Source organism: Callithrix jacchus, chromosome X (genome assembly GCF_049354715.1).
Source record: "Callithrix jacchus isolate 240 chromosome X, calJac240_pri, whole genome shotgun sequence".
In the NCBI taxonomy this organism is placed as follows: Eukaryota; Metazoa; Chordata; class Mammalia; order Primates; family Cebidae; genus Callithrix; species Callithrix jacchus.
Window position 1 is genome coordinate 27,248,424 of NC_133524.1, and position 288,358 is coordinate 27,536,781.

Below are 288,358 nucleotides of genomic sequence, written 5' to 3' on the forward strand. Positions count from 1 at the left end.
TCATATCCAGCCAAATTAAGCTTCAAGAAGCACTATACACAGAAAGGAACAACCAGTATCAGTCATCCCAAAAACTTACCAAAAGGTAAAGAGTATCTCCATAATGAAAAATCTATATCAACTAATGGGTAAAATAGCCAGCTAGCATTAAACGACAATATTAAACCCACAAATATCAATATTAATCCTAAATTTAAATGGATTAAATGCCCCTATCAAAGACACAGACAGGCAAATTGAATAAAAAGTCAAAACCCATCAGTATGCTGTATCCAGATCCATCTCATAAGCAAAGACACACAAAGACTCAAAACAAAGGGTTGGTGGAAGACTTATCAATCAAATGGAGAGGAAAAAAAAACAGGAGTTGTAACTTTCGTCTCTGACAAAATAGACTTTAATAGTAACAAAGACTAAAAGAAACAAAGAAGGACATTACATAATGGTAAAAGGATCAATGCAACAACAGGAGTCAATGATCATAAATACACATGTACCCAATACAGGAACACCCAGACACATAAGACAAGTTCTTAAAGACTTATAAAGAGACTTGGACTCCCGTACAATAATAGCAGGAGACTTTGACACCACATTGTTAATATTTGATGGATCAACGGGATAGAAAATTAACAGGGACATCTATGATTTGAACTCAGAACTGGAACAAGTAAACTCAGTGAAAATTTACAGAATTCTTCACCCCAGGTCCACAGAACATACATTTTTCTCAGTATCACATTACACCTATTTTGAAGGGGACCACATAATTGGAAGTAAATTACTCTTCAGCATTTGCATAGCATTTCACAGATTTAAATGAAATATTGGTTGGCTGTTTGTTATTTTCTTCCCTTATTCCTTCCTGTCTCCGCTGTTAAGCACAACTATCGGCATAAGAGAGGTTTTTAATACCTATTTTTAGATTGCATTTCAGGCTGGGCAATAGAGCAAGACTCCTGTTCTCTCTCCTCCTTTCTCTTTTTCTTTCTTTAAAAAAATAATAATTCTATTAACCAAAAGCTCTGGTTTATTAAGAATTTAAATTGTGACAGTAATAGTAGCAATAGATGAAAATAATAGTAGGTTTACTTTTGGGGTATGATTAGAGGGCAATCATGCGGCATTTAGGGGTTGCCCTAGTGCTTCATCCTCCCTTAATCATATTTTTAAACCCCATACCACATTTATGACCTAGTATACCCTCATGGCTAGAAGTAGAAGAAGAAAAAAAGAAGAAGAAGACAGTATATGCTGGCACTGGCTGAAAAATAAATTTCTAGGCTTGTGGATATTTGAGAATATTGTGATTATGGGACAGTGCTTGTTTTGTAAGAACAATTAAAGGCACTAGAGAAGGAGGATTACTGATAGACCAAGGCTTATGCAAAGCCATCAGAAATACGGCCAGGTATTTGTTGAACCAAACTGACACTAAGAATGGAAGCTCCCTTTCAGAAGGCTGGGAATGATCTCATATCTGCCTTTGTCACTGCTCTCATGTATCATTTTTATTCCTTAAGTCTTGGGCATGCCTTACTTTTTCTTCAAATATTTCTCTTTATAAAAATTATGCCACTGGTCTAACATCTATGAAAGAGAATCAGTTTTAGCAAGTCCTATGATGAGCCTCCTATTTTTAGCTCTACTGTGACAAACTAATTTCAGCAATTACAAAAATGCTATGATAGAGCTGCAATGATACAGCTGTCAGCCTCTTAAAATATTGAATCATGCTGAGTTCTTGATCCAAAGCAAAATTGGAGACATTGATATAAGAGAGTGGTTAAGAGTATAAGCCCTAGAGTCAAATAGACATGGGTGTGGCTTCTACCTAAGCTACTTAATAGATGTAGTTCTTCAAAGTATCATTTAAACTAAACATTGGTTTCATAACGTATACCTTGAAGCTGATTTTATACCAATGTTACTGAAAGGGGTCCCAATCCAGACCCCAAAAGAGGATTCTTGGACCTCATACGATAAAGAATTCACAGCAAATACTTAAAGTAAAAGAAAATTTGTTAAGGAAATAAAGGAAGAAACGATGGCTACTCCACAGGGAGAAGAGCTGTGAGGGATGCTGGTTGGCTATTTTTATGTTTTCTTCTTGATTATATGCTAAACAAGGGGTGGATTATTCATGTGTTTTCCATGAAAGGGGTGGACAATTCCCAGGACTCAGGCTTCCTCCCCCTTTTATACCATATGGGGTAATTTCCTGACATTGCCACGGCATTTGTAAACTGTCATGGCACTGGTAGGAATGTCTTTTAGCATGCTGATGCATTATAATTAGCATATAATGAGCAGTGAGGATGACCAAAGGTTGCTTTCATTGCCATCTTGGTTTTGGTGGGTTAGCCATCTTCTTTACCACATCCTGTTTTCTCAGCAAAGTCATTGTGATCTGTATATTGTGCCAACCTCCTATCTCATCCTATGATTTAGAATGCCTAACCTCCTGGGAATATAGCCCGGTAGGTCTCAGCCTCATTTTACCCAGCCCCTATTCAAGATGGAGTTGCTCTGGTTTAAACACATCTGACATAATTATCCCTCCCTTTTACAAGGGAACCCTTAATCCTAAGCGTTGTAGAAGGACAAAGATTCATCTTCCGTAACTTCTTCAGGTTGAACAAGAGTGATGATATTCCTGCCTCACACTAGAGTCTCTTGTATTTGGGGTAGAGAGGAGCTCAGTCAGAAGGCACTGGTATGCTGAGGGGCCATTCACAACTCTGAGTTCTGACAAAAGGTAATATCTAGAAGATTAATATGTGTTCATGAACATTTCAGCTCTCCACGATAGTCCTGAAAGCTTTTTCCTCTATTCTGATGTCATAGACTCCAAAGATATCATAAACCTGCATTTAAGAGCACCTGTCAAAGTCCTATAGTTGATTATAAACCGCCTTTACTGGGTATATATCCAAAAGACTATAAATCGTTCTACTATAAGGACACATGTACACGAATGTTCATTGCAGCACTGTTTACAATAGCAAAGACCTGGAATCAACCCAAATGCCCATTGATAATAGACTGGATTGGAAAAATGTGGCACATATACACCATGGAATATTATGCAGCAATCAGAAATGATGAGTTTGTGTCGTTTGTAGGGACATGGATGAATCTGGAAAACATCATCCTCAGCAAACTGACACAAGAACAGAAAATGAAACACCGCATATTCTCACTCATAGGTGGGTGATGAAAAATGAGAACACATGGACACAGAAAGGGGAGTACTAAACACTGGGGTCTATTGAGGGGAAAAGGGGAGGGCCAGTGGGAGGGGGAGGTGGGGAGGGATAGCCTGGGGAGAAATGCCAAATGTGGGTGAAGGGGAGAAGAAAAGCAAAGCACACTGCCATGTGTGTACCTACGCAACTGTCTTGCATGCTCTGCTCATGTACCCCAAAACCTATAATCCAATAAAAAATTAAAAAAAAAATAAATAAATAAACCACCTTTTGAGGAAGAACAAAACAAGATGACAATGGTCTGTGGGTAACAAAAAGTTTTAGGGCAGCCACAGTCAAAGGCAAAATTGACAAGAAATTTAGTTACCTCTATATCACACAATAATTTAGCATAACAATTATAATTATTGCCAACAATGTAAACTATGTTGTATCAGAATTATAGGAGCTTCCCATAATTTTGGAACACATACTAATAATATATTTATACAAATGAAACTTTTACTCATTAACAAAAGGAAGACTTAGTTTTCCAAACAATGTCACTTTTCTTATCCTTCTTTTTCTATAGTTTATTCAAAGGCAAGTAGTCTTTCATTATCCTTTAATATTACATGAAAATCTTGTTCAAGAAAGCCTGCATTTCACCTTTGCATTACTATACTATTGATGGCAAACCCAGTTTTTAATAAAACTGTATAGACAAATCCAACCAATCTTAATCAGTTTGACTATAAGGTAGGATTCTCATAAACCTTTTATAACCCTTAACAATTTTTCTTAAAGAGGAGATCAGTTCTCTAAGAAAAAGCTGTTGTGCTTTTATTCTAACGTTCTAGTGTATGACTAACCAGTTTGCTGGGCCAGCTAAACAGTGGGCTTATGGGGTCCTAAGCCCATGTTCTGTTGTTGCAGAAGTTTCTCCTTAGTTCAGCTAAACCCAGGTTCTTGTCATGCAGCCAGGAAAAATTCGGCTCACAGGCACATAGAAGGGTGAGGAGCAGAATTTAATGGGTGAAAGGAAAAAAAGAAAAAAACTCAGCAAAGTGAGTTGGAGTACTGCCAACAGGCCCTTCACCTCACTGACTGATTTCCAGGTCACCACAGGAGCTGAAGAGAGCAGGCTCCTCCCCTGCATAAGGTGAAAATTTCCCATGGCCCCACCCATTTCCCTCCATGTGCATGTCAGGCTTCAGTCTGTTGCGGGCATACCCAAACAAGCCCTGGGCAGGTTTTCTCATCTGCACAAAAGCATCTGATTTAAATACTTGTGGGGTGGGTCAGAGAGTCTTTGGAGACCCCTTTTTATCTGCCTAGGTATTTGGCTGTCTCACTATCCTCAGGCATTCATCTTTATGACAGTCAGAAAGACAAATTTATAGCACAAAGTATACCAGATTCACTAGAGTGGCCACCCCACTTAACACCAGATATTGAACTGGCAAGGCTCAAACCTGCCCTGAGATGGAGCCCATTATATTTAATGCAACCTCCAACCAGGAGTTTCAGTATTTGGTCTCTGGCAAGATGGTCACCCTGAGTAACAGAAAAGATAGAAAAGGGAAAGAAGAGCTAGGGAGAAAAGCATTCCTTGTGGTGGGGCAGAAAAGGCGAAGAGCTCAGAGATGCCAGAGAAAGACCCACCCATTGTAGCCACACTGAATGAAAGTTCAGGTGGCCTCTTGTCAGTTGCAAAGGGATTTTTTTCCCAGCAGTTCCATCAGCTCTCAAGTGCCCCTCTTTGGGGAACAAGAAGTTTTCACGTCCCATGATCCTGTACGTGCCTAATCCTATCACACACAGCCATCAGCAAACAGTATAAGACAGATTGATCCAAAGAGAATAGTGGTTAACATTCCATAATGCAAAATCCAAATCCAGTCTTAGCTGAGAGAGACTTTACTGAGAGAGGCTTCTAACTCTCTAAATCTTAGAAGGAACTCCAACCTTCCTAAATTGGACCTTGAACCTAAGTTCAGTCAAGTTCTTTGCCTTTTACGAAGAGGAGCCTTTAATCCACTCTGTCTTAGGGGAGACTCTAACTCCCCTAAATTGAACCTCTAACCCAATCCCATCCTTTACCCTGGTACCCCAATGTAAGGTCTTTTGGGCTAACTGACTGCACCATAGGCCATACCCTAAGTCGAGTTATGGTGACACCTGTGACACACATGTACACCTCTGGATGGCTTCCCAGAACTAGAAAGTCTGAAGTAACTGGAAAACCACAAAAGGAGAAGAAATAATCAACCCCTGCAGCACCTAATTCACTTTGAGACTTTCTCTATTGTTCCTTATTCCAGCCTTGACTGATAAGGCAATTGGACTTTGTAATCAATCTTGGTCAACCTCATGACTCGAGACCCTACAATTCCGTCTCAGCTTGCAAAAACTTCCCTAAACTGTAATTTCTGTAACTTTCCACTGCCTACTCCAAACCTATAAAAGCAACTCCTATCCCACCACCCTCTGCTGACTCTCTCTTCGGACTCAGCACATTGACACCCAGATGAATAAACAGCCTTGCTGCTCACACAAAGCCTGTTTGGGGGTCTCTTCATTCAGAGCATGCATTTTAGCATCCATCACTTACACAAAGTCAGCAAATCAGTGCTACAGTCTATTTCCTTTATTGGGGGTCTCATCAGTATCATCCCTTTATGGCTGGCCAGGAAGATGTTTCCAGAAAGAGGTTGTGATCCAGACCCCAAAGAGGATTCTTGTACCTCACACAAGAAATAAGTAATGGCAAATCCATAAAGTGAAAGCAAGTTTATTAAGAAAGTAAAGGAATATAGAATGGCTACTTCATAGGCAGAGCAGCTCTGAGGGCTGCTGGTTGGCTATATTTATGACTATTTCTTTAGTCTATGCTAAACAACAGGTGGACTATTCATGAGTTTTCCAGGAAAGGGGTGGGTAATTCCCAGAACCAAGGGCTCGTCCCTCTTTTAGACCATATGGGGCAACTTCCTGATGCTGTTGTGGCACTTGTAAATTGTCATAGCACTGGTAGGAGTATATTTTAGCATGGTAATTCATTATGATTAGCATATAATGAGCAGTGAGTACAACCAGAGATCACATTCATTGCCATCTTGGTGTTGGTGGGTTTTGGTCAGTTTCTTCACTATACCTGTTTTATCAGCAAGATCTTTGTGACCTGTATCTTGTGCCAACCTCCTATCTCATCCTGTGACTTAGAATGCCTAACTTCTTGGGAATGCAGCCCAGTAGGTCTCAGCCTTATTTTACCCAGCTCCTGTTCAAGATGGAGTTGCTCTGGTTCAAACACCTCTGACGCCCATAGGGTTGTTATAATAGTATAATATTACTGTGAAAAGTGGTACTCAATAAACAATATATTGTGCCTATAATTTCTAATATTATTTTAATATTCTATCCTAGCTGATTTATATGATTAAAGAGTAAAGGTTCACACAAGGATGATTTCATTTTTTTAAAATGTGTTTTACTTTCGTTTTATGCAAGCAAAAATATTTTTAAAGTAGCTGATTAGAAAGTAAGTTCACTTTGTATATTTTGCATGAAGTTATTTTAAACCTTTCTGAGATTAAAAAAATTAGTTTGTAGATCCTATAGGAATTAACAGTAATTAGATTGAAAAAAAATCTTGAATCATCTCTCTCTGCATCCGATGTAGAATTGATTCTAAGCATTTTATATTTGCCTCTTTAGAGGCCACTTTTCAGTTTACTTTTTCATCCTATTAAATCCAAAACTTATAAATTTAAAATAGCAACCCTTTATTTGCTCAGCTGGGCAATTCCTCTGGATTTATCTGGGCTTGTTTAGACGTCTGAAGTCAGCTGCCAGTCACATCAAAGCTTTGCTACTGTGGGATTGGCTGGCTGTCTACTTCAGTGAAGGGAGTGATTGAACTGTCTCACCTAGGAGACTAGCCTGGGTTTTATCACACAGCTGCTAAGCAAAGTCCAAGAAAACTAGCAAAAGAGTACAAAATTTCTTGATGCCTAGGCTCAGAACTGGTCAATATCTTTTTTGCAGTATTTTGTTGGTCTAACCAATTCACAAGGTCATCCCACATTCATGGAGTAGAAATGGGAGGAGTTACAAATTCACATTTCAAGGGGAACAAGTACAGAGTAAGCAATCTACTCCAACCATTTCTCTCCAGGGCTGGGAAAACAACCTCCAGCTGCTTGTATTTACATAATATTGGACCAGAATGTTTACTTAATGGTTTTCCATTGGAAATAAAATTGCTAAATAGCCTAGTTCCCTTTAATGAGTACTTCTGTTTGAAAAGAAATGTGGAAAGGCAAAAAGGCAAAACTTTCTTAAGAATAATTAAAAGAAATTTGAGCTCTCACATAGACAAACCAAAGCATAAAATCACAAAGACACACACACACACACACACACACACACACACGGCCAGTCAGTAAAATCAGAGCAAGAGAGAAAGCCTAGCTGTGTTGCCCAGTTATTTCTCTCTTCCCTACTGGAACTATTTTTCCTAGGTTGTACTTCAAATTGTCCTTTTCATTATTTCCAGCTATTTACTATATTATAAATAAAATATATATACTGTCTAATATAAATATTTCTTGATGCTTTCAGGTAGAAATCTCAGGAATGACCAAAGGTCTCTAAAACCTCTTTGTTCCATGTGTACTATTGATTAAAGATGTAGTTACCTTCATCTCATACCGTTTTATTTTCATTCATTTATCTCAGATTATGGTCCAGCAGCATCAAAATCACCTGTCAACTTAGAAATGCAGATTCCCAGGGCCATCTATCAGAGGTCTTTGGACCAGATTGACTCTATCTTGAATAGGGGCTGGGTAAAATGAGGCTGAGACCTACTGGGCCACATTCCCCAGAGGTTAGGCATTCTTAGTCACAGGATAAGATGGGACGTCAGCATAAGATACAGGTCACAAACACCTTCCTGATAAAACAGGTTGTGGTAAAGAAGAAAAGAAGATGGCTAAAACCCACCGAAACCAAGATGGTGATGAAAGTGACCTCTGGTTATCCTCATTGCTCATTATATGCTAATTATAATGCATCAGCATGCTAAAACACACTCCTACCTGTCCCATGATAGTTTACAAATGCAATGGCAATGTTAGGATGTTACCCCCAATGGTCTAAAAGGGGGAGAAGCTCTCAGATCTGGGGTTGCCCATTCCTTTTTTGGAATACTCATGAATAATCCGCCCCTTGTTTAGCATATAATCAAGAAGTAACCATAAAAGTAGCCAACCAGGAGCCTTCAGGGCTGCTCTGCCTGTGGAATAATCATTCTTTATTACTTTGTTTTCTTAATAAACTTGCTTTCACTTTATGAATTTGCCTTGAATTCTTTCTTGTACAAGGTCCAATAACCATCTCTTGCCGTATGCATTGGGGACCCTTTCCTGTAACACATCCACCCCAATTCACAGGCTCAGAAACAGTGAAGAGGGAAGGCAGCAATCTATTTGAACAAATTCTCCATTTTGAAGTTTGACAATCACTGCATTAAAGAAACACTGCTGTTTCGATGTAAAAGCCTAACACTATATAGAGACAAATACAAATGGGTTCCTGCGGGAGGTGGAAGCTGCAGTGAGCCAAGATTGCACCACGGCACTCTAGCCTGGTGACCGAGTGAGACCCTGTCTCAAAACAACAACAACAACAACAACAACAAAACAAATGGATTCTTGTATTGAGTGATAAAATATACACACTCACAGACTCTCCACCTGATCTGTGGCATAGGAAAATGCTCTCTGGTTTTATGTTTGGTCCTAGAGGAAATGTTTAATGACTATAATGAAAAATTTTGGAAACTTTGTAAACTATAGACAAATGATGTTTAGTAGGTTTTAAAACTGGAAAGAGAACAGTGTGTTTTTTAGAGTGAAAACAGGCAATATTTCAGTATTATGTTTATTAAAAGTAGCTATCAAAATATAATATTTACATTGTCAATGGCTTGCACTGTATAGCTATTAATGAAATTTGGTATCATGTTGCATTAAATTATATTTTATATAATTTTATGTTTATATATTCATAGAGCTTTGTAAAAAGCCCCTGAAGAGAAATTAGTCTCTTCATATTTTCATCTTTTGGTCTCAGGACATATGATTTGTGGCATTGTCATTACTTCAAGTATAAATAAAATAAAATGTTTAAACCTACCAGTCAAATAGATAACAAGAGATAACCTATCCCAAGTGATTTTGATTTTCTATTTACAGGCAGAAAGTAGTAGTTTATTAACACCTGAAGAATGTAAAAAGTAGGTCAGAATTAAGGGTTCAAAAATCTCAAAAGATTTGGATGACATCTCTAAGGTGCTGATTAAAACCGAATAAAACTTTTTCCTAAGAATTAATGTTCTAATATAGAAAGCAGTAAATGGTTTGTAATTCTCAGACCTTTTATATAGTAGCCCTGAAGCATGTCATTTTCTAATTTATTATTTTCCCTTTCTCTAGGCAATAAAAATATTAGAATTGGACTCTTTAGTTAGAAAATAGAGTAGTCATTTAAATAAAGGTAGAATTTAAAGAGCAGAGCAACTGCTTAGCATAAGCACATAAGAGTATTGTTATGGAGACAAGTCTTGATGAATGCAAAATTATTTTTCAAGTCATGATTCTCATGAACTATCACATAAATAAATTAGCTGAATTTTAAAAATTAATCACAAGTAAAAGAAGCAGCCAAAAGAAGCATGATGGGGATATATGCTAATCTATGCACCATGATTTTTTTCTATAAGTGGAAATTGAAATGAATTGTAAAAGCCAATGAAGCAGCAGAAAGATGGTTGACTATAAATCCCAGCCAATGTCCTAGATATGTCATTCTCTATGAAAGGCATGCTTTCTGATGTTGCATTTTCCATTAGTAAGTGGGGCAGCAGAACACCAATGTATGTGCTTTCCTGACTCATTTGCATGTCACCATTTATAACTTTTGACTGCCCTGTGGCATTATGGCAACTGCCTCCCAAATGAGGAATATACGGCAGTAATAATATTTTGATAACACCCTAGTAATTACATGACCCTTGAAGGTCTTCTTTTCAAAATTCAAAACTCACCTTCCCTTGCTTGAGTATGAATCTAATCTCATTCTTGGAACCTCATTATTAACTTTCCCTTCTTGATAGATCTGGTGGGTGACGGTAGAATGAGTCAGAGAGAAAGGTCAAAAAGGAGAAAGTTGGAACCAGTAGATTTGCTACAAGTAGCCTAAAGAGGAAAAAAAAAGATGCTTACCTCTTACCTCTTGGAAAATTAATGGTCACTACAAAGGGCATCTATTCAGTAACTTAATTTTTATTCTAAATGACAAATGTGATTATTGAATTAAAGAGATTTTATTAAGAACAGAAAAAAACAATCTAATGCTAGATTTCATGTGTGGACATACGTACATTTAAGGTTCAAGTAATATAGCTTCTCATCCTTTAATAATATCTGTTTACCTATATAGAAATTCCTTTGGATTTTCTATTTCAATAATTTAGTTTTATCTAATGGAAACTGTGTACAAACACAAAGGAGAGAAGCCAAATACAGTTTATGATAGGCTGCTACACACAATATGTTAATGAAAACCCTAACTCATCTCCTGAGTTTTTCAGTCGATGTCTAATGAAAATTCCTAAATCAAAACATGTTCTACAATTGTTGACTGTCAATATACAAAACAATTTATCTATAATGGGTGATTCACAACCAAACTCGGAATAATCTTAGATTCTTAATTAGTAAACCAAACTGCAGACAAAATGGCATTTAGTAGTTTTTAAACCTGGAAAGAGAATAATAAAGTGTGTTTCTGAGAACCAAAATAGGCAATATTTCAGCATTATAATAATTAAAAGTGGCCATATAATACAAAATTTAAATCGATGCATCATTGTTAGTCACTGATTCCCTGGCAAAGCTGAGGATGCACAATGAACATTTTCAGTTGTAAGTTCCCCTCTTCTCTACCCTGGTGCAAAGCCACTTCATTGTGTCACCACATAGGTCACAAGGTATTGAACAATTCCATTTAGAGTGCCATTCACATAGATTAAAATACTGGTGTCGCCCCTTAACTTGTACAATGCAGCAATCCTACCACAATCCTTTATTTATTAAGCACTTACTTTTTCCCACACATTTGACTACGTCCTAAAGATTCAAAGATAATAAAAAATATACATACATAGCTCCGATTAATTGTCATAATTAAAATCTAATTATGAAGTGCAGTATTAGTCAAGTAATTACACAGAGAAATAAACAGTCATAATGATGACAAATACAATGAAGGAGATGTCCATGGTTCAGAAATGTGCCATCCAATATGGTAGCTATTAGCTATATTAGATTGATTACATTTATATAATATATAAAAATGTGATTTATCAAATTTATATTATATAAGCAAATGATATAAGAATGGATAAATTTGAATTTAGTAAAATTGAATAAAGTTAAAATTTTAACTCTTCAGTCGCACTAGCCACATTTCAAATTCTCAATAACTACATTTGTAAAATTTATACTCCCATGTGTTGTAGTATTGAAGAATTTATTGTTTTCTACATGTGACTATGGGCTGCCATATTGGATTGCAAAATACGGAACGTTTCTATCACTGAAACAAGTTCTCTTGGACAGCGCTGATATAGAATAATAATATAAAATGAGATTAGAGAAAGCTTCCACTGGGAAGTGACAATTAAGAACTAAAAGATGAGCAGGAATTAACTAGGTAAAGTGAAATTCTGAGGAAAATAAGGAAAGTACTTTTTTTCTCATGAAACATTGGGAACTTCTAGTTTATTAGATTTTTCATTGAGATAACAAAAAAAATAAATGATTACTTGGAAAATGTGAAATTTTATTTTAGAGATGAAAAATTTGTCAATGTGTCAAAAATAATACTTATACAACAGTTAGATGAGAGTTAGGATACCACCTGGTTTAATATTTACAGATAAAATGACTGGAGACCTAAGATATTTTACTCCGTGCTCTAGTTGTAATAGGTTAAGTTCAAACAGTGTTAGAGTTAAAAAATACAATGTAGGCATTCTGATTACTAATTCAATATTGATTCCTCTCCTTAGAATAGTCTTAAATTCATTGGACAACTCTAAACAACATTAAAAAATGTACAGTTTTTACATTTATTTATGAATATAGCTGTGCACATATATGACCCCCCTTTTACATTTCTTGTTCTATTACATGGATGGCAAAAATATTGTTCAGTTTTAAGTTTGTCTGAATTAAAACCTGAATGTTAATGGTTGAAAAAGCAAACAAACATAATGTCTTAGATGTTTATTTACAGTTTAAAGCATGGTTTAATTTTCCTTGTTGAGTGATCATGAATAATATACACTATTCTTATTTTTGTTTCCTCTATTTGCTGGGCTAAGTATGAATGTGATTAACACAGCAGTTCAGTCTGTACTGCTTAAGGTAAGACACTGCTTTCAATATTTATAGTTTAAACTTGGATTGCTTGAAGTTTACAAAATTGGATACAGTGATTTCACTGACTCGCTGTCAGTTTACAATCATATTTTAGAATTAATTTGGGTAAATTCAAGTTGTAAAATTGATACATCTGTTGTAGTATTGAAGAAGTTATTGCTTTTTCCTGTAAACCAATGACCCTTATTTTTACTTCATCTGAAGTGTACTATATAATTTATTATATTAATATATAAAAATAACACAATAAATTAAATTGATTTCACTGTGTTTTCATATCAAGAGTCAATGAAAAGTAAATCAATGTAAAGAGACTGTTACAAAAGAAAGAGCCTAAGTAAATTACTGCTTCAAATTCAGGAATTGAACCACATTCATTTAAATAATATTTATTTAGGACATACCTTGTGACACAATGTGATAGATATTATGCTAATAGCAACAATGAAAAGAAACATAAGGACTTTAGTATCTATTGATTTCCTATTCTCACGGAACTTCAATCTATCATGAGAGAAGAGACAATATAGAAAATAAATAAGTGAAGCATCATCTGTTATTAAATGGTGGCAAGTTTTTTTAAAGAAACATAAACCAAGAAAGAAGAATGAGTATCAAGAAAGATTTGATGGTTTTAAAAGGGTGGGAAAAAAGGCCTTATTTAGAGAGTAATATTGAAATAAAATGAAAAGGAGGTGAGGGAATGAGGCATGCGTGTATCTGAAGAAAATCAATACAGGAAGAGGCAACAACAGATGCAAAGGTCCTGAGGTGAGATAGTGTTTACAGAGTTCAAGAAACAACAAGGAGAAGAGGTGTGTGTCTGAAGAATAGTGACCAAGGTATGTGACCAAGGGCAGAAAGTTGAAGAGGAAAAAAAGTCTGACATTTGACCATTGTAAGGGCTTTAGCTTCTACAAGGTAGAAGGTATTACAGTAGAATAACTATTACTATTACTCTGGTAGAAGGTGCTGCAGGGTTTTGAACAGAGAAGTAACATGATCTGATTTTTCTTTTTTCTTCTTCTTTTTTTTTAACCAGGGGAAAGCGTGAACACAGTCCCCTACTACCACAAATTATGCAGTCGAGTTTCCCACACTTGGGGAAATCGCACGGGTAAGCACATCTGGAGCGCAATGGATAAGCCTCATCCTGGGAAAACCATCTTCGTGATCATGGTGTCTCCCCTGCCAGGTAAGTATGATCTGATTTTTCAAGGTCACTCTAGATGCTGAGTCAATAATAGACTAGAGTGAGGCAAGGTTACCTGTAGGATAGTAAGAACACCATTGTAGTGATCCTGGTGTGAAATGCTAGTGCTTTAGACTTAGCAGTAAAAGAAAATTGATGAGATTCTGTATACATTTACAGTTAAATCATATAAAGAGCTTGCTCACAGATTGTGTGAATGATAACAGGAAAAGAAAGGAGTCCAAACTGACTCCAAGGTTTTTAACTTAAATAACTAGAAGGATGGAGTTGCCATTATCAGGCATGAGGAAGACTGATGAGCAGGTTTAGAAGCAAAATGAATAGCTGAGATTTATTTATGTTAAGTGCAAAATGTCTCTTAACCATCTAAGTGGAGACATTGCATAAGCTGTTGGATGAGAGTATGTAGTTCAAAGAAGTCCAGTTTGGACTTATAAATTGTAAAATTGTTGACTCAGATAATACTTTTAAAGCTTTCTGACACCAAGGTTGAAGGCTAGAAAGAGAAAAGATCTGACGAATATGGTTGACAACAGTCCTGCATTAGCAGTTGAGAATATGAGAAGGAACTACCTAAATTACAGATTACACATATAGTGAGTGTAAATGTGGTTCCATGTAATGAAGTTATTTTTAAATGTTTCCGGGAGGAAAGCATGAACATTTTCAAATACTTCCTATATATTAAGAAAGGTGAGCATAAGCATGGAGAAGCTTACCACCATATTGAGCAATGTGTAGATCATTTATGATCTGATGAAAGTGATTTTCGAAAAATAGTGGTTAAAAACTCTGACTGGAGTAGGTTTAAGAGCCATTAGGAAGAAAAACAATGGAGATAGTATATGCACAGAACTTTCAAGAACTGTGATACATAAATGGAGAGAGAAAAATGATGTGGCATGTGGAGAAAGTAGTTGCATCAAAATAAATTTTTAAACCTGGCATAAATATCAGCATATTTGTGGAATCAATAGAAGAAATCAGTAGGGAGGGAAAATGATGATGTAGGAGACAGGAATTTCTGGGACAATGGCATTGAGTAAGTAACATATGAGGAATACTATGCAGGTATACAAGCTGCCCTATCTCAGGCACATGGAAATCATATTCATAATAAAGGAAGGAAGGTTGAAGGTAGCTGGGAAAGTATAGGTGAGTAGATGTCATGGAGTGTGCTTGTAGATATTCTTCAAGCTAGGCTTTAATTTCTCAGTGTAATTTTTGGAAAGACTATAAATGGAGAAAAAGAATGGAGGGGAGGAGTGAAATGTTGGATACAGGAAAGGCATGAAATAGTTGTTATGAAAGTGAGAATAAGCAGACTAGGAGAAAATAGTATGATTACTGGGAAAAATTAAGAGCCCACCTGACCAGTCACCATGATAGTGTCTTTTTTTTTTTCAGTTATGTTTAGTTACTCAAATGTAAAGACAAAATAGGGGTAGAACTAGATTTAACCAAAATTGTTCTTCTGCTAACGGAGTACAAGGAAGTGAATGTAAAAGGGAAAAGTGAATTGAGGGTGTAAACAAGCAAGAGATTTAATGACTGACCATGGATTCTTAAATTGGGGAGAGAAGTTAAGATCAGAGAAACGTGTTAGGATTTGTAGATTATAGAAACAGATGAAAAGATATGTTGGAGTCAGGATTCTACAAGAAGTGAATGGGAAAGATAGGATGTGGTAGTTGAAGAGTTAAATGCTTAACTGCTACTGGTAACAAGTTTTAGAGGATAACCATGGGAGGGATTGGCTGATGCAGGTGGCAGAAATTTCTGTAGGAGAGAAAGCTAATGGACAAAAAGGCCAGAATTTGGGGTATTATCTATGTGGACATTGAAACTAAGAAATTTGACAAGAGCCAAGATGTAATATCTTCAAATAAGAAGTGATCCGGCTGTCAATGGATGATTATATAAAACAGATGGTAATTATATGTCTGATAATATAATATTAAAAGCTCAGAATTAAGAAGAAAGGTCAGTGAGTGGTTGCAAAGATTCAATGAGGTGAGAGGAGAAAACTTGGTTATTTACAATTTTAATAGAAGAAGGGGTGTGGAGCAGTACAAGAGGTATGATGATTAAGTTTATTTCTTTTCTTATGATACTCCAATAAACTTATACATTGTAATATGTTTCATTGAATGTTCTAATTTATAAAGTATCTATTCTCTAGAATACATTTTCTTCAATTGGCTCCTAATAATAAATATGATTAAGTTGTCATTTACTGATCTATAACATACCAAAAGCAAGAAAAAGTAATGACTAAGAAATATTCTCAAGAAATTTAACTGGTATACAACAAATGATCTATTCTTTGCTTGGATAAAATATAAATATTTTATTAATATGTTATAAAAACATACCTTAAGAATATCTATAATGTTTAATAGTTGTATCTTTACTTATAATAAAGAAAGCAAAGGGTTAAGAAGACTATATTGAAATTGCTTTTTTATCTTAACTTTTGTGACTTTTTGAGGGCAGAAGGATTTATAACTTTCTACTCTTAACTGCTTTTTGGTATAGGTTTCCCTGCTAAACACAAAAACACACACATGTGTCTGCCAGCTTATACATGTGAATCCCCAGATGTTAAAATAACTCTTGTTGTGCAACCAGAAATTGGCTACCTTCCCTTTGTTTGATGTGTTCAGCCAGCCACCTGAAGGACATATAACAACCTTATTGATAGAGTATCTTAAGAGGCACATGAAACACACAAATATCATTAAGCTCAAATAATTGTATAAATATTTGCTTCAATAAGAAAATAAATTTTGACACCTTTAAAAATTTGTACTTTGAAAGAAATGGTCCAAGTAGTATTTTCAACATGAAGATATGCTATATCCAAGCCCCAAAACACAATAAAGACATCAAAACCAAAATTTAATAGTCTTGGAGATTAACTTATTTAATTTTGACTAACCCAACTTCTTAGGGGGTTTTCTTCATGAAATATATAGGCATTCCATGTTTTTATATATAAACTTCATTATCTCTTCGCAAAATGACCCAATCAACATTTTGCTGGCAATTTTCAACCTATGAAAGTCATTACAGATGACACTACAAAAGTAGAATTGTGGTTTATACAATAAAACAAATAAACCACACACTTATCAGCATATGCATCTTTCAGACTAAAAAACTGGTTCAAAGCCAAGAGTGACAGGATGGTTATGTCATTAATATAATAATAATACAACCATTGTCTAGAAGAATTTACTTACAAATCTAATTTTGCTTTTACTCTGGGTAAACATTTAACTAAGTTGTTCTACATAAATATTCATATATTAACCATTTCTATGATTAACAAATATACGAGGTAGAAACATTTGGAGAAGCACATTTATGTTTGTGTAGCAGTTAGAGGAAGAATTGATTATTATAAGATGCAAGAATTCCTTTAAAATCCCCCAATACTTCATCCAAGAGATCATTTCTAAAGGTAGGGTTTACATGAATTCAATACAGGATGCAGACAAATGTATGTTCTTTCACATCAGATTCATTTTTGTTGTTGAGTTTATCACTTTGCGATCTCTATATTTTTAACTTATTTGAGGTATAATTAATATTAAAGTTACACCTATTTACTGTATACATTTTTTTGATTTTGTACATATGCCTAAATCTGTGATTGTTATTTTTATAGTTGAGTAGTATTTCACTGATTTCCAGTTTGGGTTATTATTAATAAGATGTTATGAACAATCTTATATAATTTTGGAGGGCATAAGCTTTCATTTCTCTTGTGGAAATTGCTAGAAGTAAAATTGATTGGTGTTTTGGGCTGAATTGCATACTCCCAATATTCATATAGTGAATTCTAAGACTCAGTACCTGCAAATGTGACTGTATTTGGAGAAAGGGCATTTAAAAAGGTAACTAACTGAAATAAGGTCAAATATGTGGTCCCTAATCTGACATGACTAGAATACTTATAAAAAGAAGGAATTAACACACCAACAATGCACAAAGGAAAGACCATGTGGAGAAAGAGTTAGAAGACTGCTATCTAAAGGCCCAGGAGAAAGTCCTTAATCAACACTGTCAATACCTTGATCTTGAATTTCTAGTCTCCAGAACTGTAAGAAAGTAAAGTGCTTGGTGTTAGCCACCCAATTTATGGAGTTTATTTCAGTAACCCCAGCAAACTAATATAATTCATCACAGTTTTAGTCTATCATTTTACATTCCTTTCAACAATGTATGCAAGTTTTGGTTGATTTACATCTTTTCCAAAACTTGATTTTGTCAGTTTTATCTAATGTAGCCATTGTAATCCATATGCAGTGGGTCTTGTGGCAATTTATATTTTCCTGATGTCCAAAGGTGCTGAGCATTTTGTGATATGAGTTTTGGTCTTTAATATATTTTTTCTGTATGAAGCCCCTGCTCAAGTCTATTGCCCATTTTTTCTGGGCTGTTTGACATTTTATAATTGTAGGCATCATTTTTATAAATTCCACAAACACATCTTTTGTCACACATATGTATTGTGAATATTATCTCCTAGTCTTTAGCCTGCCTATCTATATTCTAAATATTGTCTTTTGATGAACATACATTTTAAATTTTGTAAAAGTAATTAATTATCTATTTTTTAATGATTCCTAGGTTCTGTATAAGAAATCTTTGACTATCTGAGGTTTATTAATATGTTCTTTGGTTTTCTTATAGAAATGCTACACATTTAAAAATATTACATGTAGGTATATGATGCATCTTGCATTAGTTTATGCTTGTGATGTTTGGTAGATATTTTCACATTAATCTACACTTTTATACAGTCATATCATTTGTTGAAAAACATTATTTTCTCATTACATTACTTTTGGGACATTTGTCAAAACTCAATTTACTGAGTAAATGTGGCTTTATTTCCATGGTATTTTTTTGGTTTCATTGATCTATTTCTTTACGCCAATACCATACTGTTTTTGACTGCTATGCCTTTATAGTAAGCTTTAGAGTAAGTCCTTCTGCTTAGTTTTATTCAAAAATATTTTGATGATTATAGATCCTTTTTGCATTTTCATATAAATTTTAGAATCAACATGTTATTTTCTATTTTTTTAAAAGCATGCTAGAATTGTTATTGAGAGTGGATTTAAACTATAGGGCCGTTTAGAAACAACTCACATCTTTAAAAATACTGAATCATGCATAGGCCAGTAGAAGAAGCTAAAGAATCCAGAAATAAAGCCACACACCTAAAACCATCTGATCTTCAACAAAGTCAACAATAACAAGCAATGGGGAAAAGTCTTCATGTTAAATTTAGATCTAAATATTTTATTTTTGACACAATTGTAAGTGGCAATATTTTAACTTTCATTTTCCAGTTTCGCAAAGTTTTGTTTATTGACCTTGCATTCTGTGACTTTGCTAAATTCACTTATTTGTTCTAATGTAGATGATAGATACATAGACAGACAGATACATACATACATAGATACAAAGATACATAGATATTATATATAAAGTGATATATAGATGATAGATTGATAGATAGATGATAGATAGATAGATAGATAGATAGATAGATAGATAGACTGAAATTCCTTTGGATTTTGTAAATATGTGACATGTGAATAGACCCTCTTTTATTTTTTCTACTTCTTTATCTGCAATCTTTATACATTTTTATTTGTTTTCCTTAACTTATTGAATTTGCCAGGACCTCCAATGCAATGGTGAATATAAATGGTAATATACTTGCCTTGTCCCAAATTTTAGAGTCACAGCTTATCTGTATTTCAGCATTAAATATGTTGGCTTTCCCTTTCCATAGATGCCTTTCATCAGGTTGAAGATGTTCAATTTTGTTATTAGACAGCTGAGACATTTTATAATATGTGATTTTTACATTTTGCCAAAAGCTTTACTGAAATTAGTGTGATAACCACAATTGTTTGAATACATTTCAAGGTTAACATGGTAAATTGCATTGTTTAATTTTTGAATGATAAACTTTGCTTTCTGGGATAAAGCTTTTTCATTTAATATTAAACTATACATTTCAAAATTATTTATGCTAGTAGTTTTGTATATATCTTCATGTTTATTTGTTAGGTATACTTATCTAAGTATTATTGTCTGCTCATAATGTTCTCATCTAATTTTGATATCAGGGACATGGCAGCATCATAAGATGAGTTGAATAGTGTTTCCTTCTATGTTTTTTGGAAGGATTCATATAGAATTCACATTACTATTTTCTTAAATATTTGCTAATTTATTTTACAAATGTCTTCTAACATAAGCATTAAAAGCTATGACTTAGTCCATTTTCTGCTGCTATAACAAAATACCTCAGACTGAGTAATTTATACAGAAACGGGAGTGTTTGGATCTGACCTAGAAATGTCAAGGCTGACTGGGGCTCTCTGACTGGGTGAAGAGGATGTGAAGATGCCACATAGCAAGCAACCATCTTTCCCTGACAGCAGGACAAAGAGACACACATGAATTCAGGGAACTTCCACCAAGATGGCTGAATAGGAACAGCTCTGGAGTGCAGTTCTCAGTGAGAGGGATGCAGAAGGCAAGTGATCTCTACATTTCCAACCGAGGTATGAGGTTCATCTCAATGGGACTGGTTGGACAGTGGGTGTAGCCCAAGGAGGGGAAACTGATGCAGGGTGGGGCACTGCCTCACCCAGGAAGTACATCTGGCTGGAGGGCCCTCCCTCCCACCCAACGAAGCCCATCAGGGATGTCTCTGGCCACTCTGGTGCTCCGGTTTGGATGCTGTGCTTCTCCTGCCATCTTTGCAGCCCACAGACCAGGAGATTCCTGCCTGCTGCCAGTTTTTAGGAAAAACCTGGACTGCCAATTCAGCTGGCACCCCGAGTCCCCAGCAAAAATCTGAGCAGCTGTTTTCATTGGTGCCTGGAATGCCTGTGAGACAGAGTCATCTATACCCATGAGAGAAAGAGGGCTGAAGACTGGGAGCCAGGTGATTTGGCTCTGTGGGTCCCAGACAAAAATGAGCAATGGGGAAAGGATTCCCTGTTTAATAAATGGTATTGGGAAAAATGGCTAACCATATGCAGAAAGCTGAAACTGGACCCATTCCTTATACCTTATACAAAAATTAACTCCAGATGGATTAACGATTTAAACACAAGACCTAACACTATAAAAACCCTGGAAGAAAATATAGGCAATACTATTCAGGACACAGGCATAAGCAAGGACTTCATCACTAAAACACCAAAAGCAATGGCAACAAAAGCCAAAATAGACAAATGGGATCTAATTAAACTTAAGAGTTTCTGCACAGCAAAAGAAACAATCATTAGATTGAACCCGCAACCAACAGAATGGGAAAAAATTATTGCAATCTACCCATCGGACAAAGGGCTAATATCCAGAATCTACAAAGAACTAAAGCAAATTTACAAGAAAAATACAAACAACCACCTCAAAAAGTGGGTGAAGGCTATGGATAGGTACTTTTCAAAAGAAGACATTTATGCAGCCAACAAACATATGAAAAAATGCTTGTCATCACTGGTCATTAGTGAAATGCAAATCAAAACCACATTGAGATACCACCTCACACCAGTTAGAATGGTGATCATTAAAAAATCTGGAGACAGCAGGTGCTGGAGAAGATGTAGTGAAATAGAAACGCTTTTACACTATTGGTAGGAGTGTAAATTAGTTCAACCATTGTGAAAGACAGTGTGGCAATTCCTCAAGAATTTAGAAATAGAAATACCATTTGATCCAGCAATCCCATTACTGGGTATATACAGAAATGATTGTAAATTGTTCTATTATAAAGGCACATGCACATGTATGTTCATTGTGGCACTGTTTACAATAGCAAAGACTTGGAACCAACCCAAATGCCCATCAAGGATAGACCTGGTAAAGAAATCATGGCATATATACACCACGGAATACTATGCAGCCATAAAAAAGGATGAGTTCATGTCCTTTGCAGGGACATGGATGAATCTGGAAACCATCATTCTCAGCAAACTGACAAAAGAACAGAAAATCAAACACCACATGTTCTCACTTATAAGTGGGTGTTGAACAATGACAACACATGGACACAGAGAGGGGAACATCACACACTAGGGCCTGTTGGTGGGTGGGGAGGCCTGGGGAGGGATAGCAGGGGATAGGGAAATTGGGAAGGGATAACAATTGGAGAAATACCTAATGTTGATGAGGTGATGGATGCAGCAAACCACCATGGCACGTGTATACCTAAGTAGCAATCCTGCACAATCTGTGCATGTACCCCAGAACTTAAAGTATAATAAAAAATAAAATTTAAAAATTATTAAAAGTAAATTGCTTTTAAGTGCCTCTTTCTGTTAATAGTATTTCTGCGTCTTTTTGTATTGATTAATTTTGTCTAGTTTTATGTCACAATTTTCATCTTCTTTTCATGAAGTAGAAAATTCTGTCCTTGCACAGGTACATCTTTGTATCCAGTCAAAAATTTAAGCAGCCTTCTATTGAGATTTTTAGAGTTCATTCTCTTTGCAAGGGCTTACTATCTGATACCTTGCTCCACATATTCCAGTTACTTCAGCAGCCCTTAAGAACAATCTCTGTCTCCTCAGCTCAGCAAAAGATCTTTATGCTCTGGGCTCCAGCTATATGCTACAATTTGAAAAAACCCTATCACTTTGTTGGTTTGCCTTTTCTCAGTTATATCCGTCCTGCCTTGCCTATTATCCAATGTCTGTAAACAGAAGTTCTATATATTTTGTCAAATCTTATATTTTTTTTATGTTAAGAGGTCTATTTCATTACCAGTCACTCTACCATGGCTGGATGCAGAAACTTGGTTATCTTTCATTCCATTTGAAAATCAGTTCATTAGTTCATTACCTCCCAGGACAGATATTTATGATGGTAAACAGTGGAGACACACAGATAAATGAGAAACTAGTCCTGCCCTTAAGGAACTTTCAGTCTACTGCAGTAGAGATGGACTAAATAAAAATAATGTCCATGCAATGTGACATTTATAGAAAAGGAAGGCTTAAAAGTAAGTGCTATAGGATAGAAGCAAAAGGAAAATTTTTGTTATAAATTTTATATAGGCCCAAGCAAAGTTTTGTGGTACTCTCTAAGATCATGAATCTCAACTACAGCTGCAACAGTGGAAACCCCCGGGGAACTTTAAAAGGCACAGATGCCTAGGCCCTACCTCAAATTTCCTGATTTAGTTGATCTGGGATGTGGCCTGGGCTTTGGAAGTTTTTAAATCTCCTGTTAATATTTACTTTGAAGCCAAATGTGAGGATGTTTATCTATGGTAATTTTTATCATATAGGCCTTACAAATAAATGTGTAGATTTGTAAAACTATATTGCTCTATTAATAAAAGTTTTTATTGAATCTATATTTTCTGTTGTCAATGTCTCAAAACAGTTGTTTCATATATTTTGTCCAGTATTATATTTTCACCCTGTATTGATAAAATTATATTGAATTGATTTAAAAAAGTGGCAATGCATTCATTAATCTAGGAAGTACTTATTAAGTTACTATGGTTTACTGTGCTCAGTGCTATAGATTTAACATTGTGGTAAGTTGACCATAGCAAAGGGTAATATATATTAACGTGACAGCAAAGTCTCATAATCCTGATTTTTCAGAAGTATGATGGTCCTTGTACATACAACAATATTTATGACCAGATTTCCAATTATGAAATGGAATAACTTTGTCTTCCAGTTTCTGAGAACATCCCTTATAGAGAAAAAACAGCACAAATATAACTAACTCATACGTTATAAAGGTTATCAGAGAAATACTTGGTGAAAGTTGTAAGCAAAGCAACCTAAACCTGTATCAAGTTAACATTTTTAAAGAGCTATAGTGATAACATCATGGAAATAACACATCTGGAAAAAATAATCCATATGTTTATATTAATAGTATAAATAACATAAGCATCCATTCTTATTTATAAGTGAGGGATATATGTGTGGCAGGATCAAATTTAATAGCTAAGTGTATGTTTTTTCCATACTAACAGAAAATACACAAACCAAATTTGGAACTTTCCCAATACCTAAAACAATGATGACTCTCTTTGCATCTAAAAAGAAACAAAGCCATAGAACATAACACAAATAGTATGCCAATTGGAAATGTTAAATATCTTATCTCATTCAGCTACTTGGTCACTTATACATTGCCCAGGCAGTGGAAAGCCTGCCTCTGAACACAATCTTGGTTAGCAAGAAGAAAAGATCACATGTCATTTGAATTGTTACACAAATTTACAGATTTTTCGGTCTACTTAGTTTAGCCGCAGCAAATTTAAAACTTTTGCATCTTCCTTGCTAGTTTCATGGCATAGCTATCCACCAGCAGCAATCCATTTGCTAGCTCAACATTAATTATTTACATGGAAGTGTATATAGTGGTTGAGCATCCCTAATTGAAAAATAAAAATCCACAATGCTCCAAAATCCAAAACCTTTTGAGCACCATCTTGACGCTGTAAGTGGAAATGCCATACCTGACCTCATGTAACAGGTCTCAGTCCAAGCAAAGGCACAACATAACACACAGTTTACTCAGTGTCCTCAAAGGGAAATAATGCCTCCTAGGCCCTGCTGAAATATAACTTTGCCATGCACAGTCAGATTCCCTGATTCAAGTATGACTACACAGGGCAATAAAATGGCAAATGTGCAGGTAGATGTGCCAATAGCAGGTTCCCCATGATGCTACACACAGACCCAAGACCTTCATGCATTATTCGTTGTGTTATCTGTCATATTCTCTGTTTTTTTGTGTGTAGATATTGTTGTACTGGTGTAAAGATATTGCTAGAAGTGTCAAGAGGCCTGCAGATAACCCTATGAGTAATAGTAATAAGTAAAAGAAGAAGCATTTATGTTTATCTATGTCATAGAGAGTCAAGCTATTGAAGAAATTGGACAACAGTGTAAGTGTGAAATATCTTACAGAAGAGTATTGTGATAAAATGATTACCATATATGACTCAAAGAAACAGAAAGATAAACTGTTGAAGTTCTGTTCTGATAGTGATAAACAGAAGTTAATGAAATATAGAAAAACACTGCATAAAGCTAAAAATGAAGATCTTGATTGTGTATTCAAAGAGTGGATCCATCAGTGTTGAAGTAAACACATGCCATTTAATGGTATGCTGATCTTGCAACAAAGATCTTTCACAAGGAACTTAAAATTGAAGGGAACTGTGAATATCTAACAGGCTGGTTGTGGAAAATTAAAAGACATGGCATAACATTTTTAAAGATTTGTGTGTATAAGCCATTTGCTGATCATGAAGCAGTGGAGAAATTCATTGATGAGTTTGCCAAGGTAATTGCTAATGAAAATCTGACACCAGAGCAAATCCATAATATTGATGAAACATCACTGTTTTGGTGTTCTTGTTCCAGAAAGACACTGGCTACAACTGACAAGCCAGTTCCTATAGACATTAAGGGTTCCAAGGATGGACTAAACTGTGCTGGGATGTGCTGATACAGCAGAATATACACATAAGTATAAACTTGCTGTGATAGGCAAACTCTTGCATCCTTGAGGTTTTCAAGGAATGGATTTTGTTTACCAGTGCATTATTATGCTAACAGAAGGGCATTGATCACCAGGAACATCTTTTCTGATTGGTTTCACAAATATTTTGTACCAGTGGCTCATACTCACTGCAAGAAGTATGAACTGGATAATAATTACAAAAATATGTTTTCATTTCACAACTCTTATGCTCATCCTCCAGCTGAAATTCTCATCAAAAGTAATGTTTATGTCATGCAGTTTCCCACAAATGTGATTTCATTAATTCAGCCATGTGAACAGGGAATCCTTAGATCAATAAAGAGTAAATATAAAACATGTTGCAGAACAGCTTTCTAGCAGCAGTGAACAGAAGCATGGGTGTGGAAGGTTTTCAAAAGGAGTTTAGCATGAAGAATGCCATATATTTTGTTGCCATTGCTTAGAAGACTATGACTAAAGACACAATTATCATGCCTGGCACAACCTCTGGCCTGGGATTATGTTCAATGTTAATAATGAAGAAAGTGGTGACTTTGAAGGATTTCATGTGTCAAGTGAGAAAAAGAATGATGTCTGACCTCCTTACATATGCAAAAACTATACCTTCAGAGTCTTTCAGTAAGCTGAAAGAATTAGATTAGATAGTGAAGAAGTATTTAACATTGATAATGAGGCTCCAGTTGTTCATTGATTGACTGATGGTGAAAAAGCTAAAATGGTTCTAAATAAGGTGATCATGATAATAGTAATGATAAAGATGACATTGTTAATACTGCAGAAAAGTGCCTGTAGACAACATGGTGAAAATGTGTAATATGTTTATTGAAGGACTAAAGTAGAGTATCATGCATTCATAAAAGAATAAGGCATAGTCAGTCTATAAAATCAAAGAGACTTCTAAGACAAAAACCATTGTTAATGAGGCAGATAATCCTGGAGGAAACATCTTTTAAAAACCGTTCAGCAGAATGCCTCCTTATCCCTAGAGGACCCAATTCCTGGTTCCTGAACTGCTTCAAATATTTCTTCTCACCTAAAATAAATATTGTACAATTTCCTTTTCCTCAAAACACAGCATTGTAGGTGGTTACTGAAGGCATGCATGCCATTATTTGTTGTTACTCTTGTCTAGCAGATGATGCAGGTATTCTGATGATGCTACTGTGCTACTTAGTTGTCTTAAACATATAATTTTTTCACTGTATCAATGGCATTTCACATTTGTTACATACTTATTTGTAAATAAGCATAAGAAAATAATTGCTTATCGGTAGCATGTAAATTCAGAGTCAGATATACTGGTAATGCCAAACAATCACAGATTGTCCACATGGGTTACTAAGATTGTGACACCTTTGCTTTCTGATTGTTCAATATACACACTTTGTTTCATGCACAAATATTATTGAAAATATGGTATAAAATTACCTGCAGACTGTGTATAAGGTATATATGAAACATGAATAAATTTCATATTTAGGCTTGCATCCCATCCCGAAGACATCTCATTACATGTATGCAGATATTTTAAAATCCAAAGAATAATATGAAATCCAGAAGTCTTCTGGTCCCAAGCATCTAGTATGAGGGATACTCAAGTTGTGTAATGTTTGGTGCCTTGAGATGAGAATTTTTAACTGTATATTTCCAACAATTTCTCAGCATTTTACACTTTCTACAGCAAATTATAACTATAAACACATATTATCCATAGGCCACTGAGCTTTTCAGTATGTCAGTGGTGATATTTCTGATCTCGAGCCTCTTAGACTCTTGAGTGTAACAACAAATGGAGAAAATAGATAAAATAAGTTGGTTCTCTAGTTCTCTACAGGCCTAAAATTACTTCCTCAAGAATACTTATAAAAGAAAATCGCAAAACACCAATTAGCTCTGTCTTTTTTCCTCTCCCTAATACTTATCTTCTGACAGATGTTTAAGTAATTTAAATTGAAAACATTATTTTTCTTGAGCTTAACACTTAAATCATTTCATAAGCTTTTATTCATCTTTAGTAAAAATGTAGTAATGCTGAAAAGGCTTAAATTTTATAACAATCCAAATCCAAAGTCCATGCTTGGCCAGTGTTACCTGTATTATATGGAGAACAATTGAAAATCAATGCATGTTTTCTATTTCATAAGTAGAGAGGCAGACTTTTCCAAGTTACAGTTTAATACCATAAAAGCAACTAAAACCACGTACTTTAAAAATATTATTTGAATATAAAACTGGTGGGGTAGGGGCTGGTTGGCAGTTGGAAGGAGAAAAGATCAGACTGGAACAAAGAATGTGTCATTTCACATGGATTCTGTGGAAACATAACGCACAGGTGACCTCACCAAAAAAAAGACGTTACTTAGGGTCACTGGCAATTAGTAGGTTTCAGAGGACAATATTTATGGCAACATCTTAAAGGCTGTCTTACTCTAATTCGAGTGTAACATGTCATATAGTAGGTTTCATGGAAAAATATAACATTGTTTTACCCCAAGAATGATCTTGTTCTCTCCAACTGGACTCTAAGCTTCATGAAGACAAAGTATATGTCTGCTTTGCTTACTAGTGTATCTTTAGGTCTAGGGGCTGAAATAACTGGATTTGTATGAATTGTCAAGTGTGGGGAAAAGGTTTCTTACTGGAAAGTCAAAGTACTCCGTTGCCCAACCCTAGAAAAATTCATTAACATTATCGGACCTCAGATATGAGAAGAAAATGAGACCAGATGCTTATTAAGGTTCCCTGCAGCTTTAAAATCTATTATAACCTTAAACTGGTGAATGCTTCCAAATCCTAATGTATGCACAGTAAGATTTATTTGAAAACTGCTGAAGGTAATGTAGTATAATGGAAATAGCAGGGCATTTGGAGTCACTTACCCTTAGCAGTGTGGCCTTAGGGACAGCATTGACCTTCTCGGTCTTGTAGTTTCCTCACAAATGCAATAAAACTAGCAACAGGAAGATCCTCAAAACATGAATCCCCAAAACAATCCCAAACATATGCTTTATTCTTATATTTACCTTCCTTCTTTAGGCCTTGATATGGTTTGGATCTGTGTCTCACCCAAATCTCATGTAGTAGTCAGGATTCTCTAGAGGGGCACAACTAATAGGATATATGTAGACATGAAAGAGAGTTTATTAGGGACAATTGGTTTACGTCATTACAAGGCAAAGTCCCACAACAGGCCGTCCGTAAGCTGGGGAAGAGAGAAGCCAGTAGTGGTTCAGTCCAAGACAGAAAGCCTCAAAACCAATGAAAGTGACAGTTCAGCCTTTAGTCTGTGGCCAAATGTCCAAGAGCCCCTGGCAAGCCACTGGTGCAAGTCCCAAGTCCAGAGGCCAAAGAACCTGGAGTCTGATGTCCAAGGGCAGGAGGAGCAGAAGGAAGCATCCAGCACCGGGGAAAAAGAAGGAAACCAGAAGACTCAGCAAGCAAGGGTATCCCACCTTCTTCCACCTGTTTTGTTCTAGCTGCACTGGCAGACAATTGGATGGTGCCTGCTCACCTTCAGGGTGGGTTTTCACCTCCCAGTCCACTGACTGAAATGTCAATCTCCTTTGACAACGTTCTAACAGAAACACCCAGAAACAATACTTTATCAGCCATCTAGGCATCCTTGAATCCAGTCAAGTTGACACCTAATATTGAATATCACAAGCCACTAACTTGTTATAAATAATAATATAATCCATAGCAGCATAGTAGTTACTGAATAAAGAGAAGGTATTGTAACTTAAAATTTTTTCATAAATAATAATATAGGCTTTATGGAGGCTGGAAAAAGATCTATACTATCTCCCAAATATTCCCAATGCTTGGCCCAGTGCCTGAAATATAATGGCCACTAATTAAATATATGTAGAAATAAAATTAATGCTGCTATTAATGATAGAAAATTAGAACTGCAACTCAAACTTTTTATTTTGGTAAATAATTCCCTATCACAGTTTCCTAGCAATTTAGCTTTCAATCAGCAATGTAACCAGCTATTAATATTTCTTCTACAGCATACATAGCTTGAAATCATCATGTTGAAATTGTTTTACCTAGATTCGTTTTCTCTTCTTTTATTCTTTCTCCCACCTGAATGAAGATGCCTAGCTTTCTTTCTGTGGTATCATTGTGGCTTCTCTTTCGCTATCCTGGTATTCATGCAGACCATTTAATCAATCAAAATCTGACTCCTAGTCTAGACAGCAGTCACCTGTAGAATGGAAACTTCTTCCTTTGCATTTTTGAGTCCCCAGTACCTATTTCTGCCACATAGTAAATGTCCAATATGTATATTTTTATCCAAGTGAATAAAGGGAGCAGAATAAATAAGATATAAATACTAATTAAATTTTCAGGTACAAAGATATGGACAAAAAAATGCAACTATATGTTATCTTGTGTTTATAAATAGAAACAATCAAGAAAATCAATCATTAGAACCATACTTGTACTGTAACAAAATAGACTGCAAAATGCCTTTTTTGTCACACTAGACCTGCTCACTTTTTGCAGACAGAGCATATTGCTCATTATTATGTTATCTGAAAGAAAATCAAAAGAATACTTTTATGATTCTTCTGGTTAATTAAACATAATACTAAAGGAAGGGAGTTGGCCAAGTTGATGTTGGTTAGGTTTACAGGATTAGAATAGAGTTAATATATCTTTATCAAACAATGGATTCAAATTTAATTTATCCAGAGACTTGACTTAAATTTTGTATCCAACCATTTAATTATGTTTCATTTAGCATTGGTTTTTCAATTCACTATTAGTTGTTCCAATTTCTCACAAATGCAACATGATGTGAAGGACAAAAAAGTAGAAACATCTTTGTTTTATCACATTCATTTTGCTTCCAATGCTGTAGAAAAGGCAGCAAATACTAATTATCTTGTTTACAATCATCTAATTATTGACAGAAGAGGGATTTAGAACTTCCCCCTAGCACTCTCTCTCAAGCTGCAAACCAACTAGGAAAACAAAAAAAGGTTTTCCTAATTTGACCATCCCAGATGCTTGAAATTGTCTTCCAAAATGAGCTAATACTTTAATTAATAGTTTACATCAGATAAGAAAAATTTACCAAGAATTCCAGCTAATTCCTAATGCCCAAAGGAAACCAGTAATGCAAGCTCTCCCATCATTTAGTGAAGCTTATGTTTAAAAAAAATGCTGCTAGTAGAGGCTGTTTAACAATTCTAGTCTTCTTGGGCAACAAATAGTTCATATAACATAAGTACATGTGGAGAAGAAGCCTTTTAGACTTACAACATCAAAATAATGTTTTAAAAAGGCATCAATAATAATAGCCCACATATATTGCACATTTGCTTTATGTTCAAGAGTTTAGAGTGTTTTACCTATGTTATCCCAGTTAATTCTTGGAAATACAAAACAAAACATGAGAGGAATGCAACTTCTTCCTCTTTTATAGATACCACTAAGGTTGAGGCTTTCTGAGTGTGTGAACCTTGACCAGTGCCACACATCTACTTCAACACATGCCCACACACTCTACCTCCACAACCCATGCATGTTTTTCATCAATGATCTCACTTCTATGAACACTAGGGAAGTTGGGAAATATTATCACAAGGAGATATGGTGAGAGAAGGCAAAACATACTACCAGTTATTTGAAAGGAAAGGTAAAATTATGTTTTTACTTTTTAAAAAATTCTGGTGTGAGGGTAATTAAATAAGATAATTAAGTACCTCACTTTTTTATTGACTGATAGAAATTATACCGTGTTTGATTTTCTCATGCCAAGTGCTGACTCAATTGGCTGATTTAGTCTCCTGAAAATAGGGTTTTATTTCCCCAGCTAGTGGAGTTAATATACTGTGTGAATTAACACCACACAGATTTCTCCTTAAGCCTGACTCTTAGTCCCTAACTAAAATGTTACAAAAGATTTACTTGTTTTGTTTTGGGTTTGTTTATTTTATTTTCCACTGGGGAAAATAGATTTTGTACTGTTTGACACACAAAACATAGACACACACATACACAACATATTAACACTTTGGGGACCCCTGTGTACTCTTTTAGCACAATGTATATCATAAAGGAGTATTCAATGTAGAATACTATTAGGAACTAATCTAGTTGGGCTCAAGAGAAGACCAGCAATTATGATTACCTCTTAATGCTATGGATGATTTTCTTTACTGCATTCTACAACACACCACAAAAACTTTGCTTTCATTAAGAATGATATTCTGGAAAGAAGAGAATTTGAGTTGTGTAAAGAGAAAGTAAATCTGTTCTGTTCTACATATGGCAGTGCAAAAAAAAATGGAAGCAAGTAGAATAGTCACCAGAGTGCTAAAATCCAAAACAAAACAAAAAATTCTCTTGTCCAAAATAAGAATGAAAACAATGTATTTTCAGGTATCTTTTGGCCTTAATTGCCTTACCTTTAATAAATCTACTTGGAAAACATTTGCACTCTTCATAATTGGAATGCCTTCTATTTTAAAATAGAACTGAACAAGATGTACATTACAATAATAGTCAGAAACAAATGATCCCAGCATAAAACACAGTATACATCAGGTCTCTTTACTAACCATATCCTATTCTCAGTGGTAAACAAATGTAGGGAATTTTGATGAACAGTTAAAGGCAAAGTTAAGATAAGTAAGACTATTCTACACACAGTGACCCCTAGCAGGTTTAACAGTGACAGTACTATTATATAACATGTTGTCCCATAATTCCTCTGAAATCTGTATCCATATTGATCTCCCTCATGGGTTAAAGATAACTCTTGGTCTATGTGACAAGAATTAAATGGGAAAAACAGAAGAATGTATGAAGTACGCAACTGAAAACTTTAAATTTATTTTTTAAGTAAATTGAAACTGAATTAGACATTAATCCAACATTCAAAGAAGCTGATAAAAGTTTAACTATTATATATATATATATAATATAATATATATATCTCTTCTTTTAAAAAGGAATGACTTTTACATTTATTCATTCAAGTGAAATATGGATAAATACTGAACAATTTATGCACACTATTTTTTAAAATTTGGTGCATACTCTAGTTCAAAAAATACACTGAGGATCACTTAAGTATCAATCTTGAAAATTTTACCTAAGTTCTAATGTTCATCTGAATAATATCTTTAAAGTAATGTTTAAAAATAAAATGTTTAAAAATAAAAAGTGTGCTTAAGAGTAAGAAATGTATCTTATCTATGCAAAATTAATTTTCTAAATACATTTTAAAATAGAATAGTATTTGTCAAAATTAGCAGTTCACTCTCCACATGGGACAAAAATATAAATATATTCTTATCATCCAAATTTTGCAGATGTTCTCAATCCTAAGTAATTTATTTACAGTTCTCTGTTCCTGTTTTGTCCTTTTTTTAAACGTCAGGCTACAAAAAGAAGCCCAGAATACAGAATCTGGAGATAATATCAACTGCTTTATTTTCTGATGAACAATAAAAAGCAAATCCTGGCACTGGGTGAAGAGAAAATAAAAGGTTGTTTAAAACAAATCTTGGGTTTTATTTTTCCCCCAGATGTCAGACCCATGATACAGACTCATAGATTGGAATCCGATACTTGAAAGAAACAGTTGGCTGTGGAGAGTGCCAAAGATGCAATTTTATAACCAGAAAAGGTTTGAATTATTCATAAAGGAAATGCTTAAAAATTTTAGAGATAGATCAGCTACCAAACTGCTGAAATGAATTAAGTAAATTCTTCAACAAAAATCGGACACTAAAGATTCTGAAGAATGAGCACAGGCAATGTACCCTCAGGCTCAGCTCTTTGTTAGAGCAGCAAAGAAAGAGAATATAGAATCTTGTATAAAAATCTTTATTGTAAAAGAAGATATGAACATTTGGGTTTTACTTTTCTTTGCAACAGTATTACTTGTGCATATTAGCTTGTTAAATGTGTGCTCTCTAAATGTTGAGAAGTGAGATTTTCCATTTCTAAAACAAATACTAAAAAATGCAATTTTCAATGGATGAGCCCATTCATGTTTTGAATGCAGCAATATCCCAAATTCTTTAGATGTGCTGGCAAAGCCCTATGTACTTGTTTATAAAGGTTAGAAGAAACATAATAAATATTTATGATTCCTTGACAACTTGGCTTTGCAACATTTTGATAGAGTTTCTGATAATTGAGGAGATATTTCAGTCTATTTTCACAAGTTTTTTAATGCCTAAACCAGAGCAAGCAGATATAAACTGTAAATATGAAATAATCCTCAAAAATTTATTGGTATAATTTTTTTATACAAGTGACTTTAAAAATACATGTGGGTATACATACAATTGTATACACACATTTTGGGTAGAAGCTCATCTAAACATCTCCTTTCTCTTATATCTCTAAAACACAGAAGTATATAAACTTATTATTGTTTGCAAATAAACAGTGGAAATACTTTACCTGGTTCATTGCTCCCCTATGAATATTTATGTTCATTTTAAATATTCTCAACTAAAGCTGAATTTTTAGCTAAATCTGTACTGAGACCAGACTGAGTAATCTCAGTCTGGAAAGAGCAAGGACAGTAAAGAGAACAAATATTGATAAGGATGAAGATAGAATATATGTGTGAGGAAGGCAATCTAGATTGAAGATTGCAGCTTTGGGAGCAATATCTAGAATAACTAAATGTCAAGGTGAATAAAGTGTCATCAATTTTACTGTCAAATAAAGCTAGAAGGAAAGAGAACTTTTGAAGTTGTGCCTTTATGTGAATCTATCTCAAACTGATAATCACAAGGTAGTAAAGATTGTGTGATTGGTCAATATAGAACAGTGAAATGTCACTTTATTTTTTGGAACACTAAACTGAGCTGAGAGTTTGAAGGTCCATGGTATTGTCAGTGCCTCCATCAATTAGTAAGATTTAAGGAACTCTAAAATTACCTATCTGAATATAATAATCGCTGTTTTTAACCTAGGGTTCTTTCTAGAAAGTAACTCAACCCTTTTGATAAAAGTAAACAAATAAGAATGGTTGTTATGATCATTCTCAATTAGAGAAATTCCCAAGAGGATAGATGAGTGTCTAGGTTAAGTCTTTTGGACATGATTATGGAAACCTGAAGAATGGAAGGAAGTGGTACCTGTAAGTATGGCTCTCCTTTACCATCTTGGAAAACTGAACAAGAGCAAAAGCCAACCTACAATGGCATTTTTTGTCCCAAACTTTTGCCTATAACTTCAGGTAGCTCTTTCTCAGGACCTTTAGTGTGTCCCCAGAAGAGATAGCCAGGCTGAATCAGCTAGGTGCAAATTAATTCAGTGAATTCTCAATGATTAGAGGAATTCTGTGCAATATTAATTCCACCACAACCCCAGCTCAGCTTTGCTGTACTTTGAGATAGAATATAGGGCTTTTGGCCTTTATTTGATTCAGGGAAAACTTTTCAAAGTGCCTCTACAAAAAACAGTTGAAGGATACCAAAGTTGGATTTTTAGCATTTCTTCTTGACCGTGTCTGAATTTACATATCTAGAGAAATTGACTCAACCATACATTCATTTCTGTAATATATAACCTCACAGAGGTCAGGGTACATACACCAATCAGATTTCTAAAACATCTCATTCATAATTCTTAGGCAAATACACTGTAATGAAGAGAGAACTAGGCTTAAATAAGAAAGAGCTGGCTCATAGTCAGTTAAATATTTGGATATAGCCATCCAATAAAGTTTATTCAGACTCTGGTTGTAGCCGTTTTTAGAGATATTACCATAACCTAATTCTGAATTGGATCTTTTAGAAATTATAGGCTCATGGGTTTGCCTGGCACATAGCAGAAACACAACTATTTTTTCATGTCTAAACCAATTTAAATGAAAATCCTCTTATCCAACATTAGAACATGCATTTGCCCTTTTAAAGTATGCCTCTTGTTCAATATTTAGTCATTTAAACCATTGCCATACATCCCTAAGCCATTGACTAAAAAGTAACCAAGTTAGATATAAGTAATTGTCTGCTCACCCTCAATTCAATTAATTCATCAAATATTTATTAGGTATCAGTCCTGTACTAGGCACTGTTGTGGGCATTTGCAATGCATAAGTGAACAAGAGAGAGCCATTTTCCTCATGATATTTTATATATTTTTCAAGTAGTCAAAAAGCAAATGGAAAATTAGCAAATGTCTACAATTTACATTTTTGCAACTGATCCTGTTTTTAACTATGTTCTAGCCATTTAACATTCTGTACTTCACGACAGCTATTATGGTTTGAACATTTTTCCCCTTCAAAAGTCATGTTGAAATTTAATTGCCACTGTAACAGTATTAAAAGGTAAGGCCCTTACCAGGTAATTAGGCCCTGAGGACTTCACCCTCCTAGGTGGATTTAGTGACTTATATCATAAAAGGGCTTCTAGAAGTGGGCTCTTGGTCTTCCCCTCTTGTGGCTTTCTGCCATGAGTGACACAAAAAGGAGGCCCTTGAAAGATACTGACTCCTTGATCTTGGACTTTCCAGACTTCAGAACTGTAAGCCAATACATTTCTGTTCATTATAGATTACCCAATCTCATGTATTCTGTTACAGCAGTGAAAATGGACTAAGACAGAAAATTGGTAATGAAAAGTAGGGCTGTTGCAATCACAAATACCTAAAAATGTGGAAGCAGCTTTGAAACTGGGTAATGTGTAGAGACTGGAAGAGTTTGAACCAGCAGGGTAAAGAAAGCCTAGACTGCCAAAAACAGAGCATTAAGGACAATTCTTGTGAGGTATCAGAAAAAGTACTGATGGAAATGTCTGAACTTTCTTAGAGATTACTTAAGTGGTCATGATCAGAATGTTAGTAGAAATATGGGTAGTAAACTTAATTCTGAAGAGGTATCAGACAGAAATGAGAAAGAAGGTATTAGAAACTAGAGTAAAAACCATCCTTTTCATAAAGTGGCAAGAAACTTGGTGTAATTGTGTCTATGCCCAAGAGCTTTGTAGAAGGCAGAATTTAAGAGAAATAAATAAGGATATTGGGCAGAAGCAATATTTAAGCAGCAAAACCTTCAGGATGCTTCATGGCTTCTTTCAACTGCATATAATAAAATGTGAGAAGAAAGAAATAATTTAAAGACAGAATATGTAATTTAAAGGGAAACAGAACTTGGGAATTTGAAGGATTCTTGACCTGGCCCTGTGGTAGAGAATGAAAGAGCATTTTCAAAAGAGTAAACCAAGGCGGTGGCCAAGGAACTCTTGGATAAGGAGACTAGTATGAGTGGAATAAAGCCACAGGCTATTCATTGGGCTATTCACCAATGAAAGAATAACCCTGAAGGCATTTGAGAATACCAGTATTGCCCATCTCATCTCAAGCCCAGAGTACCAAAGCTTGGGGTAGAGAAATATATGCCAAAAGAGAGGCCTAGAGTACCCATGAGACCTAAGTATTTATTCTCTTGTGCAGACTTAAGTGTCTGTTTCCTGCACTCCAGTGCAGCACTCCTTGTCTGCCCCAGCCATGGCACAAACAGACCCAGGTATGGTTTGACATGCCACTCTGGAAGGTACCTGCTGTAAAACTTGGTAGCATCCATGTGGCATAAATTCTACAGATGTACAGAGTGCAACAGCTATAGAGGCATGGCTTTCTCCACCTAGATTTCAAACGATGTCATGGACAGCTTGAAGGGTCCAGGCAGAAACTTTTCATGGATATGGAGCCACTGCAGAGAGTCCCCACTAGGGCAATGCAGATCAAAACTATGGGAGTGAGACTGCTGCACTGTGTTCCCACTACGGCAATGCCTAGTGCAGCCATGGGAGTGGGGCCACGCCTGAAACCCCACGACTGTAAAGCTACCAGTGTACAACACTAGCCAGGGATATCCCCAGTCAAGACACACCAACCTGTGAGAGCCACTGAATGGGCTGAGCCCTATAAAGCCAAAGGAGTAAGGCTGCCTGAGGCCTTGGGTGCCCAACCCACACTTCAGTGTGTACAGAAGGTGGGACATGGAGTCAAAGAAGATAATTCTCAAGGCTCAGGATTTAGCACTGTTTGCCCTTTGGGGTTTTAGACTTACTTGGGACTTGTTACTCATTTATTCTTTCCTATTTCTCCCTTTGGCATGGAAATGTCTATCTTATACCTGTTCCACCATTGTATTTTATAATCATGTCATTTTTTAAATTTCATAGACTCACAGCTGGAGGAGAGCTATTCTCAGGATGACTCATGTCTTGAGTCTAACTGTATCTGATTTAGATGATATTCTGGACTATGGACTTTTGAGTTGATATTGGAATGAGTTAAGACTTTTGGGGCTATTGAGATGAAATAAATGCATTTTTTATGTGAGAAAAACAAATTTTAGGGGGACAGGGGCAGAATAATATGGGTTGAATGTTTGTTCCATCCAAAACTCAAGTTGAAATATAATTGGCATTGTAACAGTATTAAAAGGTGGGGGCTTTAAGAGGTGATTAGGCCACGAGGGCTCCACTATTTTAAAAAAATGGCTTCTGGGTGTGGTCTCCCTCTCTTCCTCTCTCTTGCCCTTCTGCCTTCTGCCATGGAATGACACAGTAAGAAGACCTTTACCGGATGCCAGCTCTTCCTTCTTGGACTTCCCAGTCTCCATAACAGTGAGCCAATTAATCTCTGTTTATATTAGTCCATTCTCATGCCGCTATGAAGAAATACTTGTGACTGGGTAATTGATAAAGAAAAGAGGTTTAATTGGCTCACAGTTCCACATGACTGGGGAGGCCTCAGGAAACTTACAATCATGGTAGAAGGCGCCTATTCACAGGGCAGCAGGAGACAGAATGAGAGTTCAGCAAAGGGGGAAACCCTTCATAAAACCATCAGATCTTGTGATAACTCACTCACTATCATGAGAACAGTATGAAGGAGACTGCCCCCATGATTCAATTGTCTTCCCCTGGTCCCAACCTTGACACTTGGGAATTATTATAATCCAAGGTAATATTTGGTTGGGGACACAAAGTCAAACCATATTACTGTTCAATATAAATTACCCAGTCTCAGGTATTGTCTTACAGAAGCAAAAATGGACTGAGATAACAGCTAAGTTTCCTTGAGTATTTCTAGTATTTCTATAGTAGTCAAAGTGAAATTATAGATAACTACATAATGAATTTGTATTCAGTAGGTTACTCTAAAGTTTACAGCCAGAGGTTGACTTTTGACAAGTTATAAGCATCCTGAATAGCCCCAAGTACAGAAAAATAATTAAATGAAGCACAGTTGTTACACTGATGCTATTTCAACTTTCTATTTTGTAAGTGCTCTGAATACAGATTAGCGTTATAGTAACAGGTGTACTTTATTTGCTCAACGTTTATTGTACTGCTTGATTTCATGAGGAAACTAAATTGTTAAATATATTAATATGTGAAAGTAATATGAAAATAATTATATTTTTGGATGCTGTAAGTTCTGCTATGTAATTTTTCCTTAACCCTGAAAATAGCTAATTTAGAACTGTTTAATGATTTTAAAAATATTTTCCATGACTTTCTTTTCATGTGATTTAGAAACATAACCTTGCTTTTAGATATGCAAATTTTATAGCAATAGCTTTCTTTAATCCTGGATTTTTACCCACATATTTTGAAAAAATTAGTAATGAATTGATCTCTGGCTGTTTTGCAGATTAAAATTAGCAGGTAAACACACATAACAAGAAATCTGAAATAAATGGCAATTACAGGAGATAATATTTTTCTATTGCAATTCTTTATTAACTAGAATTTAATCAGTGTTCTGAGAGCTCATAAGACATGTCTACTAATGTCTCCGCATTTTGAAGAAAATTCTATCTGTTCTATAATATGTACAAAACAATTCCACCCCTTAACCTCTTTTTTTCTAGTACTTGTATTGCTTCCATCTGCTGAAAACCAGTAAATATTATTTGTCTACATGAAAAAACACTTTCATTCATATACTTTCATTCACATATTAATGAAAAGCCATGTGTTTATGAATAAGCTAAACTTCTAAGAAGTTTAGTATCTTTAAAGAGAGATTTGTGAATGTTTTCATATCTTGACTGAAACAGATGAATTTTTTCAGTTAATCTAAGATATCTACTTGGCAGCTGACTAAAATAATGTTAATTTAATCTGGAAACAACTTATTTTCTAATGAACTTCTTTTTTCATATTAATGTTATTTTCCTTTAATATATTTTCCTTTCACAAGTTAACTTTTCTTATTAAGTTTTCCTGTACATAATTATCATGACAATTTTTTTCATGTCATACACATTACAGAAGATTAAATATTTTAAATCATTAACATGTAATAAAATAAAAGATATTTATATTCTGGGTAACATTCCCTTTTCAAGCTTACAAATTGACTACCAAGAAAATTAGCTGTGAAACTTCACAAAAACTCTCCCACAATCAAAATATGGAAGTTCCAAAGGGATAATCAAATGTAATATACTAATGAGAACTTCCAAACCATGACAATATTATAAAAGAAACAAATGAAATTGTAGTATGATTATAAATTTGTATATAATATTGTTCAATGAAAATTTGTTAGAACCCAAAGGTTAATGAGGCCAATATCAAGGTCTTTGTTCATCATAGTCTTAAACACATAGAAAATTATTATCATGTGGAGAGATGCATTACTGAAGCTGAAGAGTTAATTCAAGTACGTAGGTAACATGTCCCAAGAGGAATTTAGGATAGTCCTCCAATAAAACTTTTTATCAGAAACAATTTATTTAAATATTCAACTATTCAGCAATTATTTATTGATACCTATTAAGTGTTAGGCATGATCTTAAAGTACTTTACAGTTTAATGGTGGGAGGATTTATGGTGTTAACAAATACAAGCAAATTACCTTAAATATGGTAATTACTGCTTTAAGGAATACTGAGGGTATAAGGATAGCTTAAAGGACATCTGCCTGGGGAAATCCAGAAAGGTTGTGAAATAAAGATGATACTTTGGTCAAGAAATACTCAGGTAGAATAAGCTCATGTGTGTATTCCAAAGAGAAAAAAAATAACATGTTCAAAAGGATGATGTTGGAATATCGTGTGTGTGTGTGTGTGTGTGTGTGTGTGTGTGTGTAATATAAATTGTATGGAGGTAAGAAAGAGAAAATATACAGGAGGAAATCCTTAAAGACCTCATAATTACTGAAATTTTTGACTTTCATTTGGTAGGCAAATAGGGCTTGTTGAAGGGCTTGTCACAGAGGCAACACGACTGAGTTTGTGCTTTCAGATTTAGTCTGTTGGTTTAGTGGTCCCAGGAGAGATATTGCATAACAAATCACCCCCAAACACAGTAGCTTGAAAAATCAATAATGGTTTGTTATCACTCACAGTTTGTGTAGATTAGGAATTCCAGAGTAGCTTTACTCAGTGGACCTGACTCAGGATACTCATGTGGTTGCATTCAGAATGTTGATTGGTGCTGAACTCATCTGAAGGCTTGACTTAAACTAGAAAAGACAAATTTAGGGGACACTGTCACATGACTGGCAAATTCTTTCTGGCTGTTGGCTAGGGACCTCAGTTTCTCCTTAAGTCGTTCTCCATAATACTGTGTGTATCCTAACAACATCATGGCTATAGGCCAAGGGACCAAGGCAGAAGCTATAATGCCTTATAACCCAGGCAAGGAAGTCACACACTATCACTTGCACCATATTCTATTGGTAAACAACAAGTCTGATTCTGTGTAGGAGTAGCCTTCACAAAAACATGCAAAAAAGAGATGATAATCATCAGGAACCATCCTGGCTGCCCGTTACCATAGAAAAGGTCCAAGTCTCAAGGCAACCAGACAAGATATAAAGTAATCATGAAAATCAAGATAAGAAATGATGATTTACTGACTCATAATCTCACATTAAATGGGGTTGAAGAGAAGGGGCCGTATTTATAAAAGGGTATGATGATTGATTGACAAACATTTGCTGGAGCAATCCAGGAAGGCTGTGGAGTAAAGATGATACTTTTGCTAAGAAGTATTCAGGTAAAATAAGCTCATGTGGATATTCCAAGAAAAAAAAAAGAGCATATTTAAAAGAACAAAGATGGAATATTGCGTGTGTGTGTGTGTATCATAGAATTCACAAATATCATGACTGATTAGATATGGAGAATATGAGTGCAGAAAGAGCCCCAAAGGACTCTCAGGTTTTAGGTTTGAGTGATGAAGAAAAGAGTGAGGCCAGAAATAATGACAAAGGAGAAAGAGCAAGTTTGAAAGGGAAAGGTGATACATTTTTTTTACTAAGATGGCATTAAATTTCCAGTGGGACATTTATGTCATAATCATAATCTATAATCATAATTAGAGATGGCATTTATTGAGCAATTTTTGTGGGAAGGTATGCTCCTAAGCTCTTTAAATAGTCATGTATTAACTCATATAATTTTCACAACAAATGTATGTGGTAGGAAATACCCATTCTCATATTACAAATAAAGCAAAGAGAGATTAATTAGTCTAAAATTCTACATGAAGTATGTTTATTCACATTAGAGCTACGGTTCAAACCCACCTTTAGCTCTGCCTCACTCTCCTAATTTTTATGTCCCTTCATCCTCAAGCTAACCATCTCCTACCTCTGAACAATTTGATAAAATCACTCTTACTCAGTTTTTTGTGCCTTAGTATTCTGTATTTATGGGAAATCCAGTAATCTGCATTAGAGAGAAAAAGTTAATTTCAATAATTCAGTTTCCATGGTGAAATTTCTGTTACCAGGGAGAAAATGCATTGGGCAGGATATATTCCAGGGTAGTATATCAAATTATTTTATAATATATCTGGTTTGCCTATACTTAAGGTTAGGTTATAAAAGTGGTTAAAGAAAACAAATTGTAAATTTCTAAATACAAATTTTGTTAGTGCTTCTATTGGCACGTCTTATAATACAATTATATTATACAAGGTATTTTGTCATTTGGAAAGGCCATTCAATTTCATAACCAAATGGAAGTGTGTTTGAGTTTCCAAAGCACATAAATGGCAAGCATGCCACATATCAGAGCTGGAAAAACGTTATCAATAATTCAAACAATGAATAAGATTCACTTATCTTATAAATGCTTACTCTTTTCATAATGATTTGAAAGTTCTTAGTATATTTGTGCAATAATTACTTTTTCTTTGTGAGCTTTATTACAGTACCTTATAATTTAATCTTTATCTTTATTATATCCACTTGCAATCCTCCCTAAAAGAGCTGTAAAATCAGAATTATGATTCCTAATTTACAAATAAATAATTTACTGCTTGACAAAACAAGCAATTTGCCCAAAGTTACATACATAAGATGGTGAAACTAAAATTTGAAAGCATTTCTACTGGAACCTGCAATTCCATGATGCTTCTCTGAACTAATGTGAGATGACTATTTTTGTTATACAGTCATGAAGCCTCCAAAATTGAAGAAGCAAGGAAAATTAAAACCTTTTTGGACCAAGCATGGTGGCTCACACCTGTAATCCCAGCACTTTGGGAGGCTGAGGTGGGCAGATTGCTTGAGCCCAGGAATTTGAGACCAATCTGGGCAAATGGCAAAACTCCGTCTCTAAAAAAAACAATTAGCCAGGTGTGGTGGCGCACATCTGCGGTCCCAGCTATTTGTGACACTGAGGTGGGTGGATCACCTGAGGCTGGGGAGGTTGAGACTGCAGTGAGCTGTGATTGTGCCACTGCACTCCAGTCTGGTGGACAGAGTGAGATCCTATCTCTCTAAAAAAAAATTGTTTAGCTTTGTTGAAGAAATAAACATTATAATGTTATGTAAAAGATAAAAGAATTTAATTTTATTTGGCTTCAGGTTTCTTTACACTTTAAAAGTGTAAAGAGTGTATACATTCACTGAACATGATGTGTCTAAAAAAATTCCAAGGAAAAGCTCAGAAGGTATCTTGATAACCAGCATCAACTATGGGCAATAATTTAAGGTAACAATCTCTCTCTGCTAATCATCTACATTATAGTACCTCTTTAAGCTCATAATTATGAAGCTGAGTTCTTCCTCTCAGATTCACTCTTTTCTTCACTTTCCTTTTTTTTTTTTTTTTTTTTTTTTTTTTTTTTTTTTTTTTGCTGTACTTGGTTTTTGGGAGCATGTCAGTATTCTTAGTTAGAACTCTTTCTCTAGCATTTACTGTTTTAATTGTAATCTGGCCTCAAATTACACTCTGTAACTGCTTGGTGAAAAGAACTTGAGTATATTTTTTTCTCTTGAGAAGACTATGCAGTAGTTACTAAACTTAAAAGAAAGATGGAAGACATAGCTTTAATATTTAGTGGGCCCAAGCCTTCATAGATAATGACTAATGGTTGTTGCTAGACAGAAAATAAAAATTTCATTTACTTAATATTTTATATTCTGCTAAAGGGAGAATTGTTATGTGAGAGTTTATTTGCAAACATAATGAGAAGTTAAAAAATAGGTAATGGAATAATAAAGAATCCAGGGCTGCCATAAACAATAGTGCAAGAATGACCAAAAGGGTTTGTCATTGGAGCAAGTGAGGCTGAAATGCACTTTGATTTAGGCTTTAAAGTCCATGCTTCCACCTGAAAAGATGGGCATTTTTCTAAATCTTTCTAAGATACCGTAAGGGCATCTACTGGTTTGTAGGAAGCGGATTGTTGTGTTCATTTTTTTTTTCTGGATCAATAAATGCACCAAAACATTGTAACCATCCTCTCAATTATTTAGAATGGTATTTTTCCCCTTTGTCTCTCTTTTTTTTTCTTTTCCTGTTTTAATCCCCTTGACTCATGACTTCCTCTGAGTTAGTGAGAGTTCTGAAGTAATGAGCTACCATGCTGGTCAGCAAACAATGGGGTGGGCCTAAATCCAGCAAGTACATCTATTCTTTGCTTTTGTATGCTCTGAAAGCTAAAAAAACGTTTTTATATTTTACATGGTTGAAAAAAATTAATACTAGTATGGCATGTTGAAATTATATAGAATTCAAATTTCAGTGTCTGTAAACACATTTTTATTGGAACACAGTCATGACCACTCATAGTAGCTATGGGTATGTTGGTGCTACAAACACAGAGTTGAATAGTTGTGATGAAGACTGAATGGCCTGATAAGCAGAAAATATACAGTATCTGAACATTTACTAGAAAAGTTTGCCAACACAAGATATGAGAAGTTTATACTAATTCACAGGTGTCATACCATTTTTTAGTGTATATACTTCTACTAAGATCTTAACTTGGAAGGACAAAAATCTGAACTTAATCATGTGAGTAATCAAAATTCTTCTGAATCTGTTTCCAAACAGTTACTCCTATCTTAAGTCATCCCTAAGCTCACCCTTCACAGATCGCACACTCTAATCGCTTTTAACATCTTAATTTTCCTGACCATATTATATTCTTTCACACCTCAGAGGATTTGTAGGTGCTCTGGGTTTAGGCCACTTCAAAATTGAGTAACCTTAGATAATTAGTTATCCATGTAGTTTTTTTATTATTTTTTTTAATTGTACTTTAGGTTCTGGGGTACATGTGCAGGTCATACAGGGTTGTTGCATAGGTGCATAAATAACCAGGTGGTTTGCTGCCTCTATTCCCCCTTTATCTATATCCAGTATTTCTCTCCATTTTATCCCTCCCCACCCTCACCCTGCTGCTGTCCCTCCCCTAGACCCCCCCACTACCCCCACTGTGTGATACTCCTCTCCCTGAGTCCACATGTTCTCATTGTTCAGCACCCACCTATGAGTGAGAACATGGCAGTGTTTGGTTTTCTGTTCTGTGTCAGTTTGCTGAGAATGATGGTTTCCAGATTCATCCAAGTCCCTACAAAGGACATGAACTCATCGTTTTTTATGGATGTGTAGTGTTCCATGGTGTATATGTGCCACATTTTCTTTGTCCAGTCTATCATTGATGGGCATTTGGGTTGGTTCCAGGGCTTTGCTATTGCACACAGGGCTGCAATGAACATACCTGTGCATGTGTTTCTATAGTAGAATGATTTATAGTTCTTTGGGTATACACGCAGTAACAGGTTTGCTGGGTCAAATGGAATTTCTATTTCTAGGTCCTTGAGAAATCGCCACACTGTCTTCCACTGTGGCTGAACTAATTTACACTCCCATCAACAGTGTAAGAGTGTTCCTATTTCTCCACATCCTCTACAGCATCTGTTGTCTCCAGATTTTTTAATGATCACCATTCTAACTGGCTTGAGATGATACCTCAATGTGGTTTTGATTTGCATTTCTCTAATGACCAGTGATGATGAACATTTTTTCATATGTTTATTTGCCTCATATATGTCTTCTTTTGTAAAGTGTCTGTTCATATCCTTTGCCCACTTTTGAATGGGTTTGTTTGTTTCTTTCTTATATATCTGTTTTAGTTCTTTGTAGATTCTGGATATTAGCCTTTTGTCAGATGGGTAGGTTGCAAAAACTTTCCCATTCGGTTGGTTGTCGGTTCACTCTTCCATGTAGTTTTAAGTTAACTTTTAAGAGGATTGCTAATACCTTCCCCAGAGGGTTTGATTAAATCAGATGTTGTGATTAAATGAATTACAGAATATGAATCCCTTGAAATTTACTTGATATATAATTACTCTTACTTTTTCTTTACTTTCCTTTAACTTGCTTACTTTTTAGAAATTCATTTCAAATTTGGAGGCAATTTATATATTATCTTTGAGTAACCACCCTGGATTGTCCCAGGCCGAGCCAAGTACTTTTTCAACAAAGCAGGTTGCTGCGGTGTGCTCCTGTTGCTCTCTTAAGTGGGAATTTTAAATATTCCAATGCAAATAATATCTGAGTTATGAGGTTTTTATAAAGTCTAAATGGTCTTAGTTATGAAAATATCTTGTCAAAGAATAAGCTCATAAGAAATGGTTGCTTTGATACATTACTCCTTATTTCTGCTCCTGCTACTCAGCTAGCACCTAGCAGATAGTAGAAACTCAGAAATATGTGATAGATGAATGAATAAACAAACTAATGACAGGGCTAGGGAAGTGGGGTTCTCAAATTTCAGCTTGCATCTGAATGACCCAGTGGGTTTGTGAAAACCTGGGTTGCTGAGTCCCACCACCAAAGTTTTGACTTAGTAGATCTGGGATGTGGCTCAATAATTTTTATTTCTCATAAGCTTTAAATCAGAGTGATAATGCTGGTCTGGAGGTTGGAATTTGAGAACCACTAGGTTAGATAATATGTCCAAGTAGTTCTCAATACAAACTAGTTGCTTATCTGACCACCAAGGTTTCTCTGTTTTGTTTTGCATATTACCCCATATTTGAAGCCAGTCTTCTGAGCCCCAGAATAGCCTGCATTCTTATATATCTATACTTTTACTGATATGATAGATGGAAGTAAGAGTCAAGCTTACTTGGTGAAATTAGAAAAAACTTTAGGAAATGTACATTCCAATCTTATTCATAAATAGTACTTTCCATTTAAAGGGGAAAAAGACACTAATAAGAAGTAAAATAAAATTCAAAATGCCATATCATTAATTTGATTCAATAAATAAAATTTTTTGAAAAAATAAAGTGTTAGGTACATAAGAGATATAAAACCATACAATTCAAAAGTTGTTAAAGTTTATTTAAAAAAAAAAAGTATCAGGCCAGGCATGGTGGCTCATGCCTGCAATCCCAGCACTTTGGGAGGCCGAAGCAGGTGTATCAACCTGAGGTCAGGAGTTTGAGACCAGCCTGGTCAACATGGCAAAACCCCATCTCTGATAAAAGTACAAAAATCAGCTAGGCCTGGTGGCAAGTGCCTGTAATCCCAGCTACGTGGGAGGCTGAGGCAGGCGAACTGCTTGAACCCGGGGTGGAGGGTTGCGGTGAACTGAGATGGTGCCACTGCACTCTAGCCTGAATGACAGAGTGAGACTCCATTAAAAAAAGAATAAAATTAAATAAAAATATAAAAGAGTATTATATGTTACAATGTACATTATACAGGTGATATATATCCTAAAAAAAAAAAAAAAAACCCTACTTAAGTACTATATAATCTATTCATGTAAGAAAATTACACTTGTACATCATACACATTTTTAAAAATATCATTATAAATTAAAAGGTAGTATTTTATTGGCACTATCACCCGAGTTCAGGAGTTCAAGACCAGTAAACATTGGTTTACTTCACACATTTTATTGGCAAATGGCTTTTGCAAAAATATGTACCAGTAAAAGCAATTTTTCATTTAGAAACACTTAAGGCCTTAGAGTATAAAGTATACATCATGCATTTACATTGGAGATTGATATCTCATTATGATAGACTTATTCAGATCTCAAGTGGCTGTGATTTAAGTTGATACATAAATATGGTGGTTGTGAAAGAAATTAAAATGAATTTTTTCCATTTCATTTTTCCTTTCAACTTTTGCACATGATAGAGGTTATACATGAAAACTCAAGTCATAGACTGGTTTAACCATATAATCAAAAAAAGTAAAAGGAGGCATCTAAAACCACTTTGCTACTTTAATAAAAAGAAACTGAATAAACCAAGCACATCAAAATAGTCCATGCACAGTGATGTGGACAATTCATTACAAATGATTCTGAGTTCCACCCTCCACCCATTAGGGTGGACAGATAAGAAAGTCGTCACATCTTATGAATGCTTGGTTCCTTTAAATCTCAAAATTCTGTATGTTTTATTTTCTTCTGAAATGTCTAGCAGTCTTTTATGCTATTTTTGACTAGTCTATGTTTATTTTTGGCATAAGAATATTCAGAATAAAAGGACAAAAATGAAAATTATGATCTCCTTTTAATCCCTGAACTGAACATGTTTGTGTATTTCTAACCTCATTTAGCCTTTACAAAGCTGTTCCTGTTATCAGTGAGAACCAGCCATCAGGGCAGTTAGTTATGTAATCTCTCTGGGCAGCCTTAGGGGAAACAAACTGGAAAAAGAATGTTGTTTATGGTCTGCGTGTCATGCCTCCTCCACGAGATTTTTGTTTTTCACTCATGTCAATAGCAGCCTGCAAATATGAGTGGGACACATGGCAGAGAAACAGATGGGTACTCACATAGCTGTAGTTCATCAAAAAGTAATGCCTGTTTATTTCTTATAGAGAGATGCATTTGTAGATGGGTTGAATAATACATTATCTGCGAGATGGAGGGCAAAAGAGTGGTCACTGATCCTGGCAAGCTGAACAAACAGGCCATGTATAAACAGTCTGAGGCAAAATGATCTGCCCTTAAAATCTCAGCTCTAGTCATTTTAGCATATGACTAAAAGAGCATACTAGTCATACATGTTTCTATAAGCTTCTCAAACTTTTAAAACTTTGTGTTGTAGTCTGCTTAGTGGATCTAACATCATACATGTCTACCTTTTAGGTTTTTTTGTTTGTTTGTTTTTAACTAGAACTAATATGTAATTTTCACAATATAATGCTAAATATGTTAATATTTTATTCACTTACTTATACCCAGATATAAAACTAATAATTTCATAGTTATTTGTCAAAAGGTCATTAATTCAGCAAAAAATAATTGTAGGATTAGTATTATTACTATTTGGGTATAGATTAGGGAATGTAAGTTATTGAAATGAGAAAAAAACAATCAATTATTAAATTTGGATATAAATATAAACCAAATAATTATTTTAAATTCCATACAAATATAGTGATAGGAAATAAGGGTGGGTGTTATTTAGACAAGCTGGTCAGAATACTCTTAACTGAGACAGCTGAGCTGAGACAGTCTCAGAGACAAAGCCATGTGACAAGGGAGAAGAAGAATGTTCGAGAAAGAAACAATGTGAAGAAAGGCACTGATGGGGAAGATGGCATTAGATAATATATTATTAGGAATATTATCAGGATAAATTGGGAAGATTTCACCACACATGCTTCTACATCATTATTTACATATATGCTTTAGAAGTAAAAAAGTTCAAGCTTAATAATTTTGATTTGATTTCAGAAAACACTAGGGCAGTTTAAAATATTTATATGCACTAGCCATTTATTTAATACTGTTAAAAATTATTCCAACACTTGTTAAAATGGTAATAAAGGCTTTACTGAGGATTATTGTGATAGGTATAAATACTACTAAGCAATAAGGAAGAGAGATTGAGCTCAACTTGGAATACAGGAAAGATAGCCAGGAATTTAGAGCTAAAAAGCATGGGTTTCATTGAATAGAAAATGACTAAGAGAAGATATCAAGGGGAGGGGTATTCTTGCTAAAGTGACTTAACAGGTTTCTTTCTAAAGGCAGGCCACAATGATCATACATTAAAGGTGGGAGTATTCACACTAAAGTGACTTGGCAGGATTCTCGATACAATTAGACTAGGCAGGCCAAAAACAGGGCCCAAGGACAAGGCCTAGTTAAAAACAAAACTTGGAGAAGCCTGTCTAAAGCCTGGCCAAGAAGAGTCTTTAGCAGCACCCTGATCCTCTCACTAATTCTTGTTTTAGTCTTATCAGATTTGTCATACATGAATAGTCCTCCCATTTAAAACTTTTTGGATTTGCAAATCCAATAAAACAGCACACAGTACTGCCAATCACAAATTTTCATTGCTATAAATCCACTGACATCTTATTTCCTTTTGATGCTAATATAGAGAAAAGGATGATGAATCATGAAAATGATGCTATTTTCATGCTTTACGAAGCAACTGCTAAATAAAGGCAGAGAGAAAGAAACCTTTTTCCAGCTGTCTCATTGCCTTTTAAAGCCTATATTATAAGTATCTACAAAATGAGGCAAAGAGAGAAAAGACCATAAAATACTAAACCTTTGTGGCTCCTCAGAGTTAAATGTTAGATTTTCATCAATTTCAGGGGATGTGGGGGCCTGGAGATATGGACAGTTGTAGAGGGACTCAGCAGGAATAATTGGATGAAATTAGGACCATAATTACCCAGAATGAAGCCTATAGCTAATATCAATGAAAGTTGCTTTATCATGAATATTTCAGACTAGATCATGCTTTCTAAGGTCATGCAAACTCACCTGGGAGTTTATATGCACTCTCTCAAGGGGAGGCACTTGCAGTTACTGCATATACTGATCTGGCATATAATTAAATTCCAAAAAATTTAAGAGGCCATCATGCTGCGGGTTTCTTAAGGGAAAACACCATGCTTTATTCTCTGAAATTCTTGGAGTTACAGGTGTTGTCTTTCATTAATGCATATTTGTTCACTTAACACTATTGAAAACAAGCACAATTTCAGGCTTTGTGGCATGGATACAGACATCAAATACACAAATCTTTGTTTGCAAGGAAGTCATAGGCTATTTGGAGACACAGACAATAGAATATCTACAATATAAAGCAATAAAATATTATGCTAAAGATATATACATTATTGGAAAACAAGCAAGGACTAACTACATAGATGTAAAGAAAGGGAGAGAAAGGTATTGGAAGAGGTCACCTTATCTGACAGTAGAAGTTAACTAGAAAATAAAGTATATCAGAAGCTGCTACTCAAGGGTAGAGACTCATTTTTAAAAGGAGGTAGAATGTGCACAGACATAGACTATGTAACCTGGTGAAGTCAAAAACAAAGTATCTTGGCATGGATGAACCATATATTGCATGTGAGATGAAGAGAAGAAAAGTGACCACTGATTCTGGGAAGATGAGCAGACCAGGCATGGAGACAGAGTTTAAATATTATTCTGAAGTTCATAGAGAACCTTTCAATGGTTTTAAGCAGGTTGAAACTGAAAGCAGGGCAATGAGTTAAGAGATTCCTTAGGTAAACTCTATGAATAATTATGGTGAGAGGTTAAACTAGAGCATTGGCAGAAAAAGAAAACAGAGAGGAAGGGAAAGGCACAAAAAGTATTTTGAAGTAAGATTTATATGGATGAAGATCACTTGATGTGGGGACTGAAAAAGAGGAAGACAGATACAATGAATGCCAGGTTTCTGGCTTTGCCAATTCACATGTTTGCCAATGCTTAACGTATAATAGGTGCCAAGGAGATATTTCTTTAAAATCAGCATAAATACGTTAGCAGATAATCCTGATTCACTAAGACATTTCTCTCAGAACCTCCTCTGAGTTCAGTTCAGCCACAGTAGCCAGCTTCTGTACACACTGTCAGATTTTCACCCACAGTATTTGTCTCTTTATTTACCCTGAGGGCTTTCTTTGGGGCAGGCAGCTCTTGAGTAGCCCCTACCAAAGGCAGCTAAGAAATGCCAGGGATTAGACATCTCTATGAATATCCCTCAACCGCTGAGGAACAGGAGAAGTAAGTGTGCCAACTTCCTTATTTTTCAATGGGACCATTCTGAGCCCTATTCTACACAGTATCTGAGAATTTCCCCAGTGGGATTCAGCTCCAGTTACCCCCAACAATAATCTCTTAATACATTCTTGATTTTCTCCCTTTTCCATCTTAGTTTCCCACTTCTTATGCTTTCTTGGTTCACCTCTCAGATAATCCACCTGCACCAATGTCCTTGTCAGAATTCTTCTTCCAGGGAACCAAAACTAATCCCAGAGGGAGGTAATTAAGTACATTTTTTAGGATAAATTAGAATCATCATTTTATAAGAAAAGCATATTAATATATGCCAATGATTCTTTAAAATGATGGGATTGTACTTTGTCAGAAAGGCTAAGGCAAAAGAAAATAAATCTGAGTTTCCACATGAGATACGATGATTTTTATCAAATGCTAAAGAGAGGTCATAAATCACACACTGAACACAGAGTATAAAAACAACTTCACTCTCCTAATCCTTTACCCTGAACTATCTCAAGCTTGTCTCTTCTTTCACCTGAGTGACCTGCTGGAAGCCTTGTTTGAGGTGGAGTGCTTAAGCCTAAAGCCAGTACACAGAGTAGAAGAAATTCAGGGTCTGTTCATTTGCTTCGCTGCTCAGGGATTTTCTATCTTAGTCCAGTTTTCATCTTTCTGAAGAGCAAGTGAATTTCCCTTTTGACTAGTTGATATCCAGACATTAAATTTGATGACTTCAATAAATTCTGAAGTATTTTTGGCAAGAATCATACTCACAGGTCTCTTGCAAAGTCAAAGAAACCAGGTCTTCACAAGACAACTAACAATGATTAAACATATTTTATATGCCTCAAATGTTGCACTTGGTTCTTTGTTAGAAGATATAAGGAGCAACAGATAAAGAAGATGCTAAACAGAGATTTTTTTTTTTTTTTTTTTTCAGAAGAAGCCCTGCTCCCAGTCAGGACTTCATCTCTTATGTGGAATCTCTGAGACATTCTTTTCTAATTTTTTTTCACACACAAACCAAAGTTGGCATAAAGATAAATGATTAAAATACATCAACATAAAGAAAAAAATAGTATGATTTGAAACTCTGTAAATTCTAGACTTAGGTATTTGGATTAATTCTGTCACAGTGAAGTCCTAGCAAAATGTTTAAATATGGTGGAAATTTTATTAATTCATATACCAGGTGATTAGTCCATTCTTACACTGCTATAAAGAACTGCCTGAGGCTGGGTAATTTATAAAGGAAAGAGGTTTAACTGACTTACAGTTCTGCATGGCTGGGGAGGCCCTACAATCATGGTGGAAGATGAAGAGGAAGCAAGCACTTTCTCCACATGGTAGCAGGAGAGAGAGAGCCCAGGGGAAATTGCAACTTTTAAACCATCAGATCTCCTGAGAACTCTCTCAAAATCACAAGAACAGTGTGGGGGAAACCATCCCCCATGATCCAGTCACCTTCCACCAGGACCTTTGAGGTGAGATTTGGGTGGGGACACAGAGCCAAACCATGTCAGCAGGGAACCATAAAATGAACAGTTCTTCAAACAGTTATTAGAAATGATAGACAGTTATGTTTTGCAGTGTCTCATGGGTTAGGGAAGAAATCCCTTGATTAAGAGTCCAGCCGTGAACATGAAAAAGAAGACAAAGATCTATATTTTATTTTTTAATAAAAAGGAAATAATAATTTCAGAATTGTTTAGCTAGAGAAGATAGAGGAAATGGGAAATTTAAGTCAGTGTTTGGCAAGTGGCTGAATAGTGCTGTATGTGATAGGAATAAGGATATGGGATGGGAAGGATTTTGTGTAATAAATTATTAATTAATCTTTACAAATGCTGGATTATTTGAATTAAAGGGTCACATCCAAATATGATGTCCTGTAAGAATTTGGACTCAAAGAAAAGTAGGTGTGAAGATTTCAATTTATAGTAAGTCATTCCAAGAGTAAAAGGATCAGCACATATTTCAAAGAAAAATGTAAGGGAAAAAGTTTACAGAAATTTTTTTAAAGTCATTATATCTGAATAACAACCACACTCAAGAAATGGAAGAAAGAAGAGGAATGAAAGGATATAATTGTAGAAATACAGACATCCATATCAGAGAAGGAAGAGAAGAAAGTAAAAAAAAGAGAGATCTTCAGAATCTGCAGAAATATCAGAAAATATTTACAAGTAATTTATACAATCCTTACAAAATGAGAAACTGAATCAGAGGATCAATATTTAACCTTCAAATGAAACTGTTCTTCCTTCTTTGTTTGTTTTAACTAAGTATTCAAACAAGTACTAATTTCACTGCAATATGAACTCAATTATGATTCCAAATACTACAGTATGTTAGCTGCAATGCAACCAGGGATTTAGTTTGACCTCATCTTAAATTTTGTCTTCCATTTACTTCCCTTTTAATATAAGCTACTAGATTATTTTCTGTATTTTGAAATTTTTATATACTTATCCAATATTTATGGATTAACATAATTATTCAAAAATTAATAAATATAAAATAAATATTGCTTATTCCAAAAGAGGAACTACTGCTATTAGTTCTTGAACTCTACCTTGTAGGTTTCCAATGTACAAAAATTTCAACTTAAAAATATTCTACTGAACCTCTGTCTTCTAATATAATTATCCATTCAGTGTGAAACTTTTGCCAATATGTTCCACATAAAATATTGTGAGGTGTTTGGCATGAAGATTTTCAAGACTATTTAGTCTTGGCCTTATTTATTTATGATTATCACATATTACATTTTGCAATCAGAATATAAAAATATTTAATTTTAAACAGCTGGGGAAGAAACTAGTGCTTTCCACTGAAATTTACTAATTGATTCCCAGTGATTACGGTTAGGGATTATAGCTTATCCAGCCAATATCCTCTATCTCAGTGGTTTGAAAACTTTAATATGTATCAGAATCACTGGAGGGCCTGCTGGGCCCCAGCCCTAGAGTGTCTGGTCCAGTAGGCATCAAGTGATGCTGGAATTTGCATTTCTAACAAGTTCCTAGGTGATGCTGATGCTGCTAGTTGAGGGACCACACATCAATAACTACTACTCTGAGTCTAGGGAAAGAAAGATTTATTTGCTAAATAAACATTTACTAAGTGATGGTTTTAGGTACCAGCAATTAAAGACCACATATACAAGGTCCCAAGAAAAGTGAGACAAATATGTGTTAAGTGCCATAATGAGATATTTTATATTGTACAAAAAAGATACATTGATTAGTGATGCCTGAGAACAGAAGTTGATCATTTATGATAATTTGCCAATAGACTTTCATTTTTTCCAAATAAGTACTTTTAAGTAAATCAAGTCAACTTTAGTTATGTGTTAAAAGAACTAAACACCACCTGGAATCACATTTCCCAGACATTTAATCATATTAGGTTTATTTCAGTTAACTACATGTGTTAATTTGTAAAAATAACTTTAAAAATGATAAAAAACAAATCACAAAGGAAAATAACAAAATATCTATGTATATATTTTATAAAAAGAAAAATCCTTTAGAATATCAAAATAATACCATGACAAAATAAAGAATAATGGGTAACTAGAGAAAATACTTAAAATGTATATAGGAGAACAAAGCTAATATGTGTAGTACAAAAAGTTTCAAAAATTATTTTTCAAAACACAATGTCACAATAGAAAATTGGATAAATGCTTTAATAATTTACAGATCTGCAACCATCCAAGAAACATAAAAAATATGCCCAATCGCTAAAAGCATCAACAGAATACAAGTTGGAGGGTTTTGTGGGGTCTCCATAAAAAACAAGCTATTTTCTTTCTTAAAAATTAATCTGATAGTGATTATTATTGCTTATAACTACATGCTACTGACTGCTTGACTGTGAATCCTAGAGTTAGGTTTAATTACTTACCTAGTCAATCAGGGAGCAAGCTAATAAGTTCTTACCTCCAGGGCTAGAATGTACCCATGGACAGAGAAAGTGAAGGCCTGAACTCCTTGACCTATGAACAATTTCTCCTCTCATATTCACCTATCATAAAAGGCACTTTCATATTCACTGGGGCAGCATGAATAAGGGAAAGTGAGACTTCTGGGGTAGTATTAGGCTAATGGAGTGCCCTCCACAAAGAAACTGACATCAGGGAAGATGACTCAAGATGGCACTGTGAGAACAACCCAGGATTGAGGCTCTCGCTGGATGCGCGGAGAAGGTGAGTCAGGGACACATTTCCAGATGGACCTTTGTTGCCCACAGAACGGGGAAATTCCCAGATATAAAACAAACACAGGACGCCAGCCAGAGATCTTGACTGGTGTAGCCAGCAGCCGGTGCGGCTGCGGCCCCCGCCGGAGCACAGAGGTGCTCCACAGAGGTCCGCACAAAAGCGCACTGTTCCGGGTGCCCTATTGAACTGGCAACCTGAGACCTGAGAGGGCTGAACTTGAGACTGAACAGGACTTGAACAGTGAGCCAGCCCAGGACAAAGCGTTAGGGGTAGTGCAGTGTGACAAACAAAACGGGATTCCAAACGCTCGCTGTTAGGAGGTTACCTTAAGGCGCAGCTCTGTGCAGGAGGGGCGTCCATCATTACCGAGGCAATCAGCCCCTACTGAGGTACACATCCATTGCTGACGCAGCCTGCCGTTGCCAAGGCAACCCGGTACAACAGAGAGACTCCGCTGCAGGGCGGAGCCCACGGCTGCAGGGCGGAGACCACAGGAGAAAAGGCAGAGCCTGCAGAAACAGGGTGAACCTCACACCAGCAGGGCAGAGCCTCGGCAGGACAAGACTGCCTCCTAGCTGGGCAGGACAACCCGGCAGACACTCAAAAATAAAGCCCCAACCCCTTCAGAAAGAGCAGCTGAGAAAAAAAGGGCTTTTTTCCGAGCTCTGTTGCAGCAGAATTAAACATAGCAGACTAACAGCCCTGAATGAACATCAGAGCTCACAGCTCAGCACTTGAGCTCCTATAAAGTACAGACTGTCTCCTCAAGCAGCTCCCTGACCCCTCTATATCCAAAAGACTGACATTTGGCAGGCATCATTCTGGGACAAAGATAGCAGAAAAAGAAATTGGTAGCATCCCTACTGTTCCGCAGCTGCTATAGGTGTACCCCAGACAAGCAGGACCTGGAGTGGACCTCTGCAGTCATACAGCAAAGGGGCTAGACTGGTAAAAGGAAAACCAAGTAACAGAAATACTTCATCATCAACAATCTGGGGGTCCACCCAGAGACCCAATCGAAAAGTCAGCAACTACACAGACGACAGGTGGATAAATCCACAAAGATGGGAAGAAACCAGCGCAAAAAGGAGGAAAACACCCAAAACCAGAACACCTTGCCTCCTAGAAAGGACCAAAACTCCTCACCAGCAAGGGAACAAAGCTGGATGGAGAATGACTGTGACAAAATGACGGAATTAGACTACAGAAGGTGGATAATGAGAAACTTTCGTGAGCTAAAAGAACATGTTTGAAATCAATGCAAAGAAACTAACAACCCTGAAAAAAGATTTGAGGAAATGATAACAAGAATGGATAACTTAGAGAGGAATATGAATGAATTAAAGGAGATGAAAAACACAATATGAGAACTTCGCGAAGCAGGCACAAGTTTCAATAGCCGAATTGACGAAGCAGAAGAAAGAATTTCAGAAGTCGAAGATCAACTCAATGAAATAAAACGAGAAACCAAGATCAGAAAATAAAGCGCAAAAAGGAATGAACAAAGTCTCCAAGAAATGTGGGACTATGTGAAGAGACCTAACCTACGTTTGATAGGTGTACCAGAATGTGACAAAGAGAATGAATCCAAGTTGGAAAATACTCTTCAGGACATTATCCAGGAAAATTTCCCCCACCTAGCAAGACAGGCCAACACTCAATTGCAGGAAATACAGAGAACACCACAAAGATATTCCGCAAGAAGAGCAACCCCAAGGCACATAATCGTCAGATTCAACAAGGTTGAAATAAAGGAGAAAATACTAAGGGCAGCCAGAGAGAAAGGTCGGGTCACCCACAAAGGGAAGCCCATCAGACTCACAGCAGATCTCTCGGCAGAAACTCTGCAAGCCAGAAGAGAGTGGGGGCCAATATTCAACATCCTTAAAGAAAAGAACTTTCAACCCAGAATTTCATATCCAGCCAAACTGAGCTTCAGAAGTGAAGGAAAAATAAAATCCTTTGTGAACAAGCAAGTACTCAGAGATTTTTTCACCACCAGGCCTGCTTTACAAGAGCTCCTGAAAGAGGCACTACACATAGAAAGGAACAACCAGTACCAGCCATTCCAAAATCACACTAATTGCTAACGAGCATCAACATAATAAAGAATCTACAACCACTAACGGGCAAAACAGCCAGCTAGCATCAAAATGGCAGTATCAAATTCACACATAACAATACTAACCCTAAATGTAAATGGACTAAATGCACCAATCAAAAGACACAGACTGGCAAATTGGATAAAAATCCAAAACCCATCAGTGTGCTGTATCCAGGAAACCCATCTCACATGCAAGGATACACAAAGGCTCAAAATAAAGGCATGAAGGAAGATTTACCAAGAAAATGGAGAGCAAAAAAAAGCAGGAGTTGCAATTCTCATCTCTGAAAAAATAGACTTTAAAGCAACAAAGATCAAAAGAGACAAAGAAGGCCATTACATAATGGTAAAAGGATCGATACAACAAGAAGAGCTAACAATCCTAAACATATATGGACCCAACACAGGAGCACCCAGATACATAAGGCAAGTTCTTAAAGACTTACAAAGAGACTTAGACTCCCACGCAATTATAGTGGGAGACTTTAACACCCCACTGTCAATATTAGACAGATCAAACAGACAGAAAGTCAACAAGGATATCCAGGGCTTGAACTCAGACCTGGAACAAGCAAACCTGATAGACATCTACAGAACTCTCCACCCCAAATCGACAGAATATACATTCTTCTCAGCACCACATCACACCTACTTTAAAATTGACCACATAATTGGAAGTAAAGCACTGCTCAGCAAATGCAAAACAACTGAAATCATAACAAACAGTCTCTCAGACCATAGTGCAATCAAGTTAGAACTCAGAATACAGAAACCAACCCAGAACCGCACAGCTTCATGGAAACTTAACAACTGGCTCTTGAAAGTTGACTGGATAAACAATGAAATGAAGGCAGAAATAAAGAAGTTCTTCGAAACCAACGAGAATGAAGACACAACATGCCAGAATCTCTGGGACACATTTAAAGCAGTCTCTAGAGGAAAGTATATAGCAATAAGTGCCCATATGAGGAGAATGGAGAGATCCAAAATTGATACCCTATCGTCAAAATTGAAAGAGCTAGAGGAGCAAGATCAAAAAAACTCAAAACCCAGCAGAAGACAAAAAATAACTAAGATCAGAGCTGAACTGAAGGAGATTGAGACACGAAAAACTCTCCAAAAAATCAATAAATCCAAGAGCTGGTTTTTTGAAAAGATCAACAAAATAGACAGACCACTAGCTAGATTGATTAAAAATAAAAGAGAGAACAACCAAATAGATGCAATAAAAAATGATAAAGGAGAAATCACCACAGATTCCACAGAAATTGAAACCATCATAAGAGAATATTACAAACAACTCTAGGCACATAAGCTAGCAAACCTGGAAGAAATGGATAAATTCCTGGATTCCTGTGTCCTCCCAAGCCTAAACCAGGAGGAAGCTGAAACTATGAATAGACCAATAACAAGGGCAGAAGTCGAGGCAGCAATTAAGAGCCTACCACACAAAAAAAAGTCCAGGTCCAGACGGGTTCACAGCCGAATTCTACCAGACACACAAAGAGGAGCTAGTACCATTCCTTCTGAAACTATTTCAAATAATCCAAAAAGAAGGAATCCTTCCCAAATCATTCTATGAGACCAATATCATCCTGATACCAAAGCCCGGCAGAGACCCAACAAGAAAAGAAAACTTCAGGCCAATATCCATGATGAACATAGATGCAAAAATCTTCAATAAAATATTTGCAAGCCGATTGCAACAGCAAATCAAGAAACTTATCCATCATGATCAAGTAGGATTCATCCCGGGGATGCAAGGCTGGTTCAACATACGCAAGTCTATAAATGTAATTCACCACATAAACAGAACCATAAACAAAAACCACTTGATTATCTCAATTGATGCAGAGAATGCATTTGACAAAATTCAACAGTCCTTTATGCTAAAAACCCTCAATAAACTTGGTATTGATGGAACGTATCTCAAAGTAATAAAAGCTATTTATGACAAACCAACAGCCAATATCATACTGAATGGGCAAAAACTGGAAGCATTCCCTTTGAAATCCGGCACTAGACAAGGATGCCCTCTTTCACCACTCCTATTCAATATAGTACTGGAAGTTCTAGCCATAGCAATCAGGCAAGAAAAACAAATAAAGGGTATTCAAATAGGAAAGGAGGAAGCCAAATTGTCTCTATTTGCAGACGACATGATAGTATACCTAGAAGACCCCATCGCCTCAGCCCAAAAACTCCTGAAACTGATAAGCAACTTCAGCAAAGTCTCAGGATATAAAATCAATGTGCAAAAATCACAAGCCTTCCTCTACACTAATAACAGACTTAAAGAAAGCCAAATCAAGAACGAACTGCCATTCACAATTTCTACAAAAAGAATAAAATACCTTGGAATACAACTCACAAGGAACGTAAGGGACCTCTTCAAGGAGAACTACAAACCACTGCTCAACGAAGTCAGAGAGGACACAAACAGATGGAGAAACATTCCATGTTCATGGTTAGGAAGAATCAATATCGTGAAAATGGCTATACTGCCCAAAGTAATTTACAGAATCAATGCTATACCCATCAAGCTACCATTGACTTTCTTCACAGAACTGAAGAAAACCACCACGAACTTCATATGGAACCAAAAGAGAGCCCGCATAGCCATGTCAATTCTAAGCAAAAAGAACACAGCGGGGGGCATCACTCTACCGGATTTCAAACTATATTACAAGGCTACAGTAATCAAAACAGCATGGTACTGGTACCAAAACAGAGATATAGACCAATGGAACAGAACAGAGGCAACACAACATATCTACAACCACACAATCTTTGATAAACCTGTCAAAAACAAGCAATGGGGAAAGGATTCCCTGTTCAACAAATGGTGTTGGGAAAACTGGCTAGCCATGTGCAGAAAGCAGAAACTGGACCCCTTCCTGACACCTTACACTAAAATTAACTCCACATGGATTAAAGACTTAAACATAAGACCTGGCACAATAAAAACCCTAGAAGGAAATCTAGGCAAAACTATCCAGGACATAGGAGTAGGCAAGGACTTCATGAATCAAACACCAAAAGCATTGGCAACAAAAGACAAAATAGACAAATGGGACTTAATGAAACTCCACAGCTTCTGCACAGCAAAAGAAACAGTCAATAGAGTGAATCGGCAACCAACAGAATGGGAAAAAATTTTTGCAGTTTACCCATCTGACAAAGGGCTGATATCCAGAATTTACAAAGAACTCAAACAGATTTACAGGAAAAAAACAAGCCCATTCAAAAGTGGGCAAAGGATATGAACAGACACTTTACGAAAGAAGACATATATGAGGCCAACAATCATATGAAAAAATGCTCATCATCACTGGTCATCAGAGAGATGCAAATCAAAACCACACTGAGATACCATCTCACGCCAGTTAGAATGGCGATCATTAAAAAATCTGGAGACAACAGATGCTGGAGAGGATGTGGAGAAAAAGGAACACTTTTACACTGTTGATGGGAGTGTAAATTAGTTCAACCATTGTGGAAGACAGTGTGGCAATTCCTCAAGGCCTTAGAAATAGAAATTCCATTTGACTCAGCAATCCCATTACTGGGTATATATCCAAAAGACTATAAGTCGTTCTACTATAAGGACACATGTACACGAATGTTCATTGCAGCACTGTTTACAATAGCAAAGACTTGGAATCAACCCAAATGCCCACTGATGATAGACTGGATTGGAAAAATGTGGCACATATACACCATGGAATATTATGCAGCAATCAGAAATGATGAGTTTGTGTCATTTGTAGGGACATGGATGAATCTGGAGACCATCATCCTCAGCAAACTGACACAAGAACAGAAAACGAAACACCGCATATTCTCACTCATAGGTGGGTGATGAAAAATGAGAACACATGGACACAGAGAGAAGAGTACTAAACACTGGGGGTCTATTGGGGGGAAATGGGGAGGGCCAGTGGGAGGGGGAGGTGGGGAGGGATAGCCTGGGGAGAAATGCCAAATGTGGGTGAAGGGGAGAAAGGAAGCAAAACACACTGCCATGTGTGTACCTATGCAACTGTCTTGCATGTTCTGCTCATGTACCCCCAAACCTAAAATGCAATAAAAAATTAAATAAATAAATAAATAAATAAATAAATAAATAAACTGACATCAGCAACAAGTAAGAAGTTTTCCCTCTAAGGAAAAGAAAATTTTTCCTTAACATTGCTTAATGAAACATCTGTGTGCCACTACTTTATCTCATAAATTTGGAAAAGGTTTAAAAGCAGTAATATTGCTACATGCATAATGCCCAGTGCTGGCTAAGGTATTGGTAAATGTCTCTCAGTAATGCCACTGGAGGTGGCTATAGAGATCATTACAATTTTCTTGAAATTCAACTTGGCAATGTACTCAAGGGTCCTAAACATAATTCAGATCCTTTGGCTCAGAAATTTCATGTTTAAGAGTTAATTCTGTTGACATTGCCAGGCATATGTGCAATATTTTAGCCATAGTAATAAGCAAAGCACTATTAAAACAAAGACAAAAACAAAAACAAGGAAAGGACATAACCTATGGAAATGTTTAAAACATATATGGGGCCGGGCGCGGTGGCTCAGGCCTGTAATCCCAGCACTTTGGGAGGCCGAGGCGGGTGGATCACAAGGTCAAGAGAATGAGACCATCCTGGTCAATATGGTGAAACCCTGTCTCTACTAAAAATACAAAAAATTAGCTGGGCATGGTGGCGCATGTCTGTAATCTCAGCTACTCGGGAGGCTGAGGCAGGAGAATAGCCTGAACCCAGGAGGCAGAGGTTGCGGTGAGCCAAGATTGCGCCATTGCACTCCAGCCTGGGGAACAAGAGCAAAACTCTGTCTCAAAAAAAAATCATATATGGAATATTTATACAATATAATATCATGTATATATTTAAATATATATCTGTTTATATAGATATCTATATAAAGAGTTAATGGCACTGAAGGATGTCTGTGTTACAATGTTAAGATAAATAAAGTAGTTTTTGGGAAGGGGTGGCTGTGGGTGCAGCTTCAGCAGACTTAAATGTTCCTGCCTGATGGCTCTGAAGAGAGCAATGTATCTCCCAGCACAGTGCTCCAGCTCTGCTAAGGGACAGACTGCCTCCTCAAGTAAGTCCATGATGCCCGTGCCTCCCAACTGGGAGACACCTCTGAGCAGGAATCAACAGACATCTCATACAGGAAAGCTCTGGCTGGCATCTGGTGGGTGCCCCTCTGGGATGAAGCTTCCAGAGGAAGGAGCAGGAAGCAATCTTTGCTATTCTGCAGCCTTCACTGGTGATACCCAGGCAAACAGGGTCTGGAGTGGACCTCCAACAAACTCCAGCAGACCTGCAGCAGAGGGGCCTGACTGTTAGAAGAAAAACTAACAAACAGAAAGAAATAGCATCAACATCAACAAAAAGGACATTCACTCAAAAAATGCCATCTGAAGGTCAGCAACATTAAAAACAAAAGGTAGATAAATCCAAAAAGATGAGAAAAAACCAGCGCAAAAAGGCTGAAAATTCCAAAAACCAGAATGCCTCTTCTCCAAAGGATTACAACTCCTCTCCAGCAAGGGAAAAAAACTGGACAGAGAATGAGTTTGATGAACTTACAGAAGTAGGCTTCAGAAGGTGGGCAATAACAAACTCCTCCAAGCTAAAGAAACATGTTCTAACTTAGTGCAAGAAAGCTAAGAACCTCAATAAAAGGTTACATGAACAGCTTACTAGAAAAATCAGTTTAGAGAACAACATAAACGACCTGATGGAGCTGAAAAACACAGCACAAGAACTTTGTGAGGCATACACAAGTATCAATAGGCAAATCAATCAAGCAGAAGAAAGGATATCCGAGATTGAAGATCAAATTAATGAAATAAAGTGTGAAGATGAGATTAGAGAAGAAAGAATGAAAAGGAACAAACAATGCTTCCAAGAAATATGGGACTATGTGGAAAGACCAAACTATGTTTGATTGATAGACCTGAAAGTGACAGGGAGAATGTAACCAAGTAGGAAAACACCTTTCAGGATAATATACAGGAGAACTTCCCCAACCTAGCAAGGCAGGCCAACATTCAAATTCAGGAAATTCAGAGATCACAAAGACTCTTTGAAAACAGCAACCCCAAGACACACAATTGTCAGTTTCACCAAGGTTGAAATGAAGGAAAACACATTAAGGGCAGCCAGAGAGAAAGGTCGCGTTATCCACAAAGAAAAGCACACCAGATTAATGGCAGAACTATCTGAAGAAACCCTAGAAGCCAGAAGAGAGTGGGGGGTCAATATTCAACATTCTTAAAGAATTTTCAACCCAGAATTTCATATCCAGCCAAACTAAGCTTCACAGCAAAAGAGAAATAAAATCCTTTCCAGACAAGCAACTACTGAGAGATTTTGTCACCACCAGGTCTGCCTTACAAGAGCTCCTGAAGGAAGCACTAAACATGGAAAGGAAAAACCAGTACCAGCCACTGCAAAAACATACCAAATTGTAAAGACCATCAACACTGTGAAGAAATGGCATCAACTAACAGACAAAATAATCAGCTAGCATCATAATGACAGGATCAAATTCACACATAACAATACAAACCTTAAATGTAAATAGGCTAAATGCCCCAATTAAAAGACACAGACTGAAAAATTGGAATAAGAGACAAGGTCCATTGGTGTGCCGTATTCAGGAAATCCAGCTTATGTGCAAAGACACACATAGGCTCAAAATGAAGTAATGGAGGAAGTTTTACCAAGCAAATGAAAGAAAAAGAAAAGCAGGGGTTGCAATCCTAGTCCCTGATAAAACAGAAATTAAACAAACAAGGATCAAAAAAGACAAAGAAGGAATTAAATAATGGTAAAGGGATTAATGCAACAAGAGCTAATTATCCTAAATATATATGCATCCAATATAGGAGCACCCAGATTCATAAAGCAAGTTCTTAGAGACCTACAAAGAGACTTAGACTCCCACACAATAGTAGTGGGAAACTTTAACACCCCACTGTCAATATTAGACAGATCAATGAGACAGAGAATTAACAAGGATATTCTGAATTTGAACTCAGATCTGGACCAAGTGGACCTAATAAACATCTACAGAACTCTCTACCCCAAATCAACAGAATATACATTCTTTTCAGCACCACATTGCACTTATTCTAAAATTGACCACATAATTGGAAGTAAAACACTCCTCAGCAAATGCAAAAGAACAGAAATCATAACAGTCTCTCAGACCACAGTGCAATCAAATTAGAACTCAGAATTAAGAAACTTACTCAAAACCGCACAATTACATGGAAACTGAAGAACCTGCTCCTGAATGACTACTGGGTAAATAACAAAATTAAGGCAGAAATAAATAAGTTCTTTGAAACCAATGAGAACCAAGACACAATGTACCAGAATCTCTGGGACATGGCTGAAGCAGTGTTTAGAGGGAAATTTATAGCACTAAATCCCCATAGGAGAAAGCAGGAATGATCTAAAATTGACACCTTAACATCAAAATTAAAATAACTAGAGCAGCAAGATCAAGAAAATTCAAAAGCTAGCAGAAGACAGGAAATAACTAAGATCAGAGCAGAACTGAAGAAGATAGAGACATGAAAAACCCTTCAAAAAATCAATGTATCTAGGAGGTGGTTTTTGAAAAGATTAACAAAATGGAAAGAGCACTAGCCAGACTAATAAAGAAGAAAAGAGAGAAGAATCAAACAGATACAATAATAAAAATGATAAAAAGAATATCACCACTGATCCCACAGAAATACAAACGGTCATTAGAAAATACTGTAAACACCTCTATGCAAAAAAAAAAAAAAAAAAGAAAATCTAGAAGAAATGGACACATACACCCTCCCAAGATTAAACCAGAAAGAAGTTGAATTATTGAATAGACCGATAACAAGTTCTGAAATTGGGGCAGTAATTAGCCTACCAATTAAAAAAAAATGTTCAGGACTAGACAGATTCACAGCTGAATTCTACCAGAAGTACAAGGAGGATCTAGGGGTACCATTCCTTCTGAAACTATTCCAAACAACAGCGAAAGAGTGGCTCCTCCCTAACTCATTTTATGAGACCAGCATTATCCTGATACCAAAACCTGGCACAGACACAACAAAAAAAGAAAATTTCAAGCCAATATCCCTGATGAACATCAATGTGAAAATCCTCAATAAAATACTGGCAAATTGAATCCAGCAGCACAACAAAAAGCTTATGCACCATGATCAAGTTGGCTTTATCCCTGGGATGCAAGGCTTGTTCAACACATGAAAATCTATAAATGTAATCCATCACATAAACAGAACCAGTGATTTTTAAACCACATGATCATCTCAATAGATGCACAAATAGCCTTCAATAAAATTCAACACCCCTTTAGGCTAAAAACGCTCAATAAACTAGGTATTGCTGGAATGTATCTCAAAATAATAGGAGCTTTTTATGACAAATCTGCAGCCAATATCATACTGAATAGGCAGAAGCTGGAAGCATTCCCTTTGAAAACCAGCACAAGACAAGGATGCCCTCTCAAGCCATTCCTAGTCAAGTTGTATTGGAAGTTCTGTCCAATACAAGAGAAAGAAATAAAGGGTATTCACATATGAAGGCAATAGAATAAAGGCAAGAGAAAGAAAGAAAGGGCAGTCACAGAGAGGAAGTCAAATTGTCTGTTTGCAGATGACATGATTGACTACTTAGAAAATCACATCATCTCAGCCCCAAATCTTCTCAAGTTGATATGCAACTTCTGCAAAGTCTCAGGATACAAAATCAATGTGCAAAAGTCACAAGCATTCCTATACACTAATAATAGGCAAACAGAGCCAAATCATGAGTGAACTCCCATTCACAATTGCTACGAAGAGAATAAAATACCTAGGAATACAACTAACAAGAGATGTGAAGGACCTCTTCAAGGAGAACTACAAACCACTGCTCGAGGAAATAAGACAGGACACAAACAAATGGAAAAACATTCCATGCTGATGGATAGGAAGAATAAATATCATGAAAATGGCCATAATGCCCAAAGTAATTTACAGACTTAATGCTATCCCCATTCAGCTTACAGTGAATTTCTTCACAGAATTGGAAAAAACTACTTTAATTTCATATGGAACCAAAAAAGAGTCCGTATAGCCAAGACAATCCTAAGCAAAAAGAACAAAGTTGGAGGCATCATGCTACTTGACTTCAAACTCTACAACAAGGCTACAGTAACCAAAACAGCATGGTACTGGTACCAAAACAGAGACATAGACCAATGGAACAGAACAGAAGCTTCATAAATAATACCCCACATCTACAACCATCTGATCTTTGACAAACCTAATGAAAGCAAGCAGTGGGGAAAGGAATCCTTATTTAATAAGTGATGCTCAGAAAACTGGCTAGACATATGTGGGAAACTGAAACTGGACCCTTGCTTACACCTTATAAAAAATTTAACTCAAGATGAATTAGAGACTTAAACATGAGACCCAAAACCATAAAAACCCTAGAAGAAAACCTAGGCAATACCATTCAGGACATAGACATGGGCAAAGACTTTATGACTGAGACAACAAAAGCAATGGCAACAAAAGCCAAAATTGACAAATGGGATCTACTGAAACTAAAGAGCTTCTGCACAGCAAAAGAAACTATCATCAGAGTTAACAGGCAACCAACAGAATGGGAAAAAATTTTTGCAATCTATCCATCTGACAAAGGGCTAATATCCAGAATCTACAAGGAACTTACACAAGTTTACAAGAAAAAAACCCCATTAAAAATTGGGTGAAGGATATGAACAGACACTTTTTCAAAAGAAGACATATATGCAGCCAATAAACATATGAAAAAAAGCTCATCATCACTGGTCATTGGAGAAATGCAAATCAAAACCACAATGAGATAGCATCTCACGCCAGTTAGAATGGCAATCATTAAAAAGTCAGGAAACAACAGATGCTGGAGAGGATGTGGGGAAATAGGAATGCTTTTACACTGTTGGTAGGAGTACAAATTAGTTCAACCACTGTGGAAGACAGTGTGGTTATTCCTCAAGGATCTAGTACCAGAGATACCATTAGCAATCCCATTACTGGGTATATACCCAAAGAATTATAAATCATTCTACTATAAAGACATATGCACACGTATGTTTATTGCAGCACTATTCACAATAGCGAAGACCTGGAACCAACCCAAATGCCCATCAATGATAGATTGAATAAATAAACTGTGGCACATATACACCATGGAATATTATGCAGCCATAAAAAGGATGAGTTCATGTCTTTAGCGGGGACATGGATGACGCTGGACACCATCATTCTTAGCCAACTAACACAGGAACAGAAAACCAAACACCACATGTGCTCACTCATAAGTGGGAGTTGAACAATAAGAATACATGGACAGAGAGGCGACCATCACACACTGGGGCCTGTTGGGGGGTATGGGGCGATGGGAGGGATAGCACTAGGAGAAATACCTAATGTAAATGATGGGTTGATGTGTGCAGCAAACCACCATGGCACATTTATAACTATGTAACAAATCTGCTCATGTATTCCAGAACTTAAAGTATAATAAAAAATAAAATGCTATAGTCACGTCCTCAAGCTAAAAGAGAAGGATGCTAATGAATAACACAAAAACATCTGAAAGTATAAATCTCACTGGTAAAAGAAAGTACACAAATTTAGAATAATACTGTAATAGTGGTGTATTAAAAAAGTAGTTTTAAAAGAAGTATATATAGTGTAATTATACAGCAAGATATTTTTACCACATAGATTTCCCAAAGGAAAAAGATTGGGATGATTCAAAAATTCCAAAAAAAGAAAAGATGGTATAACTGAGACCTTAGCTAATTTTTATTTTATTATATATGCTCATCTTTATTTGAGCAATCTTTATTCATTTTCTATAATGAACATCTATAACTTGAATAATAATTTGAAACTTTAAAATCTAGCAAAGAAATGACTTTTCTCTAACATTAGTATGGCAAAGTTTTGTATTTAAAGATGGACTTCAGAAAGAAGATTTCTTGTATCCTTTTAAAATTTTTTCTTCCTAGCCGGGCGCAGTGGCTCAAGCCTGTAATCCCAGCACTTTGGGAGGCCAAGGTGGGTGGATCATGAGGTCAAGAGATCGAGACCATCCTGGTCAACATGGTGAAACCCCGTCTCTACTAAAAATACAAAAAACAAATTAGCTGGGCATAGTGGCACGTGCCTGTAGTCCCAACTACTCAGGAGGCTGAGGCAGGAGAATTGCCTGAACCCAGGAGGTGGAGGTTGCGGTGAGTCGAGATCGTGCCATTGCATTCCAGCCTGGGTAACAAAAGCAAAACTCCGTCTCAAAAAAAAATTTTTTTTTCTTCCTGATAAAATTTCTCTATCATTTCAAGTTTTCTCTTTGTTACATTGAAAATGCCAGCTGATCCTATAAAATTACATAATTTACAAACTATTTCTTTATTCAAGAAATCATATTAAATCATTCCCCCAAGACTCTAAAATCTCTTTATGACCACTCTTTAATGGAATAACTGATAATGTACCATACACACATATACCTACGTTACAAATAATTTCTAGCAGTTAAATTTATAAACATCATTTATCTATATAACCTCCTTATGAAGTAGACTTCATATATATATATATATATATATATATATATATAGAGAGAGAGAGAGAGAGAGAGAGAGAGAGAAATCAGAGTCATAATTCCAACTGAAAAAAATAAAACTGTATGTTGATATTACATATTATATATAAAATAAAATGTATTGGAAACTAAACTTATTTTTCTACTATGACATTGGTCACCTTTTTTATTATCCTGAATAAATATCCAAGTTTTCAATTCAATTTCAATAGTGACAATATACTTGTACAAACACTTCAAAATTTAAAACAGAAAAGCCAAACATTAGTTTTCACCATCCTTCATCAATTCAGTGAAGCATGAAATTTGCCAATTATTCCATTTCATTACCCTAATACAAAAACTTCACAATTGTATCCTAAGAATATATGAGTGAGCTTTACTAATACTAAAATTATTATAAATCAATCAGCCATTGACATAATTCACTTAAAAATGTTCCTTTAATATTCTTTTGAAATATTTGACGTCTTTAAATATTAAAAACTATTCATGGATAGTTAATCCAAACATAATAAATTAACACTTTTATTGAATTTTTGGTGATGTCATATGTATGTCGTTGGACCATCTCCACTATTATAAATATCGAAGAGAGGTTAACATTTTGAATTGATTCTTTCTAATGGAATTGTATCAATTTGGGTATTAAAACTAAATGTTCAGCTAAATATGACTATTGTTATCTTTTTAGTATATAACATCCAATTAACTGGAGATGGCTATATAAATTACTACATTTCCCAGTGATCATCATTCTGTTCAGCATTAAAAAGACAAATTATGTATCTATTAGACTATTTTGTTCAGGCCAAGAAGGGTTGTGAAGCATAATTTAAAGAATTAGAAAATATGAAAACATAAGTTTGATATGATTTCTTGAGATATCAGGTTCCTCCAGATAATGTATACACCACTGTAACCTATTACAAGGCAGTCTTTCATAAGAAATTCTTAATTGAATTAAATATATTTCATATACTACCACAGTTGCTAGTCTCAATGATCTAATGTTAAGCCAGGCACAATGGCTCATGCCTGTGATACTAACACTTTGGGAGGCCAAGGCAGGTGGATCACTTGAGCTCAGGAGTTCAAGACAAGCCTTGGCAACAGTGGCAAAACTCCGTCTCTACAAAAAGTTATCTGGGCATGGTGGTGTGCACCCGTGGTCCCAGCTACTTGGGAGGCTAAGGTGGGAGGATTGCTTGAGTCTGGGAGGTCGAGGCTGGATAACAGAGTGAGAGTCTTTCTAAAAATAGTGATAGTAATAATAATAGTTTAATGTTGTTTCAAATATATATATTTACAAACTAACACCCTTCCCCTTGAGGCTATACCAACTGTAAATAGCCTGAATGTTAAGCTTCAGTGCATTGGAGTAATGAGAGAAATAATAAACTGTAGAAAAAACAGATTAATAATAAAATAATCATGTAAAAATAAATTATCTCTATATTGATGTTGTCACATGAAAGGAATGCAAGCAATGCTTAGAACAACTGTGATAAATCCTTAAATACATTGAACAATTAAGGTATATTGTTAAATTGTATGCATTAACTACAAACACAACACAGACTACATTTGTTTAGAAACTACTTCCTAGATCATGCTTTGGATTTTTTAATGAAGTAGAGTTTCATTTAAAAAGAATCATTTCCTGATTAAATTATTTACTGATGATGTAAATAAGCCAACAGTTAGTTCCACCTCAAAACTTAGCTCAAGTGGAATAAACCCAGTTTAAGAGTTGCCTTCAATTCACAATTGAATAAACATATATGTAACTAAAAATAGAATTACCTTTACATGTTCAAAAAACTAAAAATAGAATTACCTTTATATGTATAAATTGCATTTATTCAAAATTCAGTTTCTATTTTTAATTATCCATGATTATTTTTGTCCTAGAATTAGCAAAGAGAGCATAATATCCAAAAATGGATGATAGATCTCATATTACATTGAATTTATTTTGTGTTATGCTTACAATTTGATCTCCAAGCTATTTGTTATATTTAATAATTAAGAAATTTTTACTTCAACACAGGAATATCAGTGAGGGATTTAATATTTGCTGTAGTTTGCTGTGAAATTTGAGTGTTATATATTAGTCTTTCCATTAGCTAATTGCATATCTCCTCTTGTTATGCTTTTTTCCTCTACATGTAAATTCATTAGAAATATTCCCTGGGTAATAATGGAACAATAAGTAAAAATATTCAACATAGGTTATAATAATAAAATCAACTGTAGTGAGTTAAATAGTGTCCCCCCAAAATTTACATTCTCCCAGAACTTCAGAATCTGATCCTATTGAGGAAAAAGGTTTTTGCAGATGTAATTCGTTAAAAATCTAAAGATTCAACCATCCTGTATTTAGGTGAGCAATGGCTTGTGATTTTATAAGAGGAAGAACAGGGAGATTTGAATTCAGAGAGACAGGTGGACATAAAGAACACGGATCCAGAGAAAAGAAGGCCACACAAAGTTATAGGCAGAGATTGGAGTTACACTTTCACAAGTGAAGAAATGCCATGAGCCACCAGATGTTAGAAGAGTGGAGAAAAGATTATTCCACTGGACCTTTTTTTAAAAGGGAGTCTGGCTCTGTCGACATCATGATCAGACTTAAAGACTCCAGAGCTGTGAAATAATACATTTATGTTGTTTTAAGCCACTCAGTTTGTGATGCTTTCTTATAGCAGCCCTAGGAAACTAATTTAGCAAATGTAGCAGTACTTTTACAGTTATAAGAAATCTAGTTGTCAGTGAATGGGATTCAAAAGCTAAGTCATTTTCATTCATATTGACCCTTGAATATACATTTTTAAAAATTCCTTTTTGTTATTAATAATAAAATAGAAAAAATGTGGCACATATACACCAAGGAATATTATGCAGCAATTAAAAACGATGAGTTCATGTCTTTGTAGGAACATAGATGAACCTGGAGAACATCATTCTCAGCAAACTGACACAGGAACAGAAAATGAAATACCACATGTTCTCACTCCTACGGGGGTGATGAACAATGAGAACACATGGTCACAGGGAGGGGAGTACTACACATGGGGGTCTGTTGGGGGAATGGGGGGGCAGTGGGGGTGGGGAGTTGGAGATAGCATGGGGAGAAATGCCAGATATAGGTGAAGGGGAGGAAGGCAGCAAATCACACTGCCACGTGTGTACCTATGCAACTATCTTGCATGTTCTTCACATGTACCCCAAAACCTATAATGCAACATAAAAAAATAATAAAATGGCTGAGAATAGTTGCCAGGAAATTATGAGAGAATAAAATATAAATTAGAGTAAAATTATGAAGTGGGTAATAAAGCATTACTGGTTTGGATAATCTTTAAGGGCCAGAGTGTAAGATAAATTATTCTATGAATTTTCCAAAGTGCATACATTCTTTTTTCTTTTTCTTCAAAGCCTATACAATAAATCAACTCTTTGATTAAAAATCGTGAAAAATCTAACTTGAGAGACAGAATGAATGAATGTATTGATGCCATGGTTAGATGTCTCTGCATTCTAAACTAGTTTCTAGCAACACAGACATAGGCCAGATGCAAATCAAAGAATATGCTATCATTGAGGATTAAAGAAAATGTAATTACAGCTTGTATTAATCATCAAAAAACGGGATCTGAGATCTTAATTGCTGGTTCTTTTATTAATTATTTTATAGGCAATTCATTACATTTGTTTGGGTCTTGTTTTGTTGCCTATAAAACGAAGTTATCAATTTACCTCTAGAACTTTTCCCGTTTGAACACGTAAAGTTTCTATACAAAAAGTAGAAGATATTTAAAATCTGAAATTATTACAACCCATGCTTAAATGGTAAGATAGATTTTAAGCTCAAAGAAGAAATATATATTACTATATATATAGATAATATTTTGAAGGAGTGAGGAATGGGAGGTTGGCCAATGGGTACAAAATTTTACTGTTAGAAGGATTAAGTTCTGGTTGTATTACACAGTAGGGTACTATAGTTAACAGCAATATATGCTACATAGTCAACCCTCAGTAACTTTGGTTCTGCATCTTTCGATTCAACCAACAGAACATCAAATATATTCAGAAAATAGTGTATGGTCATGTCTGTACTGTACAAGTACAGACATTTTTCTTGTCATTATTCCCTTAAAAATACAGTTAAGAAAAACTATGTATATAGCATTTACATTGTATTAGGTGTTACAAGTAATCTCGGGATGTTTTAAAGTACAGAGGAGAATGTATGTAGATTATATACAAATAGTATCCCATTTTATATAAGAGATTTGAGCATCCATGGATTTTGGCATTCTTGGGGGTTACTGGAACCAGTCCCCCATGGATACCAAGTGATAACTGCATTTCAAAATTGCTAGGATAGAGGATTCTGAATGCTTCCACCGCAAAGAAAAGATAAATGTCTGAGTTGATAGATATGCTAATTACCTTAATTTTGATTATTACAGACTGTACACATTTTAAAATAAAATATCACATTGTATGCCATAAATATGTACAATTATTATGTCAGTTAAAAACAAAAATAAATTTTAAAAAACAAAGTCAATGTGCATATCTAATAAATTTCTGTCTTTAAGTACTTAGGTTAATAGAAGTTTAATTATAAATTACCAAAATTTAATATAGTACATTGCTATTCATATGTAAGATGGATCTCTGTACATTTTAGCAGCAAATAAGCAAAGAACTGTATTTCCCTGTAATTGAATACTAATGGCAATTATTTAAAAATAAAAACAATGGCAAGAAATCCAAATTCATTCACCAAAACTAATAGTGCCAGCTAATATCTACTTTTAAACCTCAGAAATATTCAATTCTTAGAAAAGAAGCTAAGCCATTGTCTAAATTTTAGGTAATTCTTGATCTACATTATCCATCATATTTAAAGAAGAAAGCCATTGGGTTCCACTTTGTTTTATAGAATCAATATACTTAAAAATAGGCATTCGTTTTTCCTTCCCATTTTAAAATTTTAAAAGTGTAAGCACTGAAAAATCTTATTCACATGAAAAGTCAGAAGTTTAAGTAGATGATTGATTGATTTATTGAGAGATGGACAGACAGATAGATAGATAGACAGATAACATAGTTCTTCTAACTCCTTCCAAGTTATTTGTGAAAAATCCCATAGTAAATTGTCATTAAGGTTTATTTTCAAAGATATACCAACCATACACTTGATTCACACTCCCATCATTCCTTTTGTAAACAAAAAAACAATTGAAAATCACTTTAATATTTCAAAGGAAGATAGAGAGGAAGAATGGAACAAGAGAACTATAAAACAATCAGAAAGCATTTTACAAATTGCCTAACTTAACATTCTCATATAGGATTTAGATATCTTGAATAACTTCAGTATCAAGAGTGTTCTACATATGACTGAATAATGACTGCATGTTATAGTTTTAAAATAATTTAAATCTACATATATGTATGTATATTAAAAATTAAATTTTAAGTGTCTTTTTTTGTCAGGATCTACATCACAACAATCCTGTGAGGTTGAAAAAAGCTAATCCTACCATCATTTGCTAGCCTTGAAACTTACTATCTGTGAGCTGAGAGACTGAATCACCTGACCAAAATTCTTTAGCCCTCCCCACCCCCAAGGCAGAGTTAAGGCTAAATCTTCTATTTCTTAATACAGAATGATTTTCACTGTAACATTTACTTTACAAAAAAAGAAAACTAAAAAAATCTATGAAAAAATTATTCTAGATGATATAAAAAGGCCTAACAATACTTTTGTAAATCAAGACTTTGATGGTATTTAGGTGAGTCTACCAATACAAGTTTCAATTGAAAACAGGTTTTGCTATTTTAGCCTAGACGACTTAAAGAAAACAATAAAACAATAATAGCTTTCAAGAATAAAAATAAAACATGTTTTAAGACACCTTTTACAAACTAAAATTAATGTTTTGATTCTCTTCCATGACCCTTAACTATTGATACAGAAAATGGATATCAGTAATACCAAAAACCGCTCATACTTACTAAGCACTTATACATTTTGAAGAAAAAATCTTAACATAACTTTTATAGAAGGCCCAAATATTTTCCTATTTTACTTTACAGATTAGGAAACTGAGGGAAGCAGAGATAGATTAAGTAACTTTCCTAAGCTTACAGCTCATAAATGTTATCCCCAAAACAAATGCAGTGTGACTATAGAGGTCTCTCAGGCTTTACCGCTATAAGAAACCACAATGCTTTGATATAGGATATATATTTTATAGTGAAGAGAATGGTGCAATTCTTTCATTCATTGATTCTATCATTTAATACTGGGGTAAAGAAGATGAAAAGAAGAAAGTTTTTGCCAAAGAGGAGCCTGTAAGCTTGAAATTATGACTTCCAATATTTATTTAATAGAACAGGCAATTTTCCCAGGTTTTTAAGTAAAAACAAACAAAAAATGCTTTTAGATATTTCTCTTTGTTACTATTGTAGCAAGTCACTCTAGATGCTACAATAAATTTTGATCTTGCCATTATCTTGACTATTATCTCAATAGAATAGGAATAAATGATGGAACTACCATATGGCAAAAAATAAAATGAAATAAAATAAAAGTCCAATTTTGAAAAGTATAGATTGCTCTGGACTTTGAGGAAATAATTCACTCGTATTTATGGAACCTTTCTAAAGGGGCTAGAACTTAAAAGTTGTTTGTCAAAGAGCTATAAATTTCTGGAAAGTAATACACATTTATAGGCAGAAATACAAGTATGGGATTTGTACATTGTTAGCATAAATATTTTTCACATAAACTTTTACAAAGCCTTCAGCCCATTCCTGGAAGCCTTCTCCAATTTTCTAAAAGCTGTATTTAAATATTCTTGGCTTCTCATGTTTGATTTAGGTCTGCAGGATGGCTATGTTTTAAGTCAATAACTTAACATAATGGAGCACAGTTTTGTATTTTGTAAGCCAGGTGCATAATTAAGTCTGTACATTGGCTCATCCACTTTGATCTTTCTCCACTGTCTTGTATGAACACTGCAAGACGCTGTGCGTCAACATCTGCCCATTAGTCCACAAAATCTGTCCTCCCATTTAATGAACCTTTTCGTCTTCTTAGTGTTGTTTCTGCCCTTAACTAAAACATTCTTGATTCCTATATACATAAACACTATGTATTCTGAAAACCATCACCTCCCTCTCTACATACAAATACAGTGATACACAAATATATTGGAATAAAAAAATAACAGAGGGGTTCCTTAAACCAGAGTGCTAGTAGTCTTCTGCTAGTTTGGGGTTGAAGAAAATTTTACAAAAGGAAAATTTCTTTAAAAGTATATCATTTAAGGTCATCTAAAAACTAGCATCTGAAAGATAAAAAACTCAGTCTCAGTTTTTCAGGAGTAATTGTTGTGGCTGCTTATGCTGATATGCATAAAAGATAATTTAAATATAGCTTTATAAGAACTGTTGTTTACTTAGAGAAGAATGGCTCTTTGTTGTATTCAGGAGAAAGCTGTTGCAGTTTAATCAAAATAAACAAGTCATGAGTTGAAGATAAATAACAGAGGTTCACTTAAAATGAACTAAAGGTATTAAATACCTTTAGATACCAAGCCAAAATGTATGAAAGTTTTCCTATCAATGACCATTGCATGCTACTAACACATCTAAAATATATACCATGAACAAACCTTTTTATTATTGTGTTGTATTTTGGTGGGAGCTGTATTTAGATTCAGGATAATACTTTTTGTTAATTTATCAAAATGTATGAAATACATACTCTTTATTATGGGTCTCGACTTTCATCTATGTGTTTGATATTCATAATCAAAATGTTTTAATGCCTTAACTTTATTTTTCTGAATAGTCTATCTAATTTCAAACAGCTGGTAATGACCCCTCAATAAATATTGACTGACCAAAGAAGACATCATTTAAAAGATGTATTCTCTGACGACAAGCCCACAACTACTATTATGTACATACAATGATACAATTAAAAATAAAACTTACAAAAATTCTAAAGTGCATCTACGAGATCATCAACAATAAAAGCAGACTTGTTTTTACTTTCTTGAGTTGAAAACTGAAGCAATTTACATTTGAACCATGAATGACTTGATACTGTAAGGGGAAGATTGCAGGAAAGAGTAAAACAAAACAAAAGAAAATAGACAAAAACTACAGAGTCAGGACTCAATTCATAACGGCTTTATAAACTGAAGGCAATACCATGAATTATTCCTGGACACAAATATACAATCATAGTCAGCTTGGGAGTATGGATATCACATTCAATGTATGGAAAATTTATTCCAGCATATGGAATGCCAATCTCTACTTGTGGAACTTTCTCCCCTCCTCTCTATCTTGTCTTCTGGAAGATCCTATGGGACAGAGTGTTTTGGGGGTTAACAAAGCAGTGGAAATCTTATACAGACTATAAGAGACTTTATTCCAACCAAACAAGCAAGTATAGACTGGGTCATAGGTCTAGGCCCCAAAGGAGAAACAAAGTGGCTGTAGTGTTTGAAGGCTAGAGCATTACAGATTCAAGAATATTCTAATATTTTACCTTTAGTAAATAATACTTAGTATGCTTCTATTGGATTATCAGTATCCTAGAAATAGCTTCTCTTTAAACCAGGGGTTAATCTGGTGTCTACAGAAGCACAAGGGCTGTGTGGATAGAATTTAGGGAATCCATTATATTGAATGGGGGAAAAAACCATTTCACTAAAGTCTAAATAAAATGTGTCTTTTTCTTTTTTCATGAATTATTCTCACCAATAGAAGTCAGTTAAATAGTATTATAATCATATTACAGTTGTGGACCTCTTAAAATATACTTTATAATGACTTCAAAATTGCTATAGTTATTAAATTTGTCAATAGATACTGGTTATGCAAAATATTAATGAAAGCATATGCATCCCTATATCACAAACTTAATATTTTCTAAATGTATTTAAATTTAAGTGGTTCCTTAAAATTCTATTATATTCTATGCATTTAATAATGTTATTCTGAGATGGCATATATATGCATCACCAGACTTCCAAAGATTTGCTGACTTTTAAAACATTCAGGACTCCTACTTTAAACCCCTTGAAAATCTATAAGAGTTTAAAAAAGACATAGGGTTGTGAGAAACAACATCTAACAACAGACTAGATATGGCCCTTAAGGCAAGATTTTGCTTAGTTTGAAATGCAAAATTTTGGCAATGATTTGAAATAATAGTGTTAATAATATATCAGAAATCCAAACTTTACTTTGTCTTCATTCATAAAATGTACATGTAACCAGGTATATCAGAGGCTTGTTAAGTGCTTACAAACATTAATTAATTGTGTAAGGGACTGAAGAAAGGAATGAAGTTGTGGGTTTTTCTCTTAAAATTTTAACTAGGAACGTTTTTACAAAAAGGTCAGCACATACCCAGTGGACTTATGCATACTTACAACACCATATATACATATTTATATCCAAGAATTTAATCCCACTACCATCCAAATGTCAATATCTGGGTACATTCACATGAATCATTTCTCAGGCAATACCTAAAGCCAGCTTCATCTGCATTTAATTTTCCCATATCCTTGGAAGTTTAAACTGAAAAATTGGCATTGAAATCTTAAACATTTACACATCAAATTCATACTTCAATTTTTTTTGTTATTTGAGACAGAATTTCACTCTTGTCACCCAGGCTGGAGTGAAATCACACAATCTTGGCTCACTGCAACCTCCACCTCCCGGGTTCACGTGATTCTTGTGCCTCAGCCTTCTGAGAAGCTGGGATTAGAGGCATGTGATACTATGCCCTAGTAACTATTGTATTTTTAATAGAGATGAGGTTTTGCCACGTTGGCCAGTCTGGTCTCGAACTCCTGACCTCAGGTGATCCACCCACCTCAGCCTTCCAAAGTGCTGGGATTACAGGTGTGAACCACCACACCTGACCTCGTATTTTAATTTTAAAATTCTATATTTAAAAAAATGATATTCTACTCTCTTTCACTGGAAATTTATCATAAAAATGACAATTAGGTTTAAGTGTTTTTTATTTATTTCTGTGCATATGTCATTTGAAGGTTATTCTCACAGAAGGACTTCTGTTCAATTTTGTTTTAGTAAAATTTTGCTTCAATCTTAGTGACCATGGGTATGACAGCACCCAGAGGAAATGACAGTAGTGCTTTGCCTGGCCAATAGCACTCAGAAAAATATTTCTAAAGTGTCAGTACAAAGCCCCGAAGAAGTTGGCCTAACATGGTTATAAGTGCCTTATCCTGTGTTTACTTGAAAACAGAGCCTGTGGTGAAAGATTACTGGGGAGTTTAAAAAAACAGAGAGCAAGAAAAGCGAGATGGAGAAATAGGGAGAGCAAATACTAAGGGTGCCCTAGAGCATCTGCCAATTCTTAAGAAGGTAAAAACAGAGAGATTAAGCAGAAAATTGTGGCTCAAATACTTCAGTAGGCAATAAGGCTGGATAAAAGAAAACTGACGTAAAGACCATTAAAGATGGACACTGTCTCAACTGGACTGGCTAAAACACAAGGGCCCAAGGTCCAGAGATGAGCAAACCTAGAAAAGTTAATACAATACAGCTTCAGCAAAATCTAAACCCAAAGCATGACAGATATAAAAATGGCTTTAAAAAGCACATTGTCACCTAATTGCTTAAAATCAAATATAAAAAGGAGACATTAAAGAGGGCTAATGAAAAGACAAGTTACCTTCAAACCAAAAATAATTAGACTCAAAGTTGATTTTCAGCAGAATATATGAAAGCCTGAAAACAATGAAATGCTAGTTTTAAAATTTTTTTAATTTAAAATTTTTGTGGGTACATAGTAGATATATATATGGTACATGAGATTGTTGTGGCTTTTGTACTTTGGCAAGCAGGAGGGAGTGGCGCCAGTGGCCTCCCATATTTTGGCGAGTGAGAGGGAGGGTTACAGATCTTTTATTCCCACTGCCTTTAGCTTAGCGAACAGGAAGGTTATAGCTCTTTTCCTCTTGCCACGGGCAGCTCAGTGTTTTCGGGGTTCTTGTCCCACCACAAAAGGAATAAGGTACGTGGACACCATAAGACAGAGAAGAATTTTACTGACCAACAGAAGGAAAGTTATCAGCTGCGAGATAAGCCCCTGAAAGCAGGTAGACGTCTGTGAGGCTGAGTCTGGGGTTTTGAGCACTAGCACTTACCTGAAAGTTGCAGTATTTACAGCCTAGACTGCCTTTTAAGTTTACTTAGAGACCGAGAGTATTTTAGCCCTTGATGGTGAGGTTTGCGGGAACTCAAGTTCTGATCACTAAAATCACCCATTCCCCTCTGCCTCGGGCTGGTTTAAACACTCGCTGCATCGGCAAGGCATCAGGTGCGTTTGGTGTGGTTTTCCTTTCTGCTCTAATAGGACAACACTGAGTTCAGTGTTTTACAATTGTTGGGCTCTGCCACTACCAGCATCCAGATATGTTCTCAGTGTATCCCACTGCTGCTATGGGTGGGGAAGAGGTGTCATCAGCAATTGAAGATTGTTTTCACTATTTTTTTTTTAGCACCTCTTTTAGGGATACAAAGTTAAAATCAGGTACTATGAACACTCAACTAATTTTTGGTTCTTATGAAGGTATTTTTTGTGTGTAGATAGTTGTTAACTTAGTGTCTTTGTTGGGGGAAGGATAGGTGGAGGCTTCTATTCCACCATCTTGCTCTGCTTCTCCTCAGGCATCTGGAATGGTATTTTTAAAACAAAATATAGTTTTTACATTTATAAAAGTTTTGAGGTAAAAAGAAAAGTACAGAGAAGTGCTCCTAGAGTATACTATCATTTCTGAGAAAGAAAGGTTTGTGTATTTCTGTATCATCTGTATAGATATAGAATAAATTTTAAATATATATATGAAACATATGTATATGTTTGAAAAATTATTTCTGTGTTTTTGAGAGAAAATATAAGGCACTGTTAATGACATTTGCCTTATAGAAAGGAACTCAGGAATGAAAAGAAAACATTGTACAGCTATTGTATCTTTTGAATCTAATTCCCTGTGTGTGTGTGTGTGTGTGTGTGTGAAGTGAGTAAAGCTTTAAAATCATGAAAAACAAAATAAAATACAAAATATGGAAAACAAAAAAGTGATTATAAAACCAAGCAATGGCAAGAATGTATGATACAATAACAGTCAGATTTTAATGTGTATGTGTATATGTGCATGCTCAATGGGATGTTTAGAATCTATCTTTAATAGTTGGTCTGAAATTTTCTGAGAGGTGGTGTTTTGAGCAAGTCACTGCTCAATTCACATGGGAACTCAAAAGGCAATGGTAAGTACTGTCACAAAGAAAATCTTAGCTAAGCCTAGAGACAATGTGTGTAGAATTCAGCAATTTTCAAACCTAACCCTCCCATTCTTCTTGTGAATTCATTAAAAAGGTAGCTGATAACAGTCAATATACAAAAGTCAATCATTCTTATATACATCAACAATGAGAAAGTGGAAATTTGAATTTTAAAACACAAAATCACTTACATTAATACCCAAAAAAGAAATATTTAGGTATAAATCCGACAAAATATGTATAGCACCTAAACAAGGGAAACTATAAGAAGGTGAAACTTATGAACAAAATCAAAGAACTAATTAAGTAGACAGATATTTCATGTTCATAGATAGAAAGACTCAATATTGTCAAGATGTCAGTTTTTTCCAAATTGATCTAGAGATTCAATGCAATCCCCATCAAAATCCCAGCAAGTTATTTTGTGGGTACTAACAAATTGATCCTAAAGCTTACAGAGAAGCAAAAGATTCAGAATTACCAACATAATATTGAAGGAGAAGAGCAAAGTCAGAGAACTGAAACTATACAATTTCAAGAATTATTATAAAGTGATATAGTAATCTTGATTAGTAATATAGTAATCTTGATTATTATAGTAACCAAGATAGTGTGGTATTGGAAAAAATACACAAATAGATTAACACAACAGAATAGAGAGCTCAGAATTAGACTCACAAGAATATAGTCAACTAATCTCTGACAAAGCAGCAAAGACAATATAATGGAGAAAAAATAGTTTTTCAATGAATGGTGCTGGAGCAACTACACATCCACATGCAAAAAACTAACAGAGAACTTACACCCTTCATAAAAACTAACTTAAAATGGAGTATAAACCTAAATGTAAAATGCAGAACTGTAAAACTCCTAGAAGGTAACATAAGATAAATTCTAGATTATCTAGGATTTGGCAGTAACTTTTTAAATATGACAAGGGCATATATAAAAAATATTTTCATGAAAGAAATAATAAGATGTACTTCATTAAAACTAACCATGTCTGCTCTATAAAAGACACCATCAAGTGAATAAAAAGAGAAGCCACCGAGTGGGAGAAAATACTTGCAAAAGCTGTATCTGATGAAGCACTATTATCTAAAACACACAAAGAACTATTAAAACTCAACAATAAAAAAGATTTAAAAATTGGTCAAAGACCTTAACAGACACCTCATCAAAGATGTTATACAGAGAGCAAATAAGTATAGTAAAACATATTCCACATCATGTATCATCAGATAAATGCAAATTAAAATGACAGTGATATACCACTACACAACTATTAGAATGGCCAAAATCCAGAACACTGATGGCCCCAAATGTTTCCAAGGATGTGAAACAATAGGAACTTTCATTCTTTGCTGCTAGAAATGCAAAGTGGTACAGCCACTTTGAAAGACAATATGATGGCTTCTTACAAAACTAAACATATCCCTATGATATGATCCGGCAATCAGGCTTCTTGGTATTTAGCCAGAGGAATTGAAAACTTAGGTCCAACATAAAAACTTGTCCCAAGATGTTTATAACAACTTATTCATAATTGTTCTCATTAAGTGATAAAAAGAAATGAGCTACTAAGCCATGAAAAGACACAGAGGAAACTTAAATGCCTTTTACTAAGTGAAAGAAGGCCATCTAAAATGGCTACATACTGTATGATTCCAACTATATGACATTGTGGAAAAGGCAAAAATATGAAGACAATAAAAAGATCAGTGGTTTTCAGGGGTTGGCAGGAGGGTTGAATAGGAAGAGCACAGAGGATTTTGGGGGCAGTTAAACTACTCTGTATGACACTACAGTGGTGGATAACTGTCATTATGTTTGTCCACACCTATAAAATGTAACCCTAAAGTAAACTATGAATTGAGTGATTATAATGTGTCCATATAGGTTCATCAATTGTAACAAATACACAACTTTGGAGGATGTTCATAATGGGGTAGGCTATGCATGTGTTGGGGCAGTGGTTATATGAGAAATCTTTGTACATTCTCAATTTTGCTGTGAACCAAAAAAAATTGTTCTTAAAAATATACTCTATTTTTTTAAGTAGCTCATAAACTATGCCCTCCCCTGGGCATAGTTCTATGTTCTATGTGTTCAGTGGCCTCAGGGCATCCTAAAATTTGTATTAATAGTTTGAGTTATTTTAGCAGTAATTTCCAAACTCTTGCAAATTTACACTAAGAATGGCATACTGGGAGATGCTGAGATTTCACATAGCGTTTCCTCATTTTCTATGCACTCTTCAACCTTCTTTCTCATTTTTTTCTGTGTTAGTTGAGGTTGGTTTGGTACTTTTCTAATTGCCAATTCCTTTTGCTATTCCTTTATAATTAGATACTAAAGTCTAAAGATAAACTAGAAATAGCTGAAAACAGCAAAATTATAAGTGGCCATTCTCAGGACTGAATTTCGAGGATGAATTTCTCTAGTTTGGGCATATGGAAGAAAGAGAGTTCAGATGTTAGACCTGCTCCCCATGAATGATATTATGCCTTAGTTTTCACTTTTAAAACTGTTTTCTGTGGCAACAAATTCAAGGATTTAAGACACTAAACAGAGAACCTGGTCAAGTTGTTTCTGGCAATCGAGCCAATAGCTATGAAATAAGAGGCTTAAAAAAGAAAAAACATCATCACTAACAAGCTGGATGTCCACTCAGAGACCCAGTCTGAAAGTCAGCAATTACAAAGACGACAGGTGGGTAAATCCATAAAGATGGAAAGAAACCAGTGAAAAAAGGCTGAAAATACACAAAATCAGAGTGTCTCTCCTCCTACAGGGGAATCACAGCTCCTCATCAGCAATGGAACAAGTCCTGATGGAGAATGAGTGTGATGAATTGACAGAATCAGGCTTCAGAAGGTGGATAATAAGAAACTTCTGTGAGCTAAAAGAAAATGTTCTGACCCAATGCAAAGAAACTAACAACCTTGAAAAAAGATTTGACGAAATGCTAATGAGAATAGATAAGTTAAAGAGGAATATAAGTGAATTAATAGAGCTGAAAAACACAATACAAGAACTTCATGAAGTATGCACAAGTTTTAAAAGTCGAATTTATCAAACAGAAGAAAGAATATCAGAGGTCGAAGACAAACTTGATGAAATAAAATGAGAAGACAAGGTTAGAAAAAAGGATAAAAAGGAATGAGCAAAGTCTCCAAGAAATATGGGACTATGTGAAAAGACCTAATCTACATTTGATAGGTGTACCTGAATGTGACGAAGAGAATGAATTCAAGCTGAAAAATATTCTTCAGGATATTACCCAGGAAAACTTTCCCAACCTAGCAAGGCAGGACAATACTCAACTCCAGGTAATACAGAGAACACCACAAAGATATTCCTCAAGAAGAGCAACCCCAAGGCACATAATTGTTAGATTCACCAGGGTTGAAATGAAGGAGAAAATACTAAGGGCAGCCAGAGACAAAGGTCAGGTTACCCACAAAGGGAAGCCTATTAGACTTACAGCAGATCTCTCAGCAGAAACCCTACAAGCCAGAATAGAGTGGGGGGGCCAATATTCAACATCCTTAAAGAAAATAACTTTCAACCCAGAATTTCATATCCACCCAAACTAAGCTTCATAAGTGAAGGAAAAATAAAATTTTTGCAAACAAGCAAGTACTTCGAGATTTCATCACCACCAGGCCTGCTTTACAAGAGCTTCTGAAAGAAGCATTACATATAGAAAAGAAAAACTAGTATCAGCCATTCCAGAAATATACCAAAAGGTAAAGAGCATCACCATAATGAAGAATTTACATGAACTAATGGGCAAAACAGCCAGCCAGCATTAAATGGCAGTATTAAATTCATATATATCAATATCAATCCCAAATTTAAATGGACTAAATGCCCCAATCAAAAGACACAGAAAGGCAAATTGGATAAAAAGCCAAAACCCATCAGTATGCTGCATCCAGACTCATCTCACATGCAAGGATACACAAAGACTCAAAGGGATGGAGGAAGATTTACCAACCACATGGAGAGCCAAAAAAAAAAAAAACAGCAGGAGTTGTAATTCTCCTCTCTGATAAAATAGACTTTAAAGTAACAAAGACCAAAAGAGACAAAGAAGGACATTACATAATGGTAAAAGGATCAATGCAACAAGCAGAGCTAACGATCCTAAATATATACATAACCAATACAGGAGCACCCAGATACATAAGGCAAGTTCTTAATGACTTAAAAAGATACTTAGGCTCCCACATAATAATAGTGGGAGACTTTAACACTACATTGTCAACATTAGACAGATCAATGAGACAGAAAATTAACAAGGATATCCAGGACTTGAACTCAGACCTGAAATAAGTAAACTTAATAAACATTTACAGAACTCTCCACCCCAAATCTACAAAACATACATTTTTCTCAGTATTACATCACACCTATTCTAATGGTGACCACAAAATTGGAAGTAAATCACTCCTCAGTAATTGCATAGCATTTCACAGGTTTAAATAAAATATCAGTTGGCTGCTTGTTTGTTATTTTCCTCCCTTACTCCTTCCTGTCTCCATTGTTAAGCACATTTATTGGCATGAAAGAGGTTTTTAATATCCATTTTTAGACTGCATTCTAGCCTGGGCAATAGAGCAAGATTCCTGTTCTCTCTCCCTCTTGGTCTTCCTCTTGCTTTCTCTCTTTTATTCTTTTTTTCTGTCTTTTTCTTTTTCTTTCTTTTCTTTTTTTTCTCAAAAACAAAAAGAGATCCTTAGAACTTCTGCTGGAGTAATTGAGTCTTAGTTTCTTCCCACTCTTGTGAAATTTAAACACAAACCATTAAATCTCCTGGATGGAGAGAGATGGGAGGGGGGCATGGAACTGGGAAATTCTTGCCATTAAAACTACAACCCCTTATGGACCCGGAAAGAGAACACATTCCCTCATTACTATTGTAGCAGAAGAAGCCTATGTTTATCTGATACTCTTCAGCTATTTTAGGAGAATGGGTATTCTTGCCTTGTGACCTCTGAGGTTTTCCAGTGAGTGTACTTCTCATCCTATTTTTTGTTATCAAATAGCTAGGAGGTTGGGAGGATAAACGAATGGCCTTTAGCTGAAAGTCATAAGGGAATTTTCCCCAGGTTGCCAGCCCCTGATAATACAGATTTAAAGAATTAATTCTGATAATTTCTGGTGTTTGTGAAGCCTCCATTCTGGGGGAAAAAAACTTGTCAAGTGTCAGTAATTAGAGAAAGCCATTCCTGCAGAGTTTGTGATAGCCTTCTGGAGTTTCTCTGACCTTTCTCTTCAAGTTAAGGGTCAGCAGAGGCAGAGCCATTAGGCAGTTAAAAAACATTTTCACATTACATTGTGGACCACACAACTGCAATATTAGGCTGCTAAAAATCATAAGGATTGCAAAATGTCCTCCTACCTTGCCTAGCAAGAACAGAATTGTAAACTGAAATACCTGATAGTTTTCAAGGTGACATGCCGTTTTCCAATCTTGATGCCCTGTTTGTGCTTGGTAGTCGTCAAAGCAATGTAATTAAAGTATCATTTTATCACTTCACCTTTTAGGATCCAATTTATCCAGTACACTTTGGAAATCAGTTGTTTGAAGCTCAAATCTTTTACAACTCTCAGATAGAACAGATGGCACAGCCATATTAGCAGTGACACTATATATACACAGCAAGTGAACTGGCGCTATTATCTGGTTAAGTGGCTGTCAGCATTTCCATTACAAACCCAGCTTTCAAGGGTCTATAATTCAGATACTTTAAATAACATCTGGCTGAAACTTGGTGTATAGAAATGATGAGTGTTGAGTAAAAATTAGTATAATTTTGTGAATGCATGAATACTTCTGGAAGACTCAGCTTGATCAATTGGGTCCTTTTTTAGCAATGACTTCCACTAATCAGAATATTTTGAGGTTGTAAGCACATGCCATTCATTTATTCAGTCAGTTAGTCAGTCATCAAATATTTATTTCACATTTACCATGTGCCAGGCCCTATTCTAAATGGTGGAGATACAATGAAGAACACGCAGAGTTCTCTCTCCTTGTAGGGTTTTTGTATTTATGAAGAAAATTTAAAAATCAGCAAATAAATACACAAACAAATCTCAAGCCAGTATGTACAGTTAAACATTATGGTATGTTTCATAAAATATTCTCCATATTTTAAATAGTATATCTTGATCTTTGTAATCATATTTTCATTCCACTGTCAAAAAGGTGGCCATATATACTTTAATATTTACATTGTGTCAATCATAGTTAGAAAAAATAAATGCAAAGCTCAGCCAATGTTATCTTTAAGTGTCCTAGTAGGACAAAAATTTTCTAATTTGACATCACAACTTTTGAATGGACAAAAAGATACAAAAAATATGGAAATTGAGCTTTCTAAATAAATCATTCCAGTATTAAGGTAACCACTGCTTTATTGCTAGTATAGAAAGGAATAGTAGAGATTTGCAGGTCTTGAGTCTTGTACAATTTTGGGAGCCCTCCCCTTTAAGAAAGCGTATCTTAATTAACAAAAACATAAATATAGAAGTTAATATTTAAAATTAGAAAGAGAATAACAATTACAAATTTTAAAAGTCTCCCATATATTGCAACATCAAGAGCTCATCCCCTAGGGAAAAGCCCATGCAAGTGACAGTCTCTGAACATTTATTTACCTTTCTGGCCTTCAGAGTAAATTGATTTGCTTCTGTTTAGAGGAAACATGTTGAGCCAAGTTCACTACCATTAATTGTAAAACCAGGGAATCTCGAAAAGTTAGATACAAATTTGAAAGAAAGTAGAAGAGTTGAAAAACACTGACTGAATTTTAATAAATGAGAAACAAACATTTGAGTAACCAAGTAGAGATTAGAAGAAATAATATTCGTAAATTCTGTTTGGTGCCTAAGATTTTTTCCTTTAAAATTTGACATCATTGTCTAAAACTTCTCATTTTTAAGGCTGTTTTCTCTCTACTTGATAAATTAAATTCATGTAGCAAAAAAACTGTCCATTCCAGCAGAGGTGACTGGCTGGTACACTTAAAAGAGGAATCCTGGCTGGGCGTGGTGGCTCATACCTGTAATCTCAGCACTTTGGGAGGCTGAGGCTGGCAGATCATGAGGTCAGGAGATCGAGACCATCCTGACTAACACAGTGAAACCCTATCTCTACTAAAAATATGAAAACTTAGCCAGGCGTGGTGGCACATGCCTGTAATCCTAGCTATTCAGGAGGCTGAGGCAGGAGAATCGCTTGAACCTGGGAAGCAGAGGTTGCATTGAGATTGTGCCACTGCACTCCAGCCTGGGTGACAGAGTGAGACTCCATCAAAAAAGAAAAAAAAAAGAGGAATCCTAAGGCATATTTTGACTTGGTTTAAAAAAAAAAGCATTATAATCAGGTGAAAGTGATGTGCATATGAGCAATGAGTAAACATGATTAGCTCACAAATTTTACTTGCTAAGGATCAGTCTATAAAGGAGGAGAGACTCAGGAGGGTTCAAATCCATGTTTTCACACTTACTAGATGAGGATCCTGAGGTAAGTTATAATCTCTCTTTAAATTTTAGTTGTTTCATCTACAAAATTTCAGTAATAATATTCCACTGTAAGGAGATTTTCAGTCTTAAATGGGATTTTCATATCTAGAGAACCTAGTACTTAGTAAGCAGTCAATAAATATTAGCTTCATCCCTATCCACACCTGCAAGTAGTTGTAAATTCTGAACTTCTGTGGTAAAGCAAACTATGTTGTACATAACTAACAAGCTTCTTTCTGATAACATGCAAGCTTCTTTCTGATCACAATCTTCTTCCTGGTAGAATCCAGCCACCACAGAGTGAGGTCTACTATGGCACTTTGTCTCAGCACTGCATGACAACGTCCTGTATTATAAGAGCTAGTAGGCACTTACTCCATTCGCCTTTTCTAAAACAGAAGCAGGCATCTCTGTGCATTATAGAATTATTTATCATGCATAACATCCTGTAGGTATAATGATCACAGTTCCTTTGTTCAAAGATACCCCATTAGCCAGCCAATTATGTTGGTGATCTGTTAGCCTCCTTTACAGCCCAAATGCTCCCTGCTCTCTAATTCGTATGAACCTTTAAGAATGCCATATGTTCAAATTGCTTCACTCCATATTTATTTCCTTTCCCACTATTATCCCCATCTGTGTAACTGCATGCTTTGGGGAATGGATGCTTGGCTTTTCATTGGTTTTAAATCCAAGTTAGTGCCTGGTTTATTTACATGTGTTTTATTTAATTGCTTTCTTCGGGTATTTAATTTGTTTCATGTTTACTTGACAAAAAATCTTGGTTAAAAACAGTCTGTACTGAGAGAATATGAAGTTTCCAAGCCATCCATCTTACTCTAAGTTTGCAATTCTAAGGATATGGTCATTTATATCTCAGTGTGGTTGAAGAAAACCATCTCCCCTTTCATGCTGCAGAATAGTTCTCATAATCTTCATTTCCTACAATAATATCATCTTTCTTTAATTTGTGCCATTTATCTTAGGTGAAGAACAGACTTAAAGCACCCAAATAATGGCTACATGACTGGTGATGGAGTGTTAACCAAGTGATGTAGTTGTTATTGCAACACTGAAAGGTTATAATAAACCTTGGGAATATCTGATTAACTTCATACTTTCATTAATATCAGCACTCTCCGTATTTGCTTTAAGATTGATTTTGACTCTCTCTTTAAATGCTGAAACATCCACATTATCTGTATATGCTCCTGAAGAACTGGCTGATATACATGGTAAAGATAGTATTATTTAAATGATCACATTGCTTTGGACCAATGTGATATTTTTGGTTAAGGGTCTTCTAAAATGGTCTGTCAGGAGAACTTTTTGTCATTGTTTTTCCACAAAAGACACAGTTTAATAGAATACTTTAACCCCTGTCCCTACTTTTTGAAAACGAGTAAATGATTCTATGAATGATATAGGATTATCCTTCTGCAGTACATAGCAAGTAATAAGAAATTGTGAATCATATGGTAAAGCTATTTGGGTCAAGCTTCTTCCTGTTTAGAGGCAAAAGCTTTGCTATATATTTCAGAATACACAATTTCTAAGAGCAGAATATGGAGAACTTCAGAAAGCCATTCTAAAAATTGAACACAGACGTTAGCTTACTTTATGAGTTCCCTTATTAGGGGATAGATGTGAGGTTTATAGAAGAATTATTATTTTAGCTATCCTTCTCAAATTGGAGCTCTGAAGGTATATCTCAGGGAATGCCAAATGGATAAAAAGTTCAAGATAAGTATGATGCAGCTTCTGTCAGTTCCATTCTACTTAAAGCTATGAAGAGAAGAAAATCAGTTAACTTAATTGCAAATAGTTTTATGGTTATTTTAAATTAAAACATATATATATATATATATATATATATATATAGAGAGAGAGAGAGAGAGAGAGAGAGAGAGAGAGATGTACTATTGAATAAAAGTCTTTTTGATAAGACATATGACTTCAAAATTATTCCATTCTGCTGGTGAGCTCTTCTGTATAATAACGCTTTGCTGCCAGAGGAACATAGCTATTCCCTTCTGTCACTAATGTTACCTTGGCAGAAATGTTTTATACAGCATAACCTTGTATAATTTGAAGAGTTATTTTATTGTTTCTCCTAGAAAGGCCTATTCAGAAGGGTTTTTGAGACACCAACATTTTTGACCATAAAGAAATATTTGTTAATTCATATCCACACACACGCACACACACACACACGCACATTTAAGAAGAGAAATTGGGGAAACAACCATAGAGATCATACGCTTTCTGTTCACATCTGATCATTGCGTGAATGTTCGTAAATAATGGGCAGCCAGTGATCGTGACACAGATATATCAAGGCAAATGGACATCGATTCATGCATCTTACATTTTTATACTTACTGTATTCGAACCACATACTCAAACTGAGGTGAGACTAACTCATCATCTCTTTACTTTTTAATATAATGAGAGAATGAGTAATTGGTATCTGAATTGAGGTAATTCTGAAATAATGTCATGCATGGGTATTCATAAAATACTTAGGTTGGATTAAGAAGCTGAATACATAATTCAGGTTATGAGTACTATTTTATAAAATACTTTGTTTTTCTGGTTATATAAACTTACTGTGAGTACCATAGCATAATATTATTACAGAAAAATCCCCATTCATTGGAACCTCAGTTGTTGGAAATTAATGATAATTTGAATTATGCTCTATGAAATTGAGCTGGGCCTCTGTACTATTTATCAAGATAGTAAAATCAAACTGCAAGTGTTCAGAATAACTGACTTCTATAAGGGAAGAATCATAGTGTATTGGCATAGTGTCAAATAAGAAACACACACTAATTGCTCTGTTTATTTTGTCCAACAATATAATTACTTGGCAGTAATATGAAAGTTTGTTTCTTATGTGTATAAGCTGGGGATATATTATATTTCTAACAGTGGTTATTTGTATTAATTTAAACATTTATCTAATTCACAATTTCATTTTTTAATTTACCTAAGATGTGTATGTCACTTTTATCAAGATATTCTGACATCTAAATCCATTCATAAGAGTTTTGCAGTCATTGGTATCTACCATTACTGTATAGCCTTTTGAACTGAACATATATGTACAGGAAGTTGTAGCTTGCCTGTTGTCAGTGTACACTTGCATATAATTTTGACTAACAAAAGAAAACTAGAAAGGCAAAAATACATTTCCCAGACACTATTTTTATTTGTATTTCTTTTTTAGGGACGACAGATGTGAATGACTTTTCTTAAAAGCTTTGCCATTGGCACACACACTATACATTATCTTTTTCTATTCTTTCTGCCTCCCTCCCTTTTCTATCTAGTTTAAAAGAAAAATTACTTTAAATATATAGTAATGAAAAATAAATCAATGAATAGCTGAATAAAACAATTACTTAAGATGCTTAGGAAAAAAAGAAAATCCCAATAACCTGCTTTGCTACGCTGGATCAGCACAGCAACATACAGTTCCAAGTCTCCTATAGAGGGAGCTGCTGCACTATTGAACACTGAAGACCTGGCCTTCAGTTAGATGTGGACAATTTTAAGTCTATTTTACCTAAATATAAAAGAAATACTAAGGGCTTATTAACATGTCACTGTAGAACAAAATTTTGTTTTCTTTCTCTGCAGTATCACAGATGTCAACCGAATGTGTCTAATGAAATTGATACTACAATCTGTTGGTAAAGCACAGTATTTGGTTTGTTTTTGGAAAAACATAGACCAGGTGTCAAGGCAATATATTAAATGTGGGTTGCATCATACACAAAAATATAGAAAACTTTACAATTCAAAGGAGTTAGGTACAAAGGGAGTTAGGTACAAAGGAGTACCTAGCCCCACCCATTCTCCTACACTAATGACAGAGAACATATCACAAAACAATGCACATTTTAATAAATTTATGTCAAAACTTAATGACTGATACTTGGCAATGGGGTTTTGTAACAAATTATTGAGCCATCATGGAGGAGAGAGAGGAAGCAATTAAGATGATATTTGTCAACTCTTTTATATGCTGAGAAGCATCAAGATATAACTTGCTAAACTTAATTAAATTCTGATGGAAACCTCAGTGTCTTTATTGCCTAACTCTTATCTGAGGGTATTGAATACTAATTATTTGCAGTTATTGTTTTCAAGATAATCAAACACGGTAAGTGGAAATATAAGTTATTGGGAAAGAAATAGTTTAAAATATTAAAAGACAATAATGTTATTGATGAACTAAAATAAAATAATATGAAAATTTGACAAAGTTTCTAGTGTTAAAAAAAGTATTAGTCAATAAGGACATTTAAAATTCAGCAAAGTTGTGCTTAAGCAATAAAATTATATCTTGTGTAAAATTAAGCATTTAAATTGAAAACATGGTATATTTTAATGGTGGAATTTATAGAAATTGCTTTGTTGTTTGCTTTCTCTATCAAAAAATTATAAATTTTTTAGTGGATTTCATATTTGAGTTCAAGAAATGTATTCAATTTTATGATCACATTTTGAGATCATAGAGCCAGTTACATTATACAAGTTTAAATATTTATAATGCTTTACACCTGGCTGATTTATACAGACCATGAACAGACCATTTACAATATTTCTCTGAAGCTTTCTTTTCCCTTTATAGTCACTAAAATTCAATGCTGAATCAAGCTTGTAAATTATCTAAATTAATGGTTAGTACAGTTACTAGAGCCCTTTCTACATGCTAAAATCTTAATTATAACTTTTGTAATGCATAAATTGAGAGAGTGAAAGGCTAACAGTTTTTTGTCCCAAACCAGTTTTTAATCATTCTGAAATTTACTATATTGATGATAAAAAACAATCAATTTGCAAGAAGAGATATGCAAAACTCAGTGACCTTTATTCCTGTAGCCACATAGGGAACTCGGTAAAGTGATAAGGAAAATGAGGAAAGGAGTTCTGAGAGGACTTCACAATGGTAGTAAACATTGAAGTATACTATATAAGTACAAATATAAGTCAATCCTCCATTATCTCAATGAGAAACACACACACATATTCATACATTCATGTATAAGTATTTCAATTAAAATATAAAACCTTAAAAATAGAAAAGTCAAATATTTATATTTTAATTTTATTCAGTTACATATATTTAAGTATCATAAATTTCATAATTTTGAGATATTTCTGTGTTCCACTCACATTTAATGACATAATTATCTTAAAATACTTCAACTCTAACACTAATGTCCTCTCATCTCCTTGATACCTTTTCTGTATCCTCCAACACAATTTTCTAAAGTACATATTCACCATTTCAATCTAAGTTATTTGAGACACAACACATTTTTTAATCTATTGAAAATAAATATCTTTATTGAAGGTGTTCTATTTGAATATTATGGAGAAAAAAACATTTTTCATTGGTATATATTTGTGATTTATACAAAGTAACTTCTTCCAACAATACTTTCCAAAGTAATCTTGGAGAGACTTGTTTTCAGTGACATTTTCCAACTTAAATACTGATGCATGAGAACTAGCTTCTAATTTGTTTGCAGTGTAGTGGGGGTGGGGGGGGGTAGGGGAACTGCTAAGTCAGCATTCTCTAAAGTTAAGGAGTACTGTAAAATATTTGTAGTCTAAAAGTTTTGAGTTGTGTTAATTTAAGCTTTTTCGAAACTTTATTTGCTGATATACAGTGTGAATGTTCAGGAAGAAGATATAGTAAGTAATATTTCTTTTTTTAAAATCACATAACTTTTTTTGGTTTTCTTGTGGAGCATATTTAAAGAGTGAGGCTTTGTGGCACATGTTGCAAAACAGCAAGCTGCACTTTACTACTGGGAATACAAGCACTGTAAAATATAAAGAGTGCAGTGACAGGACATAAAACTGGAAAGGTCCTTGGGGCTTTTGTACACCATGTTAAGGATTTGCAACTGTGTAGAGTTGGCATTTAGGTATAGGGGGCAGTGGGAGTAGGACTGACAAGAGGTATGTGATATATTCCAAAATCCTAGCCTGTAGTCACATTCAAATGCTATTTAGGAGTTAGATTAAAGAGGATTAGGTTGAGTAATCTGTCAGAAACATACACCTAAATCTATCAAGTATGAATCCATTCAACATTTCATCAAAAAATTATTTATATATTTTGGCATGAACTAGCAGAATGTCTTACTTTTAAATATTCACACAATGCAATTGCCATTCTGGACTCACAAATGAAGCCATTTGCTATTCACTGGCATTCTGTGATTCTTTAAATAAGTATATATACATTCTAATATTGATGGCTGGCCTTTGAAAAGCAGTTTTTTCCCTTGCATTTCGGGAAGACTTAATGTGAACTTAAAAAAAGTTCTCCAGCTAAATTTGTTTAAGCAGATTAAGAAAATGCTCTGCTGATAAATGCAAAGTTGCAGTATGGAGTATTTAGTCCTTGAGAGGAGTCAAAGCAGAAGTAAGGGCTAGTGTTTCTATTTTGGGGAGAGTGGCTTTTCATCTGCTTAAGTTCTGAGAATGCATAAACTATTGGCAGTACCTTTACCCCTTTCTTTTACTCTTCTGTTTTCCTCTCACATATTTTTAAGTTCCTCTCTTTACTCATTTTCAAATCCAAGGTTCAGGTGCGAGGGAAATGAGATGTCACAGTAATGAAAGACATTTCTACATTTCTAATCTAACTGCCCCAGGACTCAAATGATTTTCTTTGTTCAATTGTCTACATTACAGTCACTAATTTTGTGCCATTAATTTCATTCTGTCTTATAGCCTCATCACTCTATTGAAATTGCTCTTGTAAAGGTCAAGTTGACAAAATCAGATAGACACTTCTCTGACCTTAACAGTGAAGCAATATTAAGTTGCTTAAATATACTGGTTTCCATGACATTATGCAATAGTGCTTTTCCTTGAACCTAGCTGGTCACTTCATCGCAATTTCTGTGGGGCTGGTTCCAACTTCTTTAAATATTATTCAAAATCTTTACCACTCCCAGTAGCTTTACCTTCCAAGATTTATACTTATAGATCTCTTTTGATGTATCTCTCTCTTTGATGGTTTCTTAATAATCAGGAACTTCAACTGAGGTTTGAGTCCTCTACCTGACTTCCTGCCTTCTGACATATCCCTATTTTGATGTTTAGTACAGGCATGCACAATTTGTACATAATTTTGCATGAACTATTTTTGGTAAGTGCAGTTTTGTACAGTTTGATGTCTACTATCATTCCTACATTTATGTCTCTATGGGGAACAAACCTCTCGTATTTGTTTTGGACAATTTTGCTATGGTTTACAAATTACACTTTAACAAACTTTGTCACATAGTATGGCAAAAATATTGAGGATATAATTTGGGTGGGAAATAGAAATGGTTTGTAGGAAGGCATATTCTGGCTTCTTCCTCTTCATTTCCTTATGAGTTTCCCACATAATGGGCTCAGGGGCCTTATTTTCAAAATTTATATATCCTGTGAGGGTCATTAGCTTTACAAAGTGGTCTTGTGGCTTTGTCTTTAAGACACAAACAATAAATTAATGCATCTGAAGTTCAAGAGTTTTTCCAGTTATCAATTGGTGCATATTCGACCTCTCCAGCACATAGTTGCTTAAAACAACAACATTCAGTTTGCCCACAAATCCACAGTGTAGGTAGAGTTTGACAAGAACAACTTATTTCTGTTCCATGCAGCATCAGCTGTGGCAACTCAAAGGCTGGGAGCTAGAATCATCTAAAGGCTTATCCCCTCATATATCCGCTGCTTGGCCTTAGAAAAATAGAAGATTTAAGGGCTGGAGTAGATGAAGCTCCTTTGGCTTCTTTATTTATCCCTAGGTGGCCTCTTCACAAGATCTCTCCAACATGGTAGCCTCAGGGTAGCCAGATTCGTTATATGTCAATTCTGGGTTCCTAAGACTTGTATCCCAAGGGAAAGAGAGCCTGGTAGAAGCCATATCTGCCTTTATAACCTAGCTTTAGAAGTGACACAGCATTACTTCCATTTCATTCTATTCATGGAGACAGACACACAGCCCCTTTACCATGCACCAGGTTCAAAGGGAGGGAAATAGACTTCATCTCAGCATTCTAGTCATTTTAGCAAAATGTGATCTGCCATATATTTGTAGCTGAATAACTTTTTCCACTTGTTCCAAATAAAGTCATAGCCATGTGTATTCACATAATATTTGATACAGTAAGTGAATGCTTAGTGTATTATAAATGGGTATTTTTCTTGGGAAAACTAAATAAATATTGCAATGTAGTTTAGAATACAGTTATTTTCTAGGAACCCAAAATAAATATCTTGGAAGTAGAGTCATCTAAAGCAATTTAAGAGAGATAAAATGGATATTAACAAAGTTTGAAAATTGAAAAAGCTGCCTACCATTTTAGCCCCCCAAAATGGATATATTCTTTTTAGCTATTACAGAGGAAGAAAGAACACTAAAAGCTCTCTTCAAATATAAAGTATGGGATCTAGAAAATGTATCACTTTTATGTCATTTATGTTCATTTTTAATTTAAACCTCAATCAGTCTTCCTTTCCTAATTCAACCCATCCATTTACCCCCTCTTCATTATGGTCCTCATTTAAAATACAATCCCTTTTTATAATAGATGGTTTTTCTAAGAGTAAAATAACTTCAATTATAAGACTGAAGAAGGGAAGTTGAAGTTAAACACTTCAAATAATTCCATATTAAGTACCAAAGAACAAGAAATCAAGGGTGCTGGCATGGTAAAGCAACGAAAAAAAATATCAAAGGAGAATTTTCTTTAAAATGTACTGACTCTCTGATGATTTCTGCATTAAGTTGTAACTTTTTGGCTGTGACTCAACACTATCAAAACAACCAACCAAAAAATTAGTTATTTTATCATGTGCATCATCTCAGGAGATTCATTTTTTAAAAAGGTAGCAAAAGAGCTGCCTTGAATTACTTTCTTCAAATAATTGACCCATATAAAAGTTGCAGAAGCTCTTTTCCTCACTCTTCGCTGATCACACACTCATATGCACATATATTTCTCACTATTCACTGGCTTGCTTACTCTACTGCTCACATGGTTAAAACCATTTGGGCTTCTTTCTCTATAATGCCTATTTTAATCCCAAGAAAGCCCCTGTTGGTATCCAATAGAACATAGCATGGAATGCATATGGTATTATAATCCCTTAAAATTTTCTCTTAAAGGCTTATATCTGCTTGGAGCACAAAATGTTTAAAAAGAGACATAAATGTGAAAAGACATCTGTAGGGAAAGCGATTACTGTCTTTTATAACTCAAACCATAAAAATCAGACCACAGTCTATAATATATTAGAAGGAACATTTTTTCATTCTCTGCATCCCAGACACTCACTTCTCCTGAAGGGGAGAGGGTGACAAATGAGAAAGTTTGTCCTCTTTCAGATCCAATTAACTCATCAGAAGCCTCTATTTTTGAAACAGTCTGCACTAACCAGAGTTGAATGTAGACATTGCTCCTTTAGGTAACAGGTTAGTTGCCTGATCAGAGACTAATCTCATCCCATATGTGGGTTCCTAGGGGAATGTGTAGACTTTTAGGAGAAGAAGGTATGAGAAAGATTCTTTGACTTCAGAATTTTTGACAACTTAGTTCTAGTTGACATAAAATGATATTGTATGATATTTTAAGCTCTGTAATGCAATTGAGCACATTGTTTTTATTTTCATTTTTGTTCAAATACCTTTTTTATAGATCTTATAGATTACAGTTTATAATACCTTGTGTAGATTTTGTAGATTTAGCCATTTTCTAATACTGTGAATTTTACTTATTTATATGAAGAGAAAAACAGAGAGACATATTAATTTTACTATTTTGTTGATCTAAGTGTTATCAATATGGAAGCCTCCATTTATCTTTTCACTTTACTTATGGTATATTTTAAGAAAAATAAGTTTCTAATTCCAATATATTAGATTTTATCTCTTCTTTTGCAGTGATTTTTAAGTATGGTTCAGAAAATTTTTCTTCACCTTTGAATTTATATAGATAATTCTAGAGTTCTAACATCATTCTCAGCAAACTGACACAAGAACAGAAAATGAAATACCGCATATTCTCACTCATAGGTGGGTGATGAAAAATGAGAACACATGGACACAGGGAGGGGAGTAGTAAACACTGGGGTCTATTGGGGGGAAAAGGGGAGGGCCAGCGGGGGGCAGGGAGCTGGGGAGGGATAGCCTGGGGAGAAATGCCAAATGTGGGTAAAGGGGAGAAAGGAAGCAAAACACACTGCCATGTGTGTTCCTATGCAACTGTCTTGCATGTTCTGCACATGTACCCCAAAACCTAAAATGCAATAAAAAATTAAAAAAAAAAGATAATTCTAGAGTTCTAAGTATTTTAAGTGTCACTTTAACATCTAAGAAAGTAATCCATCTAAACATTTTTTGTGTATATTGTAAGGTGGAATTATTTTTGTTTCTCACATGGAACATCAATTGTCCCATTACTTTAAAAGACTATTTGTTCTCCACAGCTCTTTCTGGTACCTGTGCTTCTCTCTCTCTCTCTCTCTCTGTGAGAGTCACACATGCGCACACACACACACACACACACACACACACACTTGGATAAACACTTGCTAAAATCTTTGGCATCTATATTCTGCTTCACACAACAATTCGATGTAACATTACAATTACTGCATTGCCTTTATTACCAAAAGCATATACCAATGCCAATGAGCCTTTGTTTTCAATATGTTGCCAATTCTTTGGGCTTTGCTTCTGCTTATAAATTTAACAAGCTTCTTCATAAAATACATTAAAAGTTTTATAAGCTTCTCTTTTAATATATAGAACAATTTGGGGGAGAATTGACATCTATATGATTCATGGATTATATCCAGTCAATTGTCATCTTTTTGGTTTTTGAAACTCAATCCTGATAAATTTCAGTTATCATTTGATAAACTTATTACTAAGTACCTTATGTTTGGTGATGTTAATGTAAATAGTATATTTTAAAACAATATTTTGAACTACTTGTCACATATGACTTTGTTGGCTGAACAGATATCTAGACAGCTTGCTGAATTCTTTTATTTAATTCTAAAACATACATTATTTGATTTGGCATGTTTTATGCAGACAATCAGATTACCTGCTACAATTGCCAGTTTCCTAACCCATAAACCCTTAATTCTTGTTAATCTAAAATGCTTGCTTTATGGCGTTGCCTAGGTCCTACACAAAATTTTGAGTTAAAGCAGTTATAGTGGGCATCTGTATTTTTTTTTCCAAAATGAGAGAAAGTCATGCCATTATTTCATCATTAAGAATAATATCGATTGGTTAATCTCCACAGATATTATTTGTGGCAGAAAATAGCTGATGTTATCTAGCCTTATTTCTTCTTCTGTGGTACAAAGGAAAAGCACATTTCTCAATCTTTCTTATGATTATGACAGGGCCCTGTTAACGGAGTTTTGACCACTGGGAGGTGGAAAAAAAGCAAGTGCATATGATGCTTACAGGCAGAAATCATGATTTCTAATCACAAATCACCATGCAATGTTCTAAACAGTGTATCTCCCTGTTAATAAGGCTAGAAGCAGAAGACACCAGAATGCTAGATCCTTCAGAGCTATCTGAGCCCTAATATTGATTGATATGTACATCAGTCATTGGACATAGGCCGACGTGGAAATGGGGCATAATCTTGGGCAAGTCATTTCTCTTCAGCTAAGAAAACAACAAAAGGGGCTGACCACTTAGAGCTTCAGGCCAGCAGCACTTATAACACCTGAGAAAAAATATATTCTATTTTTAAGGCAGTTCAAGGAAGTAGATCACAGCATTTACCTGCCCCAAGGAAAGCTGTCCAACCCACAAACTATCACATCAAACTGCAGATGTGTTGGGATTTATCCTTGTTCATAGCTAATGTTATTACTCTGCCTAAAATACCAATTCAAGGAAGTTCCTTTCTATTCCTAGTTGGTTAAAAATTTTTTAAATCATGAAAGATATTGAATGGTATGGAAAGGATGTTGAGCCAGTCATGTGGTTTTTATTCTTCTTTAACTTAGCAAAAGAATTGTACAGTTAAACCCAGGAGATATTGCAGATGTGGTTCTAGACCAGGACAATAAAGCAAGTTTTGCAACAAGGCAAGTCACATGGATTTTTCAGTTGCCCAGTGCTGATATTTTAGTTTCCCAGTGCATATGAAAGTTATGTTTAGGCAGGGCACGGTGGCTCACACCTGTAATCCCAACATTTTGGGAGGCCGAGGCAGGCAGATCAACTGAAATCAGGAGTTCAAGACCAGCCTGGCCAACATGGCAAAAACTCATCTCTACTAAAAATAAAAAAAAAATTAGCCAGGTGCAGTGGCAAGCACTTGTAATCCTAGCTACTCAGGGTGCTGAGGCAGAAGAATCACTTGAACCTGGGAAGCGGAAGATGCAGTGAGCCAAGATCTTGCCATCGCACTCCAGCCTTGGTGACAGAGGGAGACTCAGTCTCAAAAAAAAAGTTATGTTTAAACCATACTGCAGCCTATTAAATGTGCAATAGCATTATGTGTAAAAAATCAGTATGAATACCTTAATTAAAAATACTTTATTGCTAAAAATGAGAATGATCATCTGAACCTTCAGTGAGTCACAATTTTTTGCTTATTGGAGAGTCTTACCTCAATGTGGGTATCTGCTTACCAATCAAGGTGATGGTTGCTGAAGGCTGGAGTGGTTGTGGCAATTTCTTAAAATAAGACAACAATGAAGTTTGCAACACTTATTGCCTGTTCCTTCATGAAAGTTTTCTCTATAGCATATGCTGCTGTATGATAGCATTTTACCCACAGTAGAGGTTCTTTAAAAATTGGAGTTAATCCTCTCAAACCTTGCCATGATTAATTAACTACATTTACATCATATTCTAAATTCTTTGCTATCATTTCAACAATGTTCACAGCATCTTTACCAAGAGTAGATTCCATCTCAAGAAACCACATTCTTTGCTAATCCATGAGAAACAACTCCCTATCCATTCTAATTTTATCATGAGGATCCATCAATTCAGTCACATCTTCAGACTACACTCCTAATTCTAACTCTCTTGCTCTTTCTACCACATCTGCAGTGACTTCCTCTACTGACATTTTGGACTTCTGAGAATCATACATGAAGGTTGGAATCAATTTCTTCCAAGCTCCCATTAATGTTGATATTTTGAGCTCCTCCCATTAATCGTGAATGTTCTTAATGGCATCTAGAATTGGGAATCATTTCTAGAAAGTTTTCAATTTACTTTGCCCAGATTTATCAGAGGAATCACTGTGTATGTTGGCTACAGCCTTATGAAATGTATTTCTTTAAACAATAAGATGTGAAAGTCAAAAAGACTCCTTCATCCATTGGCTGCAGAATAGATGTGTCAGTGGTATAAAAACAACATTAATTTTATTGTAAATCTTCATCAGAGCTCTTGGGTAACTACATGCATTGTCAGTGAGCAGTAATATTTTGAAAGGATATTTTTTTCTGAGTAGGTTTCAACAGTGGACTTAAAATATTCAGTATACCACGCTATAAATGAATGTGCTATTATCCAGACTTTGTTATTCCATTTATAGATCACAGACTAGATTCAGCATAATTATGAAGACCTCTAGAACTTTCACAATGGCAAAGAAATATCAACTGTCTTAATCCCTAACAAGAGAGACAACCTATCTTTAGAAGCTTTGAAGCCAGGCATTGGCTTCTACACTCTAACTATGGAAGCCCTAGATAGCATGTTCTTCCAATAGAAGGCTATTTGACATCCATTGAAAATCTGTTAAGTGTAGTCACCTTCATCAATGACCTTAGCTAGATCTTCTGGACATCTTGCTTCAGTTTCTCCATCAGCGCCTGCTGCTTCACTTTGCCCTTTTATATTATGGGGATGGCTTCTTCCTTAAACCTCATGAACCAACCTCTACTGGCTTCAAACTTTTCCTCTCCAGCTTCCTCAGCTCTTGCAGCCTACAATGAATTAAAGAGTGTAGGGCCATGCTCTGGATTCAACTTTGGCATAAGGAAATATGCTTTGTTTAATCTGCTATACAGACAATTCAAACTTTCTTCATAGCAGTAATAAGGCTGTTTCACATTTTTATCATTTGTGTATTCACCCGAGTAGCACTTTTATTTCAAGAACTTTTCCTTTGCATTCACAACTTGGCTACCTGTTTGGCACAAGAGACTCAGCATTTGACCAACATCAGCTTTCAACATGCCATCCTCATTAAACTTAATAATTTCTAGCTTTCGATTTAAAGTGAAAGACTTGTAACTCTTCCTTTCATTTGAATACTTAGAGACTATTGTAGGATTATTAACTGCCCTAAGTTCAATATTGTTGTGTCTCAGAGAATATAGAGGCCACAGGCAAGGGAAAGAGATGGGAGAATGTCTGGTCAGTGGAGCAGTCAGACATACAAAACATTTGTCAATTTATTCCACCATCTTATTATGGGCACAATTCCTCAAAGATCACAGATCACAGATCACCATAACAGATGTAACAACAATAAAAAAGTTGAAATATTGTGAGACTTACTGAAATGAGACACACAGATACAAAGTGAGCACATGCAGTTGTTAACTCTTGTGTTACTGGTATTAACTCAAAATGAACATTGAGTATTTTTAATAGATAACTAAATTGTATATATTTTATTATGTTTATGCAATATAAGTTATAGAATGGGTGCATTAGTGGTTCTTATTTATCTTCTGTATAATTTATGGAAAATGGCAACTATCTTTTAATTGAAAGTTGAATAATTTGCCTATACATCTGGGATTGATGGTTTCTTTAAGAAAAAGAAAACTACTTAATTTCCCTGATGAGTATATTTGAGTTATTTTATGTCTTCTTGAGCTGATAACTTAATGACTTTTAAATTTAGAACAAGTTATATTTTATTATTTTTAAAAAACTGACTGGTATTAATTGACAGTCTCTTAAGGCTCACTCATTTTTTTAGTGTTTAATTTTAAAATATTTAATACAAAGCTATTTAAAATTCTCCATTTGATCATTACAAAGTCTTCATTTGGTGATTCTTTATTTTAAGTCCTTGGGGAGGTCTAAATCGGTTATGTATTGTTTCTGCTGATTCTATCTCATTGTTGCTTTTTACTCATGTTTTGGGTGATATTTGTGTATGAGATTATACATAGTGATTGGAACAAAAGAAATATCAATGACCAAAATGTGGATTCAGAGACCAAAAAGAAATATCAGTGACCAACATGTGGATTCAGAGGGCAAAACCAAACTGGGACATTTTCTCCTCCTTTGAAGATGTTTCCCTACCATTGAGTCTCAGGTTCCACTGCTCCACTTTATGGAGGGAACAAAGATCCTACTTTCTTATTTTCAGCTCACAGCCCCCTTCCTTTTCACACTTTTCCCTGTTGGAAACCCTTTTACTTTTCTTCAAGTCAGTAATATGTGCAATAATATGTTTGTTGTAAAATGTTATAGACAAGTGTAAAAGGGAAAAAATCTACAAATACATGATCAATTCATTAATTACCATATTTCCCATTTTTGTATTAGAAGCAAATAATAGCAAAGGAGGAACAGCTATAATATAGCATAATATAATATAACATAGTAACCCATGCCACTTCTTTCCACATGGATACACATATATATATTATATATAACATATATAATATGTATATTATAATATAATATGCATCATTTGTGGCTATTATAATAGGCTGATTGCTACTGATATCACTGCCACTCTAGTTTTTACCTCTTTACCTCTACAGGTCTTTCTACCATTCAAATATTTGCAGTAGACTCACAGACACAACTGATTAGTGAAAATTAATAAAGGCTTTTCCCTTCTCCTTCACCCTGTAACCCATTTACCTTTCCCTTCCCCTTACTTTCCTGATCAATGTAGTTCTGAAGGCATTGAGTGGCTTTTGAGAAAGCTAGGTTAGTAATGAAGGATATTCTGGTGTGAGGAGTCAGAACCTAGGCAAGTTGATAAGGATATCCATGTAGAGGGAAGTGGCACGGGAAACTATTTCCTGAGCAGAGTGAGAATAAATCCATGCCTGTGAGCAGTGTGGAGTGGGGTGTCAAACCTATGTGGGCTAAGAGGTGCTTCCATGTGCAGGAAAGTGGGCCAGTGTGAGAGGTAAAGAGAGACTTCATGAGTGGGAGCTGTCCAGCACAAGTGTCAGAATACAAGTAGGTTGAGAAGGTAATCCACAAAGAAAACAGCACTGTGAGGAGTTTGAGAGCAAGAATAGGAAAGGGAGGGTATCCACATGAAGGTAACATTTATTTTGTGTGTGTATACACACACACACACACACACATATATATACACATACACACACACACATACACACCCTACATATATGTTATACATTATATGTACATGTGGTGTATATACCTTACACACACACACACACACACACAATTTTGGAACAAAAACCCACCCAATAACATCAAGCTATTGGCAGCCACATAATGGCTTTTAAATACCAATCTCCACTGAAAGAATCCCAGTCTTTTGCAAAGTGGATTATTTGAGAGCTAAGGCAGAGAAAACACAAGAGGAATCTGGAATATCCTCTTGTGTAAGGAAACAAGGAAGTGCTTAAAGCATGGTGAGGACATTTCATAAGGACACAAATTGAAGAGGCTCTCATTGGCCAAATCTGGGATATATGGGGAGTATGAATCCATACTAATATAAATGAATAAATAAATTTAACATGTGATGCTGAATTAGATATTTACATAGTCTCTAAGTACCTACTCCACAAAATATTTATTAGCTAAAAAGGGGAAAGAGTAATTTTCTAGTGCTTAGCAGATGACATTTTACTGTAGTGAAATAAATCAGCATCATCAGTAATGAGTCAAATCAAAGTTGTGCACCCCTTAGGAAGCATTGAGAATAACATTTGATAACCTAAATCCAATTGTAAGGAAACACCAAACAAACACAAATTGAGGGAAATTCTACAAAGTAAGTGGCCTGTAATTCTCAAAAATGTCAAGATCATGTAAGTCAATGATTAAAAGGACACTTCAGACTAAAGAGATATGATAAATTAGTACAATACCTGATTCTCTACTGGATCCTTTTGTTATAAAGAACATGATTGAAACAATTATTATTTAAATAAGACCTGAAAATTATATAGTGACTATCTAATAATATTAATTTTGTGACTGAAATGCTATAAAAAAAGGCATTCCTATATGTCATTTATGTAGAAATAGAAACATTTTGGAAGTGTCAAGGGAATTGATTTAACAACCTACTGTCTCATAGTTAAGGATTAAAAAGGTAGTTGTACTTGTAACGTTCCTGCAAGTTTAAGATTATTTTAAAATATTTATACAAAAAAGATCAATATGTCATTGGCAGATGTAGTATGTGCCTGAAATGCAGAATATAATCAAGAAATATTTATGAAGTGAGTTGATGAATGAATTGAAAGAGAATGAAAAACAAAGTGTTTCTAATAAAAAATAAAAAATTGCATGGCTGGAAAATAAATAAATAGCAATGTATTGCTTTTTTTTGGATTTTAGGTTTTGGGGTACATGAGCAGAGCATGCAAGACAGTTGCGTAGGTACACACATGGCAGTGTGCTTTGCTTTCCTTCTCCCCTTCACCCACATTTGGCATTTCTCCCCAGGCTATCCCTCCCCACCTCCCCCTCCCACTGGCCTTCCCCTTTTCCCCCCAGTAGACTCCAGTGTTTAGTTCTCCCCTTTCTGTGTCCATGTGTTCTCATTTTTCATCACCCGCCTATGAGTGAGAATATGCAGTGTTTCATTTTCTGTTCTTGTGTCAGTTTACTGAGGATGATGTTCTCCAGATTCATCCATGTCCCTACAAACGACACAAACTCATCATTTCTGATTGCTGCATAATATTCCATGGTGTATATGTGCCACATTTTTCCAATCCAGTCTATTATCAATGGGCATTTGGGTTGATTCCAGGTCTTTGCTATTGTAAACAGCGCTGCAATGAACATTCGTGTACATGTGTCCTTATAGTAGAATGATTTATAGTCTTTTGGATATATACCCAGTAATGGGATTGCTGGGTCAAATGGGATTTCTATTTCTAAGGCCTTGAGGAATCGCCACACTGTCTTCCACAATGGTTGAACTAATTTACACTCCCACCAACAGTGTAAAAGTGTTCCTTTTTCTCCACATCCTCTCCAGCATCTGTTGTCTCCAGATTTTTTAATGATCGCCATTCTAACTGGCGTGAGATGGTATCTCAATGTGGTTTTGATTTGCATCTCTCTGATGACCAGTGACGATGAGCATTTTTTCATATGATTGTTGGCCTCATATATGTCTTCTTTCGTAAAGTGTCTGTTCATATCCTTTGCCCACTTTTGAATGGGCTTGTTTGTTTTTTTCCTGTAAATCTGTTTGAGTTCTTTGTAAATTCTGGATATCAGCCCTTTGTCAGATGGGTAAACTGCAAAAATTTTTTCCCATTCTGTTGGTTGCTTTTTTTAAAAAAAGAATGGAAATAATATATTTTATGTATAAAAAATAGGTTTAGCCCACTTTTTAAGAATGCACATATTGAGCATATTTATGACTATACATGTAACATTTATTAATTACAAAACCCTGAATAGAAAAATATTATCAAAATAACAGGCATGAATTTGTGTTTGTCAGTCTCTACTCCCATCCATTTGTGGGAAATCCATAACATTGAAAAGTACTTCAAAATGGTTCCAAGAATGCCTAGAGAGTGATCTCTGTCTCTTTGGCCAAAGGGTGGCAGCAATTATTATCTTACAATTAATTCTCATTACCTATATTGAAGTTTCCTCTTTCTGTTGACACTAATAGGCAGCAACAATTTTGTCATTTCCCCCAGAAGTTACTGCTGATGCTCATGCCTGCCAAAGGCAATGTTTTAGTGATGGGTGTCTCCTGATGCTTCTATCATGTTGGCTAATGCCTGGTATTGAGAATGATTAATGTCCGAGATGAGAATATCTTTTCCTGTCATTGGCAAAACTATAGACATGCCAATATCATGTTTGAGAAGCCATCACTTGCTTCATTTTTTCAGGAGAATAAAAAACTGCTGTAATAATGCATCTGATTTTTGTGTAAATTTGATTTTAGTTTTTTATTTTTTCTCTGATTGCAGTTTGTTAAGTTATGCTAGGACTTACCAAGTATCTAAGGGGTTGGAAAGGAACACAATCTAAACAGCATATTAGCCCTACCTTATTGTATCTCTCCTGGCCTTCAGCTCATTATGTATACCTCTGTTTTTTCTTCTTAATCTTTCCTAGAAGGCGAATTGATAAGCCTACCCCTAGCTATTTTGTGTGTGTGTGTGTGTGTGTGGTTGTTCATTTAAAGATGGGGGTCTCACTATGTTGACCAGGCTGGTCTTGAACTTCTGGCCTCAAGTGATTCTCCCATCTTGGCCTCCCAAAGTTCTGGGATTACATGTGTGAGCCACAACACCCGACCCTACCTATTCTTTAAATTTGCACAGATAAAAGTAAACCCAAAAGCCACAAAAGCTTCGACTTGAGCATTACCCTATCTGTATATGAATGCCCTCCTAGTTCATACACAAATGTGAGCACACATGCAGTGTGATACACAGTTTTTCAGAAAGGTATATCAAACTCTACCAGACCAGAACACATTGTAAGTTTGTTATTTCCATTCATAATGTTAAAAGAATTAGTGTCTTCAAATAAAATCCCTACTAAATTCCTGGGACATACCTATAATGTAATAATATATGCACCATTATTTCAAACTTCATCTAAAATCTCATTTCTACTTTTTAAAATGGTCATGAACATATATACAGAAAGCATCGTACCATGTGACATTATGCCATAGAACTATGATGTGTACCTGTATATATACAGTCAATAAAGTTGTGGTAAAAAATGAATTACTTATGTTAAAAATTGTGAATTATTGAGCATTTTAGTTGTTTTTAGTTAAAACACTTTAATTGGTCTTTAAAAGTATTTAATCTGTTGAGAAAAGTAAATTTAGATCCTTTATTGTAATGAAAATAAGCATAAATGTTTATATAAAATAGTTTTAAATTGGAGTATTAAAATACACAAACTTTAGTATTCTTCAACATATTAAGCTGATGTAGATTAGACAAATAAAGAGTGGTTTCTATTGCTGCAGTAAATCATATGATCAAGGAAGAAGATATATTTTTTAAGGAATCAAGTTAATAGTAATTAAAAATGTACATCAGATGAATAATACAGTTTCTTTTAAGAGAAGGACTTGCTTAGATATCAATATATAATTTAAATTCCTTTGGGATTTTCAAATAAGACAGGATAAATAGTATACACATATTTAACTCTCATCCTAAAAAAAAAAACTCACAAGCATTCATGAAGGGAAACAATTTCAAAGCAGAAAATTAACAATAAATGTGGGGAAAGACAAACGATAATTTCAATATTTTCAATAGAGAATATATAATAACAGCTATTCAAAAAGATGACAAAAGAATTTAAATAGTAATTATTTTTGTGATATCATTTTTTAAATAAAAAATGTTTGTTAATTTTAATTTTTCAAAATGTGCTTTTAACCTTTGGTTTACATTCCTGTTATTTTGTTTTTTACTTTAATGAAGCAGATGGGTTATAAATAATAATCTGTATTCCTTTAAATGTTATTTCTTTAAAAACTAGTTATATTTATTTAATGGAAGAAAATCCGAAGATATTGAAAATATATTAAAATCAAGAGAACTAAGAGTTTTTTTAATGAGGTTTTATATTTTCTCCTGTATTATACAACACGAGACTATGGCCTGTTCCTTGGGACACAGGGTAGATGAATGTCCAATAAACTCTTATCTGATCCTTAGGCATTGCCTCTTTGTCCATTAAAGCATTTGTGCCCTCACCCATTTATTTTCCAAATTGGATTTATGGTCCACTGAATTGTATATTAATAGCCATGCAATTAGAAACTTCTTATACAGAGGTTTCTTTCTCTGTTCCAATAAAAGCTAGTATTCAAGTCAAACAGGTTTTGAATATTCAGGCATCTGCATATGAGTTTTTATTTCTTCTTCTCACTCCCAGCCAATTGAGTGGCATCCTTTTATTAAGATGTGAGGAGATTTGCCAGAAACTCTGCGTCCTTATTTATGTAAGGTATATACATATCGCATGTACATATAATATATAATATATATGTGGGATGTGTGTGTATGTGTTGTGTGTGTGTGTGTATAAACGCACACATATTCGCAACAAACATTACCTTCATGTGGCTACCTCCCTACTTGTAAGTAGAATAAAAGTCGGAAAGGCTATGAAGTGTATTTTTGATTACTAAAGCCTAGCATGGAACACCAGTTAATCTGATTATGGCCTACAAAGAATTGCAAAGAATGAGATAAATACGTTGGATTAGTTAGTATAATAAAGCTCTCAGGACAAAAGGTAAATGGTTCCAACATTGAAATAGTTTTTCCCTGTCATTTCTAAACAGAGAAAGGCTTTATAAACACCACCAAACTTCTTGCGAATAGAAATATTTTGTTGAAAGGGAAAATGAATTGGTGGAAAAGAAAAGATCAATTCTAGCTTTAAAAAATCATTTTGAAAGCTTCTTCTCTGAGATTTAATTGCTCAGGGAACTAGCTTCTTCAATGTACAATGGAGGCTACCTGTCAATAAGATATCTTAATATCTTGTTTACCAAATTGTTTCCATTTTTAATATATCTGATTCCTGGAATTTAGGATTTAAGGCTGGGGGTGGGGTAGAATGGAGATGCATCAAGTGTGGTGCCAGTTTCATAAAGCTCCTCCCTGGCCATTTTCCTACATGATTTTACTGGTGCTAATAAGTGGTGAGAGAGTGCTGCTCTTAATCTGTTACTACTGTAACTCTGTGGTAAGAGGGCTTGTTCTCTGTGCCGAACAGTCATTCCCAGAAGTGCTGGGAATGGGAGAATATGCCATTTTGAAAAATATTTCCTGAAAATGATCCTCTGACTTTATTAAAGTGTTATATGAGGAAGCACATTAGTTCCCGTGCACACAAATTTTCTTTCCCTCCTTGCCTGTCTGCTGTGTAGTAAACATAAAATTTGCCAATTAAACCATTTTTGTCATATTCAGTGACATTAAGAACATTCACAATGTTTTACAACTGTCACCACTATCCATCTCCAGAATGTTCTTATCCAATTATGTTTCTTATCTAAGATAGAAACTTTATACACATTAAACAAGAACTCCCATTTTCCTATTCTGCCATATCTTGGCAACTACCCTGTTACTTTATGCCTCCATGAATTTGAGTACTTTAGATATTTCATATAAGTGGAACGATGTAATATTTGTCCCTTTTTTGTCTGGCTTATTTTGCTTAGTAGAATGTTTGAACAGAGACATATAAATATCTGCATCTCTGCTTTTAATACTTCTGGGTATAAACCCAGAAGTACAATTGTAAGCCATATCATAAATCTATGTTTAATTTTCTCAGCAACCACCAAACTCTTTTCCCCAGGGGTCACACCATTTCAGACTTGCATTAGCAATGCACAAAGGTTTCAGTTTTTCCACACCCTCAACCACACTTGCTAATTTTTTCTTTTTTTATCAATAGCCAGCCTAATGGGTGTAAAGTGGTGTGCCCACAGTTTTTGACCTTTATCACATTTTATAGGGTTGAACTAGTTTTAATGCTAAGTTATGAATATTTTTCTTCTATTTCCTTTTTCAAATTTCCTCATGAAAAAATCTAATATTTTTAAAATACCCACTGTACTAATATTTGATAAGTGAATACTAGCTGATTTGGGGATCATTGGCAAATGCGCGTGCGCACACACACGAGTATATGTACTTAAATTCTTATTATTTGCCTAATTTTTTCAAATATAAACTTTACATCTTTTCTTTTTTTTACCCCCATGTGGAGTAGAATAGGCATTCTCTTTACAATGCGGAAGACACTAAATCCCCAGTGTTTCTGCAATTTCGTGGAACTTCTAATTCCAGGAATACTAAGTAAAGATCAGAATAAATTGCATGTTGCTTTAGGGAATTAGAAATCTATGGAATGGGAGATAAATTTAATGGAGTATTATATAATTCTACCATGATGCTTTCCCTTAAAATAGCCAATAAAAAATTTTAAATATATATCCACTTTTATTTTTCTGTAATATCATTTTTCTTTTTTCCTTTTTTCCATGAACCCCACTTAAGTGGCAGAAGTAATTACTTTTTATTTGTTTATTGTTTGATTATATTCTGTGAACAAGTCAAACAAATATAATCTACCATTGCCAGTGAGGTAAAGTATTTCTTCCAGAAGGCAGATTTTAATTATGATTCTATTTAAAGGGTATCAGTAACACTGAAACATTTACATTTACTATTCCTCTCTAAAATAATGGGGACTTTCTTTTATACACATGAACATATTGTGCCATGTATAGTCTCTGAGATAGGCTTATCAAGTATTGACTCAAAGCCTTTCCTCCTCCTCCTAAATTAACCCAATTTACCACTACCAGAGATCTGAAATACTAGATTTCAACTACAGCTAAAATGTCAGTTTCTCTGTAAATAATTATTTGCATGATATTGAAAGCAGTACCCATAGTACTGAAAGGAACACCTTCTTCAAATTTGCCTATACTTTATCAATACAGAGACCTGACCAAAACTAACAGCAGTTTTAATAATATTTAATAGATATAGATCCAGAAACTCTTCTAAGCAAATGTCATCTAATTTACTTCCCCCACTATGCTGGGGATAGTGAATAGGTACTATCATTAACACCAATATACTGATAAGGAAACTGAGACCCTATGTTTAACTGAATTGCCCAAGATTATCCAGATGTTGATAGAGAGGGTATATCAAAGCCTTTGCCCTATATGTCCATATTTAAGTTTCGATGTATACTGCATGCAACACAGAAGATTTAAGTCATAAGAATATAAGAGAGATGGCTAAATATAGGGTTACCAACTGTTTCAGTTTGTCCAAGACTGAGGGGTTTCTTGGTATGTGTAGCTTTCATCCCTAAAATCAGTTTCTGAACAAACTGGGATAAGTCGGTCACCTTAGAACAAGCTAATAAATATAGTCAAAATGATGCTTAACCCATAGTAAGTATTATATTATATTGATTAATAATCAATCTGGGAAACAAATCTCAAAACTTTAAAGCAGTAAATATTCTTTTTAGCTTATGATTTTGTGGGTCAGTGATTTGAGCTGAACTCAGGTGAAAAGTTCTGCTTGTCTTGGAAGGGCTCACTCATGTGACTGAATTTAGTTGGCCTCACACATCTTGTAGTAGCTGCTGCCTATTGCTTAAGATTATAGGGGTGACTGAATATAACCAGCTTGCTTGGGCCAATTCATATGGCAATAGTCATAGGATTTCTCAAAACAGTAACCGTGTATTTCTCAATAATATTCTCATATGCCCTGAGTCAATTCATTCTTCACTCCCTGAAGACCATTTCATAAATTCTTTCCACTCCTTGTTCTATCTCTTATATGATGACCTTGATACTAATCTATCTGAGAAAAATGAAAGGGATCAGAACAAAATCTTCTCATTCTTCTTCTATCAAACTGCTCTCTTAATATTGGTAGAAAGGATGGACTGCCTATAAATCTACTGCAAATCATTTCTCTTCTTGTATTGAGTATACTCATTCTTTCTTATGAGAAAGTTTGCTGTAGTCATGCACTGGAAAATACCACATTATTATGGTTGGATTTAGGTCGTGATTTTACCTAAATATATCTATAAATTCATCACAATCCTTATGCTAGGAGGTATTTTTTTTAGTAGAAATTGACAAGCAAGCTGACCCTCAAATGTATATGAATCTTTAAAGATCTAGAATAGGCTAAAAAATCTTGAAAAAAAAAACAAAATTGGAAGAGTTATGCTTCCCATTTTCAAACTTATTATAAAGCCACAGTAATTGAGGCAATGTGGCATTGGCATAATGTTAGGCATATGGATTTGTTATACGGAATTAAAAATTCAGGAACAAATCATTATACTTCAATATAAACTACTGACTATTGGTCAAAGTACCAAGGCAATTAAATTGAGAAAGGGCAATCTTTTCAGCAAATGATTACAAGACAATTTGATATCCACATGCAAATGATGAATTTGGACCCTTACTTTATATTGCACCAAAAATTAACTCAAAATGGATTGTAAGTCTGGGCATGGTGACTCATGCCTATAGCCCCAGGACTTTGGGAGACCAAAGTGGGAAGATCACATGAAGCCAGGAGTTCAAGACCAGCCTGGCCAACATGGTGAAACCCCAAGTCTACTAAAAATACAAAAATTAGCCAGGCATGGTGGCTTGCACCTGTGATACCAGGTACTGAGGAAACTGAGGCAGGAGAATTGCTTGAATTCAGGAAGAGAAGGTTGCAATGAGCTGAGATCACAGCGCTACACTCCATCCTAGGTGGCAGAGCAATAATCCATCTCAAAAAAAAAAAAAAAAAAAAGAACGGATTGTTGATCCATTCTTGGATATATCCATTAAATCACACACCCACCAGCAACATGTCAGTTATGGGAATACTCATATTTGGTGCAAACATGGGTGGCACCACAGTTCGGAGAAATCTCCACCTTTATCCAGGAATCTTCATGAATATTTTGTCCCTTGGATAAAGCAACTCATAAAGGTAGCATCCCCTAAACCCTTTGCACATGACACTCTCAAGTATACCCACCTCCTTTCTTAAGTTTGTAATTTCACTTTGCAATAAATCTCCATATCATCACTATTTTATGACTCATCCTTGAATTCCTTTTGTGATGGTGTCAAGATCCTGGATACCAGCTGGGATCAAGGTCCCACTGGCATTTTGGGACCTCCTCCATTATCAAAACTATAAAATTTCTAGGTAAAAACAGAAAAAAAAATCTTTATGAACTTGAGTTAGGCCAATATTTCTTAGCCAACACACCAGAAGCAAAATTCATTAAATAAACTGGTAATTTAGGTAGAATATTTAAAAGTTTTGGGCTTCAAATCACAATACTAAGAAAAACTCAAAGTTTTGGCAAGGATGTGGAAAAACTATAAACCAAACACATGGCTATTGGAATGTAAAATGGTGCAACTGTTAGACTAGTTAGACAGATATAATCAGGGCAGGAAAGGGCCTCCAGAAATGGGAAGTGCTCATTGGGTATAATCATGAAACTGTCCCTCTGAAATGATGTGGCCACGACTGGTGTCAAGAGGGAGGGGAGCTTCCCAACAGATAGACATCTGGAGCCAGCAAACTGCAATTCCTGATAAGGTCTTAAGCATGTGAAGTAAGGGACAAAATGGAGTTTGACCAGTATATGACCTTTCTCTGGGGGCACTTGACCCAAATGAGCATGTGCACAACTTCAACTAACCCACAGTGCATACATAAAATCTCCCAGATACTGGCAATTATTGTGCATGCAGTGAGTTAAAAAACAGCCTGACCCAAGAGAGGGACCAGGGGAGGAGAAAAGAAAACCCCAGAATCAAGTCAATGTATAAAAATCTCAAGCCAAGAACTGAGTGGGGCAGTTGATCTCTCAAGTTGCTTTCACGGCCCTCTTCCAAGTGTACTTTGCTTCTTTCAATAAACTTTTACCGGTCCCTTAGAACTCATTTCTGCCTTCTCAGCTGAATTATTTTCTCTGTGGAGGGAAGGACCAAAATTGCTATGGATCTACCACAATTTTAAAACTAGCTTTATTTAGCAAGTATTATCTCACATATATATAACACATATAGACATGCAAACACAAGCAGGTCTTAAAACTTCCATAATCAATTCTCATTTGTCATCTTCCAAATAGTTTTTCTTTTCCACATTTAGTCTGTCAGTCTTGCAACTACTTGTTTTATTACTGTAAGTAATTGTTAGCTAGACAACAATCTGCCTTCTAAAGGGATGACTCTTAGATAAAACAAGGTGGAAAATTTATATCTCAAAAGCACAGATTTGAGACTTTGGGCCTAAATATTGTACCATTATATGCTCAAACCAAGGAGAAAATTTGTACATAAAGGCCCAATTAAGACAAGATGGCCAAATAAATTGCCTTAAACAAAGTTAAGCTTTGTCATGTAAATTTATTATTTTTTTTTAATTTTACTTTAGGTTCTGTGGTACATGTGCAGGTCATGCAGGGTTGCTGCATAGGTGCATACATAACCAGATGGTTTGCTGCCTCTATTCCCCCTTTGACTATATCTGGCATTTATCTCCATGTTATCCCTCTCCACCCCCCAGTGTCCCTCCCCTAGCCCCCACCAACTGCTGCCAGTGTGTGATGCTCCTCTCCCTGAGTCCACATGTTCTCATTGTTAAACACCTGCCTATGAGTGAGACCATGTGGTGTTTGGTTTTCTGTTCTTGCGTCAGTTTTCCGAGAATGATGGTTTCCAGATTCATCCAAGTCCCTACAAAGGACACGAACTCATCATTTTTCATGGTTGCATAGTATTCCATGGTGTATATGTGCCACATTTTCTTTGTCTAGTCTATCATTGATGGGCATTTGGGTTGGTTTCAGGTCTTTGCTATTATAAATAGTGCCACAATGAACAAATGTGTGCATGTGTCTTTACAGTAGAACAACTTATAGTTCTTGGGTATATAACTAGTAATGGAATTGCTGGGTCAAATGGAATTTCTATTTGTAGATCCTTGAGAAATCACCACACTGTCTTCCACAATGGTTGAATTAATTTACACTCCCACCGTGTAAGAGTATTCCTGTTGTGTATTGCTGTGGCTTTGGAGGAAGCACTGTATCTGGACCAGGGTTCCTGAGGGGGAGCCTCTGACTCACTGGTTAGATGCACTTTCTGGGTGAAGCAGCACCCCTCCCCACCTGGGTCTGCCCTTTCTGGGCCTTGCTCACTCTCTGACCAGACCTGTTGAAATGCACCTGGTACATTGGTTGGAGCTAGGAGATCTCTTAATTTCTGCATCTCTCTCTCTGGGTGTTATGCACTGGAGTTGTGTCTATTCAGCCATCTTGACTCCCTCCCAATAAAATGTCTGTCATGTAAATTTAAAACAATAGTAATAGTTTCTGGTTACCCTGTTCTCCCACTCAGACAACATTACAAATGGAAATTTTCTTTACAAATGTAAATTTCTTTTACAAAAGTGTTTTAAAATAGCTAGTGAAATACCAAAAAGGTATATTTAGTGGACTTTTAATAGGGGGACATTTTAAACTTAGCTACTGTTTCTTAGTTACAAATCATCCAATGGATTATTCCTTCCTCCTGCACAGACAAAAACAATTCACCAAGGCCATGCTATTGTAGTAAAGAAAGAGTTTAATTGATGGAAGGTTAGCCATGTAGAAGATAGAGTTTTTTACTTAAATCAGTCTCCCTGAGAACTCAGGCCAGGGTTTTTAGTTAAGTTGGTGGTCAGAGGGTAGAGAATGGGTGCTGCTGATTGGCCAACCGTAAAATCAAGAGTGTGGAAAATGCTTCTCATGCTCTGAATCTACCTCTGGGTGGGGACCACAGGACTGGTTGAGTCATGAGTCAAAGTTTGGGTGGGGTCAGCTGGTTGCAAGAATGCAAGTCTGAAAAGCATCTCAAAAGACCAATCTTAGGTTTCAAAATAGCCACATTATCTATAGGATCAATTGGAGAAGTCACAAATTTTGTGATCTCTGGCCACATAACTGCCTCCTGAGCAGCAAAGGATTATAAAAAGCTATGCCTACATCTTATCAGAATTTAGGCACCTCCCATAATCCTAATATAATAGACTTATTTAGTTTCAGCAGTTTGACACTTCTTAAAATGTTAATGTTAAACTTACTATACAACTCAATAATTCTACTCTTACGTACCCACCAAAAAGAAATAAAAATGTCTATCCTCACAAAGATTTCCACACAAATGGCTATAGCAACAGTATTCATATTCATAATATTACAGGAAATAGCAACAGTATTCATAATATTACATAATATATATTACAAGAGCGAGTTCTTGGGTCTCATGCAAGAAAGAATTCAGGGTGAGTCCACAGAGTAAAGCGAAAGCAAGTTTATTAAGAAAGTAAATGAATAAAAGAATGGCTACTCTATAGACAGAGCAGCCCCAAGGACTACTAGCTACCCATTTTTATGGCTATTTCTTGATTACATGCTAAACAAGGGGTGGAGTATTTATGACTCCCTTTTTTATACCATATAGGTTAACTTCCTGACATGTCATGGCATTTGTAAACCATTGTGGTGCTATGGTAAGTGTAGCAGTGAGAATGACCAGTGGTCACTCTTGTCACCATCTTGGTTTTGGTGGGTTTTAGCTGGCTTCTTTACTACGATCTGTTTTATCAGCAAGGTGCTTATAGCCTGTATTTTGTGCCAATCTCTTATCTTATCCTGTGACTTAAAATGCCTCAACCATCTGGGAATGTAGCCCAGTGGGTTTCACCCTCATTTTACCTAGCTCCTATTCAAGATGGAGTTGTTCTGGTTCACATACCTCTGAAATTTACCCTCCTTTCTTTTATAAGAGAAAGCTTAATCCTAAGGGTTGCAGAGGGATGAAGATCTATCTTCTGTAACTTCTTCAGGCTAAATAGGGGCAATGATATACCCACCTAACTCTGAGGGCCTCTTGTATTCAGGGTAGAGAGGAGTTGACTCTGATTAGTCACCTATCAAGAACCCCAGAGTAGCCCAGGGGAAAAAACAGACTAGAAAGAAGGACAAATTCTAGGATTATGGCTGGATTCTGAGGCCAAAGGATAAAACATTGCCAGTGGAAAATTCACAATACAAAAAGTAGCAAAGGAATTTTAAGAAAGTTTAAGTGAGGTCCAATTTTTAAGTTTGCTACATTGTTATGAAAATATAGATAATGCAACATGAACTATCTTCTTCCTTATATTAATACATTATTTCTACAACTAGCCATTTCTTTCTTTTGTTCTCATCATGGATAACAAATATGACTTTTTCTTTGTAACTCAGCACTGGAAATAGTGTCACTATGACATACTCTTGTCAGGATGTGTGTTTCTAAAATTCATATGTTGAAAACAAATACCCAATGTAATAGTATTAAGAAGTGGTGCCTTATGAGAAGTAATTAATTTATGGGGAGGGATCCCTTACACATGAGATTAATGCCTTTATACAAGAGAGCATAGTATAAGTAGCACTTGCATCATATGAGGATGTAGGGAGAAGGCATTTTATGAGGAATAGGGCAGATGACAAATCTGCTGGTGCCCTGATCTTGGACTTCAAAGCCTCTAAAACTGTGAGAAATAAATTTTATTTAGAAATACCCAGTCTATGGTATTTTGTTAGAGCAGCACAAAGAGAAAAAGACACATGCCTAGATAAAAAGTTGCACACATTTAACCAAGTCTCTCCTTCTTACACATAACCATTTTGTACTCTGGCTCTATGAAATTCAGGTGATGGTTTCAATTTACCAGCTGGAGTTTGGAAGAACCTCCATCCTATGGCTTATTACCTTCTATGGAGAACTAGTCTCTGACTTTTCTGCCGTGTTTCTGAATACATGGAAACTAACAAAAATGTGATGAACACCCTGAGAGGTCATGAGCTACTTTGGTAAGAGCAGTTAGGAATTTTTTCCTGAATCTATCACTGCTGATCTCGTTTCTTTCCTTATTTGTACCAATTCATGTTCTTACAGATTACATCCATAGACTGAAGTAAAAGTAAACCATGCTTTCCCTAACATAACATCAGGAGAAAAATACAGGGTGATTCCTCCCAAAAGATAAATTTCTTTTCTCATAAAATGACTCAGACACAATGGCGTAGTATCATATACTTCAGGTATATACAGACCTGTGTTTATATCTCAGCTCTATTACTGGATTGTTGTGTGTCTTTGGGAAAGTGCCTTAATCTCATTGGATCTCATTTTGTCTATATGCAAAATGGGGATAATTACATTTAATTTATAGGGAGCTATTATGAATCTTAAAAGAATTTAAGATTAAATTAAGATTTAAGATTAAATTAAAATATAATTTAAGACTAGATTAAATTCAGTGCATTGCATAGAGTAGACAAATTAATTTATAGAGATAATTATATTTGTTACCATTCCATTCACCAGTTTTCCCTGTTGGCATAGTCAACATTCGTGCTACATGTGTGCTTTAAAATGTAGGAATTTTCTGTTCACCAGCCATTCATGAGTGTTCTTTTTCTCTCTCTCTTCCATCTAGCTAGGTAGCTATCTCTATCTATTAATTGACTCTTTCTAACTAAAATAATTTTAAAATGATTTTAATATATTTAAAATATAAATATTTCCACTGGGTGTTCCAATGTACATAGAGATTTTATTGTAAAAAGTGTTACTATCAAGTAATAAGATTGATTTTTTTAAATAAGACAGATTTTCACATGTAGTTGGAGAATCAATATTAGCATTTTTGGGACATAGTTTGTATAACATGGAGAGATAATTCTACTCTAAGTCCTACTAGGGAACTATAAAGTAATTCTAATGTATTTTTTATAGTCTAAATATGCAAAGTTCTACTTTCATAAATGCCTCAATTTTGAAATCTCTCATTTAACCAACTCAGGGAGTTGTGTGACAAAATTATATCAAGCTATAATATTTCATAAACCAATGCAGTATAGGTTTGGAATTTATTTTAACAATTATCTATCCCAAACTGAGGAATCTTTAGGGAATGAATTTGTGTATAAGTTATACATGTTGAGAAAGTAAGGTGACATTTATTTTCTGCCTGAAGACTCATTGGTAGGCTCTATTTTGCAAGCAGTGAACTATTCATATATTTTTTGCCCAGGTCTCTCTATCACAAGATCCTCTGTTCTGTGCTATCCAGAAAACACTAATTACTAGACAATAGCTCACTCTTTGGTATTAGGCAGCATATTACAGAAGCAGATCCTGAGGCAAGGACTCATGTAAACAATATTTGCCAGAAACTATACCTGGGAAAAAATGTTAGGAGAGTGGGAAAGAGGGGCCAGTAAGGGAAGGAGCTTAAGCAAGGGTACAATATCAAGCAAAGGCCCATGAGGGTGACTTTGGCTTTAGCAATGTTGATCACACTTTAGAGTTGTCTCTATCATGGCACAAGGGGCTGGAGTATTAATACTCCCCATACCAGTCATTGACTGAAGCTTTCCTGGCAGAGTATAGAGAAGAACACAGTAAATTGACAGGTACTTCTGGCTATTCACACAAGTGAGCAAAGTAGGTTCTGCCAGTTTGAGGACAGTTCTCAAAACAAAAAGCCACAGTGCTGGTAATTGGGCATAAAAGCACATAAGCATGTGGTATACATAAAAATGATAAAGGGTGCCGTGACTCACGCCTGCAATCACAGCACTTTGGGAGGCCAAAGCTGGCAGATCATGAGGTCAAAATATCAAGACCATCCTGGCCAACATGGTGAAACCCCATCTCTACTAAAAATACAAAAATTAGCTGGGCGTGGTGGCGCACACCTGTAGTCCCAGCTACTCATGAGGCTGATGCAGGAGAGTTGCTTGAACCCAGGAGGCGGAGGTTGCAATGAGCCGAGATTGTGCCACTGCACTCCAGCCTGGCGCCTGGTGACGAAGCAAGACTCTGTCTCAAAAAAAAAAAGATAAAGGGCACAAAAATGATAAAATAATCTTAGGGGATATGACCAAAGCACTGACAGTTCTACAACTACATCCCAATTCTTTGCTTAATAATTCTAAGTTGGTAGAGGCATAAGGTGGCAACATGTGTAGCCCCAGTTAATCAAGGACTAGATCACAATTGATCTATTATATTTACAAGAATAGTATTTCCTTTGCCTTTGATTGATCTTAATTTGAGCATGATACCTTCATCTTGTATGGTAAATAGAAAAGCTACTTGAGGCCTCTGGGAATGTTTTTTCTCCCTAAAAAGGTGCAAGCCTTCTTTCCTTACTCTCTGCTTTTGTTTGTCACCGCTTAAGAGTATGGTGCTTGGAACTACCTTAACCATCAAAATACCATTAATGAAGGATGGAAGGAGTGTGGATACAAGAAGACATTGTAAAACCACATAACCAACCCAGAAACACCCAACCTTAGGACTTCTGATCAAATAAACAATGAATATCATTTTGACTTAAGTCAGAAGTCTTCAATCTAGAATATGTGTAACCTTGGCTCAGGCAAATACTTCCCTGCAATAGAACAAAACACATGCATTGTACAAAATCTTGATTTCTTGGTCTTAAATTTCCATAGCCTTTTTGAAAATGAATCTATCTATGAAGGGCACTCATGTGATGAAGTTTCTGGTTCTTCTCTCCCTCCTTTCCTTTCACAACTCCCTTAGACCCATGTAAAAGAAAGAATAACTCCACTCTATTCCAAAACATTGCCACAGGTGGAAAAAACCTCCAGGATACAGAACAAAGGGAAAATTTTCTATAATTATGTTGGTTTGGAGAAAGTTAATGACTGATTATTGGATAAAAAATCGTCTTGTAAAGCAAGTGGTTTCGACTTCATTGTTTTCCAAGAAACTGAAGGTGAATATAATAAAGTTGTCAGCTAATCAATCATTAACATAATATATAAAAGTGAATCATTATTTTTGTATACAACTTAAGAGGAATTAAATACTCGAATGGCTAAAACAAATACTTTTATTTATTTACATATTCATGTGAGCATGGTTGTCAATACTAGTATAAAATTTAATTTAATTTATTTATTTTGTGAGACACAGTCTCAATCCATCATCCAGGCTATAGTGAAGTGGCTCAATCTCCGCTGACTACAGCCTTGACTTCCCAGGCTGGGATCATTCTCCCACTTCAGCCTCCTGAGTAGTTGAGACTACACGTGCATGCCACCATACCCGGCTAATTTTTATTTCTTTTTAAAGACGAGATTTCACCTTGTCAACAGGCTAGTCTTGATCTCATGGGCTCAAGTGATCCCCCAGCACTGGCATCCCAAAGAGCTGGGATTATAGGTATGAGCCACTTCTTCTAGCCTTATTATAAAATTTTAAAATGATAATAAAATCTGTGTTCAAACCTAGCTCATTCTAGTAATAAGTAATATCCATTCAGGATTACATGAATATAAAAAAGAAAAGAAAATCAACATCCATCTCAGTATTAGGCAAAATTTTAAAACATTTTTAAATGTTTAATTATTTCTCAAAATTGTCATATAGTCAATTATTTTGAACAATTATGTACTAATTAATATTGTGATGACAACTTCATCTAAAAATTTAGTAACTAGATTTTTGTATCACAACAAACTTTTAAAAAGTACTTAAAATATATATATATAGATTTGTCATGGAAATATGATAGGGTAATCATTAGAGAAATTAAAGGAAAAAGTGTATCACATTATAATAAATTTTGTAGGAAAAATGTAATAAGAATACTAATTAAAAATTTAAAAAGGAATGATATAACATTTCTAACCATTAAGAGACAATATATTTGTTTATGTTTAAGCAGATGATAATAGATATTGAGATAATGTTATTTATATTTTATTGAAAATTTCTAGAAAGTAATATAACAATTTAATTTTAAAATGTCACTATTTATAACATACTGTAGTTTCCTTTGAAATTATTTTAATATTACAACTTAAGTATGATAAAAAGAAATGTAAGCAGAAGTACATAATTTCACAAAATAGTTTTCTGAAGTATGAGAGCAAACGTATTTGAAAACCAATGGTTTAAAACATTGTTTTGGAAGAAGAAACAACTGTGCAGAAAGCCTGGGACAGTCAGAGGCTTAGCACTCTGAGGACGTTAAAGGAGTCCAGGCCAGCTCAAGTGGAGGAGGAGGAAGCAGAAGACGGCTGAGGAGATAGGGAGGAATGGACCCAGCAGAGCTTGGTACACTGTGTTGAGGTGGCTTTTGAGAACAAAGCAAAAATAATTAATAGAAGTATACAAAATGGATGGATAGATTCAAGATGGCGTGGTAAGAACAACTCAGGATCACAGCTCTCAGTGAATGCAAAGAGGGTGAGTCAAAGCCGCATTTCCAGATGGATCTTTGTTGCCCACAGAATGGGGAAATTCCCAGGTGTAGGAGAGACACGGGATGCAAGCACAGCCGTTTTGGCTGTTGCGGCCACTTTGGCCAGCGCCACAGCGCAGCAGCACTCGGCAACACTCCGCTCAAAACACACTGCTCTGGGTGCCCTGCTAAACCAGCAATCTGAGATTTGGGAGGGAAGATTAGCATATCCATCTGATTAAACGGGACTTGGACAGTGAGCCAGACCAGGAGATTCCTGGGAAGTGGCGTTTGAGCCAGCGCAGTGGCTCGCTGCACGGGAAATCACACAGATCCCAGTGCCCTAACAGCAGGTGACCGAAACACCTGGAAGAGAGCCATCCAACTTAAAAAAAAAAAAGGTGCTTTGAGGCAGGGAGCCAGGTGAGCAGGCTTCGTGGGTTTCACCCCCACAGGGACAAACAAACGGCAATTCGAAATGCTCCGGGTGGAGAGTTTCACTGTGGGCACAGCTGAACCCAGGACAGTACAGATCGGTGGGGGAGGGGTGTCCGCCATTACCGAAGCAATCTGCCCCTACTGAGGTACACTCCCATTGCCGATGCAGCCTGCCATTGCCGAGGCAACCCGCTATAACAGAGAGACTCTGCCACAGGGCAGAGCCCATGGCAACAGGGTGGAGCCTGTGGTGGAACCCGTGGCTGCAGGGCAGAGCCCACAGCAACAGGGCGGACCCCACATCAGCAGGGCGGGGCCTCAGCAGGCAAATAGTGACTAGACTGCCTCCTAGCTTGGCAGGATAGTGCAATGGACACTCATAAAGAAAGCCCCAACTCCCCGAGACAGAGCATCTGAGGAAAAACAAGGGGTTTTAAGAGGTCTGCTGCAGCAGAAATAAACATAGCAGCCTAACAGATCTGAATGAACAATGGAGCTCACAGCTCAGCACTTGAGCTCCTATAAAGTACAGACTGTCTCCTCAAGCAGCTCCATGACCCCTGTATATCCAGAGTCACCTCAAAAAGACTGATCAGACTGACATTAGGTGGGCATCATTCTGGGACAAAGATAGCAGAAGAAGAAACTGGTAGCATCCTTCACTGTTCTGCAGCTGCTACAGGTGTACCCCAGACAAGCAGGGCCTGGAGTGGACCTCAGCAGTCGTACAGTCAAGGAGCTAGACTGGTAGAAGGAAAACCAAGTAACAGAAATACTTCATCATCAACAAACTGGGCATCCACTCACAGACCCAATCGAAAAATCAGCAACTACTTAGATGACAGGTAGATAAATCCACAAAGATGGGAAGAAACCAGCGCATAAAGGAGGAAAACACCTGAAACCAGAACACCTCGCCTCCTACAAAGGACCAAAAGTCCTCACCAGCAAGGGAACAAAGCTGGACGGAGAATGACTATGATGAAATGACGGAATTAGACTTCAGAAGGTGGGTAATGAGAAACTTCTGTGAGCTAAAAGAACATGTTCTAAATCAATGCAAATAAACTAAGAACCTTGAAAAAAGATTTGAAAAAAGATTCAAGGAAATGATAACAAGAATGGATAACTTAGAGAGGAATATGAATGAATTGAAGGAACTGAAAAACACAACACGAGAACTTCGCGAAGCATGCACAAGTTCCAACAGCCGAATTGAACAAGCAGAAGAAGGAATATCAGAAGTCGAAGATCAACTCAATGAAATAAAATGAGAAACCAAGATTAGAAAAAAAAAAACGCAAAAAGGAATGAATAAAGTCTCCAAGAAATGTGGGACTATGTGAAGAGACCTAACCTACGTTTGATAGGTGTACCAGAATGTGATGAAGAGAATGAATCGAAGCTGGAAAATACTCTTCAGGATATTATCCAGGAAAATTTCCCCCACCTAGCAAGGCAGGCCAACACTCAAATCCAGGAAATACAGAGAACACCACAAAGATATCCCTCAAGAAGAGCAACCACAAGGCACATAATCGTCAGATTCACCAGGGTTGAAACGAAGAAGAAAATACTAAGGGCAGCCAGAGAGAAAGGTCGGGTTACCCACAAAGGGAAGCCCATCAGACTCACAGCAGATGTCTTGGCAGAAACTCTACAAGCAAGAAGAGAATGGGGGCCAATATTCAACATCCTTAAATAAAAGAACTTTCAACCCAGAATCTCATATCCAGCCAAACTGAGGTTCATAAGTGAAGGAAAAATAAAATCCTTTGCGAACAAGCAAATACTCAGAGATTTTGTCACCACCAGGCCTGCTTTACAAGAGCTCCTGAAAGAGGCACTACACATAGAAAGGAACAACCAGTACCAGCCATTCCAAAAACATACCAAATGCTGAAGAGCATCAACAAAATGAAGAATCTTCATCAACTAACGGGCAAAACAGCCAGCTAGCATCAAAATGGCAGTATCAAATTCACACATAACAATATTAACCCTAAATATAAATGGGCTAAATGCACCAATCAAAACACAGAGACTGGCAAATTGGATAAAAAAACAAAACCCATCAGTGTGCTGTATCCAGGAAACCCATCTCACATGCAAGGATACGCAAAGGCTCAAAATAAAGGCATGAAGGAAGATTTACCAAGAAAATGGAGAGCAAAAAAAAGCAGGACTTGCAATTCTCATCATTGCAAGTCTCATAAAATAGACTTAAAACAACAAAGATCAAAAGAGACAAAGAAGGTCATTACAGAATGGTAAAAGGATCAATACAACGAGAAGAGCTAATGATCCTAAATATATATGGACCCAATACAGAAACACCCAGATATATAAGGCAAGTTCTTAATGACGTACAAAGAGACTTAGACTCCCACACAATAATAGTGGGAGACTTTAACACTCCACTGTCACTATTAGACAGATCAACCAGACAGAAAATTAACAAGGATATCCAGGGCTTGAACTCAGACCTGGAACAAGCAAACCTGATAGACATTTACAGAACTCTCCACCCCAAATCCACAGAATATACATTCTTCTCAGGGCCACATCACACCTACTCCAAAATTGACCACATAATTGGAAGTAAAGCACTCCTCAGCAAATGGAACAAAATGGAAATCATAACAAACAGTCTCTCAGACCATAGTGCAATCAAGTTAGAACTCAGAATTCAGAAACTAACCCAGAACCACACAGCTTCATGGAAACTGAACAACTGGCTCTTGAATGTTGACTGGATAAACAATGAAATGAAGGCAGAAATAAAGAATTTCTTCTAAACCAACGAGAATGAAGACACAACATACCAGAATCTCTGGGACATATTTAAAGCAGTCTCTAGAGGAAAATATATAGCAATAAGTGCCCATATGAGAAGAGTGGAGAGATCCAAAATTGACAACCTGTCATCAAAATTGAAAGAGCTAGAGGAGCAAGATCAAAAAAACTCAAAACCTAGCAGAAGACAAGAAATAACTAAGATCTGAGCTGAACTGAATGAGATTGAGACACGAAAATCCCTTCAAAAAATCAATAAATCCAAGAGCTGGTTTTTTGAAAAGATCAACAAAATAGACAGACCACTAGTCAGACTGATACAAAAGAAAAGAGAGAACAACCAAATACATGCAATAAAAAATGATAAAAGGGAAATCACCAGAGATTCCACAGAAATTCAAACCATCATCAGAGAATATTACAAACAACTCTATGCACATAAACTAGTAAACCTGGAAGAAATAGATGAATTCCTTGACACCTGTGTCCTCCCAAGCCTAAACCAAGAGGAAGCCGAAACTATGAATAGACCAATAACAAGGTCTGAAGTCGAGGCAGCAACTAAGAGCCTACCACACAAAAAAAGTCCAGGTCCAGATGGGTTCACAGCCAAATTCTACCAGACACACAAAGAGGAGCTGGTACCATTCCCTCTGAAACTATTCCAAATAATCCTAAAAGGGGGAATCCTTCCCAAAACATTTTATGAGGCCAACCTCATCCTGTTACCAAAACCCGGCAGAGACCCAACAAGAAAAGAAAACTTCAGGCCAATATCAATGATGAACATAGATGCAAAAATCTTCAATAAAATATTGGCAAGCCGATTGCAACAGCAAATCAAAAAACTTATCCATCATGATCAAGTAGGATTCATCCCAGCGATGCAAGGCTGGTTCAACATAGGCAAGTCTATAAACGTAATTCACCACATAAATATAAACAAAAACAAAAACCACATGATTATCTCAATTGATGCAGAGAAGGCATTTGACAAAATTCAACAGCCCTTTATGCTAAAAACCCTCAATAAACTCGGTATTGATGGAACGTATCTCAAAGTAATAAAAGCTATTTACGACAAACCAACAGCCAATATCATTCTGAATGGGCAAAATCTGGAAGCATTCCCTTTGAAATCCGGCACTAGACAAGGATGCCCTCTCTCACCACTCCTATTCAATATAGTACTGGAAGTTCTTGCCAGAGCAGTCAGGCAAGAAAAAAAAAAATAAAAGGCATTCAAATAGGAAAGGTAGAAGCCAAATTGTCTCTATTTGCAGACGACATGATAGTATACCTAGAAGACCCCATCGCCTCAGCCCAAAAACTCCTGAAACTGATAAGCAACTTCAGCAAAGTCTCAGGATATAAAGTCAATGTGCAAAAATCACAAGCATTCCTCTACACCAATAACAGACTTAAAGAGAGCCAAATTGAGAATGAACTGCCATTCACAATTGCTACAAAAAGAATAAAATACCTAGGAATACAACTCACAAGGAACGTAAGGGACCTCTTCAAGTAAAACTACAAACCACTGCTCAACGAAATCAGAGAGGACACAAACAGATGGAGAAACATTTAATGTTCATGGTTAGGAAGAATCAATATCGTGAAAATGGCTATACTGCCCAAAGTAATTTACAGAATCAATGCTATCCCCATCAAGCTACCATTGACTTTCTTCACAGAACTGGAAAAAACCACCATAAACTTCATATAGAACCAAAAGAGAGCCCACATAGCCAAGTGAATTCTAAGCAAAAAGAACACAGCGGGGGGCATCACACTACCGGATTTCAAACTATACTACAAGACTACAGCAATCAAAACAGCATGGTACTGGTACCAAAACAGAGATATAGACCAATGGAACAAAACAGAGGCATCAGAGGCAACACAACATATCTACAACCATACAATCTTTGATAAACCTGACAAAAACAAGCAACGGGGAAAGGATTTCCTGTTTAATAAATGGTGTTGGGAAAACTGGCTAGCCATGTGCAGAAAGCAGAACCTCGATCCCTTCCTGACACCTTACACTAAAATTACCTCCAGATTGATTAAACATTAAACATAAGACCTGGCACCATAAAAACCCTAGAAGAAAATCTAGGCAAAACCATTCAGGACATAGGAGTAGGCAAGGACTTCATGAACAAAACACCAAAAGCATTGGCAACAAAAGCCAAAATAGACAAATGGGACCTAATGAAACTGCACAGCTTCTGCACAGCAAAAGAAACAGTCACTAGAGTGAATCGGCAACCAACAGAATGGGAAAAAAATTTTGCAGTTTACCCATCTGACAAAGGGCTGATATCCAGAATTTACAAAGAACTCAAACAGATTTACAGGAAAAAAACAAGCCCATTCAAAAATGGGCAAAGGATATGAACAGACACTTTACAAAAGAAGACCTACAAGAGGCCAACAAACATATGAAAAAATGCTCATCATCACTGGTCATCAGAGAGATGCAAATCAAAACCACATTGAGATACCATCTGACACCAGTTAGAATGGCGATCATTAAAAAATCTGGAGGCAACAGATGCTGGAGAGGATGTGGAGAAATAGGAACACTTTTACACTGTTGGTGGGAATGTAAACTAGTTCAACCATTGTGGAAGACAGTGTGGTGATTCCTCAAGGCTTTAGAAATAGAAATTCCAATTGACCCAGCAATCCCATTACTGGGTATATATCCAAAGGACTATAAATCATTCTACTATAAGGACACATGCACACGAATGTTCATTGCAGCACTGTTTACAATAGCAAAGACCTGGAACAAACCCAAATGCCCATCAGTGATAGACTGGATTGGGAAAATGTGGCACATATACACCATGGAATATTATGCAGAAATCAAAAATGATGAGTTCGTGTCATTTTTAGGGACATGGATGAATCTGGAGAACATCATTCTCAGCAAACTGACATAAGAACAGAAAATGAAATACCGCATATTCTCACTCATAGGTGGGTGATGAACAATAAGAACACATGGACACAGGGAAGGGAGTACCAAACACTGGGGTCTATTGGGGGGAAGAGGGGTGGGACAGCGGGGGAGGGGGAGCTGGAGAGGGATAGCCTGGGGAGAAATGCCAAATGTGGGTGAAGGGGAGAAAGGCAGCAAAACACACTGCCATGTGTGTACCTATGCAACTATCTTGCATGTTCTGCACATGTACCCCAAAACCTAAAATGCAATAAAAATAAAATAAAAAAAGAATAATCTCTTCAACGAATGGTGCAAGGACAATTAGATATCAACATGCAAATAAATGAAGTTGGATTCTTACCTCAGACCATACACAAAAATTAGCTAAAAATGGATTATAGGTATAAATGTAATAAAACTCTTAGAAAATACATGAGAAAACTTTGTAAACTTGGTTTAAGCAATTGTTTCTTAGTTATGACACCAAAATTACCAGAAATGAAAAAGGAATAGATAAATTGGACTTCATCAAAATTTTAAAAACTTTATACTTCAAAGGATACCACTAAGAAACTCAAAACATAACCCAAAGTATGGGGGTAAATATTAGCAAATGTTATCTTCCATAAGGTTGTGTATTCAGAATATATAAAGAATACTCACAACTCAATAATAAAAGGAGAAAAAATATTTAAATGGGCAAAATATATGAATAGATGTTTTTGAAAATAATATATACAGAATAGCCAATAAGAACATGAAAAGATAGTAAATGCCATTGGTCATTAGGGAAGTGCACATCAGACAAAAATGAGATACCACTTCACACCCATTAGGAAGGCTATAACAAAAATGACTGACAATATCATGTGACAGAAAGGATGTAGATACATTTGAACACTTGTACATAGCTAGTGAGAATGTAAAGAGGTACAGCATCTTTGGAAAACAGTCTGGCAGTTCCTCAAAGGGTTAAACAAAGTAAACACACTATACTTCATATATATGAAGTTATATATGTATATGAAGTACATTTCTGAAGGGTTAGGGGATTTGGAGTTAATGGGAATGGAATGAAAAGTGATTGCTTATATATAGATTTTCTTTTCTGGGTGATAAAAATACTCTAAACTTATGGTAATAATTGTGCAACTCTAAGTTTACAGAAAACCATCAAATTATGCATGTTAATTGGTGAATTTTATGACACATTTATAAATTATCTCTCAATAAAGATGTTACAAAAGGAAAAATTTCCAGTTGTCTATTATCTTCCGGAAGGACCAAACTGAAGTACTTATGTTATATACACTTATGGAAAATACTGAGTTCAAGAACTATCAAACCAATTACTTTTTATTAATCATGAATTTAAAAGTCTGACATGAATAGATCACCTAGATTCCGGTTATTCAAAGTTTGGTCCATGGACCAGGAGTATCACCTGGAAGCTTGTTAGAATTGCAAATACTTCTGCCCAATCCCCAATCCACTGAATTGGAATCTGCATTTCAACTTGATCCCCAGGTAATTCATATGCTTATTATGTTTGAGAAGAACTGGCATAACACCCAGCCTTTGCCTGTATATCCTTATTCCTCTAGTTTTCTCACAGTTTAATCTCACTGTACCTACCTTTTATTCTCAGTTGTATGTCTAGTCTATTAACTCATTAAATTAATCTATCATCCAACTTCTGGCTTCACATAATTCTTTTGCAGGTTTAGATTCCATGGTGAATGATAAACCACATCTTACTAGCATCATCAACACTGTTATCTCTTTGTCTAACACCTATATATACCTTGCAAACACCAATTTTAGGTAAATTCAGAATCTTGCTTTCTCTATTACTACTCTCGGATTCCTCAGCTTTACTGAAGAAAAGCAATTTGTGTGTCCTTGTGCCTCTAAGAAATTTGCAATCTCTAATTAGTCTCAAATGATGCTTCAGAGCCATTCAGAAATATATTTGTTTTCTATTATCATTTCCAAAAGAAATAATTCTAAACCTCACTTATGCCTCTGTCTTTATCAGAAAATTCACCTTTGTACCTTCTGCAGAATGCTGAGTTTTTCAGAGTTGAGTTTACCAGTCATTTCTTCACCCAGACTATCTGCATTTGCAACAATTGTAAAGCCTATCCCAGCCATTTAAGAGAAGGGGATTGATTTTCTTCCCCCTGCTTAAGGTATTGCTACTAATCAATAGCTATGCTCTTGCTCTCACCTCTTTAAATAATCTCAAAATAACCATCTCCACACTTCTTCAACCTGATCCTCTTCCTGGCTTTTTTCCTGAGGGTTCAGGAAAGGTTTTTGCTTAAAACTTTCTTGTCTTAAAACCAACGAAATTCAACCGAACCCTAAGAACAACAAATATAATTGCTCTCTTGAGCAGATCTATTTACCTTTCCAAAACATTTTCTCATTTGTTTCATAATACAGCCTTATTTCTTGAAACTGCAATATATTCTACCTTAATTCACATTCATCTCTTTATACCCTGAGATGACTTTATTCTTGCTCTACTTTTATTGATCTTGCTATAGTAACCAAAGGCCTCCCAATTTTTAGTTTCCTTGAAGCCTTTTCTGTCTTTACCTTTCTTGATTTTTCAGCAGATATTGACACTGCTTTCCAGATATTTTTTGAAATCTTTAGTCTCCTCTTTGTTCTTTGATCACTTTTACCCCTCTATAGCTTCCAAGGATCATGCTCTTCTTTCAACTTCTTAAAAGTTGTTTCTTAGGGTTTCATCTTTTAACCTTATTCTTGTCTGTCAGTACTTACCCTTCACATAAAATTTAAACTGTGCACATGGTCTCATCATAATGATGACTTCTAATTTCATGTCTCTATCTCTGACTTCTATCATATTTGAGGGAAGAATGTGACCATAAAATTAAAACTCACAAAAGTTTTATTTTCTCAGGTAGGAAAAAGATCAGAAAACATAATACCATCATAAATTTCTCTTGAGAAAAACAGAAACACTTCAAAGAGATGAGTTAGTATAAAAACAATGAAAAAGAGAATGCATTTTAAAAGAAAATTAGACTGGTTTTAAAATTATTCATAAATAGAATTAAGTTTAGATATATGTTGAAAATGTGTATCTAAACTAAATATAATAAAGAGATGTAATTTCTCAGAGGAAAATGTTCATAATGTACAAGAATAAAATTCAATACTAACAAATTGAATTAAACCATCATATACTTTGAAGAAAAACAGTCCAAAAGAAGTTAAAGTGTTATTTCCAAATAACACTTTGGAAAATTGGAAAAAATGTAAAATTTTAGGCTTTTTGGTAAGTAAAGACAATGACAGTATTATGTGTCTGAAGTAATGTTATAAAGCTAAATGTATAATAAACTTCATATAATAATGTATCTAAATGTTTTCATTATTGAACAATAAAATGGCAATAATTTAATAATGCATTCAATTCTAAAAATTCATAAAAAAATATTTCAGATATACAAAAGAATCTCAGAAATAAAATTAACAAAGACAAAAGCAGGAAACCATAAGACAAATTTTTAAATTACTAGTAGAATGCATTTTTTGCCAGTCTACTCCAAGGTAAAATGAGAGAAACCAAAGATGTGCAAAAGTCTAAAATATATATTTATAAATAAGAATAACTTTTTTATTGCAAGAGACTTTCTATTCAAGATGATGGACAAGTGCATGCATTTGCTTCACCTCCTTGTCAAAAAAAAAACAAAAACAGAAAGTACACAACCTAGTACAGAAGTTACCAAAAATTACGGAAAGTACATATAGATGGAAGATATACATAAATTGTAGATTTCAAAATTTTTTTGTATTTTTTTTGTGGTGTGTGCACATGTGTGTTATATGATTTGGCTGTGTGTACCTAACCAAATTCCACATTGAATTGTAATGATCCCCATGTGTTATGGGAGGGACCCATTGGGAGGTAATTGAATCATGGGGGTGGGTTTTTCCTGCGATGTTCTTGTGATAGTGAATAAGTCTCATGAAATCTGATGGTTTTATAAAGAAGAGTGTCCTGCACATGTGCTTGCCTGCCACCAGGTAAGATGTGCCTTTGCTCCTCCTGCACTTTCCGTCATGATTGTGAGGACTCTCCAGCCATGTGAAACTGTGAATCCATTAAACCTCTTTTTCTTTATAAATTACCTAGCTTCACGTATGTCTTTATTAGCAGCATGAGAGCAGAATAATACAGTAAATTGGTACCAGGTAGTGGGTTGCTGCTATAAATGTAGAAGGGACTGGAAAGGGGTAACAGGCAGAAGTTGAAACAGTTTGAGAGCGCCAAAGAAGATAGTAAAATGTGAGAAACTTTGGAACTTCCTACAGATTTGGAGGGTTCAGAAGAAGACAGGAAGATGTGGGAAAGTTTGGAACTTAGAGACTTATTGAATGGCTTTAACAAAAATGCTGACAGTGATATGGACAATAAGGTCCAGGCTGAGTTGGTCTCAGATGGAGATAAGGAACTTGTTGGGAACTGGAGTAAAGGTCACTCCTGCTATGCAAAGAGACTGGTGGCATTTTGCCCCTATCCCAGAGAGCTGTGTAACTTTGAACTTGAGAGAGATTATTTAGGGTATTTGGGGGAAGAAATTTCTAAGAGGCAAAGCTTTCAAGAGGAAGTGGAGCATAAGACTTTGGAAAATTTGGAGCCTAAGGTTGCAATAGAAAAGAAAAATCCACTTTCTGGAAAGAAACTCACGGAGTCTATGCTAATAGACAATGCTAATAATGACAACAATAGGGATAAGTCTCCAGGGCATGTCAGAGATCTTTGCAGCAACCCCTTCTATAGCAAGCCTGGAGGCCTAGGAGGAAAAAATTGGTTTCCTAGGCCAGTCCCAGGACTTCCTTGTTGTGTGCAGCCTAGGGACTTGGTGCCCTGCATCCCAGCAGCTCCAGCCATGGTTAAAAGGGGCCATGGTACAGCTCAGGCTGTAGCTTCAGAGGATACAAGCCCCAATCCTTGGCAGCTTCCACATGGTGTTGAGTCTGCAGGTGCACAGAAGTCAAGAATTGAGGTTGGAGAACCTCTGCCTAGATTTCAGAAGATGTTTGGAAATGCCTGGATATTCAGGCTGAAGTTTGCTGCCAGGGCAGGGCCCTCATGGAGGACCTCTGCTGGGGCACTGCAGAAGGAAAATGTGGAGTTGGAGCCCCCACACAGAGCCCCCACTGGGGCACTGGCTAGTAGAGCTGTGAGAAGAAGGCCACGATCCTCCAGATCCCAGAATGGTAGATCCACAGACTGCTTGTATCATGCACCTGGAAAAGCCACAGCAACTCAATGCCAGCCCCCATAAAAGCAGCCAGGAGGGAGGCTGTACCCTGCAAAGCCACAGGGGCAGAGTTTCCCAAGGCCATGGGAGCCCACCTCTTGCATCAGCATGACTTGGCAAGAAGACCTGGAGTCAAAGATCATTTTGGAACTTTAAGGTTTAATGACTGCCCTATTTTGTACTTGCATGGGCCCTGTAGTGCTTTCATTTTGGCCATTTTCTCCCATTTGTATCTGGTGTATTTACCCAGTGCCTGTACTACTATTGTATCTAGGAAGTAACTAACTCGCTTTTGATTTTACAGGCTCATAGGCAGAAGGGACTTGTCTTATCTCAGATGAAACTTTGAATTGTGGACTTTTGAGTTAATACAGAAATGAGTTAAGACTTTGGGGGACTGTTGGGAAGGTAGGACTGGTTTTGAAATGTGAGGACATGAGATTTTGGAGAGGCCAGAGGTGGAATGATATGGTTTGGCTATTGGTCCCCACCCAAATCTCACCTTGAATTGTAATAATACCCATATGTCATGGGAGGGACCCAGTTGAATCATAGGGTGGGTTTTTCCCATGCTGTTCTCTTTTTTTTTTTTTTTTTTGAGATGGAGCTTCGCGCTTATTACCCAGGCTGGAGTGCAGTGGCGCGATCCAGGCTCACCGCAACCCCCGCCTCCTGGGCTCAGGCAATTCTCCTGCCTCAGCCTCCTGAGTAGCTGGGATTACAGGCACGTGCCACCATGCCCAGCTAATTTTTTGTATTTTTAGCAGAGAGGGGGTTTCACCATGTTGACCAGGATGGTCTCGATCTCTTGACCTCGTGATCCACCCGCCTCAGCCTCCCAAAGTGCTGGGATTACAGGCGTGAGCCACCGCGTCTGGCCTCCCATGCTGTTCTCTTGATAGTGAATAAGTCTTATGAGATCTGATGGTTTCATAAAGGGGAGTGTCCTGCAAATGCACTTGCCTGTTACCATGTAAGATGTGTCTTTGCTCCTCTTTCACTTTCCGCCATGGTTGATTTGTCTTAACAGCATCAGGGGTGTGTGTGTGTGTGTGTGTGTGTGTGTATGTGTATGTGTAAGAACACAATATAATATTTGTCCTCTTAACATATTTTAGTGCAATTTTTATATAAAATATACTTTTAAAAAGCTAAAATCTGCTATATATTTATTAAAGTGACAAACGTAAAGGAAAGCAGGAATCAGATAAATTTCTGGAGGGGAGGAAGCATAGGGGATTATAATAATTAATAAGCATTTGTGGGGAGCATGAAAGTTCAGAGTACACAGAAATTGCCAATAGTGGAAGGGGATTCATACAGCAGGGCTGGGATGAAGGGTACAAATTAGTGATAGGAAAAATTATCTGTGAAAGATACACAGGTCAGATTTCCCTAACCTTGTACCAAGTAGAGGTTCCTACCCGCTTACACTCAAATCACCCATTTGAAGACAAAAAGTACTCACAATAAACTGAGACATACAGTCTAGACAGCTTCTAGCAGAGAATCTGGTACCCTAAATCTGAATACTTTTTATTTTAGCTTGGAGGTAGGAATGGGATATTGACACTTAAAAATCCCTTAGCAAAGACTAAATAAAGTGCATGGGACCCCCTGTGGAGATGAGTTACTGGATTAGAGAGGACCTAGAATGATTTTATTGCCTGCTTTTTTTGTTTCTCAGAAGAGAGCTGTCATCCCTCCCTAGGAGCCAGATTAAGCACTGCATCCTGGAAACTGCAAACTAGTGGGAAAGACAAAGAATATACACATTAATAAACACAAAATAGCCAAGTGCTATTGAAATCCTAAAGGTAAAGCATGAGAAAGAAATTGAAGGGAAGTGCAATAGAAATGAGAAGGCCAGGAGAAGCCACTTTCTGAAAGATACATGTGAGCAGCAACCAGAGTAAAAAATAAAAGTTAATCATGGATTTTATAGAATTAGATCATCTAGATTTAAAAAATGAGAGCAAATAAAAAGACATCCATTTACTTTCAATTTTTTTAAATGGTGTGTTAAAAGTTTTAAATTATTATTTCAGAAAATATTAATGTCTGACTATTAATTCATTTTATTAAGACATCTGGGCAACGTATCAAGCTTTTTCTATATAATCTCCCAGGCCTCATTCTTTAACCCAGGGTCTCAGTAAGGACATTTTGGGTAAAAGGAACATGAAAGAAAGCAAAACAGTATGATAATTGTGTTATTCTTTGGTTTATCTATATGCTTATTGTTATTTCTGCCATATTTCTTATTTATTTATAATAAAGAACACATTCTTGTTTTTCCTCTATTTTGCCCTTCCATTTTAGTTTTCTACATTCCTTACTTTTATTATATTTTTTCATTGCTTTACTAGTATTGAATTTAGTCATTCTATTTCTAGTCTTTCCATAAGTTGCATATAATTTTTGCAAATGAATACTTTAAAATATATCAAGAAGATATAATAGACACTATTACATATTATAGAATATACTTATGAATAATTATATATAAACATATAAAGAAGATATGTGTATTTGTGTTTATGTAGTATACATATACTACACAAATACAAACATAACTTTGTATAGTATACATATACTACTTGCATACTGTATTTGTAGTATACTATACTTGTGGGTCTACTTGTAATAGAGTATATCTTTTTTGTGTATAATGTGTATTTGTGTGTGTGTGTTTGTGTTCAGAGGAAAGAAAATTTCCTTCTGAAAGTTTCAGACTTTGATTTCTTTCATATATCCATCCTGTAGAGATGAGAACAACTAAATATCAGGAGGTACAAGGCATCAGGTGTTTTGTACACAAGCTGGAAGACATCAGGCTCTTCTTACACAATGTCTCAGGTATCAGCCTTTAAACCAGGGGCTAAATAGGGGCATTTTGGGTAAAACAAACATGTAAGGAAGCAAAACAGTGAGTACTATTAGTCAATATGTAATATTAGGATTCCTAGTATTGTTGGAAAAATAGAACCAAATTTTAAGTCTTGTTTGACATGTACACTTAAGTTTTCATATTTGCTTGTATATGAAACACACACATTCATTTAACAACCAAAATCTACAGACATCTGATTTTTCTACTAGATACCAAGAAGTCATTTTATTACATTTTCTGCCATTTTTATTTGTATGTCTTTTACTTATTTCTCTTGCCCGATTGCTCTGACTAGGACTTCCAGCATTATGTTGAATTGGAGTGGTGACAGTGAGCATCCTTGTCTTGTTCCATTTCTCAAGGGGAATGCTTCCAGTTTTTGCCTATTCAGTATGATGTTGCCTGTGGTTTTATCATAGATGGCTCTTATTATTATTCTGACGTATGTTCCTTTGACTTGTGGTTTGTTGAGGGTTTTGTTCATGAAGGGATGTAGGATTTTACTGAAGGTTTTCCCTGTATCTAATGAGATGATGATCTGGTTTTGTTTTTAAAATTCTGTTTATGTTGTGAATCACATTTATTGATGTGCATATTTTGAATCAAACTTGCGTCCAAGGAATGAAGCCTACTTGATCATGATGAATTAACTCTTTAATGTGCTGCTTACTTCAGTTTGCTATTGCTTTGTTAAGGAGCTGCTCCACACCCAGGAAGATCTGCTGGCATTCAGAGCACTTTCTCATCTGGATCAGCAGCCTAAGAGTCTCTGCTTTTCCTGTGCAGAGATCGTGGTGCAGCAGGGCCTTTTCCACTGAACACCCAGGCAGATCTTCAGGTATGTGAACCACACATTTTACTAGATTAGGAGTTTAGACCACTGCCCACTCTCTGCAAAGAACTTGGGGCCAAGCAGGTTTCCCAGCTCCAGGCCCGAGACACTCATAGGAGATAATTATTGTGCATTTTACTGATTTCTCATAAGGGTGAGCACTGGCAATATGTTTACTGGCTATTTGCAAATTGTCATTTTGTAATTTTCATTGTATTAGTTTTCTCCCATATGTGTACTGCCCTTTATTGATTTAAACAAGTTTTGAGAATGTTGTGGAGAATGACCATTTGCCTCTTATGCTTGTTTCAAATAATTTTTTCACTCATTTTCTTGCCCTTTAATAAAGGTTATCTTTTGTTGTGCATAAATGTTGTTTCTATTATTTTCAGAATGGTAAATCTGTTTAACTTCATGAATATTATTTACCTTCCTCTCTCTCTCTACATCCCTTCCTCTCTTTTTCTTCTTTTTTGCTTAGTTTTTAAGCAAAGAGGCGATTTACAGAATACTATAAAATAATAATTGAGGCTATTTACAGAATATTATAAAATATTTTAATTCTATAATAATTTATATAACTTTGTCCTTTATATTTAAATAATTTATCAGCAACATAGCTTGGTAAAAATATGAATTAGGTTTATTACTTATTGATTTTTTAAAAAGTCCATTAAATGAAAACATCGATTATGTTTTCTCTAACATCCTTTATTCTATGATGTGGATAGCATTTTCTTATTTATTTGAAATGTACCTCTAGCATAAATTGAATTCATGTATATATAAAATCCATATATTAATATATATATATGTCCATATATAGACCTATATATTTATATACTTCTTTTTCTGGATTCCCTCTTCTGCTTTATCAACTTTTTTTCCTTCTACACTAATTCCACATTTTTAAAATTACTATAACTTTATAAAGTATTTTGGTTTGAAGTAGAGCTAGTTCTTTTATTGTTATTTTAAAAGTGTTTCTTGACACTTCTCGTGTGTTTTTTCTACTTCCATATGAACTTTAAGCTTGTAGGAACATATGAAAAAAATGCTCAATATCACTAATCATCAGAGAGATGCAAATCAAAACCACAATAGGATACCATCTCATACTAGTCAGAATGGCTATTATTAAAAAGTCAAAAAAAATAGCAGATGTTGGCAAGATTGTGGAGAAAAGATAACATTATACAGTTAGTGGGAATGTAAATGATACGGTTTGGTTGTGCCCCCACCCAAATCTCATCTCAAATGGTAATGTGAATTGTAATCCCCACATGTGGGAGGGACCTGGTGGGAGGTGATTGGATTATGGAGGTGATTTCTTCCATGATATTCTCATGATAGTGAGGGACTTCTCAGGAGATCTGATGGTTTTATAAATGGAATTTTCCCCTGCTCTCTCTCTCTCTCTCTCTGTCTGTCTGTCTCTCTCTCCTGTCACCTTGTGGAGGTGCCTGCTTCCCCTTTACCTTCTTCCATGATTGTAAATTTCCTGAGGCCTCCCCAGCCATGCAGAACTGAGTCAATTAAACCTCTTTTGTTTACAAATTACCCAGTCTCAGATATTCTTCACAGCAGTTTGAAAATGGACTAACACAGTAAATTAGTCCAGCCTCTGTGGAAAGTGGTTTGGAGAGTTCTCAAAGAACTAAAAATAGAACTACTGTTCAACCCAACAATCCAATTACTAGGTATATACCCAAAGGAAAAGAAATCATTCTACTAAAAAGACACCCACACTTGTATGTTTATTGCAACACTATTCACAATATCAAAGACATGGAATCAACTTCTGTGTCTATCAGTGGTGGATTGGATAAAAAAAAACTATGACACATATACACCATAGAATACTACACAGTCACAAAATATAATGAATTATGTACTTTGCAGCAACATGAATAGAGCTGGAGGCCATTATCTTAAGTGAATTAATGCAGGAACAGAAGACCAACACTAGTGTATGTTCTAACTTATAAGTGGGAGCTAAAAACTGTAAACACAAATACGGGAACAATCAACATGGGATTTCAAAAGGATGGAGGGAGAGATGGGGCAAGGACTTAAAAATTACCTATTGGGTACTATGTTCGCTATTTTGGTGACAGGATCATATGTACCCCATGAATCTGAAAATTTTTTAAAATTAACCTCCTCTTTTTGCAAAAACAAAAATATTAATCTTGGTGAGATTTTTCCATAATAATCTTGGTATATTTAATTAAAGTTACAGTAAAATCAGATGATTTTAGAGACAATATACATCTATATAAAATTTATAAATTTTCTCAAAACAATTATAAATTTCAAAACTATGAACATGAATAGAAAAATATAACCAATAGATTAGATTAGTCTTTCACATTTTTCTCAGTTAAATGCATTGCTAATTTCTACCTCCTGTTATGGCCATTGAAGCTGAAAGCAACATGGATGATTTAGGGTAAGCTTATGTTGGAACTGACCTTATTATAGCTTAACTAACATAACAAAACTTAAACAAAACCAGGAAATCCCTAGGAACGTTCCTAAAAGTAAAATGACGTACGTTGTTGAAGCTGTTGACTTTGGCCAGGGAAACTTCATGTCAGAGTCAAATAAAATTTTACAGGACCTTCTAAATTATCTACTTTGAATACAGCACTCCTGACATTTGAATGCAGCTCTAATATGTCAGTGATTTTAAGTCCTTCTATTTTGTTTCTCCTTAACTCTCATTTCCCAAAGCTCCTTTTTTCTCTCTGGCAAATACAAGATAATTTTTTCTCATATATTTTAAGTAAAGTTTTATTTTGAGACAATTTTACAGTCACATGTAGATGTAAGAAAAATACAGAAAGAGTCTGTGCATCCTTCACCAAGTTTCCCCCAATGGTAAGTAACATCTTGCAAGCAATCACACAATATCACAACCTGAAACCTGGAAGTGATACAATGCAATGATCTTCTTCAGTTTTCCCCAGTTCTACTTGTATTCATATGTATGTGAGCATATGTGTGTGTGTATCCTCTCCATCTTCTTTTTTTCTACTTCAGATTTAAGAATATGAGTATTTAAGCTGAATCACATATAGAATCACAATTTGTTTAAAAGTTTTGCTGTGGATGTGATGATGTATTTTATGGCCTAGCATGGTTTGTAAGAGAGTTTAAATACATTTAATATATATTACTAATATTAATGTATTATGGAAATTAAATGATAGACTGTGGATTTGTGATATGTGAACTCAATTGAACCAAGAAAGATATTTTTATTTGTGAGAAAGGGGTTAGTTTTTTATCTGTTGGTTTCCTTTTATTAGTATGCAGTCTAGGCGATCAACTTTCCAAATGAGTCTCTGCTTTCATATTATTCCAGCAACACATTTAAAATTAATGCTACAGAAAAATTACACAGGGGCAATATTTAGTCAATATCTGTCATTAGGAAACAAAAGCATAAATCTAGCTCTAGATGGAAAAAGCAGAATAAAGATTGCTTTAGAATAAATAAGGTAAATGTTGATTAGTTTACCTATAGCTACATTTTTCTTCAGTGAAATTCTATTTGGGTGGTGTGCCCATCTTTGTTTAAACTCATTGTTTCATCTTGTCATAACTATTATTTATTTATACACTGTCATTTGTCAAGCTCTAATTTATCTTCTTTATTTTGAAGTTATTATGTGAGTTTTACTTTTTATAATTATGCTTGGTTCATCATGATAAGAGGTTATCCTCAAAATGTACAAATAGAATTCAGAGAGTTTTCTTCAAGAACAAATAAAAATGGGAAGAATGAAATCATTATAACTAGGAAAAACATGTTCTGCCTTCACTGTAGTACTTTTTCTTATTTATCATCATTGTGGCTAGTACCATTACTAGTGTCATGATCTTGCATGGTCATCACTTGGCTTTTATTTGAGTTTTCTCCCCAGGAGTTCTGGACAACACGAAATGTGTGGGTATGTTTGAGTCGTGGTGCATTTCTAGGCACAATTTATTCTGATTTTTGGTAGCTATTTGACAGATAAAATAGGACAATAGACAAAGGGAGAGAATAATGTAGGTAGGTGGATTACCATGGTTGATAAGCTAAAGGCAAAACAAAGGAGTCCAAACAGGCTACATAGGGCTCAAAGTATGTCTTCTGGAATGACTTTTTCTAAGCCCAAAGAGCTGATGATTTTTTGCTATTGTTAAATTTTCAAGGCAACCAGTAAAGAGATAATCACCAGTATCCTCATCATTCTTTTTATGTTCACCACAAAATCTGATGTAGAGCAAAGTTAATTGAAAGAGGGATCCATAAATAAATTATACTTAACATTTCCTTGAGCATAGCTTCTCTATCCAGAAATATGTTCAAGTTAAACATTTTATTTTATGCCATCGTAGACTTAGTGACACTTGCTATTAAATCAGTAAATTAAATTAAGCTGTTCGATATATAACTTTTGTTTTTATATCTATACATGAAATGATACAATATAAGCTGATATTAAGATGATTTTACTACATGGAGAAAGGAGACAGAAAAAAGAATTCCAGGTAGAGGGACCATTATTAGCAAAGGCATATATGCATAAATATGCATATTAATTATGACTCAATGTATAGCCAGAACAATGAGTACATTACTAAAATATTATCATCACAAATAATTTAATTTGAGATAAAGAAGGGCTTTGGATGTTGGAATTATTTATAATGTTAATACCATCAAAGACATTATGAAGATTTTCTTTTTCTATTTAGCACTCTTTTTTGTGCCTTTACTTTTTCCCTTTTCTAGACTATGAAATGTAATCTGTGCTCACTTTTCACTCAGGTTCCCTTCTATCAAAAGCCCTAATACACACTGTGCAATAAACCATTTAGATCTGTTTCTTTAGAATTCTTCTATTAGAAATTTTTACGAAGGTAGATGTAGTTCTTTATGAAACTCGAATTGGGTATAACTAGGTGTAATCCTAAGTGAGGCAGTATTGGAAATCAGAAATGCTTAACTAACCTATTGGAGAAAATCTAGAGTTTAAAGTCTAGAAGCATTTTCATCTCTTACTTTGGAGGATGGAACTTCTGAAGGGGGTTTTCTCTCTTTTACAATTTGAATTATCTCCCTCTGTAGTTCACATCTTAAAGCTATATAGATACTTCTATTGCAGACCAAATTGCTAAAGGGAATTATCTGCTAGTTAGAAAAAACAGGACCATAGAAGATACCCAATTATGAAAAAGTTGAGGGCTGTAATAATGGAAATAAACCAGATTCTATACAAACCTTTCAGCAGGATAGTCAGCAGAAAAAATATTTCTTCAATTGCCTATAAAAATGACTTGCGTTTCTCATGGAGTAAGCTGTCTCTTGATCCAAGCAAATGTTGAGTGCTGCTAAGTGGAAATTCAATGCTCTTTCCTCCCCATAACAATGAAGAATAATAGAGAAGAGAAGCCAAAACTGGTATATTTCAGCTTGCTTAAAAAATTGAAGTTTGAAATTAAGAATGTGGAGCAAGAGGTAAGATGCTCAGAACAAAGACAGAGAATTCAGTTACCATGGCAAATATCTCAGTTTATCCCCAATTCATCATCCATCCCCACAAGGATGCCCCAAATAAATCTTTGTTCTCTTTTCTGTGAGGAGAACATTGCACTCTGCTTCCGGTAAATGGGTGGAGTAAAGAACAGGACAGAGTCCATATGGTTTTTAGTTCATAAATCAGGTAAATAGCAGTGTTTCATCCAACAATAACCAGGTACTTCATACCAGGCTAAATTTCCTAGGGTTTGGTTACACAATTGTACACAAGACAAAGTTCTTGTCTTCACAGAACTTGTATTCCAATGGAAGACGAGACCACTCATTAAATCATCAAATGAACGTACATTGTTTATAATTATTCATTCAGGTAACCATGAGTACTACGAAATAATTTCAGTCAATAACACGCAATAGCTATGAGTGGATATTGCTCCTAAATTAAATTGAATCCTTATCAAGAAACCACTTGTAGGATTACAGGTCAGGAAGAAACATGATGTGAGTTCCTAATTTTGTTTTTAACACAAACAAGTCAGCAATCTAGACTGACGGCAGCAACAGTAGCATAAGCTTTCTTTTCTCCTTCCGTACAGGAGCATCTGGGATTATTTCTGAATAATTAGGGTCTTACTGAGGTTGGGAAAGGGCCTAATTCTCTCAAAGTGCTTTTTCATATTTTTATATAAAGTGTTTCCTGGTTGTTTTGGAAGAACTTACACTGATAATTTAAGTGATTATGTCCAGGAAAATGATTATGAACTCGAGGCTTTCTGGATTTCTACACCAAATTCAGACTCAATACGGATATATCTTCAGCGAAGGAAAGAAAACCAAATCAGGACAGCAGTATTCATGAAAGACATCTCTGGCTTCAGAACTTCAGTGTTTTATAAAGGCTGTTTCCCCACAGCAAACCCCTAATTTTGAATTGGTATACTTAATCTGTATGATTACAGTACTCTTTTAGTTAGAAGCTCACAATAATGAGTTATTTCTCACTTAGTCTTTATCTTGACCCCTTCCCTTTTACCTTGAATGAAAGTCTTGTATGACTTTTCTACATCTCCCTGGATATCTGGTGGATTACCTATTTTAGCTTACCCAGGATAAGGTTTTGCAACAAAGAGATGAAGGATTGAGGCTTGGCTACCAGTAAAGGTCAACCAAGAACATAAGGTGTGTCTTTATTAGACACTATCACAAACTGTTCCATCTTCTTTCCCTTCTTAAATTCTTCATCTATTTCCTTTTACAAATACTTATTGAATGTCTATGAGTGCTACTTATGGAGCTGGAACTAAGAAAATCATATGTTTCCATGTGAAAGTCATGCTCAGATAACAAAATAATTTTATGTAGCTGAGACCAAGAGGTAAACATTCATTTTAAATAATTATACAAATTACCAGGAAATAAACACTCAAAATGACTAGCATTTACTCGCAACACAGAAATGGTGAAATAGCTAACTTCAGTAGTCACAGAAAATCAAAGATTAAACATATATTATTGCATACAGTCGCAATTTTAAATAAGCTTTCTGCCTGATAGAGGCTGTGGCCTGTTTCTCAGCTATGAATGATATGACTAATTAAAAATAATAATATACTTTACATCAAGGATAACGAATTAAGACTTTACTGAGTATTGCTTTTTTAGTAACTATGTAGAATCATAAATCATCATTACCCATCACACAATACCATTCGAGAACACTAGTAACCTTCCTGAGAGCTCCGTGAAAAATTTCCTCTTTATAATTAACTCTCATTAGAAGGTTGCAGTTTTTTTCAGAATGACCACCAATGACACAAATGCAGCTGAAAACAGCTGAGACACAGGTGTTCCAAACTTGGGTTGTTGGTAATAGTTCATCATGCATGAAGTGACTAAATCATTTTCTACACTACTCATTTTGTTGCATTAAATGGAGAAATATGATTAGATTTTTTATTTCTAAGTTTTAATCAGAAATATCAAAGGAACAGATTTTTTTTTTCTGCTGGGATAATAAAATCTGTTATAATGTTTCAATAAATAATGTTTTACATTAACATTTAAAATACCCATATTAGGACATACCAAAGGGGAACACGAGTTGCCTTGACAGGGCTCCCATTGCTCAAACTGGGACAATTTGAACATCAGAAATAATAATACTGGTAATAGTTTATATTATATTGAATATAAAAAATAATTCCTGAAGATCCTCAGCCGGTGTCTTATTATACTTCTCTTGCCTTTTTTTTTAGGGAAATTTAAAAAAAGAAAGAAAAAGTCCTTAAGTTCGGACCTATGCTAGAGTTATATTTCTGAGGAGCATCTGAGAGAAATGTGAATTTTTATCCCTTTTCTGAGTGACTTTGTATTTTTGGCTGCCAGCTCTCTTCACTTCTTATAGGTTGGTGCCTTTGCCTGCCTCTTTGTCTTTTCATTCTCTGTCCCCTCCCCATAGCCATGATTGGGATTGTGAATGTTAGTCACTGATATTTCTGAGTAGAAATGGTGGCATGGTGGGTTACTAACTGCTTTGTTCAAGAACCGTCTGCAATTAAATTCAAGGGGCTTACCCTTTTGGATCCAAATTTAAATCCAAAATTTAGTTTACCAATTAAATATAAAAGGGAGCTGAGTGAGGTGGTGTGTGCCAGTATCTCTGGCTACTTGGGAGGCTGAGGCAGGAGGATGGTTTGAGCCCATGAGTTTGAGGGCAAACACTGTTGGAGAAGCTGTTCAGCCAGCAAGAGAAGGGGCCTCCAGAAAAAGCAAAGATGTTTTGCTCATAGATCATTGCCATGGGCCTTCCCCTTCCTTTTAGCGATTGCTTCAGTGAACTGGGTAATCAGAATGCCCAGATGAGTGCAGCTTCATTTGATGATTTGAACAAAACTTTGTATAGAAGCTTATATCAAGATATAAAGATCATGGATTCTTGTAGATACAATGAACTACAAATGAACATTTGAAGTCAGCCATCCATCAGACATAGTCAACAAAAAACATGGATGGAAATTGGCTAGTCTCTTCTGTATACAGAAAATAATTATTGATGAAACAAGACATCAGCCCATTCCATGTGCTCCTTAACTATGAACAAGAAACAGTGTCTGAAAGCATGAGGAACATTTATACAAGATGGATAATGGTAGAAGATGCACTAAATATTTAAGCCAGCCAGAATGCCAAGTTAAGATTCAGCTTGGATTTAAAAACAAAAACATTATTTTTCAAGGCCTCAGAGTATAAGTTCTGTGTATTACAGGAAAACTTTTATGCTTAGTTGGATGAAGAACAACCTTGCTTTCTTTTTCTGAATGTGCTATGACCTTGGCAAGATCAACTTTATACTTGGGCTACAGTTTGTCAACCCATGCACTCACTGGATTATTTAGAAGGACAGTTTCCTAGGCAGGTCCCATCCCGGTGGTCACCATCCAAACCTCCCGATAAGGAACACAAGCTCAAGGATGCTGAAACAGAATCTCAACTTGCTGTTTTGGAAACTCCAAAAAAACCTATCAGATGCTGTCCAGCAGGAAATTGTCGACATGAAGTCTGAGGGATAGGCCACTGTAATTCAGCATCTGGAGCAGACCATTGAGGATCTGAGGACCAAAAGAGCTGAACTAGAGAGGTAATGTCCCACCCTGGACACAGAGGTGGCCAGTGGTTGTCAAGGGCTTGAGAATGGAGTGACAGCCTCAGAAGATGTCTCAAAGCTGTCAGTTTTAAAGAAAAAGAAGTACGGCATCAAAGGATTTTAGAGGCAAAATCCATACAGACTTCCCCAACAGAAGAGGTTGGGGTACTAACACCGCCTCCTGTGGACCGCTGCCGGGGGGTCCTCCTTCCCTCCCTGGGGCTGAAAGTGGAACTCAGACAAAATTATGTTCAGTGATTTCTTTGACTGTATCTCCAAGGCAAATATCAGTCCAGCTCAACAGGCATCAGTCCACACAGAGCATCTCACAGCCTCCACCAACTCCATCCCTTCTGTGGTCTGATGGTCAAGGACAGCCTGGGTCACAGACGCACCATACTTTTATTTCTACTGAGTTTGACACCAGCCATGAACACTCTGTTTTCTCTGCCTTTGAAAACAGCTGTAACAACCCATCCCCAACACCTCCATGCCTGGCTTGGGCATGGTGCCTCCCCTACTTACCCTTCTCCCTGGCATGACAATGCCTACTCTGCACAGTAGCCATTCCCCTACCTCCTCCTCTGCTGGGTGCAGAAACATTACCGCCTCCTTCCCCTCCTCTACTCAGAATGGGAATAACTCCTCCACTTCTTCTACCCGGAGTGGGAATACCTTGCCACTCCCACTTCCCAGAGTGGGCATACTGCCTCCTTACCTTCTTCCCTTCTTCCCAGAGCTGGAATACCCCCTCTGCCCCCTCTACCTGAAGCAGGATACCTCTTCCACCCCAACTTCGAGGAGCAGAAATAACTCCTCCGTCCTCTCTACCCAGAGCAGGAAAACCTCCTCCACCTTCTCTACCCCTTCTACCTGGAGTGGGCATAACCCCTCTGCCCCCTCTACCTTAAATGGGAATACCTCCTCCACCCTGACTTCCTAGAGCTAGAATACCTCCTCTGCACACTCTACCTGGAGTGGGAATACATCCTCTGCTCCCTCTACCTGGTGCTGGGATTTCCCCACCTCCTCCCTTGTCCGTATGGGTATTCTATCTGCTCCAGCTCCCCCTCCCCTTCCACGTGGGACAGAAATCCCCCCACCCACTCTGCTTCCTGCATTAGGCCCTCCACTCTTCCCAAAAGTTGGGAGGAATACTTTACCAACACCACTGGTGTGTGGATTTCTTCCTCCTCCATTGCCAAATGGGCTTGCTTAAATTAGGGATGAATAAGGACAAAGGGAATAGGAAGCAGCCCATGGAGCCTTGTCTACCAATGAAGCCTCTTTACTGGACAAGAATTTGACTACATAGCAAAATAGACTCCAGTGCTTCACTTATTTTGGGAAAAATTTGAAGACCCATCTATAGATTGTCATGAATATAAGCACTTATTTTTTTAAACTGCTGTAAAGGAGAGAAAGAAACCTATCTCTGACACAATCTCAAAGACAAAAGCTAAACGATGCTAAAAGCACCAGCACACTCTGTGGATGGAGCCAGAAATCAAATCTTGTCTCTATGAAAGGGCCAGAAAGAAACATCATGTCATTGGTCAGAGAGCAGGGAGTGAAGCAAAATGCTTGAATACTGAATGGCCATTTACTGAATCATTAAATGTTTATTGTGTGATTATCTTCAATAAACATATGCTAGATGATATAAAATTAAGAAAAAAAAAGAATTCCTGAGTCAACAGTAATACTCAAAACAAAATAAGAAAAAGGAAAGCTCTTCATTGCAGAAACTTGCTGTCTAATAAAATAAAATTGCCAATGTCATTTGCAACCAATATAATTATTGATTTAGTCAGGCATCATCAACAGATGCTAAAACCATTAGGTGAAGTGTAGTAGGAGGCCAAAATAGTAATATATTCTCATGGTATGAAGGCACAAGTTGCTTATTAATTGCAATGGGAAAATTATCTCTATAATGAAGAGAGCTAGAAAACACCATCTTAATCCAGTCTTCAAACTTAGCATAACAATAATGAGACAAACTGCCATTATGTGCTTTCTGATACACTATAATGGAAAGCATACACATTATATTGGTAGAATTCTTATAAAATGATGTTTAACATGAATATAATCACAAGGAAACTGATAAATAAAAATGTGAACCATTCTATAAGACAACTGACCTGGATTCTTTAACATATCACCATCACAGAAGACCAAAAACAGTGGCAGAATTTTTTAGCTTAATGGAAGCTAAGGAGATATCATCATCAAATGCAATAAGTGATCCTCAATTGGATTTTGCGGTAGAAACAAAAGTTTGTAAAAGAGCATTTGGGGAAATTTGAATATGGACTCTGTGTTGCCTATAATTGTATTATTGCTAAAATTCTTGGGTGTGGTAGTACTCTGGGGTTGGTTATGAAGTAGGATGCCCTTAATTTTAGGAGATAAAGGATAAAGTATTTATAATCTCTCATCATATCTACAATTTAATTTCAAGAGCTACGGCAAAGATAATGCCATAGATATAGGAATAGGTCCAGTAAATGTCTTTAAATGTTTTTAAATAGCCATCTTTTGATGAAAGTTTTTATTATCATGTTGTGGCACTCTCAGATTTTCTCAGCTGCTTGATTACAAAATGCAGTCTGAAAATGGATCAACCATTTTCCATACCATAGGTAGATTATAAAGTTAAAAAGAAAAATCGTCTTATTTTATCTTTACATGTTAAAAAAAATGTGGACCATGCTCAGCATTCAATACTAAAAAAAGAACACAGTTTACAATAGCAAAGATCTGGAACCAACCCAAATGCCCATCAATGATAGACTGGACAGGGAAAATGTGGCACATATACACGATGGAATATTATGCAGCCATCAAAAATGATGAGTTCGTGTCCTTTGTATGGACATGGAAGAACCTGGAAACCATCATTCTCAGCAAACTGACACAGAGCGGAAAATCAAACACCACATGTTCTCACTCATAGGCAGGTGTTGAACAATGAGGACACATGGACACCGGGAGGGGAGCACTACACACTGGGGTCTGTTGGGGGAAAATAGGGGAGGGACCATGGCGGGGTGGGGAGTTGGGGAGAGATAGCATGGGTAGAAATGCCAGATATAGGTGATGGGGAGGAAGGCAGCAAATCACACTGCCATGAGTGTACCTATGCAACTATCTTGCATGTTCTTCACATGTACCCCAAAACCTAAAATGCAATAAAAAATAAAAATAAAGATAAAATTTAAAAAAAGAACAGAAAGGGTTTGGAGAAAGGAAAGGAGATATAATATAAGCAGAGTTTGGAAGCAAAAGCAATACTATCGGGAGAAGAGGAAAGGAAAAATTTTGCAGTTTTTCCTCGTTTTTATGCTATATGAAAGTAAGCATTTTTGTATGTATTATTTACTACTCTGTTCTAACTACCTAGAATAGTGCTGCCACAAAATAGATGATAAATGGATATTTTAAAGAATGTGAGGTTATTCTAAGTGCCTTTATACAAACTATCTCAGTATATACACACACACACACACACACACACACACACACACACACACACGTATTTGGCCATCGGAAGCTCTTTCAGTGTATATATTCTCTTGCTACTCTTACTCTTGAAAATATCTTAATAAAGGAACTTTAGCAAGTTAATAACTACAAAATCTTCTTACTCTGAAGTAATATTCCTCTGAATTTTCCACTTAAATCTTCTTTTTATTAATATCAGATGGCCCATGGGACATATATTGCAAATGATTGCTGGCATCTAGATATTTCTCTTCTGAAGCTCATGTGAAAATTATTCTTCCCTATCTTTTTAAAGACAAATATAACTAGATGACTAGCTCTGGCTAATGAGAATGGGCCATGATGATGTATGTCAGTATGAGACACATCAGTTTATCTCATCCCCTGCCTTGGGGATCACTAGAACACTTCATAGGATCTTTAACTTGGGCCCTTGAGTAACAACAATGAGAAAGGCCTTCCTGCTAATCTTTATTAGAAATTAAACAAATAAATCCATCTTGTTTTATCCAATATGGTTTTGGGGGGATGGATATTTGAATACAGTTCCTAAACTCGCCTTTCAGCTGCTAACACCACAGTTGGAGCAGGGCAATTTAGGTTACCTGTATTAGTTTACCACTTTCCTTCTCCTTTTTGAGCCTCCCTATATCCTCTCTGCTGCTCAAGTTCAGTTAAAGACTTCGTTTATCTCACTGAAAAATCGAAAAAGTCAGAAAACAATTTCACACTGGCCCAGTACCACTAAATTGGTCTTTCTTTTCTCCCCATTTTGACCATGATTGAACAGTCTGTGGGACTTCTATCTAAGCCAATTTCTCTATTTGCACACTAGATTCCATCTCCTCTTTCTTACTTCATGGCATTTTTCTGAAGATGTTTCCTTCTCTTATGCATCATTGCTTTTCCCTTTTCTAACGGATCAACTTCCATCATCATACTATGTTCAGATTACCTCTCCTATCTAAAATAAATAAAAATCCTTCCAGGAAGGGGAAAAATATTTTCCACCTTCCTCATCAGTCACTGAGTTTTTTTCAATTTGTATTTTTATCATAAAACCTATTAATATAGTGCCATGCCTGTCATATTTGTAAAATATGCACCTGAGCTATGATCACCACCTTGATAAATATAACAAAATTTCCCAAATGTAATCCATTCTAAACAAGGCAAGAATAATCACACAATTCTTAATATGTTCCATCCACATTAACTACATGAAATATTCATATTCAACTTTAATATAATTTTGTTTAGAATAATTTTAGATTTACAAAAATGTTGTAAAGACATCCAGAGAGTTCTCATATACTCCATACTAAGTTTCATCTATGATTAACTTACATTAGTGTGATGTATTTGTTACCATTAGTATTGATACACTGTTATTAACCAAAGTCCATACTTTATTCAGATTATGTTGGTTTTCAGCCCTGGTTCCTTTTCTTGGGAATGAAATTGGAACACAAGATCTGGGCTCTGGATATGCTCATTGCTGTATGGGTGTTATTATTTTCAGGCCCTTTCAGCTAACAGAGCAAGGAAATATATGTGCATGTACTAACATATGTATATACACATATCTACAAATCTTTTTACATAACAGGTTCCCATTCAAGTTATCATATAACATTTAGTCATCATTCCACTCCTCAGACTCCCCTATCCTGAGATAGTTTCTCAGACTTTCCATGTTTTTGCTGAACTTCGACAGTTTTGAGGAGTATTGATCAGGGATTTTGTAAAATATCTCTCAATTTGGATATTTATGATGTGTTTCTCCTTATTAGACTGGGGTTATGGGTTTTGGGAGGAAGACCACAGAGGTAAAGTATCATTCTCATCACATCATGTCAAGAGTTCAAAGTATCATCATGCCTTATCACTGCTGATGTTAACCTTGATTGCCCAGTTGAGGTAATATTTGTCAGGTATCTCCACTGTCGAGTAACTCTTTTTTCCCCTATCCATATTGTATTTTTGGAAGGAAGTCACTATGCACAGTGCATACTTAAGAGGTTGGAAGTTATATACCATCTTATTTTAGAAACACAATCTCACTCTATTGCCCAGGCTGGAATACAGTGGTATAATCATAACTCTCTGTAATCTCAAACTCCTGGACTCAAGCAATCCTTTTGCCTTGGCCTCCCAAAGAGCTGGAATTACAAGTGTGAGCCATCACGCCTGCAATGCCACCTTCTTGAGAGGAGGAAAGCCTATAGAATGTATTTGGAATTTTTCTGCCCAGAAAATTTGTCTATTCTCTTTCATTTACTTATTCATTCAATTATTTATTTCATTATGGTGTCTTTAATACTACATTGTGTATTTTGTTGTTCAAATTTTTCTGGCTTAGGCCATTGGAAGCTCTTTCAGCATGCTCCTGTATTGCTTTGACGTAACCATATTGTGGATTTTTTTTAGCATTACCTTATTTCTTGGCACCATAAACGGTGCCAAAATCATCCTGTAATTTCCCAGCCTCGGTTCTATAATCAGATTTTTCTCTAAGTAGCCCTGGTTCCTTTTCTTGGGAATGATATTGAAAACTAAGATTTGGGCTCTGGATATGGTCATTGCTACATGGGTGTTATTATTTTCAGATGTTTTAGCTAACAGAGCAAGGAAATATATGTGCATGTACTAACCTGTGTATATACACATATCTACAAATATTTCTGGGTGTATTCATTTGTATCTACAGTAAATGAAACATAATTTATACTAATGTCTCAAACTTTAATCTAATACCACATAGATTATTCCAGCTTTTCCCTCTTGCTTATCTGTATCCTCTCCCTCCAATAATGAAAAACCTTAGTCCCACCATCTGACAACCATGTCTTTATTTTTTCAATTCCACTTATATATGTATAGTAATTTCAGAATTGTTAACACATACCCCAGGAGAAATAATGTTATTATTCTTACTAGGGTACAGTTGCTTTTGTCTTATCTTAAATTCTCTACCCATTTCCAAAGTTACTTGAGTCAGCAACTCCCACTTCCAACCCCACTCCCTTCAATAAGGTTATTTCATACATTTGTAATGCAGACTCTATAACCATATGCATTTCATCCTGGGATTTCTCTAATCATTTAAATATTTTTAAAATTTGCAAACATTAAGGCTCATTCTTTATGCTGTAAAACTCTATGGAATTTGTTGAATGCACAGGTTCATGAACTCACCACCACAATGTCATACAGAATAGCTTTACCACCCTAAAATTATCCCTTATGTCTCACCTACTCAACATTCCTCCATTGCCAAATTCTTGGTAGCAAGTGCTGACATGTTTGTCATCTTTACAGCTTTTCCTCTTCAGGAATATAATATAAAGTGAATTGTAGTATATGTAGCCTTTTCAACTGTTCTTTCCTACTTAGTAATGTGCACTTAAGATTCATTATGTCTTTGCCTATATTGATATTAATCCTTTTGTATCACTGAATAGTATTCCACCATATGTTTGTAACACATTTTATTTATCTATTTTCTTTTTTGACAGACATCTAGGTTGTTTTAAGTTTTTGGTGATAACAAATAAAGCTGCTATAAACATTAATGCACAGGTGTTCAGGTGGACATTACTTTTCAAATCCATTAGGTAGATACCTAGAAGTCTGATTGCTAGGTCATTTGGTAAGACTATTTTTTCTTCGTAAGAAATTGCCAAATTGCATTTCAAAAGAGGCTATATCCACATCATATTTTATTAAAAGGAAAAAAAACTGCTTTGGCTGTTTAGCCTTTGCAGGTGGATTTCATAATAATGTAAATGGATTCATTAATAACAGTGAATTGAATAAGACGTATCTCAGGCTTGCCCCATGGGACATTTTTCACAGAACAGTGCCAACATACTCAACCTTAATGTGTCCACCCAACCGTCAGCTTTTGATATTGAGGCAATTTGGCTCATAGCCAGATGGTGTGAAATAGCTTTGTGCATTAGTACAGAAAAAATTTCTAGAGCCCCAGTGCTCATAATTTGCCAGATTCTGTGGAGATAAAGCAGTGTATTGTAAGGGAGAGCTTTGAACTTCCCCATTCTGTATCTCAGCAGTGAAAAGGAAGACAGCAATGTTTTTTTGTTTTTGTTTTTGTTTTCCCAATAGAATCTGCTCTGTCCACAGTCACCTCACTAAAGGAAAAAATGAAAATTAAGTTTTTCACATGTGTGAATCTGAAAAATAAGGAATGTTTAGCCTGTCAGAGCTTGGACTATAATACTCCAAAGTATAGCACCTTATCATGCTGAGTACTTTGAGCTGAAAGAAATTGAGCAGGCCCCAGAAGGAGGAAGTTGTCACTGACTTTCTCCTCTTTTCCCTCCCTACTTTCTCCCCTTGAAGTGAGTTATAAGACTAGTATTTCCCTTTTTAAAAACAAGCCATCAAACATGAGAAGGTCACTTTCTCACCTCCTCTTTCTCCTTAAAGATGCTCAGGTTACAGGTGTCCTGCTTCATACATGAGATAAAATGTCATACAAAGATACAGTAAAGAATCTGAACAAACAGGCCTGGATGAAGTTTCCCCTAGTTTTATTTTGAGGCCTGGCCAGGAACCCCAGGAAAGTTGGGGGTTCAGGCCTCTATTCTAATTATAAAATCTCAAATTAATATAGGAGTTAATAAGAAAATATTTAGGCAGTTAGTAAGGCTAAAAGAGTTACTGATAGAATTGCTTTTTAATAAAAAGCAGCCCCAAAATAATTTCTTTTCTAACAAAAAGCAGCCTCAAAAATCAAGCTGCAAGCATAGTTAAGCAAGCTGGAAGCTTGCATAGGTGAATGCCAACAGCTGTGCCAATAGAAAAGGGATACCTGGAAGCCAGGTACAATTAACACGGAGGATTTTTCTTCCCTTTTCTTTGTAGCCACATATGCAGGTGTCATGGCACCAGCAAGGTAGGGGTGCCATCTGCATAATAAAAGATTAGGGCAGGAGGCCAGATGCCTTGCATGCTATGTAAATGGCACACCTGTTCCAACCAATCTACTATACCCTGTGTAAATTAGACACCACCTCCTCAAGCCCATCTATAAAACTAACCACATCTCATCCCAAACCAGGAAAGCCACTCTGGCCCCCTTCCTTTGCACAAGGAAGATCTCTTCTTTCTTTGGCCTATTAAATTTCTGCTGTTAAACCTACTCCTTGTATGTGTCAGCATCTTTGATTTCCTTAGCACAAGACAATGAACCTTGGGTATTTTCCAAAAGAAACAATACTGCTTCAAAGTCACTTAGAAAGATACACTAGATTCATGTCTTCAGTTGTTCCTTCTCCTACCCTTTGCCCATCATTTGGATCTTTATGGATCAAAGCTGCACTGTTGAAACTTTAGCCAGCATCACAATCACCTAGAAGGCCTACTAAAGCACAGACGGCTAAGGTCCCATCTTGAAGTTTCTAATTCAGAGGTCCAAGGTGGAGTCTGAGAATTTTCTTTTCTAACATATTCCCAGGTCATACTGATGCAGTTGGTCTAGGGTCCACATATTGAACAACACTAGATTAAGGTACTGCATTCCTATGATTTAAAAGCCTTTTGATAGTTTAATTAAATAACTTATATTTATGTAGTTTGAAATGTCAGATTTTAAAATTTATAAATGGAATGCTACTTTGCATAAAGCAAACCCAGTAGCCATTTTTTAGTAGACAAGTAACAAAGAAAGTATCTGAATGCCCTGGATTTAAATTAAACATATGAAAAAAACACAAATTATCCCATAATTAATTTCTCACACAACCAACATTATATAAACAATCCCAAGTTATATGATGGTGTTTATTAGAGTGAATTCGCTTCTAGTTGCAGCTATACTATTTACTATAATTTCTGATGATCTCTCAGTTTATGAGAACAATGCCACAGCACAGGTACGAGATTAAATTAGAAAAGGAGGAAATTGATTGTAAATTTCTACTCTTCTTCTTTCTAAGTTCCTCTCTCCTGGCATTAATAGGCATCTCTGTCCTGTGCATTCCCCCAGAGTTGTAGTCTCTTCTTTGTACCTGTCCAAACATATGAACTCAGATATTTTTTCATCTTATGTAAATTTAATAATGTTACTCTTCTTTTCTGTGAATGCTTGAGTGTTTTCTTTCTTCAGCCCCTTTCTAAGATTTCTACTTCATCTATTGTTTAGGAAGCCAGATATTTCTTCTTTCCTTGAAATTTTATGTTAACTATTTTCTTTTTTTATTTTATTTAAGGTATACAACATGATGTTTTAACATTCTGATTTTTTTTAGGCTAAAAATGTATTTTACAAAGCTGAGATCACACTATTTAAATATTTTTTATTAGATTTTTACAAATTCACCAACATTTCTTAAAAATCTTAACACATAAGTAAAATTTTACAGATTTTATTAATTTTATTGGATGTATATAATTTTATGTTCTTTACAGAAAAATTAACAAGTTCAAAGTAATTTTTTCAGTTCAGAATTATGCAAAATAAAAAATAAAAGTTATCAGAGAGTGTCATAAGCAAGGTGGCTGAATAGAAGATTCCAGCCTTTATACCCCCCACAGAAATGTCAATTTTTGACAATTCACAGATGGGAATACCTCTGTGGGAACCCAGGAGTCTGGTGGAGAGAAGATTTCAGGACCCCATTAAAGCAAAAAGTCTGGGAAAGGGTTCATTGAAGAGGATAAGAAGAACAGTTTCTCTTTACCTACATCACCCCTCCCCAATGTGGCCCTGCACAATGCCAAAAGAGGTCTCTTTGTCCTATGATTTCTCCCACACAGGGGGAAGTAAAAGACAGGAGAACACCTAGCTTCCTCAGCACTGTAGGAAATTGCTGAAGAGACTCACTTCTGCCTTGCCCTACCTAGATCACTGAGGGGCTGGTGACAGCTAAATAACATTGGGGGAGGTAGGGGCATGGAAAAGGGGTGGAAGCTCATAGTAACCACAACACAGTTCTTAAACAGCCAAGCATCTTACTAACTGGCTGGTGCTTCACCAAGAGGTCCACCCACAAACTCAATGGAATGCCTCACCTACTGTCTCCTTCTCACTTGGCTGATACCCTTTCTCTAGCACTCCACACACACACACCTGTCAATCAAAAATATTTTAACAGCAAACTGTCCTTCGGAAATGAAGGGGACATGAAGACTTTCCCAAGCAAACAAAAGCAGAGCAAATTCATCACAATTATATTTTCCCTACAAAAATGCAGAAGGAGTTCTTGAAGTTGAAACAAAAGAACACTAAATAGTAGCATGGAAAATATGGAAATATAAAACTTACTGGTAAAGGTAAGAAAATAGAAGTATTCACATTCAGAATGCTCTCATAGTATAATGGTGGTACATAAATCTCTAACAGTAGTATAAAACTCAAAAGACAGTATAAAAATATCTATAGATACAAAAATTTGTTAATGAATACTGATATGATTTGGATCTGTGTTCCTACCCAAACCTCATTCTGAATTGTAATCCCTAATGTTGGAGGTGGAGTCTGGTGGGAGGTGATCAAATCATGGCAGCAGATTTCCAAGAACAGTTAAGCACCATCCCTTTGGTGCTATTCTCATGATATGCATGAGTTATTATGAGATCTGGTTGTTCAAAAGTGTATAGCTCCTCCCAATCTCTCTCTTTTGGTGCTCCAACCATGTGAGCTGCCTGCTCCCCCTTTGCCTTCCATCACAATTTTAACTTTCCTGAGGCCTTCTCAGAAGCTGGGCAGATGCCAGTATCATGCTTCCTGTACAGCCTGTGGAACTGTGAACCAATTAAACCTCTTTTATTTATATATTACCCAGTCTCAGGTATTTCTCTATAGGAATTAGTGAATGGCCTCATACAGATAAACATTATAAAAAGATGTAAATATTAACATCAATAAAGTAAAATATCTGCAGGGGAAAGTAAAAGTATAGAGATTTTGTGCATAATTGAAGTTGACTTGTAACTAACTTATAATAGATTGTTATAAGATATTTTATGTAAGATTCATGGTAATCACAAAGAAAAAAAAATCTGTAATAGATATACAAAAGATAAAGAGAAAGGAATCAAAACATAACATTACCAAAAACAAAGAAATCAAATCACAAAGGAAAATATCAAGAGAGGAAGAAAGAAACTGTAAAACAGTCAGAAAATGATTAAAATGACAATAGTGCTTACCTAACAATAATTACTACAAATGTAAATGTTGATGGAGATAAGGGGCTTTTGAACCAGAGCCAGATAATGAGGAAGAAGATGTAGAAGAAGCAGTGCCAGAAAACACATTGACATTAGACTATCTGACAGAAGGGTTCTGATTATTCAAGACTGTTTTGACTTCTTTTATAACATAGATCCTTCTATGATACAAGCACTACAACTAAAGCAAATAGTAGGAAAAGGACTGGTCTCATATAGAAACATTTTTAGAGAAATGAAAAGGCAAAAATATCAGACAGAATTTGCATGTATTTCCATAAGGTTACACCAAGTGCGCCTGCCCCTCCTGCCTCTCCTTCCACCTTCTCTAACTCTTTTCCCTCTACCAAACCTGAAACAGTAAGACCAACTTCTCTTCCTTCTTCTTTTCAGCCTATTCAACATGAAGATTATAAGAATGAAGATCTTCATGATAATCCACTTCCATTTAATAAATAGAAAATACATTTTTTCTTTTTTATGATTTTCTCAATAACATTTCCTTTTCTCTAGCTTACTTTACTGTAAGAATACAGTATATAATACATACAACCTACAAAATATGTGTTAATCAACTGTTTATGTTATTGGTAAAGCTTCTAATCAACAGTAGGGTATTAGTAGTTAAGTTTTGGGGGAATCAAAAGTTGTATGCAAATTTTTGACTATGTAGGGGGCTGGCACCCCTAATCCCTGCACTGTTAAAGTGTCAACTGTATATGCTGCCTACAAGACACTCACTGAAAGTGAAGGGATTAAAAAAAAGATGTTCCATGCAAATGGTAAACAAAAGACAGTAGATATGGCTGTACTTAGACAAAACAGACTTTTAGTTAAAAAACTGTAAAAAGAGACCAAAATGTCATTATACAGTGATTAATGAGTCAATTCGTCAAGAGGATATAACAATTGTAATTATATATGGACCCAACATTGGAGCATTTAAATACATATAGCAAATATTAGCAGAGTTGAAGTTCTTAATAAATAGCAAAACAATAATAGTAGGGGACTTTAGCATGCCACTTTCAACATGATAGATTATCCAATATAAAATCAATAAAGAAAAAGAAGAATTGAACACTATAGACTAAATAGATCTAGCAGACATATTCAAATTCAGAAGATTCCATCCCAGTGTAGCAGAATATACATTCTTCCCAACTACACATGGAACATTATCCAGAAGAGATCATAGGGTGCAAAACAAATCCCAACAATATATACTACAAATAAATGGTAGTGAAAACAGTATGATACTGTAAAAAACCAGACAAATAAACCAATGGAATAGAATGGAGAGCCTAGAAATAAGGCCATCAGCAAAAAGTTAACAACCAACAAAATGAAAATGTAACCTACAGAATGGGGAAAGATGATATTTGTAAACCACATATGTGGTGAGGTGTTAGTATCCAAAATGTATAACAAACTCACACAATTCAATAGCAAATAAATAAATACCCCAATTTAAAAATGGGCAAAGGACTTAGATACTTTTTTCCAAAGAAGATGCAAAACAACGTGATAACTTGATGGCTTGATATACATATACATTGTAAAATAATCACCACAATCAAACTAATTAACATATCCATCACCTCACAGAGAAATCTTGTGTGTGTGTGTATGTGTGTGTGTGTGTGTGTGTGTGTGTTGAGTATACTTTGAATCTGTATTCTTAGCAAATTTCAAGTATCAGGTACAGTACTTTTACCTACAATCACTATGTGTCAGTTCATTCAGGCTGCTATAACAAGAATACCATAGATATGGTGACATAAATAACAGAAATGTATTTCTTAACATTCTTGAGCCTAAGAAATTCAAATCACCAGCAAATGCAGTGTCTAGTGAGGATGCAATTACTGGATTCTAGAAAATAATATATTCCCTGTCTCCTTAAAGGCAGAAAGGCCTAAATAGCTCTATGGAATCTCATTTTTGAGGGCTCCATCATCATGACCTAAGTACCTCCCAAAGGCCCCATTGTCTATCAGATATTAGGTTTCAAAATATGAATTTGGGAGGGGCACATAATATCAACAAGCTATACATTATGTAAATACCACATTTTCTTTTTCCATTTATACATTGGTGAATACTAAGGTTGTTTCCACATCTTGGGTATTGTGAATAATGCTTCAATGAACATAAGATTGCAACTATCTCTTAGGGGATATTGACTTTAATTCCATTGGATAAATACCCAGAAGTGGAATTCATGGGTTAAATGGTAATTATATTTTTAATTTTTTGAGGCATCTTCATATTGTTTTCTATAGCGGCTGTTCTCATTTATATTCCCACCAACAGTGCACAGGGGCCTCCTTTTCTCTTAACTCCTCAACAGCACTTTATTTTAAATTTGACAACAGACATGCTAACAGCTATGGGATGATGTTTCATCATGTGTTTTATTTGTATTTCTCTAATGATTAGTGATGTTGACCACTATCTCATACAACTATCAGCCATTTTTATGTCTTCTTTGGGAAAATATTCACATCACCTGGCCATTTAAACCTTGCTTTCAATTGCAATTTTAAAGGTCCTTATATATTTCAGATATTAGTCCCTTATTAGATATATAGTTTACACATATTTTATTTTATACTGTAGGCTCTATTTTTCTTTTATTGGTAGTTTTCTTTCCTGTGAAGAAGCTTTTTAATTTAATGTTGCCCTATTTATAAATTTTTGGGTTTTTTTTATTCAAAAAATTTCAGGCTTAAGGGAAAAGTGGTAGATGTGATAATGGCCTCGCCAAGAATGTCTAGATTATTCCTGGAACTTGTAGATATGTTGGGTTACATGGCAAAATGGGAATTAAGGTTGCATGCAGAAATAAGATTGCCAGTCATTTGACCTTAAAGTAGGGAAATTTTTCTAGATTACTTTGTTTGGTCCAGTATAACCACAAAGGTCCTTATAAGTGCAGAGGAAGGCTGAAGAGGAAGTTAGAGGAAGAAGCAATTAAGGAAGAAAGGTATGGAGAGATTCAATGCTTCTGTCTTGAAAGGTAGAGGAAAAGTCCAGGAACCAAGGAATGAGACCAACCTCTAAAAGATGAAAAACATGGAAATGGTTCTCTCCAACAACCCGTAGAAAGGAATGTAGTCATGCTGACAACTTGAATTTAGCTTCTGAACTACAGAATTGTAAAACAATAAATTTGTGTTATGTTAAGCAACTACATTTATAGTAATTTGTTACAGCAGCAATAAAATCTAATACTGAGAATGAAACACATTGTTAATTTAAGCACATAGGGAATAAAATATATTTTCAGTTTCTAATGTTAAAAATGTTACCAAATGTAATAAAGCAAAATTGCAATGGGTAATTGTATTAGTCTATTTATTATAATCAGCATTATTAAAAAATAAATTGTCATTGTGCTTATTACTCTATACGTGTCACAAGGGAAAGTGGATGGTGTTAGAAGAATATTTGTCTGTCTTTCCAGAATTTTCACTAAACAGATTTAAATATAAAAATAAAGACAGCAATAATAAAAAAAAGAAGACAGAGGTTGAATTTTCTCCAAGTAAGTTTAAGACAATGAAGCTGTGAAGAACAGATTTCTGAAAATCCCTCTGTACGTATGCCCATTATTTAAAATTCAAGATTTAATGGGGAAATGAAGAAGCAGTACGTATTGGAAAGGATGATGGAGCTTGAGTATGAATCTATGCAATCCATAAATAACATAGTAATATTCATTAAAATTAATTAGTAAAGAAAATACAGTAAATAATCAATGATATTTTACACATTAAACTAGAGGCAGTAGGATACAATTAATTTTCAATTACTCATGCTTAATTATAAGAAACTTGTTTGTATATTCTTCCCTCACATTTGAGAAAAGGTGCTTGAAATATAATTTTTCTTATTGATTAACATCCTTAAGAGACTTTTTTTCTCATTCAGTATCTTGGTCTTCATTACTCTTCTGATTTTATTACTTAGAACCCTTTATCTTAGTAATGGAGTATCTTTTCATGTATTTAATTTCTTCAATGTGTACAAATGGGCCACAGGTATATGAAAAGGCACTCAATGTAACCAATCATTACTGAAATCAAAATCAAAATCAAAATCACAATGAGATTTCACCTCACATCTGTTAGGATAGCTATTATAAAAAAAGACAGGAGTTAACAAGTGCTGGCAAGGATATGGAAAAAAGGAACCCTTGTACATATACTGTTGGAAAGATGTTTCTAGGGGTCATTCACATTTTTTGATTTCTAGACTTTGACCTCACCTTCCAACCCAGCCACATTGCATCTCTCTGTGCCTTTTTTCCATACTCACTTCTTCCTCTAACTCTTGATCTTCAACCCATAAGTCCCTCAAAAGTCCCACTTTAATGCTTGGAATGAATAAATCTTTGAACAATCTGTATTCAATATTCCTTACGATTCCTTCTTAAAATGCATAATTAAATATAAGTTAGTGTAACTGCCCAAAGGGTTTACCTTGCCCACTGCCTAGCTAGAGTCAATTCATCAAGACACGGGAATTGCAACAGAGCAAGAGTAATTCACACAGAGCTGGCTCTGGTGTTTTCTTATTACTAAAATCAGTCTCCTTGAACATTCAGGGAGCAGAGTTTTTAAGGAAAACTTGGTGGGTTGGGGAAGCCAGTGATCCAGGATTGTTGATTGGTTAAAGATGAAATCATAGGTAGTGGAAGATGTCTTCTTGTGCTCAGTCAGTTCCTGGGTGGGGGCACACAAGGTCAGATGAGCCAGTTTATCAATCTGGGTGATGCCAGCTGATCCGTGAAGTGCAGGGTCTGCAAAATATCTCAAGCACTGATCTCAGGAGCAGTTTAGGAAGGGCCAGAATCTTGCAGACTCCCGCTGCATGCCTCCTAAAATGTAATTTCTAATCTTGTGGCTAATGTTAGTCCTAAAAAGGCAATCTAGTCCCCAGGCAAGGTGTGCTTTGGAAAAGGGCTGTTACCATTTTTGTTTAAACTATAAACAAAGTTTCTCCCAAAGTTAGTTCAGGCTACCAGGAATGAACAAAGACAGCTTGGAGAGGTTAGAAGCAAGATGGAGTCAGTTAAGTGAGATCTCTTTCACTGTCTGTCATAATTTTGCATAGGCAGTTTCATTAGTGCAAACATTCATTGTAATATTGTATTAGAAGAAGACTGGAAACCAGATGACGTAAGGTTGTTTTAGCTCAGTTATAAGTTCAAAAATCCAGTCCCTAGTGATGTCTTGGACTTAACATATTGGCTATTCACTTCTGTTTTATCTTCTCATATTTACAACATTGCCACCACAGCGGCATTTGTCACAAAGGGAATTTTTCCTCATGAATTACCTTTTAGTGCGGGATTTTTTTTTCTTTCAAGAATGCCATCAGCAAAAGACTCAGGTCTTTTTCCTCAATATTTGCGGACATGTCAAAACATTAATTCAAGAAAGACTGAGATATTGTTAGCCTCTATTTTTGGATGTGGAATACATTATATCATTAAGAAAGAATTGTAATGGTGACTGGAATGCATGTATACTTAGGCAAGAGGTCAGCCATGGTGGTAAAACAGAAGTACCTTAGTCTATTCACTGATAATTTACATCAATTTTCTTTTACATTTTCCATTTTTCCGTCTTTTATCAATATTATTTTAAATTGACAAATCATAATTATATAAACTTATGAGGTACAATGTGATGTTTTGATATATGTATACAATGTGGAATGATTAAAACAAGCTAATTAAAGTATTCATTGCTTTATTTGATCATAATTTTTGGTAATGAGACATTTGAAATTTACTCTCTTAGTTATTTTTCCTATATTTTCTGACTGTTCTCTTGCTCTCATAAGGGACCTCAGGCCTTCAATTACTTCTGCAAATGAAAGAAAATGACCTAGGCAAATCTTATTCATTTTAGGAGGTTTATATGCCAAGGTTAAAGACATGCCTAAGAAAGAATACACGACCACAGGAAAAAACTGTGGTCCATGCTTTTTCTAGAGTGTCTGGGGACCTTAATTTTTAAAGGGAAAAGAAGAGGTATCAGGAAAAAAGGAAGATTTTCTTGTGGGCAAATTGTGAGAGGTATGTGCTGCTTTTTTTTTTTTTTTTTGTCGATTGTTTGCTTGACCTGGTTCTCAGCTTGAATTTTCCCTTTGGTTTAGTGAGTTTGGGGTCCCAAGATTTATTTTCCTTTCATATTTTCTATTACTTATTTTTTCAATGTGTTCTCTATTGGCCTAAAGTCTGTGATCAGCCATTATGGTAATTTCATCTTCTGCACTGAAAATCTTGCTCATTCTTGGAGCTTCAAGAGCTGCCTGACTGTGGAGGTAATTAAGTTTATATGAACTCCAAGAATATATCTAATTTTATATCTTTAAGAGAACATTAATTACAAGTAACTAAAATATTGGTCATTTTAGGATGAGGCATTAAGCTAATTATTCTGTTACTAATATTTTAGAGTTGTTCCATAACATTTTAATTGAAACACTAAAGGCAGTGTTTATATTATTAAAAAGATATATAAGGGGTATCCAATAGTAATAAATTGCAACATATGCACACAAGACTGAAATTAAAAGATGAGGCCATGAGTTGATAATTTATGTAACATTCTGAAATTCACACTTGTTAAAAAGTTAAAATATTAAAGCTAATGGGCAAAAATAATTTTGAAATGAAAATAGTACTTATTTTTAATTTCACAAATAAGTTTTGGTTGGGTGGAGGGGTCAGTTAAAATCCTAATATTTTACTCGTAATTTATTTTGTTAATATTTCAGAACTAGTTTCTTGGTACCTTTACCATTTTTCTATTAGTGAGTGGAATATTAGGTACAAACCTGAATATGAAGGTTTTATGACAGACAACTAAAACTATTTAATATACACATTACAATTAGAACTCATTTGGAACTTGCAGGATTTTAGAAGTGTATGTGCTATGTTCCTGAAATTATCACCTTGTTCTCTTTTTCAATTGAAATTGCATGTATAAAATATGCTCATGTTTATACAAAGAATATATCAGTTGTTTGCATGCAAATCTGTCTGATGTTTGTTTATTTTAGAAGACAAGTTTAATTATGTTTAAATTTATATATTAAAAATTATGGGTCAGGCACAGTGGCTAACGCTTGTAATCTCAGCACTTTGGGAGGCTGAGGAGGCCAGATCACTTGAGGTCAGGAGATTGAGACCAGCCTGGCCAACATGGTAAAACCCCATCTCTACTAAAGATACAAAAATTAGCTGGACACAGTGGCAGGTGCCTGTAATCCTAGCTACTGCAGAGGCTGAGGCAGGAGAATCACTTGTACCCAGGAGGTGGAGGTTGCAGTGACCCTAGATTGCACCACCGCACTCCAACCTGGGCAAGAGTGTGAAACGTTGTCTCAAAAAAAAAAAAAAAAAGTAAAACAAATAAATAAATTTTGGTGAAAATGGGCTACAAAATCTAGAAATGTATTTAAGCCACAAGGTATAGATTATGATCCTGCCTTCTAAATGAAGTGGTAATAGATTGTATTGAACACCTTTAATTACGTGCTACTTTCTGACCTGCTGCTTTTTCTTCTGATCCAATCAATTTCTTAAGCTGGGGCTTCAAAATAATGGAATTATGATCAAGTAATATTATTGCCACTCTCTTACAGAAAGTCTTTATAATTTAAACATATTGTAAAAATTATTTATTTTTTATAAAATATGAGCTTTGTTAATCTTATTTAGAATGAGAGCATATTTTATTCAAAAAGTCTAGGGTGATCTCAATCTATAACACAAATATACAGGCAGACCTTATTTTATTGAATTTTGCTTTATTGCAATTTGCAGGTATTGTGTTTTTTAAAAATAGAACACTGGCAACCTTGCTTCGAGAAAGTCTGTTGGCATCATTTTTCTAACAACGAGTGCTCACTTCCTGTTTCGCTGTGTCATTTGGGTTAATTTCACAATATTTCAAATCTTTTCATTATTATTATATCTGTTATGGTCATCTATGATCTGTGATCTTTAATGTTTCCATTGTAATTGTTTTGGGGCACGTATTAGTCTTTTCTCACACTGGTAATAAAGACATACCTAAGAATATGTGATTTATAAAGGAAAAGGTTTAATAGACTTACAGTTCCACATGTCTGGGGAGGCTTCACAATCATGGCAGAAGAGGAAGGGGAAGCAATATATGTCTCACATGGCAGGGGAGCTCCCCTTTGTAAAACTGTCAGATCTCATGAGACTTATTCACTATCATGAGAACAGCATGGAAAGGACCTGTCTCAATGATTCAATTACCTCCCACTAGGTTCCTCCCATGACGTGGGAATTATAGGAGCTACAATTCAAAAAAGAGATTTCAGTGGGGACACAGCCAAATCATATCATGGCATCATGAACCATACTTACATAAGATGCTAAACCTAATCAAAAAAATGTGTGTTTTCTGGCTGCTACGCTAACCAGCTATTCCTCTCCCTCTCCTTAGGCCTCCCTGTTTTCTGACACACAATAGCATTGAAATTAGGACAATTAATAATCCTGCAATGGCCTCTAAGTGTTCAAGTGGAAGAAAGAGTCACATGTCTCACTTTCAATCAAAAGCTAGAAATGGTGACGCTTAGTGAGGAAAGTATGTCAAAAACTTAGTGAGGAAAGTATGTCAAAAGCTGACACAGGCCAAAATCTAGATTTCTTGCACCAAGTTAGCCGAGTTGGTAACACAAAAAAAGGGTCTTAAAGGAAATTGAAAGTGCTACTGCAGTGAACACATGAATGATAAGAAAGTGAAACAGCCCTATTCCTGATATGAAGGAGGTTTTAGTGGTGTGAATGCAAGATCAAACCAGCCACAACATTCCCTTAAACCAAAACATAATATGGACCAAATCCCTAACTCTCTTTAATTCTATAAATGCTGAAAAAGGTGAGGAAGCTGCAGAAGAAAAGTTTGAAGCTAGAAGAGGTTGGTTCATGAAGTTTAAAAAAGAAGCCATCGCCATAACTTAAAACTGCAAGGTGAGGCAGCAGATGCTGATATAGAAGGTGCAGCAAGTTATCCAAAAGATCTAGCTAAGACCACTGATGAAGGTGGATAAGCTAAGCAACAGATTTTCAAGGTTTCAATGTAGATTAAACAGTCTTTTATTGGATTAATATGCCATCTAAGACTTTCATAGACAGCTGTCATCTCTGGCTTCAAAGCTTAAAAGGAGAGGCTGATGCTCTTGTTAGGGGCAAACATAGTAATGACTTTATGTTGAAGCTAATGCTCGTATGCCATTCTGAAAATCCTAAGGCCCTTAGAATTATGCCATATGCCACTCTGCAATTGCTCTATAAATGAAACAATATAGCCTGGATAACAACACATCTGTTTAGAGGATGGTTTACTGAATCCTTTAAGCCCATTGTTGAGACCTAGTTCTCAGAAAAAAACAATTCCTTTAAAATTATGGCTGCACATTGACAATGCATCTTGTCAGTCCTCCAATCAGTCCTCCAAGAGCTTTGATGAAGATACACAATGAGATTAAGGGTTGTTTTTAAAAAAATCTTGTCTAGCCTAGATTTTTTTAATTTAATTTTTATTTTAAGTTCAGTGGTATATGTGCAGGTTTGTTATATAGGTAAACTTGTATCATGGGAGATTATTGTACAGATTATTTTGTTATCCAGGTATTAAGCCTAGTACCCATAGTTATTTTTCCTGATTCTCTCACTTCTCTGATCCTCCACCTTCAAATAAGATTGTTTCTATGTGTTCATGTGTTCTTATCATTCAACTCCCATTTACATTTGAGAACATGTGGTATTTAGTTTTCTGTTTTGCGTTAGTTTGCTAAGGATAATGACCTCGGTTTCATCCTTTTTGCTGCAAAGGACATGGTCTCATTCTTTTTTACCGCTGCATAGTATTCCACGTTGCATATCTATCACATTTTTGTTATCCAGTCTACAATTGATGGGCATTTAGGTTAATTCCACATCTTTGCTATTGTGAATAATGTTGCAATGAACACACTCATGAATATGTCTTTATAATAGAACAATTTATTTATATTTCTTTGGGTATATACCCAGTAATTGGAGTGCTGGGTCAAATAATAATACTTTTTATGGGGTTTGAGGAATCGCCACACTCTCTTCCTCAATCACTGAACTAATTTACACTCCCACCAACAGTGTATAAGCTTTCCTTTTTCTCCACAACTTTGCCACCATCTGTTATTGTTTTATTTTAGTAATAGCCATTCTGACTAGTGTGAGAAGGTATCTCATTGTGGTTTTGATTTGCCTTTCCCTAATGATCAATGATGTTGAACTTTTAAAAATATGATTGTTGGCCTCACATATGTCTTCTTTTGAAAAGTGTCTGTTTATATCCTCTACCTACTTTTCAATTCGGTTTTTTCCTGTAAATTTAAGTTCTTTATAGTTGCTGAATATTAGACCTTAGTCAGATTCATAGTCTGCAAAACTTTTCTCTCATTCCATAGGTTGTCTGTTTACTGTGTTTATTGTTTTCCTTTGCTGTGCAGAAGCTCTTTAGTTTAATTAGATACCGTTTGTCAATGTTTGATTTTGTTACAATTGCTATTGGCATTCTTGTCATGAAACCCATGCCCATTCTTATGTCGAGAATGGTATTGCTTACGTTGTTTTCCAGGGTTTTTATAGTTTTGGCTTTTACATTTAAGTCTTTAATTCATCTTGAGTTAATTTTCATATGTGGTATAAGAAAGAGGTAGCTAGTTATTCTAGCACCATTTATAGGGTGTCCTTTCCTCATTTCTTGTTTTTTGTCATCTTTGTTGAAGATCAGCTGGAAGCATTCCCCTTGAAACCTAGCAGAAGACAAGGATGCCATCTTTCACCACTCCTATATAATATAGTATTGGAAGACCTGATCATGGCAATTAGGCAAAAGAAAGAAATAAGTGTCATCCAAATACAAAGAGAGTAAGTCAAACAATCCTTCCTTGCAGATGACATGATCCTATATCTAGAAAGCTCATAGTCTAGACCCAAAATCTCCTTACGCTGATAAACAAGTTCAGCAAAGTATCAGGATACAAAATCAATGTTCAAAAATCACTGATATTCTTATACACCATCAGTCAAGCCAAGAGCCAAATCGGGAATGTAATCCCCTTCACAATTGCCACACACACACACACACACACACACACACACACAAATAAAATACCTAGGAATACAAATAACCAGGGAGGTGAAAATTTTCCACAAGAAGAACTATAAAATACTGCTTAAAGAAATCAGAGATGACACAAACAAATGGAAAAACATTCCATGCTTATAGATAGGAAGAATCAATATTGTTAAAATGGCCATGCTGCCCAAAGGAATTTATAGATTCAATGATACTCCTATTAAACTACCAATAACATTCTTCACAGAACTAAAAAACAAGCTATTTTAAATTTATTTAGAACAAAAAAAATGCCCAAATAGCTGAGGCAATTCTAACCAAAAGAATAAAGCTGGAGGCATCAAGTTGCCCAACTTGAAAGTGTACTACAGGGCTATAGTAACCGAAACAGCAGGTACTGGTACAAAAACAGACACACAGATCAATGGAACAGAAGAGAGAATCCAGAAATATGGTTGTACACCTACAATGTTCTTTCTTCAGTCCATGGATAAAGGAGTCATTTTTATTTTCAAGTTTTGTTATTTAAGAAATACATTTTATAAGACTGTAACTGCCATACATAGTGATTCTACTAATGGATCTGGGCAAAGCAAATCGAAAATCTTCTGGAAAGGATTCATCATTCTAGATGCCATTAAGAACATGTATGATTCATGGGAGGAGGCCAAAAATATCAACATTAATAGGAATTTGGAAAAGGTTGATTCCAACCCTCGTGGGTGACTTTAAGAGATTCAAGGCTTCAGTGGAGGAGGTCAAACATATGTGGTGGAAACAGCAAGAGAACTAGAATTAGGAGTAAGGTTAGAAGATTTGACTGAATTGATGGAATCACATGATAAAACTTGAACAGATGAAGAGTTGTTACTCATGAATTAGCAAAAAATGTGGTTTCTTGAGATGAATTCTACTCCCACTGAAGATGTTGCAAACAGTTTATATTAAAGAATTTAGAATATTATATGATCTTACTTGATAAAGAAGTGGCAGATTTTGACTCCATTTTTGATTGAAGTTCTAACGTGGATAAAATACTATCACATAGCATTGCATGCTAAAGAGAAATCTTTCTTGAAAGGAAGTGTCACTTGATGTGGTAAACTTAATTGTCTTATTTTAAGAAATTGCTCAGCCACACCAACCTTCCTCAACCACCACACTGATCAGTCAGCAGTCATTCACATTGAGGTGAGATCTACCTCCAGCAAGATTATGATTCACTGAAGTCTCAAATAATCATTAGTGTTTTTAGCAATACAGTACTTACAGGTATTTATATGTATTTATACATAATACTATTGCTCACTTAGAAGAATACAGCATAGTGCAGGCATGACTTTTACATGGACCAGAAATACAACCAATCTATGTGATTTGCTTTATTGTAGTATTCATTTTATTGCAGTGGTCTGAAATTGAATCACAATGTCTGTTAGTTATACCTGTCTTAAAAATAATATTCTGCTGGACTTGGTGGCTCATACCTGTAATCCCAGCACTTTGGGAGGCTGAGGCGGGCAGATCACCCGAGGTCAGGAGTTTCAGACCAGCCTGGCCAACATGGTGAAACCCTGTCTCTACTAAAAATACAAAAATTAGTAGGGTGTGGTGGCACATGTCTGTAATCCCAGCTACCCAGGAGGATTAGGCAGGAGAATTGCTTGAACTTGGGAGGCAAGGAGGTTGCAGTAAGCCAAGATTGTACCACTGCACTCCAGCCTAGGCAACAGAGTGAGATCCCCGTCTCAAAAAAAACTAATCAAAATTAAATACATAAATAAAAATAAAAACAATATTCTAATAAGCAGATTACCTTTTATGGTTTTGTTTATTCTCAAATATACAGAATTTTTTTACATGTAGATAAACACCTATTTTTAGAGTATTCTTTGAGTGAGTTCTTTATTTTCCAGTTCATTATCATGCTATCACAACTAACTATATAGCAGTTACCATGAAGTTTAAAAGCACACTTTTAATCTTTGGTGTGTTCAGTAAGCATTTACTGAGCCATTGTTATGTTCAGAGTATTAGACATCATATTCTTCATTAAGGAATCGCAATCTAGTTGGGTAACACCAGACGTATAACTAGAGGAAAAAAATAAAATATAATGCAGAAAAGCAAGAGCCAAAAGTCAAATGAATATATCAGACCACATTTTCTAAAGAAACTCAGAAAGAGTGGAAATCACAGAGCTTCGTAGGGGAAGAATGGGGCTTTATATTTTGTCTTTAAATATACATAAGTTTACTAGTGCTTTCTATGTAATAGATATTGTGCACAGTTCTTCAACATGTCTGATCTTGAAAGAAAGATAAAATGTAGAAAAGTATAGGCAGTATGTGACTCTTACAGCCAAACATGCTATTATACAAGCAACCTAGAAAACTAGTCTAGAGCAGTGTTTTCAAATAATAGATCAATGAAAGTGAAGATCAAAGGGAGCTGCATTGCAGTAAGCTCACTGTGGCAGAAAAAACACTGACCTGGTTGTTAGGGTGTTCGGGGTTCGATGTTAACGTCCATTGTTCAGTTGTACCACATAGACAATCTATTTCACCTTATGCTTCTCATCACTATTATGTGTAAGATGTGATTAGTGCACTTGATGGACTTGATGCTTTTAGCTCTAAAATACCATGGTTTAATGGGTAGTCATTAAAGACTTTGATGAGGAAGAATGATGTGCAAAACAATGGCAAATATATCATATATAAGTTTGAGGAGAGTGAATTTGGAGGCAAAGAGAACAATTAATAGAACATTGTAATTTATCATGCCTGAAGCACCATTCTTTCAGCTTATTAATATAATGATGGTGTGCTTTATTTAACATGCTGTTAATGTGTGTTTTCTTATGGATATTTTCTTTGTTGATGGTATTTGTGATTTTAGAAACATAAGGTTGATATTTTAGTTTGCCTCTTCACTTTTACAACTTTATATTTCTAAATAACTGGCCTTAATTTTAATTTAAAATATCTTTTCTCTGATTTTTAGTATCCTAGCCTACTTTCCATTCTATTGATATTTCTATTTGAATTTTAGATAATTGTTATTTTACTATTTTTCCCATGTCTTTGAAGCCATCTATACTTTTAAATAAAATCTCATTTTCTTACTTCTTTTTTTTTTTTTTTTTTTAATTTTTTATTGGATTATAGGTTTTGGGGTACATGAGCAGAGCATGCAAGACAGTTGCGTAGGTACACACATGGCAGTGTGCTTTGCTTTTCTCATTTTCTTCCTTCTTAATTTCCCTAATGAATTTTATTTCTTTGAACTTATTTCTGTTTTGTTAAAATTATTCATTCTAGATAATACTATCTGTTTTTATTATTACAGATGTTTTCCATTCAAACTTACCCATCTTTCAATGTTTATCTTAATTCTGTGCAGAAAAAAAATTTACATCAGTTATCACCTAGAAGAAGTTTGAACATTTTGTGAGTTTGAACCAGCAAAGAGACAGAAATTTAAGTCTCACCTAAGTTTAATATCTGGTGCTTAAGCTGTTTTGTTAAGTTGATAAATTACAAATCCTCTATTTCTATACCAGCAGTAAGCATTATGGTTTTTTTTTTTTCTGTATGGGATTAGATAGTAAATACTTTAGGCTCTGTGGCCCATATGATCTTTGTTGTGATTACTAAACTTTGCCATTGTAGAACAAAAGCAGCATAGACAATAGATAGAATGAATGTGGCTGTATTCCAATAAAACTATTTGCAAAAAAAGGGGCAAGCTAGATTTTGCCTATAAGTCATAGCTTGCAGACCCATATTCTATGAAATTAAATATTTGATAACCTTCTATGTAAACATTATTTCTTATTTTCAAATAAAATGAAAAAAATATTTACTCCTTAGATTGTTTTATATTATAAACATAAAACTTATATTATTGGTATCCATAATTTAGCACTCTCATAGATTAGGTACTTACATGACAGTCTTTACATTACATGAAGAACACTTACTTATAGCTTAAACTTTAACAGGATGATAATTTTACTCTAAATGATCAAAATGATAAACATCACTTCCTAGTTTTAGGACTCAACAGGAAAAAATAAATTTATTTGGGAGTTGTATGGCTAAAATTATATTTTTATTGCTTTTTTCATCTAGCATAAATGGGTCTGATGAAGCTTCTGAATCAGTTACATGTGTCCAACAAATCTGAGTGGTGGAAACATAAGTAATGTATTTATTAATTAGACATTATTTTGAGGAAAATGCAGAAATCAGCTAGGATGAGTTCAAGTAAACAAATAACTTATTATAAAATATTGAAGAACTTCACAGAACTCAATTTCAGAATATATTACTGAGCCTCCTGAGGAATAGGAAGTTATCAAAGATGTATTCTCTCAAATTCTCTCTTTCACTTTAGTACCAAAGAGTTTTCTCTCTGTTTGTATTTATTACATCTGTTCCATTGTCCTCTCTGAAGGACACTCATGATGGAAAAGTTTTAGTGTTTGTTCTTTCATAGTTTCAGCATGCACAATGTTTTTGGCTTGCCATAGTACTGATTCTGGATCTCACTTTACCAGATCTTTCAGTTCCAGTGCACTGTCTTCCAGATACAGTGATTACCCCCTAAATTCAGAATCTAGACAGGCATTCTGACTGCCTACTGGCTGGCAATGGCTTGCCTGGCTTGAGTCAGTTCCATTTCATTTGAAAAAAAAAAAAGCTATGGTCAGTAAGGGTAGGGTCATATCACCTCATGCCAAATTTTAAGACTCTCTAGGCTGAAATACATTTTTCTGAGAGGAGCTAAGGGCAATGAAGGAAAATAGACTGATATGCTTGCTACAACATGAGAAGTAGGATTTTCACAATTTGGGCAATTATTATTAGAATTAAAAACAAGATTTATTTTTGTATTAGGGTTTATAAGGAGTAAGTTTTGATATTAGTCAGTAGCTGAAAGGCCAGTGTGCTGTGGATAAGTACAAAGTCCTTATACCTTCCTAGAATAATCCCAGACTTAGGGGACAAATGGGAGATTGTGATTCAGGATAAAAGCCTTCATGTGAGAGGATGATGAGGTGGTCAGTAGGTATTTGTTCTGAGAGGATAGAATAATAATGGTGGGGAAGTGACATTGAGAAGAGAGAGTGTTGTGGACTGTGAAGAACATAAGCAGCCTACATGTTAGAGTTTTAAGACGAAGAGGTACCTTGGAGGAGATCTATTGTAATTATGTCCAACACTTCTCTAGCCATAATAAAGTGGTTTTAGTGTTCTACAGCCCCTTTCTCTTTCTTGCCTTTGTGCCTTTACACAAACTCTCATTTCTTGCAAATGCTTTTTTCATCTCACAAGCTATAGTGAAATTACTAATCCATTGTAAGACCTTCCAGATTTATCAGGCACAGTTCTTTTCTCACTTTTCCACAGTCTCAAGCCACACTACAAAACACAAAGATGGTTATTGCATCATTTTTAATTGCATATTCAAATGTATAAATTTGACAGTAGACTTTGAGCTTGCAGATAAAAACTATTATCTTCAAAATGCAATGATCTTTCAGGCATACAGTAGGCACACAGGAATAACTACAAAAACCCCATAAATTTAATTGGAGTGGATCAATTTTAACCCTGCTAAAGGAATAACCAGATTTTGTGAAAAACAGCTATTGATGTCAGTGGCTTTGATTGTGCTGAAGGCAGCTTGCAGGTGTAGGGTAGAATTCATGAGGTGTGATGCCCCATAAGGCCAGTAGAGACTTACTTTCTTGAAGGATGGTCAAAAAATACTTTGACAGGTGGTGAAAGGATGGTGGCCATATGTGGGTTCCACAGAGAAGGAATCAGAGCTTTAGCAACAGCAGATGCCAAAAAACAAAAAGAAAAGAAAAAAACAAAACAAAACAAAACAACAGCTAAGGCTGAATGATAGAGTGGCCATGTCAGAAAAGAGTTTCTGGGTTACCTCCACCAGGAGCAGCATTAATATTGCTGCTCTTAAAGGTTTTTAGTATGGAATCTGGGTGGTACAGATATAAATATAAGATAAAACCCTTCTAGGGTACCTCTAAGGCACCTTCCTAGAAAAAGATGAGGTTATTGTGTTACCTGGAGAGGGTATGGTTGGTGTTTGGCCTAGACATATTGGATCCCTTTGTCCATCATTGTGCCTCCCTCTTCTGTGTGCTTTCACTTCCACCAGTTAGCAACTGTGTTTCTTTGTGAGAAGACATCTCCTAGTCTCTTGGAGCCACTTGACCCTCAAAAACCAGAAATGCCTGGTGCTTTACATTCTCCTGGGACATCCAATAGTCTGAGGAACACTGAGGTATAACTTACATACCAGAATTGTCCCATGGAATAAGACTGAAGGAGGCCTCTCTAGGACTTCACCCGAAATTGTACTCTTGCTTTGCTTCCTCCTGTTCTTTGCCCTGCTTTCCCTTCTCACTTACTGTTTGCATCTCAAAACCCATTCTTAATAAAATTTTTGGACACAAATCCTCATCTCAAGGAGTGTTTCTGAATTAACTCAATCTAAGGCAACTCCCTGGGGAAAAAAATACGGCTATTGTGATAGGTAGAGAGGATAGTTCTGAAAAAAGGACAGCCAGAAACAATTCAAATTTGAACATAAAAGGACATTGGATACTGCAGATAATTTATGTAAATTAAAGAAATAAGCAAACTGGTTGGTGAGTCACAAGAATAAAATAATGTAGAATTCTTGCACACTTTACATCAAAATCAAGTCATAGATTTGATACTAGAAACTGCATTTTGAAATTCTTGTCACAATCATAGCAATTGAGAAGACAAACTGAAGTTAACAGAAGGTGAAAGCTATAACTAATGCTGAATTTAGAAAACATTTTTAATGTTGATATAAATCCTCAGAATCATAATAAGGTCAATAATAGAGTGCAAAAATTTTCATATCCAAAGACAATCTGTGTCTTACTTTTATATGACGTATCTTTTACCATAAGAAAATGCTGTTTCCCTTATTCTTGATATATTATCCCACTAATTTCATCAACAACCATCTTTGAAGTCACCTAATATTTCTGACTTAATTTTTTAAAGGGGCTCCCTTTAAGTTCTCATGTTCCCAAGATCTCATGGCTTGCATCTCTTTCTCTCCATGCTTCTTTTCTGAGTCAATATCATCCATGTTTATGATTAACTTTCTCTCCCATAGGCTAATAACCTCTAAGTATTTCCAGATATAATCTTTGTTCTAAATGTGAGAAATGTGGAGATTGCTTATTTGCCACCTCTACTTGTTAGAAATTCAAATCCTATACTCAACATATTCACCACTAAATTCATTTCTTTATCTTCTACTCTCTTCTTTGAGTTCTACATCTTACTTACTGAACTCAGTTATTCAATAACTCATTGTCCCTTATAAATCAAATCAGAAGTCTCACAGAAATTCTAGACATCTCCATCTCTCTCAGTGCTACACAAGTCCTTGTCAGTCTCCACACCTTTAGTAGTTGTCAAACTTTCTCTCTACCTTTACGCCATAGTCATAATGTAGGCCATCAGTTATGTAACACGTAGATACCTATTGGGGTATTATTTGAGCCACATTCATAATTCTAAAATTTCTGGTAGCCACATTAAACAAATTAAAAGAAAACATGCAAAGTTACTTTTAATAGTATATTTTATTTAACCAAATATATCCAAAAGGATACTATTTTTATGATATACTCAGTATCAAATATTATTAAAAAGATACTTTACATTATTTAATTTTTGTTGGCAACCAATGAGTATTTTCCACTGACAGCATATGCATATGTCAATTCTGACTAGCAAGTTGAAAGTACAAAGTAGCCACACACAAGTAATGGCTACCATATGGTTAGCACTTATCTAAACTATTGGCATAGTCTTTCTTTCCCTGCAAGCCCATTCTCTACTGCTTCTTGAATGACATTTCTAACACTCAAATCTGGTCTTGGTACTTCTCTGTTTTATAAATTTATCCATGGCTTACAGGATAAAGTCACTCCTTTTCATGTCTCCTGTAATCCTCTATGTTCTCTTAACTTCCTAACCCTTCTTCATCTCTTTTGAAGCCCTGGTTCATGTCACCATTGAATTTACTGATCTTTATTATGTCTCTGTGAAGTTATTTAAATAGTCTTGCTGTTCTCTATCTCCAGAAATTTTTCTTCCCCTCCTTTCTTTTGTCTTCTTAATAATTTCTACTTAGTCTACTCATTTTAAAAAGTTATATACTGTGACTCCTTCCATGAACTCCACCCGTATCCCCATACCAAGCAATTGATTTCTCTGTTTCTCCACTGTACTTGGATTATTGTTCAAAAAGACCACCTATAATACTATGCAAAAATGTGTTTTACATTGTCTTTTGATTCGGTTTTGAAATCCTTGAGGGCAGAGATAGTGCCTTGTTTAGTTTGAATTCCCAGGCACAATAAAAGGTCAATAAATTCCTGCAGTATAATGAACAGAAAAAATAAGCATATTTTATAGAGCAAAACCTCACCAATTATGGAATCACAGGTTTCACAGGTAGCTTGCTATATACCAGTTTCTCCATTTCTACATTGCATTGGGCTTCCATATTTACAGGGCACAACTCACATTACAGACTTAATTTAAATTAAATGAGAATGGGTATGTGGAGTCCCATAGTTTCCTACCTGGAGCAGTAGAAAGATCCTACTTCTATTTAAACTCTCATCTTCACAAGGTACTCTACACACTGAAGAAAGCACATGAACAGAGTTACTAACTAACATACACATTTACACAGGGCCACATTCTATCCATACCCTGCTCTGGATATTCCCTGGCATGACTTCTCTTGCCTGCCAGTATCAGTTGAAGACATAATGGCTACCACCACCTATCTCAGAATTTGACATAAACATCTTAACTGGGGCAGGTGAGTGCAGAGTATGAATTCCACCTGTGACATGTGTAAATCACTTTCCAAGGGTTTGTGAGCAGGAGGAGTAAAGAAGCCAGTATGATATTGACCCAGCCAGGTCTATACATTTTAAAAGTAAAGTACAAAATCTCTGTAAAAACTAGCCCCCTTGATTACAGATGGAGATTCCAGGATGCACGAAGACTTCTGAACACAATTCCAATTATTTTCATGAAAGTCTATCTATTGCCCCAATAATATTGCATAACACACAACCAAACATTTTAGTATCAAGCAAAAATTATCATTAGTGTAGCTGATATCTGCAGAGATAAATTGATCTGGACTGGACTCAACCAATTTTGACTGAACTTATTCATCTGTCTGTGGTAAGCTGTGAGTTAGCTAGGTAGCTCTTGATTAGGATCACCTGCATATTTAGAGATTGGCTAGCTGTTGACTCATCTTAGGATAGCATTGGCTGGAACAATTTGAGAGACATCTCAGTTTTGTTCCATATGTTACATCCTGCAGCAAGCTGGCCCAAGCAAAACTTTTTCACAGTGATGATAAAAGACAAACACAGCAAGCGGAAAAGCACAGATGTTTCTTGAACATCTTCTTGCATCAAATTTGCTACCATTCTTGCAATCAATGCAAACCACATGATCAACCCTAATGTCACAGTTGAAAAGCACTACAGAGTATGGGTAAGGTTGGAAGGAGGATTGAATAAATCAAGTATTTAATACAGTAATTCCAACTCACAGGAGTGTATATATAACCAGGTCAACTGGTTAGAAGACAGCTTGTCAAAATTGTACCTCAATTGTTCATTTATTTTTTATAGAATATATTATATATTTTTAAATCTGAAAGTTTAAGCCTGAAAAAGTATTGGTGCTTTAATACTTTTCTGTCCTGTTTTGAGTTATATCAACAATACCCAGTCAGAACGAATGGTCTTATAAATCTTAGAATAGAGGGAAAGTTTAGGCCCAGGACCAACACGGAGAAGCCATAGGAGAGATAAGCTGATGCAGCATGACTTTTGAGTTTATGTGAACAGACCCTCAATTATGAAATCGATCGTGAGATGTCCTGCTGAATTCCTGATATCTACTTTTATCCCTCTCAGTTCTTTCCTATTAAATACTAGAATCTCTATTTTTTTCTGCTCTAAAAATCCCTGGCCATTCTGAAATGAGGAAACTCATATTCCCTGAATTTGGATATGTCAAGAAATGTGCATCTACTGAATGAAAACAAACCCAAATAACATTTTGATATTTTTAGAGTAGTATATTTTGAGAAAACACATTCAGACTCTGTAGAAATTCATCCTGGACTTGACTTTGTGTATTTTACTTTGTAGCAGTGCATATTCTCTGAATATTGAGCTGTTTCACTGATAGGATTCTAACTGGAAATGAAAAACAAATGAGTTTGTGTTTGTTTGGTTTTTTTTAATCTCCTCATGGTTATCAGCAGGCAGACAGTCTTATGGTCTCATTGACTGCTATATTGGTGGAGATGCTAATGATCTAAATCCAACAGATGCTTGGAAGCATGACACAAGTTAACATATGCAACCAAACAGAAATAAAAAACATGGGCTGTTTGACATACACATAGAGAACGCTTCCTATAATTAGAGATAATTACCAATGTTAGGAGAGCAAAAGCATCTTTTTTGGTCCTTGAAAAGCTAAATATAAAATGCAAACAGACACCAGCAGGTACACTAAATTTACAAGATGCAGAAGGGGCTAAGCCATTTTTTATAGTTATTTGGCTTCTTAGCATTTTATGTATACTTTCAAAGTATACCTTAAATAAATCATTTGTTACATATAGTTTCCAGCAACATAATTTATTTTTCTTGGGTAGACCCTCATTCCTTGTAGTCAAAAAAAGAAAAGAATCATGGTGTACTTCTACAAAATAAAAATAAGTTTTATCTGTAAATGTATTCCCATTGGATTGCTTTATGTGAGAGACTGGCTTTAAAACAAAATTTATATTTCAGTATTATAGTAGAAACGTTAAAATACCAAATAGAGACATAGTACAGTCTCTCTCACTCCTGTTTAAGCTTCATCCTAATTTACCTAAGTTATTTAATTTCCACAGATATTTTAACTGTTTTTAGCTTCACTTCCCAATTTTACATCTAGTGCATAGCACTCATACAGTCCCTATACTGATGATATGGTTAGGTTTTGTGTCCCCACCCAAATCTGATCTTGAATTGTAATCCGATACTCGCCATGTGTCAAGCACAGGACTGGGTAGATATAATTGAATCATGGGGGTGATTTTCCCCATGCTGTTCTCATGATAGTGAGTTAGTTCTCATAAGATCTGATGGTTTTATAAGCATCTAGCATTTCCCCTGCTTACACTCACTCTATCTTGCTGCCCTGTGAAGAAGGTACCTGCTGCTTCTTTAGCTTCAGCCTCCCCAGCAATGTAGAACTTTGAGTCAAAGTTTCAAAGGAAAGTCTCTTTCCTTCATAAATTTCCTTCATAAATTCCCCAATCTTGGGTATTTTCTTCATAGCAGTGTGAGAATGAACTAATACAACTGACAAACATTTTAATAACTTAGGCTTGAGGCTTTAGGTATAATAGGAACTATCTGCAAATGGAAATCTTTGCCCACTAAATGTGTATTTTTACGATCCCTACTTATAGATAAGACTGCATTCTTTTTAATTTGTTTTTATTTTTCTGTACCCATAGCAAGGCAGATGGAATTATTTTTAAAATGGCCATGCTCACTCCTGAAACTGGTCCTCAATGTGCATGATTTGGTGTTTTATTGTTTTCCTTATATAGATCTTTCACCTCCCTGGTCAGACGTATCCCTAAGTATTATGTTCTCTTTGTGTCAATTGTGAATGGGATTGCATTCCTGATTTGGCTCTTGCTTGACTGTTGTTGGTATGTAGGAAAGCTGGTGATTTTTGTATATTGATTTTGTATCCTGAGACTTACTGAAGTTGTTTATCCACTGAAGAAGGTTTGGGACGAAGACTAAAGAGTTTTCTAAATATAAGATCATATCATCTGCAAACAGGGATAGCTTGACTTGCTCTCTTATTTGGATGTCCTTTACTTTTTTTATTTTTTTTTATTGAACGTTAGGTTCTGAGGTACATGTGCAGATCATGCAGGATTGTGGCATAGGTACATACATGGCAATGTGGTTTGCTGCCTCCATCCCCCCGTCACCTATATATGGCATTTCTCCCCATGTTATACCTCCCCAACCTCCTCACCCAACACTGTCCCTCCCCTAGCCCCCACAACAGACCCCAGTGTGTGATGCTCCCCTCCCTGTGTCCATGTGTTCTCATTGTTCAACACCCACTTATGAGTGAGAACCTGTGGTGTTTGCTTTTCCGTTCTTGTGCCAGTTGGCTGAGAATGATGGTTTCCAGATTAATTCATGTCCCTACAAAGGATATGAACTCATCATTTTTTATGGCTGCATAGTATTCCATAGTGTATATGTGCTACATTTTCCTTGTCCAGTCCATAATCTTACCTTGCTTGGTTGATATGGCCAAGACTTCCAATATTATTTTGAATAGGCATGATGAGAGAGAGCATTCTTGTCTTGTGCTAGTTTTCAAGGGGAATGTTTCCAGCTTTAGCCCATGGTGTGCTGTTGACTGTGGTTTTGTTGTAGATGCCGCTAATTTTGAAGTATGTTCCTTCAGTACTTTTTTGAGAGTTTTTATCATGAAGAGATGTTGAATTTTTTCAAAAGCCTTTTATGCATCTATTGAGAAATCACGTGGTTTTTGTCTTTAGTTCTGTTTATGTGATTAATCACGTTTATTGATTTGTGCACATTGAACCAACTCTGCATCTCAGAAATAAAGCCTACATGTTTATGTTGGATATGTTTTTTGATATACTGCTGGATTTTGTTTGCCAGTATTTTGTTGAGGATTTTTTATATTAATGTTCATCAAGAATATAGCCTGAAATATTTTGTTGTCCTTGCGTCTCTGCCAGGTTTTGGTATCAGGATGATGCTGGCCTCATAAAATAAGCTGGGGAACAGTCCCTTCTCCTCAATTTTTTGGAATAGTTTTAGTAAAAATTGTACCAGCTCTTCTTTTTACATCTGGTAGAATTTGGCTGTGAATTCATCTGGTCCTGGACTTGTTTTTGTTGGTAGGCTATTTATTAATGATTCAATTTCAGAGCTCATTATTGGTCTGTTCAGGGATTCAATTTCTTTGAGGCTCAGTCTTGGGAAGGTGTATGTGTCCAAAAATGTATCCATTTCTTCTAAATTTTCTAGTTAATGTGCATAGAGGTGTTCATAACATTCTCTGATGGTTATTTGTATTTCTATGGGGTCAGTTGAAATATCCCCATTGTCATTTCTGATTTTTATTTGAATCTTTTCTCTTCTTCCTTGTTAGTTTAGCCAGTGGTTTAACTATTACATAATTTTTTTTTCAAAAAACCAGCTCCTCGATTCATTTATGGTTTGAATGCTTTTTCATGTCTCAATCTCCTTCAGTTTAGCTCTGATTGTGGTTATGTCTTGCCTGATGCTAGCTTTGGGGTTGATTTTCTCTTGGTTTTCTAGTTCTTTTGATTGTGATGTTAGGTTGTCAAATTGAGATCTTTCTAACTTTATGATGTGGATGTTTAATGCTACAAATTTCCCTTTTAACACTGCCTTAGCTGTGTCTCAGAGATTGATATGTTGTACCTTTGTTCTCATTCGTTTCAAAAAAGTTCTTGATTTCTGCCTTAATTTCATTATTTACCCAAAAGTCACTCAGGAGCAGCTCATTTAATTCCCATATTATTGCATGGTTTTGAGTGAATTTCTCATTCTTGATTTCTAATTGGATAGTGCTGTGGTTGAGACTATTTGTTATGATTTTAGTTCTTTTGTATTTGCTGAGGAGTATTTTATAACTGATTATGTGTTCTATTTTAGAGTATGTCCCATGTGGCCATAAGCAGAATATCTGTTCTGTTGTTTTAGGTGGTAAGTTTTGTAGATGTGTGTCAGGTTCATTTAATTCAGGTCCTTAATTCTTTTTTAACCTTGTTAACTTGCTTCCTCAATTATCGAATACAGATGACACAAACAAATGGAAAAGTATGCCATGCTCATGTATAAGAATCATCAGTATAATTAAAATAGCCACAATGCCCAAAGCAATGTATACATTTAATAGTATTCTTACTAAACTACCAATGACATTCTTTTCAGAATTAGGAAAAACTATTTTAAAATTTATAAGGAACCAAAAAATAGCCCAAATAGTCAAGGAAATCCTAAGCAAAACCAAAACAAGGCTGGAGGCATTATGTTACCCAACTTCAAACTATACTGCAGGGCTACAGTAACCAAAACAGCATGGTCCCAGTACAAAAACAAACCCATAGACAAATGAAACAGAATAGAGAGTCCACTATAGAGAATAGAGGAATAAGGTCATACACTCACAACCCTCTGATCTTCAAGAAAGCTGACAAACCAAGCAATGTGGAAAGAACTCCCTATTCAATAAATTGTGTTGGGATAACTGGCTAGCTATATGTAGAAGATTGAAACTGGACTTCTTCCTTATACCATATACAAAAATTAATACAGGATGGACTAAAGACTTAAATGTAAAAGCCAAAACTATAAAAACCCTGGAATACAACATAGGAAGTAATATTCTGGACATAGGAATGGGCAATGATTTCATGACAAAGATACCAAAAGCAATTGCAACAAAAGCAAAAATTGACAAATTGGATCTAATTAAACTAAAGAGCTTCTGCACAGCAAAGGAAACTATCAATAGAGTAGACAACCTATAGGATGGAAGAATATTTTTGTAAACTGTGAATCTGACTAAGGTCTCATGTTCAGCTTCTATAAGGAACTTTTAACAAATTTACAAGAAAAAAAATCAAAGCACATGAACAGACATTTTTCAAAAGAAGACATACATGAGGCAACAATTATATGAAAAAAAGCTAACATCATTGATCATTAGGGAAAGGCAAATCAAAACCACAATGAGATACTATCTCACACGAGTCAGAATTACTATTATTAAAAAGTCAAAAAATAATAGATGCTGGTCAGGTTGTGGAGAAAAAGGAAAGCTTATACACTGTTAGTGGGAGTGTGAATTAGTTCAACCATTGTGGAAAACAGTGTGGTAATTCCTCAAATGCCTAAAAACAAAACTAACATTTGAATATCCCATTACTGAGTATATGCAGCCATAAAAGTATATGTAGCTAAGTACTATGCAGCCATAAAAAGAATGAGATCATGTCTTTTGTAGGTACATGAATGAAGCTGGAGGCCATAATCCTTAGAAAACTAATGCAGGAATAGAACACCAAATGCTACATGTTGTCACTTATAAGTGGGAGCTAAATAGTCAGAACACATGGACACAGAGAGGGGAAGAACAGACTCAGAGGCCTATCAGAGGGCAGTGATTGAAAGGACCGAGATCAGGAAAATTAACTCATGGGTACTAGGTTTAATACCCAAGTAATGAAATAATCTGTATAACAGACACCTGTGACATGCATTTATTTTACTACAAACCTGCAACCTGCACATGTACCACTTAACCTAAGATAAAAGTAAAAAAGTAAAAGATTACATCACCTTACAATATTTGGAGAATTCTTAGAGGGTCAACTCATATATCAACTATTTAAGGAAATCCTGCTTGGTTGCTGCAGGCACATTTAAGGACAGCATTATCTGCCTTATCAGAGAACTTTAAACAGAACCTTATTATATACATACCTTTGTATTTGTATTCCAATATCTATATATTCATTCTTCTCACTAGATATTAAAATGTTTATCTTACTTCCAACTTGTCCAGGCTCTAACACAGGATCTCATAGTGTTAAAGCAAACTAAGTAATGGCCTTAGAAGGACTTCATACTTCTATATTTGAGTCCTTGTCGGTGAACTGTAACCTACCTTAATAGTCAGATGAGTTTGAAAACCTAACTTAGGAGTATGCACCTGTAACAATAACTGAGACTTTGCCAACCCCAGTGGCCATACTTCAACAACTCACAGACTGCAAAGTGTATAAACTGTGTTGTAATAAGGCAAACACCAACATGTAACCAATCCAGCTGTTTCTGTGCCTCACTATCGATTTCTGCATGTCATTTCCCTTTCTTTGCCTATAAATCTTCTTCCACCACATGCTTTACTGGAATCTCTCTGAATCTGCTGTGATTCTGGGGGCTGCCCGATTCATGAATCATTCATTGATCAATTAAGCTCCTTTAAATTTCATTCAGCTGAAGTTTTTCTTTAACAATATACATCCTGTACACAAGTTTTCAGAAAATGTCCCATAATTACATGAGGATATTGAGAATTTAAATGCTGGTTTAAAGCAGAAATCAGCAAACCATGGCATAAGGGAAGATTACCTGTTTCTCTATATAAAGTTTTAGAGAACATGACCATGCCCACTCATTTATGCAGTTTTGTTTTGACAGAAAGTATATGGTCTGCAAACCTAAAATATTTACTACCTGATATTTACTGGAAAAGTTTGCTGACCCCTGGTTTAGCACAATCTAGACAGTACAATTATGGAAATAAATAATATATACTTAGGGGTACAAAACCTCAACTTTGTCTAGGTACTAGTTATTGTACCAAGTAGTAACTTAAGCAATGCACTGTGATAGTCAGTTTTATGTACACACTTGGCTAGTATATAAGTCCATAGCTAGTCAATCAATCTAATATTAATGCAGGTTCTGCTGTAAAGGTATTTTGTAAAGGCCATAATCTGCTGATGGTAAGTAAAGTAGGTCATCCTAGATAACCTAGATATGCATGAAACTGAGGATTACAAGAAAAATAAATTTCCAGCCTGCCTTTCCTGATGGCCAGCCCTGCAGATTTCAGATGTATCTTACCAGCCCTCATAATTGCATATGTCAATTTCTTGCAATAAATCCCTTTATATACATACACCTAATATAGCACTTTACAGGAGGGGTTCAAAATATAAGTTCTGTGGACAGGATCCTACTTGTTCAGTTATTCTGGTTAAATCCTCACTGATTAATGTATCTTTGTGAACTGAAGAAGTTAAAGCTCACTCCAATAAAGGAGTTTATTCTCTGTCACAGAAAGGATGTATTAAAACATGTCAAAACCTTTTTCTAAGAGGCTTGAGAAGTAGTATTATAATTTGGCCCTGAACTAATAAAAGACCTGATAAAAATGGCATTAAGGTATTTTTACTAGATCATCTATTTCAATCCATTATGCAATTCTCATTTCTTTGATTTGAATATTGTCAAAGCTAACTTATGAACCAAAATTTGTTCCTTCTTAAAATCCCATGTAGTTCCTCTAACTCTGTGACATTTAAAAGTTACACTAACTTTCCTCAGGGTTAAAGATTACTTCCTAATTTATTAGTCCTGCCTGATGTTCAGTTGGCGGGGGGAAAGTCAAACCAAATAAAATGAGGAAAACAAACAAACAAACACAGCTCATTTTTGGTTTGTGTAAACTTTTGTTTGGGTGTATCAGCATTGTATTTCATTTTATGTGAAAGGAAAGAATTCCCTTTGACTTTGCTTATCACATAACCTTCCTTTATCATTGAGGGCAAAGACCTGAAATATTGTTTTTTCCAGCCTTCTGCTTTGCAAATAAGTTCCCCTCATCCTCTGACCTACCACAAAATTCAATATTCACAGTCTTCATACTTCATTGTTTTCATTTGCCAGAATCCAAAATATAACATTGAAGGGAAATTGGTCCATAGTATTAGGCCAAAGATCTACTTGACAATTACAGTGATTCATTCTGAACAGAAAAGTTATTATTTATTTTTAATTAGCAAAAAATATTTGAATCTATGGTTATATTTTTAAAAAGGTATAGGCAGTGAATTTAAGACTAATTTTATCATTCTTAATCTTATATATAAAAGATTACTATATTAAATATCATTTTCCTGGGATCTCACCTTGATTTTTAAATTATTAATTGTATTACTGATTAGTCACTTAATATCCTAGAGGCTCCAATCTCTTCTGCATAAATAAGAATCATGATAAGTTCATTTACACAGTGTTATTTTCGGTATCAGGGCAAAGTTGTTTTGAGAATTCTAGGGCTAAAGGTGATATTAATTTTGGTTTGGTTTTGTGTCCCCACCCAAATTTCATCCCAATTTGTAATTCCCATGTGGTAAAGGAGAGGCCTGTAATCCCCACATGTGAAGGGAAATAAGTGATTGGATTATGGGAGCAGTTGCTCCCATGCTGTTCTTGTGATAGTTCTCAGGAGATCTTATGGTTTCGTAAGTGAAACTTTTTCCTTTTTTGCTCTCTTCTCTCTCTTGCTGCCTTGTGGAGAAGGTGACTGCATGGCCTTCTGCCATGCTTGTTAAGTTTCCTGAGGCCTTCCTAGCCATATGGAACTGTGAATCAATTAAATCTTTTTTTTTTATAAATTACCCCTTCTTGGGCAGTTCTTTAAAGCAGTGTGAGAATGAACTAATCCAGGTAGTGTCACAGACTCTTTTGTGAGTATAATAATTATCATGGGTGTTTTCCTTAGAAAAACCAACATTTATCAATGATGTGAATTTTTTGCTCATGAGCACAGTATGTTCACAGTCCACTGGAACACTATCTTTGAGCTGGTTCATGGAACTTACATTTTGAACTCCTTCTTTAAAGTGCTATGTTAGCTTAACATAGTACTATTTTATGTAAATGTATATTATAAGCAGTCTAAAATCAATAAGTGTTGCATGCTTATGTTTTCTACGTTATTTTAAATATATATATTCACATGCATTTATTCATTTATTTCTCACAGCAAACTTCCAAAGTAAGTACTATAATGATCCCAGTACTATAGTCAGAAGAGAATAAGGCATAGAGAGGTTAGGTACCAGGACTGGAAATTGGTGAAGAAGCCTGAGTCCTGGGTTTGGAACCTTCCATGCTATGTTCTGTCCTGTATTTAACACAAGGGTCACACAAGAGCTTGCACTAGAGGAGGCCTTGATTCTGTTGATTGTGTGCGTGAACACCAGCCAGGATTTCAGAAATCTGCACTATAACCATGCCTTTTTTAATTTTTAATTTTTGTGGGTACATAGGAGGTGTATATATTTATGGGTTGAGTTATTTTGATACAGACATGCAATGTATAATAATCACATGAGGGTAAATTGGGTATCCATGGCCTCAAGCATTTATCCTTTGTGTTACAAATAATTCAATTATACTTTTCAAATTTTAAAATGTACAGTTAAATTCTTTTTTACCATAGTCACCCTGTTGTGCCAGTGCATATTAGATCTTATCCATTCATCCCATTTTTTGAACCGTTAACCATCCTCACTACCACTCTACAACCTCCACCACCCTTCCAAGCCTCTGGTAACTCATTTTACTTTCTATTTCCATGAGCTCAATTGTTTTAATTTTTAGCTCCCACAAATAAGTGAGAACATGCAGATTGTCTTTCTGTGACTGGCTTATTTCACTTAATATGATGGCCTCCAGTTACACCCATGTTGTTGCAACTGACTGGATCTTATTCTTTTTTATGGCTGATTAGTACTCCATTGTATATATTGAATAGTGTGAATAGTGCCACAATAAACATGGGGGTGGAGATATCTTTATGATATCCTGATTTCCTCTTTTTTGGATATGTACCTAGCAGTGGGACTGCTGGATCATATGGTGGCTATATTTGAGTTTTTTGAGGAACCTCCAAACTGTTCTTCATCGTGGTTATATTAATTTACACTTCCACCAACTCTGTATGAGGCTTCCCTTTTCTCCACATCCTGGTCAACATTTGCTTTTGCCTGTCTTTTGGTTAAAAACCATTTTAACTAGGGTGAGATGATATCTCATTGTAGTTTTGATGTGCATTTCTCTGATGATAAATGATGTTGAGCACCTTTTCATAGGCCTGCTTACCATTTGCATGTCTTCTATTGAGAAATGTCTATTTTAATTTTTTGCCCATTTTAAAATCAGATTACTATGTATTTTTTTCTTATTGAGTTGTTTGAGCTCCTTGTATATTCTTGTTATTAATCCCTTGTCAGAGGAGTAATGTGCAAATATTTTCTTCCATTATGTGTGTTTTCTCTTCACTTTGCTGATTGTATCCTTTGTCCTGCAGAATCTTTTTAACTTGATGTAATCTCCTTAGTCCGTTGTTGCTTTGATTACCCGTGCCTGTGGGGTATTACTCAATAAACCTTTGTCCAATTCAATGTCCTGGAGAATTTCCCCATGTTTTATTGTAGTGGTTTGATTTAAGCTCTGAGATTTAAGTCTTTAATTCATTTTGATTTTATTTTTCTATATGGCAGGTGATTGGGGTCTAATTTCATTCTTCTGCACATGGATAACCAGTTCTTCAAGTACCATTTACTGAAGAGACCGTCCTTTCCCCAATGTATGTTCTTGGCACCTGTGTCAAAAATAATTTTCTATAAATGGATGGATTTATCCCCAGGATCTCTATTCCATTCCACTGATCTATGTGTCTGTTTTTATGCCAGTATCATGATGTTTTGGTTAGTACACCTCTGCAGTATAATTTAAAGTTGGGTAATGTGATCCTGCTAGTTATTTTCTTTTTGCTTAGGATAGCTTTGGCTATTCTAGGTCTTTTGTGGTTTTATATAAATTTTAGAATTTTTTTTCTAATTCTATGAAGTATGTCATAGGTATTTTATTAGAGATTGCATTAAATCTATAAATTTCTTTGGGTAGTATGGACATTTTAACAATATTTCTTCTTTAATTCTATAAACATGAAATATTTTTCCATTTTGTTGTATCTTCTTCAACTTCTGTCCATATTTTGTAGTTTTTATAGTACAGATCTGCCATTTCTTCAGGTAATTCTTAGGTATTTTATTTTTTGTAGCTATTGTAAATAGGATAACTTTATTGATTTCTTTTTCAGATTGTTTGCTGTTGGTATATAGAAAAGCTACTGATTTTTGTATGTTGGTTTTGTATCCTGCAACTTTACTGAATTGGTCTATTAGTTCTAATGGTTTATTTATTTATTTTTTTGAGTCTTTAGGCTTTTCTCAAATTTAAGATCATATCCTCTACAACCAAGGATAATTGGAATTCTTCCTTTCCAACTTGGATGCCCTTTATAGCTTTCTCTTGTCTGTTTTCTCTAGCAAGAACTTCAAGTACTATGTTGAATAACAGTTGTAAAAGTGAATATCCTTGTCATGTTCCCAGTCTTAAAGGAAATACTTTCAGTTTTTCTTCACTCATTATGATACTAGCTATGAGTTGGTTGTATTTGGCTTTTATTGTGTGGAGATATGTTCCTTGTGTACCCAGTTTTTTGAGGTTTTATCATGAAGGAATGTTAAACTTTATCAAATGCTTTTTCAGCATCAATTCAAATGATCATAAGGTTTTTTTCCTCCATTCCGTTGAAACAGTGCATCACATTAATTGATTTGCATATAGTGAACTACGTTTGCATCTCTGGGATAAATCCCACTTGGTTATGATCTATGTGTCTCTTGGAATGATCTTTGTAATGTTGCCTTTGGTTTGCTACTATTTTGATGATAATTTTTGTATCAGTCTTCATCAGTAGTTTTCTTTTTCTGAAGTGTCATATTGGTCCTGCATTATGTTATTTGTTTCTTTTCTCTTGCTACTTTTATAATCTTATCTTTATCCTAGACTTTTGGTAGGTTAATTATTAAATGTCTTAAGGTAATCTCTGGGTTAAGTCAACTTGTTGTGCTATAACCTTCTTGTACTTGGATATTGATATCTTTCTCTAGGTTTGGGGAGTAACTTTCTACCCCTATCTCTTTCTCTGCCTCTATAAGGCCAGTAACTCTTAATTTGCCTTTTTGATGATATTTTCCAGATCACATAGGCATACATTATTGTTTTTTATTCATTATCCTTTTGTTTCTTCTGAATGTGTAATTTGAAATAGCCTATCTTCAAGCTCACTAATTCTTTTTTCTGCTTGATTGATTTTGCTTTTAGAAAGATTCTGACATGTTCTTCAGTATTTCAGTATTTCGAGGAGAGAGATCCAAGATGGCTGATCGCTAACAGCTCAGGATTGTAGCTCCCAGTGAAAGTGCAGAGAACGAGAGGACGCCACACTTTCAGATGAATTTTCGTCACTCACGGACCAGAAGATTCCCAGTGGAGGAGCCCCACGGGTCACCAGCACGACTCTTGTGGCTGGTGTAGTGGTTTTGCCGGTGCCTCAGTGCAGCAGCTCTTGGTGCAGAGTAAACAGGACTGGTTCCCCTTCTGACCGATGTTTGGAGCTCCGGGAAGGCAGAGCCGCTTATTACAGACTCAAGAAGAAAGCCAGACCAGAGATTCCGGGCAGAAGAGCACCACCAGTCTTATTGCTGCCATTTTGGCTGGTGCAGTGGGTTGCTCAGATTACAGCGCTGGGAATCAATAAACTGGACATCCACTCAGAAACCTAATTAGAAAGGCAGTAATTGTAAAGATGAAAGACGGACAAATTTCTAACAAAGGGAAGAAACCAGCCTAAAAAGTCTGAGAATACCCAAAATCAGAACCCCTCTTCCTCTACAGGGGATTACAGTTCCTCATCAGTAACGGAACAAGCCCTGATGGAGAAGGACTGTGTTCCATTAACAGAAGTAGGCTTCAGAAGGTGGATGATAAGAAACTTCTGGGAGTTAAAAGAACTTGTTCTAACCCAATACAAAGAAACTAAGAACTTTGAAAAAAGGTTTGATGAAATGCTAACAAGAATAGACAATATAGAGAGGAATATAAATGAACTAACAGAATTGAAAAACACAACACAAGAACTTAGCAAAATATGCACGTTTGAATAGCTGAATTGATCAAGCAGAAGAAAAGATATGAGAGGTCAAAGACCAACTTAATGAAATAAAACAAGAAGACAAGAATAGAGAAAAAAGGATAAAAAGGAATGAGCAAAGTCTCCAAGAAATATGGGACTATGTGAAAAGACCTCATTTACGTTTGATAGGTGTACCTAAATGTGACAGAGAGAATGAATCCAAGCTGGAAAATACTCTTCAGGATATTATTCAGGAAAACTTTCCCAATCTAGCAAAGCAGGACAATATTCAACCCCTGGCAATACAGAGAACACCATAAAGATATTCCTCAAGAAGAGCAACCCCAAGGCACATAATCATTAGATTCACCAGGGTTGAAACGAAGGAGAAAATACTAAGGGCAGCCAGAGAGAAAGGTCAGGTTACCCACAAAGGGAAGCCTATTAGACTTACAGCAGATCTCTCAGCAGAAACCCTACAAGCCAGAGGAGAGTGGGGGCCAATATTCAATATCCTTAAAGAACAGAACTTTCAGCCCATAATTTCATATCCAGCCAAACTAAGCTTCACAACTGAAGGAAAAATAAAATCTTTTATGAACAAGCAAGTACTCAGAGATTTTATTACCACCAGGCCTGCTTTACAAGAGCTTCTGAAAGAAGTATTATACACAGAAAGGAACAACCAGTATTAGCCTCTCTAAAAATATACCAAAAAGTAAAGAGCATCAACATAAAGAAGAATTTATATCTACAAATGGATAAAATAGCCAGTTAACAACAAATGGAAGTAACCCTAAATTTAAGTTGACTAAATCCCCCAATCAAAAGATACAGCCAAAACCTAATGGTATGCTACATCCAGACCCATTTCACATCCAAAGATACATAAAGACTCAAAACAAAGGGATGGAGAAAGACTTACCAACCAAATGGAGAGCAAAAATAAATAAATAAATAAAAAGCAGGAGTTGCAATTCTCGCATCTGATAAAATAGATTTCAAAGCAACAAAGATATAGTGGTAAAAGGAACAATGTAACAATAAGAGCTAACGATCCTAACACCCAGATACATAAGACCCATAAAGAGATTTAGTCTCAACGAGACAGAAAATTGATGAGGACAACCAGGACTTGAACTCAGATCCAGAACAAGTAAACTTAATAAATATTTATAGAGCTCTCCATTTTAAATACACAAAATATACATTCTCCACTTTAAATACACAAAATATCGATCGAACATTATTAATACCCATTTTTAGAATAAAGCAATATTCCCGTCCTCTCTCCCTCTTTTCTTCCTTTTTCCTCTTTCACTCCTTTTTTTTCTTTCTTTCCATCTCTCCTTTCAAAAAAAAAGTATTTCAATTTAATTTCTCAACTTAAGAATTTCTCTTTAAATTATTTCAGTCTCTTAAATTTATCTGATACAATTCTGAATTCATTCTCTGTGTTATCTTGAATTTCTTTGGATTTCCTCAAAACAGCTATTTTGAATTCTTTCTCTGAAATGTCATATAACACTGTGTCTCCAGGATTGGTCCCTGGTGCCTTATTTAATTCATTTAGTGAGGTCATGCTTTCCTGGTGGTTTTGATGCTTGTGAATGGCTGTGTCTAGGCATTGAAAAATTGGGTATTTTAGTCTTTGCATACTGGGATTATTAGTACCTGTCCTTCTTGGGAAGGCTTTTCAAGTACTTGAACGGACTTGTGTGTTCTGATCTCACCCATATACGCATTAGAGCTGTAATGCTGTGATTCTTGCAGACCTGTAGAGGCACCACCTTGGAGTTCTTGGATAAGATCCGGAAGAATTCTTTAGATTACCATGTAGAGACTCTTGTTCTCTCTCCTTACTTTCTCCCAGGAAAACGGATTCTCTCTCTCTCTGTTCTGAGCCTCTTGAAGCTGGGGGTGGGGTGTTACAAGCACCCCTGTGCCCACCACCACTGGGACTGTGCTGGACCAGACCTGAAGCTACCAGAGTACTGAGTCACCTAAAGAACACTGTAACCATTACCTGGCTACCGCTTATATTTGCTCAAAGCCCTGGGGCTCTACAATCAGAATGTAGCAAAGCTAGCCAGACCTGTGTCTTTCTCATCAGGGCGCTGAGTTACCCCAAGCCCTAGGTGAGTCTAGAGGTGCCATCCAGGAACCAGGGGCTAGAGTTAGAAATATACCTGGTGTTCTATTGTACTGTAGCTGAGCCAGCACTCAAACCATGAGACACAGTCTTTCCCACTGTTCTGGCCCCTTTCCACAGGCAGAGGAGCCTCCCCACAAGGCCATCACCACAAGAGGCCCACAAGGAGTACTGCCAGGCTACTGCCAATTTTGACTTAAGGCTCAAAGCCTCTTCGGTAAGTTTGCAGTGACTGTTGCCTGGCTTGGGACTCTCACTTCAGGGAAGTAGGCTCCCTTCTGGGCCAGAGCAGGTCTAGAAATGCTGTCTAAGAGTCAAGGCCTGGAATCAGGAACCCCAAACTCTTGCTTGGTGCTCTACTGCCTGTGGCCACACTGATATCCAAGGTGCAAGACAAAGTCCCCTTTCTTTTTCCCTCTACTTTCCTGAAGCAGAAGGTGTTTCTCCCCATAGCTACCACATCTCGGAATGTGCTGAATCCCACCTGAAGCCAGCAAGTCTCGGAGTCTCATCCAAGTATTGATGCTGGTTATTCAAGGCCCAAAGGCTTGTTAGTCAACAGGTAATGGGTCCTGCCAGGACTTCATCATACCCTTCAAGGTAGCAGGTTCCCTTCTGTCCCTGAGTATGTCAGGAAATGTTGTCTGGGAGCTAGTGCCTGGCAAGGTGGCTTCATGACTCTAACTTGCAGCACTAAAACTGAGAGAATTTCCATTTAGACTCTCAATCCTGTAGTCAACATACACAGACACACAAACTTACATACATACACCCATACAACTCAGCTAAAATACTTGAGGAAAGGCATTGAAAATGGGAAAAATGTGGTCAAATATATCCAATCTGTTTTAAGACACTGTGACTAATATTCACTGGCTGAGTTTTGCACTTCTAATTATAGTGATAGTCTTTTCAAGATCATTTTTTCTTTTGACCAGGAGTCGTAAATTGTTCATATTACTCACTCCTAATATACACAAAAAGTTTTAAATTCTCTAAAACATAGCCCAACTTATTGTCTTTGTCACTATAATTAGTACCATTAATTATTTTCTCGAACTTGTTTTCTCATTTTTGTAACCTAGAATGGAAAAACAAAGCAAGAAGAAATAAATATTAAAAATACTTTTTAAATTGTAAATTACAATTTAGAAAACACAGGACAATTATCCAGTTTTATTTTATTGCACTTCACCTTAGAAGTGGCCCTACATTTTATTGTTCTTTAAAAAAATATGGATAATTTGATACAGTGGTAGGTTCATACTCCCAAAAAAATAGATCCAATATTCTAAAACATACTGATGTCACTATGTGATAAACCTGCACATGTACCCCCAAATCTAAAATAAAAAGTAAAATTATTTAAAAAATAAAAGGTGCTGATAAAGGTAAGAAAAAAGCAATTTAGATGATAGTATAGAGGTACTAATGCTAATTCTTGGGTAATATAACTAACTTAATGTAATTTCCCCAACCCCACTTGGACACTTTTGAGAAAAGTACTCATAATTTTCCCAGCAATGAACTTCCCAAGTCTGTATAGAATGCCATGCCTGGGGACACAATTTCTGATTATTCTCCTCTAGGTCTATAGAAAGCAGAAAGTCAAGGTATAATGTTGAGAAATTAAATACATATTTTTTCTGATTATACAACTTTTTTTCTTAAATTCTTCAGTTCTTTAGTTACTGATAATCAGTTCTCAAAATGGTTTGGTTTGTTTTTTTTCCAGAATGCATAGTATGGCAGTAGAAGTATAGGGTTCATGTTTAAACTGTGATGTTGCTGTATTACCAAACATGGAAACAGTGACATTTCTATACTCCAACATGAAGCAGGTATCAACCATCTGCAGTATGTTCTAAGCAAATTTAGAAAAGAATGCATTTCATGCATTATCAAAGTTGAAGTCATTTAAAAATTCCTTCAATAATATGGCCTGACATTAGAAGTATTAATAAAGAAAAACTTTCCCAGAAGTAAACTATTATGATATAAATTACTCTAATTTTATTTCTTAAAATAAATACATTTAATTATCATTTACCCAGAATTTCCTCAAATCATAGTTAAAATTTTAATAGCTATTCCCTATAGATCATATCTTTGTTAATTGATTCAATTTTTCTGTATTCTTCACTTAAAAAGGGATAACTTTTTCTTGACCTCCATGCCTTTTAAGCAACTTAACAATAGCATGATTGTTAGTACAATCTATAAATATAAAGGCCATATGTAATAAAGGGCTGATTATTAAAGTTTGATATAATTCAAACAAAATGACCGAATATTTTTACTGACTGTTCCCACAGCCTAATAGAAGTAATTCTCCTTTATTATCATTCTGTAGATGTTGCCTTTAAATGTGAAGTCAAAATTCTCTTTATTTTTTTAAACTTTTGTTTTAGGTTCAGGGGTACATGTGAAGGTTTGTTACACAGGCAAACTCATGTGACCGGGTGTGTTGTACAGATGATTTCATCATCTAGGCATTAAACCCAGTACCCAATAGTTATTTTTCCTGATGCTCTCTTCCTCCCTCAAGTGTCTGTTGTTCTCTTCTTTGTATGCATGGGTTCTTATCAGTTAGCTCCCACTTATAATTGAGAACATGAAGTATTTTGTTTTCTGTTCCTGCGTTAGCTTGCCAATAATAATAGCCTCCACACTGTACTCTAGCCTGAGCAACAGAGCAAAAGCATGTCTCAAAAAAAAAAAAGAATAGCCTCCAGCACCATCAACGTTCCCACAAAAGATATGATCGTTTTCCTTTTTATGGCTGCATAGTATCCTATTGTGCATATGCACCACATTTTTTTTTTAATCCAACTTGTTACTGATGGGCAATTAGGTCGATCCCATGTCCCTGCTATTGTGAATAGTGTTTCAATGAACATTCACGTGCATGTTCACAGAAGCAACAAGCATATGAACAAAGCACAATATGACTAATTGTTAGAGAAATGCAAAACAAAACCACAATATACCATCTCATACCAGTCAGAATGGCTATTATTAAAAAGTCAAAAAAATACAGATGCTGGTGAGGTTGCAGAGAAAAGGGAACAGTTACACACACTGTTGGTAGGAGTATGAATTAGTTCAACCATTATGAAAAGCAATAAGGAAATTTCTCAAAGACTTAAAAGCAGAATTACCATTTGACCAAGCAATCATGTTACTGGGTATATACCCAGAGGACTATTCTACCAAAATTCTCTTTAAATAGTTTACAAATAATGCAAATATACATAATGACTTCACACTCTAGACTACACTATTTTTGCCATTAATACATATTCTTTCCACAAAATGAATATAATACCACCCACATACTAAGATTCAGGTAGCACTTCTACCCTCCAAAATATCTCATTTACCAGTCCCCCATTTCTGAAATTTCATTATTAGAATTGTATATTGCTGATTTCTCTTCCTACTTGAAAGACAGTTAATTCATAAATATTATGGCCTTATATGTAGAATGATTTAGTATGGAGATATTTAGTTACAGCAGATTTTGCCACATGTAAAATAGAGTGAACATTATGGCTCTAGAAATCATACAAAAAGGAAATAACATCAAATGAGAAAATGAGTCATTGAAAAACATGCTTCACCAAGTTCACAAAATTATCAGCAGCTAGTTAGTTGTTATAAAACAAAACTATATTGATTTTGAGTGGTCTAAGTCAAAGGGGATTAAGCTAAGGATGTTGGAAACCATTTGTCAAACAGTAATAACAAAATAAAGGTTGGTTGAATGTTTTATGTAGATATTTGAAGAAAAATATTTTTCATTAAAATTAATGATGAAGGGAAAGAATTAGGGCATCAATAGAGAAGCAGAGTTTTTTATGACCCATAACCTTTTTGCAGCAATTGATTGCAGTAGCCAAGGATTCACATATATTTAATTGTGATAAAATCTAGTTAATTTGCTAATTCAGTTGGACATATATGCCTTACAAATGAAGGTTACCCTCAATTTAGCTACTTGTCAGCACTATTCTTAAATAGTCTCTGCAATTTTCCATAACTACATTACAATTGAGTGAAGTTAGTAAAGACAAATGCTAAAATGAGTTCAGAGAAACACTGACCTTGACTCTTACTTTTCTTACACATATGTTTATTTATATGAAAAGTTAAAATAGATGCAATACAAGATTTATTAATTATATACTTCAGAAAGTTTTCCAGTTTTTTGTCTTGCTTGTCTTTATCACATGCTTTCCATTAAAAATATTTATTTTTGGCCAGGCCCAGTAGCTCATGACTGTAATCCCAGCACTTTGGGAGGCCGTTGTGGGCAGATCACGAGGTCAAGAGATTGAGACCATCCTGGTCAATATGGTGAAACCCTGTTTCTACTAAAAATACAAAAATTAGCTGGGTATGGTGGCACGCCTATAGTCCCAGCTACTTGGGAGTCTGAGGCAGGAGAATTGCTTGATCCCAGGAGGTGGTGATTGCAGTGAGCTGAGATTGCACCACTGCACTCCAGCCTGGTACCTGGCAACAGAGCAAGACTCTGTCTCAAATATATATATATATATTGAAGAATATATATATGTATATATATTCTTCAGTGGAGTCATGTACTTTAATAAAGATATCATTACATCTTCGTACTCTCCAACTACCACAGAGACTGAAAATGTATAATTTAAAATACATTCTATGGCTGTAAATCAAGTAGCTTAAATTGAGGAATATTTATTTTGGTCTGCCTTCACAAGTAAAAATTATTTCAGTAAACGGATGGAGAAAAGTCTGGAGGTATTAAACTTAATACTATTCTAATAAACTCAACATAAGGTTCTTATTTCTCTAACATAAAGCAACTTAATGCAAAAGGATACACAGTAAACATTGTTTAGTGCTTATTATGAAGTGTTAAGTCCATCATCACAGCATGTGGTTCAAGAACTATGAGGTTAATCTATACTCAAGTAACATAACATGGGTGTATAAATACGTGCTCCCTCAGAATCTAAAGTGTATTTCATTTGTTTAAGCCAATAATATTTAAGGACTTTCTAACTGGCACTGCGCAAACAGAATTCTTAAGATTTAATTACAATTTTCTGTCTTTTTAAGAAGGGTATTTTGTTGTGTTTGGGTACCTGAACTGAAAGATTAGATTAAATTAATATCCATCATCACCAAAAATAAGAAAATTTATAAACTGCATTTACACTTGTAATTTTATTTAATCTCACTGTATTAGTCTCTTCTCACACTGCTGATAAAGACATACTTGAGACTGGGCAATTTACAAAAGAAAGAGGTTTAATTGGACTTACAGTTCCATGTGGCTGAGGAAGCCTCACAATCATGGCAGAAGGCAAGGAGGAGCAAGTCATATCTTACATGGATTGCAGCAAGCAAAGAGAGAGCTTGGGCAGGGAAACTCCCTTTTTTAAAACTAGCAGATCTCATGAGATTTATTCACTTTCATAAGAACAGCATGAGAAAGACCTGCCCCCATGATTCAGTTACCTCCTACCGGGTTCCTTCCACAACACATGGGAATTCAAGATGAGATTTTGGTGGGAACATAGCCAAACCGTATCACTCATTATATCTGTCAACCTATAAAAATCTTGCATTTTTTTCAACTTAGAAAATGTAAATTTATAAATTTCAAACAGATTTGTTCAGTGATTGAAATCAATAAGTATAATATATAAACTGACATTTTAAAAAAGCTTTAAAATAATAAATATTACTGAAATAATGTACAAATAATAATAGCTTTCAAATAATGTTATTTATGAATTGGCAGTTATATTTGTCTTATATTTGTGAGTGTATAGTATATTGAGTGAGTATATGTTTGTGGATAGCTAGACAGACAGATGATAGGTAATTTGGAACAAACATGTTTTAGATATTCCAACAAATGTAAAATAATAGAACTAAACATATAGTGCATATCCTTTTTCCTCCCAGTAACTGTCCATGGAAAGAGATCATCTTTGAAATGACTTTATATACGTGTGTGTGTGTGTGTGCATTTCAAAATAGCTTTTATCTTAGTGTATGTTGATTACAGAGAGTGTATTTCATTTCTCCTTTTCTTATGTCATAGAAATTATCCATGTTTTAATGAAAGGTCTGAAAAAACTGTCTTTTTGTATCTGTAGATGGAAAGAAAGGAAAAGGTAGTAATAAGAGAAGACTGGAGTCACATTTTTGTTATCCTTCAACTGAAGTTGGAAGATATTCATGATCTAGACATTCCTGGGGTTGTTAGACTTTACATCATCCTGACATTTTTGGTTTAAGGACTTGACTACGTCTGTGGCCCCATTACTGACTGAGAGTGTCATTAGATATTGAACAACGTTGCAACTCCTCATATGAATACTAAGGATGTTCTCAGACACGTTTTCAAAATCCAAGAGGGAAATCAACCTTCTCTTGTTCCCCTATCTTTTGATTTTTCTCCCCAAAGGCTGTCATATCAGAGGAGATGGCTCTTCTCTCATTAGTTAATCCTATGTTCCTCCACCCAAAACATACCATATTCTATGGGATAATTCTGAAAAAGAGCTGGCCTCCTGCTTTGCCTTAATCTATATCAATTAAGATTGGATAATCAGAAACATAACTTTAAAATATTTGTATAAATGGCTAAGATGATTAAAATTCAATTAGAATTGTGTAATTTAAAGCATATGTGAACCCAAGAGCTTGGGTAATTTAACATCACTATTTCCCAAAAAAACAAAATGAGGCTCTGAGAGTCTAAATGACATGCCAGGCTTGTGCTCATTCAAGACATCCCATTACCTCCCACCAATATTATGCCATTTTAATAATAAATTTAGTCACTATTAGCTGGCAATTCTCTAACGTGGCCATGGTAATTGACACAACCACTATTTGAGTATGAAATACATACATATATATAGAGAGAGAGATATATGTATATCTCTATATATATATGTCTTTCCAGAGCTACACTGAATATTGAGACAACTGTCTTGTCAAAACTTAACCAAAATATCTAAATATTAAAGATTAAAAATTAAAATAATTTTAGTTCCCACGTAATCATTAGGAACTTAAATGGCTATTCAACAGCTGTTCTACCAAACTTAAATCATTGATTTCTATTTATCTTATAGCTACTGTATGATGTATAGGTACATAGAAACTGGGGTGTCTTCTAATATAAAGCATAATTTATAAGCAAGTTTACCTTCATTTGCATAAATATTCTTATGTTCTATAAAATATAAAAGTATTATAGAATGCAATATATTTAATAATGTTTGTTTCATTTATTGATGCTTTCGAATCAGAGATGGTAGCATGGAAAGTATAAGTAAAAAATTAGTGATTAATTATGTCATAAAAATACTAAAAATAAAAGCTATTTATGACAAATCCACAGCCAATATCATACTGAATGGGCAAAAACAGGAAGCATTTCCTTTGAAATCTGGCACAAGACAAGGATGCCCTCTCTCACCACTACTATTCAATATAGTGATGGAAGTTCTCGCCAGATCAATCAGGCAAGAAAAAGAAATAAAGGGTATTCAATTAGGAAAATAGGAAGCCAAAATGGTTCTATTTGCAGATGACATGATTGTATACTTAGAAGACCCCATCATCTCAGCCCAAAAACTCCTGAAACTGATAAACAACTTCAGCAAAGTCTCAGGATACAAAATCAACATGCAGTAATCACAAGCATTTCTATACACTAATAACAGACAAACAGCCAAATCAAAAGTGAACTCCCATTCACAATTGCTCCAAAGAGAATAAAATACCTAGGAATACAACTAACAAAGGATGTAAGGACCTCTTCAAGGAGAACTACAAACCACTGCTCAATGAAATAAGAGAGGACACACACAGATGGAAAAACATCCCATGCTCATGGTTGGGAAGAATCCACATCGTGAAAATGGCCATACAGCCCAAAGTAATTTATAGATTCAATGTTATCCCCATCAAGCTACCAATGACCTTCTTCACAGAACTGGAAAAAAACCACTTCAAACTTCATATAGAACCAAAAGAGAGCCTGCATAGTCAAAACAATCCTAAGCAAAAAGAACAAAGCTGGAGGCATCATGCTGCCTGACTTCAAACTATACTACAAGGCCAAAGTAATCAACACAGGATGATACTGGTACCAAAACAGAGACATAGACCAACGGAACAGAACAGAGGCCACAGAAGCAACACCACACATCTACAATCATCTGATCTTTGACAAACCCAACAGAAACAAGCAATGGGGAAAGGATTCCTTGTTTAATAAATGGTGATGGGAAAACTGGCTAGCCATGTGCAGAAAGCAGAAACTGGACCCGTTCCTGACACCCTACACTAAAACTAACTCCAGATAGATTAAAGATCTAAACATAAGACCTAACACCATAAAAACCCTAGAAGAAAACCTAGGCCACACCATTCAGGACATAGGCATAGGCAAGGACTTCATGGCTAAAACACCAAAAGCAATGGCAACAAAAGCCAAGATAGACAAATGGGACGTAATCAAACTCCAGAGCGTCTGTACAGCAAAGGAAACCATCATTAGAGTGAACCGGCAACTAACAGAATGGGAAAAATTTTTACAATCTACCCATCTGACAGAGGGTTAATATCCAGACTCTACAAAGAACTAAAACAGATTTACAAGGAAAAACAAACAAACCCATTCAAATGTGGGAAAATGTTATGAACAGATACTTTATAAATGAAGACATCTATGAGGCCAATGAACATATGGAAAAATGCTCATCATCACTGGTCATTAGAGAAATGCAAATTAAAGCCACATTGAGATACCATCTCAAGCAAGGTAGAATGGCGATCATTAAAACATCTGGAGACAACAGATGCTGGAGAGGATGTGGAGAAATAGGAACACTTTTACACTGTTGGTGGGAGTGTAAATTAGTTCAACCATTGTGGAAGACAGTGTGATGATTCCCCAAGGACTTAGAAATAGAAATACCATTTGACCTAGCAATCCCATTACTGGGTATATACCCAAAGAATTATAAGTTGTTCTATTTTAAAGACACATGCACACATATTTTCACGGCAGCATTGTTTACAACAGCAAAGGCTTGGAACCAACCCAAATGTCTATCATTGACAGTCTGGATAAAGAAAATGTGGCATATATACACCATGGAATACTACGCAGTCATAAAAAATGACGAGTTTCTGTCCTTCATAGGGACATGGATGAATCTGGAAACCATCATTCTTGGCAAACTGACACAAGAACAGAAAACCAAATATCGCATGTTATCACTCACAGGAGGGTGTTGAACAATTAGAACACATGGACACAGGGAGGGGAGCATCACACACTGTGTTCAGTAGTGGGGGATAGGGGAGGGACAGCAGGGGGTTGGGAGGGATAATGAGGGGAGAAATACAAGATATAGGTGGTGAGGGGATGAAGGCAGCAAACCACCTTGACCTTGCCATGTATGTACCTATGCAACAATCCTGCATGATCTGTACATGTATCCCAGAACATAAAGTACAATTTAAAAAATTTAAAATAAATATTTGAGAAAGAACCAGATATTCTCACTGAAGGAGATTTAGCAACTGTTCTAAATTTTTAAGAAGCTAAATTAGCTGGGTCATTTAGACTTCCTTGGAATTCTCTTTTCTGATCTATTTGCCTATGTGTCAGAAAGCAAAAATTGACAAATGTTATCCAATTAAACTAAAGAGCTTCTGCACAGAAAAAGAATCTCTCATCAGAGTGAACAGGCAACCTACAGAGTAGGAGAAAATTTGGGGAATCTCTTCATCTGACAGAGTTCTAATCCAAAATCTACAAGGAACGTAAAGAAATCTACAAGAAAAAAACAAAAACCCCATTAAAAAGTGAGCAAAAGACACAGACACTTCTCAAAAGAAGACATTCATGTGTCCAACAAACTTATGAAAAGAAGCTCAACATCACTGATCATTAGAGAAATGCAAATCAAAACCACAATGAGATACCACCTCACACCAGTAACAATGGCAACTATTAAAATGCCAAGAAACAACAGATGCTGTTGAGGCTGTGGAGAAATAGGAATGCTTTTATAGTGTTAGTGGGTATATAAATTAGTTCAACCATTGTGGAAGATGATGTGATGATTCCTCAAAGATCTAGAACCAGAAATGCCATTTGCCCCAGCAATCCCATTATAGGGTATATAGTCAAGGGAATATAAATAATTCTATTACAAAGATACATACATATGTATGTTCATTGCAACTCTATTTACAAGAGAAAAGACATGGAATCAACCCAAATGCATATCAATCATAAATATGATAAAGAAAATGTGGTACATATACACCATGGAATACTATGCAGTCATAAAAAGGAACAATACAATGTCCTTTGCAGAGGGACATGGATGGAGCTGGAAGTCATTATCCTCAGCAAACTAATGCGGGAACAACAAACCAATCACTGCATGTTCTCACTTGTAAGTGGGAGCTGAACAATGAGAACACGTGAACACAGGGAGGGGAACAACACACACTGAGGCCTGTCTGGAAGTGGGATTGAGGTAGGGAGTGCATTAGGAAAAATAGCTAATGTGTGTTGGGCTGAATACTTAGGTGATGAGTGCAGCAAACCATTATGGCACATGTTTACCTATGCAACAAACCTGCACATCCTGCACATGTATCCTGGAACTTAAAATAAAAATAAGTCTTAGAAAATCATTTCTCTAAATGTAACAAAATTCCAATAATTAAAGATTTATTCTATTCATAAATTGTGCAGGATTATATTTATCACTCATATTTGTAATTATTTATTTTAAAATAACTTGATTATATTAAAGAATTAAAGAATATCAACAATAATATATTTTATTTGCCTGAGGTGCACAGAGTTACTCCTCAGTTACTCCTATTTCTCAGATTTGCAGGCTATGCAAGGCTCCATTCTTGTTTTATTTCATTTTTAAAATACTATTTTATATTTGTTCATTTTTCCCAATATCCACGCTTACTTCCTCCCTACCATATATTACTACCATAGTACTCAGTACACTGTGTTATATCCTAATAAATGTTTGTATACTTGACAAATATATTATTGCTTATTGTTTAATATTCACGAATAATATTATACTATAGTTCTTGTGTTTCCTCGCTTTTTTTTTTCCAATACGAACCCCCTTTTTTTGAGACAAGGTCTTGCTCTGTCACCCAGACTGAAGTGCAGGGGCATGATCTCAGCTCACTGCAACCTCTACCTCCCAGGTTCAAGCAATCCTCCTACCTTAGCCTCCAGAGTACCTGGGACCATAGGCATGCACCACCATATATGACAATTTTTTGTATTTTTTGTGCAGGTGGGGTTTCATCACATTCCCCAGGCTGGTCTTGAACTCCTGGACTTACGTGATTCTCCCGCCTTGATGTCCCAAAATGCTGAGATGACACAGGTGAGCAATCATGCCCAGCATAATAAGGCCTTTGTAAAATGTATTTTTAGACTCTATATACAGCTAATTGTTTCTTAGTGCTGTATAGTATTCATAGAATTTATTCAACTTTAAAAAGAATCCACTTTTACTCATCTTACTGTTCTAGAATATCTACTATTTTCCTATTTATCAAAACATACACATTTTTAATGAAAAATTTTTTGGCTTTAACCAATCATTTTGAAAAAGCCTTCATAAGAGAATCATTAGGAAATAAAAACCAGCAAGCAATATATTGAAAACACGCTGGACATTGATTTTTCAGTGTTTCTTTTCACACTCTCTGGAGTTAACATTGGGTGTTAGCAAGCCTGGATTCAATCCCCAAACTGTTCTCACATTAGCTCTGATCTTTCATTAGCCACTTAATGTCTCTACATCTTGCTTACTTTTTCACTAAAAAGATTTATAGTTGTATCATACCTCAAATATGTTTTTAAGTTCTACAATTTAAGCTACTCTAGAATAGAATAGTTAGAATAGTTAGAAAATGGAAATTTTGCTTAATGGTCTTTCTAATATGAAAGGTACAAGAATTGTGGTAGGCTCCAACTGTTGGCATTAATGGCATTTTTCTTTATTGAAATATGCAAAAAACAGCCAGTGTTAGATTTCTAGAATAATCAGACCTATACATATGTACTTAATTGTATTAACCTTGTTGATAATGTGAAATGATAACATAGAGTTAAGCTTAGAACAACATCTGCTAACGATTTATATGTCTTTGAAACAATTATTTCTGAGAACAATACAGGTAATCTGCAGTAGCTGAAAGCAAATTTTGGAGTAAGGTAAATTTAAGTTTAAATCCTCATGTTGTCACTCAAAAATTCTTTGACTGTTGACCAGTTATTAAATCTCTGTGTATTTGTCACATGTGAAGTAAAGATAATGGAATCATTTTATATAAGTAAAAGAAAATATCATGTAGTTATTTGTTGCTAAAAAAACATATCATGAATCATTGGAAGGCAGGGACCTACTTTCCTTTTCATCCTTTCATCTTAGAATAACGTTGACTAAGGTACTTAATCCATGCTCTCTAAAAAATGAGTAAATTAATGAATCTTAATGTGTCTATTTCATGTCCTCATAAATATGCATGTTTAAATTTGATAAATCTTACTACCTAAGCATTGTTTGGTAGCTAGGCACTCAATAAACATTATTTCTACTTTCTCAAGGCATGTAGAACCGAATCATACTCAATGATCAAACCATAAGTATTCTGTATATTCAGTAAAGGCGGTGAATAAAGAGTAACATTACTTGTTCATTCATTTGAACCTTTATTGAATGAACACTTTGCATCAGATAATATACCAGCAAATGTACTAGTGTTGTTGCTATTTTGAACATTTGGAAATTTATCTGTTTGTCTTCATGTAGATAAACTACTGAGAATTTGACCATCACCTGCGGAGGTCTGGCCTGCAGACCCTGACTCAACAACAGGTGAATGAACGCACTCTCACACCATTACAGTGATTCAAGTGGGCTAGTGAAGGTCATTGGCTGCTTTCAGAGGGTGAAATGCAACCAATCGACCAGGACCCTCTGTCCATCCACACACATTTATTCATAACAGAGGTTCTAAGTCAACATGCCTGTGGATAATTAACATGGTTAGAAGAGTGGTTTTATGAATGATAAAAGCTTTAGGTTCTGGGCCCAGAGTAAACACTATTAACATGTAATTCCCCTTTGATCCAGCCCTGAGAGCACCATCCAGCACAAAGTTTACATGAGTAAACAGAGACAAAAAGATATGGGGTAAACAGACTTAAACTGGGAAAGTTTCTTATCATCTCTATCTTCTCTCTAACTTAATGGACCTGCCGCCTTTGGCCTGTCCCAATAAAATATTTCCACCTTCCAAAAGGTTTGAGATTATAATTTATAACTTTTGGTAATATTTTCTGTAATATTTGCCAGACACCCCAAATGAATAGCAACAAAGTAGCTTGATTGTAACTATTTTTTTCACACAAACATTTTGAAAATCCATAGAAAAGGCCAATAGCTTTTGCTCAGATACCTAAAATAAATTACAGGATAATAAAATAAATCAACTAGATCAATAAGTTTGTTATTTTTAATTTTAAAGTAACTATTTTATCATCGACATACATAGTTTGACAAATTAAATACAGTACACAGTTTAAAATAAATATACAGTGATACTGTCCCCTCATTCTCCAATCTTACTTCTCTGTCCTGGGGTCAAACACTTTTGAATCTTTCAATTGCTTAATCAGGCATTTATATATCTCTATAGTTTAACATAATATGTAAATATGGCTTTTATTGACAAATGTTAATTATCAAGTTTTACATAATACAAATATGGCTTTTATTGACAAATGTTAATTATTATCAAACTTCAAGTTTCAGCAGAAATTTGGTGATGAATCAGTTTTAAATCCTTCCCTCTCTCCTAAAAACTGTAGATAAATATGGAGAAAATGCACACATGTATGTGCATATGCACACACACCATATGAGGAGTGCTTACAGTAATTACACTGATTCACTTCCTCTTCTGGTAAGTTACAGATTAACTCTTTCATGATGTCAGTCCCGTGTTTTTCTTCTTTCAAATGCCTGCTATTGTTATCATGAAAATTTTGGTTCAATATTGAATAAACCTCATGCATTAATCTGAACTAGTGCCACTTATGCCTGCTGCACATTTGTTACCCTGTACCCTCTCATAATCACAATCCTGTAAGTTTTCTTTGAGGCTTTCCTATATAATGGCTCTTTTTTTCCTGTTGCCACTTCTTCCTCTTTTCTCACTTATTGTCTTATGTTGTTAGAGGGTATCCTTTAGTTAATTACTGTAAAAAAAAAGTGGCATGGGAAGTCTATTTTTGAGATATTTGATTGTCTGAAAAATATTTTCATTTTCCTGTTACATGCTTTATTCATAGTTATGTTACATTTTTAACACGTTGGTCTGATGTCTTTTGTTGTTGTTGTTACTGTATTACTATCGAGATGCCTGAAGCCATTCTAATGACAGATTCTTTGTATGTGGTATTCCTTTTTCCTTTCAGAAATCTCATAGAAACTTTGTCTCCAGTGTTCTGAAATGTTATAATGAAGTTATTTGGAATGAATACATCTATTCTGCTGGATACTCAATGGATACTTTCAAACTGAAAATTCATGCGTTTTAGTTCAGGGAATTTTCTTAAAATATTTGCTTATTTCCCCTCAAGCATTTTCTCGGTTTTCTCTTTTTAAGATGCTTATTATTCAGCTATTAGGCTGCCTGGAACAGTGTGCCAATTTTCTACTTTTGTTTTCTTTGTTTTTTGTCCTACTCTTGGAGATTTGCCTAATTTTATCTTCCAACCCATCCACTGCTATTTTTATTTTTCCCATTATGCTGTGTCAGGAGAGACATCATTTGAGGTGACAGAAACTATGCCCCTTTTGTGAATAAAGACAATTTAATATTAAAAAATGGTTAACTACCTGTAAGATTGTTGACTACGTAACTGAAAGAGTGAAAAGAAAACTCACAAAGTTAGTAGCTATAAGAAGTGGCTGTCACTTTTAGGACTAAAGAAATAAACACAAGATCCTGAACTAAAATCTGGACATATACAAGAGGGATGTACTCTGATCTCTGAGAAGGAGACAGTACTCAGTTGCTACGCACCTCTCTTAGTTCAGAGAAGAGCCCCTATTGGCCTGTGAATCAGACCTTTGAGGAAGGGATGCTAGTGGACTAGTACTGATGTTTCTGATGGGGCAGGGCATGGTGAAGCTAGTTTCGCCAGTGTTGGGAAAACTGCAAACTAGAATTGACTGCTGCTGTTAGAAGAGAGAACTTCTGCTGGGGTAAAGAACTATTGCGGAAAAGCAAAAATGAACAAGTAAGCCGTTTGTCCTTGCTCCAACCGCACAGTTGCCCTCTCATCCTCCTAGTAATGAAGCCTAATGGAGCAGCTGGCAAAACAGAAATGGGGTTTGCAAAGTCCCTGTTTCAACATCACAGAGCAGATTCTACAAGGACAAGCCTGGAGCTGGCAAATAATAACTTTAAAACTCTTATTGTTTTCTGATCATTTCTTTCTTTTTAATAACATTCTGGTTTGATGTCATGGGTGCAATATTTTCTCTTAGCTCTCTGTAGGTATTGAAGTTTTCTTTTCCCCATATAGTGAGTGGCTAACCCTTCAAGTTACACTTTTTTCTGTTTTTGTTCTTTGTTATTTGTGTTTCTGGTTTTTTTCATATTCCTCCTATCTTTCCTTCCTCATTTATCATATTCTATGGCAGAAACTTTCTGGGAATACTTTGGCATCTACCTATCTTATAATGGGAGACTAAAACTCTGAGTGCGGAGGAGAAGCTTAACAAATGTAAGCTTTATTTTAGATCAATCTGAGTAAGGAGTTCTTAGGGAAATCATGGTGAGAATATTTTTAGGCGTTTCTTTTTTTTTTTTAAGCTGGTTAATTCCCCCAAAGGATTCTTCTTCCAGTCTTCGATCTGAACAATAACATTCTGCCATTGAGCTCAGTAGGGAAATAATTCTATGATCTAATCATTCTGATAAATCAGTTACTACCCATCTGCCTACTTACAGATTTTTCTTTTCCTTTATTTTTCTGTTTTCCCCTCATTTTAAAAATATTTTTTATTTGGTGTATATATCATGAAAATATCAACATATTAATATTATAATAATTGTAATATTCCAGTGACAATTTCTATTTTGAAACAGATGCATTTTTACATTTGAGCTGCTTATTAACAATATACACAAAAATTATTTCAAGCAAAGCAATAATTATTTTGGGTTAAAGAGTTTTTCTAACTATTCTTCTGACATTCTGTACTTCTTCATGGTCTTTAAAAATATTTGCAGAGTTTATTTTATACATTTTCAGGATAGCAAAATTATGCTATTTGATACCATTCTCTTTACTTTTAAACAAAAGTTACCAAAGACAGGTATTTCTTATAAGAATTTTTTAAAACACTCAGAAGAATCCTGAAATGCCTAAGTTTAGAGGATTTACTCTATTTAAAATTTGATTTAAAAAACAACAAAATAAAAACACTCTATAGTGTCGCCCAACTTTTAAATTCTATGCTACTGTGGAGAGTAAATTTTACCCAAGTCTCTGTGTCTACTGCAAGCAATTTCTGTGCATCACACAAGTTATGAAAATAAATGGCATGAACTTTTTCTCAAGGAAGTTATCATTAACCAAGACTGATACTTTAATAATGCTGTAGATACAATTATAGTTTATTCCGGAATTGAATTTCAATTAGTTCTTCTGGAAGAAATAGCTATTATTATCAAGCAATATAAGAACCTCAAAAATGTCATTTGTATTTGTTTTTAAATCGATAAAATGTGGTTTCAGTGTCTCAACACTTTCATATTAGATATCTATTTTGAGATTATCTAGTGAGAAATGTTATTGGAAAGCAACATTGTTAATATTAAATAAATATTCATTCAGATTTAACCTACAATGATTCAGATAAATGTAAATTCTGAGTGTAAATATTACAGACTCATTTCTTGTCTTGTATGCTCTTCTTATACATCCAGGTACATAATTTGAATTTCCCATTTAAGAGACAGTTTTCAATATAATATCAAAGAATTGATTATTATAACTAGACATGTCTAATCTGCAGCTATATAATATACTCACAATTATTTTAGTAATTAAAATATTTATTAAATAGTATGCATCAGACACTTGCTAAGACATTTATGTATTATTATTATTGCATTTAATCATCACAAGAAAATAGTGATGTTGATTATACCATTCCCCCAAAATTATACAAATAAGAAAAATAAAGGTTAGGAAGCTTTGGTGTCTTGCTCAAAATGTATGCAGCTTGAAAACAGATAATGCAATACTAGAAAGCTTACTGCTGAGTTCATGACGTAAAATCAACTTGCTATAGCAATATATGTGTGTATATGTATATGATAACTAATCTTGTCTTAATATTACTCTTAGCAGAATCAACTTCCAATGATACCATCTGAGGTAGACAAACTAATAAACTCACAAAGATATCCACATTCTCATCTCCAGAATCTGTGAGCAGGTTAAATTACAATATTAAGGAAAACAACATTTGCAAATAGAACTAAGATTGCTTATCAACTGACCTTGACATGGAGGATATTATCTTGGATTACATTTATGGGTTATGTAATCACAAGGATTCTTTTAAATAGAAGAGAGAAGCAGAGGAGAAAGAGCCAGAGGGCAGCATGGAATAGAGATGGTCTAATATTTCTGTCTTTGAAAACGGATAAGAAGGCCACGAGCCAAGGAATGCAGGTAGCCTCCAGAAGCTGAAAAAGGCAAAGAAATTGATTTCCCTTAGAGCTTCTAGATAGGAATGCATCCCTGCTGACATATTGATTTAATTCCAGTAAAACCTGTTGATGACTTATGAAGTACATTACTGTAAGATAATAAATTTGTGTTGCTCTAAGCCAGTAATTCTGTGGGGATGTTATAGCAGCAATAAAAACCTAATACATCATCTTAAAAAGGAACAATAAAGAGCAAAAAAGTACTCAAGGACAAGCTTTCAAATTCAGTTTCAGTGCTGCCTTATGAAGAAGTAGGGCACTTTATACTAGTAAAAATGTGTCCTGCTTTTTTATATAGTTGACACAATATTTACATATATAGTATACCCTAACAGACTTTGCTAAAGCTATAATTCAGAAATAAGACACATAAACAAGTACTTTGCATTTAGCTTATTATCTAGCAGTTGTGTGATACTATTTGTGTATAATGGAAAAAGTGTTCTCTTAAAAATATTCTCCAAAGTTTACTGTTGTTTTATTCAATCTTTAGAATTTCATCAAATTATGCTGTATTAGAAAGAAAATTATAAATTGTTTTTCCCATTCATCTGCCAGCAATTTCTATAATAATGCCCCATAACAAAATACCTCAAAACTCAGTAGCTTGCAATAACACATTATTTCTCATCCTTATATCTATATATTGGCCTGTGACATTTGGTTTCAAGCTGCTTGCATGTCTGTAGGACATATGGAGGCCTCCATCTGCTTCAGATTCTAAGTCAAATTCAGGTTTTCTCCATGGGTCTTATTCTGAGCCCAGGATAAAGGGGCAATGGCTATCTAGGCAATTTTTTTTCTCATGGTTGTAGATATAAGCTCCCAGATGGGTAGGGAGAAATTTCTGAGGCCTATTTAGTTCTTAATTTGAAACTCACATACTGCCATTTCTGCCAACTTTCCATTGTCCAAAACAAGTCATCTGGGGATGCCCAAAATCAATTGGCAGGGAAGTATATCCCTTGGAGGTAGGGGAAGGAGGGGGAACAAATATTAATTGAACAATGATATAATGTACAATACCCTACATTAATAAAAATATATCTCAGCTAAGGTATAAATTATTTTTATGATTCTTTAAGTATTGATATTAATTATGCGATCAGTTAATTATCTAGTAGCAGATGCCTATTTAACCATAAAGAGTTTGAATATTATAGTGAATCAAGCCAAATTTTTATATCTTACAATTTTTGTTCAAAATTCTTTTTTTGTTCAAAAAAAGCATCCCATGTACTTTACTACCTTGGGGGAGAACTATTATAAATTGAGTGGAAATTGTCATTCATATTTGTAACTTACTATGATTATGCCTCTCCTGTAAAAGGCTAATAAAAAACAAGCACGATTGCATTGAGAAATATGAAAATGAGAAACTCATCTTGGAAATGAAATATATTTTTTCAAGAAATCATTTTCTAAAATAACTTCTTAAGAATTCAGTATAATGGCCAATTATAGTCTTTGATAGTAAAGTCTTAATTGTATCTTTGAACTATAGAGAGTGTTGTTGGAATGTAACCAATAGTTTCTTTTCTATATGGGAACCAAATAGGTCTATTTTAAGAAATTATTTTTAGTGCTTTTGGTTATCTACTAGTTTGGCCAGAACCCTGTAGTCTAAAATTGGCCATTCTGCTAACTGTTTATAATGCTATCCAGCTAATTAGAAAAAAAAAAAAAGTAATAGTGTTGCTCATCAGCACTAATAAGCACTAGAGGTCACACTCTGTGATCTTGGTAAGTGATATGCTTAATATATAAAACTATTCATGTGTTTGAATTTTTATCATATCCTAAAGAAACTGTAACAATAGCATTTTATTATTAATTTTGTCTTTCATCAAATAAATTCAAACCAGTTTCCTTAGAAAGTGTGCCTATTTTAAGTTCACCTTTGTTATATCATTTAATTTTTTTTAATTTTTGTGGGTATATGGTATATGTATTTATGGAGTCTATGAGATGTTTTGTGCTATATCAATTTTAAACAATTTTAAACTTTTGTTTAATCAATAGAAAATTAAATATTATCTAACATGACATGAACTCTCATGAGTTAGTAGGAAACGTATGGTCTAAAATCTAGTTCATCTGCCTTTTTACCCTTCATCCTTTCATAAGGAAATTAAATTAAGATAATACATAACTTCCACTATAAAATGTTTAAAAAGTTTATAAATAAATCTTCAAATAATTCAGGTTTTCTTACTTCTTGAATTCTATGTGGATGCCCTTCATTTACAAGTCCTGTCCACAGCCAACCAATAGACTTTTGGCCTTGGTACTCTCCTTGGTTAGACTCACCCATAAATGTGGTGAGTTCCCTTCTCAGTATGCATACTTGGTTCCTGCATTCATTCCTACTGGTTGGCCTAAACTTTCCACCTAACTGATAAGGTAGCAGGATCAAAGAGCATTCAAGTTCCAGCTAAGCATTTGTGTTAGACTCATATACCTTATTTTAACTGATCCTCTTTAAACATTACCTGAAATTTTTCTAGAATTAGAAGAAAAGTGAACCATCATTCAACAATTCTCTTCTTTCCCCATTTTCACAATACAATTGTACCCTATTTTACAAAATTTACTCGAACAAAGATTTTGGTGGACTCTCTTCCTTAATTTACTACTTAAGAATGAGTGCAGCCTAGTTATTTGTTTTTACTCTTTATACATTTATTTCTATATATTTATCATGGAGAACTTTAATAAAATCCCAAACCTCAATCACCAAAACTTCATGCTAAAGATTTTCAGACTTTAACTATAAATCAGGACTATTTCCAAAATTTTATCTATCTATTCATCCAACCACTAGATTGCACTATCCATATACACTTCAACTGAGCATTTTTCAAATTAATTTTTTGAATCTTATGTATTGTTTGAGATGGGGTCTCACTCTGTTGCCCCATCTGGAGTGCAGTGGCCTGATCTCCACTCACTGCAACCTCCACCTCCCAGGTTCAAGCAATTCTCCTGCCTCAGCCTCCCAAGTAGCTGGAACCACAGGCCCACACACCACTCCTGGCTAATTTTTGTATTTTTACCATCGGTTTCACCATGTTGGCCAGGCTAGTCTCAAACTCTTCATCTCAGGTGATCTGCCTGCCTCAGCCTCTCAAAGTGCTTACAGGCATGAGACACCATGCCCAGCCCTCTTCTTTTATTTGTCCTTATTTCACTTAAAGCCATTACTATCTGCCCAATCACCTCAGCTGAAGGCTTTGGACTCAGCCTACATTCTTTTTGTCTCACCCTCCACAAATTTCTGCAGATTGCTCCCCTGTTTATTTTTTAAATTGTTCAAGCTTACAATCTATAATTGGACTATGTTGCTTCAGACTGCCAAGCAAGCCATTTTGTGCATTTTATCATGAGCTCAATCCAATATGTTGCTCCATGGTAATGCAAGATATCTACTTTTCATTTTTACTTTTTCTGAATATATAATAGTTCAACATATTTATGGGCCACATGTGATATTTGGGTACAAGCATACAATGTGTAATGATCAAATATGGGTAATTGAAATATCCATTACACTTATCATTTTTTGTGTTGGGAACACTCCAAATATTCTCTTCCAGCTATTTTGAAATATAAAATAAATTATTGTTAACTATAGTTGACCTATTGTGGTATCAAACACTAGCACTTATTCCTTTTATCTAACTGTATTTTTGTACCCATTAACCCACCCGGTTTTACTCCCCACTACCATTACCAGCCTCTGGTAATTACTAGTCTATTCACTACCTCCAGGAGATTAATTTATTTAGCTCCCATATATGAGTGAGAACATGATATTTGTCTTATTGTGTCTATCTTATTTTCATATAACATAATGTCCTCTGGTTCCATCCATGTGGATATAACTGCCAAGACTGCATTCATTTTATGACTGACTAATATTTCATTGTGTATATATACTACATTTTCTTTATATATTCATGCATTGGCAGACCCTGAGGTTGATTCAATATTTTGGAATGCACTTTGGTAGACTATATAATGATAAAGGGGTCAATTCAGCAACAGGATATAACAATTGTGAATATATATATATATATATATATATAAAATATATGCAACCAGTATCAGAGCACTGAAACCTATAAAGTAAATATTAATAGATCTAGAGAAAGAGATATACTGTAATAGAGTGCTGAATAGCTTCTGTTTGCCAACTCCTGCCAGATCCACCCCACCTTCTCTATTTTGCTCTATGCCCTGTAAGATGGACATTTATGGACTAGATCTACAGGGTTTTTGTCATCTGGCTTCTAGATGAGTTCTAATAGGAAGCTCAGCAAGAAGACTGGAACTGTGTAGGGAATCAAATTTGGAATATTTATTAGCTAATTTATCTCCTTACTGAATCTCCATGGATTGCCTTCATGTCTTTTTTTTTTTTTCTTGAGATGGAGTTTTGCTCTTGTTACCCAGGTTGGAGTGCAATGGCACGATCTCAGCTCACCGCAACCTCTGCCTCCTGGATTCAAGCAATTCTCCTGCCTCAGCCTCCCTAGTAGCTGGGATTACAGGCACGCGCCACCATGCCCAGCTGATTTTTGTATTTTTAGTAGAGACAGGGTTTCACCATGCTGACCAGGATGGTCTCAATCTCTTGACCTCGTGATCCACCGGCCTTGGCCTCCCAAAGTGCTGAGATTATAGGCATGAGCCACCATGCCGGCCTTCCTTCATGTCTTTACCAAAGGCCACAGTTCCTGTCAGGTATTTTTTTTTTCCCATGTAGTTACTTCTCTTGGGAAAACTTACTTCACTTGCCCCTTCAGGTCTTACAACAATTACAGCTAGTAGCTGGTATAATTACACTATCCTTTTTGCTTCCAAATACTCTGTGAATGCCTTTATAAACAGTCCCTGTTTTAACAGTTGCTAACATTTTGTTTGGGTGTGTCACCTGCTTTTTATTGGGACTTGGCTGATTAATCCTTTTACCATCCCTGTGCCTTTGGGCAAGTTAGTTAATTTCAGTAAGCCTCAATTTTCTCATTGCTAAAATACAAATATTAGTCTCTTCTTCACATGGTTTTCATGAATATTAAATGATTGTGTATTAAAGTGCTCAGTGTAATATCTAATATATAGGCTCAACCATATGAAACTGTCATTTTGGTAGGTCAGATAGTTGTATGTTAACAATTTTATGTGGTTTTCAAACTGAGTAAATACAAGAAATTTTAAGTTTTATTATTCATACCTTCATTTCTCTTTCTTACCTGATTTACGATATAAACTTTACAACTTGTTCCAATGCTGTCATTAGCTTCTATATGTTTCTTAAATATGCCTGATTATTTCCTTCATTAGAAGTTCACGGAGTTCTCTCTGTCTCTCATGTATTCACCAAAGATGGGTGCCCTCCTTGTTTTCATGTGTCAGTTTTAATGCCACTTCCACAGAAAGGCCTTCATGAACTCTCCTAGATAGCTCCCACTTGGTATTTTGATTCTCAGAGATCCCTGTCTGTGCCTGCCAAAAATTTTGTACTTCATAATGATGAATATTTATTACTTTTTAATTGTTTATCATTATCCATTTATGCATAAAATCAAAGAGGAAAGAAATGCTATTTTATTCACTCATTGTACAGTCAGCCATAAGGCAGTGCTTGGCTCTCACTAAGTATCTGTTGAAAGTGTAAAAGAATAGTTGCATAGAAAATAATAAAGAAATATTTAAAAACAGAGATATGATATGCCCTTTTTGACCTTAAAAGTATTCACTGGTTCTACCTCAGTACAAAAATTGAGATTAAAATTAAAATTTTAGAATCAGGCCTCACTTCCTTCATTGGTTTCTTCTCTCGCCACACTCTTAAAAATACCTTTTGTTCACACCATAACAAAGTATTTACAATACAAATCATACGTTTTAGTCACATATTGTTTTCTTCACTAATTAGCTTCTGAGTCTGAAGTGACTATCATTGCTTCTATTGCTAGCTAAGGTACCGTTATCCTTTAATATTGTTCAAGTACACTCTCTTCAAGGTAATGTTACAAATCTCTCAGTCTGATTTACGTATCTCTCATTTTTTTCTCTTAATAACTTGGCATAAATTTTAGCTCTTGTCAAAACATGTTGCATTGTTTATTTGTATATTATTTTCTCTATATTTAAGTTCTGTAAAGGTAATAGGCCATACTTAAGTTGCCAGTGAACCTCTATTTGTGGCACAATGCATAATGAGGTGTTGGCACGCCACATATAATACCATTAAAATACAAAAATATCTTCTAGGCTTTATGTTAGGTGCTAAGGATTAACCATAGGAATGTAACCTGTTCCTTTCCTACCTGGAGAACAGAATATGGGTGATGAATGACCTGGACATGATTGTCTTATAAACATACTTCTGATCTAGATTGCTTATTATAAACAATAAGCATGGTTGGCTGGAGAGTAGGGGGTAGACAGGGAAGCATTTTTCTATTTGTGGAGTTAACAGGGCATAAAATGAAGGAGTTTCAAAACTCTAAAAGATTCATTTGTTAATCCAATGGTAAAATTTGTTATAATGCACCAGAAAATTGAAAACAGACTATTTTGGGCTATTCCAGAGAGAATATTTTATCTGTATTCCTTAAGTCATTGGTATAGTTTGGTACTAGGTAAGAACTATTATTAATGTAGGCCTGATTAAACCCTGTGTAGTAATACAAATGCTACACCTGAGAAAGAAAACTGTAGATGAGAGTATTACTATATCATATTTTAAAGTATCTACTTCAAGAGCCTCATTCTAAAATAAGATAAAGAGGAGTATGGATTGGAGGGATTTCAGAGCACATAGGTGTCAGAAAGGAAAAATAAAAGGTGACAGTGCTTGAAAAGAAGAACGTACATCTATAGACTGGGATATTAGAAAGAACTATTCAGGTTAATAGGTTGTGTGGGTTTGGGAGAGAGAAATAGTCATGGATACATTGTGGCAACCGTCAGAGTATGATTCAATATGACCTTGAAAATCACCCATAAGTACAAAAGAGCACTGATGTTTAATCCCAGTGAAATTTCTTTGAATTGCAGATTACTTATTTTACTCCCAAGGCACTTGAAATGATCAATTATTTTACTTCCTTTTGTCCCATTCTGAAAGATCTACTATAATGATTATAGTAAAGTGGGCGGATGGAACAGGGAAGGAATAATAAAGTAAGGAGGATAATTTAATTTTCTTATTAACTAATTGATTAAAGTTGCAAATATAGCTTCATCCATCTTTCTCACACATATATTTTACCTTCTTAATCTTATTAGATGAAGAAGAGTATTATTATAGATATGTCATGTTTCTGCTTTCTGTCCTCCACCTACATAAATGAAAAACAGCCTCTCTGTATCTTTCAGTTGAAACAGAACATTAGGAAAATTTGTGTTTATAGCCAAAATGTGATTTGCATTTATTTCATTTATATTAGGTATACAACACCTAGAAAATTGAGGCATAATGATTCTTAAAGTGAATTTTAAAATTCTATGACTTTCAGGTCACTGACATGACCCTGAAGAGTGAAATTATGAGGACAGTTAAAGAGACAGTATACAAGTGTATGATGACCACTGTAATCTAAGGTCAAATCTTAAATTTGGACAATGGTATCACAGAAATACATATAGGGATGGCATCAAATAAAAGCATTAATTGTTGAGAATTTCAGAACTTCATGTTTTAACATTGTGGGTTTGCTTCCAACCTTGAAACATCATTGGCATATCAAGTTTCTGGTTTTTTGAGTGTGGGCTACCCTATCTTTTGCCACAGTCCCAGTTTTATTTGTGTTTCAAATGAATATCTTTAATATATTTCCAAAGGCAATGTTACATTTTTTTCCTTCCATAGACTAGGTAAATAAAATATATTACAGCTACAGGTAAACTGATATTTAAATTCTGTATTTTATAGATTGTGAAAAAAGCATATGCAAGTTCATATATTAAGAATGTCAAAGATAGTGTGTTCATTGAGCATAGTGAGGAGAGAAGCATCTTCTAAATTTTGGCCATTACTATGGTTGTTAGCTTCTAAGCCCTCTTTTCTCTTCTTTAATCAATGACCTGCATAACTATTTTGTCATTTGAGACAGTTTAGTTTGCAAATGACACAGGTGAAATTCAAACTATTTTAAGCAATAAAGAAAATCATTGACTTATGTAACTAGAAAGTGAAATTGCATTAGGCTAACTTTCTATTACTGCTTTCAGCCCTTCATCCTTCAGTGGTGACTTAGTTTTGCTAAGGCTTCTGTAGATAGAAGCACAAGACCCATCAGTGACCCTAGGTTTTCCTCATTATTTGCAACACCAGTTCCATGAAAAGTCTCACAAAAGTCTCCAACTGGTTTGCTTTCTTTTCTTTTCTTTTCTTTTTTTTTTGAGACGGAGTTTCGTTCTTGTTACCCAGGCTGGGGAGTGCAGTGGCGCGATCTCGGCTCACCGCAACCTCCGCCTCCTGGGTTCAGGCAATTCTCCTGCCTCAGCCTCCTGAGAAGCTGGGATTACAGGCACGCGCCACCATGCCCAGCTAATTTTTTGTATTTTTCAGTAGAGACGGGGTTTCACTATGTTGACCAGGATGGTCTCGATCTGTTGACCTCGTGATCCACCTGCCTCGGCCTCCCAAAGTGCTGGGATTACAGGCTTGAGCCACCGCGCCCGGCCTATGAGTCTATTTTCAAGTCAATCAATTTGCTTGGGGGTTAGAATATTCTAATTGGCTAGGATCAGATTATGTGACTGCCCTTGGACCGGATCTTATAGGTCAGGTGAGCAACTGCTGAATCACCTGGGAAATTGATGTCCCCCTCAACAAATTTATAGTAGATAAAACATTTCTCTCAGGTAAACTGATAATGTTCAAACATCCTTATGCTTTTTAAAAGTTGTCTTATAAAAGACTTATTTCAGACAGAGAGGTAAAACCTAGTATGTACATATATAAATTGAGTACAGAGCAATAGTTTTTCCTTTCTTCAATTACTTTTGTCCTTTAAAAGTTCTGAAGCTGAGAGAACTGTGCACTTGTCCTTTCTTTTCCCTTCATCTATTTTGCATTCCTTCCTTCCTTCTTTTCTTACTCCTTTCCTTAAGTAATGTCTTGACAAGATTTATTGTGAATTTCAGAGACAGGTATATTATACTCGTATAAAATATAAAATAAAACAAAATAGATGAGAAAAATGCAGTCCAAGATAATGTAAGATGGAGAAATAAGATAAAGGCAATTAGTAAGACTAGTTTTTAAAAATGTCTTAAAATCCTAAATACTTCTTCATAAAAGGTAAAAATATATTCTGGAGTCTAAGCATTCCATAAGTATAGTCAAAGAGGCAAACTAATAGATATATGATTCAGAATGTGCCTAAGAGGAAATTAAACAGTTCCTCAGAAGAAACACAGCTATTTCTGACTCAGACCAGTGAGAGATTTCTTTCAAGGGTCCTCATAAAAAGGTACCATATAAAGTAATATAAAATATTTTCAACATTCCTCTATTAAATGCAGCTGTTGGATTCATAGAAATATTTAGGTTAAACATTACTATAATAAATACACCTATTACATTTATAGTAATAATTCTTAGAATTATATCAATAGACATTAGTCATTAGTCTACAAAAGCTGACTAGAAAGCAGTTAATAGAACATGGGTCAAAAATCATAAGAGGACTTAGAAAGACTATATTTCTCTTAATGTCTATAGTAAGCTATTGCAGATTTGTAACCATGGTAGTAATGGCATCAGATTTGATTTTTTTCAAATTATTCCATTAGCTTTTGGAAGAATAGATTGGGGGTTAACATTAGAGGTAAAGTCATAATTATACTATTCCAATAAAAAATGGAAAAGGAGGACTTCTTACAGATGTTTCTGTGCACTCAATTTCATTCCTTTTGGAATATTAGTCTGCTTCTTTCTAACTCCTTCTGATACTTCTTGGTCTGTGTCATCTCACTTAGGATTTGTTTTCTAATTCTTTTACTTTCTTTCAAAGGTGAGGTCCTATTCCTTTGTGACTCCGCCTTACCTTGTATACACACCTGTATATAAATATGTTTTAGTTTATCTATATTTCCCCTTTAGAGGTTGGATCTTTGATTTCTGTATATATTAGCCAAGAGACAAAATACACAATTACAAATAAATGAACATGAAAATACATAGGGATAGAATGTTATTCATGTGAAGACCTACTGAGCCTGTCAGGTTCATATAATGAATTAAAAGCACTAAAAAAATCCTTTAATTGTTGTAGATGTGTACAACTTAGACAAACATAAACACATAGAAACAGTTTCCATAAACCACATGTTCTAAACTTCTGTCTTTTAAACATGTCTCATTGAAAAAAACGCAGATTCAAAAATTTTCCAGAAAGACAACTGTAGTTTCATTTCATATTAAGAGATCAGGTTTTTTCTTTTTTATCATACTTTAAGTTCTGGGGTGCATGTGCAGCTTGTGCAGGATTGTTATGTAGGTATACATATGCCATGGTGGTTTGCTGTACCCATCCCTCTGTCATCTACATCAGGTATTTCTTCTAATTTTATGCCTCCCCAATCCCCCTACTCCCTACTATCCCTCTCCTAATCCCCGTACTCCCCAACAGGCCCCAGTGTGTGATGTTCCCCTTCCTGTGTCCATGTGTTTTCATTGCTCAACACCCACTTATGAGTGAGAACATGTGGTGTTTGGTTTTGTTCTTGTGTCAGTTTGCTGAGAATGATGCTTTCCAGCTTCATCCCATGTCCCTGCAAAGGATGTGAACTCATCCTTTTCTATGGCTGCATAGTATTCCATGGTGTATATGTGCCACATTTGCTTTATCCAGTCTATCATTCGTGGGCATTTGGGTTCGTTCCAAGTCTTTGCTATTGACCTTCTTCACAGAACTGGGGGCGGAAAACCACCTTAAATTTTATATAGAACCAAAAAAGAGCCCACATAGCCAAGATAATCCTAATGAAAAAAAAAAAAAAAACAGGAGGAATCATGCTGCCTGACTTCAAATTATACATAGTAATCAAAACAGCATGGTACTGGTACCAAAACAGAGATGTAGACCAATGGAACAGAACAGAGGCCTTGGAAGTAACATCACACATCTACAACCATCTGATCTTTGACAAACCTGACAAAAACAAGCAATGAGGAAAGGATTCTATATTTAATAAATGATATTGGGAAAACTTGTTATGCATATGCAGAAAGCTGAAACTGGATCCTTTCCTCACATCTTATACAAAAATTAACTCTAGATGGATTAAAGATTTAAACATAAGACCTAACACCATAAAAACCCTAGAAGAAAACCTAGTCAATACCATTCAGGATATAGGCATAGGCAGGGACTTCATGACTAAAACACCAAAAGCAATGGCAACAAAAGCCAAAATAGATAAATTATATCCAATTAAACTTAAGAGCTTCTGCACAGCAAAAGAAACTAACATTAAAATGAACTGGCAACCAACAGAATGGGAAAAAATGTTTGTAATCTACACAAAGGGCTAATATGCAGAATCTACAAAGAACTTAAGCAAATTTACAAGAAAAAAACAACCCCATCAAAAAGTAGGCAAACAATATGAACGGACACTTCTCAAAATAAGACATTTATGCAGCCTGCAGACATAAGAAAAAAGGCTCATTGCCACTCGTCATTAAAGAGATACACATCAAAACCACATTCAGATACCATCTCACACCAGTTGGAATGGCAATCATTAAAAAAATCTGGAGACAACAGATGCTGGAGAGGATGTGGAGAAAATAGGAATGCTTTTACACCGTTGGTGGGAGTGTAAATTACTTCAACCATTGTGGAAGACAGTGTGGCGATTCTTCAAGGATCTAGAAATAGAAATACCATTTATTTGACCCAGCAATCACATTACTGAGTATATACCCAAAGGATTATAAATCATTGTATTATAAAGATACATGCACACCTATGTTCACTGTGGCACTGTTTACGAGATCAGGTATTATTTTTTTTAAGTAGGGTATCTACCAGTGTCAGAGAAAGCAAATTGTTTTCTAGCAATGAAAAATTATATAACAGTGCACCTATTCTCTGATATCCAAGTCAAGCCACTAGATTTTTTTTCCCTACCACCTCAGCTCAGTTTTTTAAGCCAAACTAGCTTTCTCCTAGTAATCTATTAAAAAGCTTAAATTTTCATCTAGCAAGATCATTCTTACAATTGAGTGAATCAAGGTATAATGAAAAAAATTAAGCAGAGCTTATTGCATGTACTTTTACATTTACTAATGTTTCTATCATGTTTCCTTTATTTACGGGGTTAGTGGTGATGGTGGCATTTAAGGACATTTGGATATGGGCTTATAATATTTCAAGTAGACAAGTATAACTTGATGGACTATCTGTACATGCAAATGGTCAAGTGTCTTTGGTTGCATCAGTTACGAAGACTACTGATTATAATGGTGAATGGAAGTGTTTTACACTTCTTAAGTTAAAAAATGACTTTGATTAAGATAACCATTTACTTCTTAGAGACCATACTGATTAATCCCTGTCAACATTTATAGATTTCACCTTAAACTCTCCAATTTTCCAAGGATATTTGGCAATGGGTCTTAAGCAGACAGAGCAAAACTAGTGAGATTTTGATATTGTCTTACATTACAAGTGATTAAGTTTGGATTTGAAATATTGTGTAGGATTATAAAAACGCAAATGCAGGAGACACGGGGGAGATTATATTTTATTAAAATTTTACCACTGTAATACATACCTCAAGGATAATTTATAATGTTTGAGAATTGTATAAAATGATACATAAAATAATATTATAATCTATAAATTTGGAAATAAGAATTTCATGCAAAAGGTGTTACTCATCTGTTCTTAGACATAGATTTTATTTTATATGTTACACATTAGTTATTTCTTGAAAAACTGGATAACCAATGGGTATTTTTGTTTTTTAATTTAATTATAGCTATCTTTTTTAACTTTAGAAGTTAAATATTTTGTCACACCTTTTTTTCTCTCTTCAGTAAACAAAATCAACTGCTGAAAACTTTTGTTAAAGCAATTGTTTACTTGATACTGCTAAATCTAGAAATATTACTAAGAAAAATATTTTGCCTCTCTGTGGGTATTCTCCAGGTTAAATTCTGGAAGCAGACAAAATAACTTTCCATTCAGGGGTATGTTCTTGTGTTTTTGTTTTTCTTTTTGTTTTTGAGACAGAGTCACACTCTGTTGTCTAGGCTGGAGTGCAGTGGCCTGATCTCGGCTCGCTGCAATCTCTGCCCCCCAGGTTCAAGTGTTTCTTCTTCCTCAGCCTCCCCAGTAGCTGGGATTACAAGTATGTGCCATTAGGCCCTGTTCTATACTCAAAGCCCCAAGTTAAAACATTCTTTCATCCTGACATTCTTTCTCAGGTTGAACATGATTGGCGATGAACATGATGGAACAACCACCTTCTGACTAGCTTAGGACTTCTCTTATCCTGTAACCCCCCATGTCTGATTTGTTTGTTTGCATTATTTTTGTTTTGCTTTGATTTCTTCTCTTGGGGGTTATACTATCTGGGTCATGTTAATCAGAAATTCTTCATTTGAATAAAAATATAGCTTCAGTCATCAGGTTTGGTAGTAAAATTATTTACTTTCAGCACCAATCAATGGTCCTTCCTTATCTATATATAGTAAGTCATTTTACAAATAGTAAGGGTATTGGGTTAGATGGGTCTAAGTTTGAATCCTGATTCTATCAGTTACTTAAATGTAATCTTGGGTAAGCTACTTCATATATCTGGACCTTACTTTTCTTATATGTAAAACTAGTGGATAAAATCATCTTAGAATTCTTAGAAGGATTAAGAAGATAATTATAATGTATGGCCATCAGTAGACACTAAATGAACAACAGGAATTGTTCTATATATGTGTGTATATGTGTATGTGTGTGTGTGTGTGTATATATATATATATATGATACACCTTTGTTTTAATCTCTTAAATTCATAATTACAACTTGAATTGATAGATGAATAATTTATTCCTTTATCAGAGATTTCAATGATATATTAAATTATTTTGTCAAAAGTTCATAATAGTTTATATAATGACTTTTAAAATAAAATTATAACCTAAGTGCTAATTTAGGTTATAATTCTGAACCCCTACACAAAACCTCAAGTAAATTGTGCCATCATTATTTCACATATCTCTCAATATTGATGAATATGCTTGTTTGTAATAAACTAAAATGCCCAGAGTAAAATATCTATAATATTTATGTGCCCATGTAGATATCTTCTATTTAAAAATACATTGTGATTAAAAGTGAGTTTTTCTTTTCTGATTTTGCTCTTTTGCAGTTTTATTTATAAAGTTATTTTTATTGATGTAGTTTGTTGTGGTATTCAGAACCCCCATGCTATGGGAAGGAAGAGCCATCAATAGAGGATAAGTTTATTCACAAAATTTTCTCTATGGGGAATTCTGGGATCCAGTTTCTCAGCCAGGACACATGTTCACTTTCTTCTTCGTCCTCAAACACTTCAAGACTCTGGATATGACCTTAAATCATGGCAGTGCCTTGTTTTCCACAAGAAAATTATTTGGGCCCAGGAAAGAATGGTAGAAGCCAAAAGCTTGGCTTCAGGCATAAATAACTTAGTAACTCTCTGTATTAGCAGTGTAAATGGCAGGTATCTCCAGTAAGTTACCAGTCAGTATTCCCAATGGGGAAACGATATTTCTCTTGCAAGACTAAGGCTCCAGACAAAAACATCTCCTGCCCAATATGTCTGTTGTTCATTAAATTTTGGATTGACTCCTTGATGTCTTCTCTTTTCACTAAAATCCAACAGTATAATTTGTTGACTCCCATACTGTCAATATTATAATCACTGACAAACTTTGAGTAATAGCCAATTCTGCATGTCTAAATGAGGGAGAATTAAGGGTTCTGTGGAATAACAACATGTATTTTGTTTACACAGAAACAGTATCATCATGTTAAATGCATAACCACTTGGTCATACCTAGGCAAACTCTGAATTCCATGACTCTAAATCAACCAGATTGATGACTCTGGAGAAATACAATGGCTTACATATTAAAAGTATAAAGTCAAAATGCATGGATCAAAAGTCAAGCTTCACACTAATGACAGTGTCTGTATCTGTGTGTCCTTGTAAAAAATATTTCACCTCTTCTTTTTCAATTTTCTACTCTGTAAAAGAGCAATGAAAAAAAGAAGTACCTTTCAGGAACACTATATAAAAATTGGTAATACATTTTCCAAGTGTATACAGCACTTGGAAATGCACCAAGCACAGGATAAGCATTCAGGAAATGATTGGGGTTATTGTTGCTGTTGATACCCTAAACCAATCAAATAATCTAAATATCAGATAAGACTTGGTACTTTTCACAGACATATGCACTTAATGATTAATTACATGACCACAATAATTCATTTCACTGTATTTTAGGTAAGTTTGTAATGTATAAGACTTTATATTTTATTTATTTTCTCAATACTGCTCAGCAAAAAACTTACCACTTGAAACCCTCTTCAATTTTTCCTTCATTTTCTCTTTATTATTTGCTGAGTGACTGTCCTTTCATGTCACCACCTCCTTCATACCCCACTAGCCCACTATACAAAAATATCTACATAGTAACTAGGTTAAAGATTCTCTTGGTTTACAGTCTCATAGGAAAGACCATACTCATTAGCTATTAAACACTGAAGAATTCATGGTACTAGGAGGTGAAGAATATGTGACCTTTGGGTTGCTAAATCTTTGGGGTTATGAGCAATTGTCACATATGTATAAAATATTAATGGTCTTTATCATTTTCAGTGACCCAAGCCACAACTATTAGGAATGTATTTTGAAAATGTTTGAAATACTTTGGCAAAAACTTGGTATCTATATATCTCAGAAATCAAGTGCTCCAAAGAAACTACAAACGTCCGCACTTTACTTCTACAATTTTTTTGTGCTTATAACTTTCCCTTATACAGTTAGAGGCACTCATTTGATTTGGAAAATATTAGGATTATTAGAAAAGGAATTCTAAGTGAAATTATGGATTAATAAGAAACTTTTGACATCTAAAATCAACTTTTTTGAGTTAGAAACATGACAATAATCTTAAAAGCCAGATTTTCTCAACACAGAAAAGGATTTTCTAAATTTTCATAGGTCATAATAACATTGAGAGATGAATATGGAAGACTATATCATAGAGTTATCACATATTTTAAAGGGAACACACTTTTGCTTTACAGAGCTGTGAATTTTAGTTTCTATTGGGAAGAAGAAAGATATAATCTAGAGAAGTCTATGTAATGAAAGAACTGGTAAGTCTACTCTTCTTTCTCAGTGGTTTGTGAGAAGCAGAAGAGAGGTAGTAGAAAAAGATTAGGCACAGCTGTTCTCAGTCGATTAACAATTGGGCTGAAACAGGGAAGGGGGCACTTTAGAAATACCAAGATAAGTATCAGAGATCTTGTAAACAACAGGAGCATTCGAGGCATAGATCTGGAATAAAGCTTGTAGGAACCAGAAAGCCTGGAAATAGCCAAAACGCATCTCTCTAAATTAAATCCAATAATCTGCAGTGACAGCATAATGGTGGTAAAGGGAATTGGCTACATAAGTAAGCATGAAGCTGCTTGCCTCTGAAATAACCTTGTTTTCCCAGTCTGGGTGTGACAAGTGACCTACTGAGAAGACACAGGGGTGCCTGAGAGCCAGTGGACCCAAAGGTAGACAAAGAGGCTACAATATAGAGATACAATGGTTGGTATCATGGATTTTGGATGGCAGTTCCTTTATTGCTAACAAATGTTATCCTGATTCTAACTGAGAAGTTAGCAAGAGGGCACTTAAGTGAATGCAAGTACATCATCAGCCTTTCTTTACCTGGTCAAGTGAACAATTCATGAACTAAGAAGATACATGACCCAAGTAGGAACCCACAAAATAGGGGCAATCAAAACCTTTCTTGACATTTTGTACTGGAGACTGGTCATGAAGTTCTCACTGTGTGTTCTAGAAAAGCATTGTCCCTCTAATATTTTTAACCTGGATCAAATTAGGTTTCTTTCTTCGCAATCAGGGAATTTTCTGCATTATTATATTTGAATGAATATGGCTGCACAGAATTTTGATACAAGAAAAGGGAAAATAATTTTCAATCTAATTATCCACCTCTTATATTGGTACTAGTTGAGAAGTGATACAGACAATGATTTATTGTCTAATTTGCTTTATTTTTGAGAAGGTAGTATATGAAAACCTCAAGAAAGGAGTCATAATCTTATTTCTTAACTGGATCCCCATCAGCAGCTAAAAGACTGTGGCACTAGAGGGTAATAAATCAGCTTAATATGGTATTGACTAATGGTTTTGTAATTTTCAAAGTGCCTGTATTGTCCTAAATCTTGTTAGGTTTTTACACTGCATTGATATGATTTCTTTTTGTAAAAAGGAATATGCTCAGAACTTATTGGTGACCTTCCAATTTCATTTTTTGGCTAACCTGAAACCATAGCAACCTGTGGATGATGCATTTATTTTTTTCTATGTTAAAGGGATGTCAGTCTCTTACACTCGTCTTTTAGATAAAAATCACCCTTACTACAGATATATGAGAGGCATATTATCCCAAAACTTGAGATTGATTCCAAATATATTATTTTACTTGCATTAATACAATCTAAATTTAAGTGGTAAACATGTATAAAAAGCTAATTTTTAAAATTCATTTTTAACAGTTTTTAGAATATGTCTGACAAAACAAAACTAATTTCTTTAACATGGCAGGTTTTTTCTTGTTACAGCAGGAAAATTAAGACTAAGTAACTAAATTCTCTAGCATGGATCATGATCCAGTTTAACTAAAATCTGAATCAGAGGATATTTTATGTAGATTATATGAGGGATCTTCAACAAGTTCATGAAAATGCACATTATGAAAAAACTATCCATATATTTCAAAATTTGTTTGCACAAAAATAAGCTTCTACTAACTTCTTAGAACATGTCTGAATAGGATCTAGTTTAAGGCACTAAGAAAGATAAGACATCAGTTTGAAAACAGCCTTTACCACAGCAACATGAATTATGCTAAAACTGAAGCAAAAACAAACATCAAATTTATGGGGAAGCTTGGGTGGAAGAATGATGGAATCATTGATGCTTTATACAAAGTTTATGGGGACAGTGCCCCAAGATATCAGCAATATGCAAATGGATAACTCACTCTTTTTTCATTTCAACCAATTTCTTTTATACTTTTAATTGATTTCAAATTTTAGATGCACAGAGTACATGTGCAGGTTTATTATATGGGAATATTTCATGATGCTGAGGTTTGGGATGTGGATCCCATCACCCAGGTAGTGAGCCTTGTACCCAATAGGTAGTTTTAAAACCTATTCCAGTTTCCCTCCCTCCCTCCCTCCTCTAGTAGAACACAGTGTCTATCTTTCCCATGTTTATGTCCACAGATGTTCAGTGTTTGATTCTCAGTTGTAAGTGAGAACATGTGGTATTTAGTTTTCTGTTCCTGTGTTAATTCCCTTAGGATTATGGCCTCCAGCTGCAATCATATTGCTGCAAAAGACATGATTTCATTCTTTTTGATGGCTATATAGTATTCCATAGTGTATATTTGTCACCTTAAATTTATCCAGTCTACCATTGGTGGGCACCTGGGTTGATTCCATGTCTTTGCTGTTGTAAATAGCATACTGATGAACATACAGGTGCATGTGTCTTTTTGGTAGAATGATTTATTTTCCTTTGGGTATATGCCCAGTAATGGGGTTGCTGGACTAAATGGTAGCTCTGTTTTAAATTCTTTGAGAAATATCCAGACTGCTTTCCACAGTGGTTGGACTAATTTATAGTCAAGGGATGAGACCATGTTGAAGCATACAGCAGTAAAGCATTCACATAAATTTTCAAGAAAAAAATTTATCTCATTTATGCTCTCATTGAATAGAATGAAGGATAAACAACAGAACCAATAGCCAAAACAAGAGACATCTCAATTGGTTCAGCTTACACAATTTTGACTGAAAAATTAGAGTTGAGCAAACTTTCCACTCAATGGGTGCCAAAACTGTTGCACCCAGACAGCTTAATAGAAGAGTTTTCAATGGAAACATTTTATTAAGTGACACCAACAAAGAAATACATTGTTGAGTGAAGAAAATGTGAAAAGAAAAATAGAAATGTCATACAGAGGTTCGTAAGTAGTGTATACCTGAGGACAATCAATGTTCTTTTAAAATTATATTCTATAGGGACTGCATATTAAATGCTAGCCTTCAGAGTTGAAATATTTGGTAAATTGCCTTGCCTGTTACCTATTTTTAAAAATATGTTGTGTCATATGCTGATATATTCTATGGATATCTTGGTCAAATAAGTGTTTTAATCACATACTTATGATTTGAATCTGAAAAATTTCAAAAATAATTTTACCTAATATGGCCAACTCACAAAAATTAAAAACAATGCCAGTGATACTGCCTATCAGATAAGTTCAGACATATGGTTGCTCATATGTGTGAAACAGAATGTTAAAACAACTGTTTCCCCAAAAAGCCACTTTACAATGTATTATGTAGGAAACCCATATGCCTTAGAGAAATCTCCACATAGAGATCACTCTAGGGTCTCATTCAAGGAAAAAGATTTCTTCATACACATGAATATGAAAAGAATTTGTGTCTGGAATAGAATAAGTGAGTATACGATTATTTGATCACTAAATTAATGTTACCAAGCAATCTGAGTTTAGTAATGTTTTTCTTTCAATTTACTAACATAGTAACAAAAACATGAATGATCCCTTGAAAGTGGGAGAAAGAAGATGTAAAAAACAAACAACAACAACAAAAACCCAATATTTTGATAGCTCTATGACTCCTTTCAATATATCTCCCTCTTCTTTTATGCCATCCTCTTTGCCCTTTCATTGTTGTCTAGTCTCTTGAGTCACCCTGCAAACCAGAACAAAATGTTCCTGGACATCTTACATTTCTGGGAAGCATATTTGGTAGTTCACAATACAAACAATTTGTCACTTATGGGGAAACCCCTCTTTTAATTCACAACATAGAAAAAAATTAAGACTTTATTATTTCTATATCAAAAATATCTGGATTAAAGGTACAATAATCAATTAAACACAAATTATTTTTGGTATTTCAGATGATTAGTGATTTATCATCACCAAATTACTTTGATTTATCCAGACATGGTATTTTAAACACTCGAAATTTGTATTTCTTGTTTCTGTAAGAAACTATTATTCACATCATAAAATTAAGAATATTAATTTAAAAATTTTAATCTTTCAAAAATACTTCTGCATGCATGGAGTAAGTAAAATTACCAGTTTTTACAAGCCATGTTTCAAAATTAAGTCAAAGCATACAACATATCTTGAGAAAACAGCTATGCCTAAATACAATAACTTGTAAAGCATTAATTTGAAAAATAGGACATGCTCTTTTTTCTTTAACAAAGAGTGTTTTAAAATATTAAATTAATAGATATTAAGGCCTTGGATGTTACCAGTTTTTTTAGGAGCAGCTGATATATCACACTGCAGGATGCTAAGGAGATGCTAGGCATCCTTTAAAACTATTTCTTCAAATGTTGATTGGCAGTTTTTCATACAGTGATCTTTACTTTCTTAAGTAATACAAACATTTTACATTATGTGGTAACAGTTTGAGGTTGTAGTGATTTTTGACATATTATCCCTCTTAATTGACTTTCCAAATTATACAGCATTATTATTTACTGATTTAAAATAAAAGTAAATAGTCATTAAATACTTTGTCCCCTGAAGAATTGGAACTTGAAACCCATTCTGAAATGGCAACAATCTCGTAAACTCTATTACAATGTGAAAAAATAATTACTATTGGACATTGTAAGGATGAAATGTGTTTCCAGCATCTGTGGTTGCAGATTCTCTTAACTGAAAGCAATTCTTGATTCACTTTTGGAAACATTTGCCTCTGTGATATCAATTCCTGTGAATATAATACTTACTGCATTTTTCTTCAAAAATAGATTTTAAAGGTAAAGATAGCATGGTCCTTGAGTGTTGCATACTGATTGTATAACCACTAATATATAAATGCTATGTTATTGCTTCAAAAAATTACAATATTTTTAGAGTAACTATATGAAATCTTGGTTTTCCATTGTTTATAAAAGGTAGATAGTTATCCTTGGCTAATTATCCATGTTCTCATATAACTCTTACACTGTAAAAACAACTCAGTGGATATAACAATTTATGCTCAGGAGACAAATCAGCTTCTTGTTTTGCTTTAAGAAAATAGAGAAGAAAGATATTGTTCTCCAGCTTAGTCTTATTTCATGTGTCAAAAACTTAAATTAACTGTTGGCTATGAACTTATTAACATTTATTTATATCAATTAAGAAAGACTCTGAGGGTCAAGTCACATTTAAAGATTCAGTACCAGAGTCGAATTTTTCTATCAATTCAAGGATATTGTACTCAAAGAGAGAATTATATTTTCTTGGCAGCCTGGTGTCCTAATGGCACCTGAATTCACAGAATTTATGATAGGCACTAGAAAGTTGAAGAAGCACTGAAAACAGTCTCTGGCAACACTAACCCACCAAAATGGAAAATGCAGATAAACCATATTAGAAGAGAAGACTTAACAATTTACATAAAAGTGGTATAAAAGTTAATATTTTAATCAAATGAGAATATATATGTGTGTATATATGTATATAAATAGAAAACACTAGGATCAAGTAGGGGTTATTCTATTTATGCAATAGGTCAGTATTTGAATATGTTCATTTGCAAAATATGTGACTATCTGAAATATCCAGCAAAAACAACTGAAAAATATATCAATAAGATTAGAATTTATGAGCTTTTTCCTTGATAAACCAGATTTACTATTTATATTTTAAATCAACAACCAAGAGAAAATATTTTATAAGAGGACAGAAAATATGAGGGAAAATGAACCAAACAAGAAATGTATATAGTATTTTAAAAATATGAAACTATTGATAAACCAAGGAAGAACTGGCAAAATGGGGTCATGTCACCAACTTGATTAAAAAGATTCAATGTTGTTGAAAAAAGTATCTCTAATCAATATCTAAATTCCAATTATAATTAAGTTATTAAGTATTTGGTTGCCAGAAAAACAATTGTAAATTTAATCTGAAATAAATATAGCACTAGCCTAGATAATAAAATAGTTGGTAACACTCAGCAGACACAGTAATGCATCTCTGAGCTCCCTCTTCATAAAAGAATTCACTGACTAGCAGCAAGGAGTATAGTTAGCAGACAGTCTCTGGTTGTTAACCTCTTTTGAGTCCAATTCATCTTTCTTTGTTTGTTTTATCTTTTTCTATTCTTTTTTAAAATTTTATTTAAAGTTCAGTGGTACATGTGCAGGTTTATTATATAGGTAAACTTATGGCATGGGAGTTTGTTGTACTGATTATTTCATCACTAGGCATTAAGCCTAGTTCCCATTAGGTATTTTTCCTGATGCTCTCCTTCCTCCCACCCTCCACCCTCTGATAGGCCCCAGTGTCTGTTGTTCCCCTCTACATGTCCATGTGTTTTCACCACTTAGTTCTCACTTATAAGTAACAACATGTGGTAGTTGACTCTTTGTTCCTGCATTAGTTTGCTAAGGGTAATGTCTTCCAGCTCCATCCATGTTGCTGCAAAGGACGTGATCTTGTTGTTTTTCGTTGCTAGATAGTATTCTATGATGTCTATGTGCCAATTTTTCCTTATCCAGTCTACCATTGATGGCCATTTAGGTTAATTCCATGCCTTTGCTATTGTGAATAGTGCTGCAATGAACATACATAAGCACATGTCTTTATAATGGAATGATTTATATTCCTTTGGGTATATACCCAGTAATGGGATTGCTGGGTCAAATGATATTTCTGTTGTTAGATCTTGGAGGAATTGCCACACTGTCTTCCACAGCTGTTGAACTAATTTACACTCCCATCAACAGTGTAAAAGCCTTCCTTTTTCTCCACAACCTCACCGATGTCTGTTATTTTTCGACTTTTAAGGAATAGTCATTTTGACTCCTGTGAGACAGTATCTCATTGTGGTTTTGATTTCCATTTCTCTAATGATCAGTGGTGTTGAGCTTCTTTTCATATGATTGTTGGCCGCATGTATGCCTTCTTTTGAAAAGTATCTGTTCATGTTGTTTTCCCTTTTACTTTAAACTTTTTAATGGGGTCGTTTGTTTTTTCCTGTAAATTTGTTTAGGCTCCTTATAGATACTGGAAATTAGACCTTTTTTAGATACATAGTTTGCAAAAATTTTTTCCCATTTTGTAGGTTGTCTGTTTACTTTGTTGATAGTTTCTTTTGCTATGCAGAAATTCTTTATTTTAATTAGATTCCATTTGTCATTTTGCTTTTGTTGCAATTGCCTTTGGCATTCAACATAAAATATTTCCCCATGCCTATTAGTACTGAAAGGTGGTCTTCCAGGGTTTTTATAGTTGTGGGTTTTACATTTAAACCTTTAATTCATCTTGAGTTGATTTTTGTATGTGGTGGAATGAAGAGTCCAGTTTCAATATTCTCCATATGGTTAGCCAGTTATTCCAGCACCATGTGTTAAGTAGGGAATCCTTTCTCCATTGCTTGTTTTTGTCAGGTTTGTCAAAGATCATATTGTTGTAGGTGTATAGTCTTATTTCTGGGTTCTCTATTTTGTTTCATTGGTCTATGTGTCTGCTTGTGTACCAGTACCATGTTGTTTTGGTTACTGTAGTTCTGTAGCATAGTTTGAAGTTGGGTAACATTATGCCTCCAGCTTAACTGAATCCCTGAATGGATCAGTAATGAGTTCTGAAATTTGAGTTAGTAATAAATAGCCTACCAACCAAAAAAAGCCCAGGACTAGAGGAATTAACAGCTGAATTCTACCAGATATACAAAGAAAAGCTGATACTATTTCTACTGAAAGTATTCCAAATATTGAAAAGAAGCAACTCTTTCCTAACTCATTCTGTAAGTCCAGCATCATCCTAAAGCCAAAACCTGGCAGAGACACAAAAACAACAACAAAAGAAAACTTCAGGCCAATATCCTTGATAAACATCAATACAAAAACTTCAGCAAAATACTAGCAAAGCAAATCCAGCAGCACATCAAAAAGCTTATCCATTATGATTAAGTAGGCTTCATCCTGAGGATGCATGTTTGTTTCAACATACACAAATCAATAAATGTTATTTATCACATAAACAGAACTAAAAACAGAAGCCCTGTGAATATCTCAATAGACACAGAAAAGGCTTTCAATAAAATTAAACACCTCTTCAAGTTAAAAACTCCCAATAAACTAGACATCGAAGGAACATACCTCAAAATAATAAGAGCCATCTATGACAAGCCCACAGCCAATATCATACTGAATGGGCAAAAGCTGGAAGCATTCCCTTGAAAACCAGCACAAGACAAGGATGGTCTTGTGCTCTCATCACTCCTATTCAACATAGTATTGGAAGTTCTGGCAAGAACAATCAGGCAAGAGAAAGAAGTAAAGGGGATTCAAACAGGAAGAGAAGAAGTCAAACTATTCTTGTTTTCAGATGACATGATCTTATATCCAGAAAACTCCATCATCCCAGTCCCAAAAGCTTCTTAAGCTGATAAGCAACTTCAGCAAAGTCTCAGGACACAAAATCGATGTGTGATAACTACTAGCATTCCTATATGTCAACAATGGCCAAGCCAAGCTAGCATTCCTATACACCAACAACAGTTAAGCCAAGAGCCAAATCGCAAATGAATTCCCATTAACAACTGTCACAAAAAAATAAAATACCTAGGAATACAGCTAACAAAGGAAGTGAAAGTTCTCTACAAGGCTAACTGAAAACTACTGCTCAAAGAAATCAAAGATGGCACAAATGGAAAAACATTCCATGCTCATGGATAGGAAGAATCAGTATCATTAAAATGACCATACTGCCCAAAGTAATTTATAGATTCAATGCTATTCCCATTAAACCACCATTGACATTCTTTACAGAATTATTTTAAAAAACTATTTTAAAATTAATATGGGATCAAAAGAGAGACCAAATAGCCAAGATGAGGTTTTTCTTGCAATATATTTTCTTGGAGTTCTTTGAACCTCTTGTACTTGGATGTCTTGATCTCTTGCTAGACTAGTGAATTTTTTCTGAATCATTTCCTATCATAGATTTTTCAAACATTTTATTTTATCTTTTCCCTTGGGAATACCTACTATTTATAGGCTTGGATACTTTATGTAGTCCCATGCTTTTTAAAGGCTTAGTTCATTTAAAAAAATTATTTTTGTTTGCTTTCATCTGACTTGGTTAATTCAAAAGACATGTCTTCGGGTTCTAAGATTCCTTTCTCTGCTTGCTCCAGTCTATTTCTGAAGTTTTCGATTGTATTTTGTAATTCCTTCAATGCATTTTACATTTCCAGAAGTTCTCTTTATTTTTTAAATAACTATCTCTTTGGTATCTATCATATCCTGGATGGATTTCCTGATTTCTTTGTATTGGCTTTCAACTTTTTGTGTGAATCTCACTGAGTTTCTTTAAGAGTCATATTTTGAATTCTTTATGTGATATTTCAAATGCTTCATTTTTGTTAGCATCTATTGCTGGAGGGTTAGTTAAATCCTTTGGGGATGTTGCAACACTCTGTTTTTTTCATACTTCCAAAATTGTTATGTTGGTTCCTTTTCATCTGGAGAAACTGCACTTATTTTTGAATTTACTTTCATTTAGATTAGGCTTTTAAAAATTTTGCCTTCAGGATATGAATATAATGTGTGGATAGGGTCATTTAGCTTTGCTTCTGGGCCTTAGCAGTAACACAAGCTCTTTATGAATTCCTCAGTTATACATAGCCTTAGTGTGGTGACTTTCTCAAATGTTGGTTGTAGTAGTGATGTACTGGGCATTTGAGCAGGCTCACAGTCTCCTGTACAGCTGGGATGGCAGTGATCTTAAGACATCTTGTTCCCAAGTGTTGTGCACTTGTATTGGCAGATTTTAGACAGAGTTGTGTAGTTCAACCTTCAGGCAGTAGGTTGCAAATGCAGGTAAAAGCTGGCTGCAGTGGTCGCAGAATTTGTGTTCAATCTTAGTTACCAGGAAAAGCTGTCTGGTGCCTCAGACAGTGGGCTCATCATATAAATGCCTAGTGGCCTGGCATCCAATCTCAGTTCCAGAGAAAGGGTAAAGTTTGGTGGGATTGGACCGAGTAGGCCTGCCCTTAGGTCTCCCAATGGCAGGCACAATTACCAGCCCTGGTGGAAGAGGTAGGGCTTGACGTAAACTCCTTATGATTTCGTTGGTTATAAATAGCCTTAGTGTGGTGGCTTTCTCAAATACAAGTTGTAGTAGTAATATACTGGTTGGGTGAGTGGGCTCAGGGCCTTCTGAGCAGCTGGAGTGGTGTCAGAAATCGTGAGACCAGAGGCTGTGCAAAGTTTGTCTCCCTCCCAAATGCTATGCAATCGCATCAGCAGATAATTGTAATTTCCTGTGGGTGGCTCTTGCAGGTGAGAGCCAGCTGTGTTGGTGGTAGCAAAGCCTATGTTTAACCTTTGCTAATTAGAAGAAGTACTCTAATGTCCCAAGAGATGTGCTGGGCCAGGAACTCCCAGGGGTCCTGGTACCTGCTTTGCCTCTGTGGTGAGTGGAGGGGGGCAAAGCTGGGTGGGGCTTGGCCATACAAGTCTGTGCCTGGGCTCCCCAACTGCAGGTGCAAGCACCAGCCCCAAGAGAGAACAGAGGGTCTCTGGAACATCATTCCAGGGAGGAGTGGAGAAATCTCTGCTGTGCCAAAGGGCCAGCACAGGGAATGAGAGGCAGTTTGGCAGCTTAGCAGGTCATAGTGGGATCTGCCTTACTTCCCTGCTTTTCGCCTGGCAGAGCTCCCTACTGTAGCCTGCTGCTTGCAATAAGCTTAAACAATCAGCCAATTCCCAAGCAGACTGTTCTCAGTCCAGGAAACTGCCCCAGGCCGGAGATTCCTGGCCTGGAAAAACACTGTGGCTTAAAGGCCACATCACTCCCAGTTCTGTTTGCACATCACTCTCAACTCTCAGTTCTGGCTGTGTGGGCTCCTCCTCCATTCAAGACTAGGTCACAAATCTCAGTCCAGAGACATATCCAGCCAATAACTGCTGGCTGTGCTGACTGTCAGATTTTATCACAGACCTCTATGAGTTAGAGTCTGAAATGACTGCCTTCTGTCTATGGTGCCTGAATCTGGCATGAAACACATTTTTCTGCTGATAGACCTTCTCTGGGTCTCCCCTCTGCTTCCCATGTCAGATGCAAAACTTGGTGAGCTCAAGGAGCTCCCCCATGGCCTGGATTGCCTGACTCCTCAGTGGGAATGTATGTACATCACAGAAACAGTCTCTCCTCTTCTCATACAGTGGGGACTCACTCACAAGTTTCTGCTGAAACTGCAGAGCAGGCTGCTGCCCACTGTACTCTTTAAAGTACTCTTTTTTTTCACTTTTATGTTAAGCTCCTGTGTTCCTTCTTGGATAAATGTTCACAGTGCGAATCTCTACACATTATTTTGCTATTTCCAAGTGTGTGAGGTGTGCAAATAAAGCCTCTAATCTGCCATTTTTGAGAAAGGCAAAAAAACAAAAACATTTTATCTTTTGAGTTGAGCTCACAGTATTCTCATATTGATCCCCATAAAATAATAGTGCAAGTAGCTCTGATGCATATGTCACCCACCACCACTGTAACCTTGGTCTTCTCTCAGCTCACATCTATTGCTTTATATGAGTTATTGAATGACCAGCTAAAAGATGTAGGAAAAAACTAAGCTTGGGCTGCTGATGTCAATTCAGAATATGGGACAGTTCTGGAAAGGAATAATGACTGTATTGTAGGCACTGTCTGGAATGTCCTTGAAAAAGTGAGGAGGGAAAATATTTCCTAGTGGGTGGAGCTGAGAGCAATATACTAGGTCATCTACTTTATTTAAAATAAGAAGTGGCCAGTATCTATGGGAGATTGGTTTTAAGATCCCTCCCTACCCACCCCCCACAACAGATACCTAAATCACTAGATACTCAAGTCCCTTATATAAAAAGTGTAGTATTTACATTAACCCATGCACATTGTCCCATATACTTTAATCATCTCTAGATTAGTTATAATACACAATATAATAAAAATACTATGTTTTCATACTATGTTATACTGTATTGTTTATGGAATAATGAAAACAAAAATTTCTGTACATGTTTGATACAGACACAATCATCCTTTCTTTAAAAATATTTTCAGCTGAGCACAGTGACTCACCCCAGTAACTCCAGCAGTTTGGGAGGCTGAAGTGGATGGATCACCTGAGGTTAGGAGTTCAAGGCTAGCCTGACCAACATGGTGAAACCCTGTCTCTACTAAAAATACAAAATTAGCTGGGCATCACCATGACTGTAATCCCAGATACTTGGGAGGCTGAGGCAGGAGAATTGCTTAAACCCAGGAGGTAGAGGTTGCAGTGAGCTGAGATTGTGCCATTGTACTCCAGCCTGGTCAACAAGAGGGAAACTCCATCTCAAAATACACACACACACACACACAATGTGTGTGTGTGTGTCATATATATATATATATATATATATATATATATATATATATATATAAAAGACATTGATATGAAGGGCTGACTGTATATGTATTCATGGGCAATGAAAATGGTCTGGTGAGCTAATTCGGATTGTAGAAACAGCAGGTTCGAATCATGGGAGATAAGAAAGTCTGGAATAAGGAATGTGGATGGATACAAGAATAGTAACTAAATGAGAATATATTTGAATCATATGCTAATGCCTTCCAGAAAGGTTCTTCCACTGAAGAACCACTAAAGAACCAAACAGACAAACTGACTTGTCTGGTTGATTTTAACTAACCTTTAACATGGGCCACCCCAGAACTGGGATGATAAGCAGTTCATCCCAGTTCTGGGGTGGCCCATGAATGGAGGGTAGCATGGGTTCGACACATGTGGTCTTCCCACTTACCAAGACTAATCTAGCTATTGCTGCCTCTGAATGCCAGCAAGAGAAACCGATACTAAGTCTTTTGTGGAGATCCTTCTACCTTGGGAGACCAGTTGCTTATTTCCTCAGGTATAAGTATGGGATTTTATTTCTTGCCCAAAGTGTCAGCCAGAACCCTTATTGATAAACATCAAATCATTATTTAAATACATATTTAGTAATATAACAATGCAGTATGACAAAAGAGGATGAAATTCCATCATTATTTAACTATACATGTATGTATATGGAAAAATCATCCCAAATTGATTACAGTGATGATATGCATAATTGTATTTATCTTGATTTTTCTTTTATTTTTCCCATACACTACAGGCTAATTTTTCTATAAGAAAGTGAAATATTCTATAATAAATGTTATAAATGTAAAACAAATTAATATGATAAAACATTGCTAGTCCCTAGTTGAACAGAGAACCTGTGAATGCCATTAGAATAATTTTGCTACATATCATCTCCTGTAACTACTCGTCTTGTTCTCCAAATAAAGTTCTATTTTTTGTACAGAATCTTCACACTGACCAGACTTATTTCTGTTGCAGCAAGTTGGATGTCATTTTTACATTTTTATCCTAAACTGTAGTTCTGGGTCCATTTAAATGATTATAACTAAGTAAATGAGCAAGGCCAAAGTTTATAGTTTCTTCCTAAATCTTCTTTCACAGAATTGCCACACTATTATATGAAAATTCACATTGCTTAAAAATATAGTTTATATATGTTGACCTTCTCCCTGTCTTTTCACAAAATAAGAGCTGATGAAAAATATAGAATAACTTTATCAATTATATATAAAGTAAGCAGTGGTCCTCAATGTGCCAGCAAGCATATGTCTCTCAGGATAAATAGAATGCCAAATAGCTGTGATTCTCTGTGAATATTATCTAAAGGAATATTCAAAAGTCTCCTTGTGGACAAAATAATATAGAATATGAATTACTTGTTAATTTGTGTTTATTGTTATGAGTGTAGCAAACCAAATCAGAATTTCTGATTTAGCAGCTGACTGACCAAACATGTTTACTAAACTATATCCTATAAGATTCATATTTATTCTTTCTCATATATTATTACAAAGAGATTAATAGCCTGTTTATACCTACAAGTCCAAGCCTCAGCTACAACTCATAGCTAAAATTGTATGCCTTCCATGATTTTACAATCTATCATTTTAATGTTTTTCCTTTCCTTTATTAACTTCCTTTTAAAAATAGAAAATTAAACACACAAAAATCATACTTACATTAAATAGATATAATCATACTTATATTTTAAATTCTGCAAGATTGTGGTGTAAAGATATAGATGGTTTTTATAAGAAGAAAAATGGACAAATTCCCAATTTTTAGGTATATCAGTACTTATTTGACAAATATTTTCTTATCTATATATAGTATATATATTTAATATATTAAGTTATTAATATTAACATAACATATTCTGTTTAAAGTATTTGGTTATTGTATTAGTCCATTCTCAAAATGGTATGAAGAAATACCAGAGACTCAGCAATTTATAAAGGAAAGAGGTTTAATTGACTCACAGTTCTGCATGGCTGTGGAGGCATCAGGAAACTTAAAATCGTGATGGAAGGGGAAGCAAATGCGTCCTTTTTTACATGGCAGCAGCAAAGAGAAGCACTATAAGGGGGTAGGGGGAGGCCTCAATAAAACCATCAGATCTTATGACAACTTATGTATAACCAGAACAGCATGAGCATAACTGCCTGCATGATTCAATTACCTCCCACAAGGTCCTGCCCAGAACATGTGGGGATTATGGTAACTACAATTCATGATGAGATTTGGGTGGAGACAGAGCCAGACCATATCAGTAATGATGTAAAATAAGCATTTCCTCTTTCACATTGATCTGCCTTTTCAGACTGAATTCATAAAGACTGGTTTAATGAAGAGAATCACGAAAATAGAATATAAAGCTAATCATCATTATAAAATATAGTTAAAAGGGCACAATATGTCTATATTTTCAGAGCAATTTAAATCTCAGTCAGTTTTAGAGTCTCCTATCTCTTCAACTGAATACATTTTCTGAGCAGATAATTTGTTTAAGTGTTAAATCATGATCACATCTCCATGTATTGCACAACTGAATTGAGCATCATTTTGCTTACTCAGGAATTTTAACTACCATGTCATTTTCACTTTTATCAATTAATAGCAAGGTGGATGCTTTATAAATTAATAATATCAAATATGTATAAGCCTTGTAAAAAGCACTTGTTGAACTATAGAAGATTTCACCCAGTACTCTTGAGACTTATTGTGTAGGCTAAGAGAAAAGCTTTATCAGCAAATCATAAAATGCTATTCACTCTGTTACTCTTTCAGACAGGATCTGTCTAATTCTGTTTCCAGAGGAACTGCAGTTGAGTTATGAAAGAGTAAAAATAACAGCAATACCACTAATAGAAAGACCATACTCAGACTATTGTGGAATAGGACAAATAAACTTCCAGAGACTGAGGAATTAAACATAGTTTCTGGAGAGGGGAGTTAGCACTGCTTTCTATCTTCTCTCAGCAAAATCCAAAGAGGTGCAGATAATCTAAAAGGTAGACTTAGGTTTAGCTGTAGATAACCAATAAATCCAAAATAACAGTAGCTTAAACAAGAAACATTTACTTTTCTGTTAAACAATAGCTGAGGCAGTGTTTCCAAGGATTATATAGCAGTTGAAGGAGCCTATTTTACTGTGCTGCTGTCCTCACATGTGACTCCTCTTTGTGCTCAGGTAGCTACTCTAACATCAAATACCATGCATCCCTTCCAGCTCACTATAAAAAAAAAACTAGGCCAGCTGTGGTGGCTTACACCTGTAATCCCAGCACTTTGGGAGGCAGAGGTGGGTGGATCACCTGAGGTCAGGAGTTTGAGACCAACTTGGCCAACATGGTGAAATCCCATTTCTACTAAAAATATAGAAATTAGCTGGGCGTGGTGGTGCATGCCTGCAATCCCAGCTGCTTGGAAGGCTGAGGCAGGAGAATCACTTCAACTGAGAGGCAGAGCTTACAGTGAGCCAAGATAGCACCATTGCACTCCAACCTGGACAACAGAGTAAGACTCCGTCTCAAAAGAAAGAAAAACTAGAAGAACAATTTTTTAAAGGATCTTTCTTTATAGAAGCATGTCCCTGTTAAGGAAAATTCCTAGGATTTTCTCTCATCGTTCTAATATGCAGGAGTTTCACTGCTCTCAATGAAGAACAAACGGCAATTTTAGATACAGCCACAGAAATTTTCAAATTGTTGTGATGTCTCTCCTTAAGCCCAAGGTAGTATTAAGGCAGATGTATATGTAATTTCATAGGCAGGATGTGACAGCACAGAGTAAACAGTGGAGGACCTGAAGGAAGGATTTTTTTATGTTAAGCAATTTACAATATCTTAATATTAAGTCAAATGCAATTATGTAATGGAGTAAATTATAATCTTTACATGATAAATGTAAAATGAAAGAAGATTGTAAATAAATTTTACATTTAATTAGCTTAAATTTTTGTCTTTTACTTTTAACTACAGAGGTAATTGTTCTTTTTGCTTTTATGACTACAAACCTAATAATATTTTATAACATAATTTGATAACCATGTAAAGTAGTTCAAATAGAAGAATGGGGAAAGATACTAGAACTCCAAGATGTTAAGATTGTGAGGGGTAGCATACCTGGAGTATCAAGCCTTGTTTTTTGGACAACAACAAAAAAGCTATCTTTTCCTAACTCCACACTGCATCCCCCTTACTGTCTCCCTCATGTGTTTACATAAGCTTTTAAACATATTTGTGGAGCCTTCATTCTATTGTGTTCTGTCTGAAAATATAGTTTATTATTATATTTGAATTTTATTTTTATTGCTGAAAATCAAGATTGAGGAATCTGTGGGGGATCGCTCCCGCGTGAGGCCCCTGGGAAATGGGCCTTACCATACGGTGAGCTTGAGCCTGGACACAGATCCCTGGTTGGGGGAGTGGAGCTGAGGGAAAGCAGGAACCGAGAGAGGGACTATGTTATTCTAAATAATTAAGAGACATTACTTTATGGATATGAGGACTTGGGAGGCATTGTGTCTACTTTCGGCTTCTTATGGTTTATTGCTTGATTGTGTTCATTTTGGACCTGTGTTACTTACTTACCATAACTTACAGGGCGTAACTGTAACTTACTTACCATAGCTTACAGGGCTTGACTGTAATCTACTTACCTTGACCTATTGGGCATAACCTACTTACTGGAAGTAACCTACTTACAGGGCGTAGCCTACTTACTGCGCTTAACTTACTTACTGGGTGTAACTTGCTTACTGTAACTTAAGTATGTTAATCTGGTGTAAACAACTTTAACTTCAAAAAAGTATATAATGAAACACATTGCAAAAATAAAATTGCTGGATGAGCATAGCGCATGTAGCCCTCCAGACCTCGCCTTTTCTGTCTCCTTTTTTTCCGGCGCATGCTCTCTTCCAGGTTTGGGACCCTCTTGCTGGACGAGATTCCCAGGCTTGCGTTCAGTTCATAACAGCTGGCGCCCAACATGGGGCAAGTCAGTTCACAACAGCTGGTGCCCAACGTGGGGCGAGTCAGTTCACAACACAAGATAACTTCAAAAAGCATAAAAGAAGAAATAGGTTGGGTGTGGTGGCTCATGTCTGTAATCTTAGCACTTCGGGAGGCCGAGGTGATCTGGCAGGCAGATCACGAGGTCAGGAATTCCAGACCAGCCTGACCAACATGGTGAGACCCTATCTCTACTAAAAATAGAAAAATTAGCCAGGCATGGGGGCCTGTGCCTGTAATCCCAACTACTCAGGAGGCTGAGGCAGAATTGCTTGAACCCGGGAGGCAGGGGTTGCAGTGAGCCAAGATCACACCACTGCACTCCAGCCTGAGTGACAGAGCAAGATTCCATCTCAAAAAAAAAAAAGAAGAAGAAATAAAAATCAGCCATAATCTAAATCACAGAATAGATATATTCATTTTTACTCTCATCTAAAATTTGGAACATATCATTTTATTCCAAATTTTTCTCCTTCTTTGTAACTTCTATTAAAATATTTGAAATATAATTTCACATTATTTGACAAAATTCGATTTACTAGTTCTGTTGTGTCCATAAAGCTGAATTATAATTTATTTGATGAATGTCCATAGTTTTGCTATTAAAAGCATTATTAAAAATTTATTGTTGCTAATTATATTCAGACATGTCTTTATAAACAATAATTATTTATTAATATTAATTTCTATTAATGAACTTAGGCAAAGTTATGGTTTTTGTAATGATTTTGATGATGGATGAAAAAAAATCAACCCTGTAAAAAATTTCAAGAACTGATTTTTTCAAAAACACAGACCAGTGCCTGTTATGAAGCACTCTAATTACTTACTAAACTTTTAATTTGTTATTTGACAAACTAATATTCTTCTCTTGCTTTAATTGGTATTTATTTGTTAGTATTCTTCATATGCTTTAACTTCTTCCTTTGTTAATTATCAATTAAAATTAATCCGCAGTTCATTTCTGAGATTGTAATTTATTTTATGATTTATATACTAAGACTTTAACATGTTTCTCAGTCAAATTAACTAGTTGAGTGCTCAGAAATGGCAGTTATGTTTATGAGTCTATAAGCATTACAGAATTTGTGAGAAAAAAAACCTATTTTCTTTAATATAAATTACTAAATTGTAACCTGCTTAGGCAAAAGGCATGAACAATTTAAGTATTTTGATGCCTAATGGAAAAAATGACCCTTCAGAAAGCTTTTATTTTATTAATTTATAATTTCTCCAAAGTTGGGACTGTTTGATTGCCATCAATCAATTCTTTATCTGCAGCAAGTCCAGTGCTTTGATCCATCAAAAGTATAAGAGCAGAACCACATTTCATGATGAGAACATGGGAAAAGGCTTCAAATTATACAACTATGAGCACTGAACTGGTCATTGGGCACACTGACTTTCTGTCTTGAAATAAGTTGTTGAATAACTCTATTGATAAAATGAATGGGCTGGATTGTATAACTTCTAAGGTCTCCTTGCACAGCTCAAATTCTATTATGTGTACCTCAGAATATGTTGAAACTATGTTTTTATTTCTTCCATATGGTCTACATAACTTATGATTAACTTGATATAAATATACATACAGTTTACTTCCATAGATACCACTGGATTGAATACACTGAACAAAATCTGGCATTTTATGGACTGTTTAAGAAATAGAATGTTCATGTGTCCAATCTTGGTACAGATTGAAGGCAATCCCTATCAAAATACCAATGACATTCTTCACAAAAATAGAAAAAAAAAATTCTAAAATTCTTATGGAATCACAAAATACCCAGAATAGCCAAAGAACAAAGTGGAGGTGTTATACTAACTGACTTCAAAATATACTACAAAGCTATACTAATCAAAACAGAATGGCACAGGCATATAAACAGACACATAGTCCAATAAGACAGAATAGAGAACACAGAGATAAATCCACACATTTACCACTAACTCATTTTTGCCAAAGGTGCCAAAAGCGTACACTGGGGAAAGGATGGTCTCTTCAATAAATGGTGCTGAGAGAAAAGGATATCCATATGCATAAGAATGAAACTAGACCTCTCTCTCTTACCATATGCAAATATCAAATCAAAGTAGATTAAAGACCTAAATATAGGACATGAAACTATGAAGTTACTATAAGGAAACTTTGTTCTGTACAAAGATTTTTTCAGAAAGGCCTGAAAATTACAAGCAACCAAAGCAAAAATTGATAAATGGGATCACATGAAGCTAAATCAGCTTCTGAAAAGCAAAGGAAACAATCAACAAAATGAAGACACAACTTACAGAATAGGAGAAAATATTTACAAACTATCCATCTGCACAAGGGTTTAATAACCAGAATATATAAGGAACTAAAATAATGCAATACCAAAAAGAAATAATCATTATCATCCAATTAAAAAATAGGCAAAATATCTGACTAGACATCTTAAAAGAACACATACAAGTGGTTAACAGGTATATAAAAATGCTCAACATTAGTATTCATCAGGGAAACTCAAATCAAAATTACAATGATTTATTGTCTCACCTCAGTTAAATTGTCTATTATCAAAAAGAGAGAAAATAACAGATGTTGGCAAGGATGCAGAGCAAGGGGAATGCTTTTACACAGCTAGTGGGAATATATACTGGAACAGTCACTATGAAAAAGAATATGGAGGCTCCTCAAGAAAAGAAAAACAAAACTATTATCTGATCTGGCAATCTCACTGCTGGGTATATATCCAAAAGAAAGGAAATCAGTATCTCAAAGAGGTACCTGCATTCTCATGTTTATTGCAGCACTATTCACAATAGTGAAGATATAGAATCATCCTAAGTGTTCATCAACAGATGAATGGATAAAGGAAATGTGGCATATGTACACAATAAATTATCTAGTCATAAAAAGGACAAAATCCTGCCAATTGTAGCAACATGGATAGAGCTGGAGGACATTTTGTTGAGTCAAATTAAACTAGGCACAGACAAACAAATATTGCATGTTCTCACTCACATGTGGGAGCCAGAAAAAATTGATCTCATTGAGGTAGAGAGTAGAATGGTGGTTACCAGAATCTCAGAAGAATAGGTAGGAGGGAGGATGAGGAGGGTTTTGTTAATGCACACAAATACAGTTCGATAGAAGGAACAGGTCTAGTTTTCCATGGCACAGTAGAGTGACTGTAGTTAACAATAATTTATAGCATATTTCAAAATAGCTAAAATAAAAATCTGGAATGTTCCCAACACAAAAAAAATCATAAATATTTGAGGTAATGGATATCCCAGTTACCTAGATTTGATCATTACATGTTGTATGCACATATCAAAAAGACACACAAACACATACACACACATACTAAATATGTACAATTGTGGTATATCAATAAAACAATTATATTAAAAATAGGATATTACTAATTAATCACAATTTATTTTTTATTTTTGTAGAAAAAAATTCAACAGTCATTCATAGTAAAAACTTTCAGCATGATAAAATCTGATCAACCTGATAGTGTCTACTAAAAATAATAAATCCTGTAAGATCAGAAATGATCAACATTGTATTTACTAGAGATTCTCACCAGTGCAATAAGGCAAGAAGGCTTTAAACATCCACCCTGCTCGGAGGCAGTGCCAGTTCATGACTGTACTGGTCAGCAAAGACCTGTTCAGCTCTATTACCTCTCACCCCTCTCCTCCACTCCAACACTGCAGTGGAACAGAAGTCCCAATTAGCAAATTGGGAATGGAGTGTTTAAATGTATATTATTTATTTTACTTCCTGTGCTGTGCTTTGATACATCCTGATAGAGGTCTCTGAGCTATGACCTCTCCAAGGGTCTAGATCAATGCTTCTCAGACTTTAATTTACATAAAAACAATCTGGTGATCTTGTGAAAATGCAGATTCTGAAATGCTGCCATTTCTAACAAGGTCCTAGATGGTATCTAACTGCTGTTTCTCTGACCACAATTTGAGTAGTAATGTTTTAGAATACTTCAAAAACCTATAACTTTGTAACAAGAATTTACTTTTGGAGTCACCACATCATTCACTGATACAACTAATGTCTTTAATTTTCAGATACAAAATGGATGTATGTAACTTCATTATAATGTAGCTTTTCAATCTAGAAACCAATATTATGTTTGAAATAAAAGACTGCTTTTAGTTATATATTTTTTTAAGTACTACATTGTTTTTGCCTGGGGAAACCCACTCTGTAAATATTCTGCCATCCTTTGTGAGCTGGGGTAGTCCAACCAAAACACACCCACCAGCTTCTATGTATAGTATTTGCTTGGGTCTTACCTACACTGCCCTGCCCAGTTAGCCTAATGAAGAGGGCAGGATAAACCAGTAAATGGTCTATGCTGTTGGTATGGTGTCTGCTGGGATCCATGACACTAATGTTGGCTTTCTTCTTTCCAGACTAGCAAGGAACAATTTTTATATTGGCAAGACATCATTTATCAACAGTTTTCCTCTGTCAGTATGTAGCTCCTACATGGTGGAGTACTTAGAAATTGTAATCCATAGTCCTCTCTTTAGCAAGAGAACCTTTCATTTCTTTTTTACAGGGTCTTAGGAGGACTGGGGGATGCCATTAAGTTCTCTGAGTGGTTCTGCATAATAGCTGCTTATTACTGTAAACTTTGGAGCTTTTAAAAATATAAATACCTGTACCTTATCTTAGACCTAGCTGGTTCCTGGGCATGCAGCTTATTTTAAAGCTCTTTCTGTGGTTCAAATACAAAAGTTTAGACCTCTGGGCTGTAGAGAAAAAAAATCTGCTCTACCTCCCCATCTGGAGCTACAAAGTAGACATTAACCAGACTAACGAGATGTGAAAATGATGGAAGGATTAAAAAGACAGTCTAGGGCGAGGCATGGTGGCTCACACCTGTAACCCCAGCACTTTGGGAGGCCGAGGTAGGCAGATCACCTGAGGTCAGAAGTTTGAGACCAGCCTGGCCTACATGGTGAAATTCTGTCTCTGCTAAAAATCCAAAAATTAGCCAGGAGTGGTGGCACATGCCTGTAGTCCCAACTACTCAGGAGGCTGAGGCAGGAGAATCGCTTGAACCCAGGAGGCATAGATTGTAGTGAGCTGAGATACCACCATTGCACTCCAGCATGGGTGACAGAATGAGACTCTGTCTTCAAAAAAAAAGAAAAAAGACATTTTAGACTCACAAGTGGGACTGCTAGATTTAGCAACTTAAAATATTAGATGCACCGCTTATAATAATTTATTATGATTATGCCCCCTGCAATATTTGGGACTTAACACTACAAAAGTATCCATTGCTTATCTGAATTTTAAATGTACTGGGCCTCCTCTATTTTATCTGACAACCCTACTGACAAGGATAGCCTCAGGATAGCTTGGGAGGAAAATGTAGTTAATAAATTCTTAGGACAGTGTATATGTCATTATATATAATTAAAAAGATATTAATACATTAGCTGAGATTTAATATCAATCCACTAAAAAGGAATAAAAGGATTAATCATTAAAGTTAAGATTCTGGCACTAGTTGCTTGTTGATACTAGTCTGAAAATGGTGAGTTTTTATGTTTTTATGTGTATGGTTTTGTTTTGATTCCTCCTGATAACATAGTTACATCAATGTGAAGCTGAGAGGAGTTACAACCTGGGCTGCTAGCCAGATGCTAACAGAAAATCAGAACTTTGCTTTGACCTTTTAACAGTAACTTGAATCTGCCATGTCAGAATGCAGAGTTACAAACAGTTCTCCCTGACTCCTCACTAATCACCTTCCCAGGTATTCTCATCAGTCAGGAAGACCATCTTGAGCACAGATGGTGACTTGGATGGGTTTGTGACTTAGAACCCACCCTGTTCTCATTTAGTTTATTACTGTAGATATTGTTACTGGGTCATAGCGACCAAATAGAAATTCTTTGATTGTAAATATGGGAGATATGTCAGCACAGAATAACTTATACACCCTGAAAACATCTGCTCTCATCAAACACTGTTAAGGCCCCAGGGAGACCGATCTCCTGGATTATGTCATCGAAACAAAAGATGACTGCATCCAAATGCCATTAAGAATTAAGAGTTGGGCCACTGCCAGCATAGAAGATGAATGCTGCTTTAGAGTTTGGAAAGAATTTGAGTGGCAGAAGCATTTAAATTAGAGAAAAGACAAATTAATTAACGTGTTATTTCTCTCAGCATGAATGCAACTCAGTTCTGCTTAATGAAATATAATCTCCCAGTAGTAGTTCAAAGTATGCCTTTCTGGATATCTTTAACATTTCATCCGATGGTTCCAGAGGTATATATGAAATAAAGTGGGATTCTTCAAAGTTGTAAATGGTAGTTGAGAAATATTTAGCAATATTACATAATTTACATAAATTTGTATGTGTAGACCTAGACACAATGTGGTTTACAGTGGCAAGCACACAGACATCAAACACTAGAATTGCAAAAATATGGTTTTGTAGAATAATTTTTAAATTAAATTAAAAACTCGACTTTAAATGATTTTGATTTATAATTTGATATCTATCACAAATTGTGTTTCGTCTTCTGATTTTTAATGGGTACTATTACATTTTGGAATTTTTTTTAATTTTTTGAAAATTTTTATGAAATTTTTTGATTTTTTCTATTTAATTTTTAGTAATAGATATGTAAATTATATAAACTCTGAATGCAACTATGTTTAACTTCCTAATTGTTTAAAGTAATATTTTCCAATAGAATTTTCTGCCATGATGAAAATATTTTCTATCTGCCCCATCCCTCATAGTAGTAGCTACCAGCTAAATTTGGCTATTTATTTATTTAAATGTGACTGTAGTGACAGAAACTACATTTTATTTTCAATTAATTTTAATTAATTCAAGTTTGACTAGTTATGTGTGATTGGTGGCTAATCACTAGGACAGAATTGCTTTAAAGTATTACTTTCTATTCAACATAAATTATGTAAAAATATTTTACGGTACACTAAACAGTCATTTTGTTGAACTAAAGGCAAGAAAAATTAACTTTATTAAATCACTGTATAATAATTATAGCTCCAGAACTCCCCCCTTTTTTTTCAGAAAACCCAGATATGTGCAAAATAATAATACTCAGTCATCTTTAATATTTTGGTCATTTTGTATTTCACTCACTTAATCCTTAGAAAACAGGTTTGCATGTATTTATTTTTAAATTTTATTGACATGAAAGTATATCAAAGTACTGTGCATGGTTTTGTATTCCATGGTTTCTGGTGGCCACCTGCAATCTGAAAGTATTAAATGGGAAATTCTAGAAACAAACAATTCATAAGTTTTAAATCATGTACCATCTTGAGTAGCATGATGAAATTTTACACTGTCTTGCTCCCACTCATCATGAACACCAATGATAATTCTCTTTGCCCAGTTGATCTAGGCTATCTATGTTACCCACCCATTAGTCATTTGGTAGCCATTTTGGTTATCAGATGGAAAAAGCATAGTATAAACAGCATTTGGTACTATCTGTGGTTTGAGTCATCCTCTGGAAGTCTTGGCACATATCCCTTGTGGGTAAGGGAAGACTATTGCAGAAATAGAAATCATATTTTATTTACTTTATGGCTTTACTTACATCTTTTAAAAATGTAAATACATGGTGTATGGCCTTGCTTTGTCTCTTTTCCCAAGTCTGGAATAAAAGAGTTATAGAGGATTAAGTAGAAGGCCTTACACTGCAAATGGGTAGATTTTCAGTCCAGGTTTGAATATTATTTTAAGAATAATTTATTGAGTATTTAAAAATGGAGCTATGTGATACCATATTTTATGAATAACAATCAGGTAGAGAGTATGAAGGTAAGATTAGAGGAAGACAGGAATAGTTTTTGTGTAATGATAAAGACTCAGTGGTTACAATGTAAATGTGAATTTTAAAAAATGCAAATGCAGCAAAGGCAGAATTTGTTATTTCTTGGAAATAATGTTAGAAACTTAGAAAAACAATTAGACACCTGGCACAGTGGCTCACACTTGTAATCCCAACAATTTGGAAGGCTGAGGTGGTCACATCACCTGATGTCAGGAGTTCAAGACCAGCCTGGCAAACATGGTGAAACTCCGTCTCTACTAAAAATACAAAATTAGCTGGGCACGGTAGCATGCACCTGTATTCCCAGCTACTCAGGAGGCTGAGGCAGGAGAATTACTTGAACCTGGGAGGCAGAGGTTGCAGTGAGCTGAGATCTTGCCATTGCACTCCAGCCTGGGCAACAAAAGTGAAACTCTGTCTCAAAAAAAAAAAAAATGAAAGAAAGAAAGAAAATATATTTAATGACACCATATAGTGTCATTAAATGAGAAAGAAGTAGAATTTTTTAAATTATCACCTGTGGCAAAGGTATGGTATTCATAGAGTCTGTAAATCAAACTCTCAACTCAATTTTCAGTTCTCTGTGAAACTTTAAGCATTTCACTTGAATTTTTTGAGCATTAGTTTGTCATCTGTAATATAAGAACAGTAACAACACATGCCTTAGTGGATGACTATGGGAATCCATGTAGTATGGGTGAAAGTGCTTAGTAGAATCCTAAAAACTATGTAAATCATAATGATAAGTAATCATGTTATATTTTCATGCTAATAATGATAATTACTAACCATGAGTATATAGTTTGTCTTATGTTCAGGTTTCAAATGTTTATTAAAATCATTTATTTGATGATTTAATTTTATTTAGTTAAAAATGCCGAGATCTTTTTGGATCCCAAGTTTGTAACTTCTGAGGATTCCAGAACTAGACAACCATGGCTAGAAGTATGACAAATGTGATTAATTGTTCCAGAAAGAAAAACAAAAAGATTTGAAAAGTTTATCGGGCATTTATAAAGGTTATTATTTCAAGAAATCAGGAGCCATCCCATCATTTCTGTTCATACTCAGTTTAGTTAACTATCTGTCATTCCCTAAATGCTTAGTACCAAATGAATGAGCAGACTAAAAGAGAGAGAGATTTCTGAAGCACATGTTGTTTAGAGCATATCACTGCATATTTCAAGAGGTTTCTAAACTAAAGACTATTTTTAGTTCTCTGCCCTTGAGAAGTTTTATTTATGGGATCAGAATTAGGAAAATGAAAAAAAAATTATGTTGATAATTCCCTATAGATCAACACAAACCCATAGACTCAATATAATCAAACATGCCAAAGAAGAAAATTCAGTAACCAAATACTGGGGTCTAAAGGGTATGCTATTGCCATAATGGTTTATAGACATCACAGAGCTTGTTATGTTTATCTTGTGATTCACTGAGTTAACTACAGTGGCCTTCAGATGATAATTAAAATTATAAGCCCTATTACAGTTACAAGCTCAATTATAGTTACTTCAAAGAGATGTTTTTTAACAGCTTAAGAAAAGTAGTCTGACAGGAATATAAGTCAATAAATTCATATATATACACGTTTTCAATACCTCCCACAACATGTCATTTTAGGTATACCTATATATTTTAATAACCAAGAAAACTCACTAAAAATAAAGTTATTTGATACTGCCATTTTGATGCTAGCTGGCTGTTTTGCCCATTAGTTGACTATAAATCATTCTACTATAAGGACACATGCACACGAATGTTCATTGCAGCACTGTTTACAATAGCAAAGACTGGAACCAACCCAAATGCCCATTGATGATAGACTGGACTGAAAAAATGTGGCACATATACACCATGGAATATTATGCAGCAATCAAGAATGATGAGTTCGTGTCCTTTGCAGGGACATGGATGAATCTGGAGAACATCATTCTCAGCAAACTGACACAAGAACAGAAAATGAAATACCGCATATTCTCACTCATAGGCGGGTGAGGAAAAATGAGAACACATGGACACAGGGAAGGGAGTACTACACATTGGGGTCTGTTGGGAGGAATGGGGAGGGACAGCAGTGGGGGAGCTGGGGAGGGATAGCCTGGGGAGAAATGCCAAATGTGTGAAGGGGAGGAATGCAGCAAAACACACTGCCATGTGTGTACCTATGCAACTATCTTGCATGTTCTGCACATGTACCCTAAAACCTAAAATGCAATAAATAAATAAAATAAAGTTATTAAAGTCACTTTCAATCATTTCAATAATACCTAAAAGCTACTACTTGATGAACTATGAGCAAGATTATGAACTAAGTACTTTCTCTGAAAAAAAGATCATTTAATGCCAGCCAGTAACAACCAAAACTATTGTTTTTCAGACACAGCAAAGAGGAAACCAAGACTGAGGTTTCAGGTCTGTCTAGAGACATGCACAGCTAAAAGTAATAAAAACAGTCCCCCCCAATAATAACAAGTACCTCAGAAATGCAGTGAATATGGAGGTAAATTCTCAGATTTTTGATTATTCCCGATTTCCTGCCTTTCCTTGATTTCACACCACCTTAAGCTGGAGTCCTCTTGTTCCTGAAATCTACCACCCTCCCAGAAAACACTCAAGCCTTCATCCAAAATTACCAGTGAGGCCTCCAAAACGGATCCAAGCATTTTCAAAAATCTCTATGTCAGTAACTACAAGAATTCTGAGACTCCTATCTCATTTTTTATCACCAGGCTACCCATTCATATGCTTTGGGGAGTCTCTAACATTACACCATTATCACCCACATCACCCACCTCCATCTCCCAACACCCTTTCACCCTGTCTCCTGGAAAAATCCCATCTTACCTGAATGTTCTTGTTCTAACTGAAAGCAAACATTCTACTCAAAACACTGCTCCCATGTAGTTTCTCAAGCGTTTTGTCTCTTATCACTAGGCCTGGAAGTAGCATCAATGTCTTCCTTGTTACTCATTGTCACCTGTGGGCAATTATACTAATATTTTTCTCTCCTTGAAAACTTAATTATTAGTGGTAAGTACCACCGATGTATCACCTGCTATTTCTCCTTACTGTTAGCATCCATGCACCACCTGGGTTCCTATTCCTCATTCTTTAACAAATTTAGTCTCCCTCTCCCCTCTCCCCTCTCCCCCCTCCCCCCTCCCCCTCCCCCCTCCCCCCTCTCCCCTCTCCCCCTCCCCTCTCCCCTCTCCCCCTCTCTCTGTCTCTCTTTCTTTCCTTTCTTCAATACTACTTCTTTGATAATTTCTGGTGATTTCTATATCCATATAAATGCACATGTACTTGTCTTTCTCTCTTGTTACTATGGATGAATTCGCTGTGGTCTGGTTACAGCTAATACTTTCCCTAGTGTATAAAACTATCTCTTCATTACTCAGGGTCATTTTTTACTGCAGTTTCTTGACTCCATATTATTCCTTTCTCTCACTCTATAAGATTATTCTAATCACATCCAAATATGCTACATAACCTAAGTCGTGCTATTATAGCATAAAAACAATTTGTTTGCTTTCCCTTATGACACAATTCTACAAAATTGTACTCATTGCTTATACTTCCTTGCCTCTGTTTTGTTTCATGCCATACAGGCTTTTTGGTTGCTACAGCAAAACCTATTTTTGAGAAGATCACAACTGATCTCAGTTTTGCCAAATTGGTCAATTCTCAATTCCTAAATTACCAGACTTCTCAGTAGCATTTGACACCGTTGTTGACACCCTCCTTTGCCAAATTCTTTCTTCACTTCAACGACACTACTCACTCTGGGTTTTCCTTCTGCCTTCTGCCTACTCTTAGTTGCGTTTGCCAATTCTTTTTTATCTTCCTATCCTGTATTTTAGTGTTCAGTCATTAGACCGCTTCTGTCTCTGTTCTAGGTGTCCTCAAATAGACTTGGGCTGATAATTCAAATATTCCCTGATTATCAGGCTCATTTATTTAATTACTCATTTAACATCTGGACTCAAATGTCTAATGAGCATTTCAAACTTAACATGTTGAAAACTGAGTTCTCAATATTACCCTCCTTGGCAGGCCTTTTCTTCCTAAAGTCCCGTTGTCTCTTTCAGAATAAAAGCAAAACTCGACTGGGTACAGTGGCTCACACTCGTAATTCCAGCTCTTCGGAAGGCCAAGGAGGGTAGATAACTTGAGCCTAGAAGTTCAATACCAGCCTGGATAACATAATGAAACCCTGTCTCTACAAAAAAATACAGAAAATTCGCCAGGCATAGTGGTCTGCACCTGTAGTCTGTTAACCAGGAGACTGAGGTGGAAGGATCACTTGAGCCCAAGAAGTCAAGGCTGCAGTGAGCTGAGACCGCACACTGAACTCCTGCCTGGGCAACAGAGTGAGACCCTGTCAAAAACAAACAGACCTCCACCTTATAAGGTTCTACATAATTTGGTCCTCTATGACTCCATGACATTGTATTCTGCTACTCTCTCTTTACTTACTCAAATCCAACCACTGGCCTTGTTAATATATCAAACATTTCAGAAAGGAAAAAGCCTCTAGCATCCAGGCATTGGGCTGACACTCACCAGCAGGCCTCAATGTTATTACAAGTAGATAAGCACATTTGATGCTCATGGTTAGACCATGTCGCTTCTTTTGGGATTTTAGCAGCAAGTATACAAAGTGCCAGGAATGTGGTCAACACTCAACAGATGTTTGTAGAATGAAGGAATTAAATAAACAAATGAATAAATTTATTTAAAATGAAATTGCATAACCTGGATTTTTGTATTCGAACTATAGCACAACCAGGGTATATGCATTGTCCAAATTGGGATAAGCCATACTAGACCTGCCTCAGAATGTTTAACGTAAACTTTTACTAATAATCATTATCTATATAATTTGGCATGCATGAACTTCTAATTTAATTCTTTTTTTTTCCTTTTGAGATAGTCTCATTCTGTCTCCCAGGCTAGAGTGAAATGGCGCGATGTTGGCTCCGCAACCTCCACCTCCTAGGGTTCAAGCAATTTTCCTGCCTCAGCCTCCCAAGTAGTTAGAATTACAGGCACGCACCACCACGTGTGGCTAATTGTGTGTGTGTGTGTGTGTGTGTGTGTGTGTATTTTTAGTAGTGGCGGAGTTTCACCATGTTGGCCAGGCTGGTCTCAAACTCCTGACCTCAAATGATCTGCCTCCCTTGGTCTCCCATAGTGCTGGGATTCTAATTTAATTCTTTAAAATTTCTCCTCAGTGGCTATTTTTCTTCTAGAATTCTCTAGTTAACCACCCACTGGATTTTGTTTTTCTGAGAGTAAGGCAGCTTGATTTAGCTCTAAGGAAATGTTTCTTACAGACTTTGGTTCCCATGTGAAATTGTCTAAAAGAACAAAAGAGTTAAGTGTAGTTTGGATGAGTAAAGGTAAATTTTTTCTCAATGTGATTTCTTCATTCTTCCAAGTTCAAATTGTCAGCTGCTATTAGTTACCTACTTGTAGGATTAACTCTGGAGAGATTAAAGACTGAATATATGCAGTGCTATAATTCTGTTGATAGGTTGAACTCAATTTTACTGTTTTTTTCCTCAGGGCTGTCACATTAGCCTGGTCCTCTGAGTATTTAATGTAATTTTCCATACTTCTCATTTAGGGACATATGTAGGAGAACAATAAAGGATTTGATTGGTATTTATCCTGCCAAGGGAGCCCTGTGAGGGAATACTCCAGGTGGAACATAAGGAGTCATGGTAACAAATGTGTTCTTGCTTATAAATTACCTATAGCTTTTATTTTGTAAATCCATAAAATGTTCTAAATATATATTTTAACATATGAAGACTAACTGATCTACTTAAAGTATTTGAATATTCACATTATCTCACAACATAGCACTTAATAGGGCTAGATTTAAAGGAAGCAAATATGCAATGTTCACTAACTATGCTACAATTAACATTTCTAAGAGTATCTTTAAATGTTTAAATCATTTGTTCACAGGATAAGTTATTTCAATGGCGAGATATTTAGATTTGTATTCTTTTTAATTTATACTTTGTAAGGATATATCATTGTAATAAGTAGAAAATATCTGTAATTATTTTTTTAATATTACATTAAGAAAAAAGGTATATATTTATTTGCCTATATCTAAATATGGCTGCATTGTAGACTTGCTTAAGGGTCTATACTGCAAAGTATAGAATTATTTTTAGTAATTTTTGTTCAAAAGATATACCAAAAAATGCATACCTTGAACTTATCAATTAATGTAGTAATTATCAATTACTACAACTAGGCTTTTCACCTCTGCTACAATCTCTAAAATATCTTACAGTCCGTTTTGTAGCACCTTAGGCATAGATACTTTTTACACCTAGGAGAAGAGAGACAGCCTGAATATTTACAATTTAAAAAGAGTAATAAGGCCATTTTCCTACCAGAATCATTGCAGAAACATTTTGGAAATTAGGCACACTAACTTCCTGAAACACTCCAAATTATCTGCAAATAATGCATGGTAGTAAAGTATACTAAAAAGGAAATAAATAACAAAACAATACATATAACACTTGTTCTTTGAAACAAACATGTTATTTTACCAAGAAGCATTATTTTTTTTCTTTTTTTATTGGGGTACATGTGCAGATCTTGCAGGATTGTTCCATGAGTACACACATGCCATGGTGGTTTGCTGCCTCCATTCCCCCCATCACCTACATCAGGCATTTCTCCCAATGTTTTCCCTCCCCAACCTCCCCAACCCCCACTGTCCCTCCCCTAGCCCCCAATCCTGAACAGACCCAAGTGTGTGATATTCCCCTCCCTGTGCCCATGTGTTCTCATTGTTCAACATCTGCCTGTGAGTGATAACATGCGGTGTTTGATTTTCTGTTCTTGTGTCAGTTTGCTGAAAATTATGGTTTCCATATTTATCCATATTCCTACAAAAAAACATGAACTCATGTTTTTTATGGCTGCATAGTATTCCATGGTGTATGTGTGCCACATTTTCTTTATCCAGTCTATCATGGATGGGCATTTAGGTTGGTTTCAGGTCTTTGCTATTGTAAAGAGTGCCGCAATGAACATACGTGTGCATGTGTCTATGTAATAGAAAAATTTATAATCCTTTAGGTATATACCCAGTAATGGGATTGCTGGGTCAAATGGAATTTCTATTTCTAGATCCTTGAGGAATCGCCACACTGTGTTCCACAATGGGTGAATTAATTTACACTCCCACTAACAGTATAAAAGTGTTCCTATCTCTCCACATCCTCTCCAGCATCTGTTGACTACAGATTTTTTAATGATCACCATTCTAACTGGCGTGAAATGGTATCTCACTGTGGTTTTGATTTGCATTTGTCTAATGACCAGTGAGCATTTTTACATATGTTTATTGGCCTCATAAAGGTCTTCTTTTGAAAAGTTTCTGTCCATACCCTTTGCCAACTTTTGAATGGGTCTGTTTGTTTTTTTCTTGTAAGTCTACTTTAGTTCCTTATAGATTCTGGATATTAGCCCTTTATCAGATGGGTAGACTGCAAAATTCTTTTCCCATTCTGTTGATTGCCGGTTCACCCTAATGATTATTTCTTTTGCTGTACAGAAACTCTTAAGTTTAATTAGATCCCATTTGTCTATCTTGGCTTTTGTTGCCATTGCTTTTGGTGTTTTAGTCATGAAGTCCTTGCCTATGCCTATGTCCTGAATGGTTTGCCTATGTTTTCTTCTAGGGTTTTTATGGTGTTAGGTCTTATTTTATCGACTATTAGGACATTCGACTTATTTTCTTCTAAAAAAAGATTTAGGCAGGGTAAGTAGTTTCAGTTCAAATATAACTATAAAGTAATGAAGGACTACTCTCTTGCCAACTTCTTTTCTTCTGGGCCTTCTATCCATGGCTTACATATCCCCAAACCAGAAAATTACCTAGTTATTTATGTTTACCTTTAAATAGCAATTTTCAGACTTCATATTTCTGGTTGGAACTTTTTCAGAAGGCTTCCTTAGGAGATAATATCAATGTGTGCATAAGATAATCTAATTTTATCACACTTGATTTTCACTCTCCAATATAGTTACCTAAATTACCAAAATTTGGAATCCTTAATATATATAATTGAGATAAGAGCCATTAAGCTTTTTAATGAGAATATTTATAAGACCTTTTGACATTATAAATTTAAAATGGTGAGTAACATTTAGATCCTTAAAAATTAGTTGAATCCCTAAATTCAGTATGCAGTGTCTTAAACAGGCTATTAGATTGTGTTTAAAACATTTTTACTTTAGTGGTATAGTAATCAAAGGCTGGGTATGATGAAAGGGATTGAGCTCTTATGTGTTATGTATTTATTTATATTTCCACATCCATGATTGTATGACTAAGTGCAAAAGAACTGGGATGAGAAATAAAGGTGTTGCAGTGGTGTGGACACCATCAACTGTTTAGATGAGCAAATAAACTTTCTTCCAGAACAAACTTCATAACTAAAGAGAAATTGCTGTTTGCATAATCCAAATTGAGGCACACAAGAGCAATACAGGCAAAGAAAAGAGAAAGTTCAAATAAAATTTAAGATTTAAAGAGTGGAACAAAGGAAGCAGATCTCAGAATATGTGAACCAGGATTCATATTTAATTCATGAAAACAATGGCAGAACAAACCTACTGGTACAAGAACAGATACATAGACCAATGAAACAGAATAGAGAATCCAGAAATAAGACCTGTACATCTGCAACTATCCGATCTTCCAAAAACCTGACAAAAACGATCAATGGGAAAATAATTCCCTGTTTAATAAATGGTTCTGGACTAACTGGCTAGTCATATGCACAAGACTGAACGTGAACCCCTTCCTTACACCATATACAAAAATTAACTCAAGATGGATTAAAGCCAAAAGTATGAAAACCCTGGAAGACAACCTAGGTAATAATGTTCTGGACATAGAAATGGGCAAGGATTTTGTGACAAAGTAGCCAAAAGCAGTTGCAACAAAAACAAAAATTCACAAATGGGATCTAATTAAACTAAAGAGCTTCTGCACAGCAAAACAAACTATCCATAGAGTGAACAGATAACCTACAGAATGGGAGAAAATTTTTGCAAACTATGCATCCAACCAAGATCTGAGATCCAGCATCTATAAGGAACTTAAACAAATTTACAAGAAAAAAAAAGAAACAACTCCATCAAAAAGTAGGCAAAGAATATGAACAGACACTTTACAAAAGAAGATATACGTGCAGCTAACAATCATATGAAAAAAGCTCAACATATCTGATTATTTGAAAAATGCAAATCAAAACCACAATGAGATACCATCTCATACCAGTCAAAAGAGCTATTATTAAAAAGTAAAAATAAATAAATAACAGTAACAGATTTTGGTAAGGTTGTGGAGAAAAAGGAACACTTACACACTGTTGGTGGGACTGCAAATTCAGCCATTGTGAAAGACAGTGTGGCTACTCTTCAAAAACCTAAAAACAGAAATACCATTCAACCCACCAATCCCATTACTGGGTTTATACCCAAAGGAATATAAATAGTTATCTTTTAAAGTCACATGTGCATGTATCCTTATTGCAGCAGTATTCACAAGAGCAAAGATATGGAATCAAACTAAATGCTCATCAATGGTAGACTGGATAAAGAAAATGTGGTACATATACACCATGGAATACTATGTAGCCATAAAAAATGAGATCATGTTCTTTGCAGGGATATGGATGGAGCTGGAGGTCATTATCTTTAGCAAACTAATGCAGAATGTTCACACATATAAGTGGGAGCTAAATGATGAAAACACATGGAAACATAGAGGAGAACAGCAGATACTTGGGCCTATTGGAGGGTGGAGGGTGGGAGGAGGAAGAGGATGAGGAAGGATTACTAACAGGTACTAGGCTTAATACATGGGTGATAAAATAATCATACAACAAAACCATGTGACACAAGTTTATCTATGTAACAAACCTGCATTTGTACCCCTGAAGTTAAAATAAAAGTTAAAAAAAAAAAGGAAAAATAAGGAACAGCCAACTCTAGATTGATGATGTTAGAAGAGCTATTCCGGCCAATTTACTCTCCTGAAAGTACAAGATAAGAGACTTCATTCTAAAACAAGAAACAAAACAAAATGGATCCTCATAAAAAGCCAATACAAAATTACCTTAACAGATAAAAGATAATGAGGAACACAGTAATGAATTCACTATGGATACTTAAAGCACAACGAAAATGCATGGCCACAGGCCAGGCACGGTGACTCATACCTGTAATCCCAGCACTTTGGGTGGCCGAGCCAGGTAGATCACCTGAGATGAGGAGTTCCAGACCAGCCTGGCCAAAGTGGCGAAAACCCGTCTCTACTAAAAATACAAAAATTAGCTGTGCTTGGTGGTAAATGCCTGTAATCCCAGCTATTCAGGAGGCTGAGGCAGGAGAATCGCTTGAACCTGGGAGGCAGAGGTTACAGTGAGCCAAGACCATGCCACTGCACTCCATTCAGCCTGGGCAACAAGGGCAAAAGTCCATCAGAGAAAGAAAGAAAAAGAGAAAGAGAGAGAGAGAGAGAATAAAAGAAAGAAAGAGAAGATGCATAGCCACAAACTAGATTTTTAAAAATTACCTTATATTTCACTCTAAAAGTAATTAATATAATAATAATAGCTGTGAACGAACAACATGAATTAGAATCAGAATAACTCAGTACTGAGACTGAAGAAAAGGAATATTTGACAAAAGAACCAGTAAGACTCCAGAAACAATCATAAAGGAAAAATATTTTAGACATACAACTAAACTAGAATGAAGAGCAAATGAACACAAAGAATATTGCCTAATGGAAAATTGTAAATAAAAATAATGGACCTTTTATCAGAAAGAAACAAAAAAGGAACAAAGAAGGATTGAGAGAAACATGGCAGAAATGGAGGCTATGTGATGAGGAGCCAACACATGTGTATGCCCCCTTACTCCCCAAGTAAAACAATTAAAGCAAACAAAAACTTTCATCCATTATGCAAGAAGTATTTTCTGAAATATTTTTAAAAAGCACCAAAACTCTAGGACACACCACATACTTGGAAAAAAATCAACCAAAGCTATCAACACTGAGACATATTTTAGTAAAACTATTGGACTATAAGAAAAATTTCAAAAAGGAATTTCACACAAAAATTCAGCCATATGACTTTGAAAATTCAAAGGAAAGATAGACTGTTACCAGGTTTTTCCAACAGTAATATACCATACAAGAAAGCAATGGAGATGCCTAGGATTATATTTTGATAAAGAAAAGGAGAGCAAAATATTCTACATGTGACCAATAAATATTTAAGTGTTAAGTCCAGAGGCAATCTTTTGAACATGCAAATATTTTTTACCATGGGATTTTATCTAGTAGCATACCAGAGAATAAACTTTACATACCCCAAATGACTAGAGAGATATTGACTTAAATCTTGGTAGTGAGAATCAAGTGTTACCTATACTGAAAATCATAGGATAGTTCTAAGGATTCAATAAAAATACAGATAAGCTCAAGTATGAAAAATGGAGAGAATGGAGAGAGTACATGAAAAATAGAATAAATTTGCAGGTTGTTTATGTGTTATACTAAGGAAAAATTAATTTATTTGATATCAGATACTAAGAGAAATGGAGGAGATGAAGAAGCAGCTAATTAACATAGTTGGGAACCAATAAATAGAAGCAAAGTAAGGAAGGGACTAAGGAGATTATGTAAATGTATTAATATAAAGATAACAATTATTTTTAAAAATCCAAAGCTTTCTAGATTCCAAAAGATACGGCAGAGAGAGAGACAGAGATCAATAAATGTAAATGAATTGAATTCATCTATTAAACATATATGTGTTTTTACATTGTTCAACAATGTTAAATTCAATAATATGCTGTATACAACAGACAAACTTAAAGCAAAGAAATTAAGAAAAATAAAAAATTAAAATATAGACAAAAAGAATACAGAAATCAGAAAAATGTCTCTAAATTTTCAGTTTTCCTTTAAACATTTAGGTTACATAATGCCATATAAGAAAACCTAAAACTTTTGTAGGAAAATACATTAAAACAAGAAAGGAAAGAAGCAACTAGAAATTTAAAATATCATGGAAAGGAATAACACAAGAGGCTTATTTTAGAAATATTTCTTTGAAAATAGATTTTTCTGTCTGATACACATGTAACAAACTGCAAACACATCAGTAGAATTCAACCATTGTCGAGAAATAATGTGTTTCTCCTAATCGTAGTGTCTTAACAATACCACACATACTGTCTTTCATCAGAACATTTTTGAGAAGGCTTAAGAATTATAACAACCTATTCTCATTAACCTATTATTCTGTAATTAAATCAAAGTCTTTCCTTAAATCTCCTTCGATTAACCAGATTATTTCATCTGCATGATAATTCTTATTTCAATGAGAGTATTTAAAAATTTTCAAGATGCCTAAAGTGATGCTCTGTTTTATAACATGCCAAGGCTTCTTGTCTTATAAAGTTCCTCATCATTGTTCTCATTTTCCTGTACCATTAATTTTCTTTCCCTCTAGGTTTAGCCTTGGTTTAACTTCACCTCCTCTGCTTTTTTTTTTTAATCATCAGCAGCGATTTATCCAACCAAAGTTAGCTGAGCTCTTTGAAAACTTTTCTGTTACTCACTAGCTGTTTTCAGCAGATGGCACTGTTATTTAGGCTAAACAATTTGTCAACAGGGCAAGGTAATTATTCTTATAAGATTGTTTTTCTAGAACAATAGTATGTCTGTGTATGTAAAATTAACATTGACTTATGCTAAAAAAGGAAACTGAAAGAAATTCCCCATGAAGCACAGCTACACTAAACTTATAAAACACTTTTAAAATATCACACAATACCCAAGTGAAATTAAATGATCAATTGCCATTTTTTGCATTCTTATTTTTGCCAAATGCAACTTAATAATCAAACACTTTTAAAGGTATCTATGAATCAGGGTAACTTTGGCGCAAGTGTTAAAAACCAAATGCTCTCTCTTGCTACTGCAAAGCTCAGGTGATCACTAAATTGGTCTTATCTAATTTATATGATGAAATGTTTTTCACATAACTAATTCATATACATTGATAACAGAGGCCAGGGCACTATTGAAGTTAAGATTGTAAGAGGTGCATGGTAAAGAGTGTTTTAATACCAAGCCAATCACTTATTAGCAAAATGAAATTAAGCATTTGTGGGTCTCAGCTTTATTTGTAAAATATGAATAATAATACTAAAAATGCAGGGTTATAGGAATAAGAAATAATGTGCATAATTATTATCTACCCACTAGCTCAAATAAGCAAAAAAAAAATACCAAAAAAAAATTGAAGGAAGATCAAAAGAAATATTTTCTTTTCTAACAAAAGAAGTGTTTTTCATACACACTTCAATGTCTACATTGCCACATTGCATGGAAGAACACCATTGGTGGCCTTGTAAGTTTCCCTTAGCTGATTCCAGCTCCAGCTAAGCCAGGAGGTCATACTACTTTTGGTACTTCCTAAGGGGAGGCTATTCAGAACCAGAGAATCCAATTTCATACGTATACTATGATCATCATGGAATGGTCTCAAGGACTTTGAACTATGCTCTTATAGCTATATTTTTGTAAAGCTAAATATATCAGGTCTTTCCTATCACCTCACTGTACAGATCCTAAATACAGACAGCTTATATGTTCGACCTCAGCCACTAATAGATAATACCCAGCATTTGTTAATTTCCATCTCCCAAATTAAAACAAACAAATCTGTCCATAAAATCTTTAGTGCCCAATATGATATTTACTGAATTTTATGTTTCCCAGAAGAATATTGAAAGCAGCCTTAATATTCCATTCACAGCACTGCATTCCAACTCACCCCTCCACATCACATCCAATTACAAGTTTTGAAAACCTGGAGCATCCTTTGTTTACAGATTGGGTTCTCCTAGAAAGGATTCTCACATTAGCTGCATTAAAATATATCTCCCTTCCAAGTGCATAGAAAATATGTTTTTCAGATTCCTTAAAGATGATCCATATGATACCAGATTATGGTAAACAGCACATATACCCTGGAAATTGAGGTATTCCCATAAAGCAGAGAATAGGGTTCGTTGGAAAAAACTTCCTGAAGAAACAGAGACATCCTGTCCAGTGAGAAGTATGTTTAAAATCCTTTTCCCTAGAGATGGTGAGTTGTTTGAGAATTCCTGAGCAGTGGTGTTCAGCGACAAGGAGTATCAGCTTACCACTGAGGAGGCCTATGCAATGGCCTGGGGTACCTTCCATATCTTATGGGATACAGAAAGGTGGGTAAAAAATAAATGAGGACGTTGTCAACAATATGAACATTAGAGAACCTTGTCTTACTCAGAGCTTTGAGGTTTTTAAATTTTTTTTAATTTTTGTGGGTACATTGTAGGTGTGTATATTTATGAAGTATATGAGATGTTTTGACATAGGCATGCATTGTGAAATAAGCACATTGTGAAGAAAGGGATATCCATCCTCTCGAGCATTTATCCATTAACATTTTGAAAAAAAAAAAACAATCACCATCTCAATAGTTAAGGAAAGAATTCAGGCAGCTTCATTTTAAAGATGATCTTTAGGTGATTCTGGCATAAACTTTAGCTGTAAACTCTCAAGAAGATGTACAAATGCAAAACAAAGCCGTAAATATGGCTGCCATAATACAGGTGAGGTAAGCACAAGGTCAGGGTTCTTGCTATTTAGAGGTGAAAATATGTGTAAACTTTATAGACCAATAATTAAGATTACTATTATGTTAACTTAATTTTTAAGAATCTGTATTAACTGTCATGATTTTAGATATTTCCAAGAATGTTGGAATAAGAGCATATGACAAAAAATATTCTATGAAAGAAATTATCAATTGCATGGCTGCCACCTATGTAAGACTCTAACAACTTAATAGAATCCTTCCACCAATACACAAATGGCAGTCCATGATTTTTAGCTTCATTCCAGCTGGTCCTCAGGGTCATCTTCCAGTATGCTACTGTTCTTAACAGATGAGTAGATGAAGAGGCTATTTCTCTAAAACAAAACATAAATACTGATGCTGTTTTTCTTTTTTTTTCCTTTTTTTTAATTGCATTTTAGGTTTTGGGGTACATGTGAAGAACAGGCAAGATTGTTTTATAGGCACACACATGGCAGTGTGATTTGCTGCCTTCCTCCCCATCACCTATATCTGGCATTTCTCCCCATGCTATCTCTCCCCAACTCCCCAACCCTTGATGTCCTTCCCCTATTTCCCTCCAACAGCCCCTCGTGTGTGATACTCCCCTCCCTGTGTCCATGTGTTCTCATTGTTCAACACCCGCCTATGAGTGTTTGATTTTCTGTTCTTGTGTCAGTTTGCTGAGAATGATGGTTTTTGATCTTTTATGGAATTGGATTTGTTTTGTGATTCAGTAGCCCTTACTTCTTTATCAAGAAAATTTTTTCTCCATGCTACATATACCATACGAATACTCTTAGTAGTGGCAGGGTTGGGCCAAAATATACTACAAACCTTTCTAAAGAAGGTGAAATAAAACTATTGAATAAAAAAGTAATGAAATTTGATCTCAAACCAAGACCAAATCTATATTTTTGATGCTACCCTCAAAAGGAATATTTTAGTAATTTCAAATGAAAATAATTAAACATATTGACCTTCTATGGATCGTAAATTTCATTCTAACACATCAATCCTAAACATAAGATATGTTTTATGCCCATACAGGACATCCTTGAAACCTTCTCAGGGAGTCTGCAAACAAAGCTGTTTTCATCATAGTTATGAGTCATCATTTGTCTATTTTCATTCTTATTCTCTCACAATTGTTACAGTTGAGTTTTCCAGAGTTTCTATGACATATGACATTGTAACAGACATAGACATACATATGCACAATGAACTGCCTTCTATTAAGCCAGATATTTAAAAGATTTGCAAAAGTATGAAAGTGATGTCACATTTTTAACTAGTTTTATTATGGAAAAATTATTTTTTAAATACAATTATGATATTATTAATATGTTAGTTATATCAAATGTAATGGGTTTAGTAAAAAATATATATTCTATATTATTTTCAGTTTTCATATCTAATACAGTAAATATTGATAAGCTAATCTACTTAAACAGAAGCCTTTTGAGATCCTCTAGAATTTTTAAGGGTTTAAATGAGTCCCCTGAAATGGGAGAGTTTGAGTACTGCTTATTTAAATACATGAATATTTCCATCTGTTTTTTATCTTAAAAACTTTGACCTAACAAGTGATATGACAGTCCAAGGATTTTGACCTTCTTTTAAAAAAATACACAAATATTTAATTCTATTACTTTCAGAATATGCCTTAGAAGATCTAATCTAAGGTGAAAGTAGAGATTACAGTTAGTTCAATTAGCAGGAACATGCTTGGTAATTTCAATATCAGATGAAATGCTGAGAAATAGCACTAAGACATAAAGAATAGAAGCATTGCTGTCAGAAGAAGCATTATGTATTTACTTAACACGCTTAGGCATTTTCTTTAGAATATCACAACAATTCAAAATATGTAAATATTTTTAAATGTTTCTAATAATAATCATTTTAACCTTAATATTTTATTTTATTTCACTTTTTGAGACAGGATTTTGCTCTGTTGCCCAGGCTGAAGTACAGTGGTGTGATCACAGCTCACTGCAGCTTTGACCACCTGTGCTCAAGCCATTTTCTCACCTCAGCCTCCCAGGTAGCTGGGATCAAAGGCATGTGCCACCATACTCAACTAATTTTTTTTTGTAGAGACAGGATCTTGTTATGTTGCCAGGGCTGGTCATGAACTCCTGGCCTCAGACAATCCTCCCACCTTGGCCTACCAAAGTGATGGGATTACAGACATGAGCCACCACGCCTGGGTAATCTTAATATTTTTAAAACATAATTATAAAAGAATCTCATCTCAAAAGTATTTTTTTGCACGTGCTTCTCACTTGAGACACTAAATGACAACTACAAAGCAACTTACCAAAAGTTATTTCATAGGATAGTCAAATAAAAGCATCATCACTGCTGTTACATAATTGCAATGTGCTTCTCTTTCTTTTTAAAAAGAATTCTTTGGGAACTCAGAATAAAGCTAATTTTTGCCACCAAGCTCTGACAAGACATCTAAATCTTACTCTGAAATTGCTGGTTCAGCGTTGGACTACTTCAGAAAAAAAAAAAAAAAAATCTGCCAATCAAGTTAAAATGTGTGGTGGCCTGTCAATCCTTGTCCAGATGCAATTAGAAGAAAATGACCTACAGCATTTCCATTTGTACAGCGAGAATTTAAAGGCCTGTCACAAAAGGTGGAAGGCTATTTCATTAAGCCTTCACTGACAGAGAAAGGAGACCCGCTTGATTGGAGTTCAGCCCATAAATAATGTTGTTCTGGAAGGAAACAGTGGTAATTGTGCCCTAGGACTAAAAAGGAATTAGGGCAGACATACTAAATATAAAGAAACAGGCCTACATTATAACAATTTGCTTTACATCGCTTTTGTTTGTTTGTTTTTAAAATAACATTTTGGTAGGCCTCCCAGACAGTTTTAACTTTTGGCATGTGCATGAGGTTAGGTATTTTAGGGTTATGGTAAAATAAAGTTAACATAATTGTTTGGAAAGTAAAAATCTTGTTTATCTTGTATATTCTTTTTTTTTTTTACTGTACTTTAGGTTCTGGGGTACATGTGCAGATCATGCAAGACTGTTGCATAGGTACATACATGGCAAGGTCAAGGTGGTTTTCTACCTTCATTCTTCCATCACCTATATCTGGTATATTTTGATAGAGATAGGGGATTTAGTATGTTCCATACATTACTGGTGAAAGCAGACTGGTGCCATACAACCTAGTAATCTAAGTACATTGGTTCCATAAATACAGCAGTTCTACTAGAATATGAACAGGCACAATGACCTCCCACTGAGTTCTTATTTGTGGGGTATTGGAATTGATAGAAGTTAGAGATAATGTGGTAATATGGTTGTCCGTAGCTGGAAGAGTAGATAGAAAAAACTAGCCATTGCATACCAGTGAGTACTTTGCAATGTCATAACTACATGGCTGGAACCTAAAACATAGTACTTAACTCCGGGAAGGTGTTGGTGAAGAACTGCTTGAACCATACCCTAAAACACTGACAGAGTGAGATCAGGTAAAAATTGAAAAGAAGAAAAACTGACAAGGATGAAAACAAATGAGAGGCACCTCAAAAGATAATTATTTGAATTTCAGAGAATCAAAGAAATATCTATGAGAAAAATCAATAAAGCCCTGAAATTATTTTCCCAAAATCACTCCACGATCAAGCTGTGGATACCAGCAGGGGGAAAAATAACTCATGCCTATAGGGGGTTGGAGGAATCAATGCTTGATTTACATAATTTTGTTCTAATATATGATGGCAACTTAATATTTTTAAGTATTAGCTGAACTTAATTTTGAGTCTATTTAAGGATGATAACCTAAATGAGTTTTTGTTTAAATCATTTAATATACATTTTAGTCTATATTTCAATAAAATTTATTTTTTGTAGACTTTTTCTACTTCTGATTATCCTAGAATACTAATGAACACCTATACTCCTCCTAAAATCCATTATTCTACTCCTCCTGTTAAAGGTGTCTCTGTTTCTTCCACCTTGACAGGTGTTTCCCTGCTACTACCTCCTCAGGACCTCAACACTATTCTCCCTTTTTCTCTAGTGTAAAAATGCCTTCTGTTTCTTTTAAAGAGAGACTCAAAGCAGAGCTTTGTGAGGCCCTGTGAATACAGATCTTCCTTCTAACCTCAGCCATACCCTTATTAGAGTTCACAGCCATGCTAGGAAGCATTCTAAGTAGGAGATGGGGGCAGGGGCAGACTTAGTATACAAACATCAATCTCTTAATTCTGGGTACCAACTCCTGTCTTTCATATATTTACCTCTGTGTTCTCACTCCAGTAATTTTTCTTGCAACTGATATATTGAATATATTAACCCAATCACATTCCAGCGTTCTTCACCATTTTACACACTTATTTTTACCACTTACTCAAATTACTTGCCTATTAAAAAACTAAGTACCTCCAAACACTTTGATTCTTATTAACCTCTGTTGCACTCAATAGACAAAATTCTCACCTTATTTTAATTCATCTCTTGCCAAATCATATTTGTCCTCAAGCTGTTATATAAGACAGAGAAACTAACCAATATGATCTAATCAATCCCACTTTAATTGTGTGAGCATAATCCCAAGGAATCTCTGTAATTTCTGGTAAACCTACTACACCATTGGACAAATTACTTTCTCACTCTTTGAGAGTATTATTTTATGCTTTGTCTCTCAACTAGATATCAACATCTTTTATGCCCTATTCTCTATATATCCATTGAGTTAACTTCTCAACAAAATAAAAAAATAAATCATGGGAATATCTTCCTTTTTTATTTCTACTATCAGATATACAAACCTACCTTGTCTGTACACACATGGTCTCCATTTTCTCCTGTTAAAACAGTTGGCCTATGTGAGGTGCTCAGATATGAAGTGAACTCTTCCATTGGCACAGTGAGTTCTACTATCTTCTATGTATTTAAGAGGGTTTCCTTCCTCTCTCTCTCTCATACGTGACTTACCCTTACTTTCTACCAGACCATTTCCATCATCACATAGACATGCTGTCATTCTCCCCATGTTGATAAAAGAAAAATTAGAAATGGACTTTCCTTAGCTATTAATTTCCCTATTTTTGTGATTCCCTTTTTCATAGCAAAAATACTTAAATAATATGTAGACACTACTATTTTTAACTGTACTCATTTCAGAAGCTCTCCCAGCCCTTCGCTAAACATTAACATAGCAAAGTTCTATTTAAAACTGCATTAGCATCAGTAGTGTTTCTGTATGCTAGTAGTAAACTATTTGTAAAATAAATCAATAAAACAACTCTGTTTACAATAGCTACAAAAGATATCTAGAAATAAAGATTTCTACACTGAAAATTAGAAAAATTTGATGAAAACAATTGAAGACGATGCAACTAAGTGGAACAATAACCCATTTTAGGAATTGAAAAATAAACATTATTAAAATGTCCATACTACCCAATGCAATCTACATATTTGGTTCATGCCCTAGTGAAATATCAATGATATCCTACACATAAACAGAAAAATATCCTAAAATTCATATGGAAACACAAAGGAACCCAAATAGCCAAGACAACCCTGAGCAAAAAGAACAAAGCTGGAGGCATTACATTACCTGACTGTAAGATATACTACAAAGCTATAAGAATCAAAACTGCATGGTACTGGCATAAAAACAGACATATAGACCAATGAAACAGAAAGAGACCCAGAAATAAATTCATGTACCTACAGCCAACTGATTTTCAATAAAGGTATCAAAAACATATATTGCCAAAAAGAGTCTTTTTAATAAATGGGGCTGGGAAAATTTATATTTACATGCAGAGTAATCCTATTTGAACCTTATTTCACTCCATATACAAAAATCAACTAGAAATAGATTAAATACATATATGTAAACCCTGAAACTGTAAAGCACTTGAAGAAAACATAGAGGTATGCTCCATGACATTAATCTGGACAATTATTTTTTGGAAATGACCCCAAAAGCACAGGCAGCAAAGGAAAAACAGACAAATAGGATTACATCAAATTAAAAAGTTTCTGCACATCCAAGGAAACAATCAACAGAATAAAGAGACAACCTACAGAATGGCAGAAAACATTTACAAACTACTTTTCTCAAAACGTGTTAATATCCAGAATATATATTAACAGCAAAAAAAATTCAAATAACCCAACTATAAAATGGAAAAAGAATCTTAATAGAGACTTCTTAAAAGAAGACAAATGGCCAAAATGTATATGAAAATATTTTAATGTCAGTAATCAAGACCACAATGAGATACCACCTTTTTCTAGTACTTAGAATGGTTACTATAAAAAGATGAAAGAAAACAAGTGTTGATAAAGATATGGACAAAAGGTGAAAGTTACATACTGCTGGTAGGATTTTCAGTTCATACAGCTACTATATAAAACAGTATGGAGGTTCCTGAAAATATTAAAAATAAAACTATCATGTGATCCAGCAATCCCATTACCAGGCACATTTTCAAAGGAAATGAAATCAGTATGCTGAAGATATATCAGCACTCCCAGGTTTATTGCAACACTACTTACGAAAAGCCAAGATATGAAAGCAAACTAATCATCCAACACTGGATGAATAAAGAAAATGTGGGATATATAGACAAGAGAACACTATTCAGCCATAACAAAAAGAATGAAATCCTGTCACTGGAGACAACATGAATGAACCTGGAAGACATCATGTGAAGTGAAATAAGCCAGACACAGAAAGACGCATACTGCATGTTCTCACTCATATGTGAAATGTTTTAAAAAATAAAAAATATAATATATATTATAAAAGCAAAGAACAGAATAGTGGTTACCAGCCCTGGGGAAGGAAAAAGGGTGAGGAGGATGGGGAAAGGTTGCCCAACAGGTACAAAGTAACCATCAGATGGGTGGAATGAGTTCTCCTGTTTTATTGTATAGTAAAATAATTATGGTCAACAGTAAAGTATTATATATTACAAAATAACTAGAAGTGAAGCTTTCAAATATTGTCATCACAAACAAATAATAAATGCATCATGAGATGGATACACTAGCTATCCAAATTGGATCATTATACAACTTGAATATGTACCAAAATATCAAATTACTTGCCTATTAAAAAACTAAGTACTTCCAAACACTTTGATTCTTTTTAACCTCCGCTGCACTCACTAGACAAAATGTACCCCATAAAAATGTACAACTATAATGTGTCAATTAAATATTAAAATAGATTTAAAATAAAAAATCTATATTATAAACTTCTAGCTCTGACAGAGTAGCTTGCATAAGTTTAACTCTTCTACTAAGAACAAATAGAAAATGTTAATAAAGAAACATCTATTTGAAAAAAATCAGAGAACTACCAGGGCAGCCAGGATGTGACATCCAATATCCAAGAGAGAATGGAAGTGCATTGCTATTTCCCTTCAGGCATGTGAAAACTGCTAAGCAACACATGAAAAGGAGATTGGAGTGGACTGGAGCATTACAAATGTGCTTACATCTAAAACTTATGATGATATTTGAGAAAAATGAAATCCACTGGTCACTTTTGAAGGATGCTAAGGAACCAAGTCATTATTTTGAAGCTACTAAAGAGAGACTTAAGCATGTTTCCTGCTTCTTTTATAAACTATTGTTTAGGGTAACAAAACAGGCAATAAAAGGAAAATTATCTATATAGATCCTACACAAATGGTGGCAGGTAAACAGAGTTCAGTTGCCTAAAGAAGACTCATAGGACCCAAAATGGTACTCTTTACACAGCTCTAATTTAAAAGAGAAGTATGATATGTTGTATTAAATCATTAAAGTCAGTATGTAACCAAGTCCAAGCTCGTCCCACTTACTGTATGACAGCCAATAAGTCACAAGCCAACATGTTGGGTCAAGGAAGGTGACTTTATCTGGGAAGCCAGCAAACTGAGTAAGTGGCAGACTAGTGTCCTAAAGAACATCTTAAGTTAGTATGAACTTCTGTCTCCTTCTTATGTTAATTAATGGAAGGGGGATGAGGGAGGGGTTGAGATCAAGAAGTGACCAATGACCAGAAACATCAGGACACCAGCAAGGGTCAAGGGAGGTTGTGAAACTTCTTCATTCTTTGAATGACACAAATCAGGTCACAATATTCCTATAAATCTTTAACATAACACTGTTACTTGTGTGTATACTTTCTTATTTCCTCAGAGGTTAATTTCAGGAAAGGAAGTGTTGTCATCCTTTTTTTCTTTAAAGTTTAGCTATAAACTAAATTCCTCCTATAATTAGCTGGTCTACTTGCAGAGATAAGTAGCATCTTTTAACCTAAAGGATATTACTGCAGGGAGTGTGGGACAAAATGGAGCCAATCATGCTAAGCCTCCCTCCACTGCTGCAAGTGTCTGCAAAAACACTGAAAGCTTTCTCAAAGCAAGTAAGTTCAAAGAAGCCAGGCACCACATTATTTATGAAGTGGTCTTATAAAAAAAAATCCTGATTCTGATCTAAGCTGTCTTAATCTAACAAGCAGCTTTCGAGAATGCAGAAGACAAAGGAACGTGTTAAATAACACTATGTGGGTACAATTAGACAAAGACATCTTGTGGAAAACTGCAGGATAAAAGGACTCATTTTCTTCAACAACAATTTGAAAGCAAAAAATGGGCTACAGAGTAAATACATTTAAGAGCATATCAACCAATTGCAACTTGTGGATGTTATTTTGATTCTGGTTCAAATAAAATAACTGTTAGAGTCGTATACAAAAATAGAAGAAATTCAAACACAATATATATTTAATTACTTTTTAAAAGTAGGTGTTATTCTTAAAAGAAACATGGAATAATGGTACAGCAGCTACATATTTTCAAACAACTTTATATTTTAAAGATACTGCCTTAGAATGTTAAGATTAAATGATATAAAGCACACTTCCCAGCACAAAATCAGCACTCCATAGATGACAATTATTATGTTTTTAAGGTCAGAGAATACAATAACCTCCAAAATCCTTTCTACTTTATTAAAATTTCTTAAATCATGCTACTTAAGGAAAAATAAAAGGAAGTTTTAAATGTGTGCTAGACTGATGGTCAGAACTTCATCTGGATAGTAGCAATAACAGACCTACACCTACCTAACATCCATATAGCTCACTTACTCAGATTTAAATTGAAAAAAGCAACCATTTTTTACTTGTTCAACAATTTAACAAATCATTTTTTCTTCCTATATTCAGAGTACAATTATGTAGACTCTTTTTTTTAATTGCATTTTAGGTTTTGGGGTACATGTGAAGAACATGCAAGATTGTTGCATAGGTACACACATGGCAGTGTGATTTGCTGCCTTCCTCCCCTTCACCTATATCTGGCATTTCTCCACATGCTATGTCTTCCCAACTCCCCACCCCCTGCTGTCCCTCTCCTATTCCCCCCAACAGACCCCAGTGTGTAGTGCTTCCCTCCCTGTGTCCATGTGTTCTCATTGCTCAGTACCTACCTATGAGTGAGAACATGCGGTGTTTCATTTTCTGTTCTTGTGTCAGTTTGCTGAGAATGATGGTCTCCAGGTTCATCCATGCCCCTACAAAGGACATGAACTCATCGTTTTTGATGGCTGCATAATATATTTTGAGGAATTCTACTTCATTTATTTTTGTTGTCCTTTGCCTACAGCAGAACATTTAGCATGAACTGAGTTACTATTACTCTTATAAAAACCCATAGAATAATATGTGTCTTCATGCAAAGCTAATCATTTTTATATGAGAGAAATAATCCTTGTAAAGAAAAAATATTCATATATCTATCTTATGTGAGGTAATACTGCAGACACACTATTGTGACTTGAAACTTACGAAAGTTATAGATTCTGTACAATAAAAAACATTCAAAATGTATTATTTACTTCTGAGTTAGGCTTAACCATGTGGTATTCCTTATAATAAGTGAATGGAAAGACATGTTTAATGAAATACTGGCATTTATAATTTGCTTTTGAAATAACCCTATCAATGGTTTAATCAGATTTCAAAATTTCATTCAGATACTATATTACAAAGGACCCCAATCTGATGTCTAGGTGGATTTTTAGGCAAGGGATGAGAAATTACTTAACAGGTACAATGTACACTATTTGGATGATAGTTACATTAAAAGCCCAGACTTCAACACTAAACAATAGATGCATCTAACAAAACTGCACTGTATCCCTTAAATTTATACAAATAATTTTTAAAAACACATAAAAATGTGTTCCAAAAATAATCTAAGTATTAGGCTCTAAAATATTCCCTAAGATCTCAGCTTTCTGGTGCACACAACATGTATAATCCCTGAGATTGAGAATATGATGGATTTTGCTCCTGTGATTAGATTGTGTTATTTGTCACAGTTGGCGTTAAGAAACAGAGATTATTCAGATGAGCCTAATCTCATCACATGAGCCCTTTAAACACGAGTCTCGAGGTCAGAGTAATTCAGAGATTTAGACAAAGAGAAAAGATACCCCACTTCTGGCCTTGATGATGGAGGGAGCTGCACTGCAAAGAGAGAAAGAAGACACTTGGGACTCAAGAGTGGCCACTAGGAGCTGAGAGTGTCTCCTGGCCTACAGCCGGGAAGAAACTAAATTCTGACAAACTGAATGTACTTAGAAAAGAATCCTGAACTCCAGATGAGAATGTAGCCAGTGAACACGCTGGTTTCAGCCTTGTGATGCCCAGCCACACTGCGCCCAGACTTCTGACTTACAAAACTGAGCTAATAAATTCATTTTTTTTAAGCCACTACGTTTGTGAAAGTTTGTTACACCAAATTAGAATGTGAAAGGTATCTAATCAGAATTTGGTCACTCTTGAGAGTAAAAGGAAAACATGTTTCAAATTTCCAGGGGTAAAAGAATCAACAAGAAGTTTTCACTTCTGTTTTACTTCTATTTACAGGTGAAGTGTGGGGAAGAAAGAGAAAAGTGGAAAAAGAATGCTATCATTAAAGCTTACTAAGATGAGACATGTAAAATATGGAGTTTTGAAGTTTTAAAAAGATTTTAAAACTTCTTTTAAAATTGAGACTGTTGCTAACTGAAAGAATAGATGCATTTTTAACGTTGCTAATGACTCAGCCAACAAGTGCCTTTTCTGCATAATTCTGCTATGAACAACTCTACCTAACAGATTTCTTTTTGAGTCTGTAATTTAGAGGTAGTTTCCCTGTTTTCTGGGGAGAACTGGGAATTTAGCAAAGAGTTTCAATATTAGACTACTTTGAAGATTAAATGACATAATGTATCCAAAACCCCAGCCACAGTGCTTGAAACATAATAAGCAGCTCTTAAAGGGTAGCTTTAAATAGTGTTCAAGATGATGAATGTAATAAAGTAATTTTTTCTGAGAGTATATGGTAGCAGTCCCCAACCTGGGGGTTGGGAACCCCTGGTGTATAGAATTTATACAAGGGTTTTGTGAGGACAAGAATGTATTTTGCTAGTCTGCTCAAGCATTGGAAACCAAAACATAAAAGGTATTATGGTGTACTAGTGATTTGTTTATTGTTAAATACAGTTCATCTCCTGGTACAAGGATAATTCTATTTCTGCTTTGGACTATATTTAGGGACCTATAGGGATATAATATGAGTTTTCCTCAAAAGGTAATAAAACTTAATTAAGTAAAGCTGTATTTTTATAAAGTCTAAAAGAGATCTTAATCCATACATTTAATTTTATGTTTCTATCTCATCTTCCTCCAATTATCTTTTAAGTCTGCTGAAGTGTTCCTGTCTACAAGTTTGTCCATGTTACTCTTGGTTTAAATCAAAATAGGTTTAGCATGTATTCACATTCCCAAATACACTCCTGTTTTTTTTCTTTCTCTCCCTTCATTTTCTCTTCCCCCCTTTCTGTATATGTACACCATATATAATTCTCATTATACAGAACTATATACAGTCAACTGTCTGTATCTGTGGGTTTTAAATCTGTGGATTCAACCAACTGTAGATCAGAAATACTTGAAAAAATATGTATATACTGAACATGCACAGACTTTTAAAACTGTAGTCATTATTCTCTAGACAACACAGTATAACAACCATGTACTTAGCATTACATTTTATTGTGTTTTATAAGTAATCTAGAGATGATTTAAAGTATACAGGAGGTTGTGCACAGGCTACATGTAAATGTTATGCCTTTTCTTAAGTTTTATAATGTTTTACTTAGTTTATGTGTCTATATAATGGAAAATTTTCCAAGTCATTATATATATTTATACAGCATCATTTTTAACAGCTGTGAAAAACTTCATTGTATAGCAGATTTCACAGCTTTCTGTATTGACTTATATTACCAATGCATTTTTTGCTTTAAGGAAGCTCATCCAACGAGAGAGAAGTAAATGTTGAATCTATCAAATATAGTAGTGTGGCTGGGCGCGGTGGCTCACGCCTGTAATGCCAGCACTTTGGGAGGCCGAGGCGGGTGAATCGCGAGGTCAAGAGATCGAGACCATCCATCCTGGTCAACATGGTGAAACCCCGTCTCTACTAAAATACAAAAAAAAGTTAGCTGGGCACGGTGGCGCATGCCTGTAATCCCAGCTACTCAGGAGGCTGAGGCAGGAGAATTGCCTGAACCCAGGAGGCGGAGGTTGCGGTGAGCCGAGATTGCACCATTGCACTCCAGCCTGGTAACAAGAGCGAAACGCCGTCTCAAAAAAAAAAAAAATAGTAGTGTATTCATAGCAACTACACAATTAATATTATTGAGAGAACTTAGTTGACTTCTCTCAGGAAAAGCTACTTTCTTTTTTTCCCACTTTTCTTTTTGTTCAAGAGGTACATTTGCACATTTTTTATATTAGTAAATTATATGTCTCCAGGATTTGGTGTATAATGATTTCATCACCCAGGTAGTGAGCATAGTACCTGATAGGTACTTTTTCAACCCTCACCTCCCCGCCAATCTCCTCCCTCAGGAAGGCCCTGGTGTCTATTGCTACCATATTTGTGCCCATGCTCACTCAATATTTAGTTCCCACCTATAAGTGAGAACATGTGGCATTTCATTTTCTGAGTAAATTGTCTTAAGATAATGGCCTCCAGCTGCACCCCTGTGGCAACAAAGGACATAAATTCATTCTTTTTTTTTTGACTGCACAGCTTTCCATGGTATATGTGTACCACATTTTCTTTATCCAGTCCCCCATTGATAAGCAACTAGGCTGATTCCGTATCTTTGCTATTGTAGATAGTGCTACAGTGAATACATGGGTGCATATATCTTTCTGGTAAACAATTTATATTCCTTTGGGTATATACCCAGTAATGAGATTACTGGGTCAAATGATCTGTTTCAAGTTCTTTGAAAAAGCACATTGCATTTCAAAGTGGCTGAACAAATTTATATTCCCACAAGCGATATAGAAGTGTTGCTTTTCTCTGCAACTTCATCCACATCTGTTATTTTTTGACTTTCTGATAACAGCTATTCTGACTGGTGTAAGATAGTGCCCCATGGTTTTGAATTGCATATCTCTAATGAACACTAATGTTGAATATTTTTTCATATGTTTATTGGCATGTAAGGCAGGTCTGGTGGTAACAAATTCCCTACATTTGCTTTTTTGAAAAAGATTATATTTCTCCTACAATTGTGAAGTTTAGTTTGGTTGGATATTAAATTCTTGGTTCAAATTTCTTTTCTTAAGGATGCTGAATATAGGCCTCCAATCTTTTCTGACTTATATGGTTTCTGCTTAAAGGTCCACTGTTAGCCCAACTGGATTCCTTTTGTACACAACCTGCCCAGTCTCTCTAACTGCCTTTAAGATTTTTTTCTTTCACATTGATCTTGGAGAATCTAATGACTAGGTGTCTGGACATGGGCATCTTTTATAGGGTCTTGCAGGGATTCTCTGAATTTCCTGAATTTGTACATCACCCTCTCTAGTGAGGTTGGGAAAATATTCATGGACAATATATTCAAATACGTTTTCCAAGTTGTTTGTTCTCTCTCTGTTTCTTTTGGAAATGCCAATGTGTTGTAAGTCTGGTCTTTTTAAATAATCCTATATTTTTTTAGAAGTTTTGGTAAATTTTAGCCCTTTTCTCATTTGGGAAAAAAAGTACAGCTCATTGCCAGCACTCATTTAATTTTACATAAATACACTCTTTAAGGCTAAAGCAAATCTGACTGATTTTCCACGTGAAAATAAAATATTAAAACTGTTCTTGGGGTTATTTCTAAACAGCTAACATCAGAATCATCTGAATCATCACAATCATCTATTTCAGAAAAATCAGATTCATCAAATGAAACTGTTGGAGAACAATGTTAATATCATGCATAGGAATGCTATGATTTCTAGGATTCAACATTTTCAGCAATTGAGAATTACTGGCAACAGTACTCCAATGGGGCTGCTGGAAAAAGCACTCTGACAGGATGACAGCAGGCCTGCAGGCAAGTGCAATGAGGCCTTTGTTCAGAACTGCAGGCAAGTGCACACCAACAGGGCTGTAGGGTTGGGGCACAGCTGAGTATGCAGCAGTGGGTGGTCATGGGCACATATACACTGGTAGGGCAGTGGGTGAAGGCTCTCAGTGAATATGTGCCAGTAGGTGAAGGCTGCAAGCAGTGGCAGGACAGCAGGGGTCCACCTGCAAAAGCATTCCAATACGAAGTGGGGGACAGCCAGCATAAGAGCTATGGCAGTGGCCACTGGCAAGTGATTTGTCAGGGCAGTTGAGGCTGCACTGCAAGCAGGTGTGGCCAGGAAGGGACCCTGAGAGAGCCTAGCAGACAGGGGAGTATTCACATAAGACTGGCCCAATTCCGTAGGCAAGACAGCCCTACTCCCTCCAGGACCAGCAGCTAACAAATGCTAAAGTCACCTATAGGAGTATGGTGAGACTTAAGGGTTGAGCACCCATGGCCATGCTTCACTGCCATTATTCCCATGCCAAACCCTCTGGGCTCCATGAAAACTGGAGTTCTGTCTTTGCCACCTCTTTGGGCAGTTCTCTCTGCTAACTAAAATATCCATAGGGATTGTAGGGTCTCCCACAGCTAGGGTCCCAGAGATCCCTGGTGAGAGTGGGCCGCTCCATGCCTATTTCATTCACCTCTTCCCTAAGAGCTGCCTGGGGCCAGGAATAAGTTCTGGCACTTGGCAACCCCATACAGGGTTCCCAGCTTTCTCCCCTTTCAGCCCAGGGTCTGCATCCTCCATCTATCTACTCCCAGTGCCTTTTCCCAAAGGTCTGTTTGAAATGTGCCAGTCTAATTGATGGTCTGGTCTCTTTTGGAGGAAGAGTTTCTTCCTGGCTACATCTAGTCAGCCATCATGGCTCTTCCCTCCTCCACCACTTCATATAAGGAACTTGAGCATTCTCAAATTTCGTTATCCATGGGGGATTCCTGGAACCAATCCCCGACAAATACCAAGGAGCAACTCTATATTCCAAGTGGGGGCCATTGTACCAAAAGACATCAATTGAATCTTTACTTGATATTTTCATAATTTTGCTCCAGCCAACAAATGTTGTGTCCTAAGACTTATTTCATTTTCTGAATTGTGTCTGCATCTACATTTTTTACCTTATATTTTAGTCCAAGGTGTTCACTGTGTTCATTAAATATATTTTGTTCTGTGCCCAGCACTGTACCACAGACCCATAGCTGCTTTTTATATGATGATAATAACACAAACTTAATGACCTGAGAATAGGATAAGAAAAATATCCTTTGGCCTTTAAACCTGTCTCTGAAGACTCTCCTAGCATTATAGCCTTTAGTAAATGAACCCCAAACCTGTTTCCTAATCTATAACTTTTCTACCTTAGAGACAATTTTGTAGAATTAATAACATGTGAATCACTTTGAAATCCACAGATAAAAATTTCTCTCTAAATTCTAAGGATTGGTTTAATTATACCATAGGGGACATTTGGGTTTATATTAGAAAGCATGCATATTTATAGCTTTTTATTTTTATGCTGGCTATTTTAGCTGAATAAGCTATTTTTACTGCTGAAGATGCCTGGTATTATTTTGTTAATAATTTTAATAGGTATAAATAGTTTATGATAGCACTTAAACCCTAAGGTCAAATATGTCTCACACATAAAAGGGATGAATGTATTATCAATCCTTTTTAATGAAATGGCTTGTATCATTAGTGTATTGCAGCCTTCTTATTCCATGAATAGAGATTCATTTAAGTAAAGAGCCTAACATGGTCCTATTTGTATATAATACCCTGATATGTGGCTTCCTGTGATCATTAAGAAGTGGTGTTGGGTGAAAAGTTTTTCCTATTTTCTTCAATCCCATTTTATAGACACTGTGAAAAAGATGGTTTGAAACATCTGTTTCTTATTTAATCCATTCATAATAGTACACCCATTACATGGAAGCTGAAAATGCACTAAGCATGTTAAAATAAATTATACTTCTATTCTTATAGCACCTCAATCTACTGAGGCAGTCAGAAAATAAGCAGGTCATTTAAACACATGTAGTTCTATAAGAGGGGTTTGAACACAGTAATAAAAAAGATCATGTAGAAGGAAGAAACTCTCTTTGGGGTCTAGAAAAATTTCAAAGTGGAAATGTTTGACTTGGAACTGGAGAGAGTAAAAGTTATGTGTGTGTTTGAGGAAAACAGGAATCACATATCACAATTTCAAGAAAATAATTTATCCCTGATTTTGTTTAAACAGAGAGGAAGGTCATCCACATAGTTGGGTTTAATGAATTTCTTAGTATTATACACGTCCTCTGCCTTTGCCTCTTTACACCTGACATGTGAATCTAGAAACTCACATATGCATACTATGCTGTAACACTCATGGGTATTTGCTTTCCATGGCTATTTCGCTCCTTCCTCCTATTTGACAGCAAAGTCTTCCTTACATGATGGAGGCTGAAATGTCATATATTCCTGGCCCTAGCCACTCTTGCTGCTAAATGACATGGGTAAAAACAAAAACAAAACAAAACCCCGTATCTACTTGACATGGGTTATGTGTAGATGTGACATCTGCATTCCCTGAATCTCACTATGAGAATGAGAATAG

General features: G+C 35.3%; 1 non-coding gene and 1 pseudogene across 1 annotated transcript; one reads left to right on the top strand and one right to left on the bottom strand.

The window, feature by feature from the left end:
• Window positions 1-13,742: 13,742 nt before the first annotated feature.
• Window positions 13,743-13,906, bottom strand: LOC118150865 (U1 spliceosomal RNA). Its single transcript, XR_004738990.2, has one exon. It is a non-coding gene; the product is annotated as a U1 spliceosomal RNA (small nuclear RNA).
• Window positions 13,841-150,680, top strand: LOC100392785 (formin-2-like; annotated as a pseudogene).
• Window positions 150,681-288,358: the final 137,678 nt, after the last annotated feature.